The following is a 288358-nucleotide window of genomic DNA, read 5'->3' on the forward strand; positions in this document are numbered from 1 at the left end:
TGTGTGCACCTCGACAAAAGTTTTTGTGATACGGTTGGTTTTTCCAGCGGCGAGACCCCCCTCAACGCGTTGCCTGGCCCCATATCTAGAAACTATTGTACAATACACATTTGCACAGCTGTTGTCGAGTTTCTTGGGTGTTGTGTGTGTGCGTGTGTGTGTGTTGTATAGTTGGTATAATTGTATTCGAATGCAAAAGCCATCAAAATTAGCAACAATTTCTATTGCTATTTGTTTAATTTGTTGACGCCATGCAATTTGCGCTAGAAAAAACAAGCTGAACACTAAAAACGATCTGCGCTTACGTAATACTATTTGCCTTTGGCTGTTGTTATGCGAATTTATTCAATTTTTTTTTGCAAATTTATTTTTTGCGAATTTGTTTTGCGAATTTTTGCAAATGACTGCGTCGATTTTCTAGCAATTTTATTTGTGATTTGGGGCAGAGCATTTATATTTTCTGGCGATAAGTAAATTGCAAATTGCCGGCGTCATCAGCCACGTTTGAGTTGCTTTCTAGCTCAACAGCAGGTGCAAAGTGCATACAAAAGACTTAAGCAACAAACTTTCCTTTCCCCTCCTTCATGCTACAAAAGTCGCTCAGCGTTTTGCCATAGTGTAATGCTAATAAAGAAGTAAAAAAATCGTAAATAATCATAAAAAATAAAACAACAACTTACATCACAAGCAGCTCGCAAGTCGCTGGCACACTTTTCGCAGCTGCAACAACAACGAATGCGCAGGAAAAAAAATGCGCACAGTCGCTGCATTTAATTAATCAAAAAGAGCTTTTGCTTTTATGAATGAGCGAAGTAAATCAGTGAATATGAGTGAATGAGTGAGTGACTTATTGTGGGGCCCTACCCTTGCTTTAACTTTTGTCATCCTGCCTCAGAACTGCGACTGCTGCGCCGCTGCTCTCGCTGCTGTTGCTGCCTCACATGCTACAGCAAACAACATAAATTATGAGCGACTCAAGGCGGCTGCTCCTACAGCTACGAAGTATTCATAGTATATAAAAATATGACTTATTAATAAAAACAGACAACAGCAGCAACTTAGGGCCCGAACGGCAACAACAACAACTTAATAAAGCCAACAAGCTGCTGGCGCCAGCGGCTGCCATCAACTTGCAGAGAATCGAGACCAGAGTAGTTCGGAGATCGGAGGCACTGCCCCGTCGTAAATGTTGATGTTTTGTTGATTTTTCATTAAATGTGTTAAATATGCCAAGTGTAGGACGACGCGTGTGGGTTTTTCTCATTTTTTTTTAGCTGCACTTGTTTGCAACGGTCTACACAGGTTGCTGCTACTGCAGCTGACTGCTAAATAGCTAACTTATTCCATTTTCTGAGTTTATTACTTAAATAGTGGCACTCATTTTAGCTGATTTGACTACATTATATGTTATAGTTTCGAATCGATTTGCCACGTTTCTAAACTGGTGCTGCTAGATTATTAAACGCCCTAAATTTGCAATTAATGGACAGCTAAACGTCAGCTTCACCGAGCATTCCTCGCTTACCCATCTGCTTTTTTAATTATGCAGTTGGAGCGATACACTCACTTTACAGGTACTCTGTATGTGGCACACGTTTTGCGCTTATGTTGTTTCATACTTCATTTGCAGCATGCAATAATTGCGGGGCGTACAAATTAATGTGCAGACAAGACGCTCCCAAAAACGAGAGAGTGAAAGAAAAAAATGGAGAAGCTAAAAAAGTTACCGTAAGATTGGCCATCAGACAGTGAGCACTCTTGGTATCTGCCCTTTTTTTAGGGTGTATGCGGAAACAACTTTATTACAAACAAAAATTACAAAAATAAATTGCCAGAACACAAGCCTTTTGTTTAACTGGACGGACATGCGGAGCATAAAGAAGCGATAGCTGTCTGATAAGGGGCCGCAACAGTTTGCTAGAGTTTGACACATGGACGTTTCTAGTGACTGCTGCTGAATGGCCCAAATAATTGGACACCCACGAGCAAGGTCAGGCCAAGCTGCATAAGCAAGTTCGTTGCCTAAGTTATTCGGGTTTTTTTCAAGAACTACCAAAAAAGCAGCCACCTAAAGGGCAAAGTTTAACGTGTTTAATTAGCATAGCAACCAAGCAAATCGAATGAGTCAAAGCTGACGCCTATAAAATTAGCCCACTCGCACCGCTCGGTGCCAGCCAGCGAAAGTTCAGCAAAAGCTTGAGAAACTCCATGAAACATGTGTAGAAATAAAATGCTTAAGACGCCTACAAATGCTATCAACCTGTGAATGTGAGTGTGTGTGTGTGTGTGTGGGTGTTGTAGGCGTGTAATGTGCGCCTGACACCAAAATAGTTAAATGTGGAAATACAAGAAATTCAAGTGAATATCAAGCGCAAAAATTACGTCAATCAAAAAGTCAAAGCAACTGGCAACCAGCAGCCAGCAACTGGCAGCGCGCCAGCCGCAGCCAGCAAATATCAAAGCTAAAGCTAAGAAAAAATGTTTTCTGCAAAGGCGTCCATACAACAAAATGTGAAAGAAGAAAAAAAATGTTGCCTGGTTTTTTCTGCTTTTTTTTTTGCCGCTGAGCGGTCCAAGCCAAAAATGGACCATGCAGAGCCACAGCAGCAGCAACAGCAGCGCAGTTAGCAGCGACGTAGCAGCGCAGCGTGTGGGCAGCAAAGTTGCCTAACAACCAACAACAGCAACACGAACAACACCAACACGAACAACACCAGCACGAACACTAGTCTCAAGTCTCCACTGGTCGTCAAAGACGACAACTTCGACGCTTCGGGATCGGGCTGCAGCTCCAGCCTCAGCTCGAACCAAAGGCGAATTCGAATTGTGTTTCAGTTCGTTTTTAGCGCGCGTGCGGTGCGGTTCTCTCTCTGTCATTCATTCAACTGGCTTTCAACTTCTCGATCAACAGCTGAACAGTGTGCGGAGCTCTGAGGTCTGCAGTCAAACCATCATCAGCAGCATCTGACAGCCAATCGCAAGGCAAATTTTATTTGGTTTTTCAAAAATCTGCACCGTTTAATTACAGTGAAAGTTTTGTGAGGCGTTCGCAGAAATAAATTTTTCAAATTTTACCAGTGAAAATTTCAAGAAAAACCCCCAAAACGCAACGCGGCGCGCGCAAATCAACGGCACCAGCCAAGTGTTAAAAGAAAAGCGTCAATATTTCTGAAATATAACAACAACGAAAATACCAAGTGTCTGTGCACAACTCAGTGTGTGTGCGAGTGTGTGTGCGTGTGTGTGCACTGCCTGAGTGTGCTTGTGTGTGCGTGTGTTTCAAAGCGCATTTGGCAGCTGTGCCGCAGCCAAAAATCAAAGTCTCAAAACAAATTTTGCTGGCGTTGTTTTTTGTTGGCAGCTGTTGGCAGTATGAACTGATTTTGACCGAATTTTGATGAAGAAAATGGTGAGCAAATGTTTATTACTCTTGTCATGGTGTAAAATTTAAGTAAAGCAAATAAAATTTACAAATCAAATTAACTTTCAGCTGAAATTAAAGAGTTGAGACTAAGGTGAAATATTTCAATTTAAATAAATATTTTCGTGAAGGTTTCAACAAAGATTTTAGGAAGATGTTGTGAAATAAAAATACCACACGTTCTCATATAAAAGTTTTTTTTTTTATCATAAAAGTATACAAATTCTTTATGAATTTGCTTCGTAATAAAAACTGGCTTTTGATAATATTTTAAGCAAATAATTTAAATATTTTTAGAAGTTAAAATGTGAATCATTTAAAAATATTTATTGAAAAGCCCATGACTTATTTTCTAGTTAGAAATTTGTGAGCTCACTTAGTGGCTGATACAAAAACCCATTAAATTTAAATAACAAACGACCGTTGTCAAGTTCGAAAATCCCCAACCAAACCCACAACAAGCAAAAACATTTCACTTTCATTTGTGCAAATCTCCCTTCCCTTGGTCAATTGTTGTTGTGACACGCAGATGAAGATGAGGATGAAGATAATTGTGTGGATGCCTTGTCACTAATGTTGTTTGTTTTCTCTGCAGCGCGCAAATAGGGGAAAATATGACAAATAATTGCTCGAAATGCCCGCTTGACACACTTTTAAAGCCGTCACCAAATAGAAATTCAAAATATTTGTCCAGCAAATGATGGAAGAAAACAAAAAAATAACAATAATAAAATTTACAAGTAACCAAAAATAAAATTTGGCGTTAAGGTCGTCGCACCAAAATCTTTAAACGAGGCGGCTTTGTCTAATATGGACTTGTGGGTTGCTGATTGAAAGCTCGAGTGCTGTGGCTCAAAGACGCACATTGGCAACATTTTTACTACCCACGACTTCGGCATAGTTTATTGACGAAGTTTTGAGCTTATCTTGGCATTTGTTTTACTTTTATTTTTGCTTGGCTTTTTTTCGGTCAAATGCAAAAACTACCACTGCTTGCTACAGGCTGCAACTTGAGCTCATTTGTCAGTCGGCGCCAGTTCGGACTTGCTGCTAGTCATTTGTAAAATTCATTGTTTAGCAATCTTCACAGTCGTGTGTTGGGATTTTTTTTTATTTTTTCACAAGTTCGTGGCTCATCTGTGGGCCGCGGCGGGAAGATTCATCCAACCAACTGACTGACAAACTAACTGACTCGCTTTGGCTGCTTTGTTTTGTTTTCTTCAGCTGTTTAAATTTTTGCGTTGTGAAGCTGAAGCGAAGGTGCAAAACTTTCACTTTATGTATTATTGTTTTGCGTGCGAGCTGCGGCTCAACGCAGCCTCGGAACTCAGAAAGAAATTGCAATATTAATGACCATAAATTATGAGCCTGACTCAGTTCCCCCCATTTGCTGCGTGGGCTGAAATTGCCGCTATTAAAAGGGCGAAAAGGTCGAAACACAAAGGTCGCATGTAATTCTACGCAAATACAAGAAAGCCTGACTTAAGCTGCACAACAATGTAGGGAATCTTAAATCGAAAGAATTAAGAGACAAACTTAAGTTGCAATAAAATGATTTTTCTGTGTGTGCTTATCCGAAAGAAAACGAAAATTTTACTACCCCAATCTGTTTCACGATTTTACCATGAGCGTAACTTCTTTTTGACTAGTAGCTTCCCCAAAAGTCACGACTTATACGTTCGATTGCCTCACCCAATTTGTTTTTTTTTTTTGCATGAGTTTAAACATTCGGTGGGTATACATATATATTTCTTTTTCGAAGCATTGACATTGTAAAATTCATTTTAATCAAAAAATATATCATAAGATCATTTGTTATTATAATGCTTTAGGCCTTAATCGCTTTAGCTGTCATTTAGATGGTAGTTTTTTGTAATTAATCAAAAATTTGTTACACATTATGTTAAAATATGCTAGACCCATATTTTTAAGCTGTACATAAGTTTGAGCTTGTTGTTTTTTGCACATATTTTTCATTATCTTATGTTTTTATATATACGTGTATCACATCTCCTTTAGATGGTGCATAAAAGAAGAACTTGAGTAAAGTATACCTTAGTATACCTTACCTTGCAAGTTAACAACAATTTTTTGTAGTAAATAGATCCTGAAAAAAACGTTCTGTAGCTTCTAGAAAACAAAAGACTTAGGCAACAAACTTTTTGAGTCCAACTCGAAAGTGGATCACACTAAAAACTAATCGATTTAAGCTCAAAAAGCCTTCAAGAACTGACTCATGCACCACCTTTGGCCACATCAACTTGTATTGTGCACCCCACACAGTCTGTTGAACTTTAGTGGCTGCGGCTCAAGGCCATTCCCACCGCCAGCGCAAAAACTCGCACGAAAAGCCGCAGCAGCCGCAAATTCTAATAAATTTTGCAGAAAAACCAAATCAATTTTTTTTTGCACGGTCTTCTTTTACGGCAAGAATTCTCATAAATTGTGTACGACCAAAAAAGTCAAAGTGTGTGCGCGCCCACAAGCAGATCAACGAGCGTCAGATCATTGTTGGAGCAGACGATGGTGCCACAGTTTCATCTAACAGCAGCAGCACCAGCAGCAGTCGCATCATCATTAGTCAGACTCAGAGTCAGAGCCAGAGCCAGCCAAGGCTGTAGTCGGCTTTTACGAGTAGTTTGGCTAAATTGGCGTGTGGTGGGCGTTGTGCTGATTGGAAAAGATTTTGTTGCGTGGGCTGCCTCATGACACAATCGTTCAAAGCTGAAGCCACTTGAAGTGTGTTTTTCGTGGCTGACTTGCACTTGTTATGCGTTTTCGATTTCTGGACAAGAGGGCAACCTACTTTCACCAGAACTTGGTTTCGTTTTCAATGCCTTATACGAGTGGTAGTCCCAAAACTCTTGGGCTTTCAGCAAGCTGTCAGCCACTGCCAGCCGCAGACAAAACCAGAAAAAAAAAACAAAACTAAAATAAACGAGCATCAGGCGATCTGCAAAAAAAAAAGAAAGAAATATGCGCTCAAAAGCAACAAAAGCGAAAGTAAAACAGCGACCAGTTTTTTTCCTGGTTTTTTATTTTTTTTAGGGCTGCCGGATCGAAATGATGTCATGACTAAAAAGGAATTGCCAAAAATTAAGCTTTTTCTGTTGCCTGTCTTGTCTGCATCTGGGAATTGCAGACACCAAAATTGTAGCAATGAAAAGGTACAGAACGGACTGAAGGACGGACACTGTTTTGTTTTATGCAAAATCATGCAAACTGAAACTGAACTGTGAAACAAATGCAAAAGTAGCCAGACGACTTTGGCCCAGCCCAGTTCCAGTTACAGTTTCAGATCCGTACAAACGCCAACGTCAGACTTTTTGTTTTTTTTTTCATAAGCTTATGCCGGTGCCAGACCCTGAGCCGAAACGACGCCTGCATATAACTTGCTGTAATGCCGTTTTTATATTTCATTTTAAGAAATCCACAACAAGCCTTTAAATTTATGACTCATATTAGTTGCCACAAGCAACAGCAACTGCAACAAAAAAAAAAAAACACGGAACCTTTTAGATTGCAATTTGCAACAATTATCGCTGCAACGGCAAAGCACCAAAGCACCAAAAACCCGTTCAGACACTTAAGATTGGCGCCCAATTAACGGCGTCATTTAACTTTCAAACACAGTAACAATCGTAAAAAAAAACCCCGCTGCAATTGCTACTTGCAACGGGAGCTCTGGCAAGTTCGTTACCTAAGTCTTTTGTTAGCGCCTGTCAAGTGCAATCGGGCTGCCTAATAACTTCATTTAAATTAATCTAGTTAATCACCTCGGTGCGTATGTTAGCAATTTAAAATTCAATTACATTTGCCGCTGCGTTTGAAGTTGCGACCACATAAACAATTTGCATGTGGCCCCCATGTGTGAGTCTGTGGCAGCAACATCCTGTCGCCAGCCCGTCATATCCTGTGAGCCGGCCGTAAATTGCAAAAACCGCATATGCTAATCAACTGGCATAGAGGCTGGGGCAAACCGCAATTATTAAACTACACTTACATGCCTATGCACTCGGCCTAATCGAATTGCCTACTGAAGTCTGAGGGTCGCTTCTTGCCCAATGCTCAGTGGCTAGCTGCAGGCCTGTCACTGATACTAGACAACAGCAGCAGCAGCAGTAGCAGCACTTGACGCTTCTCGCTAATTGAGCCGACTGGGCTTTAATGAGGGTTGACAGGCGTTTGCGGTAGTTTGTAATACATATGCATGAAGTTCTTGTATGTATTTATTATAATTAACCGCTAGAAGGGCGAAAGACAAAAGAACTTTGCCTAAGTGTTGAGTAAGAATCCGGGCCTACACAAGGAGTCTGTTGTGAATTACACGGAGTTTGACTTTAACTGTGAAAACTACTTGACACAATTGATTATAACTATCTTAATATAGCTCCTTAATGATAGATCCTTAATTTATTCTTTCTAGTCGCAAAGGTTCAGCTGTATTATATTTCTGAATATTTTTGATTGACAAAGTTGAAACTGTAGGTTAAAAGTGCCAAGTCGAGCTTACTTTGAAATCGTCTCCTTAATGTCTTCTGTATGGACGAAAGGTTTTTCTTAATTTAAACATATTCGCTTGTCATACGGATATTTCCATCAGGCTTGCTTGAAACCATTTAAAGAAGTTCATCTTAAAGTTTTTTGGGCTCTAATCCACTAATCAAATGATATCTGTAGATACGGGCGAACCTCCGTTTGATACTGCTTTGTACAAGCTTCATAGCCGCGTCAGCACTTACATAAAGCGATGCCCGTATACCATAGCAGGTCCCAAGACAATCAACTAGATACGGAACTTGTTAGCTATATTCAAGCTTCACTATACTACTCTTAAGTCTTGCAGCAGCTGCTTGAAACATGGTTACCCAACTTTGAGCAGTGCATTTGCTCAAGATTAAAGTGTACTTCAGAACGTCAGCTCTTCTATAGATCACCTCGCTTTAAATAGATTCCATGCCCGCAGAAAAAATAACAATGTCTGTTTAGAATCTTTAAATTGTATCCGCCTAGTACACTGAACCATAGATACAAAATATATGTTGGAAAGAAAAAAAAATTAAGTTGATAGATTATAATTTGAAATAATTACTTGAACCATTGTTTAATAATTTTTATTTATTTTCTATTTTCAAAGGAATAACCTCTGATTGAATATTTATCCGTTCAATCTGTCAATTTGAAAATTATGCTTTAACCCAACTTCGGCTTCAACTGTGATCGGGCACTACAGTTACGCACAAAAATGTCATGACTCAACGTTGCGAAGGTCAACAACTGTCGCACTCAAAACACTGGCGACAATTTGTGTGCTTTAAGCACAGACGCACACACACACATACACGCTGAGACCGTACCACACAATGTTTGGCCTTAGGCCGTGCGTAGGTTTTACGACTCAGTTGGCTTGATTAAAAAGCATTGTGGCGAACGCCAATTGGCTTATTACCAATAAGCTGAGCTAAGAGAAGAAAAACCCGATTTGCATATGAATCAAAGCGCGATTCTAACAAGCAAACATTCAACATTATACCTAACTCATTTGCAGAGGCGTACCTGGGGGGCGTGGGCTGTTGAACAGCCTTCAATATCCACACTCAGCCACACTTAGCGAACGGCCCACACATAAAAGAGAAAAAAATACTTTGTAATTAAAAGCTGTTACATGCAAATGTAGCGTTGATGGATTTTGAAAACTAATTGAAGAGGCTTTGGGCTCGGCCCCAAAGTAGCCAAAGAAAGGGACAAGTCACTTCCTTACGCACGAATGTCAAGTTTGAAGAACGCGCCTAAAGTGTGTGAAAACAATGAGCCATGGGATTTCGTTTGATTGATGTGCCATGGTCGCGACGAGGCTCATCAACTAGCTGTTCTTAGACTTAATGTGGTCTTTTGTTTAGCTAAGAAATTTTCTTTTTTTCTATACCCTGTACTCAACAGATTTGATAACAAGAGTATTATTATATTCAGGCGAGCTCTTAAAGTATTTACAATCCCAATCCATATGATTTAAAGTAGCTGACAAGTTTTTTAGAAACTTTTGCTTTAGAGATTATTTCAAAATGAACAGGGTATTTCCGAGTTAAGAGCACTCACCTAGTGCCTTTTTACATTATTTTTATTTTTCAAAATTATAGTTAGAAATTCAACAGCGCAACTTCGTGCAGCTAAGTTCGTTGCCTGAGTCTTTCGTTTCGGAGAAGGTGGTCAGCCTGGCCGGCTAATTGGTGAGCAAAAGAGCGAACAAGAGCAATAATGTACCGCCAGACAACAAATAACAACATGTAATGAACGCAGCTTACAGTTCACAGCAGTTCGGGTTTTTTTTCGTTGTTGTTTAACTCAATGAAAAGTAAATTGGCCGGGCCGCCTGCTTTGTACATGGACATGGACATGCACAGCATCCGAGGAGGTCCAGAGCGCAAAAAATAAATAAAAAATATATATATTTATATCTATATATGTGTATGTTTGCAGTTTTGTACAGCGAATAAATTGTTGGCATGTTGCAAGGCAGGGCACATGAAATTTATGCCATTTTAAAGCGAGAAATGAAACACGCCCCAAGTGCATTACAATAAATTATATAGAAATATGAGTGCCAGCTTAAGCGACCTCTCTCAACCCCTGATGTCCTATGTCTCTCTCGCTTATTCTGTCTGTCCCTTTTTTATTTCTCAAGTGCTCCATTATAAAGCAATTAATGCTGGCGACTCGCTCCACTTTGCTTATTTTAATAATTCATAAAAATAAGCGCATAATTAGGACGCTTGGGTGGGCCCGCGGCACGACTTCGACTGCTCCTTTGGGCTATGCTCATTAAAAATGGCATACGCTAAAAATAGCTAGAAACAAACATTTGTGCTGTGTGTCCCGGGCTCGAGTCGCCACATATTTTCATATTAATTATCCTAGCCAGCCACTTGTACAGCTGTCCAGCCTCAACTCCTGCCAATTCCCAGTCACCATCTATTCTCCAGGGAACCAGATGCAAAGTGCTGGCCCAGCAGATGCCGATACGGCGACAGTAGCCGAACCGGGCCAATTCGATGTTGCCCGTGCGCAGATTTTGCCGATTGTCTGCCATTGACTTTTAGCGATAATTAACACCTCGCTACGAGCCCTAAACCAAATTGAAAGCCAAGCCAGGACAGCTGCTGCTGCGCGCGACAAAAAAAAATAAAAAACAACAAGAAAAAAAGTAAAGAACTTGTCGCGTTTTTTTAAATGGTCGATTTTACATTTATTTTATTGCTATAGCAAACTGGAACTTAGCTTATTGATTTGCATTTTTACAAGAGACTCCTTGTTCCTGGCCACAGTTTGCTATTTTTGTATATTTAAATTGCTTCTTGTTGTTTATTTTTTTAGTTAGCAGCCAATTCCAAGGTCTTATGCTTTGACAAGTTTACAATTCCCCCCAAGTTGCAAATCTGAAAAAATGCAGGAATCCTAAACTTAGCCCGAAGCTGATGTTCAAGTCTTGTAAAGATTATTTTTGTAGCCGACGAAAGAGTGCAAGAGTGCAAGCTTAGAGAACAAATATGGTTTAATCATTTTAAACATCTTCAACTTTAACTTAATAATTAGCCAACAGTTTTACATGCATTTTTAAAAATTTGCCATTGCCAAACGTAAACAAATGATACACAAAACTCAAAAAATAAAAGTAAAAAATGCATTTCATCACGTCAATTTACTAATATGGGAAAAATTAAAAAATACTTCAACTTTTTTGAATGCATTTGTTACAATTTAACAAATTACTTCAGGTTTGTTGTATGCATTTGGTACATTTAACATACTTGAACTTATGTGTGCTTTGTAGGCTCTTGGAGCACAATTTCATGTTTTTCAGTGTATAGAAACTTTTGAATTTATTTTCGAGTAGGAAGCATGGTTGTCTTTCTCGTAGCCAAGTGTGTTGACCATGCTGGTCACATACTTAACTATATGCGCTTTTGCCAGCCACTGTGCGAGGCAACTGACTCATGTCTGGCCCTTGGCCAAGAGCAGCCAAATGGTATTGCGTTCGATTCAATCAATGCATAAAAAACGCGCACACACACACGCATAAGAGTCGCCCACGCGCTCAGAGACACAGGCGAAGGGACAGTGTGGGACACACAAAGGTGATTGGGCTTGGACATGGAATTGGGAATTGAAAATGGTCAAACGGCAGCATTGGACAGCACTTTTCATAACATGGCCGTTAAGGTAAAGGCGACTTGGCAGGCGTATCAAAAAATTATGCAGAGCACATACCACGCACACAAACGCACACTTGGCACTATTATACAATAGGCAAGCAAACAACAACAATAACAACAACAACAACAACGGCAATTGCATAAAACTCTTTTTACAATGCGTCGCCGTCATCGGCGTCGTTTTCAGTTGTGGCATAAGCCCAAAAGAGCCAAGGAGGATCGCGATGGCGACGCCGGGTCCGGGCACGTACGCACTGCCAGCAGCAACTAATGCCCAAGTATATAAGCTGTTGTTTTTTGTTGTTGTTGTTATTTATTGAAGTATATGCCAGTGCGCGTTATGTTTTTGCTCGCTGCCGCCGCCGCACTCTCTAGCTGCTCGCGCGCATTTGCAATTTACAACACAAATAAACTTGGCCAAGAACTGGCAGCGGCGGCAGCAAGAAGAAGAAGAAGCACATGAAGAGTACAACAACAGCAACAACAATGGTTTACTTCCGCCGGATAAATACGTAAAAATCATATAAATTAGAATTGTAAGCAAGCGACCATTAACGCGACTGTGCAGTATGCGTGCGTGTGTGTGTGTGTGCAAGTGGGCGTCTGTGCGTATGTGTGTGTGTGTGTGTTCTGTCTTGGCGTTTATTTAAATAAGTTTCCGTTAGGTTTGATTGATTCAGACACTGCTTAGTCACCCTTAGCTGTACAGTTAAGCTAAGGCGACACTTGCAATTGTGCCTTCCGCGCAAAAACAAAAGACTTAGGCAACAAACTTATTCAGCTGCCTTTCTATTGCCCCCCATGCCATTTATGGTGCAGTCGGCTGCAGTCAAGACGGCGTCCATATATGGAAGTCCGGCATGCCGCCAACAGCAATCACTGCAGCCTCGCCGGGCGTAGGCGAAAATTGGAAAGTCAAAAGGCGCCAACTTGTCGATTGACTAAACTTAATGGGCAGGGGGGCAAAGTTCAGAGACTCAACAAACATATGTACATGTGTGAGATGTTGCAGCTGGTGCTGCATCTTGTGCAGACAATTTACGACTTATTGGACATTTACGAGGCGCAGCTTAGACACATTGTGTCATAAATTAAGGCTCAGAGTTGCCAACGCTGTTCAATTTAAAATCCCTCAATGTACATAAATAAATATTGACTTTTATGCTTAACGCTGCTGAGCTTCTTTTGCTGGGCTTGTTTTCCCGAAATGCTATAAAAAAAATATATACTAATTAACACCTTTGGCATTAAGAGGCGGCCGCCAGAGTTGCCAGCTAATTTCTGGGTTAAATATTGAAAGCCATGCCAACAGGCAACAGAAGTAAAAAAAAAAACAGAAACAACAAAGTCATGCAGACAGCGCAAGCAATGAAAGCGAAATCTCAGTGCCCCTCAGACTCCCGTTTTCCGACGAGTCGATTGCCGACACTCGACTCTCGATTTGCGATTCTTAACTGCCGACTACTGACCATTCCTAAAAACTAAAAGAAAAAGAAAACGAAATAAAAAAAACATGCGTCGCTTGCAGTCGACATTCTTTTTAACAAGTTGCCCGTTGACCAAGACCTGAAAAGGGTCTGCTGCTCGGCTGAGAGTTGGTAACGCAGCACAGTCAAGTTAAATACGCCCGCCGTGTCCACTTTGGGCCTGGCCCGGACGGAGGCAGCAAGAAAATATCAGAAGATCAAAGGCATTTTAACAGCATGCGCTGAACGTCCCAATGCAAACAATCAACACGACTGGCCACACGGGGTAGAGAGCGGGGCAAAGAGTGAAAGAGAGAGCGAGAGCGAGAGGGATCGCTGCCTTGGGCATCATGGCCAATGTGGCATGGCTTAAGGCCTAAACCTGTGCACTTAGTTGGAGGACACGTACAGGATAAATTAGCAAATATTTGTTTTGCAGTTGTGCTGTTGTTGTTGATGCTGATGTTGTTGTTGTTGTTGCTGCTGAGTTGTTGTTGTTTCAGCAACGCGTCGCAGATTTTATTTCTTATTTAAGCAAAAATTGCATTTAAATTGTTTTTTCTGCAGCCGCCGTCGCAGACAGCAGACGTCGTGCAGCTACTTTGTAAAGGTTAAACACTTAACCTTGACATTTCCACTGGCCATTGGCCAGTTCTTTAAGCAGCACAGCGACTGCACCCACAGCTCACTGCTGCAGTTGCAATTAAACGCATTTCGCAATGTCTCAATTATGTCAAGCGATTGTCACAATCTTGGCACCCTCTTTTTAGCCATCTTCCGTTGTAATGCAGCGCAATTGATTTACAAAAAAAAAAATCCACTCAACGCGCCCAACAGCTACATAAACAAAACAGTCAGCACACCATAAACAAAGCCTTCGCTCCCCACACTCAGCTACCCCTCTCGGCCATTCGGCAAGCAGACAATATATCAAGACATTGCTACTACAAATAAGTTGACTACACGGGCTGCTGCTCCATTGTAATGGGATAAAGAGATTTAGTAGCTTTGCCTAGGCACAGATCGAGGTTTAAGATTTCAGCGCCCAGCCCAACTGCCAGCCACTCTTTGTGTGTCCTGCTGCGCCCTCGACTGCACCCCAACCTGTCCAGTTCTGTCCTGTCTTGTCCTGTCCTTCTGTGCGTGCAATGCTCCCTCAACAACTGTTTTGCATGCCTAAGCTTTAAGCCAGTGCCGCATATTAATCTTATCAAAAACTTGTCAACAATCCAATCCCAAACCATCCAATCGCCTGCTGACAACAAATTCGCATTGTTTCTGCATCTGTAATGTCTTCATTGCATGCATTAAGACTCAAAGCAGCTGGGGGAAGCTATGAAGATCTGATATTATAATATGTAACTAGCTGTGGTGTACTTAAATACTGTATTTAAAGGTTAAGTTCAACAGATGATGAAACGACGGAAATTTGTTTATCAAAATTTCAATAAATACATTTAAAGATCATTTCTGGAAAAATCATCATCTTATAAGGTTTTTTTTAACTGAGTTAAAGTTTACTTATTGCCTTTATTGCACTTTCCGGTTGCTGATTTAAGTATATAAGGTATGGTTTACCGATCTACATAGTTATGCAATAAACATTTAGAAAGACTTGAGAATTAGTTAAGTTTTGTGAGAAAATTGCTTTTTATCTGTGTATTTTTCTTAAACCTCACCGAGAAGCCGAATCAAGAAGCTTCTTGGCTTGCATGACCCCTAATGTGGTATTCCAATCGGAGAGGATCTTCTGGATCTTTCCTCTTATGATACACATTATCTATATAAGGCGTGTTAAATGATTTTATCGAGGTTTTATCGACTTTTTGACTTAATCAAAAGCAACATTTTTGAATATTTTTAATTTTAAAAGGAATGGGTGTCAATGATATTTAGTATTATTGACATCTAAGATTAAAAAATGTTATTTAAATAAAATATTGTATTAATAAGAGTATATGTACACTCATAATACGTTCATGATCATAATTCTGTGATCCAAATGAACATGCAATAAAATATTTAATTTGGAACCATAAACGATAAAAATTCTATAAAATATATCTGATTCATATATTATATAATGGAAAAATATATTTATACCAAGAAAAAACCCCACATATATTGTGTATAGCTATCTAATGGCATTGACATATTCAAGAACTGGTTAGGTTTTGTTGTTTCCTTCAGTTTGTTTCATATGATACGATTTATGGCCAGGTCGCACACAAATTCCTTGCCCCACTAATGACTTCCTGCTTGAGCGCAGGCTCACCTAAAAACCCAAAAAAAGAGAGAGAGAAGCCAGCTGGATTGATTAATTATGGGCCAATGTAGGGTATTAGATCCTGGCCTGGCGATGCCGAGTGAGCGGTTAGCCTGCAGCCAGTTTGTTGCCTAAGTCTTTCGTTGCGATTCACCAGAATTTTATGTATTTGGGTTAATGTTACACAAAACCACAGCAAAAATGCTTCTGTTGTTGTTACTGCTGCTGCTGCTGCTGTTGTTGTTGTTGTTGCTGTTGGCATTTGCATTGCTTTACTTTGATTTTAACATACAAAAATTTCCAAGTATTTATTTAATGTGCACCACAAACGGCGTCGCTCGACTGCAATTTCCTTCCGTCGACCGTCGAACTGCGCATCTTGATCTGACCAAACGGACCAAGCGGCCAGCAGAGATCTGTTTGGTGCAGCAGGCGCAATAAAAACTTTAGAAGCAATGAAGCTTAGTGCGTTCTCAGGCCTGGGCCTCGGCAACAGCAAACTGGTATGCTGGCTGCCGCTGGCTATTTCAAAATCTAACTGTTAACTTGAAAAGTTGAACGTACTTGCAGCATGCAACATGCAACGGCGGCTGCACCCACGGCGCAACTGCTAACCGCAGAGCGCCGACTAACGAAACGAGTTGAAAGCCGTTTTCCCTGTTAGCCAAGCTAGCCAAGCCAAGCCAAGCCAAGTCAAGCAGCGGCAGCAACTCTTGAAAGTGGTTTCTTGTCTAACTGCGTTAGTTTTGACTTAAATTGTGCGCCCGAGCAGGGACCAATTGACTGCACTACCCGAACCCGTACGCGGCCAACTACCGGGCTAATGGCTCTACTCCGGCCAATTGCTGAGAGAGTTCTCAGCTAAATGTCATAGCGGCGGATGCTCAGAGCATTTATCATTAATCAAAAGCCCAAGCAGATGTCAATATTGCCAATGCGGAAACTGCATTGCGCATAGCGGGCATCAGGCCCGCTACCGACACCGGTACCACTGACGATGCCGATGCCGATGCCGACACCGGGAATTGGACAACGGCAACAGTTGCCGGCCAGGTGGCCATTTCCGCTGGCTTTAGCTGGGTTCCTTATTTTGACACTGCCCTCGCAACGGCAATTATTGCTGCTGTTGTTATTGCTGTTGCACTGATTTATGAGTTTTTAATGAGCGGCAACTTTACACGAATTGTTAACAACACTCTCGACTGTCGACTGCAATGTATTGCCATAAAGTAGCTACTCTTAACCAGTCGCCGGTCAGTGGTCTACACGTACCCGCACCCTGACATTTAAGCCGTGCGAAATGTCGTCTCCGCGATGAAGATGCGCAAATGATACGCCAATGGGCGTTGGAATGTGCATGGGCAATTCTTTACCTCGACCCTTTTGTATACATTTTCGGGCATAATAGCTAAGTCATCAAGTCGGCGAAAAAGTAAATATGGAGAGAGTCAAAAAGATTTCTGAGCTGAAATTTGTAGATAGTGCTGTGTAATTTATGGTGTGGTCAAATTGAAAAAGTCGCTACCCAACTATCGCTGTCCGATCTGGCTGGAATTCATTATATCGCCACTTTCTGATCATAACAATAAATAGAGGTAGATTATCACTAGAATAAGACAACGTATTTTCTGTAAACCTAAAAAATTCGATGATAAACATAAAAAATATGAAATAAACTAGAGCAGTCGATAAGGAGGATCAGTGAGAAGTAAGCTCTCTGTTGTATTTAAAGATAAAATTCTTTTACATTGAGGGACCTGTTTTAAAGAATCGCAACTCCCAAGAAAGAAATTGGCATATAAACTAAAAGAAAATTGGGTTTTCCACATTCAATTAGGTAAATAAAGACTTTAACATAAAGAAAGGAGAAGGGTTCTTTAATTATTAGGCTTCCAGAAATTGTAATACTAGCACTATCTATAGATAAGTGCATGCAGTATTCGTTGTACATTGGAAAAATTATCTTTCTCTGTCTCTCTCTCACACACACTCTCTATCTCCTTCAATCTCTCTCTCCATCTCTTTCTTGGTTTTGTTGTCGTTTTGTGTGATTGATTATGCATTTTCATGTGAACTGGTTGCCACTTGCAACTTGTTGCAGTTGTTCATGGTCCATGCGGGCAGGAGAGACGATAATTCCGCTGAAGCAATGTGCCCGCAGCTGGTGGAGACAAGCCGGCGGCAACGGCAGCCGCATCGTCAGGCAGGCGCAAAGTGCCGTCTACGGCGCTGTCAGTGACCTTCAGTTGGCGGCAGTCAACCTGCAATTAGACAAACTGCACCAGCCCAGCCGCAGGATAAGTTTGCAGCCTGAAGGCGCAGGCCTGCCACACAAGATTTATGTGGCGAATGCTGCAGATCCTCTGCCCGACAGTTTCGACATTGAAAAAGCATAATTAATTGATCAGCCCACCAGCAGGTGGGCGTGGCCGACGTCTGCTGAGCCTAAGCACACTGGTCGATGGCATCTGGCCAAGATTTATGACTACAACTCAAAAAATTAGGGCTATTGCAATTTGGAAATCAGTCAATGCTAATAAATAAATTACGAGTCGTGACATGCAAATACGAAATGTTTAACAGCAACAACAACAACAACAATGTTAAATGAGTTCAAACTAAAAGAGAGCAACTCGCGTCAGCATCCGGTTGAGCAATTGATTTTTGGGTGTGTATATGGCTTAGACTCAGCAAAAACCTTAGCGACACACACACAATCATACAAACACACACACGCACACCTACTCAAATGCACATGAAATGCTTGCCTTCAGAAACACATTTTTCAAGCTATCAGCATTTATTTTTAATAAAGATGCGATCAGCTCAGCTGTGTGTCTGCGTTTGTGTGTGTGGGTATATATCGGGGCGTTTGTGTGTTGTTTTTTCGGACGAACGAGTAAAAATGTGTCACTCGCTTCTTTGACTTTGATTTAGTGGCTAGACAGGTTAATACAAGATGAGATCATCGCTGGCGACGCTCTCGATGACGCCGACAGCGGCGAAGAAGAGACGGGGGCTACTTGAGGAGTGCGCGGGTTCCAAGCAACGGCTATTGATTTTTTAACTCGGCTTTTGCTCAAGTAGCCGCCGGCCTTCGTTCAACATTTTGACATTGTACATATATTTTAATTTGCCTGCTATAAAAATATATTTTAAATAAACAATGAAATTGCCGTTAGTTCAATCGAAACTGGAAATTAATGATAATTGAAATTAAGAGCAATAATATATATTTTTTTTTAGAAAGAAAACGTGTTTTTAAAAGAGGTAGCTTGTGACTACGAAATAATATCCATCCAATCACCTGTTGATAGAGGACATAAGATAATTAAAATGTTGTATCAACATTCGAGGCGATCATCTGCTTTTAAATTAAAGATGTTTTTAAACTTATTTTATTTGCGAATGCGAATTGGGCATAGTTTTAGTACATAGAAGCTTCTGAGAATTATAGGCGAAATGCAAACTTCTGGTTCGGGTTTAAGCTATGCAAAGCGTCATTTAAAGACATTTTGAGTGTTTTGTATGACCTTTAGATAAATTAGAAAACTAGTTTTATAAATTGATTAAAGTAAATATGTACATCAAGCTTACAACTAGAAGGCACTTGAAATGTTATCCAATTGAGTTATTCCGTGCTATTTGTAGGGCCTGGGTTTACAGCACTTGGCATTTGCCCAGCATTGTTAGATCTTCAAACTGCCTTAACGAACAGCAACAGCAGCAATAACAACAACAACAACAACCAGAAGAACATTCACATTTATCACGCACATTTATCAGCTTGTCAGCCGGAAGGGAGCTACTAATCCCCAGCTGAGCCAACAGCCCGACCCTCATACCAATTGGTGCTCAACCCAAGCAACCAACCAAATTACGCTCATTTCGCGGGCAACATAAATTTATCAAGCATCACTAAAACTATATTCGCAACTACAATGTGAGTGCACATAAAATGCAAGCAAGAGATAGAGAAATTCTAAAGTACTCCGCACGGTTCCTGCTTTAATTAAGTGATCATGGACATGGACATGGACATGGACAACACACAAAAGCGCCCAAAGGCCACGGCATAAACGACCAAACAAGATTAACCAAAAAGGCGATGGCCTTCAACGTGAGCAGGGACCAGAGCCAAAGCCCGGCCAGAATCTAGGCCTGGATCGTTTCAAATGTCGTTAGAAGAGAGCGAATCTATTGGCTTGAGATGAGTTTGCACTGCACTGCAGTAGTTATACCCTGTAAACGGTCTAAAAGTATACAAGGTATACAGAGTTGATTAATGTTGTGCATATACACGACATTAATGCTCTTTTAAGAAATGTTATTGATTTGCTGAGTCAATCAATCCAAGTTTATTGTCCGCTAACAAATTTTTAACTTTTCCCCATTCTTCCAGAAATCTTTGAAGTTATGTAGTAGCAAATGTAAATAATATGATACAGGCCAGACTTAATATTCTAAATAATTCCTAATAAATACAATACTGCGTACAGAGTATCATCCCGTAGTTCAACTGACTCGTCAGCAAAATCAAACTTGTTCAAGGTTTATTTCCTTTGGCTGGCAATCGTGCAAAGCGCATGTAATTTAGCTTAGAGTGTGTATTTTATTTAAGCGTTTATTAGCTGATAAACCGAAATAGATAAATCGTACGACCAGGCTGGGCCACGGCTAGGGCCAGGACCAAACCTTAACCAAGGCAAAGGAGAAGCCGCTGGTTGCAGCACGTTGCTTGGACTCCGTTGAAGTTTTTATTGTGTGCCTGGGGCGCAATTTATATATGTTTTTGCAGAATACACGCAGATAATGGCAAATATTTTAACATATGCACACGTTAACGTTCACGCCAAGTTAAGAAAGTTGTTTGTTAACGCCCAGATGAAAGGGCAACTGGCTGCATGCCCCCAAACCTCAGACCTCAAACCGTGCCCAGGTCCAGCTTTATGTGCATAATAATGGATAGTTTCTGTTTTTATGATTGCCGCGTGTAAATTCTATCTAACGTAATGTCTGCGTGCCAGTCTCGGTTTAACTTCCGGTACCAGCTGTTGATTATGTCATAATTATGTGACCACCTACCTGACTATCCGACGACTGAGTGCCATATAAAGATGCTATCAATTTTCACACAAAATTATTACATTTTCCCCCAACCGTCGTGACAATTTTGTATTGCGTTACGACCATTCTACCAATTAACAGGCCTTGCCTTGCCCATTTTGTGGCTGCCCGTCCGATGCCGGCCAAAACCTTATGAAAATCAAGCGAAGCAACTGAAAACTGAAAGTGGAAAATGAATGCGTGAGAAAACAAACAGCAACAACAACAATGGCCTTTGGCCAGTTCACATATATGTATATACATACATATATATCTATTTTTTTTTGCCAGAGGTGTTTTTCTCCCTGGTTTCTGTAATTTTTATGCTGGTCTGTGTTTGCAGTGCCGTTGTATAAATTTTTCAGAGAAAAGGCTAAAAGATAAACGCAGACGTTGCTCATGTTTGCGCATAAATTTCAAGTGTCATTTACCCGTCTTCGCACTTGCCGCACATTTTTGTAAGTGTATTTTTATTTGTCTTTTGACGATTGTTTCGCTTTTTTGGTTTTTGGCACCTGTCCCTGATGACCAGGCCAATTTTCGCAGGGCTCTTCAGCTGCGTGTTTGAAATTTTAAGTTAATTATTTGTGTTTGTGTTTCTTGTTTTGTTTTGAGCTCTTAAGCAGGAAATCGCATTACAATATTTAAGTATACCTTTCCAGCACATTATGTTTACTTAACTTGCTTGTAATTGTGTTTTTAATGATTTTTAATGTCTTTTATTCTTATTTATATCATTTCAGCAAAAATGAAAATATTTTTGCCACTAGTCACGTGGATAGTGCTACTACTCTTGAGTACAGTAAGTATTACCCCAACAAAAACAATACAGTGTTCGTGTTGTCTAGAAATTAGCAGATTTATTTTCCTCTTTGTTAACATCTGTCTAAAATTTATATTACTAAAAATAACTTTTAATTTGTACATACAAATATCGCATTATTCGCGAATTAGCTTCATCTCTGAAACCAAAGCATATTTATTCTTCAGGCTTACAAAGGTGTGGCTGCTGCGGGTTCAAAGGGGAGACCAGTTCTGGTCAAGCCGTAAATATTAATGGGCTTGGATCAGAGCTGAAGCATTGTCAGATAGCACATGAACAATAGTTAATTTATGAGTTTGTCGAGAACTTTAAACACCTTTCGCACACAGATCATACAATGGCCACGGATCTTGACAAATTTACGAGCAGACAGCTCATTATGAGAAAAGTTTTATACAGGCACTAAATAATATATAGATATGAATACACACTAACGAAAAATGATCTCAGCTCTCGCCGAGTGGAAGAGAACCAAATGCTCATAATGATGCAACCCTGCGCGTCGAAGGTTTCATGGCCTAACGGTACTTGCCCGGCCATGCAAATGAGCCATAAACAAAAATTACTACCAAACAGTTTTTTCCGATTCTAAGGCTTAGGCAAAAACAGATTTATTAAATTTTACAACAAGCTGTGAAATTAAAAAAAAGAAAGAACTTTTGAAGATTTGAGACTTGATGCTAAGCAAATAAAGTGGCAGCCCGGACAATAAACCTGCAAATAGCATTTGGTAGTTGATTTAATAGCTGTTTAAACAGAGAGAAAACGAGAAAACATGCTCGTGCGAGTAGATGGTGTAATGATAGGGCAGACGAAATGAAGAACAAGTGGAGAATAAAAAAAATTGAAGAAAAAGTTTAACTACGAGATGCTCTATTGGGAGTTTAACTGTTTACAAAATTAAAATACCTTTAAAAAAATATAGAAAATATAAAACAATTTATCTAGCTTATGCCTTTACTAGCTTTTTAAGCTGTTTAGAACGATATTCGAGTATATCATAAGCTACTCACAATTTTAATCACAAGCGTAGTATACCCTTTCCAAAAAACACGAAAAAAAAATCACCGGATCAACGATCGGGGACTGAATGGAACAGAGAAATGGGCAAAGAAGAAGACCCGGGCCACAAAACGTTCGAAGAAAGCTAAAAACGTAATGAATAAAAATAGCCGCATTAGCTGTAAAAGCGCTTTGATAGTCATCGATTTATGCAGTGGTCTAAAAAGAGAGAAAAAAGAAGAGAAGGAGAAAGAGAGTGAGAGAGACGGCGGTCTGTAGCAACCTGAACCGGTGCTTTGTAAATTGGCCAAAAGAATGCTCTAAGCCTTAAGCTAAGCCACAAGTTCATTGACATTCACCAGCGCACGCATTTGTTGGCTTTTCGCGACAATCGCTCAATGGACGGAACTTGTGTGATTTTTTTTTTTGACGTGCCTTGCTTTCATTTTGTGCGTTGTGATTTGATGATTTATGTGTGCGAACGCGCAGAGCTTTGATTTATTTGATTAGCCTGACGGCCAAAGACAAAACAAAAGACTTAGGCAACAAACTTGCTGGTTGACTTAGTGATACACAAAATGCAAGTGCACACAGCAATGCCCATCGACAGTTAGCTATTATAACGGATGCACTTGAGCGTTGACGGTTGCTGTCATTGTCTCAGTTAACTTGGCTAACAACTTGCCAACAAAAATTGCATTGTGTGCGTCGGCGCGCCGCTCAATGTCATGGGAGCTTCGCTGCGGCTGCATCATCTTCAGTGCAACACACTCACACCTTTAATTGTTGCATGTGATGATGCGACTACTGCTGCTGCGGCTGCTGTTGCTGCACTTGAGGGCATGCGCTGCTCATTGTGCGGCCTGTCAATTGATAAAAGTCGCAGGCGGTAGGCAGCGGCTAGCGGGCGGCGGTCGTCTGCTGGCGAGTAGCTGCCGGCTGCTGATAGCTAGCATCTATTGTTTAGCAAGGCCGCTAGCGTTGCATGGCGTGAAGCGAGCACAAAGCCAAACCAATTGAAAAACTTCAACACACAGCGCACATTCGACGACTAGAACTTCCACACTTAACTGTGCGGTACAATGTTTTTTGATAAAAATCTACCTAAAACAATTCTCAGACTTAACTTGAACTTGACAGCAGCAGCGAGTGCTTCATGCTCACACCTTAAGTTTTTATTGCACTCTTTACTTGCCGGGATTGCTGCTCATTAGCCAACTAGAAAGGTGCTAAAGCGGCTCACGTGTCTTGGTTTCAAAATGGAAGGAACACAGACCAGCCTCGCAGTAATTGGTTTGATCTGCAATTTCCTGAGCATCTGTTAGACTGAGATTGCTTTCCAGTTGTGCCCTAAAACTTTTTACTGGCCAGATGCGTACATCATATTAACACCCCGACAAATAAATAGAAAAGGTGTGTTGGTAACTCGAAGAGTTTCATTCAAGTAGTAACTAAATAGAAGCTTTTATGGCAATAGTAAATACATAGCACATTTTCGAGAGATATCCAATTCAGAAGTTTATCTAAACCAACTTTAATAACAGTTTGCTCAAGTTCGGCGTATACCTATTTTGACGAAATGCATATAAAATGTGATTAATTAAGAAATCTATACAAATGATAATTGCTAGAAAGTATTTTTTGTGAATAAAGGCAACCAGATCATTTTATCAAAATTCATTTATATGTTAAACGATTATTGAGCGGCGATTTAAGTTATGTTAATCATAAGCCAAGTTCAAGTTTGTGGCTTTAGTCATTTGTTTCTGCAGATGGGTATTGACCTTTCACCTGCTTTCAAGCACAAATGAGAAATTAATGAGAATTTGTATAGTTAGTCAAATTATATGAAATGATTGATATCAAAGGTGGAACCTATAATCAGATGCCATCAAAAACGTAGCAGGAACTCAAACCCGACTCTGTCATAAAATGATTGCATTGGAATGGAACGCCGAAACGTAGGAAGTAAAAATTGATCGCGCTGCGAGTACAAATCGGACAAAAAATATGCGAAATATAAGAGCCACAATGTGTTACCCAAATGAAACTTGTTTTAATTCGTTTTGCAGTAGCGCAAAAAGGTCTTAAGTGACAAACTCGTTTTCATAGCTATCTAATGTTGAGCGCTGGTAACAGTAACACACCGTACCGTCAGTCAGTCAGTCACTCAGGCACCACACACACATCTTTATACAAAAGTATACAAGCATACTGAGAAAATATGGCAAACAACTTTTGTTTTTGTGTGTTTATAAAAGTAAAATCAGCCAAGTGTAACAATTAAGCGTTGGCAAAACAACACACAACACAAGAAGATATATCTACGTAGCTTTGAATGCAAACCTGTATGAACATGCTGCCCATATGGACCGCATCAAGCTGCCGCTGTCGGTTAGGAAATCTCGTTGAAGAAGCTCTGACGTTGATACGCCTGCTAACTTTACTGTATCTAATTTGAATTTAAATTAGTTTCGAGTCCCACTAAAAGCACAAAATACGAACGAAACTTAGTAAACACTCCGAAGGTTGCTGCTGCCTTTTTTAAAATGAGGTTAAGCTTTGGGGCGAGAACTGTTCGCAATTTGACAACTTTATTTTAGAAATCCAGAATATACTACTTATATCAGTTTACATATGAGGTTAAGCTTCGAAATGAACAGAAACTCAGAATATGCACTATCAGTTTACTGATCCGTGGCTGCGCAGTATATATATTAGTATCCAGATTTAATGCAGCAAATACTTTCAAGCACAGACCAGAAGCTTTAAAGGATCACAGGTTCCTATTTAAAAATATATGTATAAATTGTGAACTAGGATAAAGACAACCTCTTTAAACCGGAATATTATTAAGTACCAACATCAAAATACAAAATTGAGCAGTACCATCAAAATGATTCCACAAATTTGAGTCTAATCTCTTTCGTTTTAATGTAATAAACACTTTATTAATCCAAAAACTCTTTTGCTTAACAGGTACATTCACAAAACCAACAAAAACAACCCTTTAAGACAAATCCAAACAAGCATAGTCGATTTCGAGGCGAAGTATTCTTTCTGAATCTCGAAGATGGCTATTTTGGCTGCCAAGTTAATGAGTCTACAGACTATTTACAACTATACGATCTATCGAGAATATGCGACGGTAATCAAGACTGTTTTCTTGGTTCCGATGAGCTGAGCAAAGAGCTCAAATGCACAAGTAAGTATCAACAGACCCCGCCACACCACGGCCCTATGGAATGGGTTTACTTAAAGATAAACTGCTTTTCTTCCCCAGATGACTGTGATAAGGATGGCACACAGTGCACAAACGGTGTTTGCCTGAATGGTGTTTGCCATTGCAATGATGGCTTTGGCGGCTGCAATTGCGTCGATCCGGGTAAGTTCAACTGCGCTCCTCGAACAATGTGGGCTTGTCTCATCTTACATAACCGTAAACCCACTCTCCTTCACAGATGAGAACGAATGCAAGCAGCGTCCATGCGATGTGTTTGCCCATTGCACAAACACATTGGGCAGCTTCACGTGTACCTGCTTTCCGGGCTATCGCGGCGATGGTTTCCATTGTGAAGGTAAGTGCCAGCCATGTTGTTAGCATAAGCTTAATGACCGACCAGATCCAGCAACCACCAAGACCCGACAACAGTACAAATGATTGTTGTTGCCGTTTTGTACTTCCGTCAACGTCTGTTATATTATTGGTGCCTGGTTAGCTGCCGCTGCCGCTGCCACTCTGCCTGCCAGACCATGATTTAGTCTAGGTTACCCATAGATCTTAATGCTAACGGTTTATTTCGCTGGAAATCTCTTCAAGTCAAGCCGTTTCAATCGTCTCAAGTGCCCAGCCTCTATTTGAAAATGTAACAAAAGACGCGCCGGCCATCAAAACAGCAACAACAATAACAATATGAAAGCTTTTCCCTCAGCTCACAATGGCCCAGCAATGGAATCTCCTCTGTATACTTATCCAGCGAGGCAATAATAATGACCGTGTAGCGATTACACTCGCGTACCTTATAGCGTCTTTGTTATGAGTCTGTTATTGCCGGAGTTGCGAACATTGAAACTGATGCGGCTCAGGCAAACGAAGCCGTTAGAACCAGAATTATATCATCCGAGTTTCAGTTAAAGGCTTTCTAATGGTCCAATAGAATTGCAACTCTATATAAATAATGCGATGGAGATTTTTCTTTTTAGATTTGAGTGAAAATAGTATTGCTTAATCATAAAGAGACTTTAGATTAGCCTTACAGCTTTCACGTAGCTTTAAATTTTTGTGTTATATCTCAATATATTTTATTATTCCTATAGGATAAATAAATCCCCTTTTTTGGTTTTAAAATGAATTTCCAGTTTGCGTTTTGAATTGCTCTTCATGGATTTCAAGCATTTTCAATGTTTATTATATAGAATATATATGTGTCATATTCTTCTTATTCACATTCATAAATTTTCCCCTTTCTGACTTCCTTTTTCTGCTCCCAATGTAGTCCCCACCTAGTCTTCTCCAGACTGATATAGTTTCAAATACATGTCTCGGGTTAATGAGCTTGACTCATCTACTTGTTCTCTTTAAATTGCTCACAGCGTGGGCCCAAAAACCCTTCGGCGCACCTGTTTGGTTGCGTTGCCTATTCGACAGTGAAAAACTGGCAGCCATAATTGGACTGGGCCTAATGTTGCGTAATGAAAACACATTATGGTACCACAAAGGAAAAAGAGCACGAAAAAATCTAAAAACTACAATAATAACTTGAAAAGCAGAAGATTCTAAGCGAGGTACCACTTACCAGCGAAACTCTTCCTATAGCGGCTGCTGCTGCTCCCGCTCGAGTTGATGATGATGATTGTAATGATGGTGGTGGATGTGGCTGTGGTGGTGGCGGCAGCAGGAAAGAAAACCACGAACATTTGTAGCAATGCTTTCGCGCCATGGAACAGACATAGACATAATCGTACCTACGAGCACACACGTCTGTTAGACGTGGAATCAGTGTCATGTAATCTGACCCCAAACATGGACACGCCAGAACTTTCAACACTCAAGAGCATGTGTCTAGCTGCGGCTGCGGCTGCTGCTGATGCTTCTTCCCGCTTCCCGTTTCGGACGATACAATGCGATAACGAGCGCAAATTTCACAAACGCTCTGGCATTACCCCACTAAGTATGAAGACGTTGCCGAGATTCTAGATTACATGTGACGACTTCTCGCAGCGACTGTCAGGCGACTGGTAGGGGGAGGGGCAGTAGGGTGGAGTCACAGTTTGCAACGACCGGCAGGCATGCATAAATTCTGGCCAGTGGCATGTAACGCCAGCATCGCATTTCAGTCATACGAGCATTATCTAATTCCATTCCCTTCCCAACGTTTCTTCTCTCGCCTATTACACGTATTCATGATGCATTTCATTACGCCAGCGCGAAGCCTCAGTCTGAGTTCCACAGAACATCTCAAATTGTCTGTAATCATTTGAATCAACCTGTTTTAAATATGCTGAGAAAGTTTCGTCTGCCCATGTGCGTGGAATAAGTACTTGAACCCAACTTGAATGCCTCTAGCACGCACTCTCGGCTTTCCCACCAACTGCACCAAATCAAAGCCACTACGAGTATATCTAATTAAATCTTGATGAATTGACTTCAAAACGACGCTACATTAGTACGTAATTACTTTTAATTATTCGCAAGTTGACTGATAATTCCCACTGTTAAAAATTTCAAGTGCCCACAGCATTGGAACTATTTTTGAGCTAAGCCCGATAATAGCATTTTAAAAAAGTTAATCATCATATTGTGCGAAATTCCGTTTGTCACCCTTGTAGGGGGAATAATTTTTTGTCCACACATCAAAGAAGGCCTCTTTTTCAAAGCTATAATATGCAAAGCTTAGTCAACAAATTATATCGTCCTGCTTTCTATTTCTAGTCTGTCAGTTTTTGAACAATTTTAGCCAAGCTTAATTCAATCGGATTGGCTTCATATAGAATATGTATTCCATAAGCAAATTTGAGTTTTTGTATGATAAGCATTTTAATTTTTAATGGATTTTTGATCTACTTTAAGAGCGCTTCCACTTTATTTACTAACATATAACTCCAATAGGGACAATCAGTCATTGGATTTATTGCACAAAAATTACGTTGTTTGGTTTAAATCTGAAATAACTATACGAAAATTTCGGCCTTGTCGTAGTAATTACTTTTTCATTCTGATTAAACTAGGTTTATAGCCAAAATAGATTACAGTGCATAAATTATTTTGTTTCTATTTATTCTTTTTGTATATTGTATATCTTGGGCAGTCCACAACTATCTATATTCTATGGCACTGGGAAACATATAAAAATGCCATCCGTCTGCATTTGACTATATACTCGTATATATCCAGTTTTCATTGCTTTCTCAAGTTCACCCAATAAACTTTGCAAGAAATCATGGCCAGCGTGAAGTTAGCCTAGCCAGTTCTCCCCCCACTTTTGAGTGTAACATAGATGGAGACACATTTTGCGTGGCAGGAGATTATGCGCCTACCTGTTTGGCTGCCGGGTCTAACGGTATGAAGTGGAGCTGCCACCTGCTGCAGACCTGGTGGCACATTCGCATTATTTCATGTTCATAACTCAGATGCATGCATTTGGCGATGGCTTCGTTAACGCAACGCCAAAGTCCAGTTATGCAATGAAGCCTTAAGTCTGAAGACGGGAAAGACAAAATTGCAACACACACAAACGCACACACACATTGGCACCTAGTTTGTTAGTTTGTAGCAAGTCAATAGCTGTTTCTAATGCATTTGTCTTGCAACGCGCCAACCAGAAAAATGGAGTGAGTGCCTCGAGTTGAGTGCTAAATTTATAACCATCTTTGCGGCAGTCAAGAGACGGCAACAGCAAGAGCAACAGCAACAACACGAAATAATCTTGCAAGTTGTTGCAGCTGTTGTTGTTCTCTTGCTCTGTTTGTTGTATGTTGTTCTTGTTGTTATTTTAGTTTGTTTGCCACGTTCACCAGGCGTCTGCTCCCTTTCGTTTCGCTAACTGGGGCAGATCATTAAAACGGATAAAATAGATTGTGGCCCACGTAGCGCAGCTTTGGCGGCATTGGCAACGCATGAGGCGGTAGCATTGTCGGCGCTTAATGCTGTCCTCAAAAGCCGCAAACGGCACTGCCTTCAACGCCAGCTCCAGCTCCAGCTCTCAGCTCCCAGCTCCCAGTTACAAGAGCTACAGCCAGTTCGACGCACAGTTTCTGATCAACGTCAGCTGATAAGAGTCGCTAGCTTTTATAGAGCGAACGTGTTTAATCTGCAGTATAGACCTATATATCGTATATAGTAAATATATGTATGTATATTTTCTTTTGGTACTTTGCACTTTTTGCATATCAAAAAAATGGCAGCAATTAATTGCCGTGTCGTAGCTGCCGCTGATAAGCCATGAAAATGGCTAAAGGCGTTGGCATTGACACGCCTCATTATAGCTGCCACCCCTCGCTCCTCATCGCCCTTCCATCACAGCATGTTGCCACATTTACGCAGCCAGTAGGCGGCGCTGCCAATTGAGCCACCCATGACTTCAACTTCGACGCCGGCTGACATCACTTGACTGGGCCGACTGTCGGCCCCGACCTTGATCTTTTTGCCTTACATACTTAACGCATAATTGCGCCACAAATTTATTAGCTAATTTTATTTTTTCCTCATGTTATGCACTATTTATACATGTTTAATACCCTGAACGCGTTATATAGAGGGCATTTTCGACCTAGAAATGTTTTTTTTAGATCCATCAAGATATCTGCGCCTTTTTCTTTCGCAAATATTATAACTTCTTGGAGTAACAACTTTGGGCTGTATATGAGGCATAGTATCTTATAGGCTTATCCAATTTATTACTCAACTTAAAATGTTTGAGCCTTGATACTAATTATTCTAAAAGTGTGAGCAGATTTTTTCATTTGAATGTGTTTATTCGCAGGACAAGGCAACTTCAAAGCATTGCTGAGGGTATCTGCTAGTCGAGCACTCGCAACACGCAAGCTTTTTAAATTGTTTCTTATTCGCTTCAGTTTTTGCTCAAGTTCAAATGTTAGTTAGTTATGCTTTACCATAAATTAGCCACATAGACTTTTGAGTTTTGTGTGTTTCTGTCTGTTTTTTTAGAGCAGCCCATCATCGTACAGCAGTCGAGCATGAAAGTCATGTCCGCTCGTAAATTGCTGCTCTTCTATAAGCGAATACACATATTCGAATATGCGAGAGATACGTTAAAATAGTGCAAAAATTTGTGGCACGAATGTCATAACTCAAATAAAAAAGCAACAACAAATTGCAAATGCTAATTAGTTGAACAATTACATAGATTTATTAGATGGACGCCAGCTAGACCAGACGACATATAACAGACCAGACCACGCTGTATCATCTATGTAGATTTTTGTTTAGCATTTTACAATACTCGAACAGCGACAACTGCTAATTAGTGTTGATTAGTGCAATTAAACAAAGTGCAGAATGTTTGCCAAACCGACTAAACTTGATTTTTATATAATTCAACCATAATGGGAACATAGGAGATGCCGATTATTTAATACCCTCGCCGAACCTGTCAGCTTTGTGGTTAAGTGATCGAATTTTAAACTCGTCTCATTTACAGAGAGGCTTGACATATAGGCTTGACTCCCCTAGTTCGCATACCCTAAAATATTTACATTCTTAGTAAGAGTTTCAAATAAGCTTCGGTGGCCACAATGCTATAATGGCACCAAGTGCTATAATAGTACTATATTTTATAAGGTCCAAAACAACGTTACTTATTTCATGTCAACGTTAAAATACCCTAAGCAAGGGTATGATAACTGTCAGTTCTCAGTGAAACAATTTGTGACTTCTTCAAATGCCACTCGAAAAAAAGTGGTTCTAATCAAGCCTTAAACTCCGAAGCCAGCCGGAAATCTGAACCACGTATGGTTGAGAATACGAGAGAATTATGTCAGCATCGTTTTCAACATGCATTCAACTTAATTACATTTAGTCACGCATATTTGATTGGTTTTCAACCGGAGAGCTACAACATTTAGCCCAAGGCTGGCCCACGCCCACATCGAATGGAGTAGAACTTTGCCCCAAAAATCTCTATTATAATTAGTTGCTGAGGCGCAAATAAATTGAATTTTGCACCTGACGTCAAGCGTACTGAAAAATATGATAGCTGGCAGCAGGAGCCACAACCAGATGGCCAATGGCCTTTGGTCAATGGCCTAAGCCTGGGCCTAGGACTGGGACTGGGACTGGGCTGCCTGGACAACCTTCTGTCTCAGCCTTCAGTAACCGCACTGCATAAAGTAATTAAACTGACATTGAAACTTAGAAGAACATAGAATGCTTCCTGCTTCTGGCTAAACTTCTGGCCAACGCTACCAACTGCCAACTGGCAGACAGGCGAACGAAGACGATGACATTGAGTAATCAGAGTTAGCAATTGCTGGCGTTGCAGCAGCAAATCATGGAATGCAGCCATATCAGTTGGATATGTAGAGAGAGAGAGAGGTGAAAGATAGTTGGTGGGGGAATACCAGTTTTAGAGTGATGATCCTCTTAATTTATAAGCTAAAAACTAGTAATTATAACTGCGCAACTCGCTCGACTGCTCATAATTACAAGGCACTCCACTCACACATCGCACACATCTCACTCTCTGTACGCGTCCTTGTCTTTGGCTTTTGCCAACTTTTGTACTTATGTCATATTAGCTATAAATGTACAACATCTCTTATCCATATGCCCAATGATTAATGGCCCACAGTTACCCAAAGAGAACGTCCATTGGGTAAATACATCTGTATCTGTATGGGGCCCTTTTGCCAGTTGCCGCTTCATTGGCTTCGGGGGTATTCGATTGAATTCTCAACGTTCTGTGGGCTTTTGGAGCGGAAAGCTCAATGTAGTGCTTCCGCATGAGCTGACTACGGATACATACGTCCAATTAAAAACCACCATCCTCAAGCAAAATAAAGCAATTAAATTCGAAACAAATCAAAATAAACAATTACAAAATAAAAAACAAAAGCAAAGATTTTAATAATTGATAAAGATCACATACCCAATTAAGCTCCCAACTAGAAGATAATTAAGCTTCACTATCCATCTGAAAGGGAAAAAGGAAAAAGTTGATCAATGATCTATTTGATTATGAGACAAATTTAGTGTATCAATACTTTGATAGATGTAATAAATAGTATTGCTCGACTCACAACTAAATTAAAAAAAAAAAATTAAATGAATTAAACAGTAAATAGTATGTAATTCAATTTAAAAACTTATAATGAAAGCCATAAAAGTAGATAAAAATTAGATTAGAGCTTTCAAGTGTCATTCTAGCATTAAAAGATATCGATAAATTTCGTATACCAAAAAAAAAGGGTCAGAAATAGAAATGCACTTGGTGCCATTTGCATTATAAGCTTCAAACAAAATAATTAAAATCAGAATGTGTTTAATAGTAAATGTTTGTTATTTAATTAAACTAAATAAAAAATTAAACATAAACAATTACCTTGCACCGTGCACACTGCCAGCCTAAGATCTAATTGGTTTGGTAAATGTATGCAACTGGTGCATCCTGTGCGCATTGACATTGCTGCTTGGTTTGGCTTAGCTCCACATAAATATATACACTTACGTAGATGACACTGAAATGTCATGCGTAACATGCAAATTTCAAATGCCAAAGCCACTTAGTGGTGGGTCGGTCAGATGGGCCAACATCGCAGCTACATGCGATGTGCAGTCGAGCGGCAAATGCGTAGAGCGTCCCCACGGTAGCAAGTTTGTAGCTTAAGTCTTTCGTTTGGTGGGGCTTTTAGATTTTAATTGCGTCTCATTTGTGTCCAAGCACACTCGATTAATCATGCCTTTTCTATTATGATTGTTGTTGCAGACATTGACGAATGCCAAGATCCGGCGATAGCGTCGCGTTGCGTGGAGAATGCCGAATGCTGTAATCTGCCGGCGCACTTCCTCTGCAAGTGCAAGGACGGCTATACGGGAGACGGAGAGGTGCTGTGCACGGACGTTGACGAGTGCAGCAATCCGCTGGCCTGTGGCGCCCATGCCCAGTGCATAAACACGCCCGGCAACCACACGTGCGCCTGCCCCGAAGGCTTTGTGGGCAATCCTTATGACGGTTGTCAGGATGTTGATGAATGCGCATATCCGAACGTGTGCGGACCAGGTGCCATATGTACGAATCTCGAGGGCAGTTATCGCTGCAACTGCCCGACGGGATACGATGGCGATGGACGCGCCGAACAGGGCTGCGTCGATCTGGACGAATGCGCACGCACGCCTTGCGGACGCAATGCGGATTGCCTGAATACGGATGGCAGCTTTCGCTGCCTTTGCCCCGATGGCTTCAGCGGTGACCCGATGCACGGCTGCGAGGGTGAGTACAAGAAGATTGCAAAATATGCTGAAGAATGTATTATCATATTTGACATATTGCCATCATGTTTTAAAAATTTTTGCACAATTGTTTCGGCCGAATACGCACACATGCACAACACACACACACATACTTGCCACTTGCAACACATAAATGCACCGCAATTTGATTCATTAATATTATTAATGCCTAACACGAATAAACGCCAGCAGATGTCGATGAATGCGCCATTAACAATCCATGCGGTTTGGGTGCTCAATGCGTGAACTTGGGCGGTAGCTTTCAATGTCGTTGTCCACTGGGCTTTGTGCTTGAGCATGATCCGCACGCCGAGGCGCCAATGGTGGCCACACCCACACTACAACTGGGCTATGCCGATGGCGATACACTTATAACACCAGCCCCGACATCGGGCGCTGGTTTGGCCTGCCTGGACATCGATGAGTGCAACCAGCCGGATGGTGTGGCCAAATGTGGTACCAACGCCAAGTGCATCAACTTCCCGGGCTCATATCGCTGTCTTTGTCCAAGCGGATTTCAAGGACAGGGCTATTTGCACTGCGAGAGTTAGTATTTGCCTGTTTGCATGTTTTGCCAGAAAGTCAGAAAGTTCAATTCTCATTAACTGAGAATTTGGCTATCGGCTCAGAGATGAATACGCGTCAAAATACGATAAAGTAACTCACGGTCATAATTGGAATACAATTAAAGAAGCTTTCTATAATTCTTTCAAAACAAAAAGAAATATAAATGCAACTTGATATTGCAATTTCTTTCTGATTCAAATTTTTAAGTTAAGAATCCAAATATTGTTTGTTTCGTATTTTGGCCCGCGCTCATCTCTACTTTAGACTATAAAGAGCGTTGAAGCTTAGCTTAGGCTTGCAAAACGCAACAACAATTACGCATGGCTTTTGTAAGCTTTAGCAGCTGCTCTCTTACTCTTTTTTACTCTGTGCTTCCTCTCGTCATACGCTTTCAGCTGCTTTTTTACAAGTATTGAGAGCTTCCAAACCTCGCTTTTATATCCGCTTCCTTTGCTACTCAGACAGCTTCCTTCAGTATTTTCTATTTCCCAATCCAAAAACTTTTTCCAACACCCGCTCCCCCGACTTTCACGCTATGATTTCACATATTTCATAATATTGTATTGTTTGATTTGATTACTAATTTAATTAATTACAATATATTTAACCACCTTCCTTCTTGACCCGAAACAAAAACGCTACAAAACACGCCAATAAACACGCGCTGCCTGCTCCCCTCAAATACACCTACCCCTCACCCCCTGCACAACATGACCGTGAACGTGCGCAGACATCAACGAATGCCAGGATAATCCTTGCGGAGAAAACGCGATGTGTACGGACACCATCGGCAGCTTCGTTTGCTCGTGCAAACCGGACTACACCGGTGATCCGTTCCGCGGCTGCGTGGATATCGATGAATGCGCCGCACTGGATAAGCCATGTGGACAGCATGCGATCTGTGAAAATGCCGTGCCGGGCTACAATTGCAAATGCCCGCAGGGTTATGACGGAAAGCCCGATCCAAAAGTGGCCTGCGAACAAGTCGATGTGAACATTTTATGTCGCAGCAACTTTGATTGCACCAACAATGCCGAGTGCATTGAGAACCAGTGCTTCTGCTTGGACGGATTCGAACCCATTGGATCCAGCTGTGTAGACATTGATGAGTGTCGCACTCACGCAGAGGCCTGCGGCCCGCATGCCCAGTGCCTGAACACGCCCGGTTCTTATCGCTGCGACTGCGAAGCCGGCTACGTGGGCAGCCCTCCGCGAATGGCCTGCAAGCAGCCCTGCGAGGATGTGCACTGTGGTGCTCATGCCTACTGCAAGCCGGATCAGAACGAAGCGTACTGCGTCTGCGAGGATGGCTGGACCTATAATCCGAGTGATGTGGCCGCCGGATGCGTGGATATTGATGAGTGCGATGTGTTGCATGGACCCTTTGGCAGCTGTGGCCAAAATGCCAGCTGCACCAATACACCCGGTGGCTATAGTTGCGCTTGTCCACCCGGCTACTCGGGTGATCCACACAGCAAGTGCCTAGACGTGGATGAGTGTCGTGCGGGTGGTAAATGCGGCTCTGGTGCTGATTGTGTCAATATGCCAGGAGGCGGTTACACGTGCCGCTGCCCCGAGGGCACACTTCCAGACCCGGATCCTTCAGTGCGCTGCGTTCCCATCGTTAGCTGCGCCACCAACGAGCAGTGCCCCGGAAATGCCATCTGCGATGAGACCAAACGCTGTCTGTGCCCGGAACCCAATATTGGCAACGATTGTCGACATCCCTGCGAAACACGCGACTGCGGCGCCCATGCCCAATGCATGCTAGCTAATGGACAAGCACAGTGCCTCTGCGCGCCAGGCTATACGGGTAATGCAGCATTACCAGGAGGATGCAGTGATATCGACGAGTGCCGCGCCAATCCCTGTGCTGCCAATGCAATTTGCAGCAACACAGCCGGCGGGTATTTGTGCCAATGCCCAGGTGGATCTACTGGAGATGCCTATGGCGAAGGCTGCGCCACAGCCAAGACTGTAGGCTGCTCCGATACCAGTCCGTGCGCCTTGGGCGAAAGCTGTGTTCAGGATACATTTACAGGCGGCAGTGTTTGTATTTGTCGCCAAGGATATGAGCGTAATCCCGAGAGTGGCCAGTGCCAGGATCTTGATGAGTGTGGGGCCGAGCGCGTAAAGCCTGCGTGTGGCCTGAATGCCCTCTGTAAAAATCTTCCCGGCAGCTACGAGTGTCGCTGTCCACAAGGACACACCGGTAATCCCTTCGTTATGTGCGAGATCTGCAGCAGTCCCGAGTGCCAATGCCAAGCACCGTATAAGCTGCTCGGTAACAGCTGCGTGTTAGCTGGTTGCTCCAGTGGACAGCCATGCCCCAGCGGTGCGGAGTGCATTTCTATAGCGGGCGGTGTTAGCTACTGCGCCTGCCCCAAGGGCTACCAAACCCAGCCGGATGGAAGCTGCATAGATGTCAATGAGTGCGAGGAACGTGGTGCTCAGCTATGCGCTTATGGGGCTCAATGTGTCAACCAACAGGGCGGCTACAGCTGTCACTGCCCCGAGGGCTACCAAGGAGATGCGTACAATGGACTCTGCGCGCCGGCACAGCGGAAGTGTGCTGCTGACAAGGAGTGCGCCAGCAATGAGAAATGTATACAGCCAGGCGAATGTGTTTGCCCGCCGCCCTATTTTCTGGATCCACAGGATAACAACAAGTGTAAGAGTCCCTGTGAGCGTTTCGCCTGTGGCATCAATGCCAAGTGCACGCCCTCCGATCCACCGCAGTGCATGTGCGAAGCGGGATTCAAAGGTGATCCGCTGCTCGGCTGCACCGATGAAGATGAGTGCGCTCACTTGCCCTGCGCCTATGGTGCGTACTGTGTGAACAAAAAGGGCGGCTACCAGTGCGTCTGCCCCAAGGGATTTACCGGTGATCCCTACAAGAGTGGTTGCATACTGGAGAACGGCGTACCAAAGAGCACCTGCTCCAACAACGAAGACTGCGCCAGCAATCTAGCCTGTCTGGATGGCAGCTGCCTCAGCCCCTGCGCCAGTTTGCTATGTGGCTCCAACGCCTATTGCGAGACAGAACAGCATGCGGGCTGGTGCCGCTGTCGTGTAGGTTTCGTCAAGAACGCCGATGGCGATTGTGTATCGCAGTGCCAGGACATCATCTGCGGTGATGGCGCACTCTGCATACCCACCAGCGAGGGACCCACCTGCAAGTGCCCACAGGGCTACTTAGGCAATCCCTTTCCGGGAGGAAGCTGCAGCACTGATCAGTGCACTGCCTCTAGACCCTGCGATGAGCGTCAGATCTGCATTAATGGACGCTGCAAGGAACGCTGCGAGGGCGTTGTCTGTGGCATTGGCGCCACCTGCGACAAGAACAACGGTAAATGTGTCTGTGAGCCTAACTTTGTGGGCAATCCTGATCTGCTATGCATGCCACCCATCGAACAAGCCAAATGCTCACCCAACTGCGGCGAAAATGCGCATTGCGAGTACGGACTAGGCCAGAGCCGTTGCGCCTGCAACCCAGGCACCTTTGGCAATCCCTACGAGGGATGCGGCGCCCAGAAAAAGAACGTCTGCCAACCAAACAGCTGCGGACCGAATGCCGAGTGCCGTGGTGCGGATAATCAGATTACCTGCATATGTCCACAAGGATTTAACGGCAACCCCTATGTGGGCTGCCAGGATGTGGACGAGTGCGCCAACAAGCCGTGCGGCCTAAACGCTGCCTGCCTTAACACAGCGGGTAGCTTTGAGTGTCTCTGTCTATCCGGCCATGCTGGCAATCCATACAGCAGCTGCCAGCCCATTGAGAGCAAATTCTGTCAAGATGCCAGCCAGTGTCAGTGCAGCGAGGGCGTAGAATGCCCCGATGGCTACAGCTGTCAAGGTGGCCAGTGCAAGAATTTATGCTCCAACACAGCGTGTGGGCCGCGTGCTATTTGCGATGCGGGCAAATGTCTGTGCCCGCTGGGCTATGTGGGAGATCCGCATGATCTGAGCCAAGGCTGCAACATACGCGGCCAGTGCGGCAACGATGCGGACTGCCGCCACACGGAGATCTGCTTCCAGCTGGGTAAGGGCTTGCGCAAGTGCGTGGATGCCTGCTCCAAGATACAATGCGGTCCCAATGCGCTATGTGTGGCTGATGATCATCGTTCGTCATGTATCTGCGCCGACGGATACTTTGGAAATCCGAGCAATCTACAAGTAGGTTGCCAGCCTGAACGCAAAGTTCCCGATCTTGAAAATAAATGCAAGACTGACAAGGATTGCAATCGTGGTTTTGGCTGTCAAACAGACGCACTAGGCAGTCGCGAGTGCATTAATTTGTGCTCCAACGTTGTCTGTGGTCCCAACGAGCTTTGCAAGATCAATCCAGCCGGACACGCCATTTGCAACTGTGCGGATAGCTTCGTATGGAATCCAGTTGTCTCCTCATGCGAGAAGCCTTCGCTACCCGACTGCACCAGTGATGAGAACTGCCCGGATGGCTCCGCTTGCCGCCCTGACGTACTAGGTGTGCTTAAGTGTGTTGCCATCTGTGATGCCTTCACCTGTCCGGCCAACTCGATTTGCGTTGCCCGCCATCATCAAGGACGCTGTGATTGCCTCAGTGGATTTGTAGGCAATCCCAACGATCGCAATGGCTGCCAGTTGGAGCGCAAGCATCAGTGCCGTAGTAATGCTGAATGTCCTGAATCGGAGGCGTGCATTAAGGACGAGTCCACGCAGTCGCTGAGCTGCCGATCCGCTTGTGACAGCGTCAAGTGTGGACCACGTGCCGTTTGCATCACGAACAATCACCAGGCACAGTGCCAGTGCCCACCAGGCCCCTACGCAGGTGATCCGTACGATCCGTTTAACGGCTGCCAGAGCGTGCCCTGCGTCTACAACCATGATTGTCCAACTAATCAAATGTGTAACCGCATGACGCACACCTGTTACGATGTGTGCGATGAGGAATCCTGTGGAGAAAATGCTATTTGCCTGGCCGAAGATCACCGCGCCGTCTGCCAGTGCCCGCCCGGCTACCGTGGAAACCCACTGCCCGAGGTGGCTTGCGTTAAGCAAAATGGCTGTGCACCTGGCAGCTGCCATCCCACGGCAATATGTGAGGTCACGCCCGACGGCGCCAGCTGCAAGTGCCCGCCCCTATTTGTGGGCGAGCCTCAACCCAATACTAGTGGCTGCCGTCCAGATGGACAGTGCCCCAATGGCGATGCTGACTGCCCGGTAAATACCATCTGCGCTGGAGGACGCTGCCTAAATCCCTGCGATAATGCCTGTGGAGCCAATGCGGACTGCAAGGTGGTCAATCGGAAGGCGGTTTGCAGCTGTCCGCTGCGATTCCAGCCAATCTCCGACTCTGCCAAGAACGGCTGCGCACGTAGTGCCTCCAAGTGTCTGACAGACGTCGATTGTGGAGGTGAGCTGTGCTACAATGGCCAGTGCCGCGTGGCATGCCGCAACACACAGGACTGCTCCGATGGTGAGAGCTGCTTGGGAAATGTATGCGTTGTCGCCTGCCTGGATCACAGCCAGTGCGCCAAGGGCTTGGCCTGCATGGAGGGTCACTGCGCCATCGGCTGTCGCAGCAACAAGGAGTGCAAGCAGGAGCAGTCGTGCATTGGCAACAAGTGCATGGATCCTTGTGAATCAAGCACTAGCTGCGGACCCAATGCGCTCTGTAGCATTGCCGAGCATCGCAGTCAATGCACCTGCCCGGATGGCTTCGAGGGTAACCCAACACCCGAACAGGGTTGCGTGCGGGTGCCCTCTCCCTGTCTGGCCAGTAACCAGTGTCCGAGCGGTCATATGTGCATTGGCAATCAGTGTAATCTGCCCTGCACTAAGACCTCCGCCTGCGCCGTCGGAGAACGATGCTACCAACAGGTCTGCAGAAAGGTCTGCTACACCAGCAACAATTGTCTGGCGGGCGAGATCTGCAACAGCGATCGCACCTGCCAGCCTGGCTGTGAATCGGATGCGGATTGTCCACCTACCGAACTATGTTTGACTGGAAAGTGTAAGTGCGCTAATGGATTTATTGGCACACCTTTCGGGTGCTCGGACATTGATGAGTGCACGGAGCAGCCATGCCATGCCACCGCGAAATGTGAAAATGTGCCTGGTTCTTATCGTTGCGTCTGCCCGGAGGGCACCGTTGGAGATGGATACACACAACAGGGTTGCACAAAGCCGAGAGAGTGCAACAAGCCTGAGGATTGCGCCAATAGCTTGTCCTGTATTCATGGCAAGTGCACGGATCCTTGTTTGCACACGGTATGTGGAGCCAATGCGCAATGCCAGGCGGAAGCCCATGAGTCAGTGTGCACCTGTCCTGCTGGCTATCTGGGCGATCCCAATGACACTGGCGTCGGTTGTTTCAAAGTAGAGTGCATTGATCACGTGGATTGCGCGAGTGATCGCGCCTGTGATGCGGAGACTAATCGCTGCATTAAACCATGTGACCTAATCAGCTGCGGTAAGGGCAGCTGCCAGGTATCAGATCACAAAGCCTTATGTGAATGCAACGAAGGCTATCAGCTTATCAATGGAGCTTGCGAGGATATTAACGAGTGCCTACAACAGCCTTGTCATAGCACAGCTTTCTGCGACAATCTGCCCGGCAGCTACAACTGCAAGTGTCCCGAGGGACTAATTGGTGATCCTCTGCAGGCGGGCTGTCGCGATCCCAGCGAATGCCTCAGCGATGCTGACTGCCCGACCACGGCCAGCTGCCAGAACTCCCGATGCCGTAGTCCTTGTGAGCGCCAAAACGCTTGTGGGCTAAATGCAAACTGCTTAGCCCAGTCCCACAATGCCATTTGTAGTTGTCCCGCCAATTCGCGTGGAGATCCGCAAGTAGAATGCGTGCACATCGAGTGCGCCGACAATGGCGACTGTGGCGCTGATAAGGCCTGCCTAGATGCCAAGTGTATTGATCCCTGCTCGCTCCCGAATGCCTGTGGTGCGCTGGCGCGATGCTCGGTGCAGAATCATATTGGAGTATGTGCCTGCGAATCGGGCAGCACTGGAGATGCTAAGCAAGGCTGTGTGCAGCTTCAATACTGCCAACAGGATACTCAGTGTCCACAGGGCAGCATCTGTGCGCACGGAATCTGCAGTCCTTTATGCAGCAGTAATCGCGATTGTATTTCGGAGCAGCTATGTCTGCAGGGCGTCTGCAAGAGCACATGCAAGACGAACACCACCTGTCCACAGTTCCAGTTCTGCCAAAACAACATTTGCGTCAAGGAGATGGAGTGCAGTGTTAATAGCGACTGCGGCGAGGATGAAACTTGCCTTGTCGATGCCTATGGACGTGCTCGATGTGAATCTGTCTGCCTAGGACGGTCTGCCTGTGGACGCAACGCGGAGTGCATTGCTCGCTCCCATGAGCCCGACTGCACCTGCAAGGAGGGATTCTTTGGGGATGCCCGCTCTGGCTGCCGCAAGATCGAGTGCAGCACCGATGCTGACTGCTCCAACGATAAAAGCTGCGACAATCACATGTGCAAGATCGCCTGCTTGATTGGCCAGCCGTGCGGCGAGAATGCACTTTGCACTACCGAGAATCATCATCAGGTGTGCCACTGTCAGCCCGGCTTCAGTGGCGATCCGCGCATCCGTTGTGATGTCATTGACTTTTGTAAGGACGCGCCGTGCGGTCCCGGCGCCCGTTGTCGCAATTCGCGTGGCTCCTACAAATGCACCTGTCCACCTGGTCTCGTCGGCGATCCCTACAACGAGGGTTGCCGCAGCTCCGTCGAGTGCGTGACCCACGACGATTGTCCCCCGCATGCCGCATGCACCAAGACTAACGGAGTACCCAAATGCCAGGATGTGTGCGCTCAGCTGCAGTGTGGCCCCAATGCGGAATGTGTTCCGAAAGGTCATGTGGCGCACTGTGCATGCCGCAATGGCTACGACGGCCAACCCGCTGACCGGCTGGCCGGTTGCAAGCCATTGCCAATGCCCTGCCAAATCACTAGCGATTGCCCCACCAACACATACTGCTCAGATAGCGTCTGTAAACGTAAGTACTAACACCAAACACCAACCCGAGCACAAACCCGAGTGGCTAAAACCGACTACTAGACATTTACCAGCTACCAACTAGCCACATACTTAATTAACTACTTACACACTTACAAACTAGCACAAATACTTATTGTGGGTTGTGTTTTCAGTCAAGAGGTATGCATACAAAGCCAGCTAAGCGAAGAATCTCTTCTTCCTGAGCCGGCGTTGAATATATTAAGCCTTCGCCTTAAGACTCAATACTGCAGCAACTGCAAGAGCTGTTCTCGTAGCTCTGGTCTAACTTTGGACTGGCTTTGATCACAGTGCTACCCGTAGCATAGACTAACTGTAAACTAAACAACAACATAAACACGCGACAACAACACCACACGTACAAGGCAAGACCGTAACGCCAACCAAAAGCTAGGCAGCCAAATCCAATTGTATCTTTGCTAATTCTATCGAATCTACCAACAGCTGCCTGCTTGCTTGACACTGAGTGTGCTCCATCGGAAGTGTGCCAGGGCGGTCAATGTTTCGACCCCTGTCAGCAACCGCAGGCATGTGGCCAGAATGCCGAATGCCTGATGCTCAGCCATGTCAAACAGTGCCATTGCCCGGAGGGCTTTACCGGCGACGCAGCCAAGGAGTGCGTGCGTGTGCCGGTGGCCTGCGATGGTGACTGTGCGCCTGGTTACACCTGCCGTGACTCCATGTGCCTGCCCAGCTGTCACAATGATCTGGAGTGCGCCTCCAATGAAAAGTGCCTGCGTGGCAACTGCATGCGTAAGTAGTTTCCAACCGCCGAAGTAGACTCCTCCAATTATCATCTTTCCTTAGTAACCTGCCGTGTCGACAACGACTGCTTCCTGGGCCATGTGTGCCTGCATAATAAGTGCGTCTATGGATGTCACGTGGATGACGATTGCAGCGCTTCCGAGTCCTGTCGCAACGATAAGTGCGTCAATCCCTGCGTTGAGAATCCTTGCGGACCCAACGCCGTATGCTCGGTGTCAAATCATCGCGCCAGCTGCAGTTGTCTGGACAATATGGTGCCCAACCCCACACCCCAGGTGGGTTGTGTGCGCACGCCCCCTCTGGAGTGCCATGAGAACCGCGACTGCAACAATGGCCTGGCCTGTTTTGAGTCCGTCTGTCGTCCACTGTGTGCCGACGATGCCGGCTGCTTGACCAACGAGCGGTGCCAGCAGGGTGTCTGCAAGCCGCTCTGCCGCCATGATAACGAGTGTGCCAATGGAGAGCTGTGTCTGGGACTTAACTGCGTCACGGGCTGCCGCTCCGATCAAGGCTGCCCCAATCATTTGGCCTGCATTGGCCAGCAATGCGTAGATCCCTGCTCGGAGCCCACTGCCTGCGGCACCAATGCACTTTGCCAGGCCATCGATCATCGAAAGCAATGTAGCTGCCCCGAGGGACTCAGTGGCAAAGCCGACGTGGCATGCAAGGCACCACGCACTGCCTGTGGTCGCAACGAGGACTGCGATTCAAATCAGTTATGCTATGCGGGCAGTTGCCAGGGAAAATGCCGCAACGATCAGAACTGCCTCTCAGATGAGCGCTGTATGCGCGGCACATGTCGCACCGTGTGTAACACGGATAGCGCCTGTGCTCAAGGTCAGATCTGCGAGAATCGCGTATGCCAAACGGGATGCCGCAACGATCTCAGCTGCGCCAGCGAAGAGGCTTGCGTTAATAAGAAGTGCCAAAATCCGTGCCAAGCACCCGGCCAGTGTGGGCAATGCGCTGAATGCCTTGTCATTAATCACGGCGTCCAGTGCCAGTGTCCAGCTGCATTCATTGGCGATGGCCTAACCGGCTGCCAGCTGCCGCCCGAGCGTTGTCATCCAGGCTGCGAATGTGACGAAAGCGGCGCCTATTGCGCCGCAAAATGCAGCCGCACTGAGGACTGCGACTGCGGACAGCAGTGCGCACGTGGCAAGTGCCGCAACAAGTGCGGCGCCAAGCGTCAGTGTCCGCTGGGACAGCTGTGCGAGCGCGGTGCCTGCATTGCCGGCTGCAAATCGAATGGAGACTGCGCTGCTGACCAGAGCTGCCTAAATGGCAAGTGCGTTGATCCCTGTGCCGATGACAGGGCCTGTGGTCGCAATGCGCTGTGCACAGTGTCGGAGCATCGTATGCTGTGCTACTGCCCAGACGGCTATGAGGGCGAGCCAAGCAAGGAGTGTGTACAGTTTGAGTGTCGACAGGATAACGACTGCGAGTCGAGTAAACGCTGCGATCAAGGCAAGTGTCGCAATCCATGCCTCGAGTTTGGAGCCTGTGGCACCAATGCGCAATGTCGTGTGGTCAATCGCAAGGCCCAATGCTCATGCCCACCGGACTTCTTTGGCAATCCCGCCAGCGAATGTCAGCCACTAGATGGCGGCTGCTCCAACAATCCCTGCGGCGTGAATTCCAAGTGCATTGAGCTACCCGGAGGCTACGAATGTGCCTGCATGGATGGCTGCATGGGCGATGCCCACAAGGGTTGCCTATGCGAAGGTACTTTGGTTAATGCATGCCATGAACAACCCTGCGGTCTAAATGCCGCCTGCCGCGTGCTGAGCAACGATCAGGCAGAATGTTACTGTCCCGAGGACTTCCCCAACGGCGATGCCTATGTGCACTGTAAGTGACTTAATAGAGATCAATACGGATAAGTTATATAAATATACATCCCCTTCCGCTTCCAGGCCATTTGACCCCACCGCAAGAGGACTGTCGCACGCGAGGCTGTGATATTGGCGACTGTGTACGCCAAGGCTATGATTATGTCTGTCAGCAGGGTAAGTGGCCCAAGTCTATGTCATTTGAAGTACCTTTAGTAGCTAGCATACAGCTAATTCTAATAATGTTAGCCAGCGTTTCCGACAAAGTTATCGTTGGTTAATATACTATATTTTATTGGAGTAATCAGTTAGCGTTATTATCGTTTATTGTTGCCGTTATTATTGACATACATATAACTGGAGTTCAGTCAGTAACAAAAACCGATATTGTTGTTATAATATGTATTTGGTTTGATTATCTAGCTATGAGTTGTTTATAAAAAATTTTAAAACCAGCTAATTTCACTAATTTAACAGCTTTTACAGCTGCCACAACAAAATTAATTCAAAGTTTCAGTGTAGTGTGTGTTTTAATAATGATAAATTAAATTAATGAATTTATTAATTAAATATTTAACAACCTATACACATGTTCCAAGTTTTCAAGTGTAAAAGATTTTTTTAATTAAATCCCCGCGCACAATAGACACACACACACATACACGCTAGTACAACAGACACAAACAAAACACAGCTACACAACTCAAATGCAATTATTTAAAACAGTTTTTTAAAAATACAAAATAAATAGTTATAATTTCAAAGCACTAGTTTAAAAGTGAGTCATAGTTTTTAAGGAAGGTTCCCATATGATAATCATATATATTTTATGACATTCTACCCACCACTGCTAAGATCAACGCATATGGGAGATCGTGGAATGTTGCTGTCGCTATCGCGGTTACCCAATCTGTGCTTAGAATTCATTTATGAAAACCCATTTTTCGCAAAAATAACTGCAGCAAAACTTTATTTTAATAATATAAGCAAATTTTGATTAACTATACGGAAAACATTAAAAACGACATTTAGTGCATTTTTCAACTTTCGTTATCGTTGAAGAATTGACAGCCCAATTTCATAAAGCTTTAAGGCTTGCGATTATCATTTAGCATTCATTCAGCATTTACTCAACTCCTTAGACACATAATTTCGTATAATTGGCTTCAAATAACCCTTTTTTTTGAGTGTTGCATGTGGCAACACACTCAGCTCTGCGGCATACATCACCTTAAGTTTATGAAACCGTTTAACGCACAGATCAGTAGACAAGTTGGTTCATCTTTAATAAATATCGTATAGTGTTAATATCGAATGCCGCGATAGCGATATGTAGCCATTAATCACAGCTGAAACCGGGCACTAAAAGTGCAGAAAGTAAACAACAAACAACAACACTAAATGCAACGCTTATTATAAAAAAATAATTTAAAGAACAACAAATCCTAAACACATCCTAGCTACCCACGGTAAACAAAATATTATCATCGATATCCTTGCTCCCGTTAATCCCATCCTGTGACTCCTATGCTTTATCCGACCGACCCCAAAATGTACCCTATGAAATAAACCAACGTTGTTATCCACTATTCTGCCCCCCTGCGCCACTCTGTCGTTTCCTTCGCTAAAACAACAATCAAATATAAGAAATTTTACAAATCTTTTATTACATTTCTCGAATGAACAAAGTCTCAGATTGGGAACTGTGGACGGGACAATTCTCACACATGGTTCACATATGCTTAAAATCAATTTTTTTTTTATTGTCAGTTCAAGTGTACCATAGTACTGAATATAAGTCTCATAAAATCGTATGTATAGATAAATTACAACTACTACTTTTCAATTCATTTCTCAAAGCAAGTCTTACAATAATTGCGTTAACCGAAGATAAGGCCGTTCATTTTTGTACAAAACTCCTAAATTACTCGTAAATTTTAAGATCCTATGCTCTGATAGCTTCTACCGCCTACATAGCACACTTTAGCTCGTCTATTGGTTGAAAATCGCTTCCGAACAGATGCAAATCTTTAAAAAACAACAACAAAAAACTGTAACTAAATTTAACTAACACTGCAAATATATTTTGGTAAATTTGACTAGTCTTTAAGTTGTATATACAGAAATTTGTATATGTGATTAATCACAAATGTACATATATGCGTATACAAATGTGCCGTGTCTTTGCGGCCGCCCAACTAACCCAAAAGAAAATATATAAAACCAACCTGTAAATATTTAAATACCAAATTTATCAATTGTGAATTATGAATAACATATCATAAAAAAAATAAATCCAGTAAATCTACCTAACTACCTTAACGTACTTTTCCAAATTGTACTTATCGATTTTCTACTACTTTCCGCTAATATCGCTTTAGTCAAAAGTTGTACCTTCTAGACCTTGCAGTTTGATATATCATTCGTATGCCTGCGTTCAGTTTTTCTACCTATCTCGCTAATTTCTTCTTATTCTATATCTCTCTATCTTACCTTAATCATGCCTTATTCACTCACCCAATCAATCACCAATAACGTGTCTCTCGTGAGGGCAGAGCGCATGTGTTGGATGTCGTGTAATTTTTACCATAACTCAAGAAATATATGAAAATCTTCGCTTTAGACCAAAGAGATCATTGCTAAAAAAAAAAAAACAAGAAACATGTCCATATATAAAAATGCAATTAATTGGGCAAATCAAGCGCAAGTCTCTCTATCTCTACACCAGTATACACACACTCGTTATATAATAATTGGTTATTCATCAAGGATTGTAACTATTGCTCACTCGATCTTATTATTATCTATAAGGCTGCTCGCTCGCTCGTTTGCCCGCTGCGCGAAGACTTACCAAATTCATACCAACCAACAAAAGCAATTAATCACCATACCAATCAAATACAGCTACCTATTATACAATTATATATACATATATGATAAATTAAGCTTCAAGCTTATATAGAAGCAACCTGAAATAATGTGAGATGTTCCCTTCACAGTTCTGCAATTTGATGTTGACGTTGACAACAAATCTTAAACAGTGTCTACTAAAAACTTTTGCTCCCTACCTTTAAGATCAATAACTGCACTCAACTGAATATAATTTATCTAAAAAAATTTTTCTTATTTCTTTTACAATTTCTTAAGTATTTTTCTGATAACTATTCGTTAAAGTTCCCCAAAATATGTTCTATTACTTTTACAAATCCTGTGCACAATACCCAAATCCAAACTCAAAACACCAGCAATCCCACTGACATATTTCTGAACACACACCCCCAAACCCCCACCACAAACACTAGTACTCAAAACAAAACCAAATCAAACCGAACCAAACCGAAAAAAATCAATCGAAACAACCAACACTGAATTATACTTTTAATATATTGTCTTGTTTAAGTTTTTCTATTTTCGTTTTTAGAAAATTTTAGCATTAAGTTTCTTATCTGACCCTACGTTTGCATACCATTTTGTCTGTTTACACCACGTGCCCCTCCCCCACGCTTCAACCGAAACACACTCGCTTGTCTGTCTAATTCGAACAACTAAATCTAAATGATTTCGATTTTGCACTCTCACTTAAATGAGTTTCAATGTTTCGTAATTTAAACAAAGCAAAAAAAAAACAACAAACAACCAGTACATTTTGTAGGGTACCTCTACCGTATATGCCACCGAATAGTTGAGTGATCCCAACGATTAACATAGTATAAACAACCAACAACCTGTCTATCTCTCTCTCTCTCTCTCGTTCTTCGCTGCTGCTGTAACGTTACGTTTTAGACACCGATCAATGCTACTCAGATACGGATTGTCCCAGTGAGAAATCATGCCTGCAAGGACACTGCACCGATCCTTGTACAATGCGTGGCGCGTGTGGCATAAATGCGCTATGTCAGACAGTGCTGCATCGTCCGCGGTGCTCCTGTCCCAGCTGTCACATAGGTCGACCCGAGGTCGAGTGCAAGCCGGATCCGAAATGTGTGCCAGAAGACACAGACCCCAAGACAAAGGAGCAAATACCATGCGCCAGTGATGCCGAGTGTCCAGAGACCTTACAGTGCGGTCAATTCGGCCAATGCACAGATCCTTGCAACAATCCCCTATTTATTTGTGAAAGTAATAAAAAATGTGAGACACGTCGCCACCAGCCCGTTTGCATATGCAAATCAGGCTTTATTGTCAATGAGTATGGTGAATTGACCTGTGCACCGGATAAGCGCGAATGCTATCGCGATGATGACTGTGCCTCGAATATGGCCTGCACGGATGGCAAGTGTCGAAACCCGTGTATAGTGCCACTGGGCCGTGCCCCTATTTGTGCCGAAAATAAATCCTGTGAGGTACAAGATCATAAGCCTGTATGTATTTGCATGCGCGATTGCCAGCCATCGATATCAATATGTTTGCGTGATGCTGGTTGTCCGGCGGGCTTGGCCTGTCGTAATTATCAGTGCGTCGATCCGTGCAAGTTTGCCACGTGCGCATCCAACTCGCCATGCATTGTCGAGGATCATAAGCCGATATGTAAATTCTGCCCAACTGGATTTATAGCCGATGCCAAATACGGATGTCAAAAAGGTAAAGCACAAACGTACTCTCTCTCACAACTCTGTCAAGTGAAAGTACCTTATGTCTCTGTCTCGTTTATCGTTTATCTCTGTTTCCTGCCTCTCACACGCTCTCACCTTTTGCTAGATCTGTCTTATTGTCTGTCCCCTCAACAACAAACACACACACAAACTATTACCTGGCGAAATATATTGACCGAAGCCAATACTCAAAAATACTCGTGCCTTGTCAATTTATTTCCCCATATATTGTGTAAATGTATATAAAAGTGAGGAATTAACAATCTGTTATCGTATTAAGCTTTCGCCTGACTATATTAGGTTTAAATCAATATCTGAATATGAATTTCGAAAGCTAAACCACGAACCCAATTATCGAATCAGGAATACTCTTAATGCCCGTATAGCTTCAAACCAAAGCGCAATAACAAATAAGAAAAACTGTTATCAAAATTATTATGATCATTTGTGATCATACCCCCTCCCAACAAGGGGACCAATCAACAATAACAGATAGAAATACAAATAAACTCTTCTGAACATTCACACACGCTCATGCTCACAATGATATTAATCAAATCAATTAATCAAAATGCCTCTTGAAAACTATAAATATCTTAACCCATGACTCTAAATAAACGGTAAATAGATGTAATACTAATGGTATAAAACAAAAATATATATTCAATATGTAGCTAACTAATAGTAAAAAAAGAAACGTTTCTAATTTGAATACACCTAACCGTAAAATAATTTGTACTAAAATTATGTACTGAAATCTTTTTCCACAGCTTCGACTGTACACAAAATATTTAGTTCAAATCTTCAAACATTTAGTAGTCCCCAGGTACCCCTGTATATATAGTGCACATTCCTCCTTTGTTGTAGCTATACACTTACCTATTTATATCGAATTAATATGTAAATATTTTAACGCATTGTATTTTTTAAATTTTATACTTTTATTTGAAATATGTACAAAAATACTCCAATCCCAAAATTTAAAAAAATGTCAAAAACAAGCAGCTAAGCCAGGTGGCAACTGTTCCACAAACGAAGATTGCAGTGATGCACATCAATGCGGAGCGTCTGGTCAATGTATCGATCCCTGTCAAACTACTTGCGTGGGTGCAGTTAAGTGCATAACAAAAGCTCACAAAATTACGACATGCATTTGCTCTACAAATTCAACAGAAACTACGACTTTAAACTGTTTACATCACCGTACCGAATCGGAATCAAACGAGACGACAACAGACCCAACAAGCATTAAGTATACAGTGATGATTTTGGCAAACCAAACAGAAATGCGTACTCGTTATACTGACATAGAAGCTGACAGTGAGACTACTAGCTCATACGATAGCACAACAGAGTCATTCAAAACCACGAAACAGTTAGGCATTATGGATTCGTTGAGTCCAAAAGAAATGGTGCAACAGGGTAAAACAGAGCAACACACTACCTCAGAAGCAAATACTGAATCAACCACTTTAGAGGGCTCCACAATGGTATCAATCTCTAAAAACAGAACTACAGAAAGACTGACTACCATTTTAACTGAAAGAACTCTATCCTCTGTTACTCAAACAACGTCTGGTCCTCAGATAATGGAAACCACTTCTCCATCGAGAGAACAGCTTACTTCTTTTCCCACAACAAACCAAAGAACTTCCGCTGGATCTACTGATCCTAGTGTCACAGAAGAATCACCGCTTCCCACAGAAAAAATACCCCAAAAAACTCCACAGCATGAAACTACTCAAACTGAAAGAATACCTTCAGAGGTTTCCACCTTAGTGACTGCATCTAGGGAAACTACGACTCCATCAACAATTACTCAGCATGGTATTATGCCTGGACTGACTACCATTCCAACAGAGAGTTACCCGTCAGTTGTTTCTCAAACATCGTCTTCAGAAGACATCACGACAACTACCCAAACAACTGTACCAACTGTCTCTGAAGAATCCACAGTTTTAATAACTAAAACAGAACCGACTACTCTTGAAACTTCAAAAACTACTCAAACAGAAAGAATACCATCAGAAGTTTCCACCTTAGTGACTGAATTCAGGGAAACTACTACTCCATCAACAATTACTCAGCATGGTACTATGCCTGGACTGACAACCTTTCCAACAGAGAGATATCCGTCATTTGTTTCTCAAACCTCCTCTTCACCTGACATCACGACAACTACCCAAACAACTGTACCAACTGTCTCTGAAGAATCCACAGTTCTAATAACTAAAACAGAACCGACTACTCTTGAAACATCAAACACTACTCAAACAGAAAGAATACCATCAGAAGTTTCCACCTTAGTGACTGAATTCAGGGAAACTACTACTCCATCAACAATTACTCAGCATGGTACTATGCCTGGACTGACAACCTTTCCAACAGAGAGATATCCGTCAGTTGTTTCTCAAACGTCCTCTTCAAATCACATCAGGACAACTACCCAAATAACTGTCACTAGTACTACTGTCCCAACTGTTTCCGAAGAATCCACAGTTCTAATAACTCAAACAGAACCAACTACTCTTGAAACTTCAAAAACTACTCAAACAGAAAGAATACCATCAGAAGTTTCCACCTTAGTGTCTGAATTCAGGGAAACTACGACTCCATCAACAATTACTCAGCATGGTACTATGCCTGGACTGACTGCCATTCCAACAGAGAGATACCCGTCAGTTGTTTCTCAAACTTCCTCTTCAGAAGACATCACAACAACTACCCAAACAACTGTACCAACTGTCTCTGAAGAATCCACAGTTCTAATAACTCAAACAGAAACAACTACTCTTGAAACTTCAAAAACTACTCAAACAGAAAGAATACCATCAGAAGTTTCCACCTTAGTGACTGAATTCAGGGAAACTACTACTCCATCAACAATTACTCAGCATGGTACTATGCCTGGACTGACAACCTTTCCAACAGAGAGATATCCGTCATTTGTTTCTCAAACCTCCTCTTCACCTGACATCACGACAACTACCCAAACAACTGTACCAACTGTCTCTGAAGAATCCACAGTTCTAATAACTAAAACAGAACCGACTACTCTTGAAACTTCAAAAGCGAATCAAACTGAAAGAATACCTTCAGAGGCTTCGACCTTAGTGACTGCATCCGGGGAAACTACTACTCCATCAACAATTACTCAGCATGGTACTATGCCTGGACTGACTACCATTCCAACAGAGAGGTATCCGTCAGTTGTTTCTCAAACCTCCTCTTCAGATGACATCACGGAAACTACCCAAACAGCTGTCACTGTTACTACTGTACCAACTGTCTCTGAAGAATCCACAGTTCTAATAGCTCAAACAGAAACGACTACTCTTGAAACTTCAAAAACTACTCAAACTGAACGGATACCTTCAGAGTTTTCCACCTTAGTGACTGCATCCAGGGAAACTACGACTTCATCAACTTTAGCTCAGCATGGTACTATGCCTGGACTGACTACCATTCCAGCAGAGAGATATCCATCAGTCGTTTCTCAAACCTCCTCTTCAGATGACATCACGACAACTACCCAAACAGCTGTCACTAGTACTACTGTACCAACTGTCTCTGAAGAATCCACAGTTCTAATAACTCAAACAGAACCGACTTCTTTTGAAACTTCAGAAACGACTCAAACGGAAAGAATACCTTCAGAGGCTTCCACCTTAGTGACTGCATCCAGGGAAACAACGACTTCATCAAAAATAGCTCAGCATGGTACTATGCCTGGACTGACTACCATTCCAACAGAGAGATATCCGTCAGTTGTTTCTCAAACCTCCTCTTCAGAAGACATCACAACAACTACCCAAACAACTGTACCAACTGTCTCTGAAGAATCCACAGTTCTAGTAACTAAAACAGAACCGACTTCTCTTGAAACTTCAAAAACAACTCAATCTGAAAGAATCCCTACAGAGGTTTCCACCTCAGTGACTGCATCCAGGGAAACTACTACTCCATCAACAATTACTCAGCATGGTACTATGCCTGGACTGACTACCATTCCAACAGAGAGATATCCGTCAGTTGTTTCTCAAACCTCCTCTTCAGATGACATCACGACAACTACCCAAACAGCTGTCACTGGTACTACTGTACCAACTGTTTTTGAAGATTCCACAGTTCAAATAACTAAATCAGAACCGACTACTCTTGAAACTTCAAAAACTACTCAAACAGAAAGAATACCATCAGAAGTTTCCACCTTAGTGACTGAATTCAGGGAAACTACTACTCCATCAACAATTACTCAGCATGGTACTATGCCTGGACTGACAACCTTTCCAACAGAGAGATATCCGTCATTTGTTTCTCAAACCTCTTCTTCAGACGACATCACGATAAACACCCAAACAGCTGTCTCTAGTATTACTGTCCCAACTGTCTCTGAAGAATCCACAGTTCTAATAACTCAAACAGAACCAACTACTCTTGAAACTTCAAAAACTACTCAAACAGAAAGAATACCATCAGAAGTTTCCACCTTAGTGACTGAATTCAGGGAAACTACTACTCCATCAACAATTACTCATCATGGTACTATGCCTGGACTGACAACCTTTCCAACAGAGAGATATCCGTCATTTGTTTCTCAAACCTCTTCTTCAGAAGACATCACGACAACTACCCAAGCAACTGTACCAACTGTCTCTGAGAAATCCACAGTTCTAATAACTAAAACAGAACCGACTACTCTTGAAACTTCAAAAACGAATCAAACTGAAAGAATACCTTCAGAGGCTTCGACCTTAGTGACTGCATCCGGGGAAACTACTACTCCATCAACTATTACTCAGCATGGTACTATGCCTGGACTGACTACCATTCCAACAGAGAGATATCCGTCAGTTGTTTCTCAAACCTCCTCTTCAGATGACATCACGGAAACTACCCAAACAGCTGTCACTGTTACTAATGTACCAACTGTCTCCGAAGAATCCACAGTTCTAATAACTCAAACAGAAACGACTACTCTTGAAACTTCAAAAACTACTCAAACTGAACGAATACCTTCAGAGGCTTCCACCTTAGAGACTGCATCCAGGGAAACTACGACTTCATCAACAATAGCTCAGCATGGTACTATGCCTGGACTGACTACCATTCCAACAGAGAGATATCCATCAGTCGTTTCTCAAACCTCCTCTTCAGATAACATCACGACAACTACCCAAATAGCTGTCACTAGTACTACTGTACCAACTGTCTCTGAAAAATCCACAGTTCTAATAACTCAAACAGAACCGACTTCTTTTGAAACTTCAACAACGACTCAATCGGAAAGAATACCTCCAGAGGCTTCCACCTTAGTGACTGCACCCAGGGAAACAACGACTTCATCAACAATAGCTCAGCATGGTACTATGTCTGGACTGACTACCATTCCAACAGAGAGATATCCGTCAGTTGTTTCTCAGACCTCCTCTTCAGAAGACATCACGACAACTACCCAAACAGCTGTCACTGGTACTACTGTACCAACTGTTTCTGAAGAATCCACAGTTCTAATAACTAAAACAGAACCGACTACTCTTGAAACTTCAAAAACTACTCAAACGGGTAGAATACCTTCAGAGGGTTCCACCTTAGTGACTGCATCCGGGGAATCTACGACTTCATCAACAATAGCTCAGGATGGTACTATGCCTAAACTGACTACCATTCCAACAGAGAGATATCCATCAGTCGTTTCTCAAACCTCCTCTTCAGATGACATCACGACAACTACCCAAACAGCTGTCACTAGTACTACTGTACCAACTGTCTCTGAAGAATCCACAGTTCTAATAACTCAAACAGAACCGACTTCTTTTGAAACTTCAACAACGACTCAATCGGAAAGAATACCTTCAGAGGCTTCCACCTTAGTGACTGCACCCAGGGAAACACTCAACGACTCAAACAGGACTTCAGGGCTCACTCCATCAACTAGCTCAGCATGGTACTATGCCTGGACTGACTACCATTCCAACAGAGAGATATCCGTCAGTTGTTTCTCAAACCTCCTCTTCAGATGACATCACGACAACTACCCAAACAGCTGTCACTGGTACTACTGTACCAACTGTTTTTGAAGATTCCACAGTTCAAATAACTAAAACAGAACCGACTACTCTTGAAACTTCAAAAACTACTCAAACGGAAAGAATACCTTCAGAGGTTTCCACCTTAGTGACTGCATCCAGGGAAACTACGACTCCATCAACAATAACTCAGCATGGTACTATGCCTGGACTGACTACCATTCCAACAGAGAGATATCCGTCAGTTGTTTCTCAAACATCCTCTTCAGAAGACATCACGACAACTACCCAAACAGCTGTCTCTGGTACTACTGTACCAACTGTCTCTGAAGAATCCACAGTTCTAATAACTCAAACAGAACCACTACTCTTGAAACTTCAAAAACTACTCAAACGAAAGAATACCATCAGAAGTTTCCACCTTAGTGACTGATCAGGGAAACTACTACTCCATCAACAATTACTCATCATGGCACTATGCCTGGACTGACAACCTTTCCTTGAAACTTCAAAAACGACTCAAACGGAAAGAATACCTTCAGAGGCTTCCACCTTAGTGACTGCATCCAGGGAAACTACTACTCCATCAACAATTACTCAGCATGGTATCTATGCCTGGACTGACTACCATTCCAACAGAGAGATATCCGTCAGTTGTTTCTCAAACCTCGTCTTCAGAAGACATCACGACAACTACCCAAACAACTGTACCAACTGTCTCTGAAGAATCCACAGTTCTAATAACTAAAACAGAACCGACTACTCTTGAAACTTCAAAAACGACTCAAACGGAAAGAATACCTTCAGAGGCTTCCACCTTAGTGACTGCATCCAGGGAAACTACTACTCCATCAACAATTACTCAGCATGGTACTATACCCGGACTGACTACCATGCCAACAGAGAGATATCCGTCAGTTGTTTCTCAAACCTCCTCTTCAGATGACATCACAACAACTACCCAAACAGCTGTCACTGGTACTACTGTACCAACTGTCTCTGAAGAATCCACAGTTCTAATAAACTCGAAACGACAACCGACTTCTTTTGAAACTTCAGAAACGACTCAAACGGAAAGAATACCTTCAGAGGCTTCCACCTTAGTGACTGCATCCAGGGAAACTACGACTCCATCAACAATTACTCAGCATGGTACTATGCCTGGACTGACTACCATTCCAACAGAGAGATATCCGTCAGTTGTTTCTCAAACATCTTCTTCAGAAGACATCACGACAACTACCCAAACAACTGTACCAACTGTCTCTGAAGAATCCACAGTTCTAATAACTCAAACAGAACCGACTACTCTTGAAACTTCAAAAACGACTCAAACGGAAAGAATACCTTCAGAGGCTTCCACCTTAGTGACTGCATCCAGGGAAACTACGACTCCATCAACAATTACTCAGCATGGTACTATGCCTGGACTGACTACCATTCCAACAGAGAGATATCCGTCAGTTGTTTCTCAAACATCTTCTTCAGAAGACATCACGACAACTACCCAAACAACTGTACCAACTGTCTCTGAAGAATCCACAGTTCTAATAACTAAAACAGAACCGACTACTCTTGAAACTTCAAAAACGACTCAAACGGAAAGAATACCTTCAGAGGCTTCCACCTTAGTGACTGCATCCAGGGAAACTACTACTCCATCAACAATTACTCAGCATGGTACTATGCCTGGACTGACTACCATTCCAACAGAGAGATATCCGTCAGTTGTTTCTCAAACCTCCTCTTCAGATGACATCACGACAACTACCCAAACAGCTGTCACTGGTACTACTGTACCAACTGTCTCTGAAGAATCCACAGTTCTAATAACTAAAACAGAACCGACTACTCTTGAAACTTCAAAAACGACTCAAACGGAAAGAATACCTTCAGAGGCTTCCACCTTAGTGACTGCATCCAGGGAAACTACTACTCCATCAACAATTACTCAGCATGGTACTATGCCTGGACTGACTACCATTCCAACAGAGAGATATCCGTCAGTTGTTTCTCAAACCTCATCTTCAGAAGACATCATGACAACTACCCAAACAACTGCACCAACTATCTCTGAAGAATCCACAGTTCTAATAACTAAAACAGAACCGACTACTCTTGAAACTTCAAAAACGACTCAAACGGAAAGAATACCTTCAGAAGCTTCCACCTTAGTGACTGCATCCAGGGAAACTACTACTCCATCAACAATTACTCAGCATGGTACTATGCCCGGACTGACTACCATTCCAACAGAGAGATATCCGTCAGTTGTTTCTCAAACCTCATCTTCAGATGACATCACGACAACTACCCAAACAGCTGTCACTGGTACTACTGTACCAACTGTCTCTGAAGAATCCACAGTTCTAATCACTCAAACGCAACCGACTTCTTTTGAAACTTCAAAAACGACTCAAACGGAAAGAATACCTTCAGAGGCTTCCACCTTAGTGACTGCATCCAGAGAAACTATGACTCCATCAACTATTACTCAGCATGGTACTATGCCTGGACTGACTACCATACCAACAGAGAGATATCCGTCAGTTGTTTCTCAAACATCTTCTTCAGAAGACATCACGACAACTACCCAAACAACTGTACCAACTGTCTCTGAAGAATCCACAGTTCTAATAACTCAAACAGAACCGACTACTCTTGACACTTCAAAAACGACTCAAACGGAAAGAATACCTTCAGAGGCTTCCACCTTAGTGACTGCGTCCAGGGAAACTACGACTCCATCAACAATTACTCAGCATGGTACTATGCCTAGACTGACTACTATTTCAACAGAGAGACATCCGTCAGTTGTTTCTCAAACATCTTCTTTAGAAGACATCACGACAACTACCCAAACAACTGTACCAACTGCCTCTGAAGAATCCACAGTTCTAATAACTAAAACAGAACCGACTACTCTTGAAACTTCAAACACTACTCAATCTGAAAGAATCCCTTCAGAGGTTTCCACCTCAGTGACTGCATCCAGGGAAACTACTTCTCCATCAACAATTACTCAGCATGGTACTATGCCTGGACTGACTATCATTCCAACAGAGAGATATCCGTCAGTTGTTTCTCAAACCTCCTCTTCAGATGACATCACGACAACTACCCAAACAGCTGTCACTGGTACTACTGTACCAACTGTCTCTGAAGAATCCACAGTTCTAATAACTAAAACAGAACCGACTACTCTTGAAACTTCAAAAACGACTCAAACGGAAAGAATACCTTCAGAGGCTTCCACCTTAGTGACTGCATCCAGGGAAACTACGACTCCATCAACAATTACTCAGCAAGGTACTCTGCCTGGACTGAGTACCATTCCAATAGAGAGATATCCGTCAGTTGTTTCTCAAACCTTCTCTTCTGATGACATTACGACAACTACCCAAACAGCTGTCACTGGTACTAGTGTACCAACTATCTCTGAAGAATCCACAGTTCTAATAACTCAAACAGAACCGACTACTCTTGAAACTTCAAAAACGACTCAAACGGAAAGAATACTTTCAGAGGCTTCCACCTTAGTGACTGCATCAAGGGAAACTACTTCTTCATCAACAATTACTCAGCATGGTACTATACCTGGACTGACTACCATTCCAACAGAAAGATATCCATCAGTTGTTTCTCAAACCTCCTCTTCAGATGACATCACGACAACTACCCAAACAGCTGTCACTGGTACTACTGTACCAACTGTCTCTGAAGAATCCACAGTTCTAATAACTCAAACAGAACCAACGTCTCTTGACACTTCAAAAACGACTCAAGCGGAGAGAATACCTTCAGAGGCTTCCACCTTAGTGACAGCATCCAGGGAAAATGCTACTCCATCAACAATTACTCAGCACTATGCACTTACTATACCAACTGAAAGTATTACTTCAGCTGTTACTCAAACGTCATCTTCGGTGGCAGAATCTCGAGAAAGTACCACGCCATCAACAATTACTGAGCACACAACTGTGCCAGGACTGACTACTTATCCTACTGAAAGAATTCCATTGACAACATTTCAAACTGAAAGAACTCTATCCGCTGTTACTCAAACGCCAGTTCCACCTGAGACCACGACAACAACCCAAATAACTTTCCCAAGTTCTCCTGTACCGACTGTCTCTAAAGAATCCCCAGCTTCAACAGAACAAACTACCCAAGATACTCAAGAAAACATTTCAAATAAAAAAATACCTATGGAGAGTTCCACTTTAGTTCCAGCCTTAAAAGAAACACCTATAACATTTACACCGACCGATCTGGGAACTACACCGGGGCCTACTTACGGAATTACTTCATTGGTTGACGAATTTAATATTAGTCATTATCCGACTACAACTGAAGGACCTTCAAATAGTACGATGCCTTTCTTTTATACATCAATGGGTTATCCACGCAGCACAAGTACTCAGAGCGTTACAGTAACAACTATGATAGGCTTAGGTTTTCAAGAAACGACACCGGTAACGGAAGGTACGCGTAGTTATTTTGGTGAGCCAAATGCCACAGACATGACTCGAACAGAAGAACACACAACACAACTATTTCCAACTTGCATCATAACAAACGATTGTTCTGACAATGAGATATGTTTGAATGCATTCTGCATTAGACCCTGCGAGTATTACGAAAACCTTTGTAATGTTCAGAATTATTCTGTTTGTCGTACATTGAACCACACCGCTATGTGCTATTGTGATACCGACGCAGATGTAAATAAACCCGGTTGCTCTATTAATGCAGGTAACTAAAGCTGTGTTTGTAAATGTTAAGACTTTATATCGATCCACATGTTCCTTAAAAGTGAATGAGTTGCAAAGAACCCTAGGGTTGCGGTAAAGAATCTTATTGGCATCCGAGGCTCCAACTACTTTAATCGCCAATGCATCTGGCAATACGTAGCAGCCAACTTCAATTTGATGTCATATTGTCTTCTTCTTCTTTTTTTATGGACTTCTTATCATATCTCCTCCCACTTATGCCATAAATGACCAGCCGAACTTGTTTGCTGGCACGTGCATGTTTTATTCTTTTCGTTCTGTCCCTAGCAATTCAATCCCAGTGTTTTCTGTGTGCCAATATGAAGGGCATCAAAACGCTTCAAACTCTACTGCATTTGTACTTCTTCCCCCGGCTCTTATCACTGGCTCCTCTGCTGTTATTCGTATATGTATGTATATGCCTGCACTCACCACAATCACCCATCACGAAAACACCAATCGGACTAGCTCTTGAACCCTGTGTATGTGTTCGCCAATGGAGTAATAAATGTATTCACCAAAGTTTGAATGCCAATCAAGTAGAGATCACTCTTTCTAGTTCTTGTTCTCGATCATGTTAGTTGCCTGCTTCATGTTTGCCTGCCTGCCTGCTGCAATTACGTGTATCATCAAGCCCTATATCATATTACTTAATGTGGAATGTCCTTTGATTCCTTACGGAAAGTGATCGATGTGCATGTTATATGTCAGCGTTGCGATCACATCATCTTTGTGTTATATAAGAAAATTTGTGTTGATTTTTGTTGTATTTAGTACATATGTTTGTTTGTATATATTAATATACTTTATAGAAAAGTTCACATAATCGCGTGCAGTAAGTTACTTATCTTTATATAATATGATTAATTAATTGCATGGCATGCCTGGTGGCTGTACTAATCGGTGTTGTATATGCTAAGGCTTTTATAAAAGTGCACTAACCCAAAATATTCAAATCTTTCTTGCTTGCTTGCCTGCATGTGTATATGTTGTTTTGCTACAACAACAACAACAACAGCAGCTAAACAAAAACGTAACAACATTATATATTATGTACTTATAAGCTTAATAGTATTAGATGTGCTAGAAGGTGCCTCAAGTGGCAGCATAAGAACACATATTTGATTTATAATAATTTACTAACAGTATTGAAACAAGTCAAGAAAAACTACCTATCAAACAGGTTTCTTAAAAAATATAAGCACTGATAATATGAATTAAACATGTTTAAACGAATGTTTTAACCGAAAGCCATACCTTATACCTCAATTAATGCAAACAATTTACTTTACCATGGAACCTCAAATCGCAACAACAGAAATCGGTTGTGCCTCCAGCGATGAATGCCCAACTCAACAAGCATGCGTAAATGCGCTTTGCGTGGATCCCTGTGCCTATGAGAATCCATGCGGTCGCAGTGATGATTGTCGCGTTGTTGCTCATCAACCAGTTTGTGCCAACGGTGGGTTTTTGTCACAAATTTTGGTCCCATTCAATAAAAACAATGTTTTTATTTATATTTTTCGATTTTTAGCCTGCGAGTGTCAGCGCAAATCTGACTGTCGGAATGGTTTTGAATGTGATGGTTGTCACTGTCGTGACAGTAAGTACAATGGTATTTAGTGCAAATAATTGGATTGTGTTATTAAATTTAGATATTACAGCAACAGGTCGCACTCCTGGCTGTGAGCACTGCCCGCCAGGCGCAAAGTGTGATCCCACCACTGGTGCTTGTATTAAAGGTATGTACGGGTTTTCGATTTTTCCAAAATTAAGTGGTGTATACAGCATTAATCATACTAGGCAACTCCTAAACACTAACAAGTGTAAATATAATATTGTGTACATATTTGTATTATAAAATAACAACCCTTTACCCATGTAAATATGTCTCTCTCCCTAGCTAATGTAACAATAACAACTAGTACTACCAAGAAAACCACAGTGAAACCGACAACAACAGCACAAACAACAACAACAGCTACAACAGCTAACCCAAACACTGGTGATGACATGTTGCCAACCTTAAGCAAGGGTAACACCACTAGCACCACCATCATCACTACTAGCACTGAAACGAGCACAGTCATAGGTGCTACTAACAAAACCAGCACAAGTAAATCCACCATTGAGACTACAACCATCAAGTCGGGGCACACGAAAGGCTATCGGGATGGTGAAAACAATATAACCGATACGCCAACACCAAGGCCCGTGATTACAACAACCACACTGGCTAGCAAAGATGGTGGCAGGCGCACTACAACCCCAAAAATGAAGACGACTCGGCTTGATACCTCAAATGAGATACCAGAGACGACAACTATGACCAGCACAACGCCTTGGCCCACGGAACTACCAACTAGAGCAGGCACAACAACGGAAATCAACGATCTAATCACGGTGTACACAACAACATCCACGCCAACACCGAACACCACAGATATTACAGTTATTAACCCATGTACAGTAGATACTAACTGTGCTCCTAACGAGCACTGTAAGCTGGGGCGTTGCAAACCCAAAGGTATATACATTCGTCTATACAATTGGCTATGCTGTCACTTTCGGTACCCAAAATGTTGTAATATTCTAATTTTATTTGTATACCTTTTGTATCCTCTTGTAAATATATATATACAAATTTCAATATTTTCTATACACATGTATAAGTACCAAAGTGACTAGTGTGCATTTCACATTCCGTACATTTACAATATGTTAGTTTCCAACACCGAAGTTTAAATACCTTTGCAGACAAATTGCATTGGTATATGTAGGCTTTATTATGTTTTCAAAATTGTTTTTACCTTTTTAACTCACTTCACCAATCTTATAATTGCTATATAACATAGAATACATATTTTGGTGTATCTCAACTATGTAATAGTTACTTAAACCATACATCATTTTAATGACTCTTTCTTGTATAGTTAGGTCAAAATGCCATAACAAATGTCCAGAACTTTCGTCATTTGGACATATTACAAATTATATCAGTATTATAACAGCTATAGAACCGACTCTGGCAAATAAATTAGAACAGCCTTTCAGGACTCAGCTCTTTATAATAGTCAATTATTATAAGAGCTTACGTCTTACAGTGAAAACTTTATGACAACCCATCTGCAAAAGAATCAAATTGAATAATTGCTTTACATTCTGCACATAATATAACGAATACATGATATACATACCTTGTACATATGAGAACCCTCCAAATTATAAGCCTAACATATTTACATTTCAAACATAAGTTAATGAATCAACATCAGTAATAAAAATGTTAACCAAATCAATAATTTCTAACAAGTAGAGCCACCTGGCACGCCTAAAACACCTGAACCATGCCAATCAAACAATGATTGCATTGAAAGCGAGGCCTGTTACATGGGTTTGTGTCACGATCCCTGCGAATTTGCCAAAATTTGTGCTTCGAGTGCCAAGTGTACAGCGAAGAGTCACCGACCAATTTGCAGCTGTCCGCAGGGTCATGAAGGCAACCCGATGGTCAAGTGTGTGCCAACTCAAACTTCAAGTAAGCAACTAATTAATTAACCAACAATTTCATCAAATACATCAAATTTAATACAACTAAGAACAGTTAGTGCGGCCTTTTGAGACTGACAAGGTCAATTACTCATCTTGTCTCTTATCTTTCACAGTGGAATGTACGGACAACTCAGATTGCGGAATTACGGAAGCCTGCATCAATGAGCATTGCCAGCACCCTTGCGACGTGCATGATCCATGTGCCCAGAACGCGGTTTGTATCAATGCCAATCATGCAGCTGATTGCAGTTGCCTGGACGGCTATCAGGGCAACGGTTTCGTCGGTTGCCAGCCAGGTTAGTAGCTATAACCAGCACTTGGTGCACTTTTGCTTTCCTCAAGATATTCAATGCTAATATGACACAAAATATTTAATTTCCTAAAATGTCTCTCTCTTTCATACACTGTACAAAATCCCTGTACACCTGTCAACACATGTATAAAATTGTACCGCCCTGACTCACGTACAAAAACAACACGAATCGAATTATAAATACACGAAACAAACCGCACCGTAACCTTAACCCAAACCATAGCACGCACCCACGTCTGTCAATACAACGAGGATTGTCCACCCAATAAGCTATGCGATCGCCTTAATCGACGCTGTATTAATCCTTGCCAAGAGGATTCGTGCGGTGAGAACGCCGAGTGTGTTCCGGTCAACCATGGCATCGATTGTCGCTGCTTGCCCGGATACCTAGGCAATGCGTACGTTCTGTGCCAGCAATCCCAGGGTTGTCGCTCCAATTCCGAGTGTGATGTCAGCCAGGCATGCATAAATGGCAAGTGTATATCGCCTTGTCAGTGTGGTGCCTATGCCCTGTGTGATGTCATCAATCATCGTGGCGTTTGCAAGTGCCCACCTGGATACAATGGTAATCCAGAAGTGGGTTGCAGTCCACCGCAGAATCCATGCGACCCCAACCCATGCGGTGTGAATGCGCAGTGTGAGTTGGACAACGGAAATCCCATATGCTTCTGCCCCAAAGGACTTACGGGTAATCCGTTCAAGAATTGCAGTAAGTATCTCTTGAGTTTTTTAATTAAATACAAATGTAAGCCATCGCTTAATCGCAGTTCCTGAGGGCGATGAATGCATACCCAATCCTTGTGGTCCCAACTCCGGCTGTCGGCGCGTCAACGGTGCTCCGGTTTGCTTCTGTTTGCCTGAATATGAAGGTCAACCTCCACTCATAGCTTGTGAGTTGCCCTCGAATCCATGCGAACCCTCGCCGTGCGGGCCCAATACGCAGTGTGCAGTGCTGAGCAATGGATTCTCCAAATGCACCTGCCTCCCAGGCTATGTGGAGAGTCCCAACACCATACGCGGCTGCGTGGAGCCAATCAATCCCTGTGAACCTAATCCTTGTGGCACAGGTGCCATCTGCGACTCATCCCGCCAGCCTGTCTGCTACTGTCCGGACAACAAGATTGGAAATCCTTTCAGAATTTGCGAGAAGCCAGCGGTCTCTGTTGAACTGTGTCAGCCCGGTCCATGTGGTCGCAATGCTGACTGCTATGTGGCCGGAAATCGAGAGGAATGCTTCTGCCGTTCGGGCTACGTTGGAGATGCATACCAGGGCTGTACGGAACCAAGTCGCACTGTGTGTGATCCCAATCCCTGCGGACCCAATGCCAACTGCGTTGTTGCTGGTGATGGTCAAACAGCTTGTGTGTGCCCTGAAGGTCTGTCTGGCGATCCGACATCCGTCGCCGGCTGCCATGGCTACGAATGTCAAGTGGATGCCGACTGTCCTCAGAACAAGGCTTGTATGGGCTTCCGTTGCTACGATCCCTGCCCTGGTGCCTGCGGCCAAGGGGCCAATTGCCGCGTGGAACAACATCATCCCGTTTGTTCTTGCAATGCTGGCTTAACCGGCAATCCTGGCGTGCGCTGCTTTGCGTTGGATTTACCAAAGGCCAACCCCTGTGTGCCTAGTCCATGCGGTTTGAACAGCGAGTGCAAATTGCTAAATAACCGCGCTGTCTGCTCATGCCTACCTGGATATCTGGGCGATCCTCAGGCCGGCTGTAAGCCGGAATGCGATATTAACTCGGACTGCGGAGAGTTACAATCCTGCATAAATCACAAGTGCGTGGATCCTTGTGCTGGCACCATCTGCGGTATTAATGCTATTTGCAATGTGCGTCAGCATACACCTGTTTGCCATTGTCTCGATGGCTTCGCTGGAGATGCCTTCCTCCAGTGTGTGCCTGTTGGCATTTTGAAGAACATCTCACGTGATCCTTGTGCACCTTCCCCTTGTGGACCAAATGATGTATGCTCCGTATTTGGCGATGGTGTAGCACTATGTGATCCTTGCTTTGGACCCAATGCCCAGCAGAATCCGCGCTGTAGACCAGAATGTATTGCAAACTCCGACTGTCCCTTTGATCGTGCATGCTTGGGTCAACGTTGTTTGGATCCCTGCCCCGGCTCCTGTGGACGCAACGCTATTTGCAACGTGTACGAGCATAACCCAGTATGTGCTTGCCCTAACGGACTCTATGGCAATCCCTACGAACAATGTGCACCACCCTCGCCAATTGTACCAACACCTTCGGCTAGCTGTGCTAAGCTGCAGTGCGGACCCAATGCCGATTGCAAACGCCAGAGTGGAGGTTTGGCATGCGTCTGCCGCAAGGGTTACTTTGGGAATCCCTACTTTGGCTGTCGACCGGAATGCGTGCTCAACAGTGACTGTTCTGCGGACAAATCTTGTGTGAATTCCAAGTGTGTGGACGCTTGTGTCGGTGTCTGTGGCGTCAATGCCGTGTGTCGTGTCGTTAACCATGCACCAGTTTGTGTGTGCGCCGAGGGTTACAGTGGTGATGCTTTCGTGGCATGCAATCCTTATTACTTGCCGCCAGTGTCACCGCCTACCGATCGTCGTAATCCGTGCGAGCCCTCGCCTTGTGGCCCGAACTCGCGTTGCTTGGCTTCAGCTGACGGTTATGCCGCTTGCTCCTGTCTACCCAATTTCAAGGGTGCTCCACCAGTTTGCCAGCCAGAGTGCGTTGTTAGCACAGAGTGTGCGCCCAACCAGGCGTGCATCAATCAACGCTGCGCCGATCCTTGCCCAGGTACTTGCGGCATTGGTGCGCGGTGTGAGGTTCTGAATCACAATCCGATTTGCTCATGTGAGGCACTGTTTGAGGGTGATCCATTCGTGTCTTGCTCGCGCGTGCCTGAACCGCCACCAGATGGCAAATCACCAGCAAATCCTTGCGTACCATCGCCGTGCGGTCCCAACTCCATATGCCAGATCAAACAGAATCGACCAGTGTGCTCGTGTGTTGCCAATTATATAGGCAGTCCCCCTTACTGCCGACCCGAGTGCACGCTAAGCAGTGAATGCCCCACCGATAAGGCATGCATACAGGAAAAATGTCAGAATCCATGCGCGAACACTTGTGGACACAATGCCCGCTGCACGGTAGTTGCGCACTCAGCTCATTGCAGCTGCGACGCAGGATACGAGGGCGACGCCTTCGTGGGCTGCTCAAAGGTCATAGAACAGAGTAAGTTGAAAATTGTATTTTGAATGGATATACGTTACTATCTTTATTAATCTACCACAGAACCACACGATCACATCAATCCCTGTTATCCAAATCCGTGCGCAGAGAATGCAGTGTGCACACCGCATAATGACGCCGCTCGGTGCAGCTGCATTGAGCCCTATTTCGGGGATCCATACAACACCGGCTGTCGACCAGAATGTATATACAATTCGGAATGTCCATCGTCATTGGCCTGCATTAAGCAGCACTGCCGAAATCCTTGCACTGGCGCATGCGGTCCCAATGCCGAGTGCGGAGTGATCAACCATTTACCCACTTGCAGTTGCACGCGTGGCTTCGAGGGCGATCCCTTCGTAGGCTGCAAACGCACTTCCATTGGACCCATCAGCGTGTGTGAGCCCAATCCTTGTGGACCGAATAGTATATGCCGCACAGTTGAGGGTCATCCAACATGCAGCTGTCAGGTTGGTTACTTTGGCGCACCACCCACATGCCGCCCAGAGTGTGTAGTTAGCTCAGAGTGTGCTCAGCATTTGGCATGTATTAATCAAAAGTGCGCCGATCCATGCAGTGGCACATGCGGCTTCAATGCCAAGTGTCAAGTGAACAATCACAATCCCATCTGTACTTGCCCAAGTGAATATGTAGGAGATCCATTCGAACAATGTGTTCCTAAACGTAAGTAACGGCAACAAAACAAATAAGTCAACTTTTTCTCAACTTTTGATTCTTACTTCAGCGCCTGAATCACGACCCGCTGTCAATCCCTGCCTACCCAATCCCTGTGGGCCAAATGCCATGTGCCGCGATGTGAACAATCGTGCAGAGTGCTCTTGCTTGGAGGGCATGTTCGGTGCACCACCCAGCTGCCGACCCGAATGCGTTATTAACCAGGACTGCCCTTCGAATCGCGCCTGCATACGCCAGCGCTGCGAAGATCCCTGCATTGGCACTTGTGGCTTCAATGCATTGTGTAATACACAGCATCATCAGCCCAAGTGCAGTTGTCTTGAAGGTTACGAAGGTGATCCGTACACGGGTTGCAACATGCATCAAAGTGAGTACATCTTATTTGACCATTTGCAATCTCGTCAACGCGGTCAGTTGCATAACTGTGATGCACCTCAACCGCCTATTTGCCTGGTTAATGTTAAATGTTTTTTTCAGTGGTATTATAGACTAAGGGCTTATGGTTCTCATTTCATGCATGTTCTTTGTATTGTGTACATATCCTTTCATCACTCTATCATCTACCTTTACCTTGTACCCACGAAGAGTTGCGCAAATGAAACTTAGAAGCACTACTAGTCATTTTCAATGCTATAAAGAATTTGAGAGATTTGAATGCGCTTATGACAAAGAATCAAAAATGTATCATGCATGCTGATAGAAGTTTTTTTAAATGAAAATTCAAAGCATACATCATATGATAAAGATTCTTTGAAATGGTTATTAAAAAAAAAATGCAATATATTATTAATATGTTGCATTTTTTTAAGTATAGATTAAATTCGTAGACCTCGGTACAGGGTATTATTTTCAGTTCAACACTCTCGACAAGATAATTTTTAGCTATTTGTTATGTATGTCAATGTCTAGCTTGTAAGCCTATTCTGTATATTTATCTATATCTTTAATTTATTATATTCATCATCGACCTGCTTGCTATTCCTATGCCTATGTCCATGTTTATACCAGTTGTGGTGCTCGATGTACCCACTGATCCATGCTATCCATCGCCATGTGGTGCAAATGCCATTTGTCGCGAACGCAACGGTGCTGGCTCATGCAGCTGCATTCAAAATTATTTTGGTGATCCATACATAAATTGCCAACCCGAGTGTGTGCAAAACAGCGACTGTCCCGGTAGCAAGGCTTGCATCAATATGAAGTGTCGCGATCCCTGCGCGAATGCGTGCGGTTTTAATGCGGTTTGTCGCGTTGCTCATCATCAACCCGTGTGCAGTTGTGAGCCAGGTTTCACAGGAAATCCATTACGCGCCTGCGTGGAGCGACCCACAAGTATGCACTCCCAATTGAGCGATATAGAGTCTCTGATTAAACTATGATCCCACATGCCTGATTGTAGATATGTACCTGCCACTGCCCAAAGATCCATGCAGACCGTCCCCCTGCGGCCTCTTTAGCACCTGTCATGTTGTTGGGAGTCGTCCAGTCTGCGCTTGCTTGCCAGATTATATGGGCAATCCACCCAACTGCAAGCCGGAGTGTTTGACAAGTGCAGAGTGTACCTCAGATAGGGCCTGCATTAATCAGAGATGCCGCGATCCCTGCCCCGGCACCTGTGGCTACAATGCGCGCTGTCGGACGACGAATCATTCGCCCATCTGCAGCTGCTTTGATGGTTATACTGGTGATCCATTCCATCAGTGCGTGCCCGAGCAAAGTATGTCTTCCATAGTCCCCCCTTGTTAGACAGCATCAATTTAAATAATTCAACCTTGCCATGATTGTAGAACCAGCACCCATACCCGATCCCATACAACCAGTTAATCCCTGCGTGCCTTCGCCCTGCGGCCCTAACTCACAGTGCCAAGTCGCAAGTAGCGGTGCCGTCTGCGCCTGCCTCAACAACTACATAGGACGTCCTCCTGCTTGCCGGCCCGAATGCAGCATTAATTCTGAGTGCCCGGCTCGTATGGCCTGCATGAATGCACGCTGCGCCGATCCATGCATTGGCTCCTGTGGCAATAACGCGGTCTGCCATGTCAGCTTCCACGCGCCCGTGTGCATGTGCCAGCAAGGCTACACAGGAGATCCATTTTCCGGCTGCTACAAGATCTTAGAAAGTAGGTCCCGTTCTTTAAACTCACTCTTCCCGAACCTTTTATGTCAATGCACTCAATCATGTTGTCTGTTAACTACACAGCACCCGTAGAAACCACACAACCCTGTCGACCCAGCCCTTGTGGTCTGAACGCTCTATGTGAAGAGCGTAATCAAGCCGCAGCCTGCAAATGTTTGCCAGAATACTTTGGCGATCCGTACGTCGAATGCCGACCCGAGTGTGTAATCAACTCGGATTGCCCCAAAACACGTGCCTGTGTCAACCAGAAGTGCGTCGATCCATGTCCTGGTATGTGCGGCCATAGAGCGCTATGTGCCGTATTTAATCACGCGCCCAACTGCGAATGCCTGCCAGGCTATACAGGAAATCCCATAGTGGGCTGCCATTTAATACCCGAATCGCCACGCTGTAAGACTGACCTACTAGATAGAAGCACGTTTAAACCAATCCCAATTAATAGCACACTCTTTAATGTGTCTAGATCCCGATCCTATTGTGCCCGAAAATCCATGTCAACCCTCACCATGCGGCTTATATAGCAACTGCCGCGCACTCAACGGTCATGCAGTCTGCTCATGCATTCCAAATTATGTGGGCGCACCACCTAACTGCCGGCCCGAATGCATGAGCAGTTCGGAATGCAGCCAGGACAAGTCCTGCATTAACGAGCGCTGCAAAGATCCTTGCCCCGGCACATGCGGCAACAATGCGCTCTGTCGCGTCGTAAATCACAATCCCATTTGCTCCTGCAGCCCTGGCTACAGTGGTGATCCTTTCGTACGCTGTCTACTCGAAGAAAGTAAGAAAACATCGTTACATCCATTCATAAAATACAAGCTTGCTTCGGCTCGCTTGCCTCATTTCATCCCATGCCAAAAATCATATCTATCAACCATACAATATATATATATATCTTTCTTTCCTTTATGTACAATTTTATATGGCTTTTTTGGTGCATGCTGTTATCATATATGGTGTATTGGTAAATGTAGAACGCCCCATCGTAAGCAATCGCATCGACCCGTGTGTGCCTTCACCATGCGGACCCAACTCGCAGTGTAGGGTGTCGGCGGCTAATGAGCAGCCCGTCTGCTCATGCTTGCAACATTATGTGGGTAGGGCGCCAAATTGTCGGCCCGAGTGTACCTCGAACTCCGAGTGTGCTGGCAACTTAGCCTGCATCAATCTACGCTGCCAGGACCCCTGCGTGGGCACCTGTGGCATTCAAACAACCTGCCTTGTAAATAATCATAGACCAATTTGCCGTTGCCTCGATGGCTACATCGGCGATCCATTCTCTGAGTGTAGTCCACAAAGTAAGAGTTTAAAGCTCTGTGAAGACCCAATTCCCTATGTTAAATCTTTGCATTTTTCCCAGTTATTGTACCACCCGAAATTGCCGAGCCCTGTAATCCCAGTCCTTGTGGTGTCAATGCTCTTTGTAAAGAACGGAACGGCGTCGGCTCCTGCACCTGCCTACCTGAATATAGTGGCGATCCATACACAGAGTGCCGCCCGGAGTGTGTGCTCAACAGCGACTGTTCTAAAAATCGTGCCTGCCTTAACAACAAGTGCCGAGATCCCTGTCCAGGCGTATGCGGCATTGCCGCCGAGTGTCACGTCATCAATCACTCGCCCAGCTGTAGTTGTCCATCCGGTTATACGGGCAATCCGTCACAGTACTGCCGTGAAATACCCAAATGTAGAGTACTTCTTAAAAAAAACGGCTAAAATCGGTCTAGTAATATTTCATCCCAATTTTGTAGTGGCGCCACCTGTGCAACCATGTCAACCATCACCATGCGGTCCCTATAGCCAGTGCCGCGAGGTGAATGGACATGCAGTCTGCTCGTGCATTACTAACTATATTGGTGCGCCGCCTGCCTGTCGTCCCGAGTGCTCGGTTAGCTCTGAGTGCTCGCAAGATAAGGCGTGCATCAATCTGCGCTGTGTAGACCCATGTCCAGGCACTTGCGGTAATGAAGCCGTTTGTAAGGTGACCAATCACAATCCCATTTGCTCCTGCCCAGCTGGCTATAGTGGCGATCCGTTTGTGCGTTGCGCACCCTGGCAGCAAGAGCCCGAAGCTCCCAAATCCAATGAGAATCCTTGCGTACCAAGTCCCTGCGGTCCAAACTCGCAATGTCGCGTGGTTGGCGAAACTGGCGTATGTTCATGCCTGCCCAACTATATTGGACGTGCACCAAATTGTCGCCCGGAATGCACACAAAACTCGGAATGCCCCAGTAATCTGGCTTGTATCAACGAGCGTTGCAAGGATCCATGTCCCGGCTCGTGCGGCTTTAATGCTTTTTGCAACGTGGTCAATCACTCACCCGTTTGCACCTGCGAAAGCGGCTACTCTGGCGATCCATTTGCTGGCTGCAATCCGCAACGTAAGCCTATAGCTCCGTCCAGTGCTCCCTAAGAGAAGATCTAATTTCTACCTGCTATGTTTGACCCTTAGCTATTGCCACGCCTGAAGAACGTCTAACACCCTGCTCACCTTCGCCTTGCGGTCCGAATGCCGAGTGTCGGGAACGTAATGGGGCTGGCTCCTGTACGTGCCTACCAGAATATTTTGGTGATCCGTATAGCGGCTGCCGTCCAGAGTGCGTGGTAAACAGCGACTGCTCACGTGAAAGATCTTGCATCAATCAGAAATGCGTGGACCCTTGTCCGGGTGTTTGTGGCTTAAACGCAGAGTGTCGCGTGTCTAATCACTTGCCCAGCTGTCTCTGCTTAGCTGGTTATACTGGAAACCCATCGAGTGCATGTCGCGAAATACCACAACTACCTGAACCACGTAGGTTTACAAACCAACCAAGGATCTTGCACACAACTGACATCTTTCCCTTTACCATTCCTAGCTATAATCAATGAAAATCCCTGCGTGCCTTCACCCTGCGGTCCGTACAGTCAATGTCGCGAAATAAACAACCATGCCGTCTGCTCCTGTCAGCCCGGTATGATTGGCTCTGCGCCCAACTGTAGGCCCGAATGCATTGTTAGCTCGGATTGCGCACAAGATCTTAACTGTCAGAATCAGAAGTGCGTTGATCCATGCCCAGGCACTTGCGGCATTGAAGCGCGTTGCCAGGTTATTAACCACTATCCTGCATGTTCCTGTGCCCCAGGTTATACTGGAGACCCCTTCAATCGATGCACTCGCGTTCTACGTAAGCATGAGTAGCACAAACTGATGCCAGTTGGACAGAGAGGAAGAGGGTTGGAGTTGAATTTATGTATAATCCTGTCCAGCTGGCGGAGGCTATCTATTTCCTTCCTGCATGTATATAAATCCTTCACTTTAATGTTCTTTATTTTTTCTAATTTATGTTTTGATTTTATGTACACTCTACCAATTACTCTACACTATCTGAATTTCCCAACTATACTATGTATATGTGTAAATGTGTTTGTGTATCCACCTACTTCAACTATCTGGCATGTCTGGCTTGGCTTGGCTATGTAGTGGAACCAGCACCCAAAGAATCTGGTAATCCCTGTGTGCCCTCACCCTGCGGACCAAACTCCAAATGCGTCGATGTGCGCGGTTCACCTGCATGCTCCTGCCTACCCGACTATCTCGGACGGCCTCCCAACTGCCGACCCGAGTGCATGTCTAGTCCCGATTGTCCAGCCAACTTGGCCTGTGTTAATCAGCGCTGTGCTAGCCCATGTATCGGTGCATGCGGGATACACTCACAATGTACCGTTATCAAGCATAATCCGAACTGCCAATGCGAGCCTGGTTACACCGGAGATCCCTTCTCAGGCTGTGCTGTTATACAACAAAGTATAAATCATTCTAGTCTTTATGCATCTCATATCTCTAATATATATTTGCATTATTTTCTCCTGCACATTTACTTACTACAGTCACGCCAACGGAAGCTCCTCGTAATCCATGTAATCCAAGCCCATGCGGTGCCAATGCTATCTGTCGTGAACGCAACGGCGCCGGCTCTTGCGCATGCTTGCCTGAGTACTTTGGTGATCCGTACAGTGGTTGTCGACCGGAATGTGTACAAAATGCCGATTGCGATCGTTCACGTGCCTGCATCAACAACAAATGCCAGGATCCCTGTCCCGGTGCCTGTGGCATCAATGCTGAATGTCGCGTATTAAACCATGCACCCAATTGCATGTGCTTCGATGGTTACACAGGCGATCCACACCGTTCGTGCGCACTTACTGAAGTCGTAACCCGGCGTCCGGAGAATCCTTGCCAGCCCTCACCATGTGGACCCAATAGTCAGTGTCATGAAACTAACAGCCATGCGGTATGCAACTGTCTGGAAGGTTACATTGGAGCACCACCCAGCTGTAAGCCCGAATGTGTGGCCAGCTCGGAGTGCGCACAAAATCGTGCCTGTATCAATCAGAAATGCGCCGATCCCTGTCGTGGTGCTTGCGGAGATAATGCCAAGTGCCAAGTGGTTAACCACAATCCCATCTGCAGCTGCGTGCCAGGCATGACCGGTGACCCAATCTCGGGCTGTGTAACAGATGTGGGCAAAAGTACCGAGAATCCGTGTGTACCCTCACCTTGTGGTCCGAACTCAATTTGCCGTGAGATTGGACAGCAGGCAGCCTGCTCCTGCCAGGCTAACTATATTGGACGTCCGCCCAGCTGTCGACCAGAGTGCACCAACAACGATGAATGTCAAAATCATCTGTCTTGCCAACAGGAACGCTGCATTGATCCTTGTCCCGGCTCATGCGGCAACAACGCCGTCTGTCAGGTTGTCCAACACAATGCGGTTTGCTCCTGCGCCGATGGCTACGAGGGTGATCCTCTTTTCGGTTGTCAGCTCATGGCGCCAGTACTGCCTACTCAACCGCCCACATCACCCTGCGAGCCCTCGCCCTGTGGTCCACACGCAGAGTGCCGAGAACACAATGGTGCCGGCGCCTGCTACTGTCACGATGGCTTCGAGGGCAATCCCTACGATGCTCAGCGAGGGTGCCGTCGCGAATGCGAAACCAACGATGACTGTAGTCTAGCACTGGCGTGCGTGCGCTTTAAGTGCATTGATCCGTGCGCTAACATGTGCGGAGAGTATGCCATATGTACCGTAGATAACCATGTGCCCACCTGCAATTGCCCGGCGGGCTATAGCGGTGATCCGTTCTTTAGCTGTCGACCGATACCGGTTACACCTCCGCCACCAGTAAATCCCTGCGTGCCATCGCCTTGCGGACCGAACAGCAATTGCCGCAGTATCAACAACCAAGCGGTCTGCTCTTGCCAGTCAGGCTTTATCAGCCAACCACCAAACTGCCGACCCGAGTGCGTTGTCAGCGCAGAATGCGCCTCAGAGCGTGCCTGTGTGAACAATAAGTGCGTAGATCCCTGCCTCCACACATGCGGAATACGTGCCATCTGCAGCACCAAAAACCACAGCCCTATTTGCACATGTCCACGCGGTATGACTGGTGATCCCTTCGTGCAATGTTCCAAGATACGTAAGTATTTAACGGAATCCGATGAAAATTCTTAAAACTAACAATTGATCCTTTGCAGCGATTACGCACGATGTGACCACACCTGAACCGCCTAAACCTTCCTGTGTGCCGTCACCTTGCGGCCCTAACTCTAAGTGCCAAATTGCTGGCGGTAGTCCGGCCTGCTCTTGCCTGCCAGACTTTATTGGCGCTCCACCGCGTTGTCGACCTGAGTGTGTGCTGAACTCGGAATGTGGATCCACTGAGGCGTGCATCAATCAGAAGTGTCGCGACCCTTGCCCCGGCTCCTGTGGATTTGAGGCCAAATGTCATGTACTTAACCATCTGCCAATTTGCAACTGCATAGACGGCTTCACTGGTGATCCGTTTGTACGCTGCAGTAAGCTGCCAGAGGTAAAGGTTGTACCGCGACCCGATGATCCATGCAGTCCCAACCCCTGCGGACCGAATGCCGACTGCTTCGGCGGTGAGTGTCGCTGTCAGAACAACTATCAAGGTAATCCCTACGAGGGTTGTCGCCCCGAATGCACATTGTCTGCGGATTGTTCCCGGGATAAGGCTTGCATGCGCAACAAATGCACGGATCCCTGCCCAGGAACCTGCGGCAATAATGCTGTCTGCGAGGTTATGAATCACATACCCGTCTGCTCCTGCCAACAAGGCTATGAGGGTGATCCGTTCACCAACTGCCGTCCAAAAACGATTGAAACTACGCCTGAGATCAAGGCCTGCTCGCCCTCACCCTGTGGTGCTAATAGTCAGTGTCGCGATGTTAATGGACATGCGGTCTGCTCATGCCTGGAAGGCTTCATTGGAGCACCACCTCAATGCCGACCTGAATGCGTCGTGTCTAGCGAGTGCTCAGCAGTGCAAGCGTGTGTCAACCGGAAGTGCGTGGATCCCTGCGCTGGAGCATGTGGCATTGAAGCACGCTGTGAGGTTATCAATCACAGTCCCATATGTGGCTGTCCACCGGGCACAACTGGTGATCCGTTCAAGGGCTGCACTGAAATACCCACGCCAAAGGACGTAGATCAAGAGCAACCTCCAAGCGATCCATGCGTGCCATCCCCCTGCGGACCCAACTCAATATGTAAAGCCGATGATAAGGGACCTGTTTGCCAATGTCTGCCCGAGTATTTTGGATCGCCCCCCAACTGCCGTGTAGAATGCATCATCAATCCAGATTGCCCCTCCACACAGGCCTGCATAAACAACAAGTGTCGCGATCCCTGTCCAGGCTCCTGTGGCACTAATTCCGAGTGCCGCGTTATCAGCCACTCCGTTTCCTGCTCATGCCCGCCTGGCTATGCCGGCAATGCTTTTGTACAGTGCGTGTTGCAGCGTGAGGAGCAGCCCAAGCCATGTGAGCCTTCACCATGTGGTGCCAATGCCGAATGCATCGAGCGCAATGGCGCCGCAGCCTGCAAGTGTATTGACGAGTATCAGGGCAATCCCTATGATGGCTGTCGTCCAGAGTGCGTGCTTAGCTCAGACTGTCCCACGGATAAGGCTTGCATAAGGAATAAATGTCAAGATCCCTGCCCCGGCATTTGCGGTTCAAATGCTCAATGCTATGCGCTCAACCATGTGCCAAATTGCGTTTGCAACGATGGATACACTGGCGATCCGTTCTCCAATTGTCGACGCGTCGAACCAACGATACCAGCACCAGTCGGTGACCCGTGCAGCCCTTCGCCATGCGGCCCTAACAGCAAGTGCCGTTTGTCCAATGGCTTAGCCGTATGTTCCTGTTTGGAGACATTCATTGGCGCACCGCCCAATTGTAAACCGGAGTGTACAGTAAATGCCGAGTGTCCACAGAATAAGGCGTGCCATAAGTTCCGCTGCGCCAATCCGTGCGCCGGCACTTGCGGCACCAATGCCAAGTGTGAGGTGATCAACCACAATCCCATCTGCAGTTGTCCGCAAGACATGACTGGTGATCCGTTCGCTCGATGTTATCCAGCACCCGAAGTTGCCGAGCCCAAGGACACCCCCAAGGAAAAGAATCCATGCCAGCCTTCACCCTGTGGCCTCTATTCGGAGTGCCGTGTGCGCGGCGACCAGGCATCCTGCTCCTGTCTACCAAACTACATTGGAGCACCTCCAAACTGCCGCCCAGAGTGCATTGTGAACACAGATTGCGCCTCAGACCGTGCCTGCATTGCAGAAAAGTGCCGCAATCCCTGTGAAGGCTCCTGCGGCATTAACTCCGAGTGCCGGATACAAAATCATCTGGCTATATGCACGTGCCGCGGTGGCTTTACTGGCGATCCGTTTGTGCAATGTGTTGAGATTGTTGAAAAAACAACGGAACCACAAATTACATCACAGGATCCATGTGACCTGCAGCTATGCGGTGCCAACGCCGAATGCCGCAACGGAATTTGCAACTGCCTGCCTGAATACCAGGGTGATCCCTATAGCGGCTGTCGTCCAGAATGCACACTCAGCACCGATTGCTCACCAAACAAAGCTTGCCTGAACAAGAAATGCGTCGATCCATGCCCCGGCACCTGTGGCCAGAACTCACAATGTGATGTCTCAAATCACATACCTATATGTAGCTGTTTGCAAGGGTACACGGGCGATCCATTTGTCCACTGTCGCCAAGAGACCCCTGTGGCCAAGGATCCATGCCAACCAAATCCGTGTGGACCTAATAGCTTATGCCATGTCTCCGCCCAGGGTGCTGTCTGTGCCTGCCAGCCAGGCATGTTGGGCTCACCACCAGCGTGCAAGCCCGAGTGCATTGTTAGCTCAGAGTGTTCGCTGCAAACAGCTTGCATACAGAAGAAGTGCGTTGATCCCTGTCCAGGAGCTTGCGGTCAGTTTGCGCGCTGTCAAGTGATTAATCATAATCCATCTTGCTCTTGCAATACGGGCTATACCGGTGATCCATTCACTCGCTGCTACCAGGAAGAACGCAAGCCCACGCCAGTGGGTCCAAGCAATCCTTGCGTACCATCACCATGTGGACCGAATTCGGAGTGCAAAGAGCTGAATGGAAATCCAGCTTGCTCGTGCGCAGCTACATTTATTGGCACTCCGCCCAACTGCCGACCCGAGTGCACCATCAACCCAGAATGTTCACCCACTAAAGCATGTATACGGCAGAAGTGTGCCGACCCTTGTGTGGGCGCCTGCGGATTTAATGCCCGCTGCAACGTGGCCAATCATCAACCCATTTGCACATGCGATGTGGGCTACACTGGAGATCCTTTCACGGGCTGCCAACCGGAACAAGGTAGGAAACCGTTTTCATTTATTACACACACAATATAGTTGTTAGGTCAAGGCGTAAACTTGCTTGGTTTTGGTTGCTTTAATGGACGTCCATCGCCCACCTACTTGTATATCCGCTTAATAGTCACAGCTTTACTGAAGAATCACTGCAATTACATGTATTCGCAACTGTTTACGCCTTAATAGAGAAATCTGAATGTGAAACTGACACCCAGTGCTTCTTAAAACAAATCGTATCTTATTATATAAATATTGTTATTATAAATCTCCCCTGATCTCAAGTGATACATATTATACCCATACGACCCATCAGTTTCACATTCGTTAAATGCGCATTCGAATTATTTACAATGGTGTTTTTGTTATGTTTAGTGATGCACTTGGAGTTGTTTGAATTACACTGACAGTTTTTGTTTAAATAAAATAAAAGAATTTTACAGAGCCCATAATATAAATATAATTTGTCCGTCAGTCCTTATTTCTGTCCGCCTATATGATCAAAAGAATTTAGGAAGTAAGAGGTATCTAAAGAATATCAAATATCAATACCAAACTAAAATAGGCATTAAATGGATAACATATGTAGCTTCGTCTGATTTTTGTTTCTCTTAAAATTTTCAATTGATCTGCGAAAATATATTTCTAATATTAAGCTTCTATAAATTGACGTACGATATGTAAGGAATAGTTCTAGCTCATGCATCGAGCAGTCTCGATTTTTATATGTTTTAGCACTACTTATGTGTATTTCACCCAACGTGCACCGAATCACTTCACACACCCCCAACTTGTTCTTATGCGCTTAGTTATTGAGATATGTACACAAAAAATTTACACGAATTTACATTACAATTTTTGGCTATCGCACACACACGCACAATGCATTGCAAAATAAGTGTTTTCAAAATATTCAAAGTATTCCACCTGTTTATCAACACTTGAGCAAAATGCAAATTTAAATCTACACAGTTCTGTACGAGTTGTCTGAACTGTTGCTGGCTTTAGAAGTGTTTGTGTGCGGCAGTAGCCAACGTATTTAATTAATTTAAGATTATATTTTGAAATTTATTATATTTGCTTTTAAACGCCCTTAACGCCTGAATACAATATGCAAACTTGCCTCGCCTTTTTGTTGCCTTATATATATCTGCCTCAGTCGACCGCCTTGAGCAGACCTAACCCTTGACTTTGTTGTTTTAATGCTTTGGAAAGTAATATTTTGATCCAGTTGTGCGATTCAATTTTGAACCCATGAAATGCTTTTACTTATTTATTTTGCTTGGCCCAAAATCGTTAAAATCCGCAACCTAACCTCCGAATTTTGTACCCTAACCCCAATTGGAAACTCTAAAAATACCAAAAAAAATCTCCCAAATTGAGTACTGCGTTGCTATCGACCAAAGTGTTTTGCCTTTTTTACCTTAATTGTAACAACGGTTCGCCAAAGGACTATAAACAATTCCAAAAACAACATGAAACTAATAAGCGCATAATGATTATTAGCAATTAGTTATATTACGAATTAGTACTTAGATCTATAACTCTGTAGTGCCAAATATTTAATTTAATTAACAAATGCAATAAATCGATTGATATAAGATGACACGAAACACTTGTTTTAATTACGTCATGCCACGTATGAAAACAAAAAATGCATTTTACGTTATGCAACACTGCACAAGAACACTGCGCACTGCACCACAATACGCAACGCACAGCGTTTAACAACACTAAAAACTAAACTTAACGCGCCGAAAGCACTTTAAGTGAAAACTTAAAAATATTAATTGAAGAAAACCAACACCTAATCCGTGCTCTAATCCCACCGCCAAAAACCAAAACCCCGATTGGACTAATAAATTGCAAAATGCTTAAGCTAAAGACACTGCCAGGTGTGTTCGTTGGTACTAAAATTGAAATACTAAGGAACAACTATTAAAGTTTTTGCCAAAACTCTCTTCTCTTCCAACCTCTCTCTCTCTCTGCAACAATCTTTCCCGAGAACAGAACGGATAGTAAATGAACAGGTCACACCCTGCGAGCCAAATCCTTGTGGATCGAACGCCGTCTGTCGTGAGCGCAATGGTATTGGCTCTTGTCAGTGCCTTCCCGATTACTTTGGCGATCCCTATCAGTCGTGTCGACCTGAATGCGTACGTAATTCCGACTGTCCATCGAATAAGGCGTGTCAACAGCAGCAGTGTCGCGATCCCTGCCCTGGCACCTGTGGCACAAATGCCGACTGCCGGGTAACGAACCACCTTCCAACGTGCACATGTCGCAGCGGTTACACTGGTGATCCGTATCGTTACTGCCATGTGGAACCAGTTCAACGTAAGCCCCACCAAACTCAGCACCTGAACAACAACTACAAGATACCCTTTACAGCTATACGTCTCGCCGAACCCACTCAACCCTGTCGTCCCTCACCATGTGGTCCCAATTCCCAATGCCGCGAGCTAAATGGCCAAGCGGTTTGCTCCTGTCTCGAGCTTTACATCGGTTTACCACCGAGCTGTCGACCCGAGTGTGTGCTGAGCACTGAGTGCCCCACCGAAAAAGCATGCGTGAATCAACGCTGTCAGGATCCTTGTCCGGGCACATGCGGCATCAATGCCGAGTGCCGCGTTCATAATCACAGTCCGCTTTGTCTGTGTCGTCGCGGTTTTACGGGCGATCCTTTTACTCGTTGTTATACGCTGCCACGTAAGCAAACTAATCCTATTCCAAGTAGAGTATATCATAGCGATATTGATTTTCCCAACTCAGCACCCACCCCGGCCATTGACCGTGTTGAACGTGATCCTTGTGTGCCGACGCCCTGTGGCCTTAATAGCCAGTGCCGCAATGTACAAGGCGTTCCATCCTGCACATGTCTACTAGGATACATAGGCACACCGCCAAACTGCCGACCAGAGTGTACTATTAGTGCAGAGTGCGCCTCGAACATGGCGTGTATACGCGAAAAGTGTATAGATCCCTGCCCTGGGTCTTGCGGCTTTGGAGCGGAATGCAGTGTCATCAGTCACACACCGATATGTACTTGTCCTTTAGGCTATACAGGTGATCCGTTTAGCAGTTGTCGTCTGGCACCACCAGAGCCCGTGCTAAGTGAGTTTCCCATTCAAATACCAAAGGTCAAGTATCTCTAACTGGTTATAATCTCTAGACGAATATGTTGACCGTTGTCAACCTTCGCCGTGTGGTCCAAATGCCCATTGCAATGACGGTATCTGTAATTGTTTGCCCGAGTTCCATGGTGATCCCTATACCGGTTGCCGTCCGGAATGTGTGCTTAACTCTGAATGTCCGCGTGACAAGGCCTGTCTGCGCAACAAATGCTCTAATCCATGCCCGGGCACTTGTGGCGAGAATGCCATTTGCGATGTCATTAATCACATACCCATGTGCAGGTGCCCTGATGGTACCGCTGGCAGCGCCTTTATACGATGCACGCCCGTTCCGAGTACGTCGATGTGGAGATCTATTTCTGTCTTCCTTACTAATATTCGACATTTGTCTACAGAAAATGTTATCACCACCAATCCTTGCCAGCCGTCGCCCTGTGGTCCAAACTCTCAGTGCCGCGAAGTCAACCAGCAAGCTGTGTGCTCCTGTTTGCCAAGCTACATTGGTGCACCGCCCACCTGTAGGCCCGAATGTACCTCTAATGCCGAATGTGCGCCTACCCAAGCGTGTCTCAATCAGCATTGTGGAGACCCATGTCCTGGTACTTGCGGGGTGGGCGCCAACTGTGATGTTGTCAATCACAGTCCCTTCTGCACCTGTCCGACCCGCTTCACCGGCAATCCCTTCATACGTTGTCAACCCCAAAGTAAGGGCATTTTCTAAGAAATCTTTGAAAAACACTTCTATAATAAGCCATCCTTAGTTGAACCTGTACGTGACATTCAGCCAACTGATCCATGCCAGCCATCGCCCTGTGGCCCCTACGCTCAATGTCGTACCATTGGCGATGCGCCCGCTTGTTCCTGTCTCGAAACCTATATAGGACGTCCACCGAACTGCCGACCAGAATGTGTCACCAGCTCAGACTGCAGCAGTCAACTGGCCTGTATCAACCAGAAGTGTGCTGATCCTTGTCCAGGGCGCTGTGGCTTGAATGCTGACTGTCGCGTAGTCAGCCATGTGGTGCAATGCATCTGCCAGCAAGGTTTCATTGGCGATCCCTTCGTGCAGTGCAGCTCAGAAATTGAACGCGAAATCGAAGTGCGTACACCCTGCAGCCCCAGTCCCTGTGGAGCAAATGCCATTTGTCGCGAGCGTGACGGAGCTGGATCTTGCCAATGTCTGCCGGAATACTTTGGAAATCCCTACGATGGTTGTCGACCCGAGTGTATGCTAGACTCTGATTGCGCATCGAATCGTGCCTGCTTGCAGCAAAAGTGTCAGGATCCTTGCCCCGGTACCTGTGGGCAAAACGCCGCTTGTCAGGTTATTAACCATCTGCCATCCTGCAATTGTCTACCCGGCTACATAGGCGATCCGTATCAACTTTGTACACGTCCTGTCGAACGTAAGCAATCTCCTACTTGTCCAATTGGCATTCTTAACCGTTGCACATATATATTTGCTTTAGCTGTACGTAACGAATACTCGAATCCGTGTGAGCCCACGCCGTGTGGTCCTAACTCACAATGTCGCGTTACAAATGAGCAGGCCGTCTGCTCGTGTCTGCCCCAGTTCATTGGCGCCCCACCTGCCTGCCGACCCGAGTGCACAATCTCATCGGAATGCACTGTGGACAAGGCCTGTCTGAATCAGAAATGTGTCAATCCCTGCGTGGCCAACACCTGCGGCAGCAATGCGATGTGCCGAGTACGCAACCACAGTCCTATCTGCACTTGTGTCAGTGGCTTCACTGGCGATGCCTTTACAAAATGCTTCCCAATTCCACGTAAGCCAAGTTATCTACTACTCGTTAGCCGAACTCTACCCAAGTCTATTCGTGTCCTACAGCGCCGCCAATTGAAGTGCAACGTGAACCGTTGCGTGATCCCTGCGTGCCCACACCCTGCGGCCCGCACTCTGAGTGCCGCAATATTAATGGAGTTCCAGCGTGTTCCTGCCTAGCAACGTTTATTGGTCAGGCACCCAATTGTCGTCCTGAATGTATCATTAATTCGGAATGTCCCAGCCAGCAGGCATGCATTAATCAGAAATGTCGCGATCCCTGTCCAGGTGCATGTGGCTTAAATGCCATTTGTAGCGTAATAAACCATACGCCGCTCTGTGCCTGCAGCGAGGGTTACATTGGTAATCCATTCACTGCCTGCAATCTTAGGCCACCAGAACGTAGGTGTTTAGTTATATACCCAAAAACATTCCAACATGACACTTTGCACCGTTTTGCAGCAACTTTGCCACCTATAAGGGACGATCCATGCAACCCATCACCGTGTGGTGCTAATACCCAATGCAACGGTGGTATATGCACATGCATAGCCGAATACCAAGGTGATCCGAATGTCGGCTGTCGCCCGGAATGTGTTCTCAATACAGACTGTCCACATAATCGTGCTTGCATACGAAATAAGTGCATCGATCCCTGCCCTGGTACCTGTGGGATAAATGCGATTTGCGAGGTCAACAACCATGTGCCTATTTGTCGCTGTCCAGATCAAATGTCAGGCAATGCATTCTTTGAATGCCGCCCTGTACCATCACCAGCGCCACAGAATCCCTGCCAACCTTCACCATGTGGACCCAACAGCCAGTGCCGTGTGGTGCAACAGACCGCAGTCTGCTCTTGCTTGGTGGACTATGTCGGCAGTCCGCCACAATGTCGACCAGAATGTGTTACCAACTCGGATTGCGCGGCCAATCAAGCTTGCCAAAACATGAAGTGTCGTGATCCCTGTCCCGGCACCTGCGGCTTTAATGCTCTATGCAATATAGTAAATCACAGCCCCTTCTGCAGTTGCCCCACGGGTATGTCGGGCAATCCTTTTGTGCGATGTGAACAGATTAGTAAGCCACTTCTAAATTTAAGCAACTTGCCAGAGATACAAAAACAACTCTTTACAGTAGTTCCGCAACGTGATGTTACGCCACAAAATCCGTGTCAACCGTCACCCTGTGGCCCCAACTCTGAGTGCCGTGTCTCAGGTGATTCCCCATCTTGTTCTTGCCTGCCCGAATTTTCGGGTGCTCCACCAAATTGCCGACCAGAATGCATATCTAACTCGGAGTGCGCCACCAACCAGGCCTGCGTCAATCAAAAATGCGTAGACCCTTGTCCAGGACTTTGTGGTCTTAACGCGAATTGTCGCGTTTTCAGCCATACGGCCATGTGCCTGTGTGTTAGCGGGTTCACTGGTGATCCATTTTCCCAGTGCAATCCCATTATGGAAGCACCAGTCGAGCAGATACAGCCCTGCAATCCGAGTCCTTGCGGCGTCAATGCAAAGTGTGAGGAACGTGGCGGTGCTGGCTCTTGTCAGTGTCTACCTGAACACTTTGGCAATCCCTACGAGGGCTGCCGACCGGAGTGCGTGCTCAACTCAGACTGTCCATCAAATAGAGTTTGTCAGCAGCAAAAGTGCCGTGATCCCTGCCCAGGCACATGTGGCCAGAATGCCGAGTGCCAAGTTATTAACCACTTGGCCACCTGCAATTGTCTAAACGGGTATACTGGCGATCCCTATAGTTCCTGCCGTATTGTAGAAAACGAACCACGTAAGACTGTCCTGATGACCAAAAATTTGGAGCCAAATGCTTACACAACATTTCTTATAGCCGAACCTGTCTATGTGAATCCCTGTCAACCATCACCCTGCGGTCCCAATTCGCGTTGCCGCGAAGTTAACACGCAAGCGGTCTGCTCCTGTCTAACGGAATTTATTGGCAGTCCACCCGCCTGTCGGCCTGAATGCACTACTAGCTCCGAATGCGCAGCTGATAAGGCTTGTATTAATCGCAAATGCGATGACCCGTGCCCCAATGTCTGTGGCCAACAGGCTGAGTGCCGTGTTCGAAACCACAGTCCCATCTGCACCTGCCTAAATGGATTTACTGGCGATGCCTTTACTCGTTGCTATAAAATCCCGCGTAAGCCAATGAATTTAAATTAAGTCGTAATGGAAGTCTGACTGACTATTAAATGATATTTTTAGCTCCATCAGTTGTGGCAATTGAACGTGAGCCTCTTGATCCTTGTGTCCCCTCACCTTGTGGTGCCAATTCGCAATGTCGTGACATTTATGGGACACCATCGTGTTCCTGCCTGCCCAATTATCTGGGCACCCCACCTAGCTGCCGACCCGAGTGTTCCATCAATGCTGAATGTCCGAGTCATCAGGCGTGCATCAATCAAAAGTGTCGCGATCCCTGCCCCGGCTCCTGCGGGCTTAACACACAGTGCAATGTAATCAACCACACTCCAATTTGTAGTTGTTTAGTGGGTTATACTGGTGATCCATTTATTGTTTGCAATCCAGAGCCGCCTCAAAAAAGTAAGAACTATTCTTAGATCGAACTCAATAGCAAAAACTTATCCTTAGTTTACCTAATAGTTGAAACCCCGCCTGCACCTCAAGACCCATGCAATCCCTCGCCATGTGGTGCTAATGCTCAGTGCCATAACGGTCAATGCACCTGCATATATGAATACCACGGAGATCCTTTCGTCGGCTGTCGTCCGGAATGTGTTCTTCACACGGATTGTGCCCACAATCTCGCTTGTGTGCGTCATAAGTGTGTTGATCCTTGTCCTGGCACTTGTGCGTCTACTGCCATTTGCGAAGTGCTCAACCACATACCCAACTGCCGCTGTAATGATGGCATGGAAGGCAATGCTTTTGTAGCGTGCAACCCTGTGAAACGTAAGCCATCAGCAATATACGGTTGTACCTGTTTCCAGTTCGACTATACCGTGTTTGACCTTTTGCAGAACTCGACGTCGTGCAGAATCCATGTCAGCCATCGCCTTGTGGTCCAAATTCTCAGTGTAGAGTGATAAATCAACAAGCCATCTGCTCTTGCATTACGCCTTTCATCGGCAGTCCACCATTCTGTCGACCCGAATGCACATCGAACTCGGAATGCCCCTTGAATTTGGCGTGTCTCAATCAAAAGTGCAGTGATCCATGTCCTGGTGTCTGCGGCCGCAATGCTCAATGCCATGTGACGAACCACAGTCCATTCTGTCGTTGCCTGGATCACTATAATGGCAATCCGTTTGTTAGCTGTCAACCGATCATCGAGGCCCCAGCGCCGCCACCGCGGCAAGCCTGCCAACCTTCACCCTGTGGACCTTATGCCGAATGCCGCGAGATAAACGAGACACCCTCATGTACTTGCTTGCCCGACTATAGCGGTACACCGCCCAACTGCCGTCCAGAGTGTGTGACTAGTTCAGAGTGTCCAGCGCATCAGGCTTGCATAAAACAGAAGTGTCGGGATCCATGTCCTGGCCTGTGTGGACAAGCAGCTGTGTGCCGCGTGCTATCACATACTCCGAGCTGTTTCTGTCCCGACCACCTGGAGGGTGATCCCTTCGTGCAGTGTGTGGAGAAGAGAATTCAGCAGTTGGATCAGTTGGACCCATGCAACCCTAGTCCTTGTGGAATAAATGCTCGTTGCACATCACGACAGGATGCTGGCTCATGTCAGTGTCTTGAGGGATTTTTCGGAAATCCCTACGAAGGATGCCGACCGGAATGTGTGCTCGACTCCGATTGTCCCTCCAACCTTGCCTGCCAACAACAGAAGTGTCAAGATCCCTGCCCCGGTACCTGTGGCCCCAATGCAGTATGCAATGTGCTCAACCATGTGCCCAGCTGCAGCTGTTTAACTGGCTACAGCGGTGACCCATATCGTCTGTGTCAACAGGATCGTCAACGTAAGGCCACTCAAACATCAGCAATTGAAACAATATAGACATCGATGTCTATTGCTTTCCTTTATAGCCATCAAGCAATATGTGAATCCCTGCCAGCCCTCACCCTGCGGCCCCAACTCCCAGTGCCGGGAAAGCAATGAGCAGGCTGTTTGCTCTTGCCTGCCCGAGTATGTGGGTGCACCACCAGTCTGCCGACCCGAATGCACCATATCATCGGAGTGTGTGGTGGACAAGGCGTGTGTAGCCAAAAAGTGTGTAGATCCCTGCCCAGGTACTTGCGGCGAGCATGCCCTATGTCGAGTGGTCAACCATAGTCCTATTTGTTCGTGTCGGAACGGTTATACTGGCGATGCCTTCTATCGCTGCTTACCTATACCTCGTAAGTGCTTCACTTGTCTCCTAATACATCATTTTAACCATTCCGATCTGGGTAAAGCCGCGCCGCCTACAGCAATTGTGCAGCAGCAACCGATTGATCCTTGTGTACCTTCACCTTGCGGTCCGTACTCCGAGTGCCGTCCACATGGCGAGGCCCCATCTTGCTCTTGCTTAAATGGTTATCTGGGCGTGCCACCCAACTGCCGTCCCGAGTGTCGTATTAACTCAGACTGTCCCAGCAGTCAGGCCTGCATAAATGAAAAATGTCGGGATCCCTGCCCTGGTTCCTGCGGCTTTGGTGCCATTTGCAATGTCATCAATCACACACCCAGCTGCACATGCCCAGCAGGTTATACCGGCGATCCATTTAGCCATTGTCAGCCGGAACCACCACCAAAACGTAAGCTCAGTACTAAAAACAATGCCAACAGTAGCATAATCTCTTGCACTATAGCTGTGGAAGCCGACGATCCTTGCAATCCATCGCCGTGTGGTCCGAATGCCATATGCAATGCTGGCATCTGTACCTGTCTACCTGAGTACCAAGGTGATCCCTACAGCGGTTGTCGTCCCGAATGTCTTACTAGCTTGGACTGCCCGCGAGATCGCGCTTGCGCTCTGCACAAGTGTTTCGATCCCTGCCCAGGCACATGTGCACCCAACGCCTTGTGTACCGTGCTTAATCACATACCGATGTGTACATGCCCCGAAGGCTATGCAGGCAACGCATTCGTGCAGTGTCAGCCTATACAACGTAAATATGAAACAATGCTAAAGTGACCAATTGGAATGACCATTCTGAATCTTTCACTTGACAGCAGCTGACGTTATACAGCCCTGCCAGCCTTCGCCATGCGGACCGAATTCGCAATGTCGAGAGGCCAATAAACAGGCCGTCTGTTCCTGTGTGCCCGGCTATGTAGGCACACCACCATTATGTCGTCCAGAATGCACCAGCAACTCGGAGTGTTCCGCTCAGCTTGCCTGTGTGAATCAAAAGTGTGTCGATCCCTGCCCCGGCGCCTGTGGTCGCAGTGCGAAGTGTAGTGTAGTCAATCACAATCCGTTCTGCACCTGCTTTCCACACTATACAGGCAACCCATTTGTGGGCTGCCAGGTAATTATCGACCCACCACAGCGTGACATTGTGTCCGAAGATCCTTGTCGTCCATCACCTTGTGGAGCCAACGCTGAGTGCCGCGCCATTGGGGAGACGCCATCCTGTTCGTGTCTTGCAGACTTTGTGGGGTCGCCACCTTACTGCAAACCGGAATGTGTCGTGAATTCCGAGTGTCCTAGCAATCATGCGTGTATTAATCAAAAGTGTCGCGATCCTTGTCCCGGCCTTTGTGGCGCCAACGCTCTTTGCCGCGTTGTCTCACATACAGCTATGTGTGTTTGTGACGCTGGACTGACGGGGGATCCATTTACACAGTGTCAGCCAATTGAAAAGGATGCGGAGATTATTAATCCTTGCCAACCATCGCCATGCGGGGCCAACGCCGAGTGCATACAGCGCAATGGTGCCGGAGCATGTCAATGCCTGACCGATTTCTTCGGTAACCCCTATGAGGGTTGCCGACCAGAGTGTATTCTTAATTCGGACTGCCCATCGAATCTTGCCTGTCAGCAGCAAAAGTGTCGCGATCCTTGTCCAGGTAGCTGTGGACAGAATGCCGAATGCAATGTCGTCAATCATACGCCGATGTGCTCCTGCGTCGCGGGATATGTTGGAGATCCATATCGCTACTGTAACCAGCCTGCAGCACGTAAGCTAGTTCCAATCTATTAAGTAGAGTCGTTTAACTAACTTGACGTAGCTGTTGTAGTTACTAATTCCAAGCGTATTATCTATTTGCCTAACCATAACTCTAGCACTTGTTCAAGAGTATGTTAATCCATGTCTGCCCTCGCCCTGTGGCTCGAATGCCCAATGTCGGGAGGTGCAGGGTCAAGCGGTCTGCTCCTGTCTTCCCGAATTTAAGGGAGCGCCACCCAATTGTCGACCTGAGTGTACCTCGAACGCTGAGTGCCAAGCCAACAGGGCATGCATTAATCGCAAGTGCGTTGATCCATGTCCGGGTGTTTGCGGCCATCAAGCGATTTGTCAGGTGCACAATCACAGTCCCGTTTGCATGTGTCCTGCAGGCCTGATGGGCGATCCTTTCGTGCGCTGCCTACCCCGACCAACACGTAAGAAAACTGTCGGCAAATATCTATAAACAGTCTACGTAACACGATTTTGTCGAAATATTAGCTCCACCACCGCCGCTTCGAGATGTGGCGCCCTATAGGGATCCCTGCGAACCCTCACCTTGTGGCCTGTACGCTATATGTCGTAGTCATCATGAACAAGCTATTTGTTCCTGCCAGACCAATTATTACGGCTCACCGCCGCATTGTCGACCTGAGTGTACCATCAATGCTGATTGCGCCAGTCATCTGGCTTGCATTGGCGAACGCTGTCTTGATCCCTGCCCTGGAGCCTGCGGGCAGTTCACTGAGTGTCGTGTGATCAATCATACGCCTAGCTGTGTTTGTCAACACGGCTACGTGGGGGATGCCTTTGTGGCTTGCCAGCCTGCACCACGTAAGCAATTGGGTGAAAGCTATCGACCTTCCGTATATCAACACTTCTAAAATTTATACAGCGCCACGAGTCTATGAAGAACCCAGAGATCCTTGCAATCCCAGTCCCTGTGGCAGCAATGCAGTCTGTTCGGGAGACGGCCAATGCACGTGCATTGCCGAATATCAGGGCGACCCCTACATCGCTTGTCGTCCAGAATGCGTCCTCAGCTCTGAATGCCCTCGAAATCGAGCTTGTGTACAGCAAAAATGTGTTGATCCCTGCCCGGGCACATGTGGCGCCGGAGCCACTTGCGAGGTTTTCAATCACATTGCCATGTGCCACTGTCCGGTGGGCATGACTGGCAATGCATTTATTCAATGCAGTCCCGTACAAAGTAGGTTTAAAATTCCACCCTTGAGACAAATAACTAATCTACTGAAACCGCTCTTCAGTGGCCGTCTATCAGAATCCCTGCCAACCATCGCCCTGTGGTGCAAACGCTGAATGCCGCGAACGGCAAGGTCAGGCCATCTGCAGCTGTCTACAAAATTATTATGGCGTACCACCGTTTTGTCGACCCGAGTGCACCACCAATTATGACTGTGCCCCCAGTCGTGCTTGCCAGAATCAACATTGCGTTGATCCCTGTCCAGGCGCCTGTGGGGCATACGCCGAATGCAGGGTGGTCAGTCACAGTCCCTTCTGTATCTGTCAGCCTGGCTATACGGGTAATCCGTTTGTGCAGTGCCATATAATTAGTAAGTTCTCAAACTTCCACATAATTCAACTTAATTGATGCAACTGTCAAAACTACAGTCGAACCACTGCGGGATATTGTGACCCGGAATCCATGCCAACCGTCCCCTTGCGGTCCTAACAGTGAGTGCCACCGTAATGGGGATATACCATCCTGTTCGTGTCTTGAGACCTTCTTTGGAACTCCACCAAACTGCCGACCCGAGTGCTTGTCCAACTCTGATTGCGCTTCATCCCGGATTTGCAGAAACAATCGTTGCAAGGATCCTTGTCCAGGCCTTTGCGGTATCGGTGCTGTATGCCATGTGCTTAGTCACAGCGCCATGTGCTACTGTCAGCAAGGCTATAGCGGTGATCCTTTCGTCCTCTGCTTACCAATTCAACATGAGCCACCTGAGATAATACAGCCTTGCAATCCCAATCCCTGCGGCACTTTTGCCGAGTGCCATCAACGAAATGGCATTGGATCCTGCCAATGCCTACCCGAGTACTATGGCAATCCCTATGAAGGCTGTCGCCCCGAATGTGTGCTTGATTCAGACTGTCCATCTAATAGAGCCTGTGTTAATCAGAAGTGCCGCGATCCTTGCCCTGGCAGCTGTGGCCACAACGCCGAGTGTTATGTGAGAAATCATTTGCCAACTTGCAATTGCCTTAACGGCTATGTGGGTGACCCCTATCGCTACTGCAGCCTTGAAGAGAAACGTAAGCATCTCTTGGCTTTGCTTTCCGCCCTTATTGGACACATTTAATTTTTTCCAGCCGTTCGCGAGTATGTTAATCCCTGCCATCCATCACCCTGCGGTCCTAATAGTCAGTGCAAAGAGCTTAATGAACAGGCTGTTTGCTCATGCTTGCCCGAGTACGTGGGCACTCCTCCTGGTTGTCGTCCTGAGTGTACGCTGTCATCAGAATGTAACTTTGACAGGGCCTGTGTGCAGCACAAGTGCATTGATCCTTGTCCTGGCGCTTGCGGCAGCAATGCGCTATGTCATGCCACAAATCATGCTCCGCTGTGCGCTTGCCAGTCAGGATATACCGGAGATCCATTCACGCGATGCTATCCTGCACCTCGTAAGTCACCTGGTCTATGATCTGTGCCACATCTACTGACCCAATTATACCGTAAATTTAGCACCACCCACCCAGCTGCTATATGAACCTGTACGTGATCCCTGTCAGCCGTCTCCATGTGGAGCTAATGCTCAATGTCGCCAGTTAAATGGTCAGGCCATATGTAGCTGCCTGTCTGGTTATTTTGGGGTACCGCCGAGTTGCCGACCCGAATGCACACAGAGTGCCGAGTGTCTACCCAGCCTGGCATGCATAAACCAGCGCTGCGTTGATCCTTGCTCTGGTTCCTGTGCCTACAATGCGATCTGCACTGTGCGCAACCACGTGCCCAGCTGTCAATGTCCCGTCAGTTATGTAGGGGATCCATTTACATCCTGCCATCCTGAACCACGTAAGAAAAACAACACAAATGTTTGGGTTTACTTTCATCCATTTTGATATCTTATCCATAGCCAAGCCCATTGTAGCCGACGATCCCTGCAATCCCTCACCCTGTGGATCCAATGCCCAGTGTCAAAATGGTGTTTGCACGTGTATAGCCGAATACCAAGGTGACCCATATGTGGGCTGCCGTCCAGAATGCGTGCTTAACACCGACTGCCCTCGTGATCGTGCGTGTATCCGCAATAAGTGCACCAATCCCTGTCCAGGAACCTGTGCTCCTAACGCCATATGTGATGTACTTAATCACATTGCCATGTGCCGCTGTCCAACAGGCATGATAGGCAATGCATTCATTCAGTGTGAAACACCGCCGAAGCAGTCCCTGCCACCTACAAATCCTTGTGCACCTTCACCATGTGGTCCCAACAGTCGCTGTCGTGAGCTGAATGGTAACGCCGTTTGCTCCTGCATTGAAGATTATGTGGGTAGCCCACCCAGCTGTCGTCCGGAATGTACTCGCAACTCGGATTGCCTCCCTAGTCTGGCGTGCCAGCAGCAAAAATGCATCGATCCCTGTCCAGGCACCTGTGGATACAATGCACTTTGCCATGTGGTCAACCATGCACCTATATGCAGTTGTCCATCACGACACATTGGCAATCCCTTCCTTGGCTGTTTGCCTACCCCACCGCAGAGAGATGTCATTCCTGTAAAGCACGCTTGTCAACCCTCGCCATGTGGACCCTACGCCGAATGTCGAGCTGTGGGTGACCAAGCTCAATGCAGCTGTCTAACCAATTACATTGGAACACCGCCCAATTGTCGACCGGAATGCGTCACCAACTCGGAGTGCAGCTTTGATAAAGCGTGTGTTAATCAAAAATGTGTGGATCCCTGCGCGGGTGCTTGTGCTGTCAATGCCGTTTGTCATGTACTTAGCCATGTGGCCATGTGCTATTGTGCTCCTGGGTATACAGGCGATCCTTTCACCAACTGCCACCAAGCGCCTATTAATCAAAAAGAGGAAAATATGCAGCCCTGTTATCCAAATCCATGTGGTGCGAATGCGCAATGCCGTCAGGAGGGCAATGCAGGCACCTGTCAATGCCTACCCGACTACTATGGCAATCCTTATGAAGCTTGTCGACCTGAGTGCGTCTCCAATAGCGACTGTCCGTCAGACAAATCCTGTCAGCAGTTGAAATGTCACGATCCTTGCCCGGGTGTGTGCGGTCTAAATGCTGCTTGTCGCGTTCTTAACCACCTACCCACATGCCATTGTCTAAACTCATTCGTTGGTGATCCCTATCGATACTGTCAGCTGCCCGAGAAACGTAAGTGTAAAGCTAACAGAAATCCCATATAAAAATCCTAAACAAGCCCTATTGTCCTTTAGCAATTGTGAAAGAGTATGTAAATCCCTGTCAGCCCTCACCCTGTGGCCCCAACTCCCAGTGCCGCGAGAAGAACGACCAGGCTGTCTGCTCCTGTTTGCCGGAGTATGTGGGCACACCGCCCAACTGTCGACCTGAATGTGTGACCAGTGGCGAGTGTGTTTCAGATAAGGCCTGCATTAATCAAAAGTGTCGAGATCCATGTCCTGGCGTCTGTGGCACCAATGCCGACTGTCGTGTTTACCACCATGCGCCCATTTGCAGCTGCCGTCCAAACTTCCAGGGGGATGCTTTCACGCGCTGCTACCCTGCACCACGTAAGAGCTACCCTGTGGTCGATATAAGCTCCAAATCATATTTTCTTACCTTGTTTACAGCCCCATCTATTGTCCAGTTGAATACATATACGAATCCTTGTGTTCCATCGCCGTGTGGTCAATATGCTGAGTGTCACGATACTCATGGCACTGCTATTTGCAGTTGCTTACCCAACTATTTTGGCAGCCCACCTAACTGTCGACCCGAGTGTAGTATCAATGCCGACTGCCCAGCTCACCTGGCCTGTCAAAACCAGCGCTGCCGTGATCCTTGTCCAGGCGCCTGCGGCTTTAATGCTCAGTGCCTGGTCATAAATCATATCCCCGTTTGTCAGTGTGTACCCGGATTAACTGGCAATCCGTTTGCGTCGTGTCAAGCACCAACAGCACCACGACCACCTGTACTGAATGACGATCCATGCCTCCATGTAAGGTGTGGTCCCAATACTGTTTGTAGCCAGGGACAGTGCAGCTGTCTAGCCGAATTCCATGGGAACCCATCGGTTGGCTGTCGTCCGGAATGCATATTGAGCACGGAGTGTGCCCAGAATCTCGCCTGCGTGCGCCAAAAATGCATTGATCCCTGCCCAGGCACATGCGGCTCGAACGCAATATGTGAGGTACACAACCATGTGGCCTTGTGCCACTGCCCAGCTGAAATGACGGGCAATGCTTTTGTACAATGCTTGCCATTGCCTCCGCCACCTCCACGTGTTGTTTCCGATCCCTGTCAACCATCACCTTGCGGACCCAATGCACAGTGTCGCAGCATCAATGGACAAGCTGTCTGCTCCTGCCTGCCACAATTTGTGGGTGTGCCACCATCATGTCGTCCGGAATGTATTAGCAATGCAGAGTGTCCACTACACTTGGCTTGTCTGCAGCAGCGTTGCAACGATCCTTGTCCGGGTGCCTGCGGTCAGAACGCTGAGTGCCGAGTACTTAATCACAGCCCGAACTGTCGTTGCATTAGCTCCTTCACGGGGAATCCCTTCATTGTATGCCATCCACAGCCGCCACCACCTATAACACACGATGTGCTTGATCCCTGCAAGCCATCGCCTTGTGGACCGAATTCTGAATGCCGCAACGTTGGAAACAATGCCCAATGCAACTGCCTTGTTGGGTTCATGGGAATACCGCCCAACTGTCGACCTGAATGCGTTAGCAACGCTGACTGCCCTACAAATCTGGCATGCTTTAACCAAAAATGCCATAATCCTTGTCCGGGCGTGTGTGGCAACAACGCCGAATGCTACGTCATCAACCATACCCCCATGTGCGTTTGCTTCAGCGGGTACAGTGGCAATCCCTTCATCAATTGCGCTGTGCAGCGTGATGTTATTGAATCACTTACGCCCTGTGTACCAAGTCCTTGTGGCTCAAATGCGATCTGTAGCGAATTGAATGGCGCTGGCGCCTGTGAGTGCCTGCCTGAATTCTTTGGCAATCCCTACGACGGCTGCCGACCAGAATGTATTTTGAATTCAGATTGCCCAAGCAATTTGGCCTGTGTCAATCAACACTGCCGCGATCCATGCGCGGGTATCTGCGGTCCCAATGCCATATGCCATGTGCGCCATCATCTGCCGCATTGCAATTGCCTCAATGGCTATGAGGGTAATCCCTATAGCTACTGCAATGTCATACCCGAACGTAAGCAACTCAAAAATGGCATACCTTCCACTCTTTCGTATTTACCCGGCGTTTTTACTAATAGCCCTGCATGAACCTGCTCCGATGCATCCCTGCCAGCCCTCACCCTGCGGATCTAACTCCCAATGCCACGAAGCGAATCAACAGGCGGTTTGCAGCTGCCTGCCAGACTTTATAGGCACTCCACCAGCTTGTCGACCCGAATGTACCATCTCCAGCGAGTGCTCTCTTGACAAAGCCTGCAAAAATCACCATTGTGTTGATCCCTGTCCAGGAGTCTGTGGCCGCAATGCCGCGTGTCATCCGATTAATCACAGTCCCCACTGCAGCTGTTTGCCAGGTTTTACGGGTGATGCCTTCAGTGGTTGTCGAACAATAAGTAAGATCCTGCCGCCAGTGTGAATTTGTCTTACAACTATCTTAACCCAACTTTACACAACAATATTTTTAGCACACGTCATCAGCTACGACTATCCAAAGGATACAATCCATGATCCCTGTGTTCCGTCACCCTGCGGCACTTTTGGACAGTGTCATGCTCAAAGTGGTCAAGCCGTGTGTCGCTGTCTGTCTGGTTACTATGGTGCTCCGCCCAACTGTCAACCGGAGTGTGTAATAAACTCCGATTGCGCTTCTCACTTGGCCTGTATAGGTGAAAAGTGTCGCGATCCCTGTCCTGGTTCCTGTGGTATTTTAGCACGATGTAACGCCATCAATCATACGCCCATTTGCAGTTGTCCCGTGGGCTATGGAGGGAATCCCTTCGTTAATTGCGCTCCAATACCACCACCAAATGACCCACCACCACGCGATGCTTGCAATCCCTCGCCATGTGGCTCAAATGCTATTTGCAACAATGGGCAATGCACTTGTATTGCTGAGTTCCATGGCAATCCCTACATTGGCTGCCGACCCGAATGTGTGCTTAACACGGATTGCGCACGCGACAAGGCTTGCCAGCGCAGTAAATGTGTTGATCCCTGTCCGGGCGCATGTGGCGTGGGCGCTATTTGCGAGGTTCGCAACCATGTGCCCATGTGCCACTGTCCCCCGGGCACATCCGGCAATGCATTTGTACAGTGTGCTTTATTACAACGTAGGTTTTGCTATAATACCTCAAAATTTACAATACTTAATTGTATACCCAAAAATTTAGCTGATCCCATCGTGCCCATTAACCCATGCCATCCAACACCCTGTGGAAGCAATGCTCAGTGCCTTGTGACAAATGATCAGGCAGTATGTTCCTGCCTGGCCGGCTTCTTTGGCACACCACCGCTTTGTCGACCGGAATGCAGCATCAACTCAGACTGTGCGCCCCATTTAGCCTGCCAGAATCAGCACTGCCGCGATCCCTGCCCTGGCGCCTGCGGCCAACAATCGCTCTGTCAGGTTATACGTCACACACCACATTGCAGCTGCCCGCCTGGCTACACCGGAAATGCATATGCGTTGTGCCAACTTCTACCACCGCCTCAAATATTGCAACGTGATCCAGTCAATCCCTGCCAGCCCTCACCGTGCGGTGCCAATGCACAGTGCACTTCCACACCAGATGGCAGCCAAGCGCAGTGCAAGTGCCTGGAAAACTACATTGGAACTCCGCCAAACTGCCGGCCTGAATGTATTACTTCATCAGAATGCTCCAACCAATTGGCCTGTATTGGACAAAAGTGTCGCGATCCTTGTCCTGGTGTGTGCGGCCAGGCCGCCATCTGCCAGGTGATCAGTCATGTGCCATCCTGCGTTTGCATAGCTGATTATATTGGAGATCCATTCACTAAGTGTTATCCGCGCCCGATACTCGAGCGGGATCAAATTAATCCATGTGCACCTAGTCCCTGCGGCGGCAATGCCGTCTGCAGGCAACAAGGTAGAGTTGGCTCCTGCCAGTGCTTGCCCAACTACTATGGCAATCCTTATGAAGGCTGCCGACCCGAATGTGTCCTTAACTCCGATTGCTCGAGCCATTTGGCGTGCCTTAATCAATATTGCCGTGATCCCTGTCCTGGCAGCTGTGCACCCAACGCCCAATGCCAAGTCGTCAACCATGTTCCCATATGCAGCTGTTATCCCGGCCACATTGGCGATCCCTATCGCCATTGCAGGCTGCACCAGTCAGAACGTAAGCATTCTTCCCAGCCGTTATCAGACACTTGCACTAACCCAACCAACAATATATTATTTGCACCCATTTGCACATCTCCCACAGCCATTAAAGTGGTTTACGTCAACCCCTGTGAGCCCTCGCCCTGCGGTCCTAATGCTCAGTGTAAGGAATCTCATAATCAAGCAATTTGCAGTTGCTTGCCCGATTACTTTGGTACGCCACCCGCCTGTCGACCCGAATGTACTACCAATTCTGAGTGTCCTATCAATAAGGCCTGTGTCAATCAGAAATGTCGAGATCCCTGTCCTGGTAGTTGTGGATACAATGCCATCTGCCAAACAATACATCACCGAGTCCATTGCTCTTGCATCACCGGCCACACTGGTGATGCCTTGGTGCGATGTCAACCCATACCTCAGCCCGTTGTGGCACGCGAACCATATCGTAATTCCTGCGTTCCCACACCTTGCGGACAATACGCGCAATGCCGTGTGGTCAATGACCAAGCGATCTGCAGTTGTCTGTCTGAGTATTATGGCACGCCACCACACTGTCAACCCGAATGTATACTCAACTCCGATTGCCCCGCTCATCGTTCCTGCATTAATGAGAAGTGTCGAGATCCGTGTCCAGGCGCTTGTGGCCTTTACGCTCAATGCAATGTTTTAAATCACGTGCCCAGCTGTATATGTCCCAGCGGCTATATTGGCGATCCATTCCATCGCTGTTATCCAGCACCGCCTGTTCCCGCTCCAATTGCTGATGATCCCTGCCAGCCAGCGCCTTGTGGTGCTAATGCCCAATGTGCGGGCGGCATTTGCAGTTGCCTGCCACTATACAATGGTGATCCGTACGTGGGTTGTCGGCCTGAATGTATTTTAAGCACAGAGTGCGCCTTAGACAAATCATGTGTGCGCAATCGCTGCATTGATCCCTGTCCTGGCACTTGTGGCTATAGCGCCATATGTGAAGTGCACAACCATGTGGCCATGTGCCATTGCCCCGGCAGTCTGCAGGGCAATCCATTTGTTTTGTGCCAAACATCACCGTTGCAGACATTGCCAGCACCACCAGTGCAACCCTGCCAGCCATCGCCTTGTGGCGCAAACGCGCTTTGTCGCCCAGTTGGAGATCAAGCGATCTGCAGTTGTTTGCCAGGTTATTATGGCAGTCCACCAACCTGTCGTCCCGAGTGCACCACCAACCAAGAATGTCCTCTGAGCCTGGCATGCATGAATCAAAACTGTCGTGATCCGTGTCCGGGCGTCTGCGGCCATCAGGCTGAGTGTCATGTGATAAACCACCGACCTCAATGTGTTTGCCCCACTGGCTACACGGGTAGTCCATACACACAATGCCAGCCCATTAGACCAGCTCCGGTTCTAGTCCAACGTGAACCACTAGATCCTTGCATCCCCTCGCCCTGCGGCCCTCACTCCGAGTGCAGCAGTGATCGAAGTGTAGCAACTTGTCGTTGCCAACCAGAGCATGTAGGCGTGCCCCCTTATTGTCGTCCTGAGTGCATTTCCAACAGCGACTGTGCCACCGATCGTGCATGCATTAATCGGAAGTGCCAGGATCCTTGCCCTGGTCTGTGCGGCTTCAACGCCATATGCCGCACCAGCAACCACCAGCCAATTTGTGTGTGTGCACCAGGTCTAATTGGTAATCCGTTTACTGCCTGTCAACTTCCGCCCCCACCCACACCGCCTCCTACAATGACTGTTATACAAACACCGCAATATGAGCAGACTGCGATTAATCCTTGCGAGCCGAATCCCTGCGGCGCCAATGCGCTCTGTAGTCAGCATAACGGCATTGGCTCTTGTATATGTTTGCCTGATTATTATGGCAATCCTTATGAAGCCTGCCGTCCAGAATGTGTACTCAACAGCGATTGTCTCTCGCACAGAGCTTGTGTGCAGCAGAAGTGCCGCGATCCTTGCCCTGGCACATGTGGTTTAAATGCAGTGTGTAATGTAGTCGACCACCTGCCACAATGCAGCTGCTTCAGCGGCTACAACGGCAACCCATTGAAACACTGCGCTCCTCTGCCGGCGGTACAGCAATGTAAGCGAAAAATCCCAAGAAATGCCTATATCATGTGTCAACATTACATATTTTTTTCTAACCTTGTAGCACCTATAGATCAAATCAATCCTTGCGAGCCATCCCCTTGTGGTCCTAATGCACAGTGTTTTGAAAGCAATAAGCAAGCGATTTGCTCTTGTCTCCCTGACTTTTTTGGTAGCCCACCTTATTGCCGACCCGAGTGTACATTAAACTCTGAGTGCGCCTTCGATAGGGCCTGTGTGCAGTACAGGTGTACCGATCCATGTTTAGGAGCCTGTGGTTTTAACGCGGAATGCCGAGTTCATTACCATAGCCCCATTTGCTTCTGCAAGCCAACGCACACTGGAAATCCATTTACTCGTTGTTACGAGAGTCAAAGACGTAAGATCCAATGTGATACAGCTATCAATTGCAACAGTCCATTTAATAATCCTTTTTCAGCAAATGTAGCTCCCCCAATTGTGAGACCTTTAATTTATGATACACCAGCACCACCCTATCCAATTGTCATACCCGGTGTGGTTTATATTTTCTCTGGGCAACAGCCGGTATCCCCATCGTACCCAGCTACAACATATACCACAACTTCCCAAGTGCCAACAATATATGAACCGAAACCGGGTGTTATCAATATACCATCGTCAACACCACAAGCCACTCATAAGCCAGGAATAGTGAATACTCCTTCGTTCCTACAACCGGTGCCACCAGCTTCTCAGCCGCCCATATTCGTACCATCACCTTCAGTACCTTCAACACCTGCAACACAACCAGGATTAATTAACATTCCTTCAGTACCCCAACCTACATATCCGCCACCTCAACAAGCGATACATGATATAAGCCACCCACCACAGCCGCCACAAATTCCCGAACCAGGAGTCATTAATATTCCGTCAGTGCCTCAACCGATTAATCCGACAACACAGGCACCCATTATTGTACAGTCATCAAGTCCAACATCTACTGCACCACAGCCGGGAACTATCAACATACCATCCATACCACGGCCAACTTACCCATCATCTCAGCCTCCAGTCTACGATGTAAACTACCCAACGTCACAACCCACTCATATGCCAGGAGTAGTGAATATTCCATCGTTCCCACAACCGGTGCCACCAGCGTCTCAGCCGCCCATATTCTTACCATCACCTTCAGTACCTTCGACACCTGCAACACAACCAGGAGTAATTAACATTCCATCAGTACCCCAACCTACATATGCGCCACCTCAACAAGTGATACATGATATAAGCCACCCACCACAGCCGCCACAAATTCCCGAACCAGGAGTCATTAATATTCCATCAGTGCCTCAACCGATTTATCCGACAACACAGACGCCCATTTTTGTACAGTCGTTAAGTCCAACATCCCCTGCACCACAGCCGGGAACTATCAACATACCATCCATACCTCGGCCAACTTATCCATCATCTCAGCCTCCAGTCTACGATGTGAACTACCCAACGTCACAACCCACTCATATGCCAGGAGTAGTGAATATTCCATCGTTCCCACAACCGGTGCCACCAGCGTCTCAGCCGCCCATATTCGTACCATCACCTTCAGTACCTTCGACACCTGCAACACAACCAGGAGTAATTAACATTCCATCAGTACCCCAACCTACATATCCGCCACCTCAACAAATGATACATGATATAAGCCACCCACCACAGCCGCCACAAATTCCCGAACCAGGAGTCATTAATATTCCGTCAGTGCCTCAACCGATTTATCCGACAACACAGACGCCCATTTTTGTACAGTCGTCAAGTGCAACATCCCCTGCACCACAGCCGGGAACTATCAACATACCATCCATACCTCGGCCAACTTATCCATCATCTCAGCCTCCAGTCTACGATGTAAACTACCCAACGTCACAGCCCACACATATGCCAGGAGTAGTGAATATTCCATCGTTCCCACAACCGGTGCCACCAGCGTCTCAGCCGCCCATATTTGTACCATCACCTTCAGTGCCTTCAACACCTGCAACACAACCTGGAGTAATTAACATTCCATCAGTACCCCAACCTACATATCCGTCACCTCAACAACCGATATATGATGTAAACTTGCCAAGACCACAGCCAGCTCCTGGAATTGTGAATATTCCCTCTGTCCCACAACCAGTACCACCAGCTCCGCAGCCTCCTATATTCTTGCCTTCAAATCCCGCCTCTTCAACACCTGCACCACAGGCAGAAACTACCAACATACCATCCATACCACAACCAACTTATCCATCACCTCAGCCACCAACCTACGATGTGAACTACCCAGCACCGCAACCGACTCATAAGCCAGAAGTGATCAATATTCCTTCTGTTCAACAACCGAGTCCAGATTTTGATATTACCTACCCAACGCAACCTACGCAACCAGCAGTTCCTGGAGTTATCAACATTCATTCTGCACCTCAACCAGTCCCAGCCCCTGAGCTAACGAATCCAGCTATCTACGATGTATACTATCCACCGCCACCACAAATACCAGGAGTTATAAATATTCCATCTTTACCACGGCCAATTATACCAACACCAACACCTCCTGCTCATATTCCGTCACCTGCAATCTCAACTTCAACGCCTGCACCACAACCAATAGTTATCTATGTACCATCTATACCAAAACCAACTTATCCGACACCAGTACCGCAGCCTCCTATATTCGTTCCATCTCCTCCAGTAACTGTAGCACATGCTCCTCAACCAGCAGTAATAAACATTCCTTCAGTAGCTCAGCCTACGTATCCAACAGTACTGCCTGCGAATTACGATGTGAACCATCCAACACCAGAACCGTCTCAGATACCAGGAGCTGTGAACATTCCGTCCGTCCTACAACCAGTACCACCAGTTTCTCAACCACCTATATTCATTCCATCTGCAGTGTCATTGACACCTACACCAAAACCGGGAGTTATCCATATACCATCTGTACTCCAACAAGCATACCCAACACCTCCGATACCTGAAGTTTTGAATATTCCTTCAGATCCGCAGCCAGTGATTCCAGCTCAACAGCCTCCTATATTCGTTCCAACTCCAGTGGAAGTTACACCTATACCTCCGACGTATGATGCTAACTACCCAGTAAAACAACCAGATTACGCGCCAGGAATCATCAACAATCCATCAGTTGCACAGCCAACATCTAACACCCCACGTCCGGTCAATAATATTTTGACACCAAGTGCAGAGGTCAATCCGTGTTATCCATCTCCATGTGGCCCATACTCGCAATGCCACAATCGTTTTGGAGTAGCCGCATGTATTTGTCTACCCAATTACATTGGAACCCCTCCAAATTGCCGTCCAGAATGCGTCGTGCACTCCGATTGTCCTGCTCACTTGGCATGTGTAAATGAAAAGTGTCGCGATCCTTGTCCAGGCTCTTGTGCCTACAACGCTCTATGCCGGGTGCACAATCATGTGCCCAACTGTTTTTGCCCGGCTGGCTACACCGGCGATCCCTTCGTTTCATGCCAACGGACGCCGGAGCCGGCGATCGTGGAACGCGAACCACCTGCAACGAAGGATCCTTGTTATCCGTCACCTTGTGGAGCAAATGCTTTATGCAACAATGGTATCTGCAGTTGTCTGGACGAATATCATGGAAATCCTTATGTGAGCTGTCGTCCTGAATGCGTGCTGAACACGGACTGTTCAAAGGATAAGGCGTGTAGGAGGCAAAAGTGCGAAGATCCATGCCCGGGCACTTGTGGATCAAATGCTGTGTGCAATACTTACAATCATATTCCCTCATGCACATGTCCAGCTCAAATGCACGGTGACGCCTTTGTGCGCTGTGACCCAATGCCAGTGCCGAAACCGGCAACGACAACACCTTCCTCAACACCCGGCACACTTCCTGCCATTATACCACCACGCATACCAATAAATCCCTGCCAGCCCTCGCCGTGCGGCTTTAATGCACAATGCCGCACATATCAGCAGCAAGCCATTTGCTACTGTCTGCCTGGATATCAGGGCACACCCCCCTCTTGCCGTCCGGAGTGTAGCAGTAACTCAGATTGTGATCTTGACAAGTACTGCTTGAATCTCAGATGTCGAAATCCCTGTCCAGGCGCTTGTGGCTTACGCGCTGTATGCCATGCGCAGAACCACAGTCCCATATGCGTGTGTCCACCCCCGCTGACGGGTAATCCCCTAGTAGCCTGTCAACCCATAGGTATGCCGCTAAACCTCAAAGCCTTTGCAATCTCTAATGCAGTTCTTTCAGTTTTACCACCAGCACCCGCAAAAGACCCCATCGAAGTGAATCCCTGTCACCCATCACCTTGCGGTCCCCACACAAAGTGTGTGGCCACACCACAAGGCGCCCAGTGCAACTGTCTCAGAGAATTCATAGGCACACCACCGCACTGCCGTCCCGAGTGTGTTAGCAGCGCCGATTGTGCGAATGACAAGACCTGCAATAATCACAAATGCATCGACCCTTGTCCCGGTAGCTGCGGTCAGCTGGCCTTGTGTCGCGTCATAGCTCACAGTCCGAACTGCTACTGCCCGGATGGTTATATGGGCGATGCGTATACCACGTGCGTGCGATCCACGCCACCTCCGGCACCAGTTTTACCCAAGCCCATACCATGTAATCCGAATCCCTGTGGTGCGAATGCCGTTTGTCACCCGCAATATACCCAAAGCGTATGTCAGTGTCTGCCCAACTATTATGGCAATCCCTACGAGATTTGTCGGCCCGAGTGCACTCGCAATTCGGACTGCACAAGCGATCGAGCTTGTGTGAACGAGAAATGTCGCGATCCTTGTCCAGGCGTCTGTGGCATTAATTCTTACTGTCAAGTTATCAATCATGCGCCCATCTGCGAATGCCTAACACATTATGTGGGCAATCCCTATCACAGCTGTCATCTAATGATGCAAGAACGTAAGAAAAACTATAAGAACATGCAAACTAAATTCATGCCACTAAAACCAAATACCCTTCTGCGAGTTCTTTGCTTAGTCATCAGCAACAATGCAGTACTCAATTCCACGACTTACTCTTTCCTCTGAGTTATATTTTTAAGGTGTCTCCTTAAAAGTGTCTCATTATTAAAAACTTAAGATGTCCATCAAAACTCACATTACATATGCTCCTGATATTTTCGCTCTTTGATCGACAAATTTACGACAGGTTTTCTTTTCTCCTACCTTGTTACAAATCGACTCTACAACTATCTCATTATTCAATATTGCAATCTAAACTCTGGTGTTCTTCTGTGTTCTTCTCTCGAGTTGTCTTTTTACAACTATTGCGTCACCAAACTTATACAGGAGTTGCAACCACATGACAGTAATAAACTATAGCTAACCACCACATTATCCAACACGTAAACGCATACGATTGCTTGAACTAGTTAAAAACGCTTTTAAATTGCTTTGTACTTTTAGAAAACGCTTTGCTTCGCTATTACCCTCAAACATGTATAGAAACTAATCTTAATTTTCACCCCGTTTAGCCACGCCCCCTGTTTATGTAAATCCCTGTGAGCCAACACCGTGCGGCGCCAATTCACAGTGCCGAGAATCGCAGGGTCAGGCAATTTGCAGTTGCTTGCCACAGTTTATAGGCACCCCGCCTGCCTGTCGTCCCGAGTGTGTTATAAGTGCAGAGTGTAGCGCGGATAAGGCCTGCATCAATCAAAAGTGTCAAGATCCATGCCCAGGCACGTGTGGAGTCAATGCCCAATGTCATGTGCGCAACCATAGTCCGTTGTGCTCTTGCCAATCTGGTTACACAGGCGACGCCTTTATCCGCTGCTTGCCGCTACCACCCAAACAGGCAGAGCCACCTACGCAGCCAGCCATGCCGTGTGTGCCGTCACCATGTGGACCCAATTCCCAGTGCCGTGAAGTGAATGGCGGTGCCAGTTGCAGTTGCCTGCCAAACTTTATTGGTGCAGCGCCCAACTGCCGGCCCGAGTGCACCATTAATGCAGAGTGCGGCAGCAATTTGGCGTGTATCAATGAGAAATGTCGTGATCCCTGTCCAGGTGCCTGCGGCTTTGCAGCACAATGTAATGTAATCAACCATACGCCTAGTTGCTCTTGCCCCGCTGGCTATACAGGCGATCCCTTCAGTAGCTGTCGTCTGTTGCCACCCACACCGCCACCAACACCATCGAGTATGCTCCCTCTATTACAAAAGGTGTTGCTTTCTCCTAACCATGGCCCCAATTATTTCACAGCACCAGCCGATCCCTGCAATCCCTCACCATGTGGAAGCAATGCGCAGTGCCGCAGTGGCCAATGCTCATGCCTGCCGGAATATCAGGGTGACCCCTACATTGGTTGTCGTCCGGAATGCGTGCTAAACTCCGAGTGTCCAAGAAATCGCGCTTGTGTACGCAACAAATGCATTGATCCTTGTCCCGGAACCTGTGCCCAGAATGCTCTTTGCGATGCGATCAATCACATTGCCATGTGTCGCTGTCCAGAGCGCATGACGGGCAACGCATTTGTTGCCTGCACACCTGTGCGCGATGAGCCCCCAATTAATCCTTGTCAACCATCGCCATGTGGAGCCAATGCACAGTGTATTGAGCGCAATGGAAATGCGATTTGCTCCTGCATCACTGGATATTTGGGTCAGCCGCCCAACTGCCGTTTAGAGTGCTACACCAGCTCGGACTGTTCCCAACAACACGCATGCATCAACAACAAGTGTGTGGATCCCTGTCCTGGACAATGCGGCCTCAACGCTGTTTGTCAGGCTGTGCAGCATCGTGCCCACTGCGAGTGCATCGCTGGCTACACTGGCAACGCCTACAACTTGTGCAATCCCATCGTTGTGGAGCGCAAACCAGAAACAGCCCGCGATCCATGCCACCCATCGCCATGTGGATCAAATGCGCAGTGCAACAACGATAATGGTCAGGCGCGCTGTACTTGCCTGGATGAATTCCAGGGGACGCCGCCCAATTGCCGACCTGAGTGTTCCTACAATGATGAGTGTGCAAATAATTTAGCCTGTATCGGTCAGAAGTGTCGCGATCCATGCCCCGGTAGCTGTGGCCAAAATGCCCAGTGCCAAGTTACCCTGCACACACCCAACTGTCTTTGTCAAGCGGGCATGACGGGTGATCCGTTCCGTCTTTGCCAGCAAGTGACCCAAAGTAAGAACAAATCGTCCAACCCAACAAGTTTGCATATTGTATATAGGCAGGGCAACCTCTCTCCCCCACCCATCGCAACAACTATATATAATCTTAATCTTACATATTCATTTACAGCATTGCCAACACCATTGCCTACACCAAAGAATCCCTGCAATCCATCACCTTGTGGCAGTAACACCGAGTGCCGTCTGCGTGGCGAAAGCTTTGTATGCGAGTGCATTCAGGAGTATATTGGCAATCCTTATGAAGGCTGCCGTCCGGAATGCGTTGGTAATTCTGAGTGCCCAGCCAATCGCGCCTGCATACGCAACAAGTGCGCCAATCCCTGCCCGGGTACCTGCGGCCAAGATGCGCTGTGCAACGTCAACAACCATATACCAATCTGTTCCTGCCCAGAAGGTTACACGGGTAATGCCTTTATTCAATGCACGCGACAGGTGACACCCCTGCCGCCCTCGGATCCATGCTATCCATCGCCCTGTGGCCTCAACTCAGTGTGTCGTGTGCAGCGGGATCAGGCTGTCTGCGAATGTCTGCCCGGCTTCTTTGGCAATCCATTGGGTCAGGGCTGTCGACCTGAGTGCACACTCAGCTCAGACTGTGCCAAGGATCGTGCGTGTGTGAACAACAAGTGCGTTGACGCCTGTGCAGGAGTTTGCGGCTACGGCGCCGTCTGCCAGACCATCAATCACAGTCCTATTTGCTCTTGTCCTGACAACATGGTTGGTAATCCGTTCGTGCAATGCGAAGCGCCTCGTACCGTCGATGTTGATCCCTGCCAACCATCGCCCTGTCGCAGCAATGGTATCTGCCGCGTACAAAATGGCGCTGCCACCTGCAGCTATCCGGAGTGTGTTACTAATGAAGACTGCTCCCGGGATCGCGCTTGCGTCAGTCAGAAATGCCATGATCCATGTCTGCACGCCTGTGGTCTCAACGCTATTTGTCGTGTTATCAATCACAAGTCCGTGTGCAGTTGTCCTCCAGACTTTTATGGCTCACCGTACGCGCAGTGCGTGCGCCAAGTGCCTCAACTCGATCCACCAAAACCCGAATGCACCAGTGATGGCGAATGCAGCAACGACAAAGCATGTATCAATCAGGTCTGCCGCAACCCCTGCGAGCAATCCAATCTCTGCGCACAGCAGGCACGCTGCCATGTGCAGCTCCATCGTCCGCTCTGCGTATGCAATGAGGGCTACACTGGCAACGCTCTGCAACACTGTTACCTCCTGGGCTGTCGCTCCGATAGTGAGTGCCCGCCAACCGAGGCATGCATCAATGAGCAGTGTGTGGACCCGTGCACTTTTACCCAGTGCGGCACCGGAGCCATCTGTCGCACCGACTTCAATCATCGTGCCCGCTGCCACTGCCCCGATGGCTACCGCGGCAATCCTCTGCTGCGCTGCGAGCGACCCGAGTGTCGAAGCGATGACGAGTGCGCCTTCCGTTTGGCCTGCCGCAACGAGCGCTGTGAAGATCCCTGTAATTGTGGTATTGGCGCTCAGTGCCGCGTAGATAACCACCGCGCCCAGTGCCGATGCCCGGCCGGCTATAGCGGCAATCCAGCAGTTAGTTGTGAATTGCTGCCCGTCAAGCCTGAAGGCTGCACTATGGATGCCGAATGCCCCAGCAAATTGGCATGCTTCAATGGCGAATGCAAGAACCCTTGCGATGTGACCCATCCATGTGGCGCCAATGCCATCTGTGAGGTCGTAGATACACTGCCCTTGCGCACTATGATCTGTCGCTGTGAGCCCGGTTACGTTGGTGATGCTGACATTGGATGTCGGAAAGGTGGGTAACAACAAAGAATCCCATTTAGGATTGTTCCTATTTATATTTTATGTCGAGTTTGCTTATTTCATTGCAGCCAAGTTCTTAATAGTTTAATTTAAAAATTTTGTTCAATATGCTCCCTCCTTTCATCCGTTTACAGAGTTGCACATATTATACCTTTACACCGTATATTGTATATGCACTCTATAACCTTTATAAAACTATAGCACTCTCACGCTAAATCGTCCTATTCATTTCAATTAAACTCAAATGTAATTCATCGTTTTCATTTAATTTAGAACCGGTACGTGACCAAGGCTGCGTGTCACATGATCAGTGCCAAAATACAGAGGCCTGCCGCGCTGGCAACTGTGTCAATCCTTGCCTGGACGCATCACCCTGTGCGCGCAACGCTCAATGCTTAGCGCAACAGCACCGCGCCATCTGCAGCTGTCCACAGGGCACCCAAGGAGATCCATTCACCAACTGCTATCAACCACGTATGTCCCTTTCACACTATCCCACATAGCTCTGTTATAAGCCACTTGCTTACGCATTTCTTACAGCACAAATTACAGCTGGTTGCGCCCACGACTCGGAATGTACGCCCACAACGGCATGCATCAATAAACGCTGCCAGGATCCTTGTGCCGAGGCCAATCCTTGCGCTGGAAATGCCGAGTGTCGCGTGCAAAATTCCCGACCTATCTGCTACTGTCCCCCTGGATGGGGTGGTGATCCCCAAGTTCAATGTTTCAAACGTAAATACTGTCGAGCTATACTTACTGAGCCTGTCTAATCGTCTCTATAAATTTTCAGCCGAGTGCAAGATCAATGCTGATTGTCCCTATGATAAGGCTTGCCTTAATGAGAACTGTGTCAATCCGTGTACTCATGGTCAGGTGCGTTGCGGCAGCGGTGCCGAATGCCTACCACAGAATCACCAGGCTGTCTGCCGCTGTCCCGCCGGCACGCAGGGCAGTCCCTTCATCGCTTGCATCACTGGACACTGTCAGTACAACGAGGATTGTGCCGATAACGAGGCCTGCGATCGCCTAAATCGCGTTTGCCGTCCAGTTTGTGAGCAGGACACCTGCGCCGTGAATGCCCTTTGTGTGGGACGTCGTCATCAGCCACAATGCGAATGCCGCACAGGCTACCAGGGTAATCCCTTCGTGCTGTGCCAGGAGCCCAAGCGTGATCCACAGCCGCAGTGCACACAGGACGCCGACTGCCCATCGAAATTGGCTTGCATTAATCAGCGCTGCGAAAATCCATGCGCCACGCCACATGTCTGCAGTCCACAACAAAGCTGTGCGGTCCTGGACACACTGCCACTGCGCACCATGATCTGCAAGTGTCCCAGCGACACTGTCTCCGATAACTCTGGCAACTGTGTGCCCATCCAACCTGTCATCGTCCCCGGCGGCTGTCAGCATAATGCAGAGTGCGCCAGCTCCGAGATATGTTTGCATGGCAGCTGCCTGGATGCCTGTCGCCTGGAACGGTGCGGCGTTAACGCTCAATGCAACGCGCGTGATCATTACGCGCAATGCAGTTGTCCGGCTGGTTACCAGGGTAATCCACGCATCGAATGCTACACAACGGACATTGCCATCCCGAAAATTCCGGGCGCCGAGTGTACACGCAACGATGACTGTCCTCGTGATAAGAACTGCCAAAACGAACGCTGTGTTAACCCATGCGCGGCGGATGCCTGCGGTCAGGGCGCCTACTGTCATGTACAAAATCGGGCCGCCGTCTGCCGTTGCCCGCCTGGCTATACTGGTGATGCACGCGTACGGTGTCAGCCACGTAAGTCGATGCAGCAGCCTATTACCTTTAACAAATGTTTAATTCTCAATTAATTGCAGCTTCGGATGTCATAACAGTAGGTTGCAAGTCGAATTCCGACTGCCCTGCTTCGGAGTCGTGCATCAATGCGCAGTGCATCAATCCTTGCAATTGTGGACCCAATGCCGAGTGCACTGTTAAGAACCATCATCCAATCTGCTACTGCAAGCCCGGCTATTCAGGCAATGCGCAGTTCGGCTGCGTACCTATTGGCTGTCAGTCGGATGATGAGTGTACGGGCGACAAGCAGTGCGTTAATCGTGAGTGTATCAATCCATGCCTCATTTCCGATCCTTGTGCTCTGAACGCGGAATGTTATGGCCGCAATCATCGAGCTAGCTGCCGCTGTCCCGCCGGCCTCGAGGGTGATCCATTTGTGCGTTGTGTGCGCCTAGAATGTCACTCCGATCACGATTGCGCCTCCAACTTGGCCTGCGTTGCTAACCAGTGTGTGAATCCTTGCGCTCAGAGTCCATGCGCTCAAAATGCTATCTGTCAGGCGCTTCAGCATCGCGCTGTCTGTCGCTGCCCAGAGCAAATGCCACTAGGCAATCCATATGCCTTCTGCGAACGCCGACCCATTGAACCAGTGTGCCGCGACGATGGTGACTGCCCCAGCGGATTGGCCTGCATCGATGCTAAATGCAAGAACCCATGCACCGAACTTTCACCCTGTGCACGCAGTGCCCACTGCAGCGTGCTGGACAGTGTGCCTGTGCGCACCATGGTTTGTGAGTGTCCTGAGTCGCAAGTGCCGGATGCCAGCGGTGAGTGCCGCCAGCTGGTGCTACAGAGTCCTCCCGGCTGCGAAAGCGATCTGGATTGTAACGAACAGGAGGCCTGTGTTAATCGTCAATGTCGCAATCCTTGCAACTGCGGTACCAACGCTATTTGTCATGTTCAACAGCATCGCGCCGTGTGCAGCTGCCAGGATGGCTTCGAGGGCAATCCTTATGCCGCCTGCCGCTCCATTGGCTGTCGTGTCGATGGCGAATGCGACTCTGGAAAGGCCTGCATTAATGGCAATTGTATCAATCCTTGTCTACTCAACGATCCGTGCGGCCCCAACGCCGAGTGCTATGTGCAGTCCAGTCGCGCCCAGTGCCGCTGCCTAAGCGGCTATCGAGGCAATCCATACGAGCGCTGCCGCGTCATTGGTTGCAGTAGTAACAATGACTGCCCCACGGATAAGACTTGCCAGAATGAACAATGCGTCAACCCATGCGTCTATCACAATGTCTGTGCGCCGCGCGCTGAGTGTCGCCCACAGAATCATATGGCCGTGTGCCGCTGTCCGTCGAACTTCCTGGGTAATCCCTATGTGGACTGTCGCCCACAGCCACAGCCCGTTTGCAAACTGGATACGGACTGCCCTGCGCGCCTGGCCTGCATTAACGAGCAATGCGTCGATCCCTGCTTAGTATTGGAGCCCTGTCAAAGACCTGCCCAGTGCCAGGTGACACCAACGGCTCCTGTGCGCACCATGATCTGCATTTGTCCCGATGGTTACATTAGTAGTGGCAGCGGCAGCTGCAAGCCTACCACTAGCGTTGTCAAGGTGGGCGGTTGCATCTCAGATACCGACTGTGCCGCTGATAAGTCCTGCGTGAACGGCATTTGCCGAGATCCCTGCAACTGTGGTCTGAATGCCGAGTGTCGCATTAAGGACCATAAGCCAGTTTGTACCTGTCGTCAGGGCTACGAGGGCAATCCCGAATTCGAGTGCGGTAAGATCGAATGCACCATCAATTCGGAATGTCCAGCCACACATGCCTGCCGTAACCAGCTCTGCGTGCCCGCCTGCCAGGGCGAGCTCTGTGGACCCAATGCCGAATGCCTAGCTATTAACCATCGAGCCGTTTGTGAGTGCGCCCCTGGACATGGTGGAAACGCACGCCTGGGCTGCACACCGCTTGGCTGTCGCAACGACGATGAATGTCCTTCGGATAAGGCTTGTGTTAATGGCAAATGCGCAAATCCTTGCGAGACTACAGCCATTTGCGCCAACGATGAGCTTTGCAAGGTCTATCAACATAAGCCTCAATGCGCTTGCGCGCCTGGAACTGTGCCTGGTCGCAACGGCTGCGAACAGGAACGAGTGGTGCCCATCTGCATCAGCGATGCCGATTGCCCAACTCAACGCGCCTGTCTGCGCGGCGAGTGTGTGAATCCCTGCAATTCTACGCAACCCTGCGGAGTAAATGCCGAATGCCGAGTCCTAGACACGCTGCCCGTGCGTACCATGATCTGCGAATGCCTGGAGGGCTATACCGGCAATGCGGCTGTGCAGTGCGACAAGCGCTCGCTCTGCGTCATCGAGAAAGGATTTGTGCGCGATGTCGATGGTCAGTGCGTATGCCCGCCGGGCAGCGCCCTTGACATCTATGAGTACTGCACACCATGCCTGGTGGAGCAGGGCTATCGCATCGATGAAAGCGGCCACTGCGTGTGCGCATTGGAGCGCGGTATGGTAATTGATGAGCGTGGTAGCTGCACTTGTCCAATCGAGCTGGGCTATCGCCTGACACCTCTGGGTGAGTGCCAGCCCGTGGAGCAGCCTGAGTGTGTGAGTAATGAGCAGTGTGCGGATAATCGCTACTGCAATCCAGAAACAAAGACCTGCGAGGATCCATGCCTAACCAAAACGTGTGGTGTCAATGCCTTCTGTAATGCGGTGAATCACCGGGCCCAGTGCCAGTGCATCACCGGCTATACAGGTAATCCGGAGCTGCATTGCAATCACACCAATTTCCGTACCGACTTCCCCCGACCCGACATGGTTGTCAGTTGCTTAGCTGATGGCGTTCAAGTTGAGATTCATATCACCGAGCCGGGCTTCAATGGCGTGTTATATGTAAAGGGACACAGCAAGGATGAGAATTGCCGTCGCGTTGTCAATTTGGCTGGCGAGACGGTGCCACGCACCGAAATCTTCCGCGTCCACTTTGGCAGCTGCGGCATGCAAGCCGTAAAGGATGTGGCCAGTTTTGTGCTGGTCATACAGAAGCATCCCAAGCTAGTTACCTATAAGGCACAGGCTTACAACATCAAGTGCGTCTACCAGACTGGCGAGAAGAATGTAACCCTAGGCTTTAACGTATCCATGCTAACAACTGCCGGAACAATTGCCAATACTGGACCACCGCCTATCTGTCAAATGCGAATCATCACCAATGAGGGTGAGGAGATCAACTCCGCCGAGATTGGTGACAATCTACGTCTGCAAGTGGACGTTGAGCCAGCCAGTAAGTAACGTAAAGTTATGACTGTAATCTAGACCCTAATTCTTAATTCTTCTACATTCTCTTCATCAGCTATTTATGGCGGCTTCGCGCGTTCTTGCATAGCCAAAACCATGGAGGATAATGTGCAAAACGAATATCTTGTAACCGATGAGAACGGCTGCGCCACAGACACAAGCATCTTTGGCAACTGGGAGTACAATCCGGATACCAACAGTCTGCTGGCCAGCTTCAATGCCTTTAAGTTCCCTTCCAGTGACAACATACGTTTCCAGTGTAACATACGCGTATGCTTTGGAAAATGTCAGCCAGTCAATTGTGGCGGATACAATGCCTTTGGACGCAGACGTCGCTCTATTGCGGACAACTCCAGCGATACGACTGCCATTGCCACCAGTACTGGTGTCGAAGGTCAGCTGCGTGAGGAGATAACTATCTCTTCCAATGCCATATTGACATTTGAGAAACGCAGCGGTTCAGGCCTGAATGATGCCAACAGTGAGTACCCCTACCCAGTCATCCAGTCAGAAGGCCCATTTTCTAATATGACATTTTTTTATTCAAATGCAGTCAAACCGGCGGCCCAGCGTGTTGAGGATATTTGTGTCTCAATGGTGGGCTTGATTATAGCTCTGGTTATCACGGCGCTGCTTGCACTTGTCGCCGTCGCCGTGGCAGTCTCCTGTTGGCTCATGGCCTACAGAAGAAGGCCCAAAACATTGGCGCCATTGCCACATCCGCCAGAGTTCCCCAATCCACTGTTCGCCAATGCAGACGCTGCACCCGAACCAACGCCGGACTATATCTCCTGAACCGTTAAGTAACTAAAAACAAAACACCCACAGACAAATCAAAACAAAAACACCTAGCTATAATATTAGTATTTAAAAACAAAAAAGATGAATATTTGAAAAGCACGTGCAAAAAGCTAGAAACGAAATTAAATTTCGCGCAAAAAATGCAATGAAATAAAAGAAAAAAAAAAAGTAAAGTTGTGAGCAGAAAATATATTCGTTGGCGTTTATGAAACGTTGACGAAAAACGAAGCCTTAAATGAATTGTAAAAAGCAAAACGACAATAAGATCAATGCCACAAAACGCATTGCAGACATTTATTTAATAACTTGAGAAAATAATTTTATTATTTTGTATTAACATTTTAGTATTTTTCCTTACTAATATGAGAATTTTGCGTAGTTGCACGACAACAGTAATTTTTTTTATTGAATACAACAGATTTTTAGAACCGAAACTGCCAAAAGTAAATATGAGAAACAGATCAATACAGAGAGAAGATTTAGATTAAAAGAGCAGCTACAAACGAATTCTCGTCCTCTAACGACAACTTCTTCATTAGTCGATTATAATTACATATTGATATTTTGTTATATACATACATATACACACATATATATATATATAGCTAAAGACTTCCTATAAATGTTTAGGGTGTGGGTAGTAGCAACAACACTTTGTATTATAGCACAAATACACACGTAATCACAAACACACACACACACTACTACTTCCTGTGTATTTTAGGAATTGAGCTCGCCTTTAAAATTGAAAACTGCCTTAATTTTCCACTACACTAAACGAACAATGCACCCAAAAACAAAACAAAAAATACTCCTTAGCAGTACGTAAGCTTAAAATGGAGCAGTGAATTTCCACAGCCGAGCAAAATATAATCACAGGACAATATATCAGCGATTGTCTTTCACGGATTATATTGAAACAACAGAGTTCAGCACATTCACACACACACAGACAGACCACGGAAAAAAAAATAAATGAACTTGGGCATAGTTAATGCTGCTCCAAAAAAAAAAAATTAATATATAAAACCTAAAGAAGCGAAAAACAAAAAAAAACTGCCACTGAGGCGTCAAAAGCGCACAAAAGATTAATGCATAGGAGAAATATTTAAGGTTTGTTTTAATTTTAAATGCAACGACGACTAATGGAGGATTTGAACTATGACTATAACTATAACTCTACTACATACTACTATGATTAACCAATTATTTTTGTAGTTTTTTAGTCAATTAATATTAAATTGTTGTGATTGTTTTAAAATGCAAATGAAATACTTCCACTAAATAACTAATAACGCGAAAAGTATAGCAAGTACTTTAAAAAGGCAACGAATCGACGTGTTATCTAACCAGCGCATCCATCCAAGCACAGAACGCAGCTGTTAACGCGCCTGAAATTATGCAGCGAAGTTTTTGTTTCTGGCGCCTGTTCACAGTGCGCAACTGTCGCTTGGGGGGATGCGAGATACACTTCGCTATATTTAAATTATCTAAAATGAAGTTTTAAATTAATATTATTAAACATAAACAAAATGTATAGTCACTACTTTAAGCCGAATGTGAAATCACTTTTTTACAGTGGAAATACCATGAGAACTCGCACAACTTACACACACACCCACAGTAAGAGACCACTTGTAAATAATACAATACAGGCAAAAAATCGACGATATTTTTAATAGCGCATTTTTGTGTATAGGTTTCTAAGCTTCCAGACACTTCTGTCCAGCAATAGTAACATGCCAGAAATAAAATTATTTTCTGATTTCAATTAAAAAACAAAAAAAAAAATATTATAACTTGGACACTATTTTGCTCACAAATAAAATTAAAAACTTTTATTTTTTCTTTATGAAACCGCTTAGTTTAACAAGTATCCCGCAAACAACTAGAATTAAGTTGACAAAACTTTTTGCACTGGCAGCAAATATTGATAAAGAAAACAAAAAGAATTGTAAAAAGAAAACAATAGTTAAATTGTAATTATAATAAATTGTATTTAAATCGAAACACGAAAAAAACATATAATTTTAATCGCTTATTGTAAACTAATAAAAATTAAATGAATATAAATAAAGAAAATGTAAAAAAATATTGTTATTTGTTAACACGAAGCGGACCAGATTGCAGCATCTATCTATGAACTATTTTGATAACCAACTGAACTCCGAAATTAACTTAAAGATAATCAAATCATCAAATCAAATGAATCACCAAAAGTTAAGAACTCCTGCATTTGTATTTATTCTTGCTTATGTTCAAATCAAGCGAACCCTAACGACAGTATGTGTACATTAAAATCCAATTTTAAATTGAAACAGGTGGCAAGATTAACATTCACACATTTATATTTTGTTTGATGATCAAATAAAAAATGTCTCATATATTGCCCGTTTACCTTGACATATGCCGCTGCAAATCTATTCCCCGTCGTCATTATCAATCAGCTTATCGCAGCGTCTGCCCCGCTAAGTAATAAAAAATGTAATCATCTTAAAGCGATCACAAAAAAAAGGAAAACTTAACATAAACAGCTCAAAAATTGTAGTATCTTCTTTTTTGTCATATTATAAAAAACAATATGACAGCAGTTAGAGGACAGCTCCGTATATCAAGCCGCATTTGATTTCGGGTTCTCTTCTCATGCCCTGTGAACCATGGCTGAAGGGTATGTTCAATATGAAAACGTAAGTGACAATCAAATATATAAGGAGACAGACTGGAAGTTAGGAAATAGTAGCTTAAACCAAACTTTAAAAAGTTCAGAATGGTTAACCCATTCTAATCGTATTCCCCTTTGAACTTTAAAATATTTAAAAAAACTAAAAAGTAGAAGTTAGAATTGCTTGAACAGTCTTTCAGTCTTAAGGCTACCTTCACAAGCCCGTATTTTTGTAGAAGGCATTTATAAGAATTTATCGAATCTAATTTATTAAATAACAAGAGCGGTCTAAAATTATTTTCTGACACGAAAACTGTTTTTGTTTGTGAAGATATCTTGGTCAAAATGGTCTTGAATGAAAAACGGTCTGGTCAAAAGATCTTAATATACGAGTTAAAACAGAATCCCACACATGAGCCATATCTTATCAACTTCTATTTGCTATATCATATATGTGTTCAAGACATATTCACAAAACTCGGCAAATATTTCCCAAAAAATTTCGGAAAACGCGTAATCTTATTTTAAAGCGGCCATAGGGTATTAAGCAGTCTATCATCATGTAGCATACGAGTCTGCGGTTATGGTGATTGCCGCGAACTGCTATCAGATGCCGCGCCGGAAAGCCCAAGCGAGCGTACAAAAAAAAACTAAAACCCGCAAATGCTCACACGAAACGAACGACTAAACGCCGGGTTGAGCGAACGAGAGAGAGAGAGAAAGAGAAAGAGAGCGAGTGGGGCAGCGGTCGAGCAAGCCGTGAGCCGCAGGCGTCCAAGCTCTAAAGCCCCAAAGCGACGTCAAGTGTAAACGATATTCGCAAACGTGGATCAGTTGACATTTGACAGCGCGCGTGCTTGCACGTTTCTCAGGGGGCTAAACGGCCTACAGCTCTGGCGGCATTAAAGTTCGACGGCTTGACGATTGGAGAAACGTGGAGAAACGCTGGCAAACATAAATCGTGGATTTGGTGCGCTCATTAAAAACATGTTTTACACAGAAATGCTTGTTTTTGTAAAACTGCATAAAATTTAAATTATTCAATTTGGCGAAAGGCGCCTTTCGCCCACGCATTGCGTATACGTAGCGTTATCTGTGCCTCCGTGTAATTGATATAGCAATTGCGTGCCAAGTGTTGATTATGTTATTACGATTATGAATTATGATTAAAATTGAAATAGAGCTTGGGCCATTGTTAGGGATAACCACTGCAATGAGCGAAAGTGAATTAGGCCAACTGCAAACAAAGTTCAATTTAAAGAACAAATAAAGTGTCACCAAATCAATGCAAATTGCTGATTATATTAATAAAATATTACAAAACGAACAAAATGATTTAAAAAACCGCTGTCATTATAACACTGACAATTATTGTTGTCGTTTTTGTGTACGTGAAATTTTTTTGGCTGTTCGCGCGGATAATCAATGTCAGAAAGTGCAACTAAAAGTTCAACAAATTAAATTTTATATTTCATTGTTATTGTTTGTGTTTGCCGCTGATAAACAACAACTGAGAAAACACACAAAACGCGTACATGAAAAACACGTTACGTTGTATAATGGCAAATTTTATATTTATTTTCGTTTCCCTTGAGTATTTGCTAAGTATGGACGCTGGTTTCATTAACGCGAAAGTCGTTTGCTTAAAATGAAGCATTAAATATTTCATTAAATTAGAATCCTTATATGTAGAATATAATAACCGCAAAATGTTTTTACTAGATGCATTTTTAATATTTTTATATAAATAATTTGAAAGTTTTCAATGCAATACGTTATATGAAAGGTATTGCCAGCTTATAAAATGCCTTAGAACTGAACTAATCTTATCAGAAGTTTATGGTAATATGGAGCTCAAGACCTGGGAATGCATTTCTTACCCATGCATCATACCTTACAATTCGATAAAAACAAAAAGAAAACCGATCGCTTTAAGGTGGCGAAGTTAAAATACCCTTAGAAATAATTTTTACTAAATTGTGCGAGTGTTAACAACCGTTTATTTGGCATAGTTACAATTTTATTTTGTTTTTCTAGCATTTCTGTCTTTTTACGATATTCGTTAAAAATAAAAATTTGTTGTATTAACGAAATTTAAAATAGGTACACAATTTTCATAACTTAGCTCACGCAATTCTCTAAAAGTCGCGCTCATTAAAAGCGTATAGAAATTTACATATCACATGGTCGGGAAATGGGGCTGTTCTATTACAATGAAGCCGCATAAAATGACATGTGCAATGCATACAAGTTACTTGTTGTCTGTAGTCGGTAGTAGTATGTCGTTATAAGATGCGTAATTAATAATTTTGAACCCATTTCAATGACCTTTGCGCCCGCTCAAAGAGTCACTAGAGCATAGCGCCATCGGCATTGATCATCGCAAACATTATGACGTACTGCCGGAATCTATGAAAACTTTGAGCGGTGCGAGGGGGGTTTCAGCCGAAAATAAGCAAGACACTCACAGCCATAAAAAATGAAAGCTAACAATGAAATGTGGAGGGGGCTAACCTTTAAAGTGTAGCACAACCCGATAAGATACAGTTTTGTAAGTGAATTGCGAGTGACTTTGATGGTGTCTGAAGTGTGAGTCGGTCAGATATGAGTGTTTATCTCTCTGTCACAATGATAAAATAAAAAGAAAACGAAGCACGGTAAATGGAACATGTGCTTGTTTATTTATATAAAAATTCAAAAGTAAATAGCATGAGAAAAGTTTATTAATTGTTGAGATGAGATACAAAGCAAAGCGCAAAATTAATTATGAGTGATAATTTGTGCAGTCGTTTATCAAAAATTAAAGACCCAACAAAATACGATATTTTATATCCAAATACATTTTAATAACATGGTTAAGAATGGTATGGCATAGCAGGTAATATATGTAGGTAGCAGCTTTTCAAGGAATCTAAAAACAGTTTTGATTAATAATTGAAAAAGCTTGACTTTTTTAATATTCATTAAAATAATTACATTTTTTACAAGCACATACAATTTGGCATTTCAATGCATGATTAATGAAAAATCGGATTCTAGGGAATTCCGTCATAATTGTTGTTACCAAAAAAAAATACAAAACAAAGCTGTCCCCGACCGTAGAAATAAGCGCAGTCTTTAGTTTTCAATCAATCAGAAAAATTTAATAGGTTCATAAAGAATTTACCTTATAGTTAATTATGTATTTTAAGGAATGCACAAAGAGGATAATCTCTTTAAAAGCAAACACACATATTTATCGATTTTAGGTCAAGAATTATCGAGATAGAAACTGAAGTCTCTAAATTGTATAGTCTTCAGGATCATTGCGCTTATGCAGGCAAAGTTCTATCGAAAGTTAGTCCAACATTTTTGATTGTTATCGTCCCGATCAAGAAATTTTCGGGAACGGGGACATCTCCCTTGTAGCGTTGTCGCCAAAAATGGTTGAACACTTAAAATTAGATAGAGCATATAAAATACAATGATAATAAACAAAACGAAATATCATCTCTTGGGATTCTCTTAATTTCATTTTATTATGATTTAAAAGCTTCAACGCGCACACAGCCACAACAACAATCATAATAACAATAATAATGGCATTGTGATGTTCAAGGCTTTAATGTGATTTAAAAATATGACAACCGCAGCATCAGCAGTAGCCGTAGCAACAACAACAACAACAACAACGTTCTTAATCAACAACAAGTTTCGCGGCACCGGCTACAAATTATGAGCATTAAAATGATAAATACGCATATGAAAGCAGCATCAACCACAACAACAACAACAGCAGTCATAACAAACAAGTGCACACAACAACCACATAAGGCAAACATGATTTTATGATTGAGCCAACAATAGCAACAACAACCAAAAATAAAACGAATTTCAGCAGCAGAGCAAGCAACACAGCAAAAGCCGCACAATCTAAACTAAAATGGCAGATAAAATTGCCCAAGATGCAAGCGCCAAGGCCCCAAAAGGCGAAGACCAGCCACTGGCCAAGACAGCCTCCTCGCCCACTGCCCTTAATCTCGTGCCGAAGCGCACCACGGCAACAACTTTGTCGCCGCTGCGGCTTAGTCAGTTGTCGGACAGCGGTGCAGAGAGCTGCGGCGATGGTGACGAGCAGACGCGACTTATTCGCGGCCCTTCCGTGCGGCCACACAAATACATTATTATACCAGCCACGCCCGGTGCGCCGGTGACCTCGACGGCTGGAGCCCCACAGCTGCCTTTTCGCCAGACAAGCTCCAGCACATCGCTGGTGGCAATGGCAGCGGCAATGCACAAGCAGCCGCCACGCCAACCCTCGGTCAAGTCGCGTCCCAACTCGGATGTCATACAGCCGGCGCAGCTGCAGCAGCAACTGCAACTGCAGCCGCTCCAACAACAGCCAGCGGCGTCCACATCAACGGTCACCTTTACCATTGACGATTACGATACAGCGGGTGCGAGTGCGGCTGCACCTGCTCCAGTAGTCCACCACACGCCCGCATCGCTGACCAGCACCACCACCACCACAATGTCTGGTCTCGATGCATTGGTCGTCTCCCCATACAGCTATGATCTGCGCTCGCGCTTGGGCAGCCATCACAGCAGCATGCGCTCGGTGGTGTCAGGTGAGTTGAATTGTTGCTGCTATAGTTATGTGGCATTATTCTGTATGCCACGCCCACAGCATACCTGCCCGGCCTAAGCGATAGCAGTTACAATCTCGCCGGCAGCACGGCCGCAACAACCGGACTGCAGCTACCCAATCCGCTCTACATGCAGCCGCAGGCCTCGCTCAGCGGCAGTTCCTCCCACTTTCACGACCTGGCCAGCAATCAGATCTACTCGGATGTGACATCGGTGCGTTCGCTGGCCTCAATTGGCATTGGCTCCACCGACGGACGCAAGCTGGTCATACGACGCGTGCCGACTACAGCTAACGAGCTGTTCGACATGGTCAATCCACAAACGCCACCGTAAGTTCAACAATATAGATAACAGGTTGGTCAGATTGGAAAACCCATACTAACTCCCTGCCCTTAGGTTGGCTTCCACACTATATACATTTTCGAAACTTGCATTAAACGATAAAATATTTAATTAATCCAACGGTTGGGGTTCTAGTTGTACCGTGGCTCTGATTTTCCTACATTCCGAAATTAATGAGTTTGAGTTTCTGTTCGGCTGTTTGTTGGACAACTGGCTTAGTTAAATGTTCGGTTCATTACAAAATAAAATAGGGTTTCCCCATAAGGCAGATAATAAAGCTAGCTTAGTCATCAGCTTTGTGCTCAATAAAAGATATATTCCTTAATACTAGACCTTCCAGTTTCTAGTCTATTTAAATCATTAAAGCACACATCGCTTCATACAATTTCTATTCCTCTCTCCATTAGCATTTCAAAAGCGCGCCCCTTGACAAGCCATTTGACACCCTCATAAAACGCTTAAATATTCATCGCAAATTTTGGCACCATTTGACGCCGGAGCATAAAAGGCAAATGTTATCAGACCCAACCACACACACACACGCACACGCACACATATTTACGTGTTGGTAAACATAAAATTTTAACACCATCTGGGCGTGGGGCACATGATGCCTTTGACATGAAACGTGAATAAGTTGGGACCGATCGCAGCTATTTTTAAGCAATGCTCCTTAACGAGATCAATAGATCTACATAAGTAGCCAAGTATAACTATTGACTGTTACAATTTACGCCTATCGCAGTGCTCAAACAGTTCGATTCGCAAGATTAGTCCCAAGCTCGAAGCGCCAGACAGTAGTCAGTAAAGCAGCGACCTACGATCGGTGCAGTTGTTTCACAGATCCGAATTGAAACGAATCCTTACCAAAGTGCAAATCATCAATGGACGCATGGATAACGTGTAACAAGCTTAAATTATTAGCTCGCATATAGTCGCCTATATCCTGAGAGTACATTATAATAATTCAGCGAGATGCCCTATCGCAACGATCCGGATGCGCAGTCCTCAAGGCACTCGGAGCAGTCCTTTTTTCGCTTCAATCGCGTGGCCAAAGTGTAAGCCCAGCGCCATCGTTCTTATGTAACCAATAAATCGTGCCATTTCATTTTGACCAAGTGCCAAACTAATAGCTTTCAATTCGAATTTTGATGGCCCATTATGATTGTCGTGTTTGTTGTGGTCATTAGCGAAATGCCGCTGATTGAATATTAACGTTTATTTAATGGATAAGTGGCCTGTTCAAACTTGTGCTGACTATATAATTTATACAATTTATTTATGTTCACTGTATATCATGCAAATGCGGCACGTGTTAAAGACATTTTTTGTACCCAAAACCCATTGAAAATGGGCAAAAGCGAATTATGGTTTTGTGCAAATGTATGTAACAGCCGGTAGGCGGCATTTCCGAGAAAAAAAAATGTATATAAATTCTTTATGAGCACGGGACCACAAGCTGATCGGATCTAGCTATATCCGTCTGTCTATCCGATCGTATTTTCCGTATGAGCGTTGATCTCGGAACCTATAAAAGCGCCTGAACGAATCTGTTTTTCACGAAATCGCTCAATATCGATATGGAAATCCTGTTTTATGGACATACAAGAACTAGAGAACTCTTATTTGATGTGTTGACTTTCGTATTATCTACATAGGGTCCAAATATTTCACTTTTTAAATACCTCCCACCATTCCCCAAAATGCATTTTTGGATAGATCGGTGATTTTTGTCGGCTATTTATAAAATTTGCATGCCATATGTATGCATTGAAATGTGCGTTGGCACAAAAGACTGAATATGGGAAAAAGGGCAGAAGCACAGACGCATCGTCAGCGAGTTTTTGTGTACATAAAAAAGCAGGAAGGTTTGTAATGGGTTAAGAGAATCTCCTAGTCGAACACTCCGGTCTAGAGTAGTCTCACTTGTTTTACTGGTTAAACTTAAAGTTTAATATATCAAATAATTTTAACATTGTTATATTTTTTACAAAACATAAGATTTTGCTGTATGGATGGAACATTGTGAAATGAATTATTGCCTTTGACAAAAAATGTGTGTGACAGAAAATGGTCCGATCTGAAAAACTATAACAAAAAATGTACTGCGAACAGCAAAAAAGCAATTCTATTTATATTTTCTTAAAGATAGCTTTAAAAAAAATGAAGAGATAAGTTTGCATAGAAGCAAAAAAGCGGACGAGGAGATATGGCTACATGGGCACGGTTGTTTTGATGAATATATTTCTAGGATTACTTATACAATTTTATCTCTTTATATGTCTTCATTTTTATACCCAGGTAAAGGAATATATATATATTCTTACTCACTATCAACAGCCAAGTCGATAAAGCTATGCCCGGTTGTCAGTTCCAATGTCATGTCTCTCAATTTTAAAACCTATTTTAAAGAATCTCTTTGTAGGCCCTTCCTCTAGTTACAGGCAGTATATATGTCGAAATATAATCGGATCAAGTATGGACTAAAATTTTTTTTTCAAGATAAATAAAATTGGTATTTACTTGTTTAGCATACTCCTTAAATATGTGAAACATTTTACGAGATACGGAGTTTCTAGCTCTATGGGAATAATAGGAGAAAGATAGGTTTTATTATGTACATTTTGCTGTTTCTAAAGCTGTCTTGACCAAACTCAGCAATAACGAGCATCCCAATTTTCCTTAAATATCTGCAAAGGATTATCAAGTCGGAAATTAACCCTTTTCATTCATGTGTCCACAGAATTATTTATTCTTGTTTTATTTTTCTTTGAATTTTGCAAATATCTGTCGAGTCGATTCTTGTGAATATAAACAAAATGTTTGAATTGATTGGTTATTTAACCATAAATACGTATACTTCGTAGGAAAATTTATTTTATAAACATGCGATAGTTTGAAACACCCCAAAGCATTACGGCTTAAAACACACAGAATAAGCATTCACAGTCGAATTAGCAACGAATTAGTTTGACTTCATAAACCTGTTATTTAGCACTATCATCTTGCTTACTTGCTTACTTATTTTTACGGTTTGCATAATGCATTAAATTCAAGAAACTATTATTATTTTCGTCTATGCAAAGCAATGTTACAATGAAATGTTTAACTGCGGTCAACTAAGTATCTTTAGCACTTTTATTATTCTTTGCAGTTTACATAATTCATAAAACTTAATTTGCACAACCTTACACCTCATCAAACCAGCCGTCCCCCAATATAAACAAACACCCCCATAATCTCTAATCATACCACTAACAATGAACTGGCATTTGGCACCTCGGTCAGAGCTATTGTTGCATTTGGCATGTGATTACTACAATTAAACTATTTGACGCACCAGAAATGTTGGATGGGGTCGTGTCGTGGCGATGGTCATGTAATCAGTGCGACTATACTGTCTGGGGTTCCGCTTGGTGCCGGGCCAGACAATGCCATCTCGTGCATTGGGCGAGTGTTGACAGCAATTAGATGCGGCTCGCTGACTAAAATGCAAATGACTATGAAAAGCGAAAAGCACCTCTTGATATGCCTATGTATAAACTATGTGTATGCTTTGTATTTGCAGGCCGCTGGGCATCGATGACGATGACAGCTTCATGGATATGTCCGACGAGGCGGCCCATTTGAAGCCGCGCCAACAGCATTGGGCCAACAAAATGCAGTTTGTCTTGGCTTGCATCGGCTATTCGGTGGGCCTGGGCAATGTCTGGCGTTTTCCCTACATGTGCTACAAAAGCGGCGGCGGTAAGTGAAATTCCCCTAAAAGGTCCAATCAAATCTTAACGGAAGTCACAAGGGCGTGTGGAGCATTACGGCAAATACTTTGATTCCATGCGACAACTTTCAACGCGACGTTCGACGTGTGGCTTTGTTCTAGAAAGGAATTTTTATTTTTTTAAATTTTGTGCTTTATGCGACATTTCCGCTGTAAGCGCTACAAAGTCATAATTTAAAATTTGTTCAAGCTCAGCGCAAAAGTATGAAAACCCGACGAAAATAAAGCGGTCACTGTCATCTGTACAGTATCTCGACTGTCCGACAGTCCCCCACAGCCCCCCTCCAGTACGAAACACGCAAGCCACTTGGCGGCCTACGTCCATCTTCATTTACACGCTCTCACTCTCAGAAGCCAGAGGCCCCATTTACATTACACATAAGTATAATGAGCAAGCCAACTGGCAACTGGAGAATATGTGACTGTTTGTCTTATACAATTTGCAATTGTTGATCTCAAATATTTATAATTAATTTAATTTGTTTATTTAGCTGTTCCCATTTAGAGTATCTTAAGTCTAATTTCTTTTCCTTGATTACTCTATCGTCAACTGCAGGTGTGTTTTTGGTACCTTATTGCATAATACTCTTCATATGCAGCATACCCTTGCTGTTTATGGAGTTATCTGTGGGCCAATACACGGGCCGAGGTCCCATCGGAGCACTGGGCCAGCTATGTCCTTTATTTAAGGGTAAGTTCCAAACTTAGTATAAGATAAAGCCATAAGAGCTTTGCAGTTTTTTAGTGATGTCAGTCTGATGTCAAAATTTCCCCTCCGTTTTAAACCATCTTGAAAGTTTGAAAGTAAAAACTACCAAATTGGCCAATAACATTTAAGCAATAATGTTTAAACATAAAACTACCACCAAACAATCAGTCGTTTGCGGCTAAGGCTTGAATATGGTTTCGTGCTTTGTTATATGTCTGCAAGAGTATTTAGTGATCGAAACCCGGAAGATATAAATTCATTCTTGTTTGAATTGAAATGATGGATGTGAGTTAAATACGTTTAGAAAGTAGCACCATAAACTATCCTGTCGCACTTTTCGACACGATTTTTCTCGTAAACATTATTATATAGTCGACTGATGTTGATCAAATATTGCGGATAAATATGTACATGTAAGGGTCATAGTGAAACTAGTCACGATATCGTGAAAAACAAAAAATTAATCGACCGATCGTTACTAAAGTAGCTATATGTATTTCCTGAAACAGAAACACGACAGCTTTAAAACTGATAAACATAGAAAGAGATGGGCATATATGGCTATATCGACTTTTCTGCTGATATTGTTCAATAATGTGTATACTTTATGGGGTTGGAGATGTCTTTCTCTGGCTACTACATAATTTATGGTAAAATTATAATCTTCTCTTTAAGGGTATAAAAAGAGTTTATATAATAAAACATACTTATTAAAATAGTATTTAAAAGAAATGTAGTCAGCCGAAATAACGTTGTTTATATGTTTACGCCTTAATTACCCTATTCAACAGAATTAAATTTAACGATACTGATTTTGGTGATAGTTTTGAAGCCCTAAATGCAGCATTCACGAGCTCACATATCTGCAAACGTCTTCAACAGAATTTAATCTTCTAAAATAGTGCCGAAAACTGTATTAAAAATTTATTTTGGCATATTTGGGGTAAATAAATAGGTTATTAGGAGAAATGTCAAAAAAATGCTCGTATATGAAAAAATTTTATAAAAATTTTATTATTTTAGGGGCCCAAAATCTATCAAAAAAAAGTTCATCAAAATCAGTACCAAAAACTTTAATTCTGCTGCAAAGAGCTATATTTGTTTTGATTGCAAAATCTTACGTATGGCTAATCTTTGTCACAGACGTCGACTGACTGTCCCTTTGTGGTGATCTCTCAAAGTTTTGAGAAGACAAACACACACACACACAAACGACGAGTTGTGCCCATTTAATAATTTACAAATTCATAATTTAGATCGTAGTCTTATTGCGTCATTTTTTTGAGATATTTACACGCTTTATAGTTAAGTGCGAATGCGTCACAGTGACACGCTTAGAGAAACTAATTTTAGAAATGTTCTTTCCGCCCAGTGAATTAGAAATTAAAAAAAAAAATATATGAATACGATATATGAATATAGTGAGAACAATGCATAACTCCAAATGAGGGTTGGCTACGGATCCATGACAGGCAAACATAGGCGCTGCTTGCCAAAGTTCATTGCCAATGTCGGAATACACATAATTAGTATACCGGGTAAATAGTTTGTTAGCAGCGCGTTGTAGTTTCAGTTTACAAAAAGACACAAAGCCGCCGAAAACTAACCCAAAGTCAGTAGATACTTGACTTCACGGTGGTCGATTCAAAGATACCCTGTATCCACGAGAAAGTGTTACACACTGGTTACTACTTTTTTATATAAAACATTCACTAATAATATTATTTTAACAAACAGTATATGCGTATATCTTTTCTAAAGGTTTCAAACGAACTTATAAATAGTATCGGATTTTCTGGCCTACTTTTAGGCTGTATAATCAAAATCCAGAAATAGCCCCGCTATTTTATGAAACCCTTTTGACTCATTTTAACAAATGCTGGGTATACGAAAACCTTGCACTTGTCTTGAAAAAATTGGATCAAGTTACAGCGAAAAAGCTCAAATACATATTCATACGAGCAGCGGCACTTGCTAATTAGTTAGTATCATTTTTCTGGGGATAGCGTGAAAACGCGAAATGCAACTGAGAACCGAAACGGAAATGTTTTGAGCGATTTACGTACGCGTCTCACGAGTGATCGTGAGACCCAGAAAGCGTTCTCTCTTCCCCACCCTCACCGCCGCCTACATACTAAAGCAGTCAAAGGCCGCAGTCATAAATCTTAAAAAAACAACATTACTTTGACATATTTGCAAAGCGTTTAAATGTTTACAATATTTTGCCAATAGAACAGCCTTGGCACGCCCACGCCCAAACGTTAATGCTGCAACCAGAAGCGAACTAATAAATATTAATAGACAATTTTAAGCCAAGATCCAAGCAAATGGCTTTAATTGGCCTCAACGGCACGCGGCCAATTAAAATTATGCAGATGAGTACAAGTCTAGACATGTGATTCAAACGAACCGGTCTAAATTACAACCGACCTGATAAACTCTACCCGCATTTTTGCGACAGATCCTTAAACGGAATATAATTGTATAACCTATTATAGTTGTACGCCCTATAAAAAAGGCAGTGATACCGCCATTAATCATTGTATTATTTTAATGCGTAGCTAACTTATAAACTATACAATAACCCAACCTACAAATAGCTCTCAAAGAACAATATAATCTAGCTTAGGATTGGAAACGGAATATCGAGGTAGAGTAGCCTGGCACTAAGACAACTCTTTAACCGACAAGCCGTTAGTTGCTCAAAATTTAAAAACGTTATTCAGTTAACTAAATTTGTAAAGCAAAAAAAAAGCGGAATATTTTTTACTTCTCTCGGTACAGTTTTGACAAACGTGTAGTATTTCTTAGTTTAACAAATTTATTTGATCAAAGTATGGAAACTTTAAAAAGGTCGAAGAATTCTTATAAATTGTACCATGAATGTTAACGTCCTATCTTTAAACCTGATTTAAAAGTGTTCCAAACCAATTTCGGAGGAGCTACAACTAAAAAGAAATAAGAACTGAATTTTCTAAATCTCTAAATGGTTCCAAAACGAGAAAGGGACCGAATTCAAAACAAAACCAAACTTATTTTTAACAAGATTGAAGTTTGATTTTAGCTGTCAAAGATTCGCGATCTTACGTATTTTCATACAACTTTAATTATATCAGAAAAAAAACTAGAAAATAGTTTTATTAAAGAACTCTTTTAGTCTTTTAGTCAGATACATAAATAAGAAGTGAAATGTTCATTTAACTGACTAGAATCATAAAAGCAAAGTTATTTGTGAGTATAAGGCAAAGGTGAGTTTGAGTTTAAGACTCAAATAGTCATACATTTAAGTATCAGGCAGATTGAGTAGATTTGTTCTGAAAACCCATCATTAGAACATATTTAAGAATGCATAATAAATACATAATTAAATGTTGTGGCTATTTTTCTTTGAAGGAGCTGGACTGGCCAGTGTAGTTGTCTCGTTTCTCATGTCCACCTACTATAGCGTCATAATAGGTTATTCAATTTACTACTTTTTCACATCGTTCAAAACGGAAATGCCGTGGATTGACTGCAGCAACAGGTGAATATGCAAAACAGCATTCGAGGAAATAACATCAATATATTATTTTGTGATAGATGGAACACTCCCGACTGTTGGGTGCCACAGCGCAAGGAGGTAAATTACACTGCGCCCAACACATCTCGGACACCCTCCGAGGAGTTCTTTGAGTATGCTCTAAATGAATTCGACCAAGTGCTTAAATGTCATATCATATTTCCTCTTTTCAGAAATAAAGTGCTACAGATTAGCGCTGGCTTGGAGTATCCAGGTATGATGCGCTGGGAGCTATTTGCCTGCCTCGTATGTGCCTGGCTAATGGTGTACTTTGCCACCTGGAAATCCATAAAGTCATCGGCCAAGGTGCGCTACTTTACGGCCACATTTCCCTTTGTACTCATCATCATCCTCATGTTTCGGGCGGTCACGCTAGAGGGCGCTGACGAGGGTTTGCGCTTCTTTTTCCGGCCCAATTGGTCCGAGCTGAAGAATGCGAACGTGTGGATCAATGCTGCCTCACAGAACTTTAATTCACTGGGCATTACGTTTGGTTCTATGATCTCCTTCGCCAGCTACAACAAGTACAACAATAACATACTGCGAGATACAATTTCAGTGAGTCTAGTGAATATGGTAACCAGTTTACTGGTGGGCATATTTGCCTTCTCCACGCTGGGCAACCTTGCACTGGAGCAGAATACCAATGTGCGCGATGTCATCGGCGATGGGCCGGGCATGATATTTGTGGTGTATCCGCAGGCCATGGCCAAGATGCCGTATGCCCAGCTGTGGGCAGTCATGTTCTTCTTCATGTTGCTGTGTCTGGGCCTCAATTCACAGTTTGCCATAGTCGAGGTGGTGGTCACATCCATTCAGGATGGCTTTCCGCGCTGGATCAGACGGCATCTGGGCTACCATGAGATTGTGGTGCTCTTTGTCTGCGTTATTTCATGCCTCTTTGGATTGCCAAACATCATACAGGGCGGCATCTACTATTTCCAGCTAATGGATCATTATGCTGCTTCCGTGACGATTATGTTTCTGGCCTTCTGCCAGATGATTGCCATAGCCTGGTTCTACGGCACCGGGCGACTCTCAAAGAATGTTAAGCAAATGACCGGCAAGGCGCCGTCGTTATATTTGAGGTCCTGCTGGCTGGTACTGGGACCCTGTTTACTCTTTGTAAGTGTAAAATGGGATATGTCGAAATATGAAGTAATATGTAATTGTGTGTGTATTCCAGGCTATTTGGGTACTGAGTTTAATTAACTACAAGGAGCCCACGTATCACAATGGACGCTACACCTATCCGGACTGGGCCTACGGCATTGGCTGGATGTTTGCCTCATTTTCACTTATCTGCATACCAGGCTATGCACTCATCAACTTTATGCGTGCCAGCGGAGACAACTTCTGGGAGGTGAGCCTCCATAAATTTAGCCTTAATCGATTTAAACAATATGTGCCACGTTTACAGCGCATTAAAGTTACACTGCGTCCCAATATTTACGAGTGTAAGATTTGTGGCGAGCATCACTGCGAACACGACTATCCTGAGCAGGAGCAATATATGTTGGCTCAGGAATTGGGCAACATCTACAAACCAGCAACAAAGCCAAGCATGATGCATCAAGGCCAGCCGGGTTACAATGCAATGCATGCATCCAATACAGCGCCCCATGGCGTTCACACTGAATACACGTATCAATCCAAGGAGGAGCAAGCAACGCTTCCAACGACAGACCAGCACAGTGTCAAGTAGTCCTGTCAAACGTGGAGGTATCTTTTCCTGTTCAATTGTTAGCAATTTCTCTGAGTATTTTTAATACATAATTTGTTTTAATTTTCAATAAATGCAATAATATTAATTAAATTTATATGGAATTATTAACTTAACGTTATTTATGACCGTGGATAACTTAAAACCGAACGAAAGTTGTTTGTTCATAATTTTCCGCATAGCTTGAATGTATTGTTTAAATACAATAAAGCTACTTAAAGCTTTAAATGATAGCTTAGACGAAACTTTGAATACCTGTTTGAGTACTTTACACAATAATTTATTGACACTTTGTTATTTTACTGGATCATAGTTCAATATTTAATGGTTTTTGCCTTAGACCAGTTGTAATACCATGCCATACATCAAGATACCAAGTCAAAACAAAAATATCGGTACTAAATTTCCCGACTACACAATACTCTGTTCAATGCAAGATCTAAAACGCAGACATACAAACTATTTTTATATTGTTGTCGATAGTTGGGGGAGTTCAATTGTAGTCCTCTGTCTAAATTTAGTTGATCTAGAAGAAAGATACTGACTTTTTCGATTTGCCACGCCCCATATAATCTTAATACTTTTCTGACGATGGAATACATGAACATATATAATTCAAATTTAAGTCTAACTTCAAAAAGGTGATATCGCACAAAACCAATATACTAATTTTATGCACTCTGTGAACGAGTATAACAGAAAGACAACCTAAACTCTTGCCTCTATGGCACCAAATTATAATATAAACAGCCAAAATAATATATTTAAAAATAAAATCTTTTTCAAATTTCAGGCATTGCCCAAAATCAATATACTTCTCTTTGCACTTGGTGCACGAGTATAAAAACAGAAAGGCAAACTGATAATAAAAATTAAAAACAATTTTCCCATTCACTCTGTGAACGAGTATAAATACAGAAAGACAAAATAATATACTCTTGTTGTATATGGTAAACAGCCAATAATTGTTTTGTACTCACCCCAACTCCTATGATGAATTTGAACAGCCTTAACGGCCCATAAACGATTTTTATACGACTTTAATTGCCCTGTCAACGATTTTAGCCTTCATCAATATTGAAGCATCACCCGTTAAGTTTCCCTGGGTATTTTCAAGCTTTTGAAAATAACTATATAATAAATCACTTTCTTCAAATTTAGGCACCGCATTAAAGTTTCGTGGCGTTTTGCAGTATTCCGCATAAACGAGGAGACTTTTAGCAGGTACTGTTGGCGGCCACACCCTCAGATAAGAATCTGTGCCGTAATCACCTAATGGACGTAGTGTGATGCCACGCATCATCTGGGCCTGCTCTTGTTCGCGTTGAGCTACAGCCGTTTGGCCCGGCTGTGCGCCACCGCTAGATAGTTTGCCCATTTGAACGTACTTCTTGTAAATAGCCATGCTCTGTTTGGATGGCGGACTGATGGTGCAGCCATATACCTCTTCCATGGGAGGTAGCATGGAAGCCAGCCTAAAAGGGACCGGTTCGGCTGTTTCCGTTTGGTTCGACTCTTTTTCTGCAAAGCTGGCACTAAGTTCCTCATCGCTGGAGCTGCCCTCGCCCTCGCTGGAACTAGAGGAGTTGCTGTTGGTCGAACCGGTAGAACTTTGGCCAGTCATCGATGGATTTTGTCGTCCCTTACGCGATGGCTGTATCTGACGCTGGAAGGGACTGTAGTTAGTGCGGAATGTGGGCATATATCGGGTGGCGAGTTGGCTGATCTCAAATTCAATGTGCTCGCTCAAGTCCGTCCACTTAAAGGATTGGTGGTAATTCGAAAAGGCATCAATCATCTCTAATCCATTGCTATGCACACGAAACAGCTCCTTGACTAGCTTGTTGGTGTCGGCGCAGGGAAAGGGTAAGCACTCACGCACCTTGTGCCGCACCCAATCCGTAATAGGAGCGATCGAAGTGCTCGGCACAAAGGCATTATGCATATCGTAATCCGTTTGAAGCTCCCAAATTGGTTGGTTTACTGCAAAAATAAAGCTTTTAAGTAAAATATTAGAATAAGGCGGTTTTGTTTCTTACACTTGGTGAAACTCGGCTTGTAGAGGCCCAGAAACAAATTAATGCTCTGTTGCTTCTCCGTGTCGCTGAATGTATTGCTGTAGTAGCGGCTCAGCGTCTGCATAACGTCGTTACCCTGAGAGGCCCAGGCGGCCGTCTTACGATAGGTCTTAATGCGGTGCACTAGCTGTGATCCGCCATACTGCAGAGCCAAAGTATCACCGTGCTCCTCGTACAGATGCTCCAGCATGGTCACACAATCCGAGTCAAACTCCAGTTTGGCTGATTTTACAAAACCCAGCCGCTCTAACTGATGCCCCAGTGCGCATTTTCCAATAGCAAACTGCGCTGAGTTGGTGCGATCCAAGCAGTCCACGCAATTTGTACGCACAATGCCCGTCTGGAAGCTGAGCTCACTGCCCCGATGAGCCTTATAAAACATGCCCGTCATCTGTATAATACTCGCCGCGTGCACCGCCAGTTGTTCCATGACATTGCCCCCGCTGAGACGGCTCTGACGTGCCATGTCAAAGTGAATGTGCTTCATGCGATGCTGCGGCGGCAAGAACTGATTAAGATATTTAATGCTGTTTTGCAGTTCCTTGGAAATTATGGACTCGTGTTTCCGTCGCTCCCGCTTCTTTACCAAATTCAGCATAATTAGCGGGGCACCATAGTGAAATAGAAGGCGTTCGAAATGCCGTGACGGTGTTTGAGCATAGGGATCACATATGTCTAGCTGTATGGGCGGCTTTGGCACCATCTTGCTAATATCCTGGGACCAATGCGATGGTATCGAACCACGCATTTGCGTGAAAGCGCATAGGCGCTGCCCGTCGCTTACAATCTGTTCCGTTTCGACTTCATTAGCTACGTCGCCCTACAAGATAGGAATATTTGTTTTTACTGTATATCTATAATTAATCAGGAAACAAACCCGAAAATTGGCGCCTCGTTTGAGAAAACGCGTGCCAGCAAAGCGCGTGCTCCGACGCGCTATTAGACAAACATTCACATGTCTGCCAAATATGCTGATGCACGATTGGCTCACATAGCCATGTGTGACCTCCAACAGCCAGTCCTTAAGCATTATGACCTCCATAGGCTTTAGTAGATAAGCGTTCCACACAAAACGCTTGCGTGAATCGCTGCGAAAGGCATAGTCGACACGCTCGTGCGCCTGCGCAACATTGTTGGTAAGCTTATTCCAATCGGGCAGCGGCTCATCGCGCTCTAGATTCACCTTGGCACCCACATATCGTGGCGCCGACTCATTGTACTGCAGCGTGCGAGTCAAGTCATACGAGTAGGAAAAGTAAAAGTTGCTGCGTAGATCAATATTTTGGAACATCCTCTTGTAGCGCTCCTCATGCGGATGCGGAGGTCGCTGTGAGGTCACCTCGTTGACACGCACCATCACGGTATCTTTGATGGTATACACCAGATGCATGCCAATATGGGCGCAGCATTTTCTCTTGGTTACCAGTATAAGGTAATACCCCTCCAGGAAACGCACGAAGCCCAATACTCCGTAGGCGGAGGTTATTTTTGGCGATCCCGTTAAGGAGGACACAAACCTGCGAATCTCCAAACTATTCAGCTCGTTCGCATTCTCCTCGATGATCAAGCGATTAAGCGCCAGCCGATCGATGGTGAGCAAGCGAAATCTGGTCTCGCGGTTGTTGCTGCCCACCAAGTACAAGCGCTGAAAGGACGAAAACAATAGAATTGGTGTGTTTTGTTGAGTGCGAACAACTTACCGATCGTGTTTCATAAAGTACCACTTTTTGTATGGAACTAATTAGTGGATTAAATATTATATTTGGATTATCATTATTCATTTCAGCGCAAAGTCGTCGCAGCCTCTACTAAAATGAAAAGTTATCGAAACATCAAACTATCGATACCGAAAATAAATTATAGCACTAATAACAAGTCACGGGAATTAATTTATGCACTAATGATATAACATAATAATGAAAAAACGAATTTCTAGCTTTAATTTCCCAAATTTTTTACAATGGCGCCAAAACATGGCAGTCAATCAAAGTACCGATACCTTTTTGGTTGTGCGTGTCGGTATTTAAATACCGTCCATTGCACTCTGAAGCCAGAGCTGCCAAAGATTTCAAATGCATCATACAGCTGACAAAAGTTTTTCCTTTTTCCAATAGAGTAACACTTGCCCTTTTTGTATACTGTTGTTTTGTTTAGTCTAGTCGATATTTTCAATATTTATAAATATAAAAGACTATGACGACGTGGGGAAATATTTGCCGCATATGTAGCAGTCCCGCAGACTACAATATCTTTGCCAAAATACCCACATATTTGCACGGCTCGACTAATGAGTTTCTGAATTATCAGAAACCAATTAACGTATTGCTTGAAGAGACATCCGGACTGAAAGTAAATATTTTTTATTACATTTTGTGTCAGCTTTAAAGTTTTTTTGATTTTTAATTTGGCTCTATAGAACTCTCCAGATGATGGACTGCCATCATTTATATGTGCACTCTGCATATCGTATTTAAAACACGCTGTAACATTCCGCGAACAGTGCATTAAAAACGCTCTTAGCCTTAAGCTAATCGAGCTATATCAACAGAAGTCAGTCAAAAATAAAGGTGACAAGGAAACTGCACTCTTTACGCCAGAGCAGCTGAGCTATGTGGAGCAAAGACCGGTGCACAATCTCCTGCTAAACAATAACAGCGCCAAGCTGGAAAGAACGGATAAAGTGCACAAAAAACTGCTTAATCAGACTGTGCCCCAACAATGCGGCAACAACGAGCGACGCATACGCTACTTGAACGATTTATTCGAAAAGCATCGAAATGCTACACAGGTAGGCAGCTCAACCTTATATTAAGCAACAAAATAACATGTGATTAACAGGCAACAGTGGAGCTGCCATCGACCAGCGCTGGCAGCGGCAGCGGAAATGGCGAGGAAGAAGACTATGCAGCCGTCACCTCTAGCGATGACAATGAGGAGAATGCGCTGTCACGCAAGCACAAGAATTGCTATAACTACACCGAAACGAATTTCGAGGAGGATGATCCCATGGAGCAGGCTCAGCTCAGGGACATCAAAGTCAATATACCCGAACCTATGTGGAAGGAGCGCAAGTGCCCGGCCTGCTCCAAGCGCTATATGCACGAAGACTCGCACCAAATGCATCTTGACAATTGCGTGGAATATCAGTTCATCAGTTTTGTTTCGGAAGTCAACAAACTGCTGGAGATAAAGCGTCAAAAGATGGTGTCACCACACGAGTTCATCAGACGTATGATATTTGCTCTACACAAAACCTGCACCTGGTTGCAGGAGCACTCGATCGATACCGATCTGGCCGATAAACTAAATCAGAGTAAAATAACTAATGGCAGCTGTGACAAAACGGAGAAAAGTGAGCCAGCACCAGAGGCCGCACCGAAGTGTTCCACCGGATGGGATAGTTTCCCATCCCCATCAAATGATGATGCCCTCTTTAGCAACTCCTTGCTTAAATTTAAGAGCGGTACTAACACCCCAATAACTGTTGAGAACAATGTACTGTATGCTATTGAGCGCTCTGAGAGTCGCAACTCGCAAAACACGCCCAAACTAGTGGTAAAGAAGCCTATACCTATAAGATGCAAAGGCCCTACGTCTGTTGCTGCAGCGGTTGCACCGTTGCATGAGGAGCGGGCACGTGCCACATTTCTAGAGAAGTTGCAGCGAGCCAACGTCACGCCACAGCAGCAGTCGCCAGTGCCAGCCACGCCCACAAGTGCAACGTTTACGCCTTTCTCAGCGGCGCGTTGCAGCCAATGCAATTTGGTATTCGAATCCGTTAGCGAACTGGAGATTCATAATGTTATGCATCATAATGGACAGTGCAATGTTAGCAACGCTAAGGACGAGGACGCACAACGCCGTCGAATAATTGCCCTATTCGAAGATGATATTTAATTTATTTTAGCTTAGTTTCATTTTATTCCGTAACATATTTAAGTCTGAATCACTTCCTTACAATTTATTGTATTCATCTTGTGCATTGTTTTATTTTATTCATTTTTAGTTCCTTTTTTTATATGTGGCAACTGTCTGTCCTTTGTATGTATATCAACATTGAATGTTTTCATCTACATCCCTAAGGAAACTTAAAAGTATTTTTAAACCATTTCTATATTTATATAAACCATAAAATGTCGAATAAACCAGCTATTTCAGGGCTATATATGCTCTTTAAGACTATCTAATCAAATTCGCCCTCTGTTTATTTCTCAAATATTTTGAAATTTCAAGGAACTTTCGCACTTTGTGCAGCAGGATGCCAATATGAAAAGTTTCAAGACGATAGCTTAATGGGGTCGGAGATGTCTCTATGCTTAACACATTCGCGATAATTTCTATGCTGTGATCACTTCTTCTTCAACGGTTTTTATGGTTAATATGTAACAGGAAACTTCAAAGCCGTGTTTTAATGCTTAACTTAAATGTCAACATATCTTAACTGTACCTGGCTAAGCATAGACTCGAACGTGTTTCATTACGAGATCGTTGTCCAGCAGTTGCGTATCCATTAGATTTTTCAGCAGCTGCATCAAGTTCATAGTTAGACTGGTATCGCGTAGGGCAAATAGTTGATTTAAAGCGTTCACAAGATGCTCCACCTGCATTTCCAATTGGCCAACAGATGGGCGTGCAGCAAAAATGTTGGCTAGCACGCGCACTCCGTAGACGGTGCGTAGCTTATCGGCGGAAGTGTTAAAACCAATACTCCGATTGGCCATAAAAAAGTTGTACAAATGCTGAAAATGCTGCGCGCACAAATCCCGCTCTCTGCTTACAATTTCCAACTGAAATACAATAAACATGTAATATTCGGCAGCCGGTTCCGCTGGCTTCTTCTTGTGCAGATTCTTGGCAATGTGTCGGCGATCGTCGACGGTTATGGAGGAAGCTGCATGACTGGCTATCAAATACAAGCAAATGCCAGCATCTTCCTGGTAGCCCTGGAGATCGTCTGACGGTAGCGTATAAATTTTCCACAATTTGGTCGCCAATTGCATCTGCAGCAACATGCTAGCGGACTTGCGGCATGTGGCCAAAATGTTGGCTAATGTCCAAAGGCAACTGCGCTTCAATCGCGGCTTTCGACTATTCAAAAGCGTAACTAGGTAGCTGCCAGCCAGCGCTGTTATTTTCTCACAAACATGCGCTTCTCCCAGTGAAAAGTTGCACAAGCATTCGGCAGCCTCAATCTGACGCTGCATATGGGTACCTGTTCAGGACACGACAGTCAGAAATGAAGAAGTTTATTGGGTTACTTTTAGCTACCTGTCAGCTCCTTAATTATCACTTGAGTTGCGCCCTGAACTTCAGCAAAGGCGTTGATATTTGCGTTGCCCTGCAAAAAGGCGTGGCTCAGGCGGTACATGTCCTCCACGGTTGCGTGTTTGCGTCGCTTAATACGACTAGCCATACCCTGCACATCTTTGATTCCCAGATTTTCCAATTCGCTTATTTTATCCTTAATTTGCCCCAAACCGAAGCGCAGTGCATCCGTTGTATCCATACGTAAATCTTTGCGTTGTTGTCGAGCGTACTCCCGTGTCCTAAGCCGAAGGGCAGTGTCATTCACCTGTGCAGGTGGCTCAGACGTTTTCACAGTTAGCTCCATTTTTTTAAATAAACTAAGCCGGCAAATTCACACTTATTTATACCGCCAGCTGTTGCTGGACAATTATTCTAAGCGCCTTAGTAGAGAAACGCTGGCAACTGTTCCCATCGTTCTGTGGTATTAACATATGTTATTTACGATAACATTGTTAAAATGGTATTTTTCAATTAAAGAATATTTTTTCGATTGTCGCATGCGGTCACACTGCTACTCAGTTGCATAAACAGTCGAGCAAAACGCCAAACAAATAAAATGTCGTTCAATATAATGCAAAAGCTCTCCTTACAATGCCTTAAGGCTGATCAGCCACTCTTGAGTAAGTAGTTGTCAATCCCATGCAAAATAAATACCTTAACATCTGTTCTTACCCTTGTAGCAACAATACGAAACGCCAGCAAAAAAACCGGTGGCAGCACACGCAACAAGAAGGGCCATCCGCGCCCAAAACATCGTGGATGGCGAGTGCTAGATGGGCACTATGTTTCCCAAGGAACAATATTGGCAACACAGTTAACGACCCGCTTTCATCCCGGCTTGAATGTAAGTAACTGCTGAATATGCTGAAATTGTTTTATACCCGAAGTTCTCCTATAGGTTGGCTTCGGACGCAACGGCACATTGTTTGCCTTGGAACACGGCAGAGTTATAGTAAGCTGCGAGACCATTGAACCAAACTGGGACCACACCTGGGTTCAGCGCAACTATGCCGGTCGACAAGATCAAACTATTTATAAGAAATTTTTCAATGTTATTCCGGAAGAGCAGCACCAGAGGTTTCGCCTCGTTGAGGAAATCTGAATTGTTTTAGATAAAAATAAAAACAAAAACAAAATTTGTTATCGTAAACATATTTTAGTAGCAATAGTACCCTTAATAATATTCAACAGGCTATCGAACTTTTTTGAATTACAATCCATCCACATTGCGGCATTCGCTTCACGCAGTGCTGCAAAAGGCGCAACGTTTTCTCGATAGCAAATATTCATATTTATCGGTATTACAAATGTCCTCTGTTTGCCGAACGCCTTTTTACGTTCAATTCTGATGATTATGCTAAATGCATTATTTATTGATAAAGTGATTAAATAGTCTGCCCTGGAAACTGGAAACGCTTTTTCAATTTATAACAAAATCTATTAACATATTCGACGGGTTTTGGAAAGCACGGAGAAGCCCAAAACAACGCTGTCCAAGAATCGACGCCGGCCTAAAAGACACACCAGAGATCCCATGCATCATCGTATCATAGAAAGGAATTGAGTGGCAAGTATAAAATCAGTCAAGGAGCAATTGTGGGCGCTGCCTGAAAATGACGAGACGACTTTCAAATGAAGATGCAAAAAAAAATAAAAGATGGAGCCCTGAAGAGGTCGATAAGATCTTTAAATTCATTCGAAAGAATCCGTTCGAATTACCCACCGGTACTGTGTATTATAAGAAGATGGCTCAAGACCTAAAACTAGATTCCCGTCATACTGTGGTGCGCTGCAAAGTTAAAAACCTGATAACATCGTACAAGAGAGCGAAGGCTTTGATAGCTACCAATAAACAGTTTCCCATGTCGGAAGTTTTGAAAGCCTGCCCCTACTACAGGCAGCTGCATGAAATGTTCAAGAAATCCCTTCCGGGCCGGAGAAACACAATATGTGCAGGGGGCCAAATATCTGCACTACATCCCAAGCTAGCTGTCGAAGAAGCGGCAACTGACATTGACGAAAACCTCTCCGAATGTTCGACAATTTCCCCAAGATTTATGGTGCAATTGCCCTCCCCAACAAATGCTGAAGCTCCTCTCGGAAATGTGGTTAAACCAGCTTGTGTCAAAAAAGAACAGGTCACTAGCTCGCCGGCGGTTTTAAAACCAACAGAAATTGCATTGAGTAGCATTCAGGCACCAAGCAAGCAAATCGCCCCTCCACAGAGAGAAGAACCAATGCTAACTGATTCCACGACCTCGCAAGCAGCAACAACAAGCGAGTCACCCGCTGAACAAGAGACCCCACAAGCTCGGCTCGATATAAGTAACACGTGTGCCGACTGCATCATAAGAGAGATTACAGAGATTGATGTTTCTTCAACTGCTGCTCTATCAACTGAGAGAGAATCCCCGGATGAAGCCATGGTACTCGCAAATCCTACCATAACTGTTCAGCAAGGAACCGTACCCACCGAGACTGACTTCAGACTAATGGAGCTTCGTTTGCGGGAAAAGGAATTGGACATAAAAATGTTTGACATCAGGGCAAACGAGCGTTTGGAGCGTCTTAAACTGGAATCGAAGGAGCGCATTGTCATGCGAAAACTTGATCTGAAATATGCCAAAAAATAGAAAACTTGTGCCTGGAATTTTTTTTGTTTTCTATTACTTATACTTAATATTAATGAAACCCGCTTTATAATTTACTTATTATTATTAACAATACTTTTTGTTTACCCAAATGAAATCATGTCAACATGCTTTCCAATAGAATTCCTTTTGACTGATTTGTAGAAGAATTATGATTAATTAAAATATGAGTTTTTTTTTTAAATTATCATTACACACAATACCGAAACTTTAATATTAAATGAGTCTTTGGGTCCAAAATGTTTGGTTTTTTTTTTTTGGCTACACTTTCGCACAGCGACTAACTAAAGTCCAAACATTTCACATATCGGAAAAAAAATGGTTTGACCAAACATTTAATTAAACAGTTCTAACAATACATATGCATAACAGTGTCGTTGCAGCGTTGTTTAACATTGCCTTAGTTATTTCAATTACAATATATCGATAATTTTGTACTTTTTGGTCTACCCCAATGTATCGATAATGCCATCGGCTTGACAGTTCTATTGCCGCCTGCCTCACACGTGTTTTGCATCGCAGCACATCGCTCGTATTATTTTCTTTGAGAAAATATCTAAATAGATAAAAAAAAAAAAGGAAGAAAATACAATGGCCGCAGTTGCAGAAACACCAAACGCTGAGGTGAGCGCTGAAGTGAAGGAGGCTGAAAAGGTAGAAGATGTAGTCGAGTCAGTGGCCGACAAAAACGGAGATGTAAAGAAAGAGGATCCGGAGGCTCCCGCTGCTGAAGAATACAGTAAGCAAGAGCGCGCAATCATTCGCCAAGTTGAATACTACTTTGGTGATGCTAATCTGCATCGAGACAAATTCCTCAGCGAGCAGATATCAAAGAACGAGGGCGGCTGGGTGCCGCTCTCAGTGCTGGTCACATTCAAACGTTTGGCATCGCTTACCACAGACTTCGATGAGATTGTTAATGCACTCAACAAATCTGACGAAGGCCTGGTGGAGATCAGCGAGGACAAACAGAGCTTGCGCCGTCACACCGAGCGACCCGTGCCGGAACACAATGAGGAGCGGCGCAAGGAGATTCAGGAACGCACCGTTTACGCTAAGGGGTTCCCATTGGACGCCCAAATGACTGAAATACTTGATTTTGTCAGCGCCTACGAAAAGGTGGTAAATGTGACAATGCGCAAACATTACGACAAGCCCACAAAGTCGTACAAGTTCAAGGGCAGTATTTTTGTCACTTTCGAAAAGAAGGAACAAGCCAAAGAGTTTTTCGAGAAGGAGAAGATCGTTTACAAAGAGCGTGAGTTGCTGCGCAAGTGGCAAATTGAATATTTAAAGGAGAAGCAGGAGGAATATCAAAAAAAGAACGAGAAACGCAAGAACAAGAAGGAGCCCAAGCCTGAACCAGAAATTGAATTGCCCAAAAACGCGATTGTTGTCTTTGAGGGTGCCCCAGACACTGTCACACGCGAGGAGATACGCGAAGCCTTTGAGAAAGTCAAGGACTTTGATATTGCGTACATTGAGTTCAACAAGGGCGATACCAAGGGCTCCGTACGTCTCACAGAGGCGGATGCGGCCGAGAAATACATTGCCAAAGTGGACGATGCCAAGGTGACATCTCCTTATGACACTTCCTCGTTTCTATTACTAATATTGATTTTTCATGTCTCCACTTTACAGCTCAAGTTTAACGATGAAGTCTCCCTCACACTGCGCAAGGCCACCGAGGATGAGGAAAAAGAGTTCTTGGACAAGGCTATCGAATTCATGAAGAAGCGTCGCGACTTCACACGCGGCAAGAACAACAAGCGCTTCGGCCGCAAACGTCACGGCGGCAACGACAACAGGAACAACAACAAGAAGCAGCGCTCAGAGTAGCGAGACACTCAGTTGTGCTAGACTCCAGATGCAGATGAAAATGTTAGTTCTAGTTGTTAGCTTTAAGCAACCATTTTGTGACATCCAATTGCTACTATTACTAGTTTTCCAGTAACATTAGGCATACGTAAGTCTGAGATCCGTATATCTGAGAAATATGTACAATTTACATAATTTGAGAGGAACTCTAATTTATTTTTACTACTGAACATGTTTTGTTTTTTCTTTGCTTAAAAAACATTAAAATAAATATCAGTTTGTAATCTATCTTGTATATATTCGATGTTGTCTGTTGCTTGGTTTAAAACAAATTAGCAGAGAATCATTGAAGGGACTGCAGGGATATATGCTGATCGTATCAGTTGATTCTTTTACTTTGCCTTAAACTTTTTAAATCGTCTCATTTTAACCGCAGAAATCGAACCTAATTGAATGAAACAGAATTCAGTTATTTTTTTTAGTAGTTTTTATTTTTATTGCTGGTTTGTGTATTTTCGTTCTTTTCTTGTGTGTTGTGTGTGTGTGTGTTTGTTAAATGATAGCAATATCAATATACATACATATGATTCAACTTAAAAACAATAAAAAATTAATATAAACTTCATAAATTACAATTATTAAATGCATTTACAAATTACAATACGCAAAAAAAAGAAACATAAAATTTTCAAAATTTGTTTTCTTCATCTTGTAGTTAAACTATTATCTAATTGGAATTAGGTGTAAAATTATATTTAGCTTTAAACTAGTCACAATTTAAATTTATTTATAGGTTTATATAGAATATGAGAGTAGCGAAAGTCAGCTTGAAAGGAGGTTGTGGGTACTTAAATGAAAAACAAAACGAATTTTCTCTTCATTTCCAACAGGGAAATCAAACAAAATGGATCTGTGCAAGCAGATAATTTACAACAGTAGTTCCTTAACTTTGTCTATATTCAACTTAAGGATTCAATCGTTAAGGCTCATGCGCAATCGAAGGCATAAGCTATAGAGTGCTTTGGATTTGATAATAATGATAACCTATATATACTTGAATAACTGCTAATGTGGTTTCGTTATATATATATTGTATTGTTCGGCTGTTTTGTTAGGGTCTGTGCATTTGTCATATGTAGATACGAGTTATACGAGACTTAATCAACATTTATACATAAATTAAACAATTACAAACAACGTCATCGTATCGTATTTCGCACGTTTTTCTTTGTCTTTATCTATATGTATATATATATATATATGTATGTATATGTTTATGTAGTATCTGTAGACTATCTACGAGTGTGTGTATATGGTGGGGTGCGCGCTCAAGCTATTTCCTAGTCGGAAGAAGAAATATACAGCGTTGCCTTCTTTTTGCTAGGGGTTATTTTTTACTTATCATTAGGCTAACACGATCTAACGATTTACAACGATATCCAGGCGCTGGCTTCAACTCAAACTCTCTCTCTCTCTCTTTGTCTTCCTCTCCATCTTATGTATACAACAGTCCATCCAAAATATGCATATGTAAATTTATATAGCTATATATAATGTGTGCTATGTAGTTAATAGTGCGCTGTTGGCTGCCTTCATCTGGGTAACGAGTTTTATTTCCAGACAGGCGTCAGATCCAGCGTGAGATTCTGTATCGTCCGATTACGCGCCGAGCTGCGCTTTTGTTTAACGGAGCTGGTGATCTCATTGACCAGGCCCTGGCAATCGTTGCAAACGGTCACCTGCTCGCCGCGCAGATTCTCCTTCTGATCCTGTTGCGTCTGCGCCAAATGGCTGCCCGAGGAGAAGAGGGCAAAACCGCGCGAGAAACGGGATCTGTTGGGAGAGCAAAAGAGAGAAAAATATAAGCTACTATCCTGCTTGTCGTGCTACTCAGCCCAATACTTACTTGCGCTCCAGAGTGCTGCTGTTGGACAGTGGCCGATGGGCCGGACTGTGCACGGGCAGACTGCGCGGTCCCTCCATGCTGCGGGACATGGCGTTGTTGTAGTGCTGCTGCTTTTGCTGGTACTGATGCACGCCCGACGGCCGCATGGCCCCGGAGTAGGAGGCGGACATGGATGCCTGATCGTGCAACGCCTCCACGGCTTGGCCAGTGGCAGCGGCTGCTGCAGCCGCAGAGCCTGGGCCAACACTGATGCCCGGCGTACTCATGTTTGATCTTTGGTGCTTGGGCGATGAGGGTGCACTTCCCACTGTGCTGCGAGTCTGCGAATGGTCAATGAAATAGCTAATTATGAATGTTCAGTTCCCTTTGAAGAGCTCTTGGACTCACCTTGCGATCTGACTCGGAACGCAGGAGGCGCTCGATCAGCGATTTGGGAAACTGATCGTCCATGATGTTGCCCGTCGATGAGGAGTGCGCGTGGTGGGCGGCATGGTGCGATGGCGATGGCGTGCTCGAGCTGGCCGGGCTGGACAGCAGCGAGGGTGAGATCAGCACCAGCGGCACATTGCGAAAATGCTCCGAGGGTATGCGCATCTTGGTATAGCACTTGGCGCAGACGGTGCGCTGGCACAGCTTGCACTGGATGCCCCATGGCCCAAAGAAGGAGAAGCGTGTGCGCAGGCAGAGAAAGCAGACACGACGCTTTTCAACATCCTCCTTGACGCGCACATCCATGGGCAGGCCCTCTAGCTCAGCCTTGGTCATGACGGAACGTATGTGAACGATCTCTGCTAGCGTGACAGACAGCCGATCATCACCACGTTCCATCCAGGTCTGTTTGTCCATAAAGGACTTGTTCCATGGGCCAAGCGAGGATGTTGAATGCGACGCCGTCTCGTCAGCTCCAGTTCCAGACATTCCACGTGTCTGCTGCTGCTGCTGCTGCTGCTCCAGTGACTGTGGCGCTTCAGGTGTCTTCTTCAACGGCTGTGCAAGCAGAGAAGGTGAAATAAGTTTAACGGATGCGTCATAAGATTAATTACAACCAGGTTCTGCTCAACTCACCTCTTTCGAGGAGCTGCTGACGTCATCCGACTGACGGGACTCGGGACGCGTGGGCGGCATCGAGTGCGTCTCGTCCAGGTTGCTCTGGCAGCCAACGATGGTGTGACGGCGGGCGGAGGCGCGTCGCGACTCGCTCTGTGTAGCCAGGTCATAGGCTGTGGAAAGCAGAGAGGAAGAGGAGGCGGCGGGTGGCCATTAGTTGTGATGCGGCATTCAATGGAAGGTCGGTCAACATTGCGTATGCGTTATATAGTATGTGTGTGTCGATGTGTATAAAAATAGTGGAGCAAACGATAGCGAAAACGAGAACGAGGCATTCAGCAAGCAGTGGGCAGAGTGGACAGGTGACAGGGGCGAAGGGGAGCGTCACATGTGTGTGAAGTATATGTATGTATATGTGTATGTATTTAATGTATGTGTGGGGAGACAAAAGACTTTCAAACGTATGGAAACTAATTGAAATTCTATTCAAAATCAATCAATCATCAGCTACCTGAGAAATGGTAGATTGATTCAATTAGAACCAATTAAAATCATAAACAACAAATAACCTTAGTTACACGATTTTGCTCGCTTAATTGAATTATAAATAGTTCCTCAGAGATTTCAAGAGACGTTGTTGAAGTTGGAATAAAGGAATAATGTTGACTCAAGGGATACTATATACTTTATAAATCTAAAAAAGGATGAACTACTCTCAATAGCATTATTTGTATCGCTTGAAGATCTTCAGAGCTGTCAATGAAATTTAATTAATAGTAATAAGTTATCGATATCGATAACAATTAAAATGCTCCTAACACATAATTATAGTCGCTTTATTGCTACCCGGGCAGATACTTAAATGTTTTAACGAAGACGACATGTCCACAACAATTTCCATGGCGTTAATTTTATTAGTTATGCAGTTTGATGGTGTGGAATTTGATGTGTTATCGATTATGAACACGATATTTGATGTTATCGATAAGAAACTTAGCTGTTACGGTTAATAATGCGATTCAAAGCCAATTTTCGATTCTAAGGTAATATGTCACGCATAGCTGCATTCATTTAGAAGGATGTATTTATTTGTGTGATAAAATTAATGTTTTAACAATGAGCGATTAATGCAGTTTTGTAATCGTTTTAATTTTGAATGCATCGAATATGTGAGCGATGGCAAGCAGATAAAAAAAGCTAAGAACGAGGTAAATCTTCGAATATTCTCGCATATTTACATTCCAAGGCATTATCGTAGAATCTGCGATATTCGTCCTGCGCTTGCTGCTGATGCGGCGGCGGCGGCTGATCCTCTGCCCAGCGCGAAAAAAAAGTGTTGCATAGTTTAAGGCAGCGTGTGCAAATTTTTCATTTTGATCGTGATTTTTGTATAATTTTTTTTTAATTTAAAGCGTATTTGTTTTTGTATTTTTCAAATTGAAAGTTAAAGATATATTAATTAATAAATTAAATATTTCAGCACATCAACCAAAATGTTAGTTTGCATATATAAAAAATAAGTTTGTCATGCAACATAGTTTTTATATAATATTTCTGTTTTTATTATGTTTTATACTTGTTTAAAGTATTTTTTTGTTTGTAATTTGTTGTGTATTTTTTGTTGTTACAAATATTTCGAGATTATTTCTTCTTGTTGTGTTGTGGGTGTGTGTTTGTTGTGTGTCTGTGTGTGTGTGCATATCCTTAACCGGCATCAATTGTCTTCAGCCTGCGCCCACACCAACTGCTCTCCAACCAACTATATATTTCATCTTAATATATATTTATCAGATCGGTTCTCATTTGTTCTTAGTGCGTTTGGCAAAATATAATACATTTGATTTTGTCAACAAAATCATAAAACATAATTAATTAGCGGTAGTTGTGTGCATATCAATAAATAGGCCATGTTTAAACAAACGATCAAATACCTTCGCAAAAGTAAAGTTTTTTTTGTGTTTGGTTTTGTGGAAAGTGTGGAAAAAGTAAGAAATAAAACAAAAATAAAATTTTAAATAAAAACAAAACCGCGTCAATATATTAAATTATATATAGTGTACTCAAGTTAAGTGTGACACAAAGTACGAAGGAACAGGTTAATATATTTAACTGGAATTAATTTATTGTTATTATTTTTTTATTTATAACAAAGTTGATCCAATAAATCTTGCCAAAAAAATTATTTACATTTATTTATGATTAATATAAAAATAATGTTCATGCTAGTCCCAAATGTATTCAAATAAGAGATTCGTTTATATGGAATCTCTTGAACTATTTCCAATTCAAATCTTGGAATCGAAATCGTAATAAGGGCTCATTGTTGAATAAACTAAATCATATTTTTAATATATTTCATAACTTTTAAAGGGTGTAAGCTAAGCAGCAAGAATGTATCATAATCTTTTTCTATATATACATATATATATATATATATATACTAGCGGGTATAACCCGGCCTTGCCCGTCGCACGTATGTTATAAAATTAATGTTTTCTAAAAGCTTTGAAAATGATTTTGAAACTGATCGGACGGGAATCAAACAAACTTAAAATTCACCAAAAAAAACTTTGAAATGCATTTTCCACCGAAGGAGGTTAGGTTTTTTCGAAAAATGTGAAACGCGTCTCAAATGATGTTTCTTATAGATCTTTGGAAATAAATTTGAACACAAAACGTCATCCACCAAATCTTCGACCCCCATTTGCACCAAGGAGGGATGGATTTTTCAAAAAGAGTGAAGCACCCCTCAAATGAATTTGAACATAGATCTTTGAAAATGAGTTTGGGGCCGATCGGATGGTAAACAAAAAACTTTCATACAACCGTTTTCCGCCAATTTACTACTGTTGCGGGTGGAATTTCCCAATTCGCTGAAATACGTATTCATTAAGTTCTTATGGAGAGCTTTGAAAATAAGCTCGAAGCAAATCGGACACAACTTAAAACTTCGCACAAAAAATCTTTGAGTCGCATTCCACCCGAGAAAGTTTGGATTCTGCGAAAAGTGTGAAACACGTCTCAAATGATTTTTCTTATAGATCTTTGGAAATGAATTTGAGCGCGAAACGTCACCCACCAAATCTTTGACCTCCATTTCCACCAAGGAGGAACGGATTTTTCGAAAAGTGTGAAACACCCCTCAAATAAATTTGAACAAAGATCTTTGAAAATAAGTTTGAGGCCGATCCGATGGTAAACAAAAAACTTTCATACAACCGTTTTCCGCCAATTTACCACTGTTGCGGGTGGAATTTCCCAAATCGCTGAAATACGTGTTCATTAAGTTCTTATGGAGAGCTTTGAAAATAAGTTTGAAGCAAATCGGACACAACTTAAAACTTCGCCCAAAAAATCTTTGAATCGCATTCCCCCCGAAGAAGTTTGAATTCTGCGAAAAGTGAAAAACACGTCTCAAATGAATTTTCATATAGATACTTGGAAATGAATTTGAGGGCGAAACGTCACCCACCAAATTTTTGACCCCCATTTCCACCAAGGAGGCATGCATTTTCCAAAAAGTGGGAAACACCCCTCAAATGAATTTGAACAAAGACCTTTGAAAATAAATTTGAGGCCGATCGGATGGTAAACAAAAAAGTTACATACAAACGTTTTTCGCGATTTTTCCACACTTGCGGGTGGAATTTCCCGAAACCCCGTCTTAACGTGCACCTACATCACATAAGGTAGCTACAGTGAAAATTTCAGCTTCCTAACTCTTACGGTTTGGGCTGTGCGTTGATCACCAATCAGTCAGTCAGTCAGTCAGTCAGTCAGTCAGGACAAACAGTTTTATATATAGAGATATCAAAACTTGCATTCAATATAAATTTATTTATATTCAATATATATTGTTTTTAAATATATTGGACATTATAAGTTATTTGGCGACTACTTTGACCCAACTATCTTAAGCATCTGCTTATAAGTGCAGCAACAAACTACCATTATATATCTATGTTTGTATATATAATTGGTTTCATTAAATTAACCGACACCTTCAATCATCCATGGACAAATTGAAAGAGGTTGGAGCTAAGGGATTTCAATCTTTAAAATGTTTAAAACTCTTGTCAAGGTAAATTATTATGAACCATGAAAAAGCGAATTACGCGCAATATTTACTTGCAATATTTAACTTGCCTCCATCATAATAATAATAAAATATGGTATTTAAAAATAGCTCATTGTGTAAAGTTTGTAGCCCGTTTTTTTTAAGTTATTTTTTATCAAAATAGGGAGTTCTTTATGTGAAGTACTTATTCCTATTTTTATTAACTTGCTTTCCTCTTTTTCCTCTGTTTTATTTATGAGTAAACATTTAGTGAAAATTAGATTATCAGATTCCATAAACTATGTATTTCCGAACCAGCTAAAACTTGGTATATTGTTACTCATATAAGAAACGTAGATTAAAATTTGTTTATAGCATCGCAATCGGAGCTAGTTCCTCGTCATGTAGGGTGTTTTCTAGACTTAATCAAACTAGTTGATTTTAACTTGTTTCATCTGAAGCTGGTTGTAACCCAAGTAAGCCGAGTATTTCTAGTTGAAATCAGCTTGGATTACAGAAAACTTGTTCCTTTATACTTTGTGCACATTTCGTAACATCTGTTGTATATTCTATATAGATATCGTTTGACATCGATACTTACTTGTGCGTCTCGGTCGCATCAGCAAGGCCGGCGACTCGTGCCTCATCTGACCGCCCAATATGTAGCCGCCGATTGGATATGGCGGCATTTTGGGCTGGGAATAACGATGCAGCTCGGCGAGATGGGCGGCGGCAGCTGCTGTGGAGGCGTTGCCGCTGCTGATGCTGGAGTCATCGAAGATTTGCTCGTCGTCCTGGCCAGATGAATATTTGTCGCATATTGAATAATCGTGTGGTGTGGCATGTGGCACCGCCTGACAACTCACCTGCAACTTTGAGAAATCCACTTTGATGAGCCGCTGCCGGGAGCGCGACAGCGTCGCGTTTGTCGAATTTGGAAGCACTGCAAAAACAAATGACGAAACGTAACTCTTAGACCCAGAGCGAAAGTGAAGTAGACTAAATTAATGCTATGGGAAAATGGATGTGTATGCTGCCTTGTCAGTGTGTGAGTATGTGTGTGTGTGTGTGTGTGACTGAGTGCACTCACAGCTGCTTTGATTAGATTACATGCTTGGTAAGTTGCACAAGCAGAGACTAACCCTCCCCATCCCTGCCCACGAAGGGGTCTAGAGCGTAACCAGCTCCATGGACTCGCCCCTCGCCCGGCAATTAGACAACGTCTTGAGCTTTGCTCTTTTACTTTGTCATCTTATTGTCGGTTTGTTTCTTTAGTTGTTGTTTTTTTTTTAGTACCTCGTCTGGGCATTCAACTAACCGTTAAGTCAACGCCTTTAATGGTTCTACCCGTCAAGTTTTTTCTTCCGCTTGTGCAATGCTCGTAAAAGTGCTTGGGAAATTAACCCGAAGAGCATGTTTCAGCTTCAAGCGGGGTCGGCATGTTATTTATTTAAAATAATAAAAAGTTTTATTTACAACAAATTTGAAAGGAGAATATATATTGGTAGCTTTTAGTTAAGTCAGTTTTTTAAGCCATGAACAAATTTAGTTTCTAGATGGATTCCGCACAGTTTTCATTCGTTTTTTGCTATTGTCCACTTAAGAAAGGAAGAAAATGTTCTGCATGATTGCATGAACAAATTTTAGTCAAATAAACCAGTTAAAATGTTTGAACTTCTGAACTGGGCGAGGGGAATTTAGTTTTACTTTTTGTTATTCAAAAGTAACAAAAAGTTCTGTTTATAAAATAATTAAGAAATTAAGTTTGAACGCAATTTTTGTAACATATCTTCTTTAGGTATGTATGTATTTACAGAAAAAAGGGTAACTAGGGGGACTGTATTAATTTGAATATTGTTAAACAAATCTACTTTATTTGAAAATTAGCTACTTTTTTTATTTAAACTGGTCTCTTCCCCTCTAGGTTATTTCACCATCCTCTGCTGTCCAATTTTCAGGTGGAATTACGCCTGCGACTTTCATTTCGATATACTTGAGGAGTGCCGCATGCAAAGTTCTTGCTCGAAGGACGGAACTGTTACTGCCCCCTACCCCCAACCCCACACCCAGCCAACTGGCTGGAAATTGAAACCAGGTCAACGCAAAAAGTGGCATCGATAATGACTTGGCTGCTACCTTTTGATATCCTGACAGCCTGACGGGGCTTTGGTGTTGGCGGATTGACAGCGGTTGCAGTGGCGGCAGCACGCGGCGCAGCACGTGGCGTTGGCTGTGGTTGCGACTGCGACTGCGGCTGTGACTGCAACGGCGACTGCGACTGAAACTGTGTGGCAGCAACTGTCTCGGTTTCCGTTTCGGGGCCGCAATAGAGCGACGCATCGCTGGCAACATCAACGACATCCGCGTTGCGTACGACGTGATGCGATCTGAACACTGCAGCGGCTGTTGAGCGCTTGGCACTGGGCGTCGTTTGTTGTTTGGCAGCCATTTGTGCGCAGCGAGCGATTTCGAGTGTTGGTTTCGTTTTTTTTTGTTTTTGGCTAAGAAAGTTGGCTTAAACTTTGCATTGCATGTGGAGGAAATTGCCGCCCCGCCTGTCAGAGCTGTTGCTCTACTTTCAGGGCACTTCACTTTGCACAACACGTTTGTTGTTTTCTCCTGATTTGTGTTTTCTTTCTTTTTTCACTCTTGCACGGTTGCATTCGGGCTATCGATCCGACAGGCAACCAACCCCACTACCGTAGGGCTAACAGTTGTTGTCCCATTTTTGGGGGTGTGTGCGTGTGCGTGTGTTTGTGCTTGTGCTTGTCTGGTTAATTGACTGAATGACTGACTGACTGGTTGATAGTCGTTTGGCAGCGCGACGCGCGTTTTTAATACTTTTTGTTACAAGTAGTTTTCAATTAAACTGCTTAATCAGGTCGTTTTCATTTTTACCCGCGCCACGCGTCGCCTGCGGCCAGCCACAACACACGTAGCGACACCGCCGAAGCTTAACACGAAACTGTCGACTGTCTCTCAGCAACGCATTTACTTGAGCTCGAAAAGCTTTATACACCAAGCGCATGCGTCGCGCAAAGAGAGTGGGTGACAGATTAAGAGACAGAGAGAGCGCACGCTTTGTTTTGTTTTGACATTTAACATTTATCGCTGTTTGTCTTTGTTACGTCATTAGTTTTGATGAGCGGCTACTTTTGGTGACGTCGCTTAAGGGAGCGCGCAGAAAGAGAACACATTAAAGAATAATGCGTAAAGCTGTGCGTTAGATTATGTTTAAAGCTAATGAAAGTGAATGGGCTGCGCTAAGGTACGTTAAAGCTATTTTTAAGCCGTATTTTTTTATGCGCTATTTTAAGCTTAAACAGTGTAATTGGCTCAAATTTATTGGGGTTCAATGTTAATTGATTTGTACAGATACACGGGTAAAATGGTAAAAGATATCGTTCACATGGTTAAAAACAAGCTATCTTTACAAAACAAGGTCGGCAGCAACAGTTTGTGCTGCTCAGTAGGTGAATAAAAGGAACAGGTCATAATAATCAGGTAGAGATCTGTATTGCTCGTTGGTATATGATCAAACAGCTAATATGCCAAGATACCAGGAGCATCTACGTACTACCATGTTAGCCAGGCGGCGAAATGCTCAGGACTTAGCTTAACTGATTAATTTACCACAATGTACTTCCAGTGGAACTCGACACTAAAATAATACCTCAACTGCCAACATTGTGTAAAAAAACTAGGCAACAGAAAATAAACAAAAATCGCTGCATGCTTTTAGGCTGATTCATTAACATCGCCATTTACTAGCCAGCTCAAAGGGGTATGCAACACTGGTTTTCGAAAATCTAACCAAACGCGCAACCGTCTTTCACTCGGCCTCTGTTGCACGAATGCAGCGATTGCAGCAGAGCCAAACAAACAAAAGTTCACTGCAGACAAACAAACATAGCGCCGGTGCCGCAGCCACAGACACAGCCGCAGCGGCAGCCACAGGCAGAGTTGTTGTCATCATCATCTTCATCGTCATCGTTGCCGTTGTCGTCGTCTTTGAGGTTGTCGTGTTGTTGTTGTTGTTGCTGCCATCGCTGCAACGTTGTCGCTATCTTTGTGTGTCACAATTTTGCACGCTTCCTTCAGCAGAGGCGATTGGAAAATGTTGCCGTTTTTGATCTATGCTGGCATGCGCATGCCAGCAACGGCAATTGGCCAAGCAAACACAAACATAGACAGAAAGGCAGACAGACAGACATAGTTACGAGTTAGACAGGGGCGGACAATGGGGCACCGACAAGTGCAGTGAAAACTTTTCGTGGCTAACAAGTTTTTCTCTTTTTTTTTCTTTTCTTTTGCCCAGAAGACAGGGACAGCAGCAGAGGAGCTGACAGGCAGCAGCATGTGTATGACAACAATTTATGAACGGTTGGCGTGGAAAATTTTTGGAAAAGGTTGATGACAACACAAGAAGAAGGGGATTGACTCTGCCACACACCAAATATGCATAAGAGGCGGGTTTTTATCAAAAGACTTCTTTTTTTCAGCTGTGCAGAGTTCGCTGGCAAAAAAAGAAGGGTTTTGTGGCTTAAAATTAAGTTTAAGCAAATACTTGCTGACAGTCAGCGCAGCAAATATTTAATCTTAGATATCTTATCTTTATCTTTGTAATTCAACAGCCGTGTTTTCTGCCGGATATTGATTTATTAATATATACTTTCATTCTGCATACCAATTTACAAATAAACGCAAGCTATAACTGACTTAATTTTTGTCAAGAAAATTTAAGTAGAGCAAACAATTGACTGCATTTTGAAGTGTGAACAGTATAAACAACCATGTAACCATGTATATTGCACCGCCAGCATTTCTTGATTTTTTTGTTAAAATTCCAAGTTGAATTACATTTTATGATTTTTTAAAAGAGACTCTTAAATCTTGGGTTGCCATAGTGAACTCTGTTACAGGCTTTATATATTAATTAAACTGTTTTATTTAAATGGAAATTTGCACTTACATTTTTCCTTAAGTGGTGGCGTCTCGGGCGGCGTTATTTGCTTAAGCTCCTTGCCCTGGCGAATTGACTCCATCAGCTGCTCCCGGGGCGAGGGCGTGCATTTCAATGGTGGGCCCAGTTGGCGTTCCGAGGCCTTTAATTAAAATCCATAAGCCATAAATTAAAGAGTAAACGAATGGGTTTATTTTAGCAAAATATATATATGTATATATATATATATATATATATATGTGTTATAACATAAAAATTCACAAATTGAAAGCGAAAGAGCGCGATAGAAGGAGACAGTTAATATAGTTGAACATAGGAGTATTGGACGATCATATTAAGCATTTGTTTGACTATTGGAAATGGGCATTGGGAACGCAACACACACCTTCTTTAATGGCGGCCGTGACCTAATGAACTCCAAGATCATCGCGTGGGCATCCTTCTTCACGCGCGGCGGTATATCACCGTTGACCATCACCTTGCGCAATTGGTACTTTCTGTGGTAAGAAGAAAAAAAGAGAAATTTCAAATATTTATATTTGATTAGAGTTGTCTGCTTTGTGGTTTGATACTCTCTTTGAAGAGTATATAAATGATCGTGCTATTTGTGTTCTTTGAGTAAGTTACAGGTTATAGTTATCTACTGAACACTGATGTATGTGACTACTTAAATAGAATCAATAAGGATCCGGAAAGAATTTGTACATATATTCCACATATCTTGACTTCCAAAAAAGGCCAATATATAAATTTCCCCATCTGGCGAATTAGTAAATTCAATAGATTGTTTTGTTAAAGATGGCAGATAATATCCTTAAAAAACGTGGAAAAAAACAATTGCACTGAGGATGGCATACCACATAAATATCGATTTTCCTTAATATCAATAAATATCGATTTTCTAAAATATCGATTTTCAATAATGTCGATAAATATTACATTTCCATAGTATCCATAAATATTGATTTTCCATATATATCGATTTATCATAGACATAGTTCGGGAATTATGAGAGCAAGATACACCCAATTTGGTTTGTAGGTTCCGTTCTATACACAAGCATATGTACAATTTAAGCTACAGAGTATCTACTAGTCGTGCACACCCGACAAGAGCACTTATACTCATTTTCATAGGTGTCTACTTACTTGGCGCGTATATCGCCCATAAGTATCTCATAGGGCGTCAGCTCGTATTCGATGGGCGTGCGCTCGTAGTTGCGCTTCTTCAGGCGAACACCGCGTCGCAGTTCATCGATAACCTGCACCCAGAAGCGTGCCTATGGAAAAGAGAAAGAGATTAATAAGTCGGTTATAGTTGTTTATGTATGCAGTTATTTCTAAGCATATTGACAGACATGCACTAAGCTTAGGACTCATGCATATTGAAAGCATTTGCAGCTTGTTTAGTGGACGTACTTGCAACGTTCTCCAGAGTTCCAGCTCGTGCTGGATAGGCAGCAGGTAAGACAGAGACAAGAAGTGTGGAGGGGTTTAGGCTTAGAAATTGCAATCGCCACTCACTTTAATCAGCGGCGCACAGCGGGTTGCAGCTACTTAGCTTCGTTGGCTTTTCACTTTTTCCGCCGTTGTGAATATATTTAAATTAATTTAGCCACAATTTAGACCTGCTGTGATCAAGTCAAGCGCTTCAAAACCAATCGCCGCTCATTACACGAACACACACACATACACACACACACACTTGACACTTCAGATGGAAGTTGTGGCAGTTGCACCTGGCAGTTGGCAGGTTAACAGTGCGTATGAGTAATGTGTTCGATGTGTGTGCGATGGCAGGAAGCGTATTCAGCACACAATGGCAAAGGTGGGGGAGGGGGGGGGGGAAGAGCGGGGTTTGGGTGCAACTGATTAAACTAGATGTAACAGTAATTCGCATTTTCACTTTTCATGGTGGCGGCGTCGCTTTTCCTGTTCCTGTCAACGAGTGCGTCAATTTGCGGCAATAAATTTTGTAGCAGCTCATTAAACATGCAAAATAATCGTGCCGAAAGGGGGGGAGGGGTTGGGCTGCTAATTTACACCCACAAAGCTGAGAGGCTGCGCGGCACATGTTTTCTCGTTTTTTGGACACAATCGCATAATCGACACAAGGCAGCAAAAAAGTCGACAAATGTTGCATTCAGCGCTAGGCTGTAGTTGTTGCGCTTCAATAAATGCAACAACAATAGCCATGGCATAAACAACAACAGCGCATCATGGGCAACGTGTGGCAGCTTCCGGAAGCGCTTGCAACAGTTTGTTGTTTGTTGTTAAGCTGCCATGTTGCATGAAATATCGCACATGTGCGTAGCGCTTGCAAAATTCAAATTTTGTTTCAATTTTTTTGTTTTGGTTTTTGGGTAGCTGGAGTTTCCAGCAGCATCATCAACGAATATTAGCATAAAAACAGCAGCTCATCATTATCATTATCATCATCATTAGCATGTTAAGCAGCAAAGCGAAACACATGTAGGGCTGTGCCTAGGAAAATGCAGTTTATGTTGATATGCTCGATAGCATCGGCTAAAAGGTGAAAGAGATTCCCGCAATCTAACAAACTATACGCACCAGAAAGAGGGGCAAAAGTTGAATGTTGAATCAGCAAGCTGTCCAATTGTTGCCAGTGATAGCTTAAAGGAGGTCTAGAAACCTTTTTGACTAAGAAGTTAATATAATTCTTATACGAAGAGTACCCCAGGCCAGCGTTAAGTTCCAATTCTATTCAACACTTAATCCAACAAACCCATTGAAGAGCTGTCCTATTGGGATTTCCATGAGCTTAAGAGTCAACTAAATTCATTAAGTACAATGCATTTTATTTGATTTTTAAGCCACGTTAATTAAAATTAGGTTAGCGCATTGCACCTATGACTCTTTAATGTGACGTTTGAGCCAAGCTAAGTTATTTCTAAAAAGAATTTAAGGTACAAATCTTCCACTAGAGTTTACCGTATGCTGTAATCCCATCTAATTTCTTCCAAGTAATTACCTCACTCCTATTCCAGAAATCCCAAGCTAGACAACAGGGAGTTACCCGCTCCAAAGCAACTGTTTCGGCTAAAAGTCCAGCAAAGCATGAAGCACAAAGAAATATGTATATAATAATGCAACAAACAAAAGAATTTCAGTAATTCCAGCGTTAAGCTCTATCCAAAAACGGGGCAACAATCAAAAAAGAGCCAAACAGATCGGAAAACCGTTTCTTATGGTCTGCATATCGCGTGGGTTTGTCGTTCCGGTCTTAACTAACAGACGGGCTGTAGGGAGAGGGGGACAAGAGGCATCAACTACTTATTGTGTGACATTCTGAAGGCTGTTTGGCTTCCGAGAAACTGATAAAGCGCTGACTATATAAAGTTTGTTGCGTTTGAATTCTACCAAAAAATTCAAAATAAAACAAGAGTCCGGAGTGTACGACTTGTAAATACCCTATAGCCAGCATTCAGGGGTCATCACAAACCTTCGCACTTCCTTAATACATATTTACATTTAATAATTTGAAATAAACATAATCTGTGTGTGAACTAGGAAGAGCTACATTCAAAAGATCACATCTCTCGTTGTTATAGTTCCCGAGGTCGAGACGTTTATACAGTCAGACAGACAGGCGGGTCGACATCGCTTGAAGAGGCCTCCTTTTGCCTGTTACATACAAGCCGCAAAACTAAAACACCCCTTTAAGCCATTTTCATAGGGTACAGGGAATAAAAATTGAAGAAAAAGAGTTGACATATAAACAATAGACAGGTGAAGAGACACAGAGAGAGTCTAGAGAGGAGGTGAAACCTTATCAATTTCAATGGGTACAAACCGTCAGTCAGTCATTCGCTTTGCCTGATAAGAACAGGCACAGTTTTTAATCAAACTCTACAATTGTTAAGAATTACACAAATATCATCAAAAGGCAGTCGCTGTAAAATAAATACTTATTTCGCCTGCAATTGGGAGCTTTACCTTCTTTATGGGTGCCATGAATGGACTGTATACAGTCTTTGCGCAACAAGTCATGGGTATTAATTGGCCAATTGGACTGCGCCTCATTTTATTATAATAATAATATTTCTTTTTCTGATTTTTAATCAGCGCCATTCAACGAAATGCAAATTTTTGTTGATTTAATTACGAATACGGCGTTGATACGGGCCTGAGAGTTAGGATGGGTTGGCTGTATTTATGATATATGATATCGACTCGTATGTAGTCTAGCGCACGCGAACCTATTTTTTGCGGTTTTTCTTTCCTGTTTTATCAACATGCAAAATGATGTGTGGGGCGTGTGCCCAAGGTAACTTTGTCGGGTCGGGCATAACAGGATATTGGATACGCTTTAAGGCAGAATGAAAAAACATACAAATCATGATCGTTTACTGATGCTACTAGCTAGATAGGTTTGGGAACTGTCATTGTTGTAAGCAATAATTATACAAAATAAGATACTTTTCCATTTACTTTGTGTCAGCGATTTCTCTAGCGAGTTTCCAGTCTATGGGCAATTTCAAAAGTCGACGCTGTAACTATTTGGGAATTATAACTGCAAATTTTCATAGATGCTTAAGATTGTCGAATGTTTAGAGAAATGTGGTATAATCGTCTTTGAACATTGCTCTTCTTTTCTCTTTTAATATGAAAAAAGCAAGCAAGCTGCCTCAAAAAACCCACAGACCTTGAATTGTAAACTGACAAAACACATTGAAGATTGTCCATGTTTTTCATCTTCTTTTTTTGCCACAAACCTATTTGGCTTGCGTGCTTGGCCAATTTGCGTGTTGGTCTCAATGGATTTGGAGGCCCAATAGCAACCACAAGCGAATTCCTGAGCCGGCCTCGACATTTTTATTTTTTATTTAAAGGTCACACAAAAAACACGATTACAAATATATATATATATATGCATTTGAATCCAAATATTTGGCGCTAATGTGTCGCACATTAAATGTATCTCGCATAGTCGAACTCATTAGGATAATGGGAGCTGTCAAACCGCTGCGAGTCGATTATTAAAATTAAAAGTGAATTTTGTGAAATGGTTCACTTTTTTTTTTGTATTGTCTTTTTCGCCTGGCCCCGTGTTGAGGTTAAAACGGAAGACGCCCCTCCCCCCCTACCGTCATGCATCTGTAAAAGCCGAAACATTGCGCGTGATCTCTATGATAATGGTAATGATAATGATGATGGGTGCCTGCCGGTGGATTCGAAGAGGTGCGCCAAAATAGCAGCCAAAGAGTCGGTCGTGATTCGCTGTGTAGCCCACTTTAAAGACCATTAGTGGTTTTTCCTCAAATATTGCATAACATATCGAATCGAATGTAAGATATAGCCCGTGTGCTTAAGATTGGAAGGGGACTTACCCAGTCGTTGAAGCCCAGCTTCGCTAGCTCATACTGCGTGCTTTGAGATGTTTCTGATGCCTTTATTAGTTTTTCGGTATCTAAAAAGAAATATTTAGACAAATAATTAGGGACATACAAAGTTGGGATAGTCGAGTTTTTGTTGTCTTGTAACCTACCATTGTTTAGGATTTGTTGCAGAAATATTCGAAGCTCTATTGTTTCCGTTACTAAGGCGCGACAAACGGCTTTGTAATGGTTCTCTGGTAATGCGGGCTTTATATGGTTTCTACAGGTCTGTAATCAAAATTAATCAAAGTTGAGTAACCAGGGAAATAGCTTTTAATAACAATTTAAATATAGTATGTATATGAAAGAGAGAGAGAGAGAGAGAGAGGGGGGTTAAGAACTTAGGAACACTTTCTGAGCTGTGCCATCCAATCACCTGGATAAGATTTAATCTGTTTTTGAGATTTTTTAGTTAGGTTGTGTATATTATCAAATATTTTTGAATACGAGGAAACGCACTTTGCAATAGATCGGTAGATTGATAGATGCAGTACTTTGTATTTATCTGAAGATGACAAAACTCCGTTTAGGAAATAATTAATTTGTTTTTTTACCTGTACCTATATATACTTACTCATATTTAAAAAATTCTTAAATGGAATTATATTCGTTTTGTGTTCCATGTATTAATGTGACTTTATATAGGCATGTTTACCTTTAAAAAATGTTCAACTACTTATATTAAAATGTTACTTTGAAATACATAATCTTTTCCCAATTAATTTTCATTTTTTTAAAACCCAAAATATATATGCCTGTCATATGATTTGCCGGAATATTGTAATTTTTTTCTGAAAATATTTAGATCGCGTCGATCACAGAACCAATAAGAGCTAGATACTTGAAATTTTAAACGTAGGGTCTCCTAGGGCTCGATAACTTGCCATATTTTCAATTAATCGATAAAAATCGATATCGAAATCGTGTTCTTAGGTTTGCAGAGCTAGAGTCACTAAATTTGATATGTAGCTTCTTGAAGAGAATATATAGATAATTATCTTCAATTTTATAGCTATCGAAGAGTGTTCAGGGTATCGGAAACTGCCGACTAAATCTGTTTACTGGTTTATCTCATGGTTGATCGTTTAAAATATGCTCTTCTGTCAAAAAAGGAAACTATCGTGAAAAAATTGAAGCCCCTTGGCGCCTATTGTCTTCTTTAACTATCTATCGATACACCTTTCGAATTTTTTGCTTACTAATCTACTTAACAATAATCCATTGCAAATTTTCAACAGCTGCAGGTTCTTTTCTAATTAGCTTGCCAGCTGGGCTAACAACGTGTCTAACTGGGCCATAACCCATGCTAAGCCCTGCTAGCAGTCGAAAGAATCGCATAGCCAGTGCATACAGTGCTTTTTTTTCTTTTGCCAGGCTTATAGCAGATGCTCCAAACTTAACATTTGGCGCAAATGTGTTAGAAAAGTCAGGCAAGTGGAAAATATTGCATGCCACCGACTGGCTGACTTGGTGGAACGACTCGAAACCCACTGCTCAATGTTGCCTGACAGTAATGTGTCAATTCTATAAAGTGGCTCATTAGAGAGGGTAGAACGCGCCGACAGGTGGCGCTGCTGTTGCTGTTGCCACTGCAATCGATCCATGTGATGAGCAAATGCGCATTGAGCTGGAACATAGTGAAGCGGCGGTCCGGGGGTCTCTTGGCTATTATGCTAGCCGGGGGGGCTCAATCAGCAATGCAATGCTGTTTATCACACGCCTGAATGCCAAATTACCAAATGATCGTGATCTTTTGGTTATGGATTGGCATGGCATGGATGCGGATGCAGTGCAACGTGAATTCCTACAACGCATTAAGCTGTGAAATCAAGTGCAGAGCGATTTCCTATTACGAAATGGCCGCAACGTGATGGCTATTTGGTTATTTAATATCTGCCATACTGCCGCAATATGAAATTGCCTGGCAGAGATCTGGTCTGGTCTGGTCTGGACTGGGTAATCTAGAACCCGGGCAATTGAGCTAGCCAACTGAGCGCTTGTTGTTTTGCGGTTAGCCGCGATATAGATACAGCTACAGATACAGATACAAACGCATAGATACAGGTAACAAGTATCTGAGAGTGTGCGCCTCACTTGGTTAACTGTAAGTGCAATTGCTGTTGCGTCCATGCAACGTGCGCCAAACTAGTTTTCCCACACTGCCAGCAACTGGATATCCATATCTCTCAGATATGTATGTCTATGTATATAAGCCAAATGGAGCAGTCAAAGCCTGGTCAAAAGGTTACCCAAATGACGGCGCACCTCCAATGGCTGCAGGAAAGCTCAAGTGTGAACGACTGAAAAACACCCTGTACGATATTGCTAACTTCTTCGATATTTTATCCTAAACAGTAAACTTAACAATTGAAAATGTATTTCTAATAATAGTAATATTTTAATTAAAATGATTAGAAAATTGCGTTTCTAATTTCTAAACGATTTAAATTGCTAGACAAATCAATTTGTAAGGATTGTATCTGGGATAAGGGGATAAAGGGGGCTATCATTAAAATTAAATTAAAGATTCTCTCATCCTTCCTACTTCCCACCTATAACTAAACACACCACAATTGAATAACATGTTTTAACAGGGTATACACGTAATGGGAACTGACTCACGGCGCTAAAAGTTCAATTCAACTGGCAAAACTTTGATTTGATTCAATTTGCATTCGTGTTTTTTTTCGATTTGGTTTTTTTTTTTTTTGGCAATTTATCAACTGCCGCCTACCAAAATGTCGAAATGTCAAGAGTTTTTTTTTAACTTACCTCGATTATATGCTCCAGTTCTTTGGTATTGTTGCGCTCCTCCTCGGACTCGTCCTCCCAGCGCTTATCCCCCTCCTCAATGCCCTCATCAATGCAGTCATCGTCGTTTTCTGCAATAAGAAATTAAATTGGGATGAATGGAATATCGTTTCGCGAGTTATTCATAGTGTGACGAATTTGGTTATCTAAGCCTTAGCCTTGATATTTGCAATATTATTTTAATTTTCTCAAGTAAATAACGTTGCATTGTACAATATCCAAGTACGACCCATGATATGGGGGTTCCTAAGTGATTCATTTGGCGATTGTCGCATTTGAAAGGCCTTGGGTGAGAGTAGTTTTATTTATGGAAGCTGAGCGATTGACGACTTTATTTGTACTTTTTTTGTACTTCTTTGTTGCGCCCAGTGAGTAAATGTTATTATTGTAGTACAGCTGATGGATGATTCAAGCATTAAGCTTGGCTGAACTCCAAGTACTTTTGCATTCTCTATGACCCATAGACATGTGTTTCTTGATTACAAGCTGTTTATTTTTTAATTGATGAAACTAATATATTTATGTTACGAGACATTGATTCATTTGAATTAAAATTTTACAGAGTTTACTATAGTTATCGAACATCTTATTGTTACAATCTCTTTATACAAAGCTGAGGATTATTTATTTTATTTTAACTACAAACTTTTAATTTTTGAAATTTTGTAGATTTTCTAGATTTTAATTAAAGCTGACGTGTATTTTCTATCTAATACGAAGAACTTCTGTTTACCCATATATTCTATCGCAAATGCAAAGATTGTTGCAAAATAGTTTACAAAGATTTTCCTCTATATATCTATCTATCTATTTGTGTACCTCTCTATCAATATATTATTCTAATCCTAAAATCAATTGTCTTTAAGCTTGTTTCTTTCATTTTGTTTTTAATGTTTCTTCAATATTATTTCCTATAATATTTTTGTCTTTAGCTTTATTGTTAAATTGATTTTGTGCGCTTTAATAAGAAATATATAATAATACTTACCATCTGCTGTCATAAAGTGGAACAGATTTTCAAGTTCCTGCGACATTTGGCATTCTTCGTCCTCTGGAAAATTGTAATCTAAAGCGGCATAAACAACTTCTGCCAGTTCACTTATAATCTGTAATGATAAAGAAAACGAATGTTAATATTACTATAATTCTTTTTATATATTATAGTTAAAAGTTTACAACCTAGACTTTAATTAACACTGGCGTGTGAGCCCGATATAGTTATTAAGAAATTCAAAGGTTAAGGACGCAGTACGATGCTCATGAGATCATAAAACTGGATACGCTTTACGCAGTGCCAATGTTATCTACTCTCTGGACCTTTCTATTGCTAGGGTTACTATGATCAGCAATTTGTCTCAGCCCGTTGGTCTGCCCCAAGGGGGGGTTTCGCTGTCAGTTCATTAAACTGGCACTCTAATTGGAGCTGAAGTTGACGCTTCGTAGAAACTGAAACAACAACGCGCAAATAAACACTAATTGTTTGTTGTTATTGTTGTTGCTTGGGCGCTACAGTTTTTGCCTGCTGAAGTTCGAGTTCAGGTGCAACAGCAGCAGCAGCAGCAGGCGGCAGCTTCAACTTCAACTTTAACTTGATGGCAACAAGACACAACAACGATGACAACATCAAACGCCAAAGTGCAGTGGCAACACGTTGTTATTGTTATTGTTGTTGTTTGTTGTTTGTTTTAGTTGCTATTGTTCACTTTCACTTTGGTGTTGGGCACTTGCCAAAAGTGTTAAAACACTAAAACTGAAGAAGCCGTTAAATAATAATTTGCAGCTGCCGCCAGATTGCGTTCGTGAACCTCAAAGCTTCAAATTCCCCGCTCCACAAAAAACAAAAAAAAAAGCAGAGAAAAATAAAAACTCGATCACCAAAGCTGATCGCCCACGCGAAAAGTCTCTTCTCGTTAGCCAAACCTTTGGATGGGGGGGATTATAAAACAAAATCTTGGCTCTCTGGCCTAGGTCTACGCCAGTTGGCATTGTTCCACTTGATTTCGTTATTATTATGAAAATTAAATGATAAAACATTGTGACAGCTGCGCATTCGATGGTACCACCGTCTGTTGCCCACTGCGGGACTGACTGGCATTTTCAAAGCTTGACACATGTGGCATGTGGTAACTAATGGCAGCTAAACAGCGGGCAGGGGCACCAGGAGCGCTTACATCATTCTCAAGAAGGGCAGCAGCGACAGCGCATAATTAATGTGAAAAAAATAAACTGATATATTCACAAAGAGCTGCTAAAAGTGTGCATACCCTATTAAACAACTACTTGACATAGTTAGAATGTTTTGCGCGCAATAATCAAAATCATTTTCATATTTATTTAGATAACACGAGCTTTCCTTATGCTCTTGACAAGCGGTTATTTTGCCTAACGAGATATTCTTTTTTTGTTTAGAAAATTTGTAATTATATTGATAAATAAAAACTTAGAAAATAGTTTAATATAACAAAGATACTTTGAAAATATGTTGTCGATAGTAAAATTAATCGATTACGACAGTCTAAAAGTACAATAGCAGGGTCAACAGGGTCAAAAATCTAAAAAAAAAGTCAAAGGCTCAATATTTGGATCATTGGAATGGATCTGATCTTTACCCAGCGAATGACTGAGATAAAGTTATAATGCGTTTGGGTTTTTAATTATCAACAAGTGTAAATCTGACATGGTAAATAGAACGTTATTTTTGCATATTTCTAGCAGAGAATTAGGATTTTTTTGGCCAAGTAAGTTTTATATATGTATGTAAATAAAGGATTTGCATAGTTCTGGGTATGTATAAGAAAGGAGATTTGTATATAAATAAAGGGTTTCCAGGTATCCATATATACCAAATTTTTAAAAAATTTCTTTTGACTACATCGATTAATTAGGACGTTTTCAAATAACCTAGTAAAAGCTTATGGAATGCTTAAGTTAGTCAGATTTCCAAGTGCAAGCTACCTGCTAGCGCCCATTTAAGGCTATTCAAACACAAGCTACAAGTAGCTGCAAGCGGGTTATTTAAACATTGTGACAAACCCGTAATGCCTTTTAGCAAGGCTCTAATTATGTGAGGACAAAGTAAGGGAAATAAAAAAAATATATAACGACCCCGAGACACTTCTAAGGAGGGGCCGTCCATCAGGTGGGCCTGTGAAGTTTCTCATGCAATTAGCAAAGCGGAGAACAACAAACTGGATGACTGGGAACAAGTGCATAGTGGCAGAGATCTTTTTCTAGCTGAAATACCAAAGGGGGTTTTTTTTTAACTTTTTTGCAGCTAGTTTGCATATCTATTAAATAAGTATACGGAGCGGGTGTATGCTATAGACGAAAACACACCCTCAAGAGTCGCGGCCCAAAACAACTAATTCGTGTTCTCACCACACTTTAAGTAGTGCTCCGTTCCAATAATATCAAAGTTGAAATCCAAAGCGCAAACATGCAACGCGGCAATTATTAGACCGAGTTTCCAGTTGCCCCAGCACCAACATTTGTTTGGCCAACAAAGCGGCCAAAAAGGTTCCCAACACGCCCCAAAATCCAAAATCCAGAGGAGCTATGTAAGAGGGGACGCCGGGGACGGGCCGTTACCTTAAAGTGCACAGCGCTGAGAGGTCTGCTCTTTTTGTAGGCCCTCCCGTTCATGTTGTCGTCACCGCCATTTGGCGTGCCGCTTGTCAATCTTGTCAGTTTAACCTTTTGAGTGACCTCCATGTTTACTTTTTAGTTCGGTTTGTTGCTATTGTTATTGTTTTTTCTTGCTGCTCTTTCGACGATTCTTTGGCTTTGACTGTGTTTTAGCTTGTCTTATTTTAGTTTCTTTAATAAGCCAACAAAAAATAAACCAAGTAGCAAACACATTTCTGCTGATTCAGTGCCCACAGCTAAGGCGGCAGAGGTGACAGGAAGCGAGTGGGCGTGTCTGCTATATAGATTACTTTTATGTTCTTAAATGTGTGCAATTAGGGGCTGTTATATGTGCAAAATCATGGGAGCTCAAGGAAGCTAGCTAAGAAAGGGTTTGTAATATTTATTATGGTAGGTTAGTTCGGCTAAAATATAATAACCTAACAATAAAGCGAGAAACGATGTTACCAGCAATGAATAACGCTCGAAGCTATAAATATACGATATGAGATTAAAATTCCCAACCGGTTAGAGCACACGCACACTGATATGCTCTTCGGGTTCTTAATAAGACTTAAATAATTTAACAAAACTACTATTAAAATATGACTATGTACTATAAAACAAACGTTTTTTAAATAATTATCAAGGTGAAACTCAATCTAATAAAAGTAAAGTTCAATATTTCAAATTCCCAAAGGGTTTTTGCGCGCTTGTAAAATTCCCAGAATATTGCGATGTCGAAAGTTCGACTTCTAGAGAGCTGTCCACACTGTCAACTACTTTTAGATTTATAAACATTATAAGTCTGACTTATTTAGATTTAGGTGTAAGCACTCAGTGTGTTATCTCGCAGATTCTTATCGCTATTTGCACTGTTGCCAGGTTGACAGATGTTTTGAGCAGAAGACGCTCTGAAGAAGAGCAAGTAAAATCTCTGCTTGTCTCAAATGGCTCTGCTCTCGGACTTATCTCAACAGTAGCTGCTCATAAGCTGTCTCAGTGTTTTCCCATTATCAGAGATTGGTGTCTATCTGACAGCAAGCCGTGGCTCATTCAAAACTCAGTTCATTCATAAGGAAAAAAATGTGAAATTATAATTGTTATACACATTTCGTTGTCGTTGTCTCTTTGGCAAGCGCGTCGCAAATCGTGCGAATCTTTTGTTTTATGTATGTACAAACAATAATTTTAGACTTGTAATACCTAAGTAGTTGTACATACCTGAGTACATATAGATATGTGTATATATAGAAAATTAACCCAGTTCGCACGTCGATGCCAAAACAAACACACAAAAGCAAACGCAGAAGAAAACAAACTATGAAAAGGCAAAACCCGCACAGTAAGGTGCATAGCATAGCCATAGATAAGTACCTATAGACAGACAGAAAGGTCTAAAGTGCCCAGAGGCAGAGGCAGGGGTTGGAGTGGAAGTGGGCGTGGGTGCGGCATTGTAAGAGGGCTAATTGCGGGCGTATGCGGCAGAATGTGCAAATACTATTATTTGAAATGCCGCAGTTACAGCTACAGATAGTCAGACAAAAAGGCCACGCACTCATTCACACTCATATTCATATTCATATTCACAAACACTCGCTCACATTCACTTTCACCTGCGGCTGATAAGCTGAGAACCTGTGCATGTTATGGATACGACATGCGGCCCAAAACTCGTACTTCTAGCGTGCATCTAAAATTCATAATTTTTGCAACTCCATCTATTCCCATACTCGTCTCTCTTATCTGCCGCCCTCTCGCCCTCTGCTCTTGCGTCGCGTATTTGGGTCAAACATGCAAACTCATTGAGTCTGAGACTCGCAGACTCGTCGCTGCCAAACTGGAAAAGCGCAAATCTAAAATTGTATAACCTGCTTCGGCAACAGGCGGCATCAACCGCTGCAGCCTCTAGAGATGGGCGCGTGATCGTTTTGTGGTAAGCTAACACGTTCAAATATCGATTTTAATTGTGCAAATAATCCCATTTACCCAAAAACCTATCTACCAATGCGAATTAAAATCCAATTATTTACAAGATGTTTCCCAACTAATTACTATAACACAAAATAAATAAAAATGATGAGCACATGATCGATACTTCGATAATAATCGGAAAGTTATTATCGTAAATATTCAATTAAGATCGTTATACAATTAGTTTCCAGAAATAGATTTTCCATTTTTGGCAAAGAACTAATAACTTGGGTACCTGAACCAATATAGGTAAAAAGGCGATCAGGGTTTCATTTTAAAGAATTATTTTCTTTATCATACTTTATTGTATACAAAAGTAATATTGATCGATTATAATCGATAATTATCGATTGGAACACTGAGCATATAACTAATAATTTATCATAATCACCATAAATTGCGCCCACTTTGATCTTGCCACATTGAATGTAAAGTGCTTAATGGCCAAATGGTAGGAACCTTTGTGTGGCATAAAATTGCATTGTAATTTAATAATTTAATAATTAAATAATGAAAAAAATAAATATATATATATATTTCCAGTTGCAGTGCAAATGCGAATAGAGCATGTTTCTGTTTTTCCTACATCTATCTGTGAGACTCCGGAGTATCTCTCGCCGGTTTTTCGCTCTGCTCGTTCTTCACGTTCTTTTGGGCTCCCCAGAGATTTTAATCGTTGTCGCCGAGCGCCTTGTCAACATTTCAACGTTTTGCTGCTGCTTTACATTGGCGTCGCATTTCTATACCCTGTAAACTGGGCAAACGGACGGGCATAATGTTTGCAAATGCATGCAAGGCATAGAGGGAGGCAGTTTAAATGCCCCTAATAAATTCTTCTTGATAAAGATCAAAATGACAATCGCCAATAGTTTGTCAGCCCTCTAGAGATTTCGGGAGCTAGAGTGCACAAGTTGGGTGTGCAAAACGTCATTAAAACAGACAAAACTAAGACTAGGTAGATTTTTGTTCTACTGATACATTTTTAAACAATCGAGTATATAACACAGTTGGGGTTTCTTAACCTGTGAATGATTGTGTTATGTTAAATGAATTGGTTTCGTACTTTAAACAACAACAATAAGAAAATCTATTAATGCATTCAATCATTGCGAACTCTAAAGTACGCAAGATTTTTTCGAATAAAAAATTGAATATTCCATGCATCAATATTAGACTATATGATAAGTTTTTTGGGATCATAAGTCAAAAAAGTCAATATAATATTACTAATTAATGACACTTCCCTCTAAGTCAAACATTTCCTAACAATTCTGTAATTAAATTACACCGCCGTCAGTTCAACCGCAAGTTACGCCTATTTGGCAGTTAGTATTTAATTAACAGGGACCTTGAATTTTTTTTATACCCTGCACTAACAAGAAATAATTGAAAAGGGTATAATAATGTGCACAATGGGCATGTACATGGCAAAAGTATTACTAATGAGCCCATAATGCCAATTGTTGAGGCTATAAAGCAAAATCCAATTTGGTCATTTGAAAATATTTAAAATTGAGTAAATACTTGTTAACCTGTCCAACGTATATAACCGAATGTAGGAAATGGTTGTTCCCGGTCAAAACCTCCATTCCTATCTCGAAAAAAGAAAATCCACGAGCTCGTGGCAATGGCTTGGCTTTTTTAATTTATAAACTAAACAAATGCCAGCAAAAAATGCCCTTATGCAATTTCTTCTTCATTTTTTTATAAGCATGTTGAGAATTGAAGCATCTGGAAGATGATTATAGCTTAGACCAACTCAAAGCGCACTCAATAAGCAGAATGCACTGGTTGGAATTATATAAAAGGTTGAGCATTTAACGCGAATTTGCAGTTTTAGTTCAAGTTTCAAGAGGTCAACAAGCTACTTATCTCCTGCAGTGCTTACAAGTGTCACAATATGATATTTAAATATTTGAGAGAGCCATCTATGGGAGATTTGTTTCCCGGTCGAGATGCCTTCAAGTATTTGGAAAGGGCCATGAAATGCGTAGGTTGGATGCCACCTGAAAGGAGCAATCGCTTTTACTGGATCTATATTATCTGGGCGCTATATGTAAATGCTACTGCAGAAATCTACTTGCCACTTGTGTTTATAGCGGGCTATTTGATCGATTTAAATAGATATACGCCAGAGGAATTTCTATCCTCAGTGGAAAACTTTTTTAATCTACTCAGCCTCACCTTAAAGGTCGCAATTATTTTTACCAATATGTGGCGTTTCCAAAGAGCTAAGGAACTGCTTGATAATCTGGATGAAGGATGTGTTACATATGAGCACCGCGTCGAAATACATCGCTGTGTTGTCCGATGCAATTTTGTCTTTATGTTGTATCTAACGGCCTACACAGTATACTCTACAATGATCTTTTTGATTTCCGCACTCTCGGGAAAAACATCGTGGGTATCCTACAATCCGTTTGTGGATTATCGAGAAAGTAAGAAAAGTCTCTGGATAGCGGCCACATACGAGTTTATCATAGGCTCGAGTGCCGTCTATACAGATCTAAATGCAGACGTCTTTCCGGTTATATTCGGCTTGATTTTGCGAACCCATATAGAATTGTTGACACGTCGCGTTCAAAAACTACGCACAGATCCCGCGCAAACGGAGAGGCAGAGCTATGAGGAACTGGTTAACTGCATTAAGGATCACAAACTTGTGCTTCAGTAAGTTCAATTAAAGTCATTAAAGGTTATTGAAAGTGCTAAGAACTTGAGATTTCAGATATTGTGAACTTTTTCGACCTGTCATATCACGCACCCTATTCGCCCAGTTACTGGTGATTGGCCTGAGCCTGGGCCTGTCGCTTGTGCATCTATTATTCTTTTCATCCCTATTGACTGCCCTGACCACAGTTTTATATATTTTTGTCTTACTGATTCAGACATTTCCTTTTTGTTATGTCTGCGAGTTAATCAATGACGATTGCTACAAGTTGAACTTGGCCATATTTTATTCAGAATGGATCGGTGCGAGTCGGCGCTATAAATCGACGGTTTTCTTCTTCTTGCAAACAGCTCAGAAGCCGATTACCTTTATTGCCGGCGGCATGTTTCCTATCAACATGAAAACCAATATTACGGTAAGCCAATGATAATGCTGTGTGATCTAAACATTATAATATTTTTATTTCATTCTACAGTTTGCCAAGTTTGCATTTTCGGTGGTCGCTGTCGTCAAGCAAATGAATCTTGTGGAAAAATTTAAGCTTAACTAAAAGTTTTTGATTAACTCCTTAAAACTACAATTTTCCTATTGGGAACAATCGCTTAAAATAGTAGAACACTTCATGCACTTAGAAATGGATATCTAGTCACTGTTTACAAATTGTTTCAACAATTTTCATAATATTAAATAAATCGCATTACGCTGATAAAGATTAAAAGATATGTCGCCAATGTCAGACCCTGATACAGGGTATTTCCTTCAATTAAGATCGTTATAGAATTAGCTTCTAGAAATAGATTTTCATTTTTTTGGCAAAGAACTAATAACTTGGGTACCTGAACCAATATAGGTAAAAAGGCTATCAGGGTTTATTTTTAAAGAATTATTTTCTTTATCATACTTTATTATATACAAAAGTAATATTGATCGATTATAATCGATAATTATCGATTAAAGCACTGAACGTACAACTAATAATTTATCCCAAACGTCAGTATGCAAATAACTTTGACAGGCAGAATATTTAATACAACTTTCATAACAACAAACCAGTCTTAAGCATATGTAAATATCTAGAGAGGCTTCACATTATGCAATTGCTGTGAAACTTTCAGTAATTTTAACAGTTCTTTCAATTTTAAAATCCAGGCTTAAAATAAAACTGGAAACTATTTATAAATTACGAAATTTGCATTATTTATGTATGTGTATTTAGCTTAGACAAACGCATCTCTACAAAAAAGAAAAACTTTGCTTAGCCCCGCCTCGTCCCCCATCGAAGCCTGGCTCTGTTGCGTATCTTTGTATCTGCGGCCATAAATTGCGCCCACTTTGATCTTGCCACATTGAATGTAAAGTGCTTAATGGCCAAGTGGTAGGAACCTTTGTGTGGCATAAAATTGCATTGTAATTTACAAAAACAACAAAACGCAGACGACGGCAAATAATGAAAAAAATAAATATATATATATATTTCCAGTTGCAGCGCAAATGCGAATGTTTCTGTTTTTCCTACATCTATCTGTGAGACTCCGGAGTATCTCTCGCCGGTTTTTCGCTCTGCTCGTTCTTCGCGTTCTTTTGGGCTCCCCAGAGATTTTAATCGTTGTCGCCGAGCGCCTTGTCAACATTTCAACGTTTTGCTGCTGCTTTACATTGGCGTCGCATTTCTATACCCTGTAAACTGGGCAAACGGGCGGGCATAATGTTTGCAAATGCATGCAAGGCATAGAGGGAGGCAGTTTAAATGCCTCTAATAAATTCTTCTTGATAAAGATCAAAATGACAGTCGCCAATAGTTTGTCAGCCCTCTAGAGATTTCGGGAGTTAGAGTGCACAAGTTGGGTGTGCAAAACGTCATTAAAACAGACAAAACTAAGACTAGGTAGATTTTTGTTCTACAGATACATTTTTAAACAATCGAGTATATAACACAGTTGGGGTTTCTTAACCTGTGAATGGTTGTGTTATGTTAAAGGAATTGGTTTCGTACTTTAAACAACAACAATAAGAAAATCTATTATTTTTTTGAAAGCTTAATTTCATATAATGCATTCATTCATTGCGAACTCTAAAGTACGCAAGATTTTTTCTTATGAATTTTGAATTTAAGCTCGAGGAATAAAAGCTAGCACTCGAAGAAAACCGACATGAAATGGCTTTGAAAACTCTTTAAATTACGTGATCTGTGAAATGTCGATTGGAAATAAGATGGGATGTTAAAAAAAAAATCGAATATTCCATGCATCAATATTAGACAATGAGAAATCTGCATGTGCTGAATATGTTTTATGCAAAAACCTTCGAGTTTTTTGGGATCATAAGTCAAAAAAGTCAATATAATATTACTAATTAATGACACTTCCCTCTAAGTCAAATATTTCCTAACAATTCTGTAAGTAAATTACACCGCCGTCAGTTCAACCGCAAGTTACGCCTACTTGGCAGTTAGTATTTAATTAACAGGTATCTTGCATTTTTTTATACCCTGCACTAACAAGAAATAATTGAAAAGGGTATAATAATGTGCACAATGGGCATGTACATGGCAAAAGTATTACTAATGAGCCCATAATGCCAATTGTTGAGGCTATAAAGCAAAATCCAATTTGGTCATTTGAAAATATTTAAAATTGAGTAAATACTTGTTAACCTGCCCAACGTATATAACCGAATGTAGGAAATGGTTGTTCCCGGTCAAAACCTCCATTCCTATCTCGAAAAAAGAAAATCCACGAGCTCGTGGCAATGGCTTGGCTTTTTTAATATATAAACAAAACAAATGCCAGCAAAAAATGCCCTTATGCAATTTGTTCTTCATTTTTTTATAAGCATGTTGAGAATTGAAGCATCTGGAAGATGATTATAGCTTAGACCAACTCAAAGCGCACTCAATAAGCAGAATGCACTCGTTGGAATTATATAAAAGGTTGAGCATTTAACGGGAATTTGCAGTTTTAGTTCAAGTTTCAAGAGGTCAACAAGCTACTTATCTCCTGCAGTGCTTACAAGTGTCACAAGATGATATTTAAATATTTGAGAGAGCCATCTATGGGAGATTTGTTTCCCGGTCGAGATGCCTTCAAGTATTTGGAAAGGGCCATGAAATGCGTAGGTTGGATGCCACCTGAAAGGAGCAATCGCTTTTACTGGATCTATATTATCTGGGCGCTATATGTAAATGCTACTGCAGAAATCTACTTGCCACTTGTGTTTATAGCGGGCTATTTGATCGATTTAAATAGATATACGCCAGAGGAATTTCTATCCTCAGTGCAAATTTTTTTTAATCTACTCAGCCTCACCTTAAAGGTCGCAATTATTTTTACCAATATGTGGCGTTTCCAAAGAGCTAAGGAACTGCTTGATAATCTGGATGAAGGATGTGTTACATATGAGCACCGCGTCGAAATACATCGCTGTGTTGTCCGATGCAATTTTGTCTTTATGTTGTATCTAACGGCCTACACAGTATATCCTATAATGAACTTTTTGATTTCCGCACTCTCGGGAAAAACATCGTGGGTATCCTACAATCCGTTTGTGGATTATCGAGAAAGTAAGAAAAGTCTCTGGATAGCGGCCACATATGATTATATCGTAGGCTCGAGTGCCGTCTATACAGAACTAATTGCAGACGTCTATCCGGTTATATTCGGCTTGATTTTGCGAACCCATATAGAATTGTTGACACGTCGCGTTCAAAAACTACGCACAGATCCCGCGCAAACGGAGAGGCAGAGCTATGAGGAACTGGTTAACTGCATTAAGGATCACAAACTCGTGCTTCAGTAAGTTTAATTCAAGTCCTTAAAGGTTATTGAAAGTGCTAAGAACTTGAGATTTCAGATGTTGTGAACTTTTTCGACCTGTCATATCACGCACCCTATTCGCCCAGTTACTGGTGATTGGCCTGAGCCTGGGCCTGTCGCTAGTGCATCTATTATTCTTTTCATCCCTATTGACTGGCCTGACCATAGTTTTATATATTTTTGTCTTACTGATTCAGACATTTCCTTTTTGTTATGTCTGCGAGTTAATCAATGACGATTGCTACAAGTTGAACTTGGCCATATTTTATTCAGAATGGATCGGTGCGAGTCGGCGCTATAAATCGACGGTTTTTTTCTTCTTGCAAACAGCTCAGAAGCCGATTACCTTTATTGCCGGCGGCATGTTTCCTATCAACATGAAAACCAATATTACGGTAAGCCAATGATAATGCTGTGTGATCTAAACATTATAATATTTTTATTTCATTCTACAGTTTGCCAAGTTTGCATTTTCGGTGGTCGCTGTCGTCAAGCAAATGAATCTTGTGGAAAAATTTAAGCTTAACTAAAAGTTTTTGATTAACTCCTTAAAACTACAATTTTCCTATTGGGAACAATCGCTTAAAATAGTAGAACACTTCGTCACGACAAAAAGTATGCATTACTTTTTCACTGCTTGGGAATGGTAAAAATCGTTTTGTAATGAAAACGTGGCTGCTATAATCAATATTCTTCATGCACTTAGTAATGGAAACTAGTCACTGTTTACAAATTGTTTCAACAATTTTCATAATATTATATAAATCGCATTACGCTGATAAAGATTAAAAGATGTGTCGCGTATGTCAGACCCTGATACAGGGTATTTCCTAGCTTATCAATTTCAATAAAAGCATTGCTAGTTTGTTTTGCTCTAGTGTGCTCTGCATGGGCCAACATTGATCACGACTGGCCAGATAGACAGCACAGACCTGTGCATCGACCGTCTACAAGTTCGAGTCCAAGTCAAGTTGAGAGCTACTTGGCGCTGCTGGTCGGTGGCTGCTGCCGTTGCGGCTGCTGCTGTGTGTTGTATGTATTTAGACATGGCATTCTTTCTATGGAAACAATTGCATAAAATGTGAATCCTGATAGCGACAAAAAACCACAAGACAAAACACTGGCTCAGCTTGGCCTGGCCTGGTCTTGTCGGGTCCAGTGGTCTAGACTGGTCCCATGTGGCGTTGATGCTGGCCACTGTTGCTGCAAAACTTATGAGACAAGAAACTTAAGGAGCAGCAACTGCCTAGGAACAAATCACCATAAAGTCAAGTTCTATAGCTGTACAAAAAGATTGCTTTATGGCAGCAGAAATGCATTATGTGTGTTCTTTTATTTATTTCAGCGCAAAAAAGAACACATTCAGGACTGAAATGTTGTCTATGCAGCACAAAATAGACAATGAGAACTGCATAGAAAGGCGCAAATGATAGAAATATAAAAATTTGATTTTTTAAATAATCATGAAATTTACTACAGCTTGCTTTGTGGCTTGTCAAGCGATTTGTGAACATTATCAGCAAGTTTCTAAGCAGTTTGCAATTCATTTGCCCAACCCAAATCGAATTGGTAGGTTGTTGTGCGGGTTAAAGCCAAACAAAGTTCAAGTATAGGCCACCTGGAATAGCCCGCCTCGCACAACACTTAGCACACACATTAAAGAAAGACGGAACGAGGTAAAAGATCGCGAAAAAACAGACCAATCGATAATAATCGTCAAACAAGTTTCATAGTTTGACCGACGCGTCGCAACTCTCAAGACATAATCCCTGGGCGCATTGTGCATGGCCAGGCTATAACGGAACCGAACAAAACGCTAATTGTGCACGCCTCTAGAACATGACTCAAATCAAAAGAAATAGCCATGGGCCATGGCCCAAATAACAAACTGTACAGATATCAATATTTAGGCATCTACAACTACGAGGCGATTACGGCAATGAGATTGCACAAAACGCTGGCGTTTAATTGGGTAATTGGCTCAAGTACCGTACGTATTACCACCACCACCGAGCATCCAAATTGAAATACTCGCACATGGCTCAAAACAAAAACGGGGAGTGGGCCTCGGACTTGAACTGGCCCGCAAACGTAATACCGACCAAATTGCAAGTGTACATCAGTCGAGGGGAGTGCGGACAGATTTAATATAGCGGGGTGTTAGCTGTGCTTATGAATTGACGGCTGTTTGGGTCAGGCTGGCATCAAGAAATAGAATAGAATGGGTAAGTCGGGAAGACTTTAGACTGCGCGCTGCTCGTGACTGGACAACCTGTTACGACAAAGACTCTTCCCAGTTCCCATGTTGGCAAAACTGGGCGGCAGCTCTAGGCTCGAACTGCACTCTGCCGTCTCTATAATGCAGCAGGCCCCCAAAACTATACATGTATAGATAGATATATATATATATATATATATATATATATGTGTATAGAGAAAAGTAACTGTTACTCGCCAGTCAAGCAACTCGTTTGCCTCTTCTTTCTATTTTGCTGAATATATGCAACCCAAGAAAAGCCTTCAAGCCAAAATAAACTAGGAGAGAGGTAAGAAAAGTCACCTGGAAGTGCACATACTCTACAAGTTACTTAGACAATTAAATGGAAGATATAGAAATAAATCATATAAAAACCAATATAGAATTACACATTTGTACAATTATAATATAGTTTTATCAATAATATAACATATCTCTATCTATAAATGGGCTTAAGTGTACACAAAGTGTGTACATTCCACCCGCAATTGTGGAAAATTGGTGGATAGTTAAAAAGTTACACTTAATTGATAGCAGAATTTTATTTACTTGAGTATAGGGATATTCGTATATTAATTGTAAACATTTTTTCTGATAAGTAGCACAATTTTGTTGTGTTTGTTAATCTACTTTTTAGTAAATATTAAAAAATTAATTTTTTATTCAGAATTGCTTAACAATTTTGCTACTATTTTGTAAGTTTAGAGAATTATATTATTCCGAGAAAATTTACAATATTTCATTTTCAGACGCTTTTAAACTTTTTTTTTAGTATGTACATTTAAATATAGAAATCATATATAATTTATATATACAGACTTTTATAGATATATGCTTTTTACCCTATTAGCTGTTGCCAAGTTTATTAGCAAGTGAAGAGATACCACTATAAGAAAGAGTATTAAAAGACTGGTTCGCTCTTGAGTGTTGTGAGGCCTTAAAGTGGCAAAGCAATTGAACAAGTGAACTTGTGTGCGTGTGTGTATTATATGTGTGTGTGTGTGAGTGTGCACATAGACAGCTTGGCTGTGCCTGAGTTTGACTTGGAATAGGAATTGGAGGCTGCTAGACCAGCCCATTCAGGTGATGCTTTAATGAGTCCTTTATCACGTCGACTCGCGTGTACCATGTACGAGAGAGACTGTGGCATGGCAATGGCATAGCTATAAGAATTATGGCTTCATTGTGAGCGCACTCGGTTCCCACCGTTCGAACTGGGGGGCGGGGGGCAAATGTGCGCGAGGAGAAGATTCAAATGCATTTTTATTCTAATTTCAAGTGCAGCCACACTTGAACCTTACAATGAATTCAAACTTAGATTGTGTGTGGCTAACGGTCAGCAGGCGAGTGGTCAGTGGCTAACAGCAGCTGTCAAATATTGACATCTATTCATATAATACGAATAATGTTTGCTTAGGCACCCAAAATCTAATAGAAGCAACGGTCATTGGTCTTGCGCCGCACACAGCGTTTCTAATGGGGTGTGGGTTGTGTGGAGTGGTGGCCGGGGGCAAGGGGCTTGGAGTCGGGGTGTAAGTCACGACGCATGCAATTACATGCAGCCATAAATACAATTGCTTCAAGAATCGGCACCATGTGCCAGAGAGCCAGAAAGACAATCGCAGTCGCCGCTTCAGCGAGCCATGAACTTGCCTCTTGGCTGGCCACGCCAAAGCCAGGCTTATAATAGCTCTTTCAATGCCTTTCCCTGGCTGCTCTACACACACACACAGGGGGCAGGCAGGCTGGTAGGCTGGCAGCGCCGACAGCGTTTAGTTGATCGACACTTTTATGTTGACGTCGTGCGCGTTGTCATCGTCATCGTTGGACGCCGTCGCCGTCGTCGTCGTCGACGTCGTTGTCGTCATTCGTGGCAGTTCTGGTGCTGCGCCTGCCAAACCAATTGATTGATTCCATAGAACAATGCGCAATGGTCGCCGATGCGCCGCCAGCAACAGCTGCACACTACACACACATACCCACTCATCAGACGCGCACAGTGGGGCAAGTTTCATGAACACAAGCTTGTGTTTATATTTCTAGAGACTTCCTTAACATATTAAACTCTTAAAACATTAAATTATTTATAGGGAAGTTTTGTCTTTGTTGTTTTTTTTAACACTATTAATTTAGTAGCATGAAAGGAGCTTTTCATTTTTACATTAAGAAGCATACCGCTTTTAAACTATGTATCTAACATTTATTTATTCTCATATGAAACTTATTCAACCATTGATATAATTTATTCTGATATAATTTATTCAGTGAAATCTAGCTAAAAATAAGTCAATAAATGTAGAAACCTCCATATGAGCATTTAAATTTCTAATTATTTCACATAATTTATTTCGCATTTGTTTCTCATAATTCATATTCTTCCAGATGCTTTCTATTTCTTCCTCTATATCGTAGGATTCTGCTAAAAGCCGTTTGATAACAAAAGGAAGTTCTGCTGGGTAAACGGCTTGGGAGTAGGTTGGGTTCGTTTTGCTTTCCTGTTGCGTATGACAGGAAGTCGCCCACTGTGCCATGTTCCGCTTATTATAAATGCGTAGCAATAACACAGAGCGTGGTCACAGCCAAAGAGACAGAGCCAGAGCTGGAGCTGGAGCTGCAGCCAGACCTAGAGCTAGATCCAAAGCCAGGCGGAGCATAAAACAAACGGCGAAGGCACTCAACCAAGTCGCAGTCAGAGTCTGAGCCAAAGTCGCTTTGCTATTGTTGTTGTTGGCCAAGTGGAGCCATTGTTTTGAGGCAACAGGCAGCAGCCGTTACCACTTGCAACATGTTGGCGCTGCCAAGGTACCGACGAACCCATAAAAGTACGGGCGGGCCAGTAAATGGAACAGGTACGACTTAGCCAGATGTTCACGCTCCAAAAAAAGAGCTATGACTTTTTTTTGCGCCCAGAACAATACCAGTGAGACAGATGGAGTGAGGGACAGAGAAAGACAGAGAAAGAGGCAAAACAGGAGCTGCCAAGTTAGATTGCAACATTCACTGAGTCACCGCCAGACACAACCCACACAAAACACCAACAGCACAGTAGTATTTCAATTCATGGCACAATAATATTTAAAGCAAATAATTGTACACACATTATTTGAACTGGGCCCATATATTTGTGCTGTGACTTTGTTGTTCCACAGTTGGTGGACCTTGAAATTCTCTGTGATCTGGGTGTCTGGTAAATAATTGCAAAGCTTAATTGGCCAGCAAAGAAACGCTTCATTATTGAAACAATTTGGTGCCAACTGGACGCCATTTATATGGCCTGACAAAGTACACAAATGTGTTAATACCCTGTAGTTGAAACGCAAAGTTGTCAACACATGCTGTCAAAAGAAGCTGGATGACTATGGAATACTATAGAGGGCTTTGAATATGATGTATTCGAGGTATTATGATCAGAGTTTCCTCATCCATTATTAAGTTTGCCATTAGCTTTCAAGAGAAAGACACCTTCGTGTAATTTAGTTCAAGCTAGAATAATTTTCATTATTTTGAGATTTAATTCCAAAGACTAAAAGCTGGAGACAAAATAACTGATATGTAATTTGATGTAACATATAAAATATATATTAAGTTTATTTAAAGGTTTGATTATCTCCTTGCACTATATCGCAACCACCAATCCATAATACAATTTATATAAACACATATGTTTATAGTTTTTAAGGGCTTAATCTGAGTACATGGTATTATCTAGTAGATCTCTCTATTTATTAACAACATAAAATTTGGAATTTCAAAAACCGGAACGTAATTCGATTGGATTTCAAACTGAAGTTGTTATAATTCTTCGCCTAAAGCTTTTCATAAGCTACACTGTCCTACAGTTTTTCTGATAACTGAATAGCTTAAAGACAATTTGGGCCATGGCTTCTAGTGCTTAAGTCCTTATCTATGTTATAGATATGAAAGCCAAACACGAGACCTGCACACATGACAGTTAAAATTGTTAGTATTCAAGTTATGTTGAAATATTTGGATAACGTGTACTTGAGATTATGTCGGGAATCTTTCAGAAAATAAAGTACAACTTGTAAAGTTCTTTATAATTAGTATGTAATTAGTTAAATTTTTAATAGAGTAGTGTCTATTATAATTTATTGTATAAGTAGACAAGTAACATGGGTAATCAAAAGCAATTAAATAATTTAAAAAATTCCTACTAATTGAGAGTAAGCTATAAAAAATGTTGAGATCAGTTAAGTAATAATATATTTGAGGTATGATAATGCATGCCTGGTTTCGTTTTTAATAGGTAAAATGTCGCCAAAATGCTTTAGAATAAATTTCCGAACCACTCTAAAACGATCTTAGCTATCTTTGGCAACTTCCTGGTTAACCAATTGCTTCAAACCCATTTATCTATCAGCTTATATTCATTTAAGAGTAAATCTCACAGATATGGTCATAACCCTATCACCATTTTAATTACTTAATTTCGAGTTTTGTTTGATTTCGTGTGCCCAGCCCCATTTTTGGAATCTTTAGCGATTCGCCAACACATGCCTAACCCAATTTAGAAGAGCTGTCAAAATGTGTAGAAAAGTAATCCTATTTTGTTGCTGTTGTTGAATCCCTCTCAAATGTCGAATTGTCACCGCTGCGGGTCATAAGTTTACCAAAAGGGGCCGCACCCAAAAATCAACTAAAAACCCATAAACCAATTACAAAACTCCCCGCACAATGTCAGTCAGTCAATGCAATGCTTTATTGGTTTATTGTAAATTGAACTACAAATAGCACAAACTACGAGCGCTACAAATGCCATTTAAGGCATGGACCCAGAGACAAGCCCTTTTTCAAGCGGGTGCTTCGTGTCTGAAGGTTTACGCATGCACTCGAGTGCGGCGAGGCGCATCTGAAGGGGGGGCACTTTTAATTTATGCCCTTGCAGGGGCACTGAACATTTTGCCATTAAGTGTGGCATTAAAAAAAAAGGGACTTAGCCAATAACAAAATGATAATATAGTTTAGCTCAGAACGATAAACTGTTCGTCAGCTTGATGATTGTCTTTATCGTTAAAAGCAAAAATCGATCAAATCTCCATATTTTGCTATATTTTAATTAAGAGCTGGTTTTTCACAATTCTACTTTTTATTGTGAAAAATAAATGGAAGACTTTATTTGGGGAAATTCAATTCATTCTATTTTTATTCTTCATGTGAAATATTAACCACAAGGTATAATTTATACTTAATGCTGCCCATTACTTAAAATAGTCTATATAATCTAATTAAAAAATGATCATTAAAAGGACTGCTGGTACCTATGTATAACTACATATAGAATTAATGACTATCTACTGGATATAGATCTATGCGCTCTTAAACCATGAAAGTCGCCCATAAGCCCGTATGCTATTCATATTCTCTATACTTGCAATTAAAGTCTAAGGTCCAGTTTATGTCATATTCATCTTCTTTGTTTCTAGGCCCATGTTTGAAGTTTGCTTTATCTAATTTTTGACGTATCTTTACAAAACACAGTTAGTAGTTAGTGTATGCGATATTCGCCACCCGTAAGCAATTTGTTCTTTGCATTTCTCTATCATTTTAGCTGTCTTTTAGCGACACCCACCCAATGAAAACGGCATAGAGCTACGTCATTTGGGCGACCTTAGCTGCTGACTGCTGGTGGTAGCTGGTTGGCAACCGCAAAGGCAACTTCCTGGTAACAGCTTCCACATATCAAGCTGCCAGGCAGACAGTTAGTCAGTCAGTCAGTTAGTTAGTTAGTCAGGCAGGCAGTCTAGCAGTTAGGCAGGCAGTTAGCCTGATCACGAGCCAATCCGGAAAAGCAGGAGACGCGACTCGAAGGCAGCCTCTAAAGCGGTTTGCTGATGAAGACTTTTGCGGTTAGTAGACTGCCAGTAATTTGTTAGGCTAGTAGGTATTATAAACATGCATAAGTGCATATCTTTTTTCTATCTGTCTGTCTGTGGTGCCGTCAACCACATTACCACCGGCTGATCATCAATATTTTGCATCATAATGTGCAGATCCAGTCACATGATATGTATGTAGATGCCATAAGTTCCGCATTAGGCGCGCTCTCGGCTCGGTTTTGTCATTTTCGTCGGTTTGCGATTGCATAAGCTGCCCCAAGTATCGAGTACTTAAGTCATGTATCTGACAGCGCTTTGGCCCAAAACCTAAAGGCAAAGGTCAAACTTGTTTAAGTGCACTTTAGCGGAAAATGTCACTGCACACGCTGGCACTCAAAAAACTTGCGAGTTCCATGAGTTAGCTCAGTCCCCCCAGCAAATGATTTTTCCACTCAATTTCAATTGTTGTTGCTAAAATAAACGCTAAGTGAATCGCACCCAACAAAGTCGGGCCGTTCCGAAAATGAAATGAAAATTGGCGCATTGCAGTCGCTTTTTTTTTTTTAGCATTTCACTTCTGGGTGGGGGAAAGCAACCCCACAAAATAGTCGAAAACAAAAATAAAAACTAAATTTATGATAATTGCAGAAATATTTATCAATTTAAGGTTGTGGTAGACACAGTTCTGAACCCTCGCATTGCTATTGTTGCTGTCGGGGTTGAAATGTGTGGATTAAGAAACGTATACAAATCCCTACAAGTCTTAAAGTTTTACAAACGAGTGAAGAGTTTGGCAAATACGAATATGTTTCTAAGCAATCTGCGAATGTTGCACTTTAAGTCGAGGTACTTAAGAAACAATTTTCCATCAATATAATTGCAAATGAGTTTCTTGAACGTAAAAAAAATTATAAGTATTAAGCTCATATTACCTTAAAAATCATAAAAATCTTTAAGCTCACATATAAAACAACAGTAAATCCGGCGCTATTTATCGGGTATCTATATTACTTTAGTGCTGAATTCTGCAATAATTAATGAGTATTGTATTGTATTGTATTGTATTACTAATTAATAACTAAATAACTAATAATTAATAACAAATTAAATGCATTTATCCTTAGCTCATTATATCTGCACTTATAGCATTGGTTAAAGGGCAGCCCAGTTAAAATTCCCAAAGGGTTCTAGTGCGCCTCTCCAAATCGGACTGCAGACTACTTAAGGGTATTCCACAAAGTGGCCAACAAAATTGATCTCTTACTGAATTTTGTGGCTCTCATGAAATAGTAACAATTTACAACTGTAAACAACCTTTGTTATAAAATGCATTTAGATATGTTTATGCACTTATCCCAAAGGTTAAAGGCGGCGCATTTATAATTCCCAAATAGTTCTAGTGCCGCTTTCCATATGAGACTACAGACTACTTAAAGCTTTTCCACATACCGTGACAAAATGCTAGAAAATTAAAAAAAAAAAACTCAAAATTTTAGCAGGCCATAAAACAAAATGGGCAACAACAGCTGCCAAGGCATAATGTGTGAAAGTGTTGTTGTTGTGGGCATTGTTGATAGTTGTTGGCGATGCAAGCCAACAATTTTACGGTAATTTACACAGATGCTACGGCCGGACCCGTTCCGTTCCGTTCCATTCCGTTCCCCAACAGACACCCTTCGGCCAGGCCGAAGTGCGAAAGTGTTTTAAAGAGCCCACGAAGAATGCATTTGGACTGATGTTTCCCACCGTGGCCCAAAAGGTAGGTAGAGGAAATGCGCAGGCGCAGAGAATTCACATGATGATCGTTAGTAGATGTTGTTGTAGCTGTTGCTGTTGTTGTTGGTAGTTTTTGGGGGCAGGCATGAATTGGTAGGTAATTAAAACTACTCGCAACTGCAACAGCTAAGGCAACACGGCGGCTGCATTTACCACAGACAAAGCAGCCGCTGTTGCTGCCTCCGGACGCCGAAGTTCGTAACATGGAAGCGCGAGTTTCTCTACGCCTTCATTTTAATGTATCTTTTAGTTAGCTTCAGTTGTTGTTGCTGGTTTTCAATTAAGTATTGCTGTTGTTGTAATGGGTGTGAGTTGTTGTTGTTGTGTTTTTTTCTGTATGCATGTGAGAAATATGCAGCCTACTCAATGGAGGTCGTTCGTTATTCTCCCTGCTTAGCATAAGGCAATTCCATTGTCTTGTATCATGTGAGAAAACCTCTGCATTCTTGGAGTACCCTCGAATTCTTGTAATTATAAGAATTAAATAAGCAGGGGCCTATTAGAAGTGGGTAAGAAAATTGTAATAAACATAGGCCATTTTCTGCATAAGGTTTCCTATAATATGCGGGTAGCATAGAAAAAGTCCAATCATAATATTATTTCTTGCGAACAATAGTATGATGTGTAATTAGAACTCGCGCATTGTATAGAAATATGTATGTGTACTTGGGTAAATATAAACTAACCAAATCTTAAACTAGAATTTAGATTATTTTTAGACTATTTATTATACAAGCTGCATGCAATATTAACAAAGTATTAATAAAAAGAAGCCTGTCAAAACATTAAAATGTAAAAAATAAAAAACCTTAGGTAAAGGGCCTATTTACATGCATATATAATATCTATATATCTATAATTATTTAAAAATAAATAAACTTGTAAATATATTTCGAAATAACAATATTATTGTAACTACAACTTTTTAGCTAATCAGTCAATTTGATTGATTTGTATATTACTTAAAAAAAACTATAACTATCTGATATTACCATAAATCATTAAAACTTAATTAAAACTCGATGCGGAACCTTAAAAGAAATAACAACGTACTGCCCACCAAGACCGAAGTGAGCTCATTTACGGAGATTTAACGAGCCATAATTCTAATCTGTAATCGGTAAGCACTCGGAAAGTCCAACTGTCTGTGGTTTTAGTGTGGTTTGGTGGTGACACACGTGAAAGATTTCAAACTCTTAACGAGCCATAAAAACGAGCAAAATAAAAATAAAAGTAAAAATGCTTTGAGACTCACCTTTCTGTGCGAGGAGACGAGCGGCGTGTGCGGATTGTTATTGTCAAAGGCTGTAAACAAAAACGAAAATGGCATTATTAAAAATCGGTTAAGGTGGATAAAATTGACAGCCATAAAAAGGCGCCCATATGAATATCATAATATCAACCTAGGTACAGTTATAGCGCATTTAACAATTAATTCATAAATATATAAATCGATAAATGTCGTTACGATCAAATTGCAATTAAGCTCTAAATTGTTTACCTTTCCAATTGCAGTTTTTTCTTCTCTTTTGTTTAAATATGCAAACTGTTTGAATTCCGTCTGCCTGTCTGTCGATCTGTCCCGCCGTCTTTCTCTCTGTTTCACTGTCTGTTTCTCTGCGCTTTACACTTCCGCACTTGATTGGCCAAACCCAAGCGGGCAAAAATTGTAACAAAAATAACTACATATAACTCGAAACGGGTTCAGCAATCATAAACATGTTGTGCAAACAGACGGACATGCCCGCTGCTGAGTTGTGGTGTGCGATTTAACGGTGTGGAGTGGGGTGTGGTGGGGCTGGTGGGCTGGCGTGGGGTGGGGCACCTGACATGACCAACAGCAGTTCAACGGAAACATACAAGAATTCTCCAAGCACAGATGCACTACTTCTAGATACCCTTTAGCACAATCTCAAGTGGTTTGATCAAAATAATATTATGGATCGCGGTTCCAACAGTCTAACTCAATTTTTAGCACCATTTGTGTTATTGATAGTTCGATAAGTCGATGTTTAAAGACCGTTATTAAAGCCGATCACTGTTAGTTTCGATAATCTTATCAACATTCTTTTCATAGATATATCGATAAATTTAATTTTGAAGCAAGGTTCGAGTACCTGACTAGTATAAGCATAAACAACGAGAATCCGGGCTCGATTCCCAGGCTAGTCTATAAGTAACCATAGAAGCCAGTGCTCTAAAGTTGATTCTAAAAGATCCAAAGAATTGCTTTCATCTGTCTATTATACCCATTGAATATTCGATAGACACAGGGTATGCATATTGTCAATGAGCCGGCGTCAATTGTATCATATGTAAGTTATACAAAATAATGCAGACACATGTATAAGTATCTCTGCTATAACTCAATCCACAACGTGGTTTGGCATTTTGCTTAACAATTAAATGCAATTTTTTATTAAGACCTGCACAAATTTAGTTGACTCAGCGATTGAATGTCCAAGTTGCTTCGGTTGGTTGGGTTCGATTCGGTACGGCTCGGTTCGGTTGGGGCTAGAGGGTGCTGATGGTGGTGCTGACCGGCCGGCTTTTGATTACAGAGCGAGATAAACCTCAGACTGACCACAGACCGGACGAACTCCATGGCTCGGCAATTTCGTTTAAAGTTTATTAAGCGTGACTGACATTTGTGAATTGTTTCTGTAATTGCTACGCCCAAAACATGCAATAAGTCACAAAATCAAACAATTCCCAAAAAAAGTTTCGATATTCGAAGCTTGAATACGCTTGTACATCTAATAGATTAAGATTTGAACTTTGTATACATGAAGATGATTATAACTGAGATTTTTACTCAAGTAGTGTACATATATAAATATATAAAGCCTCTAAGCATCGAACCAAGAAGTGGAAGGTTGCTGGTTCAAACTTCAACAGCAGTATATTAATATATTTACACAAGAAGATGTCATCTGTTGCATGCCGACTTGATAATATACCCTTTTTGTACCCCAGTAGATGCAGTGAATACAAAGTAAGTACTATCGTATTATCTCGCTATAAGAAATGACACATCCCCTACACAAGCCCAATGTAAAACTAATATGACACACAGAAAAAAAAACGTTTTTCATTCATTTGTACGTTTCCGACTAAGAAACTGATCTCTAAATTAAAAAACTAGTTTGCTCCCCGGAAAAGTGTGTAAAATAAAGTAATGCTTGTTTGGATCTGGTGATTTAACGCTATTAAATTTAGCAGTGTGTGTGATCTAAGCCCTTTTTTGTGTGTCGTTGCGGATACAACTTTGAACTTACAGGTCTGGTTGGGGTTGGGGTTAGGATCAGGCGGCAGCGAGAACACTTTGCAGTTTTTTTGGGTACAAAAGATGAGCTCAGCATGATATCATAATGCTGTCCGTTGTCCATCACTTTCGCAGGAAATGAGTTAACACAATAGTATATAAAGGTAGGCAGGGTCAAAAAAAAAATAAAGAAAAAAGAAGAGCAGCAGCCGCAGCTGACTCCCGAGTTGGGGCACATAAAAATTCCGTTGATGCATGGAACATGCCGCGACTTTATAATTAAATGAAAAAAAATGGTGTTTTTTTTTTGGATGTCTGTTGGTTCCACTTAATAATTAATTGACATTTAGCAAAGAATTTCAAATGAATGAAAGATGTTTGGCCATTTGCCGATTCTTAGCTGTCGAAATTTGCGTACATTGAAATTTATTAGTGGGTGATTTATGAGGCAGCCGTTACGCTTGGGCCTGAGGCCTGGGAACATGTGCTCAACGCATTGTTCGAGGAATTTCGGACGTTAGGATTTGAAAGTTCACAACGCTGAACTGATTAGTCAGGCACATGTGTGAAAAATTATAGCAAGCTGCCGAAATTATTTGAGATATGCGAGCAATTATCGTAGATTTCGGTTGGTTGAATTTGCTGATGGATCAGCGCGCCGAAAGAGTTAAGTCTGTTTGTCTGGGGATTAGCATAGCTTCTGGCATGGATTAAATGGATTAGCCTTGAAGTGAGCCACAAATGGAGACTTTAAAGGGTTTGTCTGGCAGCCGAAATGCCATTATATATTAAGAGCTGTTGTTCACAAGTTTTAAGATGAAAGATATTACAATTTTAGAAAGCATTTCTAGCTCGCAAATAGATAATCTTCTAATTGCAATTCGCTTCCTTTTTCATAGCGGAAAGAGAGTAAATTGTTGTTATAGATTAGATCAACGAATTTGTGACTTCCTGAGATGCTCTTCTGATATTTTCTTAACAATTTCAGGTTTTTTGCGCATTCTTGCTTACTGTATACGTTAGGCATAAAATTCTTATCGATTATGACTCATAAATGCGTCAATTGTTTAATTTCTAATTGGTGATCAAGTTTGGCGCATTCACCTACATATACAAACAGTACCTAGGAATTGTCCACACATTATCTTTACCTTTTTTTTTACACTAAATATATTGTCATTGTAAAGGTTCCCTTAATTCGTTTGTGGTTAATGTACTTACAGTTTTTTTGTTTATAATAAAGAAATGAATTGCTTGTGTGTGTTGATATTCCATTTCTTTCATAGCAACACAAGCATTTCACAGCGTTAACTTGTTGAGAATTGCAAGCGACAAGCAACGTAAACAAAGCTGATATTGGCTGTGTTTTACCTTGAACTCGAGCTACTAACTAGATCAGCATTATTAGATTTATAAACAATAAGCTTAGAATGTATCTATCAATCTTTTAAGGAAACGCTCTACTTTGCTATAAATCACACACATCCTATTAAGTATATATATAGAGTGAAAGTATCTCAAATTACGTTTACAGGGTGTCTAAAAGTCATGGGTATTAACTTTTTTTATTTCTAATTGGTTTTTTTTTGCCAGAGTTTTGGCCTTTGAACGCTTGGTGAAATATCGGCACACATTAGCGAGCTGAGTGATAAGATTAGGTTGCCAAAGTGGCTGCTTGGACAAGGCGAAAGATACTTTGGTGAGTGGGTTGCATAAATGGGCAATGGGAAAATGCAGCACAGAGTGAATTGTGAGACTCCGCGAGACGGGCAATACTTTCGTCGAGCCACCTGCCAAATCCAATTAATAATTATTATAATAATAAGTTGTTAATAAAATAGCATTTGCGTCTGCTGTTGACTTTCAATTGCGGCCCCTTTGGCGCCCGACCTCGCCCCCGCTTCAAAGCTCAATAGAAAAGTATAAAACATTTTCATGCTTATCTGACGCTTTTTCTTGTTGTTTTTGTTTATATTTTTTACCTTTTGCTCATTTTCGTAATAAAGTTTTGTGCACGTTGTTGGCTTTTTGTCTGATGTTTTTGTTTTAGTTGCTGCTGTTTGACCAAGTGGCCTTATGGCAATTTACTTTCTAATGTCATGAAAGTCATGTGCAAGTCAACTTCATTTCTTCGCTATTTATATATATAAAGTTTATATATTTTTTGTGTATATATTATTTTCTTAAGCACAGCAAAAAGTTATTTTTATTTAATGACTAAACTTTTTACCCACGCTGCCGTCCAGAAATTGATAAATAATCCTCGCGCACAAAACGCGTAATCTATGCAGATTTTTTCCATATATTTTTTGAATTTTTTTCTTTTTTTGTGGCTAAGTTGAAAAAGGTGTCAAAACGTAAAATGTCGACGGCTTTTAAAAGATAATAATCTTTTGTTTTTTGTTTCTAAGCAGCCGCAAGGGTAATCAACAAAAGCAAGAAATAAAAATACTGGAGGCCCCGATAATAACACCTATCCTAACTCAGTTGCGCGTTGAGTGTTGCAATTGCTGGGCTAGTTTTAATGGTAACTAATTAACTGCAATTTGCATTACAACAGCGCCCAAATAAAGGCTTATTAATCAAATGCGTTGAGAGGGTTGCCCCTCAAAAACCATATGGGAGTGACCTTTAGGCGCTGATTTATTTACAATTAGCCGCCTGCCGGCGCTTACTTTCAATTATAAATTAATTAATAATCTTTAATGATTCGCTGCAGTTGTTTAGCTTCATTGTTAATCATGAGGAAATGATCTGTCGATTAACTTAATTGCTCGCGGGGTATTTGGAATGATCATTAAACTAATTTCAGATAATTAGTCGAACAGTTGTGTAAATTTAATAGAATTACAAAAGTTGAGGAAAATTGTTGAAAAACTGAAATTGAATTAATTGCAATATAATGTTTTTTTCTTGTATATGTAATGGTTTTTATAATCCAAAAAACATTAGTGCAAATATGTTTTAACTTAACTAACACTATCTTAACGGTAAACATTTTAATAACAGACAACTGTATTTGCCACTCTTTTTGTTAACATTCTGCTATATTCCTCAACTACTGTAAAAATAACAGCACTCTGTGGTGCTGTTAAGTGGCACTCATACGAAACTATGTTAAAATAGTCATTCTCTTGAACTTGTCAGTATAATGATGAAGGACGTGCACGATTTACTTTCTTTCGTTCTATTCGAATAAGTTTCAATAATCCGTTAAATTAATTAACAGACTAAGAGTAAACAATGTTGTTTATGTTATGTTACGAGTCAGTCTCTTGAATTTGATCAAGGGCTTGCACGATTTACTGTCTTTCGTTCACTTTGAAGCGTTTTCAATAATCCGTTAAATTAATTAACAAACAAAGAGTAAACAATGCTGATCTATGTTACATCAAAAACTGTCATAAACACGAAACTGTTTGATTAAGCCTTAACAGAGACATTCAGATGCACTGTTAAGTGGCATTAAAACATAACATAACAGCATTAGATAGCGGAACAATCTAAATACAAGTCACTAAATATTATTCTATTTGCTCAGCGCATTTCAACTTCGTGGCGAACAATTTAGCATGACTTTATGATTTTGACACAATTACAAGGCTAGTGGGGCGTGGCAGGTGCAGCTGCAAATCGTTTAGCTGCGCAGGCGCCATGCAAAATTTGTTGTAACTGAAACTCTCGCTTTCTTTCCACGGCAACGACAACGCCTCGTTGCCTTGATGACTGTGAAATTAGACAGCGGCCGCGTCGGGGGCGGCGACGGGTGCTGTTCATATTGTATCTGTTATCAGAGGTGGCTGACTTACAGACTAAACGACCAACTGAACGACTGGCTGACTGAGTGACTGCGGCTGCTGCTGCCTCTTTCACTTTGCGCTGAAATTACAATATAAATTTATATGCACAATATACGAGTTATGTCTCTGTGTATGTGTGTCTATATGCATATTTATATACAGAAACAATCTTTAATCAGCATTTACGCTTTCATCTTTCACATTTTTCAAAGACAGCGACGCGCGCGTCTTGAGTGAAAAACAACACCAGCAACAGCAGCAACAACAACAACAACACTGATGAACCTGTTGTTGTTGTTGTTGTTGTCGTGGTTGTGCGCATGCGCAGCTGCTGTTTGTGGAAGAAATATTTTAATTTCTTTAGCAAATTTACATAGTTGGCATATTTAACAAATTCACGAATTTACGAATTTGTATTGTCCATTTGTCTAATTTAATTTGGGAATTGGCCGCCCATCAAAATTTATGTCTCTTGATTTTTGACAAAAGACGAAAGCAAAAGTGACACTTCAAGCATTTAACTCGGGCAGGAGACGCCCTTTGTTGGTTTCTCGAAAAAGCAAGAAAAAAAAGATTATGCAACCCACAATAGAGCCTAAGGCTGAAGAATGGCAGCGGTTTTGTGGTTTGGAATGTAATTCACATTGATTACAAGTTGATTGGCTTAGGCTTTGGGGTTAGCAGGGAATTGTCTGCGCCGCAGTGTGGTCACACTGAAAATGGGCCACACAATTTAGTGAATGGCATGTGTGTGTGTGCGTGTGTGTAAGTGTGGGGATTGTGTGGGATTTGTTGGGAAACTTCGAAATCATGTGCAGGCACATGCTAAATATGGTTATTATTATAATAACAAACCAAGATATATGTACAAATAGAGCAACAAAATACGCAATCTCCAGAAATACCAGAAATGAGAATTCGACAACAAATAATCTGGCTCCTGCTCTAGAAATTACACCAACGAATTTTATATACTACTTTGAAGATTGAAGATTTCGGGATCGAATCACAGTACGAAAATTGGATGTGGCCAAAGTTCATAAAAAATTAAAAATGAATAAATATTTTTGGGTATAAGATTAAAATATCTTTTATCCTTTACTTATACTTATTGAGTAATAATAAAATGTATTATTATTATTGAGTAGTAATGTTTATTAATAATTATTACTCAATGACTTACACTACCCACTAATAATAAAAGAATTTTTGATGATTTTTCAAACATTAACGATATTATTAAAATATTGGTGATAAAGGTTAACTTTTCTAATTTTAAAAATTGATGTTAAGAGTATTTTCAATGGTATAGCAAATAGGTCAATAAAATAACTAATAATAAGAATGCTAGTCAGTAATACTAACAAAAATATTAATGAGTAAGTCCCACGTAGTTTAAACTGTATTATAAACCTATAAAACGGACCATGTACTATATACAATATAAAACTCTCAAGTGCATAAACGTTCCTATTGTTGATGTAGTCGACACACTTACTGAGTACTTCTATATAAAAAGTATATATTCCCATAGCCTATAGACTTTCGAGACGATAAGATAGGGTACGGCTGGCAAGAAAGGCGCATTTCTTGTATGGCCTTTGCCATTTTTCGATTGTGTTTAATTGCATCAAAATTTATTTATAAAGTAAAGCGTATAATGTAGTAAAAATGCGCAAGCCTTGATTGTGAATACAGCATCTTAAGAAATAGGTGCTTTCAGGGTCGCGTAGCTGCCTCTCGAGAGCAGTTCGTGGAGACTCAACACACGCACACACTCACACACTCACATGCAACAAGTGTCATCGAATAATAGAGCTCAGAAATACCGTTGTGAACAATATTTGGATTATCTTATGATTTATGTGCTAGACGCACTTTCAAAATCACATAACAAACTGCACACACACACACACATTTACCAGCTAAATATTTTGTTTGTTACCAAAGCAAAAAAAATTCAAATAAAATAAAAAAAAAGTTAAAAAGTTTCAAAATGCAGTTTGGGGGCTTTTACAGACTCTGCACAGGTGGACAAGTTTGGCGACGCCAGAAATAAATTAATGAAAAACAAAATTATATATATAAATAAACAGAGTGCTCTAGTCGGCAGGAGATACCCTACGATTTCTGGTCGCCTACCTGATACCTAACAATATTATTATTATCATTATTAATTATTATTATTAGTAATTATTATTATCAATATTATTGTCATTATTATTATCATTATTTTTATCATTATTATGAAGATTTTAGAAAAGGAGCAAGTTATAGATGATGATACCCTTTTTGCCATTTTAAATTGTTCCAGGGTATGAAAAGACCTGCACTGTTCGTGGCTTGCGGTCTTTTCCACATAAGTGGAGCATATGGAACGTCAAATTTGGTTCAGGTTCAGTGGTCGTCATGCGTTGCGCTTATGTCATTATGACGACAAAGCCGAAAAAAATAACACCAAATTATTATATTAATTTTTTGGCTGTTTTCAAACTAGAGCAGCAACCACAACGAAGACAACAATTTGTTTTGTGGTGCATTTTTTATTTGTGCGTCTATGGAAAATCACGTGGCAAATGCTTCAGGTGAGGTCCACGGCGACATGTCACGACGACAACATAAATTATTACAGCAAGTTCATAATAAATGCATATAATGTGGGTTTTATTGTGCTGCCAAATGACCTGCCTTTGATCACATGGCCAACAAATCTGATCTGTGGCTCATATATTTTCGGTTTACATGTGTCCAAGTTCCCGGAAAACGTAAGCAGCGCGCAGATTACAACAGTTGCGAAATATGACACAGATGGTTGGGAAATGGTTTCCAATTGGGAATGTGTTTAGAAATTCGTAATCTATTTCGCTAACATATTTGAAACCAGAGCTGATCGAAGAATACATACCACAATACCATTATACATAATCTATAAATTGAAACCCGTTTCTGATTCGAGAGCAGAAACCTAATTTATTTTACACTAGCATAAAGTGAAACAAGAAACAATCGAAATGAAACTGGAAACGAACGAGAAGAACAGAAGAAAACTTCGAAAATAGTTTGGCTTGAGATACAAAATTGTAAATTATTGTTTGAATTATTTCATCATGAAAGATTTTCAATATAAATGACAGGTTTAAGTTTGAAGCAAAGACGATGGGAATCTCAAGGCAGGGCGCAGGTTCGAATCGTGAGCAGAGTCAAAGATAATAGTTTTAGCTTACAGCTCTGATTACATTTTTTATTTTCAATATTTTTTACTGTTCTCCATATTTTTGATATTATGTACAGTCAGATTCTTAATTCACATGGACGCGTTCTCCATGTTCACTTTAGTAGAATTCAACTTAGTTTTCTCTTTTGGCTCTCGACCAAAACAAGATATATTCTCATTTCCTCAATTAGCACATCCACAACGATTTAGGGTCTTCCCGTAGAAAAACCAAGTTAAGAATAATGTAAGCCTATTAAACTCCAAATGAATGGGATTTTCAATGCATGTTTGAGATCATTTTTTTTAAACTCTAGTTTGTGCTTTTTGAACTTAGCAACTAGCTAAATTAGTCGCAATGCTGTAAGCAAGGCTATGAAAAAACTACAACAATTTGTGGCATAGTTTCGTTATAATTATTGTTGATGTCTTCTAGTTGATGTTTGTTGTAATTTTTAGTGTAATTATTTAAACATTAAACCAGTTGAGCGAACAGCTGGCAATGCAACATATTTCTATTTTTTGTTTTTGTTTTTTTTTTAGAGAAAACAAGAAAGTCATAGACATGAAAATAAAATATCATCACCCATTAGACCCATCATCTGGACCCCATCCAACACAGTGTGTCCGAGCAGTCGATGTACGTAATTTTCCATCTTATTTCTTTTTCTTCAAACAATTTACAGAACTGTGTTGACGGCTGTAATTTTTCTGGCTTAAAGGCTACAAGCCCAAAATAATGAGTAAGGGGTTTTTTTATTGGACCAAAGCAGAAGGCCAAAAGTAACCTGCTTTCTTCTGCTATTGTCAATACTTTTTTCTTTGTTGGGTGAAACTCTGTCTAATGGCTACAAATTGTTAGAATGCTGCATTTTACGTTTTTTTTTTTTAATAAAATGTATACCCGTTGCTATAATAAATAGGTAAGAAGGGGTAAAGTAAAAATCATAATCAGAATATAATTTGGGTCTTAAATAACATAATCACATCTAATTTACATGAAATTTTCAGAAGATTTCTTGGCTACGGAAAAATAGGATAGTATGTAATCAGGATATTAAGAAAATCGAATTATTTGATTGGATTGTAGGGATACGAAGCATGAAATATAAATAGGTTTGCATTAATAATAATTCCCCAGTTCCACCAAAACAACAAAACAAATTTTGTGATGTGATTCACGCCCGAGTTTAGGGTATCTGCCAGTCGAGCACTCTCTACTAAAGCACTTTTGCTTTAAAATACGTTTTCTCGTGTTATAAACGGAAGAGCTGCTTTAAAAATGATGCCTTGGCGGAAACTGAACGAAAGCAATCAACAGCTGATGAGAAGAGAGCGAGAGCGAGGGAGAGAGAGAGACAGATGTAGAGAGAGAGGGAGGGCTAGCTTGATAGAAGAGAACCTACGACAACAATTTAACAGGGGGTTGCACACAAGAGCGCATGTGCCGTGACCTTCAGACAAGTTGTAGGCGGCTGTTGGGGCTGGAATTGGGTGGGTTTGGGGTGTCGCGCTTAATAAACTTTCACTAGGCAGCTGGGGCGCATTTCTAAATTAGCTGAGCGCCTGGCGAAAAACGTAATGGCGAGTTTGTGTGTTGACAGAATCGAGCGCCAAAATGATTGCCGCCTGTTGCCATTTGCCAGTCAGTTGGCTAGCAAATGCTGCGCGCCTAATCGAGGCGCCAGCGAGCGCGGCGACTTGGCGGCGCCGTCGACGTCGTTTGCATTGACTTGGCTTGACTGCACTTGGACACAGGTGAGTGCTTGATTGTTATTATACGCAGACGACGACGACAGGTTCTGGCTGGGGTGGGAGTTCAACAAACACAATCAATGATTCGCGGTGCCCGGCGACGCGGTTGTCAGCATTTGATAGAAGCAACGTTCGATTTGCCAACCACAACTAAAAACATTTTTCACACATTTTTACACCCATTTTTGACTGTCAGGGCGGCAAGTTCAAAGGGGGCGCGCAACCTGCTCAGCCCGGTTTTAAATGTTGATTTTCACATTCCATACGAAAACATAACGAAACATTAGAGGGTGCTGAGCATAGTTGCCAGCTAATTGACGGATCCGACATGGATCAAGATCAAGTCAAACCTGAGGCAATGCTTTTCGTATCTATCTACCTTCTCTCTGCCGTCTTCTGTTCGTGGTTCGTGGTGCCGTCTGCTAAATTAGCGGCAATTAAAGTGTTACAAGGTGTTTGCTGTTTGCCCCGAAGAAAGTTAAGACAAGGCTAAGACAACAAAAAACTCAAGCGCTGATAAGTAGATGAATGAACTGAAGAACAACTAAATTAGCGATAAACGACTTGTTCTTTGGATTATACAACAGTTGAGTATGCTCTCAAATGGAAGTTAACTGAATTTCAAATGGAAACGCAATGAATAACAAGTGGAAGTGCTTAACATGAGCAAACAATTTAATTTAAAAGAAGTCATACAGCTTAACAAAAGTTCTGGATTTGTTGCATTTTTGGTGAATTCTAAAATTCATCAAATATATTTAATTTTATATAGTGCTGTTTCTGGCGACCTTTCCATAGTTAAAATGAAAATATTTTATTTTATTTATACAAGCACAAACTCGTTTTCAAATATTGAACACTAACTTGAGTGTTCGAAAAGAAATTATAAACTCTTTAAGATGTTCTTTATATTTTTTTTAATAAAATATCTAAATTATTATTTAATTAGAATATTTAAGAAATTCATATGAAAAGAATTTGTGCTTTTTAACCTTTTTTATGAAATTTTATATTTGCAATAGTCCGAAAATTGTATTTCCTAAAATTGGGTTAGTTTGTTACTTTGAGGTTTCGATCCTGGGCAGAGAAGGACTAACATACCCTACCCCTAACAAATTATTGACTATTTTGTAAAAGACAAACAAGGACTCACTTGTATAGACTATTATGTAGAGGACAAACCAGTTTGCTTTTTGCACAATTTAAATATTTGATTTTTTTTTCGGAAGTTTCAACTACTAGATGTTGGAGGTCAATGAAGAAGAACCGCTGTAGATCCGAAAGCATGGTGTATCCAAGTTTTGGACTATGAAAATGAGTTGTTTAGCTTGTTGGCCGGCTGGCTAGTTGCCAGTTGCTAGCTGTTTTCAAGGGGCCGGAAAACCGGTTGAGTTTGGTCGAGAGGGTCTCTCGTCGAGTGGTTTTTCGGCAAACGCTTTCATTTTCACTTAATAAGCGACAGTTAACTTCTTTCTTTCTCGGACAGTTCCCGATGATGTGCGTTTCCGTGTGCCCCAGCCAAGCCAAGACAAGACAACCCAAAGCCAACCCGAACCCAAGCCAAGTCAAGCAATTCATCTTGGCATTGGCATCGCCATCGTCCACTTTCCAAACAAACAACCCACACAACAACTCTGATGACCTGCGCTTTAAGTTATGCACCAAAGCAGCTTTGATTGAGGTTTTTCTCTGATTGCGTGCGTCTTGTCTCGTGTCTTGGGAAAGTGTAAACTGCGACTCCCATAAGAGAGGGAGAGCCCATCGCATACCATATACCATCTGCCATAGCAACACAGAAAGAAATATGTAAAAAAACTGCAATTTTGTCGAAATTAAAAAAAAAATCTTGATTTGGGTTAAATAATACTATTATCAGTATCAACAAGTATAAAGTTTATATTTATATATATATAAGTATGTTTCAAAATGTTTCTTTGATTTATTTTAATATAATTTTTTTGGTTGAAGTCCATTTGTTCTTTTAATTTATTTATTTAATTTTTATTTTCGTTGTAATATTTTTTAAGAAATTCAATTTGGAATTTGAAAAAGAATCTTGTACTTAAATCAAACATTTTCTACTATGTTTATGAATTTTAATTTAATTTTTTCCAGTGTACTAGCATATAGCGCATCTAGTTGCCTATCAACTCTATTTTTCACTTTCTTTCATCTGTGTTTCTTCTGCGGTATTTTTGTTGCTTTTGTAATTGATGAGGGTCGCTCAATAGTCAAGATGTTGAGATATTTTTTTGGTTTTGTGGCTTTATTTTGTTGTTTGGCTCAGAACATGTCTGGCTCTGGGATTGTCTCGTTGTGGCATCCACAACTGCTAATTGTTTAATCATTGGCTGTGCTGTCAAAATACAGGTTGCCGTAATCTATAGGCTTTTAGATAAGCAGCGTTAATTGGAAAGTGTGTGTGTCTAGAGGTTAAGATCTTCCCGTTCGATCTGACATTCTTTTCGGTATGTTCTCCTCTTGGGTGGCATCTGCAGCGAGATATCGTTTGCTGCAACCAGAAGAGGCATCTTCATATTTGGTATCAACTGCATTCAACTAGCCTGAGTTTCCTCACAGACCAAAAACAGCTGCAGATAACTTTATACGGCCAATACCAAAAGCCAGTTTATAGGGCTAATTGGAAACCCGACTGCAAAAGCAATTAACTTGACTTTGGGGCACAGCAAGAGGAAGTTATGAAAGTAATATGGGCCGATTTTTATGGAAATTATGTTGTAATTGTGCTCTTAAATGTTTCCGCATTACAAACAAATAAATGCCCAGGCAACTTTTGCTTAGCTAAGAATTCTGAATACTACCTACGACGTTTGTCTGGGAAACTAATCTTTGAATAAATTGAACAATTTATTGAAAATTATTTTACATAAATTTTGGATATCTTTTCTTCATTTCTAATTGTTTGTAAGAACTATTAAAAATTTAATTCCTTCTATAGTCAAAGGAGACAAACAAGGAATTTTTTAAAACGGAATTAATAGAAACTTTTATATCGGTTCCCCAACGATCAAAATGCCTTTGCAAAGAGATTTATTTATTTTTTCATTATTTTATTTATTTATTATTTTATTTATTAAATTACTCGTAGAGCTGAATCTATTTTCAAACCAATCTTAAGCGAAGTGTTAATGTGTCCGGTTCTGCAATTATGTATATGTCCAAAATGTATTTGCTAACAAAATTATTAATTTTGTTTCACGATTCTCTTAAAGCGTTAATAAATAAGTTTCGAACATATACAAATGCATATGTTCACAGGTATATAAAATACTAGAAGACATTACCCGGTTTTGCCGGGCTATGTTATCTGCAAATTTCAGACACTACTTTTGACCCGATTTTCAGCCAAGAGGGATGAAAATTGCAAAAAGGTTGAAGAATGTCTCAAATGAATTTGCACAAGGATAATAAAAACAAAAGGTTTTCCGTTAACTTTCCACGGGTGAAAACCTCGTGCACTTAACAGAAAGGTAACTTTAGTTGGAGATTTCACGCTTTTACCAATCAGTCAAGAAAAATAATTTTATGTATAGTATTAATCTACAATTTTGGGGATTTAAAATCAGGTATAAAAATTTATAAACTATTAAAAGAGACTAAGTATAATCAACTATAATGTGCCGAAGATTAAATACCCTTTGCAAACAAATCAAAACAAATGCTGATATTGAGCAAGACCCAACTGGATCCCGATTAGTTATATATACACATAAATACATATGTATATATATATGTACATACACATATATAATAATTATTTTTGAACTCACCTCGGCCAATGACGACGCTGCTGTCGCCGCTGCTGCTGGCGCTGTCGTCATGCGGCAGCGAGGCCGGCGACGACGGCTGCTTCTGATCCGTATTAAGTTGTTGCTGCGGCTGCCGCTCCTTGCCGGAGAAATGGACGCTGCCGTCGCGGTGCAGATGCAGCTCGAAACGCGTGGGCAGCTGCGCCTCGTAGTCGTCGCTGCTGCAGTGCAGCGCCTGGGCGGCCACTTTAAGGTAGAGCGATGAGAACTGATAGATAAGCGCCCAGGCCTGATCCTCGGACACGGGCGCCTTGAAGCAGTCCAGTATGTTGTTCAGGGAGACGCACTGGTCCGCGCAGTTGCACTGATGGAACGCCTGCAGCAGCAGCTGGCGGGTAGCAAGGGGCTCGGAGTTGACGTTGCTGTCGCCGCCGCTCTGCTGCAGCTCGCGTGGCTGCGTGTGTGTGTGTGAGTGGTGCGTGCGCGTGTGTGCGTGTGCATCCCCATTTGCGCTGTCCGGCGATGTGGAGAGAAAACCCTCCTCGGTCTCCCCTTCGGCAAACTGTCGACGTTTGACCGTGGCCTTCGGCGTTGTTGTTGCTGCTGTGGTTGTTGTTGTTTTTGTTGTAGCTGTTGCTGTTGTTATGGCCTTGACGACAGTGGCGTCAGCGTCTTCGACGTCGCCTGTCAGGCTGTTGTCCAATTGGAGTTCCGTCATTGTTGCTGCTGGTGGTTGTTGTTGTTAATGTTTTTGTTGGTATTGTTTAGGCAACAAACCAAAAAACTGCAGCCGTGCGTCTCAACATATAAAATAATTGATAATTTATTGTAATTCAACTTGAAATTTAAACAATTTGTTGTTGCTGTTGTTACTGGTACTTTTGTTGTTATTGTTGTAGTCGGTTATTTATTGAAGCATACACACACATTTACACATTTATTTGCTCTTAATTCTAACATGAAACACAAAACATGTAGCACAAAATAATTGTAGAACAAACACAACACACAAAAGAGCGAATATTTATTTGCGTTGCTTCTTTTTTTGTATATTTTTTTTTTATATTTTTCGGTCGTCACGTTTTGTGCACTTGTCGCTTTTGCCGTTATTTGCTACTGGCTTGAGCGCTCTTCCTCTTCCTCTTTTTCTTTTTTTATTCTTCTTCTATCCTCTGCTGAGCGCCTTTGCCGCTGCATTTAACACTTGCTGTGCGGTCGGTTCTAGGCGAAGCGGCCAGAACGTGAGGGGAGAGTTTCGTTTTACTCTTTGCACTGTGCTAAACAAAATCACGCGCGCTTTGATTAGAACACAAATCAAATTATTATTATTCCTTTTGTTTTTATTTCGATTTATTTGTTGTTGCTCTGTTCTGCTTGCCTTGATGTCAAAATGTTAACTGCATTTACGCTTAGATAATTAAACACACTTTATCAAACGCTTTTATTCAATTCTGCTGTTACGAATTTTTCAGTTTCGTGTTTAGTAAAAAGCGCGCACACACGTCCGATCGTCACGAAAGCTAAACACAAAATAACAGCTGTTAGCTGTGCAACAAATTGACTTCTGTAAACGTAACATGAGTCAGCTTAACGCTAGTGCTGACAGTTATGTTATTTTCCCGCCGAGTCTAGCTGTTTTCTGTTAGTTATCAATGTATGTAAGTGAATATTGGCGGTTTAGTAAATTTAAAGTTCACATTGCTGATAATCGAAATTATTCAAACTAACTTTGGCTAAGATCCTTGTCAAATGCATTTAAAACATACATAGCTGGTTTAGCTATTTAGCGTGCAGCAAGCCCTGTTAAGTTAACAGCTGAACTCTTGCGGTCTTTTAACTAACAGTGAGAGAGCAACTCATCGTTCTGCTAAGCAGCCGCTCTACGCCGCTCTCTCATTCACATTTTGCACTCTTTGCGTTTTTATTTTGATTCCGGTTTTTCGTTGTGTTTGCTGCGGCTGATAAGCGTATGTATGAGTCTTCTTATTGGAATATGTGTCTTATTTTTCTTTTTTTGCAAAAGCAAGCAACATATAAACACAAATTTCACATGCCTACCAGGTGAACTTCAGGTGCAATTTAAGGCAATTTGAAGCAATTATGTTAAGGTCAAGTCGTGTTGAATTGCGCCAACACTTCTATACACGGGGGTCATAAACTTGGTCAACATTAGATTTTGGACGCTGTCCGGAAATTGTCTGTTGAACCGTGAAATTCACGGTAATTACAACTGTACTAATTGGGCTCTGTGGTTCTTAAGGTTTAAAAGCTAATCCCAATAAAAACGCACTTAAAGTATTATTTGTAATTTGTTTTAATGCTCACATACAACGTGTTTCTAATTAGAATTCCACGTTCAACGATTCTCGTATTAGACCCATTGCATAAGGCTTTTGTTGTTGTAGACTTCAATTAAATTTCACCTGGCTTTGGCCCAAGGTCCTCGCTAAGACCGCAGCCCCTCCCCGCCAGCTGCATGCAGAGGATCTGAAGATCTGACACTTTGCAGTTTTACGATTTAATAAGCCATAAGTACACCCGCCCGCTGACCAAGTTATGATATATGAGCCGTAAATTGAAATTTTATATGTTGCCGTTGCGGTAGCTGAAAGATTTGCATACAATATTATTACAGCATCTCTCGGCGTGGCTTGGCCTGGCCTGCGCAACTTTTAACGACTGTTTTCTTCTCTTTTAATTTTCGGCATTAATAAAATTGTAGCCATACGCATTTTTTATTAATTGGCCCCAACTGCAGCTTGCAGTTGGCAGTTGCCAGCCGTCCGTCCAGTCCAACGACCATGTCCCGCGGCTGCCTGCCCACGTAATCAGCCGGCCGATTGGCCATAAAAAGTGTGTGTCCTCAACTAGGTGCGCAGTAGACATGACATCAGCGGCGGCACTGCGACATCTGGTAATTGTTACATCTCGATAAGTCGCCCGCTTTAATGCGCCAACTGCTAATGAATTAATTAACGAATATTGCTAAATCAAACCAAAAATAGGTAGCTATCAATTGAAGGCGAGTTCAACAGCCGCCGACGGCGATGGCGACGGCAACGGCGACGGCGACGGCGAACTTCAACCCACAATCGTGGCAAATAGACGGCTTTGTTCTTGGCTAACTGTGAGTCGAACTGGGAACTTGACTTGGATGAATCATAGTGCACATACTCGTAAAATTCAATCAGCCAAAGTCAAAAATATGCATGTTACAAAAAAACAAAATAAATGAGCCGAACTATGAATGGGTGTGTAGGGCAACTGCTGGCATACAGGGTATATGCGAACGATGATCAAGTTGGTCAACAGTTAAATACAAGACAATACAAACCCTGATAATAATATATCAGATATTTAAACTATGTTGAGAATATATGTTAACTATAATAACCATATAGCTAAACTATGGTACGACATATCTGATAGTCGCAGATATTTAGACTATGATAACAGTTCATCTAATACTTAACCTCGGTTTATACATTTTTTTCCTATATTAATACTATTTTTAAAACTCGGTTCAGAGGTGGTTTTTATTTGCTTAGGACACCCTTTTTGGGAAGCCCTATGATGAATATTTACATATCGAGTCTTAGTTCTAAAAAATAGTAAAATCAAGTATTATTATAAACATACTCAGTTTTAGTTTAGCAGAGAATAAGAGAAATCTTTTAAGAACTTAGTTAGTGCTTCTGCCAGTGTGACCCCATGTAATTTCTGCTGTTCCCCCCGCAGTTGTTAGGTTATTCAAAAGTCGGCTACTTCATGGAGCTCAATTCTTAACAACTCTTCTGGAATTGCGGTTTGTTGTATTCTACAGCTCAGCCAAGCGTTGCATTTTTGGTCAATTACATTTGTCGCGCGGGTGGCAGCAGTTGGCCCGGTCGCCGTTTCGCTGTTGGGCTTTTCGACTTTGGGCGGTCAATTGGAGGCGTGGCCTGTGTGTGTATGTATCCATATACATAGGTATGTATTGTTGTCATGCAACGTCGGCGCACCGGAAGTGTGCATCCGTTTTTGGGCTGCAACTAAATGCAATCATTTTGTTTTGTTCTACTACAAAATGAGCTCCAATTGGAGTTGGCAAATCTTTTGGCCGTTTCTGTGTCAAATGTAAGCCGAGCCATCCAATGGCCAAATTTGGTCGGAGACAGCAAATTGCGTACAGCATGGCTGGCGAAGATGCAACGCTTCGTTGCGCCTGACACTTGCAACGAAAATTGCACAAAAGCCGCAAACAGCAAATGCCAACAGCAAAAGTTGCACATAAACTAATAGATGTGGCATATTATTGTCGTCCTCTGCTGAGCTCAACAGTTCCTTTGCTTTCCAAATAATATTCGTTAAGTTCAGCTGCAATTAACAGTTTGGCAACCATATTGAAATGTGGCTCTATCTATAAAAATCAAAGTTTCGTTAAGTTTAATTCTGTTTTTTTTTTCGGCAGGAAGAGCATGTCAACTTCTCTACACTGCTTTAAGCTCCACTTTGTTGTTATTGTTGTTCCTATTGAAGTGCTGGCAGCGCTCCAAGCAGACATTCCGTCAGTTTGTCAATTCGTCGTTCAGTGAGTCGGCGCTCTGCTCACGTGTGGAAATCATTGCAGCCAATGTGCATTATTTCTTTTTCAGCTCTTCTTTTGTTTCTTATTGTACCCTGTGTCCACTGAGAATGGGTAAGAGAGGGTATATGCATATGTACAGAGGAAAGATCAAATATGTGCAGCGGCATCTCGAAACTGGGTACAGGGTAACTCGTAGTCGAGAGCGTTTCCGACTTCTTATTTTTGTTGTTGTTGCGCCTCTTTGTGTGTGTCTTTCAGATCTTCGCGCATACATAGTTGCATACAAATACAATTGTGTAATAATTCTGCGGGCAAGTTGTATGCCCAACTTGGTCTAAAAACGTGATGCAATTAAGCGTTTAAGATCTCGGCGATTGAGTCGAAGGCACTTTAAATGGATGCGTGTGTGTCAGTGTGTGTGTGTGTGTGTGTGTGAGTGTGTGCAGAGGAAGCAGCAAAGAAGTGTGAAAAAAAGGGTAAGCAAAGTTATGATTATTGTACGTGTTCTTGTACTTAATCTGGTAATCAATTTTTTCCTGCCTTCATTTCGTATTATTATTATTTTGATTGTGAGAATTTTGTTCTTGCATGACTTAATGAACGTTTGCGGAGCATGAGAAAGTTTAAAATAATTCGTAATTATGGAACAAATGTAACTAATTTGCCTAGCCGAGATGCCTGACAGACATTCCAGAACTCTCGGAAGCAACCAGATGCCAATGACAAAAAAAATGTTCCGTTCATGAATGTAATCAGAGCTTACTCCACTTTTGTGGAATAGTAGGTGTCCCAGGCAATCGAGACCACCCATGATTAAAGACCTTAGTCATAGTCAGCCCACTTGGCGCACATTGAACCCAAGTACCAAATACCAGACTATCAGCTAACCCAGAAATACGACAAAAAGCATCCACAAAAAAAAAAAATAGACGAACAGAAAAACTTTGCCAAAAGAATGTCATATCTGAATTTCATTGTAATTTTCTATTTTCATTACGGAAGCCCCTACAACACTTACAATACGCACAATATTTTTGCTTGGTATCATTCTTTAGCGGCTTAAATATATCGTGTCATTCGCATCAAGGAGGAGGCTTGCTCAAGTGAACGTGACAGCAACAGAGAGAGAGAGAGAGAGAGAGAGAGAGAGAGTGAGAGAGAGAGAGAGACACTTGACATAGACATAGATACGGCTATAGAGGAGGAACTCCAAGTGGTCTTTTGTGCAGACGATCTCTTTCGATGATTTGCCATGACCAGTGAAAGCAGAACGTAATCAGAAAGACTCGGAGCTTCGGATAGCAGAATGGCAACAAATAGGTAGTTCAAGTGCTCTTAAGCTGTGCAGAATCCAAGAAATAGCCCAAGCACACCGAAGACTAAATACTCTTCATATACACTCTTGTTGATAAGCCAAATATGGGAAGCCCCGCCAACAACCTAAGAGTTTAATAAAATAATAATAAAAAGCAGAATTAGAAATGAGTACCAATAATAAGAGTATTAAAAATAAAACAATATATGAAATCCTTATATGACATTGAAGCACACATTGCACGGTTTTTATAAGGATCGTGTGGATCTCAAAGTATTTTTCTGGTCGAAATTTCAAATTTAACTCGATCATCTTCCAACTTATTTTCAAAATCTTACATAAGAACTTAATTGGAACTTAGAATAATCCATACAAAAGTTTGGAAAGTTAGCAGAAGATGGTTGTAAGAAACTTCTTTATCCTATCGATCTATTTTAAATTATTATCTATTCTAAATTATGGGCAATGTCTAACCTTTCAATCAAAAATAATTGGTCCAGGCAAAGCCGGGTAGCAGCCGCTGACCCTTTAGTCTAAAGATCGGGGACCCATTCGCTGATCCATTTGACGAGGCTATCTTTCAATGCCTTCCACGCTGCATGACATAGCTATAGTACCCACTTTTAGAGTATCAAAATGCAGAATGATTCCTGCTCCATGACACAGCGCTCTAATTTGTGTGCATGTAATTATTTCAGGTAACTCGGCAGCGATTTGTTTTGTACACTCGCCCCCCCTTCGCGCCGCTCAGCTATCTTGAGAGTTGGCCGTAGACGTCGAGTTGAGACCCATTTTGGGCGGAGGGCAATGGCAACATATTAAAAGTAAGTGCCACTTAGGTTTTTGCCTAAAACTTTGAGAACTTGCGCAAAAAAAAAAACTAAGTACCGAGCGAGTCAGTCACAGTCTGGCAGTGAAGTGACTCTACTTGACTCCATGCCACACCATTCCACTCGAGTTGGGCACATTTGTGGTTATGGGTCGACGACGTGGATCATTCGATGCTGGCCTGAGCAAAGGGTGGTGGAGGGGTAGGGGCATACTATGTGCAATGCAATTTCTAAAACGTGATTCGTGCAAAGACAAAATGCCAGCCTCAGTGGAGCACAACAAAAGACCATTAATATAATTTGTGTCTGGATATTGTGCCACTCTCCAAATTGCCAGTTTGCCCCAAAGACGCGCGCTCGAGAGTCCCTCAGTTCGTCCTAAGCGATTTTGAGGCGACGCAACTCGGAGGCGATTCCGCTGGCCGTTCCAAAACTCAACTGGTTGCAAATCAAGAGCCCCCCAGACTTGATGTTAAGCCAACATGCCACAGTTTTCATATTGCATTGTTTCCAATGGGCTTCCTTCCCTGTGCCCAGTGCCCAGTGCCCAGTTCCCAGTTCCCTGTTCCCAGCTTCCAATTTCAGATCAAATGGGCCGCTGACACGATCGTGTCGTCGCCCTCGGAATTATATCGTGGGCGTGTGTGGGCTTTTACTTTTATTTATTTTACGGAATCAATGAAAAGGCCACACAATTTACCCGATGTCGTTTCATTTTTATTGCCAAACATCCGAATTGAAATTACGCTTAATATGAACTTATGGCACAGCAGGCCTCAGGGACAAATAAATCAATATAGACAAATTTACTGGGAATAATAAACAAGCATTCAAGTGCCAGCGTTAAGCTGTTTAACTGGCAACTTAATAAAAGGGTCAGGCATAGGATCGATTCGGTATTAAGGAGTGCCTATTCTCAGTACCCATTCCAATAATCAACCCTCTTCCGAAACTCTGTCAGTAGCCAAGCGATTTCTAAGGCAACTATCTTTGCGATCTTGATTTGGCTTCCACATTGAACCTGTTTAAAATGCAAATATAGAAAATTTCTGAAAATTGTAATTCCCGCAAACTTCGAAAATGTACAAAGAAATTATCAACCTCGCGTTCGCATAAAATAAAATAATTTGTATTCGCGGGGATTCGATTCCTAAACTTCGAGTCGCCACTTAGGTCAACGCGGCACTTTTCGCTAGCTTTTTCATACAAACTTTGACCTCCGTTTTCCCCACTTGGAGGTCAAATTTTTGAATACCCCGTCATAATATTCAGTTCTTTAAAAATGGAAGCTACCTATCGCGACCTACTGTGCAGATTGTGCCTCTCACTAGCAAATTTACTTTATATATCCGATCTAGTCATACGCAAGAATGCAAAGATTTTTCCTGGCTTCAAGTCTATAAAGTATTCTCAGTATTTATAATGTACTTTGTCTGAACACTTTAGCTGGTCAACCCTTTTAGAATTTTCTCGGATGTTTTATTCGCTTTCAAGGCAAAGTCTGCAAGTGTCAGCCTCCACAATTTTAGGCTTGTGTAAGATGTTGTTAATACCCTCTACAATGGAATTAATAACCATGCAATATTAGACAACATTAGACCTTGAATTAACTCCATTGCAATATGTGGACTAAAATAATGTCTTTGTATTTCTATAATTTTGGGCGAAGCATTTTCTTTAATATTAAAAAATTATTAGACCATAAAATAGGTCCATTGCAATATATGGACTAAAATATAGTCGTATAATTTTTAAAAAATACGATCTTAAAATAAGACCAAATTTGCCAAAAATTGGATTTATTTGTATTATTATTTATTTATTTATTTTCATAAGTCTTAACTATTTTATAACTTAATATAAAATATTAAAAAAATCGGAACTCTGAATGTAACAAAACTTTAAAGGTTTATTAAAAATATTAAAATTAAATGTAAAGTAAAAAAACCAATATTTATTAAAAATTAATATTGCAATCTACTTTTATTGTATACATTTGGTATGTTCTCTTTGCTCTTGGAGCGCGCTTATCTGTTTAGCAGTTTCTTCCTTAACTTCAGTTCGAGGAACCTTTCAAATGAGGCAACAAATCAGCGAGAAGAACAAAGCCAACTGCGGTTACCAGCGAATTCAGTCATAAACTTAGTGGCCACCAGTGTGGTTAGGGGAACAGCTCGGTTCTGGCCTGGTCAGATGAGGTCTGGTCTGGTTGGTAATATCGTAAAGAAAAGTCTTTATGAGACGCCTAGAGATGACTGCGCTGCCGCTTGGTGGACGGCGATCGCGTTTGATGATAATGAAGACTTTGCGACAATGAGTTCTCACTTGGCGGCGGTCCGGGTAGGATCGGGGAGCAGCTAATGATGGGAACGACAGAATCGGGCGAAGGAAAGTGTCCGCTGGGGCCACACGCGCGCGTGCGCGGCGAGAACTTGGAATTGGTTGCGGTGGCAGATTTGTGTGGCATGTTGCATGGCGTTTTTGGAAATTTCAATGCAGCGCACTTTCATTTTCAGTGCGCAGCGTCGCATAATTAATTGCGACCGAAAGTGGACAACAATTTGAGCAGCCGTCGCAGAAAGTAAAATGTGCGCCAAAGGAACAACGAACCTGTCCACCAGAAAATAAACCGGATCATCAATTGCAGGCCAAGAGCTGCGAGCTGCAAGCTGCGAGCTGGGTGCTGGGCAACTTTCTTCTTGCTGCCGCTTCTGACACACTAAACTGACGCAACGTGCGGCAACAAGTGCAGAGCATTCGCCACATTTCTGACTGCCACATGGGACGCCCACGAGCCTGCGAGACGGTGGCGAGCTGCGGCTCGCGGCTTCCTGCCGAGAAAAAGTGGCAAAGACTGTGGCATAAATGAAAATTAAGCATGTTTATGGCCAAGTCTGCGCCAAGGTGCAACAAGCATTGATCGGCGGGGCAGGGGCTGCTGCCTTCATGCCTCATTCACACGCTGCAACCGAGACGCACTCAAGGAGTGCTGCGGCGGCAAGCATCGAAAGGGGGAAGGGGGCCAGGGGGTAGGCAGACAGAACCAGTTTAATGGCGCATGAAATTTCACCGAAAAATCGGCGTATCTGCGTCTAGCTGAGGTGGCAACCGTTGCAACATTTGTTGCGGGCGTGCGGGAGACGCTAGACAGGGGGCAGCAGGCGGCAGGCGGGAGGCGTGGCACAGCAAGTTGATTTGCTTAAAAGAAATTCACTTTCCTTTGGTTTTTACATTTTCAAACAAACGTGTGTTGCGGACACAGGCAAAGGCAAAGAAGGTCACGTTGTTGTAGATCATGAGGATTCGACAAGACGCCAGGCGGCTTTCGGCTTTCGGCTTTCGGATGGGAGCTGGAAGCTGGTCAAAGTCGGCTGGCTCTAAGGCTAACAAACCCCAAAAAGCAAACACAATTGAATGCAACTCGCATTGGCAATGAGCGAAAAATACTTTTAATGAAAGTTGGCACTTTGCTTTTGGATGCCTCTTTTTTTATTTATATATTTTTTGCTCGTTTTGGGTGGATTTTATTTTTCTTTTCGTTTTTGATTTGTGGCAGGCGACATGGAAAATGACAAGGAAAATGCTCGCTGCACAGTCGCTTCATTGCTCCGTTTGGCTGTGTTCGTGCTTTTAGCTGCTTCCAAGGAGTTGGCCAAAAGGTGTTTAACCGTTAACCAATTGGCTGTAAGGCTGCGTCTTGATGTCCCTCTCTTTAATTGGCCTCATGCTGATCTACTTTATGGCTAAGGTAGTGTGTCCCAAGCACGACTACCCAAGAGAACTAGCTTCATATTAGGGCTTCAGTAATTCCAATTGTATTTAACAACTGTCCTGCATATCGAATATATGCATCCCAGATATATATTAATACTAAATGTATATAGGAAGATATGGATTTAGATCCTATATGAAGCTTAGCCCTTCTTTGCACAGTATATTCCATTTTCATGCTTGCCCACGAATGAATTTATTGGTTAAAGCGAGTAAAATGTGGAATATATAGTTTTAAAAGTATTAAAAATGTTCAAAATGCATATATATATATATATATGTAAAAACAAAAATTTTGAACAGAAATTAGAATTTCTGTTTTAATGGAATTTCGCTTGAAACAAACTATTATATTAGTTTATAAATTACAAAAATATTGTATTATAAAATATTAAATCATTAATCATAAATATAGCATATTTAAATTATATCGTTATTATATTGAACCGTATTAATAAACAATCCTACAAATGATATCATACTTTATGCCAGAAATCGAGTCCATGGGAGTGTTTCATTAACAATTTTAGAACAATTACGCCATTATATATTCAATATAAGTATTATATTTTAAACCAAAAATCGAGTCTGGCTATGGCAGGATTTTTTATATTATAAAACAAATTTTAAATCAAAAATCGAATGTCGTTCTGTTGCACTGTATTTTTTATTTAACACTTAAACAAGAAATACGCTGGCCTTGCAAGTTGCTAACAAGAATAAGAAGTCACCGTTTGCAGTGTATTAGCATGTTATAAGTGTGTTCCGTGTGTGCGATAAATTCTGTTATTCTTCGTGTGGTTCCTCCTCATCGCGATAGGGTCGATTGTTGTGCATTGCTGACCAACGAGGAACTTGGGACAGCGCCCAATACGGAAGGATCATCATGATCAGAATCGGCCCCACACCAAAGATCAGCCTCTGCGCCGTGGACATAGGAAAGCGCGGCGGGCCACAAATAGGCGCATGACGGCGCACCTGCTGCAACTGGCCGCCATATCCAACCCCAATCCCAACCCCAGTTCCAAGTCCACCTCCGCAACCCTTCGTAAATGTTTCACCGTGGGAAGCACAGGCCCGTTTAATGGGCACAGTTAAAAGATTGCTCAACAGTGTGAAACTCATCTTGAATGCTGCAAAAAAAAAATATTTTTGGAAAATGGCAAATTTTAAGGAGAAACACTTACTGGAAAATTGAACAGCTATGTTGAGTCAAACAAGACTACTGACTACTACTGACGAGTAAGTTAAGTGAAAACTGAGCGAGGCAAAGTCAGAGCCAACTGAGATTTGGATATGAAAAAATCAGGAAATGTCCACAGGGTTCAAATGGGCAATGCGCAAAGGTTAAATAAGCATTAAAAATGCTAATGAAAGAGTTTCGGCTGCCGTCTGGGTATGTGGCCCGCGGGGGCTTTCTTTATTCCGTTTTGATTTGCGCCCAACAATGTTGCAAATAATAAAACAAAGACAAAATAAATATGAAAAGACGCTGTGAAATTATTACATTTGGCATTGCGTGCGCAAACAATTGACTTTTTTCGCCTCTCGCGACAGCTAACAGCGGCACGAGAAGTGATCGGATGATTACATAAAATGCGAATTGGAATTCATAAGTGGCAGGGGGGTCGCCCAAATCAGCTGAAAGCCAGATTATACGCATGGAGGCTTAGCTGTCACTCAGCCGTAGTTTATAATATTCAATTCAATATTTAAATAGAGTATGCAATATACAACGTTTGGTTGCTGTGTAGAGTAAATCACATCGACTACACTTATCGATAACTTCGCACACATTTTGAATGAAGTGCGCGCACCAACCCAAGCTATCGCCGCACCACCACATTAAAGTAACAGCTGTTGCGTTTGTCTCCAAAATGCCTCTGTTGAAACAGAAGAGTAAGCTGCTGTTAAATTAAATATCCCGTGTGAGTAGTTCCATTTCTTTCAAATTTAATTTACATGGTCCCAATTATTTTGCTACACAACTCCTTCAGCCAATATCACTTAGTAACGAGAAACGACTATCTTAAAAACAGTAACAAATTAGTGCGCGCTGTTAACATATGATTTTTGGGTGCCCACAGCTGTGCTGTTAAGCTACATCGTTTCAAGAGCAAAACAAAACTAAACGATGCAGGAAGCAGACGCTCATAAAGCGCGTATAACGCAAATCGAGGAGTTTATCAACGATGTGCTTAAAGAGGATCTCAAGCAGCTGGAGCACTACATCAATCTTTTTAACGAGGAGATCATGGAGTATGTACAGTTAAAGAATACACTGCAGACCTTTGGCGACCATATGCCGGCTGGCTACAAAACGCAGGTGAACATTGGCAGCAACATTTTCATGCAGGCGCGCGTCAAGCAAATGGACAAAATCCTGGTTAACGTGGGCAAAGAGGTGTATCTGGAAATGAGCATGGACGAGGCGATACGCTTCAGTGATGTGCGCATTAAAATTCTAACCAAACAGGCGGATGTGGTGCGCGAGGAGAGCGTCAAGAAGCGCTCCCAAATCAAGATGGCTCTCATAGCGATCAGCGAGCGGGAAAAGCTGCTGCAGCAACAGGATGACAGATAGCGGGCGATGGCTTAGGTTAGTGTTAGAAAATGCTCTACAAAATTTATCGAGCTTTAGTAGCCCGATTAAGGATACCCGCCTAAAAGCAGTATATTAATGAATTTTCAAGTCAAGTCAAAAAGCTTTACACAAGCATATACTCTAGTTATTTTGTCTTATAAATTACAACTTTGAATTTACAGCTGTTGTCCTAATGTGATAAAAAAAAACAATCACGCGAAATGAACCGATTTGAAAGAATAAATATTCGCATTAAACCGCAAGCAGAAGGGATGAATAAACATATTCTACAGCAAGCTGGATGTAGACTTGGACCCACTCAACTGCCAGGGCTTGGTCTGTTTGGCGGATGATTGTTGCTCGCCGCCTGCAGCAAATCGTTGATTTATGGAAAGATCAGGCAGGGTGCCGGCATTAAGGGTTTTGCACTGTTCGGATAGGCGCTCTGTGGTGTTGCACATGAACCTCATACGGTTGGCCATCTGCGGGTTAACGTGGTTAATGAATTGAATAAGACGTGGTTTAGTGAGCACTCACATTATCGTGCACCTCTTGCCCGCTGAGGACAACACTATCCGGCTGCTCGTAACCACCGCCTACAAACCGACTACTGTTGACCGCGACCTTGAAACGTCGCAACTCTACCTCGAGCAGACAGTAGTCGTTATATAGACGCCTGTATTCCTCGCACAGACGCTGGTTCTCCTCCAGCAATAGGCTGATATGCTCCTCGGCACGCTTGATGCACTGGCGCATTGCTTCATCCGATCTGATCTGCGCATCCTTCCACTTGCGGAATGATTCTATAATCTGTTGCTGCTGCTCGTTCACGTTCGTCTGCTGTCTGCAGTTAAGGATGGGGAATCAAATCAAATCAGACTGGTGATGGACACGCTATCGGATCAACCGTACCGAATACATACTTCAGCTTGAGCTGCATCTGTTTGCATTCACAGGCAACGGCGCGCATTTGCACTCGGATATCCTCGTTGGCTTGGCAAAGACGTTCCAGCGTTTCCTTGTGTTGGCGCTCCTCCTGCTTCAGATGGTTTTGCATGTCGCGGACGAGGCAACGCGATTTATCAAGCTCCGCCTGACGGCTTTTCAGCTGATCGGCCTGCGCCCGTTCCCGGCCAGTGCTCTTGGCGTCCTTCTCCTTAAGTGCGGTTACCTCTTCACGCAACAGATTTCGCTGTGCCAAGATATTATTTTATAGAGTTAGTTATAGAGTTAGTTTTTGTCCTCACCTCTGTTTTTAGCTCATCCTGCCGCTTCTTCAGTTGCTCCACGCAGTCATGTAGGTTTTGCACTTCGCGATCCGCTCGCCGCAACTTCTTGGCCTGCTCCTCATAGTTATTCATGAGCTCTTCATTGATTTGGCATAGCTTCTGCCGCTCTTCCTCCTGCGCTTTCAGTAAACTGGCAATTTCCAAAACTTTTTGAGACTGTTCAGCTAAGGGAATTTATTAGACCTGCCAGTTGCTTGGAATATATCACTAAAACTCACTATTCTTTTGTTTCAGTGCTGAGATTTCATCCTTGAGTCTGTTGGTCTCATTGAGGTCGATGTAACCATTAACCGTTGAGCGCAGCTGCTCGATTTGCTGATCACGATCCAACAATGCATTCTGTAGACTTTGTATTTGACAAACTAGTCTTTTATTCTGCAAAAGGAAACATGCAAGAATTCAAACAAGGCGGAATTGTTAAAAAAGGATTAAAGGAATTTAATATAGGAAATAATAATAAGGAGCAAAGCTAAAGGATTTGCAGCTAGCTTAACCATAATTAATGTTAGATTCAGCTTTCTTCGACGTATCCGTGCCGACATTTGGGTTAAGCGTGCTTTTATACAAAAGCTATCCTACCGATTCATCCCACTATATTATGCATTACTGACGATTCAGATCATAAGTAAGGAATATGGTAAGTGGGCACGGAAGATTTAATACTTTGGAAGATTTAATACTTGGAAGTCGATACTACCGATTGTTCCTATAGGAACCATAATATAAAAGTCACCTATTTGGTTAAGCTTTACAGATATGTATGGATATATTTGTGAAGCTCGTAGTTGCCGAGATTGTTGGAGATATCTTGAAAGACAGAATTCTATATGTTATTTTTAGACCGAGACTGGTGGAGATATCTTTAAAAACAGAGAACTTTATAATCTAATTTTTAGACCGATTCTATCTATAGTACCATATCGTATAATAGACCAATGTTGATTACATTCGATCACAGTGAAACGTTTTTATACGAGATCTTAATTCTCATTTGCTCATTTGCTCATTTGTAAAGAGCATGATAAAACTTGTATATGTTGATTGTTTGGTCAAGATTTCTTCAGAAACTAAAGATTTTATTACTAGAAATTCGTTTTTATTCGAACGTTAGGAAGGTCTTCGCAAAGAGAAACCACTTTGCATAGAAACAGACAGACAGTAGAGCGTGCTTATATTGTCTGGGTTATGGGATAAAATGATAATAGCCTATACAATAAATACTAGAAAAAAGTAAAAAAAAACTACTTCTACTCTTATAATTATAATTCCCAACTTGTAGCTCGAGCTCATTTGCGCCGATTCGTGTCAGTTCCTCGTAGTAGCTCTGCTCCGATTCCTTGGACGTAAAATCATTTTGTTGTTGCTGCTGCTGCTGTTGTATTTGTTGTTGTTGTACTTGTTCCGTGAGCTCTTCCAGATCGCGCTGAAACTCCTCAATTATGCTCAGGTAGTTGTCGCGGGTGGCCTGAAGTATCTCCGATTGCGTCTGGCAGTGGAGCAGAGTGTGCTCCAGCTGCTGTCGATGCGGACAATCCGCGCCAATGTCAGTCTGCAGTCGAAAAGCGATACTTATGACAATCATATTCAAAGTTCGAGTACCTGAGCCTTACCATCTCAATTGTCTGATATCAGACGGGCCCCAGACACAGACGCTTTATGTGTTTGTTTATGTTATTCTTTGGATTGTTTCTGGTGTCGAATGATGTCGGGCTTTCGTGTCGATATCAAATTGCAGCTCGCTCAAAATATTTATAAACGCCACGTATTTTGCCGTCATTACCATTTCATTTAGTTCCAATAATATTGCTATTAAAACTTTCGTCACGGAAATGAAGGCAAATCCAATTCCGACCTTGTGGGTGGCACCCCAAAAATGTGGCAAAGTTTCAGTTTTCAAAGTTCCTATTCTTTAGCACTTTCACCCGCGTCGCCCAGCCCCCAATTATTTTATAGATATGTTTTATTATATTTTGCCAATACCTTTGACTGTTTGACATGGATTTCCAAATAAACTTCTTGCACTCGGTATTAAATTATATCGTGAGCCCCAACTTGGTCGAGCTCTTAAGGCGGCTGGGAACGAATGCATGGCTGCGCGCACTTAAAACACTTTTAAATGTCTATTATGTGGGCCGATTTTTACGATTCTTAATTCCATGTGAAAATCGATTTCAGAAGTTTTCATAGCGGCTAAGCCCCTATTAAATTAGTTAGTCTTTAAAGTTGAGGGAAATTATATGTCAAATAAATGACGAAATGCCGCCATACCTTTCACCACTTGGCTCTAATATTTTAGAATATTGTCTATATGTATATAATCACGCACAAGATAAATATGTTTTTATTTATGAACTTTTTCATATACTCTCGCTGATTTTTTATTAAGCCAGCAAGACAAGTTTGAACTAAACTGGTTCGGACTAATAAAGATGCAATTTTTTTAAAGTATAATTTATTTACATGAGCTCGAATCTATAATCGGATTAAATTGTGAAACATACTTTTTTTAGAAACTGATTTGGTTCAAAGCCCGTTAATTTTTTTTTTAAAATATTGCAACTATTTTTAATAAATATCTAGGCTGGTTCGAGCCGAACTGGCTTGAGCCTGGAATTTGATTATTTTCTTTTAGCGAATCGGTTTAAATTCAGAAATTAAATATTTCATTTCCGATGAACCGAACCTTAAATGAAAGTAGATGGATAAAGAAGTCTCGAACCTAATCCAGAAGCGATGTTTTGGTAATATTATTTGCCTGTTGCTTTTTCAAGTAAAATACCTGAATTCTATATCAAATTTTATTGTTCTATTAATATCTGGAAAAATATAAGCCAAGGTACGAGTAAAAAACTTAGTTCGTAGCTGTAGAAACGCAGGTTGACGAACCGAGATGAGGTCGTGAGCCGAACTACAAGATATTACTCTACATATATAAAAACATATTTGGGACAAGGGATATTTTAATAAACTTTCGTGTTGCTGTCCAAGCAATCCGCACTAAATTTGCACCCTTCACACGTTCCGAGCACTTTTCACTTGCAGCTTAACTTTTGGCTGCTTGGGGAAAACAATTTGCACATTTGGCCAACTTTTCAGTTTGTTGGCTGGAAGGATAAACTTTGTTAATTGCACACGTATCCGTTAGCCATCAGCGACGCGTCCTGCTCGTAGTCTTGCCACCTGGTAAATATTATCGCCTCGCCCAGACACTTCACGGCGGGCGTCAACTTCGTGGCCGCAGGAGTAGACGACGATGACGAGAAGTCGTCGTCCTGGCATACAAAGGGCGCCTCGATGTGGGTGCAGCTAATTAAGGCACATGAACTGTTTGTTTTATGTCTTGATTTTGTGCAGCGCGACGGGGAGAAACATTGCCAGCACCGCGGCTGATTATTATATTTGCCGATTTCATATTTCCAACTGTGTTTCCGTTTCGATATTCTGTTCCCCGACAGGTTTGATTTGTTTCACGCAAATAAACAGCAACGTTGACGTTGGACGCGGACTACTCCGGCGACCATTCGGCTGTCTATCTGCCCCCTCAAACCCCCTTCTCCTCCTGGCATGCTCATCGATATGCATATCAGGGCTCGCAGCTCGCGTGTCGATTGTGGGCAAATAAATAACACGAAACCTATTTCAGCTCCTAGCTGCTGAAGCGGGCGGGGAGGAGCTTGCCGCCCTACCCGCCTTTCAGGGTTCACCAGAATTGCAGTTGAACTCGCGCGGAGTTTCAAGCGATTTGTATTTGTCCAATGTAAACAAATAGTAAGTCTTCGTTTCGAGTCTTTTTTCACAACAGATTTGAGTGCATAAATCAAACGACTCGAATGGTAATATACTTCAACTACGGTCGGGAACTGCAGTATATTATGTATATGGTAATATATATATAACAATGGGGAATGCAATTTTATTGCATATATCATTTATAGGACACCCGAGGGGGTCCTTAAAAAAAACAAACGATTCATTGTTAACGAGGGGGCATGCGAGAAATGGGGAACTACGTACTTGTTAGAATATTGAAAAGAATAAGAATACAGGATGGGGATCATTATAGGTCAAATGGGGAACTTGGTATTTAATAGGATATTTAACAAAAAAATGTGGAAATGCATATTTGATAGGGTATCGAAACAACTGAGATCACCCTATCATAATCCGTCCATAAAATAAAATAATCCCTTTTGATAAAGTTTTGCAGATATGTGGGGATTTAATTGGTAATGGATAGCAGTTGCCGGGAGTTTGATTTAAATATCTAGAAAAGCTGAAAACTTTTCCGAATCTTCCTATAGATCTATAAAATGCAACTGTCCGATGGTGATAAGAAAAATAACAACCTGCATAAGTATAAAAAATTTAACACATAAAAAGCTACTTTTTGAAAGATATTTAAACTTATACATGCCGAGTTGGGTCAAGATATATTGATACAACAAAATTCTATGGCAGCCACATGATATAGTACTGAAAATAGCACTCGTAAATGCCAAAATCAAATATGGTATATTTACTGAAACTCGCTTGCATTCGATCATTAAGGTCGCATCTGTATGAATAGGGAGGAACCGGCAATATCCTCCCCCCCCCCCTCCCCCCCTAGGAGTTAGAAACATGTTCTTGGGCAATTATTTATTGAAAACCTGTTTCGTACAACGGGATGAGTTCCCTTTTGGCCAACTCCAAAGTACTTCATAGTTTTTAATCGTGTGACTGCATTTAGGTCCAAATGACATTATTTCCTTATGAGCTTGGAAACAATATCTTTGGGGGTACAGCTAAGTTTATTTTTTCCGTTGCTTTAATACTATAAAATAGTAGTTCTAGTTTGTAAATAGAAAATTTATTTTTATAATCAGCAGATTTCATTGCTAGAGTGTTACTCAAATGATCTCCAACACGAACAGACTGTACAATCCTAATATCTCAAAAATCAATCGAACTCTAAGAACAGCCCTCGTTTGCGCCACAATTTGCATGTGTGGGGGCAACAATTTATATTTATATATAACTATATACTATACAATATATTTGTTGTGTGTATGTAAATGTAGTTAGTTGTAACTTTTGCCTTTGAAATTTTTTGGCGGGAACTTGCTGCATTATTAAAGCTAATAAGTAGTCGTACATTATAGAACAAAGCTTATGGCTAAAGTTTACTTTTAGGTAACGTTTGTCGTTTATCTTACAAGTGTAGAAACTTACGATAAATTAAACTAATTTAAACTATGCTTAAGCGGCGGCTGCTTGGAGGGGGTTAATAAGTCGCAAGCTGTTGTTGTTGCAGTTGTTTTCGTAGTTGTAGTTGTTGTCGTTATCAGCTATGTGGTGTGGGGCTCACTTTTGTTGGTCTGAATTTGATAAGAACTCTCTGGGTACATAACCGTCGAATACGATAAATTGAAAATATATGCAATTACTTACGGTTAAAAGTTGTTTCTCCTGCTCCCCACTATTCTCTAGCTCGTTTAGTTTCTCGTACATTTCCATGATGGCAACGCAAAATGGATTATTTGTCGATTTCTCTGTGTAGATCTCCTCATAAGAGAGATCGGAGCAGCGCTAGAGAAAAGGTGCAATCAATTAGTAATTGAAGTGTAATTGTAATTACTTGTGTATTAATTATAATAAAGCTGGACTAACCAATTTGGAGAGTAGATCAGCTATCTGCTTCAATGCCTCACAGTTTTTGACATTTATGGAACGTTCAGCTTCGTATAGGCAACGGATTTCCATCAGTTCAACTAAAGAATCAATCGTATATATAATATGGTAGCTTTAGCTGTGAATACGTACCTCGGTGCTGGACTTCCAAACGCTGGCATCTGGAATTGAGCTCCTTGTTGCATTCGTTGATGTTCCATAGGCGGCGACGCAATGCATCGATGAGCTGTACATCAAAGTCGTCCTCAGTCATCTGGGTGCTGCAGGCAATCGGTGCATCCAGCTGATCAAAATTGCAATCCAACGCCCGCAGCTGTGCACGCAAGTTCTCCAATTTGCGTAATGTATCGGCGCGATCGCAGTTCTGAGAAAGCGGTTGAGAAATGTAGTGAAAGCTCTTATAATTAGCGGAGGTTGAGCGTGACCTACAATTCTCTCGAAGAAGCAGGAGAGCAGCTTTCGACGGCACTCCATGGCCTGAAAGTCTTTCTTGCTGATCAGATCTATGAATTCGGTCAGTTCCTTGTTGAGCATGCGCAGCAACTCGCTGGCCTGTTGGTCCTTCTCGTTGAGGCCCTCGAACAAACAGCTGCTGAAGTCCACATGGTTGAAGTCGACATCGAAATCCTCAGTTAAACTTGCCTTGGTGTTTGTTCCGTGCGTCATGCTTGACAAACAATCTTGCAGTTCCATTAACTAAACAGGATTAATATAAATGTTGTTTTTAACATGAAATTTTACTTATAAACGTGAGCAATGTGTTGTGCTTATAAATTATAAATTAAAATCCAAAGCAATATCTACCCCCTGAGGTTAAATACATATGTGCCAAAAAGCAGGCCATGATGTGATACAATTGATTATTTTCAAGTATGTGAGGAATGCCTTGAATAGCTTAGAAAATTGGCTCAGGGGAAAGTTTTTAAAATAATCAAATCAAAGGTGTTTATAAATAAACAGTTTTTATACAAATAGTTTATAAATTATTAACTTTTAATACTAATACGTCTTTGTGAATATGTTGATCTAGTTAAAGAAATATTCGATAAAAATCGATTAGAATTTAACTCTCGAAAACGGTAAAGACTTGCGAAAAACTAGACTCAATACACAAAATGAGCTTGTCATGTTTGGTCGATATTTCCAAATAATCGATACAAATCGATTTTTAGATCTAACTCGAAAACCATAAGGCTAGACACCAAATTTGGTATGTAGGCTTATATATAGTATACACAGATTAGGAATATTTCATTTTATGAATAACTTCCTCCATTAAATGTAGAGCGTTACGCTTTGTTAGAGACACACATTTGTCTGCCATAAGGATCGAACTATATGCATCTGGGTGTATTAAAAAGACATTGCATAAATATTGTTAGGCAATGAAAAGATACGGCAGCAGCAGAAGGTTTTGTGTGTAGCTTGGCGTAAGAGTATCTGCTAGTCGGCTAGAGACTAGCTACTATGGCCTGCGACTATATATTTTAGATTGCAATTCGTCTGCCGATCATTGCATTTGTTAAGAATTAATCAATCGATCAATCTTTCGACTGGCATCTCACCTGCTGATTGAGCTGCGCTATGCACTTATCTTTGAGGATGATCTTCTGTCGCGCGGTTTGGACCACTTCGTCGAGCGCACACATCTGGTCCTGCAGATGGCAGACCTCATCATGCTTGGCGGCCACCTCGTTGGCCAGAGATCTCATGCATTTGGTAACCTGAAATCATATAATGTGCTCAGATAAGAAACCCTCTCGTTGCATATAAATCTAATTTATTTCAAATAATTCAACACGACAGAAATATAAAACGTAAAATTGAAAACATGAGTGCACTTATGAGGGGTCGTAGGTGGAATCGAATTGAGCAAATAAATTTCTGGTCGGCTCGTTTCTATTTGAATCTTCGTGCTTCTAGAAGAAGACAAGTTTCGATGAATGAACGATGCCCCTAGACCCTTATGCTAATTAGCCAACCTACCTTCTCGGCCTCGCTCTCCGGGCGGGGCTGATCGGCCTGTAGGCCGAGCAGCTGATTGACCGTCAGAGTTTCCAGACACATTTCATCCGTGTTCCAGATATTATGATGAAAAGCCTCCTGCACCAGCTTTATAATGGCACAAATGTCCTTGCGCAGCTTGCGATTCTCGTCCAGAGCCTGCTGCTGTTCGCCGCGCACCGATTGGAAACAGTTCATGATCTTCTCGTAGGCCTCCACCTCCATGGCGGACATATTGCCAAATATAATGTAGTTGACATGCAGCAACAAGTCGACCCAATCCTGAAATGTTACCAGGCGCAACTGTGGCGTCACGTTCTGTGCGCGAGGTTGAAATTCAACAATAAAAGTAAAGAGACTTTTAGCAACAAATTTCTTATCAACTATTTGAATCTTTTCGAATATTACTCACCGAATCACCGCCGCTTTGTTGGTCCATGCAATCGATCTCCTCGAGCCGCTTAAGAAATATGCTATTCAGCTCAAAGTTCATCATGGCCGCATCTCCGCATATGCCGCGCAGCTTCTTGAGCTGATTGCGGTAGTGCTCCGTGGACGTGGGCTCCGAACTGGCATTACATTGCACGTGGTCCACACTCGCAGTGCTGCCAGCAGCAGACGCATCTGCTCCACCTCGCAGGCTTGCAAAGAGCGTTGTTATGCTCGGCGGCTCCGTGTCCGGCTGATCCTGTGGCGGTTGCTCCTGTTCCTTCCTAACTGTTTCCAGTTCTTCACGCTTCAGCTCTCGCTCCGTCGCGTCCTCCCCTGGGTTCTTGCGCGCCTTTCTGTCCTGCTCCAGTTGCTGTTCACCTTCTCCTGGCTTCTGGTTGGCGGCGGCACGCGGCGAGGATGACTGCGAACCAGTCGTAGTCAGGCCCAGTGTCGCGGCATTTATGCAAAACGCATTTCGTTGGCTCATTACAAGAAATTATCGTGTATTATCAAAATAAAAAAAAAAATAACAAAATATAAAATGGAACTTTGTTTTTGTTTTGTAATTTCTTTTCTATTCAAGAAAACAGAAATTCAAAATTTTGCCAATTTTTTATCAAGCTTTAGCCTAGAATCGCTTGTGTAATCAGGCCAAGTGTTGTTCTAGTCTGGTTTGGATCAAAAAGTGAATGGTTGACAATTCCCAAGGCATTGCTAATGCCGTCTGGCTTTCTGAGAGCCAGGCACTGGGCCTGCTTTGATTCGAACGATCCGATTTCGTTCCGATACTCAAATGCAGTTTTCCTCACTGTAAATCACGATTCACTAAGGTCACTAACTTTACACACGCAACCGTTAAACAACAAAACGAAACAAAAAACAGAACAAAAACAAAAAGTTAAAAAGGAAAAATAAAATACAAAAATCAACAACAACAGAAGCAACAAATGTTAATAAAATCGGAAAAAATGATATTTCGATTCGCCTAACGTTCAAGCGAACCTTGGCAGCGACGCTGACGTCGTTAGCGACTGAGACGGCGACAGAGACGGCGGCGGCGTGTTCATATCTTTTGTTTGTAGTCTTCTGACGTAGTTTTGTTTATTTTCATAAGTATTCCACATACATATATGTACATATATCAAATATTTCTACACATGTATATATATTCTTGTTTTTTTTTTCACCGTTGTGTTTGCCTCACACACGCGCACGCAAAGTGTAGAGTAAACGGTTTCGGTTTCGGTTTTCAGCTTTAGTTTTGGATACGGCTCCAACTTATTTCTTGCTCTTCGCCCCACCAAGTGGTATTTCGCAATTCCAATTTCGCGACCGCGTGCTGCCCCGTTGCGCTTGGAGACCAGACGGCAACTGAGCGAGCGACACACACCAGAAATATTGTGCGTCTGAAGTGCACACAAGTTACGAGTATGGGCAATATCACTTATTTTATACCCTGTAAGCCGTACAAGCGATAAGCGTGGGTATGCAGGCAGAAAAATTTATCTCTGATTAGCATTTTGTTGTTATTACATCTAACATCTTCTGTCAAAATGTTGCCCAATTGTCAATTCACACTGAGCAACATTTAACATCTAACATCTTCTGTCATTTAACATCTTGCCGTGCCAAAATTCTTCTCTTTTATTTTAACATCTCTAGGAGATGTTCCTATCCCTTCCAGTTCCATACAATACTTAGCAGACTTCCTTTCTCATAGTAATCAATAATACTGAAAAGAAGAAACTCTTGAAAGAAAGATCGTTCTTTAATTGAAAAATTTTTAACCTTACAGGCAATATTTGTACTTATATTAAGTACAGAATTTTTTATATATATTTTTATGATTTCTATAATACAATAACAACAATAAAAATACAAGTTACTTCAATATTTTTAAATATATTATTAGACTAAATAGGAGAAAAAATAGTTTAAGTTTCGTACGAGTAAAAAAATGAACATAGAAATTCTTCAAATTCTCAAAGCATCTAACTTTTTCCTCAAATATGGTGCATTTGAATTATGTACGATTTGGTATGCCGTAAAGTTTGTAGGGTATTTGCCAAGCGAATACTTTTCACTACAGCCTTGTTTCTTTTTTTCGAGGGGCTGCTCCATTTGAGCGCCGCAAGCTGCTGCTGCGCTCTCCGACTCTTTGGCTTGGCCTTATCAGTGCGTCAGATCGAATCGAATCGATTCCGATCGAATCGGATCGGATCGGCATCAAAGTCTTAACTGGAATCGGCGCCCCTGTCTCTGTCCCCGTCGCGGCCTCAGTGTCTGTGTTTACCCAAGAACTTAGCATATTTATTTTGAAAATCTAAAAGCAAGTCATTTCTATTTGCGCAGCTTCGTTCGGCCTGGCCAGGCGATAGTTGGCTGAAAAGTTGGTCAATTTAATTGATAAATAATTATAATTTGCCTGCCTATTTGCAGGTTAGATAAGTTTGTTTACAGCAAGCAAAAGGGCTTAAGTCCAGGGTGCCCGACTAGGAGATACCATGTAAGCGGCACCGAACTATCGTAAGATGGGGTTTGTTATGGGACTAAAATATTGAATGTAAAATACGTAAGTTCCCAAAATCCAGATGTTAACATTGATATCGACATTTATTAAGTCCTGAAATTTGAGAGAAACTATCGATATTTTACAAGCATCCATGTTCCAAATTTGAAGTTTCTATCTGAGAGCAACGTATTCTTAACTGAAAGACAGATCCTATCGTCTGCTATAATTGATAGACTCACAAATGTCAACTTTTCTGCCTGTTAACGAATATAACTATAAAATACCCATTATACATGGGTACAGGGTATACAAAATTGTATAAATCCGCCTAAAATATAATATCTCTCTGGCAGGCATAAATTCTTTTTAAAAGTTTCTGAATGTGCCGCTGGAAGAGTTTTAGTGTAAGCTTAAAAATAACATATTTTGGATTAGAGAAGTTAATTTTTGAAGGGACATTGACCTTACTTACCGTGCTGTATAACGAATAACATTTAATTTCGGATCTAATTAAGATTAGACTTTCTCTACGTTAAAACTAAGTTCACGTAAATTTGATTTGTTTTTAATAAATCTGACAATAGAAATCCCCTTAGGCATACCGAAAAATTCTATAGAGTAAATTTGACAAACGCCACGTACACTGTACATTTTAACGCTCATATACGTTTTATTTATATTTCTTTTTTCCATACATAAGAACAAAAATTTATGTACAATTCTTTCTTCATACGCGTTCGTTTTGCTCTTTTGACTCCATGCATACGCTTATATTAGTTAATGGACTCTCTCACATAAGTTAGCAGTAAATTTTCAATACAAGAAAAAGGACAAAAAAATGTGCATAAATAAAGAAACTGTCGAATATATTGGGCTGGTATTGGCATGGTGGTTGGTTATACCAACTAAATTAGTAGATAACTTTTATACACGTATATAGTTTTTAAAAGCTGCTGACGAATATGTTTAGTAAGGTATATAAAAAATCGATTTTAAAATGTCTTTTCAAACTTTAAACTCTTTTCGCATGAATCTCGAAGATTTTAAATTTAAATTTTTATTTTGCGATTTTTTGTTTGTTTTTGGATAGGGGAGAGTTACGTAAAAATGTACATGAAACGCTCACTAAATTTATTATTCATTTAGAAATTTATTAGTTTAGCTATATTTATACTGCTGCTTAGAGTTAAGTTTTGCATTATGCATTAATCCTTACGTTTGCTTCGCTTACGCTTCTCCATCCATGGTGCATGTGTGTGTGTGTGTGTGTGTGTAATAATGTGTGTATGTGGGCTTATTGCTATACATTTTGTTGCTGTTGCTATATTGCTATATTATAAATGTGTGTGGCTTATGTTTTGTGACCCACAAAAGAGTGTGTGTGGTAAGAAATATAAAAAAGTGTGTTAAATAAATTGCGAAGAATTTAGAGAATAGTCGAAATTATATTATGGATAGCAATGGCATGAGAGAGAGAAAGAAGGAGAGCTGCATAACCATCTAAAGATTAGCAATAACTGTTCAATTTTGAATGTCAGGCTTACAAATTTCGCACTTGTCTATTGAGTTATATAATTCTATTTAACATCTTGGTCAAAATATATGATTCCAGTTTGGATGCTCGTAACTGCATTGGCGCTTAATTAAAGTTGTGGATGGTTGTGTTACCGATTAATTGCGAATTGATAAAAGTTGAAAATGAGGTGGGGAGGGATTTGAGGATATGAGATGGGGTAGTTGCTCGTGATTAGTAGCTTTCGATCGCAAAATGATGAGTATGTGTGCCAACGGATTGAATGTGTTGGATGCCTTTTGCGCGCGGACACTCCTTAAGCCAAGTAAATGTACACTTTACGATCCTCTGGCGTTCGCGCCAGATATTCACGCTCGATAAGGCCTTCGATGCGCTTCTTGATGAACACGGGCGAGGGCAAGAAACGTGACTTTAACTGCGACGTTACGTCCGAGACAAGCAGATTGTGCTGTAATTTGTTGCAAAAGATTGTAAATTTGATTACTCGTTATCAGTAATAAACGATTCAAATATTTACCGCCATGCGTTTGCGCGACTTCATAATGCGAACAATGGCCGCCTCGATTTCGTGCTTGCGATCTTCATCCACTTTGCCGCGCGTCTCCTTGCGTTCCGGCTCCGATTCGCCTTTAGCGGCGACCGTTTGAATCTTTACCCTGCACAATGGGTAATAAAAAGAACGTTTACGTTTTACGTTTAACTTGTTAACGCAAACGATAATACGCACCTGTGGAACTTTGAGACAAATGCATCGTTCACATAAAACTCGTCCGAGGGCTCAATGTCCTTTGTTTTCGTTTTTGAGTTGCGCACTAGCAACCGCTGTGCAGGCTTGCCCATTGACAAAGATTGCAGTGCACGCACCAGCTCACGCTCGGGTATATCCGTCTCTTGGTGTATGTCATCATAGGTCAGCACATCCCGATTGTTAAACAACAACAAAACGCACATCTACGGTTGATACAGTACAAAGATTAGATTTTAATTGACTTATATAGAGAGCTCATTATCATTTGCTCACCTGATAGGTGGACACTTGTAATATATGCTTGCGCGTTGTGGTAGGCACAGCACAGCCACTTGAACTTGAGCTTGGCCCATCTTTGTCCTTGTCGCTGTCGCTCGCTTTGCGGCCATAAAAAACGGCGTTTATGTAGGCAGTGCCTGGGCAAAGCAGAAACAAACTGTTAGAACAAATTACAGGGGCTTTATTACAACCAATGCTAACTCACCCATCTGCGGCTGTAACGTCAGCTGCCGACCCGAGTGCTTGTCCAAGTAGAATTTCTTAAACACCTCAAAGGCCTCGCGTGGTGCTGAGGGTATGTTGCAATTGGGCGTTGCCGTCTGTGGGTTAACCGAGGGTTTAAGATTAAGGTTTAGATTCCACAAAAATGTAAGTCACCTGTGTGGGCCAAAATCCGGTGGTCAGTATGCGCACCGTCAGCTCCACGCCGCTCAATGAAAAACTGTTATTATTTACATAACTCTTAAATTCATCCATAATCGTATTGGACACGGACATATCCTTAAACATGCCCTCCAGCTTTGATGTAAATTGACAGCCACATTCAGTCTGCAACAATTAGAACAAATAATTTGTTAATGGCATGTTTAAAATGTGGTACTGCTTTCGAAACTTGCCTTTAGTTTGGATATCATGTTCTTCTCAAAGTCATCGGAGACCGATTTGTTGAGCAGCAAACGTTTGGCCAAATGCGTCTTGTAATAGCGCTCGAAGACATCCTTTTCGAGTAGGAAACGGAAAAGAACCATCGTTTTGTCCAGAATGGTTTCAATTTCTTGCTCACTCATCTGTAAAAATAGTAATTTTTATAGTAAGACATTGGATCTCAGATTAGATAATCAAAAAAAAAAAGAGTTTTAAGAAACTAAGTATATAAGACTTTCAAAATCTAAAGGTTTCACAAATAAAAAACGCAATTTCCCATGTGCTCTATAATTTACATAACTAAATCTTGTTAAATTCGACTGATTGAAAAAGAGTGTAAAGATTATATATCTAATATCTAAAATTAAGATACTTACGCCCTTGCCACCCTTTTTCAGTTTATCATCGATGAAGAGCGACAGATACTCGGGCGATTTGTTGTTCAGATTGAGAAAATGCTCAAAGTCAGCGGAGATGACATTCTTGAAGAGTCGATCATTGCTAAATGAGTGCAGCAGAAATTGATCGAATCGATCCTTGAGATCGAGCAAATTTTGCACAAATGTAATTGGATTTGTGTTGCCATTCTCCTCCTCTTTGACCAGCATGCTGCCCTGTTCGCGCAGATACGCAGACATTGTGTCGGCTATCACTTTGAGGCCCTCCTCCTTTAAACGTGAGAACAATTTATATGTGCATGCTAAGTCCTCGGTTTTTGAGTTCTTAATCATGTGCACCACGCCCGAATTTTCCATTTCGACAATGGTGCGCATGTGTTTCTTAATTAGCTCCTCCTCAACGACACGCACAATGCGCGGTTCCGTATCCTTGTCCAAATAAAGAGCCGCACGTGACGATTCTTCGGTGATGCGCGCCTCAACTTTCTTGATATAAACGCCAGCGTTGTTCTCCGCAAGAAAGTTCTGCGATTCGAATTTGTAAAAGGCCGCCGACTGTGACAGGAAAGGCTTCTCAAAGTCCTCCTCGTAAACGGTTCGCGAATTGATTCCCAACGTTATGAGCATCGTGCAGGCATTCTTGATCGCCAAATGATTGATCGGCTCGCCGTGACGCTCTTCCATTACCATGCCCAGCAGCCTCTCTCGTAGCGCTTTCTGTATTTCCGGAAAGCGAACGACCTGAATACGAAAATAATGTGCACAAATTAGTAAGAACTTTGATAATTATGGGAAAAGCAAAAAGTTAGGAGCCATCTCTAATGATATCTATGCAATTGGTCTGCCTCTAGTTATTGTTTTAGAGAAAGTATCATTAATATACTAAACTGTAAATACATTTATGGCGAATAAATATAAATATAATATAAAAATTCCAAATTTAAATTTGGATGATATTCGTATCCGCTTAAGGCGTAGCGTTTGACTTACCTGATCCCTGAATAAATTAAGACCCAAATTATAGACATTATCCAATCCGCGCTGCTGCACATAGACACGATCCATGTACATGAGTATGTCGCGTATCATGACCATTGAGGTCTGATGATCGGTCCAGGCTTCATTCAGTTTTGGCAGAAAATTGCTGTGCAAACGCTCGAGAACCTCCTGCCGCACCTTTTGCTCCAGATGCTTCGAGACGACATCGCTCAGTCCATGATACAGGCGATTGCCATGCTTGTGCAGCACCATATTGTACGCATTGCGATACAGCTGCTCAAAGGAGAGGCCAGAATTGTTCTTCTTCTGTATCTCCTGTATAGCATTTTTCAGTGTGGCCCATATGTCATCCACGTACTTCTCATCCATGGAGGCCTGCAATTAGGGAAAAGGAAAAAGGGTTAGTGAAAAATATTCGGTAATTAGATAATTATTTATAAGGTTTGTGCAACTTTTGGGGGCTAACATTGAATGCGCGACGTTTATACTCGGGCAGCCACAATGGATACTTGCGTCCAATTTCACGCATTTGTACGACACCGGCACAGGCACCGGCTCCGACTGGCTGCACAGCTGAGGTCGCTCTTACGGAGTGTTCACTGTGTGGCGGCACATTGCCCAATGGTGTAAATGTGGAATTGCTAGCGGCACTGCGTGTGGAGTTACGCAGCGGCTGCTGTTGCTGCGGGTACGGCTGCTGATGCTGTGGCGCCACCACATTGAGGGGTACATTTGGGTGCTGAGTGCGTGGATGTTGCTGCTGCTGCCCCAGGGCATTGCGTGTATTGCGGGAGCGATGATTGAAATTATTTGAGCCGGCTACAATGCGCGAATGCGGTGGTGATGCTGCTGGTGATGGGTAATAGTGAGATTGGGACGGGCTATTCAGATTATTTGGCTGATTGTTGGACGAAGGCGGCGGTGGCTGCGGCGCTGCGGCTCCAAAGAGACCGATCCTCGGATCGTGACTGTACATCGGAGGAGGCAAACGCGCGCCGCCGGCTCCACTTTGGGAACCAAGCGCGCGCTCCCAACTATAGCGATGCTCCCCAATTATGTAGTAGGACTGAGACGTAGCCAGCAGCTGCTCAGGCTGTTGCTCCTGTTGACTTCGGGCAATTTGTTGGCGTTGGCCCGCTGGTGCCGTAAGCGAGCGGCTGCCGTTTGTAGGCCTTATTGACATCCGCCAGGTGGCGCTAGCGTCCCACAATTGTCCAAATGACGTCGTGTGCGCTCGTCATCAATGCGTTTCCGGTACTCTGGCGTCTCTGCTTCTGCGTATGTGTGTGTGTGTTGGAAAACAACAACAATTTGTCGAAACTAAGTTGAGATTGAAAGTAACTTAAAAACTAAAATGTGATGAAGCTTTTTCATCAATTTCAACCCTGACAGAACTTTGTCGAAACAGTGTTAGGCAGCGTTGAGCAGCCTGCTGAGCCAGTGCCCAGTGAGGGGGAAGGACGGAAGTATCAAGAGACACACACAGATAGTAAGCGAGACAGAGAGAGTGAGGAAGAGGGGGGACACAGATCAGTGTTATCTATATCTTATCGCAGACCAAGTTTATGCTGGCTCATGCTCCAACCGGCAGTTTTACCTCTTCACACTTACCGGAAAGGCGCGTATGCGCATTTTGCCCTCCTTCTTTTGTGGATTTCCACGTAGATTCATGTTTCCCAGGCGTTGTCGACACTGCTCCTCCACTTTACCAGCACGCTGGTACGCTCTCCTGCTGCGGAGCGGCGACGGCAGCGGCAGCGGCACCGCTGTTAATCACGATACCTAGCGCAGCAACAGTGGCAGCGGCAGTGGTGGCGGCGTTTCGTGTCGTTCTTCTTCTTGTAAACAAACGGTTACGTTGTCGTCAGCGGTGTAGTTGTGTTTTTCGCTGATGAACTTTGTGGGTGGCGGGTGTCTGCAATGATGTTCGACAGAGGAAAAGCAATAGATCAGTTGAGTTTTAAGTGTTTGTTTATTTTTTTTTTTTTGCACTGGCTGCAATTGCAAGTCAGCAGCGTAGGCAGCGACCGCTACTGCGACTGTGGATTACGTCTCTTTGTCACAGAAATCGGTATCTCTTTCGTTCCCTCTTCTTACTCTCTCAGACTTTCATTGTCGCAGTGACGATCTTTTGGGCTGCTTTCAGAAACTCAACGACTTTGTTACACACACAAACACAAACGTGCACGAAAACAGCATTACACATAGGCAGGTATATAAAGAGAAATGTAAAAAAGAAAAACTCACACGGGGGCGCTACAAAACGTCGTTGTGTAGTCGTGCAACTGCATGAAATAAATTACATTTGCCAAGTATTTATAAAAAAAATAAAAACAAAACACAAGCGAGGCGAGCACAGGATCAAATACAAATCACTGGCGTAGCTTTAAATGCTAGCTTTTAATATTGTTGTTTCGATAAAAATTTGGTAGTTTCTTTTTTTTGCTATTTCACTTTTTCATGCATGGCAAAGAGACCACTGCGTTTGTGTGTATGTTTTTGCTGTCTGTTTTTGTGTGTGTGTGTGCTGCTTCTTGTTGTTTTGTTGTACCTTTTTGCCAGAGCGGCGTTCACTTTGTTTTTAACGATTTAACGCTGGCCTCTTGCTTATCACTTGGTTAGCGTTATATTTATATTGCGGTTTGTTAGTTTATCATGCATTGCAATTTATATTGATTAAAAGTTCATATGAGATATTCGGCTGTTGTGTTGTTATGCTCTAATTTTGCCATTCCGATAAATCGATAACGATAGTTGACTACTACTTTTACATAACAACTGGTCATACTTACATTACCTACAGAACGGCGTTGCATGCCTGATATCGATATTATTTTGGCGGCATATATGGATTTTTTTAAACAGGTTAAAGGAGCTGGCATTTCAAGATTATTAAGAATGTAATTTTTCAAAGTGTGCCAAGAATAGATTGCTATAGGCTGAATAATGCTTTCAAGGAAATGTATGTTAAAAGTGTGAATCCGAAATAAACCAGCTGTTGAAAGACTGCTAACACAAAACTAAGCTGTTAATGACAACCGATTGTTAAATGTGAGGCTTATTTAGTATCGATATTTAAGAAATATCGGTAATTTTTAATTAACACGTGCGCCCAAAAGTATGCTAAAATTTAACTGCGCGCCAAAAATCTGCGTTTAAATATACGTGTCCACTTATTTAAATGGAATTTCAACCATTTGTTTTACAGGACAAGTGAAAGCTCGCCTTCTGAGCTGCTTTATTAATTATTTGCCGAGTGTTTCATACGACGGATAATATTTTAATTATGACGCTTTGCAACTGCCTGGCAAAAACTGTAATTTGATACTTTGGACTTCTGCTACCGCATGCGGTTTGTTTAATTATCGACTGCTCGATCAAAGGAGTATGGTGATAAGCAAATTGCCAAAAATTTACAACAAAATTGTGAGTTTAATTTGTGTATAAATTTTCCACATTCAAGTTGCAATTGCCGTCTGCCTCGGCCTGGTCTGTCGTTCCGTCTCCGTCTTCGTCTCCTTGGCTTGGCCCGTGCGTGTAAATTATGCGCACTTTCACCGCGTTGGTGTTGCGGTTGTTATGCTTGGCTGTTGCTGTTGCCTTTTATGTGGCAAGCCTGGCGTCCCTTTGGTTCGGTTTGTCGCCTTTTGTTGGCTGTGCGTCGAAATTAATTAGCCGCACTTCATAGCGAGGCAAGCGACTGCGTAGGTGTTTATGTCAAATGTCTGGACCGATCGAGCACAGCGGGGCTTGGCGGAGGGTCATCACTTGTTGCAGTTTGTTGTCATCAATTTATGCGTATTTATTACAATATTTATGCATGTAAATTGTGATGTGCCTCGAATTAATTACACGCCATGCATATCAACATGAATGTTGCCAGCACTGCGGGTGCAAAACATGTTGCCAGCCGCTGTTGCTGCCTCTTAGAGACAACGAACGAAATCGAACAGAAAACAAGCACAAAAATACTAAAAACCATAAAAAAAAAATAAAAACAAAAAGAGAGATAAAAATAAATAAGCCAGCAATAATCGTGCACCATCAGAGAAGCATTCATATTCACACCAGTGCATGCAAAACAGTTGCAACAAGGTTAATAAATCATGCTACAGCGCCGAGTGGCAGACAAATTCACTGAAATTTCAATGAAAAAAATCAAAACAAATGCTAAACAAAACGGCGCTGAGACCCAAAAATGGTATTGGCCAAAAGGCTGCCGCATCAATATGGAGCATGCATAATCCAACTGCAACTGCAACAGCAATAGAAGCTGCAGCAACAGCAGCAGCAGAAAATGCAGCCGCAGCAAGCGACGTACAAGTTGTCGGCATTATGAATAACTTTTAAATTTGAATGTGAAATAAACGCTTTGTCTAAGCGGCTGGCTAACCGGCTACCGTTAGCAACATTGCCAAAAGTTGTGCCGAATGTTGCCAATGATTTATGCAGCAACATTTGATGAAATATAATACAAAAGGCGCACAGCAGCCGCAACAGCAACAACAGTAACAGCAACAACAGTAACAGCAACAACAACAACTGGAAAAACAAAGATAAATTGCCGCTGCAGCAAATTGTAAACTATATAAGGTTTAAATGTAAAGTTGTTGGAGTTTTCATTTTTACATAAGAGTCACATTAGCAACGCTTGCGCCTGCCCAATGCGCACGCAGCAACATTTATTGCAACAATTGTTGCAAGTGGCGCTAACAACATGCACGTGACACGATTCACATGTGTCCAACTGATTGTGTTTTCACTCTTTGCTTCTCTTCTCTATCAAGTTTCGTGCCTCCTGCTCAATTTCAAATTTCTTTATGCTCGTGACACGCTGATTTAGCACGCGCCCATCGCTAAGGCGGATAGCAACAAGTTGAACAACAAATTTTGTTTTTATTAGCTTTTAATTGGCATTTTGGCAATTCCTATTTGGTTGGTTCTGCCTTACAGTTTTGAAGGTTTTAATGGCTATTCCACGGTAACGGTGTGCACGGCGCCAGTCAGAGCGATGCACTCAATCTCGACGAGCGCATCCATTGGCAGTTTGGCCACCTGGAAGCAGCTGCGTGCAGGAAAATCCTTATTGAACACTGAAAATGAGTACAGTTAAGGTTAATCGTAAATGTTGTGTGTGGTAAACAAATTTTATTAGTACGGCTGATAAGCCAACAGATGCCGTTGCCTTATCGGCGGCACTTGTATAAAAAGCTATTGGAATGCTCACCCCGCTTGTACACCTCGTTGACCGCACCAAAGTCGTTCAGATCTTTCAAGAAAACTGTGTTCTTGATCACCTTATCGATGCCAGAGTCGGCTGCTTTTAGCACCGCCTCCAGGTTCTTCAGCGCCACCTCAGCTTGCTCAGTGGCGCCACCTGGCACCAATTGCATAGTTGACTTGTCCAGACCCAAACAGCCGGAGACATAAACAGTGCGATCGGCCACCACAGCTTGACTACAAGAGCAACAAACAACAACATATGATTGACAGTTCGCTCTCGCTTTCGCTCTCTCGCTCTATTCGCTCGCGATTTCTTACTTGTATGGCGCCACCGGCTTGGCTGCATTTGCAGTGCTGATTAGTTTACGCACAATTGTTGCCATGGCTTTGTTTTTGAATTGTTGTGACAATTTTTGTAGCCTGTGCACCTGTTGCCGCTGCTTAAAGTTGACTGAGCGCTCGATGTTTGCTATTTTTCACTTGACGCTGCGAACGCATGTCAAACTTTTATCAGCGCGAGCTTTTAGCAAGCTCTCCCACTCGCTCTCTCTCGTCATAAACACTTTTTCAACACCAACATGAGCTTAAATAACTCAAAATCCATTGTTCATAATATTCTACGCTCACGGTTGTCATATAAATATAATTATATAAAATAATTCGATTTAAAATTTGTCTTAGTTTTAAATATTTGCACTTTGGAATCAAACAAATAACATAAATATTAAATTTAACAAAGCAAAACGTTATTTAGATAACTTAAACTCATACATTTGTTGCCAGACTAAAATTCCGTAAGCAAAAGTGCATCTCCATATTCTTATTACTTATCTGAAACATTTTGCAACATTGGTGCGTAGTTTTTTTTATAAAATTAGCTCAGTTATGCTTTGATTAACGTGTCGCATGTGCTTTATCTCTGGCCAATTGGGTCGCAGACACTTTCTCTAGCGACCAATATTTGATTTAATGCATGCCACGTCACTTCCCTCGACGGCACGCCCCGTGCGCCCCGGCTAATTATTTATTATATTTGGCAATTGCTGTCTGTCAGTCGCTGTCAGTGCGGAGGAAAGCACCGTTGCCAGAATTTTTACGCATGCCACAATATCCAGTCAGGTCTCGAGCTCCGTAATTATTATGGGATCTCTCTTACCGAAATGTGGTTAGGGTCTTAATCTTCTTGACTTGACTGCCTGGCAAAAGGTGCCCACAGACTGGCTGGGCGCAGTTCGCCAGGTTCCTTGGGTAGGCGTAGGTGCAACGCAGAGCACACAGAACACGCCCTGAAAACGCCTGCCCCAAAAAGATTGATTGCAGTCGCTTTGTTGTTTTTATTATGTATGCACTCTGCTTGGGCAACCCACGAAGATTCAACACTGGAGTAGAAATTTTGTGTTGCCCTGCAGCGTTTTAATGTCGCATTTTAGCGCATTAATTACTTTATGATCCACTTTATGCGCATAAAATATGCGCACCGTTAAAGTTAACCAAGAAAAAATTAAACAAAGGCTCTGTAAGGGATCTGTAGTCGGAGTTGCCCGACTAGCAGATGCCCTGTACCCAGCGTCGAGGTGCCGAACTTTATGCATCGGCTATTCTTCTTCCAATACCAATGAGTTTTAATAATTTTGTTAAGAAGGGGGAAGCTAAACAAATCAAAATATCAATTTTAAAATTTGGGATCAAATTTCTAGATTGGCTCAATTCGTTGACCCGCTTCTGCCTGATATATATGCACAAATGAAACCTACTTGATTCGTTTTCGATGATTGCAGGGTATAACAAAAAGCAATTTTCCAGCGTTTTCAGAGCATCCTCTCGACTTCGTGGGTGTTGACTGAAACTTCATACTAAATAAACTTTGCACAGCTCAAAATTGAACATTCTACATTGATATTAATTAGTGGCGGAGAGCTTGTGGAATTGATTTATATGCATATATATAATTTCCTTATATCGCATGCCATATAATGATAGCCTGTGGCATTTACAAACAATTTACATTAAATGCTTTAATAAATAAAGCTTTAAATAAGCCACAGCCATTCCAGGCATACCATATAATTAACATTCGGCCAGTCCAGCAAATAACAATAACAAATTGCCTCCGAAGAAGTTGAAGGTGTGCATTAAGCAAAGGGCCGAGTGCGGAGAGAACAGCAAAGAACAAGTTGCAGTTGCAAGTGGCAGAGGAGGCAGCAAGACTGGAAGCAGGTCAATATTTATGGCACTTGTTTGACAGAGACGCAAAGCGTTGCTTTTATTACCAATTTTTCTTTGGTTCTGTGCAAAACTTTCCCTTTTCATTTTCCATTTGACATGCCTCGAGTCGGATGCGCCTCATCATTGCTGGCTGCCATTTTTTATTGGCTCAAATAACTTCATTTGTTTAAGGCTTTATTGGGGGCTTTATAAAAGCGCCGCAAGCAGCGACGCTGCTGGAGTTGCAGTCGATGCTGTTGCTGCTGCTGCTCCTGGTCTGGGCCATGGCGTAAATTGCAACAATTTCTCAGCCATGTCTACCTACAGAGAGACTAGCGTCTCAGCCAGCTATATAATTTGCATGTGATTTTTATGTCTGGGCGATTTGCTGGCTAAATTATTTGATTTTAATTTGCTGCGTAATTGTTGGGTTTATTGTAGCGCACGACCAGAAGCCGAGGCGTAGATATTGCCCGACTAGGATCCCAGTTTGTTGCCAATTAGCACTCGGATTTATGTTTATGGCTTTATATTGAGGCTGTCCAAAGGCTCAGACAAGTCGCCAGAAATAGATTGGCAGTAGCTGCTGCTACACAGTGAATTTCAAGGACACCTTCTATAAAAGCTGTGCTATTTTGTCGCTTGTTAAGAACAAAAAACCTAAAGATTGTAGTTTTTAATTGTATCGATATACTCATTTATATTATATCGGCTTACGCTTATCGACTATCGGCGTTTGATAATTTGGTATATTTTCTTAACAGCTTCGTGTAATCGATTAAACGATCAATCGCATTCCTCCACATTCCCTTCTGCTCTTATGTTGTTGTTGTTTTTTAGTATTCCAATAAGCTTAACTTTGCTCGCATTCTTTTGCACACAGTTTACAGTTGCTTTAACCAGCTGATCGTGGTGCGCGTGCTTATAAGAGTTATAAAAATCGTAATTTTGTGAAAAGTTAACTTAAACGGGTCCGGATCGCATAAAAGTGTTAACAGATAAGTGCCTAATTGGTGTATACATATATCTTGTGTGTTTGTTTTTTTTTTTGATAATCGATTGAATAAAGAACCCGACATATTCATCTTCTAATTGGATATTTAATTTATAATATTTTGTGCCATAGTGAAAACGCGTAAACCTACGAAACGCATCAATATGCATTGTCCCCCTCATTCACAAATTGAAAAGATTATATTGAGTTTGTGCAATGGTAAGGTAAGTCGCAAATTAACTAAAATTGAACTTTGACTCAACTTAAGAATGCAAATTGTAAGGAATTGAACGTAATTTGGTATAAACATTGAATTGCTTCGTTGCAATTTATAAGAAATGGGTTTCATAGATGTGGACGAACAAATTCGTGAACAGAACCTTCAGGCATTGGGTTGCACCATAGATCGAAATACTGATAACATTGTTTTTAATATGCATACTAGCTTGTAGGAAGGTGTTTGACATGTAGCCCATCCGATCCGTTTCGAGCATATGTATATCTGCTTGTGCTTTCTATGCAAAATACATACAAATGTATATGCGCCCAGTTCCTGTTGGGGCCGCAGCCAATGCAGAGCCGGCGCCTGTGAGAAAACAACTTGGCCAGCAGTGCATACACATACATACATATGTACATACATATGCACATACATATGTACATACATATGTACATACATATGCACATACATATGTACATACATATGCACATACATATGTACATACATATGCACATACATATGTACATACATATGCACATACATATGTACATACATATGCACATACATATGTACATACATATGCACATACATATGTACATACATATGCACATACATATGTACATACATATGCACATACATATGTACATACATATGCACATACATATGTACATACATATGTACATACATATGTACATACATATGTACATACATATGTACATACATATGTACATACATATGCACATACATATGTACATACATATGCACATACATATGTACATACATATGTACATACATATGTACATACATATGTACATACATATGTACATACATATGTACATACATACGTACATACAAACATATGTACATGCATACATATATAAATATGGGTCTGCCACAAATTTGCCCCTGCAAATTATTCAATTGACATGGGCGAAGAAACCTGCAACACCCGAGCCAAGACAGTGAACAGGGTGCCGTAGGCTGGAGGCTTCAAGGACACCTTTAATTAAAGCTGTGCTGTTTTGTCGCTTGTTAAGTACAAAACACCTAAAGATTGAAGTTTTTAATTGTATCGATATACTCATTTATATTATATCGGCTTACGTGTATCGACTACGGCTGTTAATAATTTGGTATATTTTCCTAACAGCTTCGCATAATCGATTTACCGATTCCTCCACATTTCCTTCTGCTCTTATGTTGTTGTTGTTTTTCAGTGTTCCAATAAGCTTAGCTTTGCTCTCTTGACGTCTCACACGCTTTTGCACACAGTTTACTGTTGCTTTAACCAGCTGATCGTGCTGCGCGTACTTATAAGAGTTATAAAAATCGTAATTTTGTGAAAAGCTTACTTAAACGGGTCTGGATCTCATAACAGTGTAAACAAATTAGTGCATAAATAATTGGTGTTTATATATAAATTGTGTGTGTTTGATCTTTTTTGATAATCTATTGAATATAGAACGTTCATCTTCTAAGTGGATAATTAATTTATAATCCTTTGTGCCTAAAAGAAAATCGCGTCAATTTACAAAACGCATAAATCTACATTGTCCCCCTCATTCACAAATTGAAAAGATTATTTTGAGTTTGTGCAATGTTCGCCTTGCCGTTTATCCGCCCGTCCATCTGTACGTAATTTATTTATGGTAAGGTAAGTCGCAAATGAACTAAAATTGAACTTTGACTCAACTAAAGAATGCAAATTGTAAAGAATTGAGCTTAAGGTTTATAAATGTAATTAAAAAAAATTGAATTGCTTCGTTGCAATTTATAAGAAATGGGACGACCCAAGGTACGAACCAAAAATGTTGTTTTTAATATTCATGCTAGCTCCTAAGAAGGTGTTTGACATATTGACCATCCGATTCGTTTCGAGCTTAGCTTATCAGATTCATGTGTTCGTTGTATATCAGCTTTTGCTTTCTATGCAACATTCATGTGCCCAGTTCCTGTTGCTGCCGCGGCCAATGCAGAGCCGGCGCCTGTGAGCAAACAACAATCAATAAGCCGCACTTTTGTGCAGCCACGCCCACTTGGCGATCAGTGCACATATGTACATATATGAATGTGTGTCTGCCACAAATTTGCCCCTGCCAATAATTCAATTAACATGGGCGAAGAAACCTGCAACACCCGAGCCAAGACAGTGAACAGGGCGCCGTAGGCTGGAGGCTGCCACAGCTGCCACTGGGCCAACAAATATCAACAACACATTTATTTCACAATTGGCGCACATTAATCAATGGCAATTGCAAACGAGAGGAGCACGATCAGAGAGTGCACCGGACAGAGAGTGCCACAACAAGTACCTAAGCAGCGGCTAACTACCGCAGGAGCTGGCCGATCCAACTGGCGAGTGGAGCCGCAATTAAAAGCAGATTAATATGCCGCCCAGTGGCACAACAGTCGGTGCTGATGGTGGCCCAATCGGTTTGGCTTGGCGCAGCTCAGGTGCAGACAACGCCTTCCCAATTGCTGGCGGTTGTCATCCTCTCGCCTAGCTCGGATTACAACTGCGTCCGTCTGTCGATTGTGGCCCACTTTAATTGCACTTTTCATACTTGTTAATTTTTCAATTTTCCTTGGCCACCGACTGCGACTGCGACGGCAACGGCAACGGCGACCAGTTGCCAAATGTCGAACATGGAACGTGGAACGTTCGTGGACCACACACATAGATACAGATACAGATACAGGTGGACATGCGAGGGGCTGACTGCCAGGCTGCCAGGCTGACCCAACTGGAGTGCACACACAGCGGGCACAGCTGCCGACTGTGGGGGCGCCTCGTCCATTGCATTTGGGCCAAATTAATTGCCAGCGATTAAATTTCAAATTTTCCATGCCAAGTCCATATACCAACTATCCAAACATCCAGAGCCATTCGCTTCCGTGCTGCGAGTTTTGCGTGCAGCAACTGCAATAGTTTCTCCTGCTGCCTTCCACACGCCCCTGGCACGCCTCCGCACCCACCTGCCCCCCGATCGGTTTGCCCAGCTCATAAAGTGAAAATCATTAGTTTTCATTTGTGGCGTTTAGGGCGTGTGCCGCCCGCCGCACTGCTGGCCACAAAATTGTCGTGCAACTGTTTTGCATTGCAAATCCGAATGCAACTCCAAGTGCAATTTTCACTTGCGTCGCCGCGTCAAATTTTTTTTTTCTTTGCTGCCCCAACTCGCCGCTGTGGCAGTTGCATGTCAGCCATAGACACGTGTGGGTGTGTGTGTGTGTGTCCTCCCATGGCGATCGATGTGAATATACCATGTTACTATAGAAAGCTATCAATGGTTTATATAGCTCGCGAACTAGAAATAGAGTATATGAATATCTACTTATTTCGTTCTAGGATGTAGGTTCTCATATCTATATCAAAGTTTACTTAAGCAAAGCACATATTGAAGCCGGCTGTAGATTGTTCCGATATATTCGATATATTTAGGAGATAGTTTCTTACATTCTGCACGCAAATAAAGGGTATACTTGCTATAAAGGGTATACTTGCAATTACGAGGTATCTCTCAGTCAGTCATACTTAATGCTATTGCTTTGATTTTATCGTAATTAAAAGCATTTGCTGCTGCCCTTTAACAGCTTAAATGTATGGCAAATAAATTCAAAATATATATGAAAGCTACCCAGTGGGAGGAATTTATTTTACAGGCTTTTGGTGCAGAGTTTAAAGCTTTCGACATGCACCATCAGTTAACAAGAAGTTTAAAAGAGTGCTTCTCAAATTTTAAATAAAACTAAAACGTATTTTATTTAGACAGCTTGAAATGGCGGTCAACTGAAAGTAAATATCTATATAAATAATGCCTCTATTCTCCTCAATACCAAGACAACAGGCTCGAAATATGGTCGGCGGTTCGATTCTCGGTTCTAACCATCTGCCCGCCTCTTGGTTTGATTCGTAAATCGGGGTTTCATATCCTTTAACTCTGGACTTGGTTCAAAACTTTATTCTGTTCAACACATTTCTTTATTTAATTATCTATCAAATAGTTTCGATAAGTGCAAAGGTTGGGACCCAAGTTTATATGCTCGCTAAAAAAACAATTTGTTTTAAGCCAAATAATTTTAGAAAAAAATGTACTTTGTTTTGGATTTTGGCTCAGCTGCTTTTTGTACAATTTGTACAAATATTTGGTTTATTTCAATAAATTGAATATCCGGGCTTGAACCGGTTCGGTTTTGCCATATGCCATATTTGTACATATGCATATCAATTTGAAAAAAAGGAAAATAATGTTTTTATCGCTTTTACTTAAAAAACAATCGACTATCGATATTTTAAGTCGAAATGTTCTGGTTGAAAAAATCGAAAATTTACATATTTTATATTTATATATATCCATTTAAAATAAATTAATTGTTTTGAGGAGATGCTAGTTTGCACCCCACTTCGGCCCCTTTTATGTTTTATAAATTTTAATAAAAATCAAAGGAGCCTTTAGACTGCTTGTAATGCGTGATTTACTTCTCGAACTTTCAACAATAACTATCGATAGATTAGTGGTGAGCAATTTACAATGGTATTTTATGGTGGTTTAAAAATAATAGTATGTGACTTCAATATCGTGATTTGAGAAGTAAAGATATATTGTAATTCAGATATAATATTATTCAGAGGGCGTTCTGCTGCGAACATTAATAGTAAATGATTTCAAGTGGTTAAGAAATATCGATTAAACACCGATAATTATCGATCTGTGAAACATTGATTCATATGATAGGCTACTTTTTCTTTAACTGGCACCCGAAACAAGTTTCTGGGCGAACTTGAGGAACCTTTGGAAAAACTATTCGTTTGGCCATCAGCTAACCCACAGCTCAAAATGAAGTTCAAGTAGCAGAGTTCAAGTCATAACTCCTCGTTTTGGCCTCATCATCATCATTATTACCATCAAGCAGAGAGGAACATTCATAAGCAACAGAGTCCGAAAGCGTTGCACTAAATCAAGCCCACATGGTATGGAGAGCCGGCCAGCATCAGTTTGGACAGCTTCCACACAGTAGCCCACAGCGCATAGGAGCACACAGGGGCACACACACACACACACACACACACACAGGCACAGTAGCCGCCAAGTTCGAAGAGTCGCTGAGTCAACGTCAGCAGCGGCATCAACAGCATCATCATTAAAGCCTGGCCAAGATAAACACACGATGCCCAGGCGCAGCCCGAACATGTGTTGCCTGTCGAAGCCCAACGAAGCGGGGCCAAAACTTCGCGACCCACAGGTTCCTTCCTATTTCAATACCCTATAGTTAAGAGGCAACAGGGTATATTATATGCGTTTAATATGGGTGGGTGCGTTCAACAAAAGTTTTATCTCATTTGTTGAATACAACAAATCAACAAACTTAATTTCCTAAAGTCCTAGTTTTTTATAGCCGACAATTTTGTCTATCTTTGATGAACTATCAGGTCTGCAAGCCCAAAAATTGTTGGTGGTTCGGTTCATGGCCCGAACCAGCTCCTTACCTAAAGGTCAAGCCAAGGGTCATCGGTGACTAGGACTATCCTTATTATTTATATTAACTAAATAAGTAAAGTCTTAAAGACAGAAAATGGATTGGAAGTCTTTCACATATGTAATTTTTTCAAAGTTTATATTTTTAATTATTGGGGATTTGTTCATATTTGAAAAACTGAAACCATCGTAACGGCAATTTTAAAACCTTAAGGACTTGCAAAGTGAAAAAAAAGTTTTTTTAAATCAAACCTATTTTTGGAAAAATGTGATTTAATTCGTCTTAGATTTGATTGTTCTTTATCCAACTAACCTGGCTTACGGTTCATGGTTAATATAATATTGAAATCCGCGCTCGAACAAGTTCGGGTTAGCTTTGGATTTGCAGCTTTGGTATTATAGGGTGTCTGTCAGTCAATCACCCTTCACTTATTTATTTTTCCCTAATTTTTTTGTAGTTTTGTGTCTGTTATTCCTTAGCAAAACCTGGCACAGGCGCACATAAATTTTAAATATCGCAACTTGGTCAAGGAAGATGCGCGCCCCGGAACAATGGTTTGGCTACTAAACCATATTTGGCAATGCCTGAGAGGGTGGGAAGGGGGGGGGGGGGGCAGCTTGGGGTATGCTGTGCCTGAAAAGAACAGAGCTGGCCAGTTAAATGCAGTTTTTACTCTTTTTTATTGACCTGTGCCTGAGCAAGCGGACAACTCGAATGAGGGCCGCCTCATTAGAGCCAAGGCCCAGCTGCTGGTGCATCGCTGCGTATGAGTAATGCCCACCAATTGTGTGTGTGTGTGTGTTCCTGTGTGTGCCTGGTTCTGCGTGCTCGATTTACACGGCTGAAAGGATTAATTCGTTACCAATTTGTTATAATATGCAGTCATAGCTATAAATCTATTAATTAAGCTGACGTCTGTTGTTCCTCTTGTTGTTGTGATTGTTGTTGTTGTTGCTGTTCCTGTTGTATGTGTGTGTGTGTGTGTTTGTGTGTGTTACTGTGCGCTTGGGGATTTTGCAGTTGAAAAATTACAACGCTTTTTAACAAATTCGCTGCGCTTACTTTGAGCAGCTGCGCAGCCGTGTGTGTGTGTGTGCGCGCGTGTGTAAGGGTGTGTGTTGCTGGTGTGTAAATTTGTTGAAATTTAAGACAGTGGGTGGTCTGAAAGTGGAAATGAGCAACTGGCAGCGGCAAAATAAAACCATTTTATGAATCAACTTTAACTCTCGATACCCCGTAAAACAGAGAGTAAAAGAGGGATATGCGACGTCTTATTTTTGCTTAAAAATTAAAACTCAGCGTGAGCTTTTCCCACAATTTAACTATTTGTTACCAAAGATATATAAAATAGCAATATAATTTTTTTTTATTTGCCTAGACATTAATTTGGACCGTTTCGATAATAGTCATATTTAGTTTATAGAAAATTAAGTAAGCTTTTAAGTCATTAATGTAAATTAAAAAAGAATATCGGTTTTTTTTAGAATTTCAATATCAGTGAGTTTTGACTTGTTTGAACTTTTGCTTTTAATATTTACTAATTTTATCGTTAAATTTTTCTTGTACGTTATATAATTATTGAGGTCCCATAGAGCTTAGCAAAGTTTCTATAATTCTAAAATGTTAACTACCCATCGAAACTTTCAAAGTTTCCAGACATTTAAAGTTTATTTTTTTGACTAGCAGGCTTTACCTTCTCATGATATAGCCGAAATCTTGGCATTACAAATAAAATATAAAAAAGGTTTTGCCCAGCTTTGCTCTGGTCATTTTTTCTTAATATTTTAAGCAATACTTATCTCCTATTTCACGCTCATAAGAAATTTAATATAATTTGCGTAGATATTTAAAATATTTGTTGAACCCAATTGGATGGAAAATTAAAAAAGGGAATATATAAATGAGCTTTGAGAGCTTTGAAATTAATTTCGAATCTGATGAACCTTACAACCTCGCCCAGGGTTGGATTTTCCATATTTGAAATACGTCTCAAGTAATCTTTCAATAAGAGCTTTGCAAATGAGTTTGAATCCTAAGCTTCAACCACCAAAGCTTGACCTTCACTTCCATCTAGAATTAACCTACTTTTGTAATAGTTAGGGTATTGCTCAGTCGGTCAGCCTTGTAATATGATCTTGCTCATAATAAACCAATTGCTGACCATAATATTAACAACAACTGTGAACTACTGTGCAACGTGGTGTGTATAAATTTGCCAAATTAAAAAGCGACAGCGGCCAAGGAGTCGGCAGCCATGGACAACGGGGCAGCGGGACGGCTGAGCGGGACGGTTGAGCCACCCACCGGACGCATAGATGACGCAACAGGGTGCCCCAACTGGAGCGAGAGCAACAGGGGAAGCGTGATACACTGTCTATAAATAAAGCCAGTGCCAGAGTAAATCAAAACAGCAAACACGAAAGGCGAACATGTGGCGCTGTTGGATTGGAACTGGAACTGGAGCTGGAGCTGGGCGATTGGCAAGTTGGCAGCTTGGCGCTAGCCAGGATCAAGTGGAAGCCGACTCTGGGTGTGGTCGCCTGGGCGGTCGCGTATGTGATATGGCGTCAATGTTTTGATCTCTGGGTCTGGACCGGGCTCTGACTGTGGCTCTGGGCATGCGCATGGATTTGGATTTGTCATCTCCCAAGCGTCGATGACATAAATATTGTTACGCATTTTCCAGTTGACTAAATCGGGAATCGGGCGAGGTATTGCAACTGCAGCAGCAACTGTTGCCAGCCCCAAGACAATACGCTCGTAATGTGCTATGTCCAAGGCTTTGATCTGAGCGCCGCTTGTCAACATCTTATTCCGGTCCTGACATGATTGATTTTTCATGTTGTTCACAACAGCTTCATCGTTGAAATTTGTTATTGCTTTTGATTTTGTTTTTGCTGCATATGACTTTCTAAATATATTTCACCTTATGGCAGCCATGCAAAAGGATTCTCTCTAAGAGTTAAAACTTAATCAAATAGTTTTTAAAGGGTTTAATAGTTTTGTGTTTATGTCACAGGCAGCTACGAGCGCATAAAGCTTATATTTCTTATTTAATGTAGCCGAGTTAGTTTTTTTTAATCCTTTTGGAGGTTGTTATAATTTAGTCAAAAAATATCTAGTTCATTGAAGGAGACATATCCTACTCCATGAAATATTTATTTTTTTGACGAGTATCAACAGCCAAGACAATAAAGTCATGTCCGTCCCTCCTTCTTTTTGTTTCTATTTATCGTATTAAAACTTTGCATAGTCCGTCTTTCTGCTGCAGGTAATTCGTATGTTTAGGTACTGGCCGGATCGGATCACTATATCATATAGAAGCCCTAGCTTGGTTTTGTTTAGATTGTTTCAAGTTTGCGAACTGTTTTAAGCTAAGGTACAATAAAGATTTGGGGTTCTAATGTCAAAAGTTAATAACAGATTGTTGCTATATATATGTTTTGAGCTTTAAGCTTGGTAGAAATCACATTGATAGGTCTTGTTTTTTATGCCATACTATATATAATCTGGCATAATATAACCGCACCAACTGTTTGAGTTTCTGACAACTTAAAGCCTATATTTTTCACCCATTTTCCGAACGATTTTATGAAAAAGCGTATCGATAATTCGAAAAAAGCTGTTTAAAGCTGAACCGACAATTTTAAACTAAAATCTTAAATTGATCTTATGGTTAATAATATTTATCATTATTTTTTTATAAAACTGTTTTTCACCCATTTTTCACCTTTGCAAATGAAATTTTCAACAGTTTATTTACCCTATAAAAGAAATAACTAATAGGAAAACAATCGACTTCGTACTCAATTATCAGGGAATGGAAAAGCGGGGTGGATATTCTTACAGAACCATAATTATTAGCTATAAAATTGTATGATAAATAACAAATGAATAAAGCTATTGAATGGTGTTTAATGAAAGAGTTAGCGAGCCGCAACTCGCTGTCAGCATCTTTCTCTCACGCCTGATGTCAAAACTGAACAATGTTTGTGCAACAGCCAACAACAACAACAACAACAGAGGCAACAACAATAGCACCAGCAAATACTTTTAGCGGTAAAAGTGTCTTAAAATGTGGTTAAGTAATTGAAATTTATTGTGGCAAGATGTTTGTGGCCTGAATGAAAATGTTGAGCAAATGATTTTGTTTGATGCTGCCTGGTAAAGATCAGAGAGAATGTTGCCGCTGTTGCAGCGCGTTGCATGTGCTGTTTGGGCCTCTGGCCACGAATGGATTATGTTAGTGGAGCAATCAATCGGCTATATAAGGCAGGCTGAACTGAAGAAAACACTTAGCGTGCCAGACAATTTCATTTGGCTTTATACATGACCAAAATCAGCCCGGTGAGAAGTTTTGCCCCATCCTGGGAAACAATTTAACTGTTAAGAGTAGAGAAGGCCTCCACATCTGAAAGGTGTTGATATGGAGGCGTCTGCTCTGCCGCTCTGGGAAAAACTTATTGATATGGGGGCTACCTTAGCCTTGGCAAAGGCGACACAAGCTGCGCTTTTGCGCTTTACGATTTGCGCCCAATTTTGGTAGCCTGATTTGTCACGATGTTTTTATTTTTTCCTGTGTTTAGTTTTATTTTCTTTTCCTGTTTATTTTTTTTTTTTTTGCTGTGCAGTTGGACTTTATTTTTTGCGCCTGCCGCTCTGCAAAACTGGGAAGACAAACAAATTGGTCTGTAGTTGAAAATTGACAAGAATTTCGTGACTTTGTCACCTTCTTTTTTGCTTTGGCTGTTGCAGTTGCCACAGCCGCAGCCGCAGCCAAAGCCAAAGAGACTCTTGCAACGCCCTCGATGGCAACGTCGCGCTGCTTTCCTTCCATTTGGGCCCAACGCTCGTTAAGTGGCAGCCAGCGCGTGCGCATTGAAGTCGCTGCAGTGACTCCGACTCCGACTTCAGCTCCTTGCCCAGCTCCTCAGGGCTCCCAACTCCAAATCTCGACTGCCGATTGGCGTTGCCGCAGCTATCCCCAGCCCCAGCCCCCAGCTCCCACACCCCCCAAAATCACTTCATCATCGGGCGGCCTTTTGGTGCATTCTAAAGTCAAAGCAGCGACTGCAAGCTGCAACTCTTGTCAGATTTATTTGTTGCTGTTCCTTTTAGCCAGGTTGTACAGTTGCACAATGCCCTAAAAACTGGGCATAACAATTATGTGACAAAGTTTTGCATAGCATAAACAAACACATACTTATGTGTACTTAATTCCAATCTCAAGAGGCAATCCCAAAGGCGAAAATTGGAAATTTTGAAATTGTTACAAAAAATTTTTATTTTTAAAATTTTAAGTGTGACCAAGAAAAACACAATAAAAAATAAAAATAAATAAAAATTGAAATGAGCTTAAGACAAAATAAGACAGATTTGACCGAGTTGTAGGTTTGAATATGTTAGGCAAACTTGGTATGAATCTTATGGCATTTAACTTTTAGTTTAAATTGATAAAATACAAACTTTATACCACAAGTAAATTAAAGAGTTAAAGTGGAGGAAGAGTATTTGCTTATCGACATGCCGAAGACTTTCTCGACGATTCATTTATTTCATTTGTTTGTTGACTTTTTTGTGCGCTGTACCTGTAACCTTTTGCACTTGGTACCCTTTTCTTATTTTTGTTTTATTTTTTTCAATTTAATGATTGTTTTTTGGTGGCCTGACAGTTACAAGGAGCTGCAACATGGACACAGCACAGGACGGCGACAATTTCCAAACTTCAAACTGCGAACAGTAATTTTTTTCCATTTTCGTTCCGTGTTCCGATCTTTAGGGGGGAACATCAGGTGGGAACGCCCCTAAAATATATTTGGAATACGGTCGAGAGCTATGTTTGTCTCGTTGCCATTCAATTGTTATGGCTTATGGGCAGGCAGTCTGATAACTTGGTCAATGCGCGCAAATTGACCAAATTGAGATTGAGACTGGCACCGCGACCGAGAACTGGGCCCACAGGCAAAGTTCGTGTCGAGCCGTTGCAGTGACACCATCAACAATAGCAACAACAATAATATTGTTGCCTATTTGTGGGTCAGCAGACCAAACAGAACAAAGCAGCAGCTACTCTGCTGACCGCCCACACACACCCCACCCGCTCGGCATGCTTTCCTCCTTTCTCGCATTATGAGTTGACATTAGAGAACATGGCCACTGCGCAGCTTGTACATCGGCAATGCCATCGCCCTAGACTGACCTCATTGTGCCTCCTTCTTGCTGTTGTTGGTATTGCTCCTCTTTGGCTCTGGCCAATTTGCTGCAATTGCATTTTCAAGTGTGCCACTTTGGCAAGTTCGTTTGGGGGCGACCAGAGGCAACTGCAACTGTTTCCACAATCCACAAATAACCCAAGCCCAAGTCAATATTTGTGCAAACTGCGCGACGAAATGAGGTCATGTGATGCAATCTGTGAACTTGCAACTTGGCCAACAGTTGCCACTGACGACGACTTATGAGTGTGCGAATGTAATTTGTGCTGTCTTCGGAGCTCCAAAATGGGTTGCACATTCAATTGATATGCAGAACAACGATTGCAGACACAACTGAAAGGTCAGGAAATTATACTAAAGTGCTCTTTGCTACACATATTTATATATATTGGAGACAGATTGTGTAGGTGTCTTAAGGTTTTACGAGACCTGCTTCATTTTATATGTATTAACTGAAAGACTTAAATATGTGAACACAAACTCCAAGCCATAAGAGAGTACAGTTCATACATAAGTTAAATAAATGAAAGGTTTTTGATTTTAATCACTTTTCCTTATTGATATTTTAATCGAGATGCATATTAACTGCATCAACAAAAAGTTTTATCATCATTTTGATTTATGTGGAATTACAAACACACATTAAAGATCTGCCTCCTCTTTATCTTTAAATATCCTCTTAATTGGACTGAATTGTTCGAATATCAGTTCTTAGAATCAATGTATTTTAATCATAAGGTAGATATAAGCAACCGACTTACACTGAGATCCTATAACTAGACGAAGGCCAAAAAAATATAAATAAATAAGTTATATACTCTTTGGTTTAATGGGAATAACTAAAATTAGTCCTATAATTTTTATTAATTGTGGGTATTGCCCGGCCTTACTTGTAATATATAAATATGTGGATAAAGAACCAAATGTTGGAATCAACGGCTTCCGCTCGTGTTAATATCGTGGTGAGAATCTTGAAGGCAAAAAAAAATACACGTTCGTTTATTAACCCTTTGACCCACACTTTCGACCAAAGAGCAGTGAACTTTGCAAATACTTATCAAATAAATTACCTAAAAATTTTTCCAAATGAATTTAAAGCCGATGATAAATAAAAAAGTTATGTAAATAATATAAATGGTACATTTCAGTCTTATTTCAGTCTTATTTCAATAATATAAAAATTTTTATAGAAAATACTATAGGGTCTGAAAGAGCCTCTCAAGAAAATTAAATTAGCTCGAACAATGTATATGAATAATTTGATGGGAATAATACGTGTATACCTAAATAAAGCTTTTTACAAAAAAAAAAATTTGCAAAAGGGCTTCCAAAATCTTACGTACTTTAACAAAAGATCTTAAAGCCAATTAAACTGTGGTACGTACTATCTTTAATATAAAGTTTAGAGAGAGTAAAACTGAGATTTACTGTTCAAAATTGTAAATTGTAGTTATCTTAATTGAACCTTTCTTTGTTGTTGTACAATTTTATTATCGGAGCTTAGTTATCAAATTTTGAAGCAAAATTTTGCCAACTTTCCACTCATTATGAATGCCATTGGCTTTGACAGTTTTTGGCTGCGATGTCAGCCGGGTTCATCGGTGCATCTCAATGGCAACCGAATGGCCAAAGCACTTTCCATCTAATCACAATAATGGCTGGCAGGAGAGCAGCAGGCAGGCAGTCAAGCAGGCGAAATCAAAATCTTAAATCCAAAGCTTGTATGAGACCTGCCTTATATGATATCAATAAGGTATTAAGCTGCCAGCGTGGAGAGCCCATTACCAGATAGACCATGGGGCGATGGGGCAGCAGATGCGGGTGAGGTGCAGCTGAAGTTGGAGCTGAGTTGAAAGCTGAAACTGCGGCACTGCCAGCTACATATGTCAACACCATGAACTTGAAACCTGGTCGCAAGTTGGCTAAAAGCATTTTGTATTCTAATTAGATTGTCAACGGCACGACAACAACCTCATTTTGCTCCAAAATGCCTGAGCACACACAGAGATTTGCATTAGCGCCAACCATGAAGCGACTTGGCCCGGCTCCTGCTCCGACTGCGGCTCTGGCTCCACTCGACTTGGTTTGGCAGACAAAAATCTGCATAAACTTTGCAGTTGCTGCTTTTCTTGCTGTTGGGGGCAGGTTTGAAGTTCATTAACATGCACAGGTTAATTACCGTTGTTGTTGTTGTTGCAGCAGCCACTGCTGCAGCAAGGAAATGAGCCATTAGAAAAAAGAGACTCAGAGCGCCGCGGTAGCCAAAGCGACGATAAAATGGCTAAAAGCACACATAAAAAAAAACATACACAAAGACACATGTAAAGTGTCCGTCTGTCTAAGTGTGTGTGTGTGTGTGTGTGTGTGTGCGAGTGGGGGGGACTGTGACAAATGCCCATGCAGTTGAACGTGGTTTTTTGTTTGCCTGCTACATGCAAAATGTTGCACTGATAAGCGAGCAACGGTGGCAAAGCCAATGCCACTGAAGTCATCCCGTTTGCCGCAGCGGTAAATGAGCTGGCAACAGGCAGGGAGACACCAAGTGGCACGATCATTAAAACAAAAGCGGCGACAATAGCCACAGCCGCAGCCACAGCCACAACAAGCAGCCGCTGGAGCCATCACTGACAAGCCATGACCAAAGAGCCCAGTTCCAAGAGCAGCTAACCAGCTAACCAGCCGAGTCGCCTCCACCTAGCTGCCTCCTGGTGTTGGATTGCCTTAAACGATCCGCGTGAATAACTAATTTCAATGGAAGCTGCTTGCTGCCTGCACACGCGCGACTCTTAACATTTATCACCCACCATCGGCCATTGCCAGGAGCCAACAAGCTGGCTCCAGGCACCATAGGAGCTGGCTGCCCCGTTAAAAAACAGTCACAGAGACAATGCAACAGTTTTTATGCTCCATGAGACAGCAAAACAGCAGCAACAGCACAAACAAAAAATTGTTACTAAGACTAAAAAGGAGTGCGTAGGACAGCCAACGCATGGACATTGGGTCTAATGAGCAGCAGACAAGCAGCATAAAAAAAAACATTTTCCAAACTCCAGTTTCTGAAAGGCACAAAAAGATTATGAAGAAACAGAAGAATTGCAAGTGAATTTCAGAAGACAAAAGGGTTTCTTCCAGAAAATAACCATCAAGATATATGCAAAAAGAATAGTCTTGAAAGACACATTAAATAGAAGTAGACCTCGAAGCTGACGAAACTACAAAGAGCTTTAAATGATATTTATTGCTTTTGACGGGACAGCTTAAAGCTGCAATTACATCTGAAATAGAAATCTTAAAAAGGGGTTTTCCAGATAATAATCATCAATATATATGCAAACAGAATAGTCTTGAAAGCTACATTAAAACAGCTTTCAAGCTACATTAAATATAATTTTAATGAGCTTTAAGTAATATTAAACAAATTTGACCGACACAATAAGGGCAGCTTAAAGCTCCAATTACATCTGATTCACGAATCTTAAAAGGTCTTTTTCTAGAAAATATCCATCAACACATATGCAAAAAGAATAATCTACACAAAATGGTAGGCAAAATAAGGTGAAAGAAGTTCATTGAGCCTTAAGTGATATTTATTGCATACATCTGATACACAAAACTTATCTTTATTATATACGATAGGTTTATATAATTCTAGACAATCAGACAGCAAGAGTTGCATTCTGTGTAAAGCTCTTAAAGATTTTTAAATTAGGTTGTGGGCAAAAAAATTGTCAGTGCCTCACGATTGGTGAACCTTGAGCCAAAGTTTTGCTTTAAACCTTCGTTTTTCACATTTTTTCTAAAAATTAATCAAACTATGTTAATTTCTACTGTAAATATTGCAAGCCGTGCAAAGTTTAATGCATCAAATTGACTTTTATAAAAAACTGCCATCTATCAAATATGGTTATGTAATTGCAATGGGCTGTGCTTAGGCGAGCTTAAAAATCACATTTTATAGTTCTTAACCTGCGTAAGAGAAGCTGAAACTGCTGATGCATGTAAAATATATTTATAAACATTTTTAAATATCAACCTTGTTATCATTGAGTTGCAGTCAACACTCTGAACCGCTCCACACGGTTTTAATGATCGTCAAGACGACGTCACGTAGCAGCCCTTTAAGCATATCGTGTAAAGTAAACTTGTTATAAGACTCAACTCTGAACTTATTGCATCGTTCGGTTTGTCTGTGCCCACTCAGCTCTTGTACCAGGAACTCACAGCACGTGCAGCGGCGAGGGAGACAGGCACACACATCAAGCTAATTAAGCATACTTCAATAAAAAAAAAGTAGGAAAAAAATAGAAAACAACCCACAAAAGCATCATAGAAAACGTGGGCCAAACAGCACACATGGAGCTTGAGCTAAAGCTGGAGTTGAGGTTGTGGCTGGAGCTGGAGCTGGAGCTGGAGCACCCACAGAGCGTGGCACGCGATAATCAATCAAAAGCCATTAAAGCCAAACGATTTTCAAAACTGAATTTTCAAAACAAAGCTGGGCACAAAGACAATGAATCAAAGTAGAAAGCATTTCATCAGAAGTACGCAGCCACATGGCCCAAAGGAGTGGCAAAAATCATCTACGCATACAGCATCGCATCGGCTGCTCTCAAGACAAGTTAAAGATCAAAATCGAGAAATTAACAGAGGAAAAAAAAAAACAAGATCAATAGAGCACGAGCTTGACTGGTTAGGCAGACAGTTGCAGTTGCAGATGATTGACGGAATTAGAATAATCGTATGGAAATCGTGCGGGTACACCGAAAAAATGATGATAACATTTTTTATTAAATGGCCCAGTTAAGAGAAGGCTATTGGGCCTTCAAGTGAAAAGTGAAGGCGTTCCACAACTCGAGAAGAATGTCGCAAGAGTTTACAGACTGAAAAGTCTTTCGTCTGTCGCCTGTGGCCTCGGAAGTCTGCCAATGTCGCTCAGACTTTGGCAAATGCAAATTTTTTCTTTTTTGTTATTTAAACTGCATTTTGGCGCAACTTTCTAAATGAAATTCCAATCGCATGCCGTCTCGCTTGCACAGCTAGCATGCCATCTCGCTCGCTGCATGTGTGCGCAAAATTAAAGAAATAATTTCAAGCGAAAATATACAAATTGATTGTCACCTGGCAGGCGAGCGAGTTAAACCTTTGTAGAGCGCTTGGACTAAATCAAAGCACCTTTCTCCATTTATCGGCCAGACACTTAGCCATGGCTAATACATATAAATTTTAGCATAGTGCCCCGGCATACACACGTGTCAACGACTTCCAGCCAACTGGCGTTGAGTGTGGGGGCCAGTGGGATTGACGGAGGGGCGGGGAGGGGGCGCCGTTGGGCTCAATTAGAGCCGCGTCCGCCAAATTGCTCAGCACCTTTTTTATTGTCGCCAGTTGGCAACGCCGGCAGCGGCGGCGTCTCTCGAGGATATACATTTTGTGGCATTTTGTCGCGACGCCTTCAATGTCTCAAGTTTCAAGCTGCCTCTGTTCGCCTGCATCCCATTCAACCATGCTACTACTCTCCCCTCGCCAATCAGTCACTCAATTGTGATCGTCCGCGTAATTGTCTTTGACAAGCTACGCAGCTTGCAATTCGCCATTGCAACTTCAACTTCAATAGCAACTGCAACTGCAACTTCTTGTTGGCATTTTGTTTGACTTGGATTAAGTTTAAGTGCATGGCTTAAGATTCCCAGCATTGTTGGCTAAACGTACGTTCGATCGTTGCCATCATCTTTGTTCCCCCCAACTCCCGCAACGCAGTTAACCTTGCATAATCATGTTAACCAGTTCCAACTATGGTACAGATGCTGGCACAAAACGTGGCCTTTGTTCTGCTCAAATAAGGCCAAATATAACTATAGTCATATCACAAATATACATTTCATAAATTTCTAAGGTCTGCTTCAATTAAATTCCCTTGAAAAATAATAATACACTAACATTATTCTAAGGACTTTACCCTATATAATAATAAACTATTAGCTTATTAATAGATAGATAACTAACTATTGCAAAAATATAAATGTAGCCAGTCAGAAGGGAAACTCTGATGTCTTGCATTGGATGTGTTTTGATGAGGTTTGTTATTTAACCTTAATTTTAAACAACAATTAAAAACAATTTAGGTGCCTTACTCGGAAGTGTCCAACTAGGAGACTCCCAAAACCCAGCGCCAAAGTTGTGCTTATTCTTCCGTTTGCCCCACACTATGTATAGAAAGTGCACTCATTATTATCTCCATTTTCATTTTTGAGTTATGGCTAAGAACCAAGTCTCAAAATCGAAATGGATCCTTATTATGAAGGGAGATATCAAATTACGAGTCTTTAACTTTTGTTGTTTCTGAGCTCGGGGCGTCTTCAATGTGTAATGTCTTTCAAATATCAACTGTAAGATATATATGTCCAAGGAAGAACTGAATTTATTTAAATTTATTTATTAATGGTCGATAAACACACAAATATAAAGCAACATGCAATCTCTTACTTTCATAGGCATTAAAATGTGTCCATTTTTTTATTAGCTCAAATATTATGTCTTACAGGCGATTTATTTAAATTTATAGTACCCTTAGGTGAGAGCAACAAAAAGTTTAGTTAGGCTCAGGCCGGCTGGGTTCCATGACAACTTTTACCCATTTGACAACCATTTTCACTGGCGTTGCATGTCGATCACGGAGACACTTGCAAGGTAGACAAATGCCGACGTTGGCCATTCCTTTGATTATTCCACACATACAATCGCCCGCCCTAGCTGGCCATCACATCCAGCGCAGCCTAACTGGTATTTGCCAATTTGAGCATGCAAAAATGATTTTATTGTTGTCAGAAAGTCGATGCTGGCACTGGGAAATTTCCTCGTCCGCAGTCACTACGTCATGTCCATGTCCAAAAGGTGGCCCCAAGCGATGTCTTGTGCAGTATTCGGCCAAATATTAGCACACAATTCGATTTTGCATGCCATGTCAGGTAGTAAATTTTTACGAGTGCAAGTGGCGAGTTTTTCTTCATGACTCTCCATTTGGAGCCGGGCCAGCATCTCCTGGGTTTTATCTGGCCATGACCATAGCCAGCTGCGCTTTTCGCTTTCACCTGTTGGACGCAGTTATGTAAAATCTACTGTCAAATTAATGGTGATTTATATGTGGGCCATAATGTGCGCTTTATACCTATATATATATGGTCAAATTTTGTTGCGGCCTCAAGGAGTTTGAGTTTTTAAGGTAATGTATGGAAACAGCATAGTACAAAGACGTTTATTGACTTAGCCTGGTACCCAATTTAGATAGTGGACAGAAATGTCTGAAGGCGTTGGTCTCCAGTAAAGGGAGGTGTCTCGAGCTTAGGATCTTAAAACCAAGGAAAAGTCAATATAAGTTGCCTGCCAAAATACTTCAGAACGAAAGTGATTCTTGCTATCAAAAGTAGCTTAAAGCCTCACCTTTGGATTTGTGAGCGAGTTTGGATCTTAACATAAATTTTGGATGCAATTTCTCAAAATATCTTCAATATTTCAACAGCAGCATATGCTAATACTCTCAAGAGTAAATTTTCTGTTTTTTATTAGAGTTCTGAAACCTATTTCAGCACCTGCTGAGACTAAAAGGGAGGCATAATTAACATAATTCAAAGGACTCTCTCTCTATTCACACTATAAAATGAGAATAAATAAACCGTCATCAAATTGACCTTATCCCATTCTTGTTATTAGCACACGGTGAAGAACAGAAGTTAGAATGTTATTCCTAGAGACGCAACCTGGTTTAGTTTTCGCTCTTAACCTTTTTACAGCGAAGACTTGTCTTTGTAAGCGCTGGGAATTTTCTTAAGAATCGCAGTCTTGATGAAAAGTAAACTTTGAAAGCTATAGATCCCACACAAATTGATGTTTTATCGAGGGGAAAAATGTAGGCTTGAACACAGCTTTTGTTTTAGGGTAACCTTATTGCTTCTCCCCCTCTCTCACTCTCTCCCTCTGATATTCTCTAGGTAAGACTTTCAACTAAAAGCATTTCTCCATACACAACATGACAGGCAATTTGTTGTTATTATTGTCGTTGTTGTTGTTTTGGTTGGTGTGGGCTTACATAGTTTTGAACATGTGTGCATCTAAAATGCCCATTAAAAAGTCACTTCACTTTCACTACCAATACGCATTCCTAGAATTCCGTTTGCAGCGAGGTCTGGCCAAGAGTGAAGCAACCGCCTCACGGTCTCGCCTGAAGTCCTTCGCATTGGGCGTGTAGTAGGCATTGCAGCTGTTTGTCTTAAAGTTTTGTAGTTTGCATTGATTCAGTAGAAAGGATGTCTCCGACTTGGGTACCACCATCATGTTAATCCAATGCTGATTTCCGCGGCAATAATTTTGTGCGCCAAGATCGCTTTGTTCCTCTATATGTTTCGAGGGTTTGGAAATTAAACTGTCAGAGCTTGTACTATATAGGCATCTTCTCGATGGTTTGATGCACAAGAATTCCATGGAGAATGTTTCGGGCTGCTTAGCTAGCGTACAACCACCAGCCGAGCTGGTCTCGGTGTTCTTGCTGTGATTATGTCGTTCCGCGGACCGAAGTATATCTAAAAGATTTCTCAAGTTCGATGACTCATCGTCTGTGCTGCTACTAAACTGCTGACCTTGCCTGCCGGCATAAAGTAATTCCAAATGATATTTCGGTTTCGACGGCCTCGACAGATTATGCTTTCTAGCACGCTGATGCTTTAGCTGGCTATCTTCCTCCAAACTATCGCTCTCCCCGTTTGGTCTGCGAGCCGTTGAGCTCCTCTCGCATCGCCTAACTTGCCTAGATTGGGACCGGTGCTGATCGTGAAACTGCGTTGCGGTATTATGACTTGTGCTTCCTAGGCTGTAGTCCTCAGAGCAAAGCGAACGGCCGCCAGGTGGCGTCTGATACTCAAGGCCCTCGTTATCCAACATATCCTGAATCAGCTCTGGTGTCAATGGTATAAGACGTTGATTTAAGTTGCGTAGATGTTCACTCGGTAGCATAACACTTTAATTTTGATATATATTAAAATTTGGATTTCAATTAAAGCCAAAAAGCTAGACAGATAATCCAGAGCCCTAGCGGATAAACTTTTTGTTTTATAGACTTAGCAAGTCAAGTGCCGATATATGCAGAATCATTCATTATATAGGTATAACATTGTTAAATGAAAAACCCTGCCAGACCGCCTTGCTGAGATTACACTTGCCAATTTAGAATCTATAATAAACGGTATAATGAAACTGTGAAGATATGTATATGCTATAGACTAATGGGGGCATTTCCGGTTTCATTTATATATAAATACATGTTTTAAACCAGTTTAACTGATTTTCCTACATTCTTTAGTTTCTGAAATAATTGTGAAAGGCCGTAAATATATTAGATTTTGAATAGAACACAGTTTTTCTATATTTGCAAATATATTCAATTTACTTCCGTAAGATGTTAGTGGTATGTGACGCTAGAAGAGCATCAACAAAAACACATTTATCGGAAAAAATTGAAAGGGTTTCTGTGCGAGAAATTACAGCAGTGAAATGTTGTCTATACTTTAATAAAATACAAGAATAATGTTGCCAGATTTGAATGCCAATTTTGACCAAGAATGATGTTGCCCATTTAGATGCTTAATTGATCTAGAGGCCAAGCCATGAAGAAAGACCCAAACTTTATGAATCTGATGGGATTTGACCGAGTTATGGATGTGGGCAATTTTGACCTATGTCTATATAGGATATTTAAGGGTACCTTTTTAACATGGATTTCGACCAAGAACAATGTTGCCAGATTTAAATTCCAAATTATTTTAGAGGCCAAACCATGAAGAAATACTCAAACCGCATGAAAGTCGGATGAGATTTGACCGAGTTATGGTTGTGGGAAATTTTGACCTATGTCTATATAGGATATTTGAGAGTACCATTTTCACATGAATTTTGACCAAGAATGATGTTGCCACATTTAGATGCCAAATTGATCTATAGGGCAAACAATGAAGAAATACTCAAACCGCATGAAAGTCGGATGAGATTTGACCGAGTTATGGTTGAGGGAAATTTTGACCTATGTCTATATAGGATATTTGAGGGTACCATTTTCACATGAATTTTGACCAAGAACAATGTTGCCAGATTTAAATGCCAAATTGATTAAAAGGCCAATCCATGAAGAACTGGAACTGAGTATGGATGCGGGAAATTTTGACCCATGTCTAAATATATATGTACAAGAATAATGTTGCCAGATTTTTGCCATAAGAAACTATTGTACAAACCTTACTATTCTATTTAATACTTGCAAGAAAATTACATAATTGTTTTCTTCGCAAATACTTTCAAAATTACAAATTTACATAGAAATTGAAATAGTTACTTCCTGAGAACAAATCGAAATACTCAATTTTGGTAGTGTACTTTATCAAGCATGATTGTTTTGAAGTCATTTCTATGTTGCATGTCTCTACGACTCGGGTGCGTCTTACTTGGTTACTTTATCATCCTGCACGGTTTTGCAAATGTGTATTTAGTGGTATTGGAATACGGACAAATTTGTCATCGTATGATCGTGATATGGTTTCTGCATGCACAGATTAATATAATTGCTGGAATCTTACTACTGACTGTCGCATATAATGTGAGTGCCCTAAAATCTGGTGGTAACACAATATTTCAGCACAGTGTTTCGACAGCCTGAAACTCTTAACTATTTACTGCCCGTACAAATAGTTGTGAAGCTTACGAGTTTAATTATCGAATTGATATTCTACCTGCTGATGTCCAGTGCCAGCATAGAAGACGATCTACTGGTCGCATACTCCTTTCTCTCGATAGGCAGTGAGTTAAAGAGAAGCGCGTAATTTAAAATTGAACTAATTAATTAATTAACACATGCGTTTCACAGCTACTATCTATGTAGTGATTGTTGCTTACTCCTTCTATCAGGAGACGGAGAATTCATATTAAGCATTAGGTGTTGAATTATAGACCAGAGGCTCGGAGGCTGCTGGCTGACTGCTGCTGCTGCTGCTGCTGCTGCTGCTTATCATGGCCAAAAACGGTAGTTGGTACGGTCAACGTCAGCGGACTTAATCACAGCGTGTAGCATTTTGTGCCGTGATTAAACGCAAATTTATTAGACAAATGTTGCGCAATTGGTCGCCGGCATCAGGCTGCAGCGCATAAATCGTGCGGGCCCAATTGTCACCAGGCTCCAATTCGGGCTTTAGACCCAGGCTAGAGCTTCAGCTATATGTATGTATGCATATGCAGAGGCTTTGGCTTAATTATCGCCGCACCGTTGCGCTACATGCGTGCTAATTGAGTGCGGTGACCAGTGACCAACTGACCAACTGAGCTGCTGAGCTGGCGACGCGGACATGGACTTGGACATGAACGTGGACGTCGACGCCACGTCCTGCTATGATAACAACAACGCGACGACAAACGCACGCTGTGCCAAAATGAAAATTATGTTGCAATCCTCAATGCTCAGCGCTCTCGGTGCTCAGGAGGCCGTTGCCTGGCCACTACTGATCACTGATCGGGGGGGCTTAATTAATTTCGTTGATTAATTGAAAGTGCGCCTTGACTTGCTTTTTTCATTTTATGTATAGCTCTTATCTTCTGGTCACTCGGTTCATTCGCTTTGGCAGTGCAAAGTTGAAGGCAAGTATGAAAAATGTGTGCAACGAATACGTTTTGGGCTGTACTCGTATGTTTCGGTAGTATGTTGAGGGCGTTGCCGTGGTTCCAACCCTTTGGTCCATTACTCTTAACCGATTCGATTCGATTATGGCTAAAATTATGACTGACCGCAGGGTAAGGGCCGCAACGGCTTCGGCAACGGCAACATCAACTGCAGTTTCAGTTACAATTACAATTACAATTCGAGTGTATTCAATAAATTCCCTCTTGGCATACGCTTAACATGCAGTTACCTAATTGGTTTTACATAAATACAAAGTGGGCTTATAATGATCATGTACGTGGGTAGACTGCAGAAAAATATTTACGTTCTTTTATATCTGCGTTTTTGAAATATGAGATTTTCACTACAGAAGCATAAACTTTATCTTTCTCTTTTTGCACACTGTCTGCCTTTTCCTCCGGCTGCGTAGCTATCTGTCTGAAGAAGCCACCAGATCTTAGAACTAAAGACTATATATAGAATTAAAAGCTCTCACTCAACTCAAGTCCCTACGGATTTAGTCCCCTTTCCACTGTTTGTATTTAGGTTTTTTTGAGAATGAAATATATCGAATATACTCTTCGATGGAAGTTGATCTTACCTAACCCCTTAACTTGTCCGTATATATTAGCAACATATAGCTATACCAATAACTAGGCGGCATTTAATTTACCTGTGCTGCAGTCGCATTTGCCAGGGGGCTAGTCTGTGATTAATTAGCTTAAGTTAAAGTTGCAACTCACGCGAGTTTATTTATTTGTTATAGCGGTCTAAGAAATGGCCCATGCTGATTGTTGTTTTGCTTTACGTGACATTTGCAATCAGAGCAAAAGCAGGAGCCACGCATTGCCGGCAAGTGAATGGCGCAAGTAGCGACAGGTTGCCCCCAATGACAACGGCAACGCGCAACGCGCAACGGCAACTTTAACTGCAACTTCAAACCAATTCCAACAGCATGCAACGTAGGTGGCACTTAGACACATTTTTGAATTGCGCGCCCGTTGGCCAATTGTGAAACTTGGCCAATTGACTAACTGGCCAAGTGTCAAACTTGCCAAATTGAAAACGAAGTTACGATGCGGCTGCCGATTTGTTTATGCACCCTGCACAAGCCTTACTGATTGCATATATATTTATACTCTTACACTGGGTATATACAATTTATGAAGTCAACAGGCATTTAATGATCCCATTGTATATACTCTCAATAAATTTATTTTGAGTCGATTCGAATTGATTACGATTAGCTTTTACATAAATAAAGACTTGTTTTTAAAAATAACTTGACGCCGTTCGTCTATTCATTAGCTTTTTATATTTTGAGTGATTTTTTTGAGATTACACAACTTATACAGAAACCAATGTAATACAATATTTTTTTCTTAACTTTTTTAAGATTCGTCAAGAACATTTTACATTTTACAAAAAACGAATATTGAGTTTAATTATATAATAGAGAATAATAAGAGAAGCTTTGAGTATCCGCTGATCAAGTTTATTAAACTGAAATATCTCGCACTTCTATCTATCAGTTAAAATTAAGTTTATACAATATTCAATTACAATTCTCTTCAGTTTTTGACAACATTACAATTCTCTTCAGTTTTTGACAACAATTTGTTGTTGCGCATTTTAAAACATTTTTAACTAAAATCTAAACAAAAACTTATTTAAGAAGTATTTTGTTGCGAAGTAGAAAGGAAGCTGTTCTAGCATATAGAAGTGTTGCCCAACACTGGTCGCTTGCCCTATTAAGAATCTTGAATATGTAGGGACCGGGCGTAAGCTTACAAAGTTTGTTTGATAGTAATTCCCAAGATTTTAAAATCGAAAAGATAAGATTATATCGGTTACATATCATTCAATTTAGTTAATTGTGATTAACTTTTAATCCATCTGCATGCAAGGGTAGTTAGGCTTCGGCGATTCAAAAATGGCTCATTTTGCATCGGATTTATTTTTATTATTTGTATATTTTTGTTATTTCTGTATTTTTAATTTAATGAAATATTACGCGCACGTGTCAACAGAGCGATAAAATTTATTTACGCAGCACTGCGGGTCAAGTGAAAGCACATTTTGTTGGTATCTCGGGAATTCAGACGCTGTGCAGACCTTCAAATTGAATTTACGCCGGCTTCAGGAACAGCTTCGGGCTCGGGTCTTGGGTACTGGGTACTGCGTATTGGGGATCAGTGCCAAAAAATTGAAATCGAAATCGAAATGTAAACCTGACTGCTATAAAAATGGGCGTAGGGCATCCGCTCTGACACGCGGCCATATTTTAAATGTCAACAGGCGGCGGCAACTAACCGAAGATCTCGAAACCCGGCAGCAGCCACTGGAGCCACAGCAGCCAAGGATGCAGTTCCACACCGTAGTCGCCTTGTCCGTGTGCATCAAAAATTCAATAAAATACCATTAAATTACAAAATGAAGACAATTCATTTTTTTTCTTTCTTTCTTTTTTGTTTTTAGTATGGATTGCTCTGGGGTCTGGGCAGATCTGTTTTTGGGGGATCGGGTTCTGTGTTGGGTTTATTATGCGCAGCATTTTGTATCTTTAAGCAGCAGCATTTAATGTCGCTTTGCAGTTATAAGCAATAAAATATGAAAATCTGCGCTTATAAATGTTGAAAACGACATTTATCGTAATATTTTATGAAATCAGTGAATATTCGGTGAATGGTTACAGCAACGACAATGCAACATTGTTGTCCAAGCACCCCAAAAATTGACTTGCAATTGCATTTACTTTATGAGTTGGTTTCCTTAGGCAATTGATTGATGATTCAAGTTGGTAATTCATCTGTAATGATGGACTAGTTTGTTCCAAACAGCATCAAGTTGATGGGCCTGACAAGGTCAATAGCTTTGCTTGGCTACAAATTGCTTATTAGGAATTTTCAATTCTTTGAAAAGCTAAGGAGGAGAAAATGTTGTCAATATCTCAATTTATAAAACTGTTTGTCTGTCCGACTGTCTGACTGACTGACTGATCGACTTATTGGTGATCAACGGTGGAAATTAAGGTCGAAAGTTTGGTGTTGTGTAATTTGATGTTTAAATTAATTTTCAACGTTATGGAAATTTATTTGAGACCTGTTTCACACTTCTCCGTTTTCACCGTTTTAAAAAATTATATTATATATATGTTACACTCTTTATTAACTATATTGAGTTAGAACTATTTCAAAACCTTACTGACTAGCTTCAATGTAGATTGTACGGCTATCACTGTTTCTAATACAACAAGAGCAGGAATAAGCTCTCGTGGAGGGAAAATGCTGAATGCAATTATTCAAATATTGTCACATATAAAGTGTTTGATTTGCAGAACTGCAAGTAAATCCTTGGGTGCACACCAAATAACTAATTCTTGGTATCTGCTTGTCGGCTACTCCCGACTAGAACACTCTTTATTGTTTAGTTATTGACTTTATAAAATACTTGTCTTAAAATATGTCCTAAATACTACATATACAATTAAAAATGAATCAAGCAACGAACATACACGAACTTAAAGAAAATGTATTGTTATTAGTTAGACATTAAAAGAATTGACTCTATTTAAAGAAAATTTAACATCTTTCTTAAAAACTGGTAGACAACCTTTAAATACAACTTTTATGGTGTGTTCTTACATCTTTATATACCTTTCTATATTTCACGTTATAAATTTAACTAAATGTTTAAGGTTTTCCTATTTCTTGCAAGGCTATATACTTAGAATATTAACATTTTACAAGATTATGTAAATATATTGTAGCTAGGACATTTCGTATCTTCTGATTCGTTTGTTCATAATAATTTTACACTTCTTCTGTAAAAGTATTTAGGAGAAGGTCCGAATAGACTCCAGGAATATTGTAAGACTTTGTGGCTTGGTTCTTCTGCTAAATGTGGCAAGGCCATCAAAGAAATTAGTCAGAGAGCATAAAACAAACGTGTCCACCGCCCACAACAGCTACAAGAGATCTTCACCTATTACATATGCATAATTTTTAGTGCTGCGAAGAGCCTCATAAACATATGGCCATTAGGACGCTTCGACTAATGGTCCGGCTAAGCGTTTCAGGACAAGGCAGACATGCCTGGCCCACACAATTGCACAAGCTGCTCGTAAAACTGTGCGTCCGACCAACTTCTGCGGATGCAAGTGCTCTCGCTGTTGTTGCTCCTGATGCTGGTCATTAGGCCAGCTCCAGCTCCAACTGACGACGCACACGCAGTTGAGTGATGCGCATTGGGGTCATTTGTGTCGGTGATGGGGCGTCACTTTGGGGCCAGGGCTAATTTCCATAATGTTTGCCTGGCACTGGAATAGTTCATTCACTCTGCAAATATACGAGATATGCACACACGGGTAATTTTGGAGCTGGTAATCTTGGGAGCTTGTGTGAGTAAAAAGCAGCTTAAGTGAATGCCGGGTCTTAACACCTACCGACCGAGCAACAGGTAAAGTTGGTGTCCAGGCTCGGCATATGCGCTTCACTTGTTGGCAATGGCAATTTAATGGCTCAGCAATTGCTGACCCGTCCGATGTCTACAAAGTGGCCGTTGGCTCTCGTTGCATTTGGACTCTGATATCTGGAACTTGAAAAACATTGCACTGCACTTGGGTGCCAGCTCGGAGCGGCGTTGTCGTTGTCTTTGCCAGCGCAACATGAGTATGATTTATAGTAGTTTTTGTGGCCAAGCTCAAGCAGCTTCTGCTCTGCCTGAGCCAAAGTGGTAATTCATAATGTTAGTTAGCTTTGGCTAGGGATGGGTGCGTGTCGTGCTCGTTTTGCGGTGACATATCGTGTGTCTATAAAGTCTTGCCCTTATATCTGAAGAACACGACCGTTTCAATCAATTAACAATTTTTTTCCACTGTTAATATCAGGTGATAAAACCATTATGTTGTTTTAAAAATATGCATTACTTTTGTATGTGAAATTAATCAATACTGAAAAGGATATTCATTTTCAACAATGTTGCAAATGGCTGAAAAATAACGGTGTATCAAAATTTTCACTATTTTTTAACATTAAAATAAATTTAGCTTAATGCTATCTTATAAAATCGGTCTTAATCAAAATAATAAATTTTTTTATTAGTAGTAATTTCACATCTCACATTCTAAACTGAATAAGTTTTAAGACTTCTTAACTTGTTGAATTCCAAGTTCCCAAGGAACCAATGGGATATGCTGGAACTTAAATTAATTTTTCTCAAATAATAATCCATCTTTGGTGTACCATCTCCAATGGGGTCTGTTGTCTGTCCCCCTTTATGTGTATCATTTTTCATGCCAGCGGCATGGATTTAGCATTATTGTATTTTATATTATTTGTGCTTAATTTGCCGAACTGCGTGCACCTGATTTCCTGAATGTTTTGACTTAACAGTGCGAAAGAGATGCAGATATAGGCAGACACAGAGAGAGCGAGAGAGAGGATTGTGGCTAGTCTGTGCTTTGCCGCTGGGCCGCATCTGCATCTTCTCCTGCGCTCCTCGTTCTCGCAGACAAGTTCGTTAATTTGACGCTCGCACCTCGTTCGCATAAATTTCCCAAGTGCCCGTTGGGGAGGGGGACTGGGGTGTGGCAACACTCCGGTACCTCTTCGTCCGTCTGGTTTGTTGGGCAGTGGCTGGTGTTGCATGGTGCTTGGGCTATTAGCGCACAATGCCAACGCCTGCGCCGCCCACTCCACAGCCGTGCCACCACTTTGGTCCAGGCTCCAGCCAAGTCTTAGCTTCAGTTTATGGTCATGCGGCGTTCCTTTTGTCAATTTCCAGACATTTGCCTTTAAGTGCAGCCACAAAGCGGCTGGCCTGAGATTTATGTTGTGCTGTTGTCATTTTAAGTTAATGGCCTGCAATTCTCTCTCTCCCTCTCTCCCTGTCTCTGTCTCTCTTTCTCTCTCTCCCTTTTCTACCGCACCAGCGTTTTTCATAACTCTTTGCATAACCTGACGATCGTTTCTTTGCGTTGCCAATTGGCGGCAACTGCAGGTGAATTTGCGTTTAGGCAGCTTGCTAAATTTATGATTTGACTTTTAAATTGGTTTATGGCAATTTCCGTAGCACCCTCACCCACACACAAGCACACACGCTCATGCACAACTATAAACGTTATAGAAACTCGTTAAATTTGCATTTGAGTAAAGCTTTGCAAGTTATCGAGTTATCGCTTATTGACTATCGATCAGAAAAGCCGGCGATTGTCCAGCACTGGGCGCCTAATTTGACATTAACAGCACTGTCAAACATCTGCTCCGGTTGTCAAATGTTGAAAAAAATTCCTAAGCTGCTATCAAATCATCTGTTTCTATTTGGATTATTTTCGTTTGTGTTTCGTTCAACAAAATGAAGCGTCACAATGCGAAGGCGATTGCGGCAGCTGTTGCAATTGCCGCGGCCGCTGCAGCATCCGCTGAAGGTAAAAAGAAAACAGAGCAAATCAAGCAAAATCTAAACTCTTCGGCGCTGTATGTGGATGTGGTCAAGAATATGTCCAGGCCAGAGTCCTCGCCGCCAGCCACACCGCCGCCGCCAAAGTTTACCATATTGCGCGAGGATTTTCCAGCCTTGCCGGGCACCCACGATGATTTGCGTGGTAGCAATGCAGCCGTGCCGGATGATTGGACAGCCATGATAAGCGACGATGATGACGATGAGGTGCTGCAGCCGCCGTCACCAGACAGTGTCAGTGAGCGGGCGATATCCGTGCTGGACTCGGAGCCTGTCCCCGATTTGCTAGTGGAGCTGCACAGCAGCGGCAGCAGCAATGGCTGCAAAAATAATTCATATTCCAGCGATCATGAGACGCTTGATAATGAGGCGCCAACGGTGGCACTCGTTGCCGCCACCACCGATTTTAATAACAGCCCCACCGAGCTGTTCTCCCCGGACAGCGATGCGTACCAACAAAATTACTTCGAGCGCCGAAGCAGCGGCATCTTCGATAAGCAGTTCCTCACCGCCGGTGTGGGTCAACGCGCCTGGAGCCGACAGACTACAAACAACGACACGACAGCTCCCAACATTGGTCCGCCACCTGGTTTTGAGCACGTCAAATTTTATGGGCGCCTGCGCACCAATCGCATGGGTGTGCCGCTGGGTGGCGTTACCTTTGACATAACACCGCCGCAGAGCAACACACGTCGCTGGGATAGACCGGGCAGCAGCATGGAAGGAGCCTACGGCCTGGCCGGACTGGCTAGCAACTTAGAGGCGGCGCAACAGAATCCGCATCTGTTGTCGCAGATCTTTGGCCACGAGGCGGCTGGTCTTAATGTGGATGCGCATTGCTGTGCCTGCGAGGCGAACAAGTTGCACGCCTGCTTTGCCGGCCCGCTGCAGGGCGGACGCTGTGCGCCACATGAGGTTAACTATGATGTGCCGCTGCACTATCGTCGCGCTGGCGGGCAGGACTTGCCGCAGCCCAAGATAGATCAGATGGAGGTGGAGCTGTTGTTCTTCTTTTTCTATACATACCCGGGCGATATGATGCAAATGCTGGCGGCTGCGGAACTGGCCGAACGCGGCTGGCGTTTTCACATTTATGAGCGTCTTTGGATCCGGCGTCAGGCGGACAATCCACACTATGTTATATGCGGCTATCAGGAATCCGGCGAATACAACTATTTCAACATGGTGCACTGGAAGATACTGGCGCGTCACTTTGATTTGATGCCCGAGCAACTGGAGCGCACTATCACAAAGGCCGAGCTGCGCGAGCAATATGGATATCACCCACAGATGAGGTGAGGAATCAGCGCAATCCTCGACACTCACCTATCACTAACCCAATCGTCTTGTTTCCTCTATTCGCTATTCTCCCTCACGTCAGCTTCTTCTAAGACGAGCTTTGCTTTAGCGCGGAGATTCACTCATTCTAGTCGGGACCAATTGTTAAACAAGTTATCTAATCTATAGGACTGCACACCATGATACTATATATGTATTTTCACTCCTGCACCTGCAGACATAAAGGTGTTTGAATGGAAAATTCAATTTTTCACGTTCCAGCATAAGTCAAATTAACTGAAAGTGTGCGATTACGAGAATATAATAGCTTTTATTAATATTTTAATCTAGTTACTTTAAATTTATAAAATAAATTATGCCCCAGTCGATAGTGTTCGACGAGTTGCCTTCCTATTTCCACATTTGTATAAAATATCTTAAGTAGCTTCTATGTTTTAAATCGGATTTCCTTTGAATTTACAGAGTGAATTCACATGATAAAATATATAGGTATCTTTGCTGATAACTGAAGTACCATTTTTATTTTCAATTTTGGGAAACAGAAAATGTTATTTAAATCGTATAAAATATATTTATTTATTATAATTATTCAATATCTAATTTACAATAGAGAGCTTTTTATACTTTTGTAGAGACTAACAGTTTATTACAATAGAAAGAGATATCTCCGACTCCATAAAGTCTATATATTCTAGATCAGTATCAACAGGCGAGTTGATATAGCCATGCCCGTCTGTCCAACTGTCTGTTTCTATGCGAACTAACCTCTCAATTTTAAAGCTATCGACTTGAATCTTAGGTCCGTCTGCAGGCGTCGGGACCACTATATCATATAGCTACCAAAGAAATACATACCATATTAGAATATACATTCTTGATTATTATAAAGCCAAGACCTACCTGTTTCTATACAAACTAGTCTCATTTTTGAAGCTATCACCAAGGCACTCGTATTTCTCTTGCAGGGAGTATATATGCAGAAGTAGAAACGATCGGCCCCAAATCAAGTTCTTATATGAATAACATCTTTGCTTTGAAAAATATATCTTGACCGAATTCGGCATTTAAGAACTTTGCTATAATCTTTACTCTTGAGCAAAATCGTATAAATCGGTCGAAAAAGACTGCATGGGAAACTTTTCTGGTTTTAAAAATATATTCGTATCAGATTTTATTGATATTAAACGTTTGTATAAAAGGTCGTCTAAGCAATGTTCCTATTTTTCTTGAAATACGAAACGGTATTTTCATTTTAGACGAAAACTTGTTTTTATTTTTAAGGATTGTTATACATTTAATTTTGAACAAATAATTTCCAACCAACCCACCAAGCTGGACTAGTTCTGATTTATATTAAAATATAATATATTTAAAACAAAGTACATATTTATTTTTATTTTATGTTTTCCAAGTCAATTTTGGGTTTCCAATTTTTTATAATTTTGTCAGCTATGAAATCGAAGCGTTCCTATTAGAAAGTGATAGCTGTATTTTCTACAATTTATCTGTAGGGTTTTTTTTGGAAGCCACGTACAAAGTTTAATCTAAAAAAATCAAGTGTTTCTCGATTTTAATTACGATGTTAATGCACAAAAAATATCGTAATTGTTAATGAGAATGATTTCATTGTTCAGTAATTTATTACAAGGCAGAACTGAAAGTTTATAGTGACAGTTCTGATGATAGCTCGAATTTTTGTCTATCAATTGCTAGGTTTTGTGTGTACTCTGTGTACACGGCTCGAGATTTAGCCATCCATCTTGGGTGGAGTGAACCAACCATTTTTTTCATGAATCTGCACCATCGACTTGAAGCTTTGCTGGGCACGTGCCAGACTGTAGTGGGCCTGTGTGAGTTTCTTGGTGGCTCCGAATTGTATACGCGCCTTGCCTTTGACCAGCGTAGCGGCTATTTGCATTATCAGCGCCTCGACAGTGTAGGCGGAGCTCCAGCCCTGAGGGGTTAACAGCTCCATGCAAATGGCGCCACCGATGAGCACATAGCCACCAGAGATGATTGGATGCACGACACGGACAAACGGCGGATCAAATGGATACGTTTCCCTAAATAGGGCACTGAACTGAATACCGCCTGCGCCCTCCTTCTCTTTTAGCTGCAATAGATCCCCGTGAAGTGGACTATCCGGATCCACAGAGTTGAGGCTAATGTTCCACTCGTAAATGGAGTCGTTAACCAGCTCAATAGAGTATGTTTTCTGTTTGAATGCATCCGATCGATAAATATCGCGCAGCTCCTTCATCAGGCGATCGGTGGCCTGCACGGAACTGCCAGCGCAACCTTTCAAATGTTGCTGTCTTTGACTTTGACGCAACCTTTTAAGAGTCGCTAATTGCTCCTGGTCCATGACATCATTTGCGTTAGTTATTTGAAAGTTTTCCATTGCCAAGGGTAAAATTTCATCACACTCGTTACCCGCCTCGCTCTCACAGAAGAAAGTATCATATTCCTTTATTTCATTCTCATCGGAATCAGAGTCGTTATCCTCTTGACAGACGGCCAGCTGCTCCGTTTCCAATGGTATCGTCAAATTATCAATATCACTGGGCGGCGCAATGTTGTGGAAACGGCACAGCTCGCGGAGAAGCAGCTCAACCTGAATGATTACGTGGTTGTCCTGTCCATTAGTGTTGCTCAGGATTTGCAGGGCTTGCACTATGCTCGGCTCGTCGTTCTCGGCGAACCAAACTGGCGGCGTCGATGGATACGTCTCCGTGATGTTCGCATGGATATCATAGTGCTTGCCATTCTTGTCGATGAATCTGCACAAAAGCTCGTCCAGATTGGCGTTGACTATCTGAAACTGCAAGTGATTCCTCGGGAATATTTTCTCCAAAGTTTTGATTTCAAGCTTCAGTGTTTGGAGGCACGCCATGTCCATTGTCAGTTGTCGCATCTATGGCCTAATTCTGGAAAACAGCAGCAGTATCTTCTATTTATTCTATTTTCTTATTTTACTGCTGATGCAATGTGTGTGCAATATGTGTGTGCTTTAATTAAAATGATGAAACTATCGATAATGTGGGCTTTTAATATTTAAGTGTTGGATAAGTTATTAAGTCGATATTTTGTTGGGTAATCGATTATGATGCATAATCGTTTTTATTGGGTGACATATTTAAAATTTTATTTAAAAACTTACAACTGTTTCTTTCGATAAAGGCTGCAATTTGCTTTGAGAGTAACTATTAGGTAAAACCTGTTTAAGTATATTTCGTTTTCGTTTCAACTATTTTAAAAAGTATTGTTTGTTGTTATTTAATACATATATATAAATTTCACGAATGTTATTTAGATTTTCTGGCGCTATTTTTTGTTGTCCCATTCATAGTAGCCCATCTAAGCCCATCCATTATTACACCCCACTGTTGTTTTGTTTTTGCACCATTGCATCTGTGGACTGTGTACTAGGATTTTTAATGTTGGCCGCTGGCCACACCTTGCAGCTAAGCATATCCAACAGCCAAATCCACATGCCATGCGCTCCTCTGGCAACTGCTTAAAATGCCAGCACAGACACTGTGGCCAAGCCTCGAAGCACAGTAAAAAGCGGCTCATTAGCAATATGGAGCAGTTGGCGGCAGTTGGCGGCACTGCTGACCAAACGAGTGAGCGACCACCACACGATCTGTTGGCCAAGTGTCGCTTTGCTCGCTAATTGCCACGTAAATTTGCAACCATTTTTGGCAGCTCATTAAATTTATTATTAAAACAAAACGCTCGCCGTAGTTAATTGCCATTAAATTGACATGCGAGACGACAGCACCCGCCATACAGTTGGGCCTGAGTCGGAGTCGGAGCCGTAGCCGGAGCCGGGCCTGGCCAGGCACAGGCTCATGCGTATTAATTGCCATGGAGACTTCATAATTTCATGTGGAAAAATGTGAACGTTAGGCGTGCACACAACAACAACAACAACAACAGCAACAACATCAAATCCAAGCTGTAATTTAAGCACAAGACTTTTAAGCTGAAAAGTGCATGGGTCTGCGAGCTGGAGGCTCTGTCCAGTTGTTGGTTTATTTATGGCACAGCAAAGTTTGATTGAAATGTGTTGTCTGTGAAATTGACAACTGGGTGAGATTTGTACGGCTGTTGCATGGTTGGGGTGGTGGTGCGGGGGGCGGGGGTTCCAATTAAGCATGAATCATGCCTCATGCCACATGCTCCCAAGAGTTGCGCAATTTTCCAGAGCGCTCTGATTAATAAGCCGCCCGCACATGGACATAACCTCAACCAGGCATTAACCCCTCAACATAACCTCAACCCATACGCATGCGCGCCGACAATTACCGTTACCATGCCCCCAGTCTCTGCACAGTTCTTGTAGTTATTATTATTGTTGTTGTTGTTGTTATTGTTGTAGTTGTTATTGTTGTTGTTGTTGTCAACATGCTCGTAACTTGCAATCAACTTAAGATGACAGTGAAAATGAAGCATTGACGCCTCGCACGTACCACGGAGGATACGGATACAAGTTGCAAGTTGCAGTTGCAGTTGCACATACACCGCACACCTAGCATAAAGGCCAGTGGGAAGCCATGCCGAACGGCTGGCCGGCGATCTCACCTGGAAAAGGTGTTGGGCAATCAGGTTTTCTGCTTTCGGTGCGAGTGGGTACCAAATTAGACACATTTTATTATTAAAATCCACTTGTGTTGAAAAAAACACGACTTTCTGTGTCGCATATAATGAAAATATATGGCAAGTTAATACCTGAATTTATTTATCACCCATGCGCAGGCCAGGCCATGTCGCTCCACGCCAAATCGCCAGCCAGCCAGCCAGATCAGGCAACAAGTTTCATTGGGATTGGGTGGACTGCAGCAGAAAGGCGCCAAAGGGCAGCGCTTAGTATGTAAATAATTAGATATGGACATGGTTCGTATTACTTTATGTATCAATGCGTTTGGGCTGTCAGAACAGTGTTGAGTAAGTGGCTAAAAATTTGTTTGAAGCTCATTTAGAGAAAGAAATACTTAAATTCAAATGTCTTATATTACTCAATATTGTTTTATATGAGTTTACAATTTTGGTTTTCGGGAAATCTGGGAAGCAAGAACTTTTCTAAGCCGGTTTGATTCCGATCCGAATTATCTGTGGGAAACTAGTTCCAAGAACCGAACCTTGAGGTGAAGCATGGGTTTGAGCTGTGAAGCATGCTGGATTAGCAGACCTGCTGGGAATTATTGCATTCGATTTTGGATTAATCGTCTCACTTATGAAAGTTAGCTCCCTCTGCAATGTGCTGCCTGAATTTGAGTTGGCAACAGAGCTAAATGCTGAGATCCACAAACGAGAATCTTAGGCGCATTTCTTTGAGATCAACGAACGTTGACATCAAGGATTTTGTCATAGCACGATCACTGATCGCTTTCATTCAAGTCTCGTCTACGCTCTTTGCATATCAATTCTTCGGCTCCACATGATGCTAATTGGCAGCTTCTTCCTTTTTGCCCAAGCAGCCAAAAATTTGTAATGTTAATTGCTCTCTGGCGAACTCAGTGATCTCTAAAAGCGATTTGCATGCAAAAGATCGTGTCAGGTATATTTCGATTTCGACTGGCTATTTCTTTGCTTATTTGAGTGATATCTTTTACTCTTTTTTTCGGCGGCATCTCTCAGCGAGTTCGTTGTCTCATTCATTGGCGTCGTCTGGGTGTCTGGCATGGCGACTGCGACTGCGGCTGCGACGTCCACAGGGCGGCAGAGCGGCAGCGGCTGCTGCGTTATGCCATAGCTGATGGTCGGCAGAGGCAGAGATCAACGAGAGAGTTCAAAGACACAACGGTACATTCAACCTGGGCAAACGACAAGGCCACATTGACCACGATACGGTCCACACACACACCACACACACCACACACAGCACACTCAGCACACACACCCACGTGGGGCAAGTCAATGGCCTGGCCGCTGGACGAGGGTTGATTGAACCTGGTGGCTAAAGCAGAAGCTCAGGCTTAAGCTGTGATGCTGTGACTTTGCCTGGGGCTGGGGCTGGGGCTGCCTGCCCCAACAAACGGCAAATTGCAGCCGAACCAAACCAAACCGAATCGAACAGCAGTATTCGAACTATGAGCGCGATTTGCAATTCAGCAGTAGAACAATGGGATCTGCCGCTGGATCAGCCGCTGGTCACAGCATCCGCATCGGTAACTCGTCTTCCCGTAACAATTTCCTTACTTATGCAGAATGTTTAACGGTGGTTCCATCGCCCCCTGAAGCATCGCCACAACAACCACAACAATCACAATCCCAACCATTGGCCACTGAACCGTCAAAGCAAAGCAAAGCAAAGCAAATCGAGCAACAAAATGTAGGTGGTATGCATTTTAAAGCAGTGAAAGTGCAAGAACCAAACATATATGCCCCGTTCATTGTGCCCGTTCGGCCAACAGATACGCTTTTATAATTGCAAAACTTGAATGCAGTATTTTTCGTTTTATACACTGCATATGGTACTTATACTTCCACATAGATACATATATACATATCTGCGTGTGGCTTACCTAAGCTATTTCAAATACGCGCCAAATTTGTCAAAGCAACATTTCAATTGAATTTCTCATGGCAGCGGCATGCACCCATCTAACCCCACAAAACACAACCCAACCCAACTACCACCCCACTCCGCACCGATTATGTAAGTTGCATTAGCATAAATGTGATTGATCCCGCAGTTTGTGTATTATTTGATTTTTATTGATTTACGAATGAAATGCAAAAAAATGCAGTTGCATTTGCAGTTTGAATTGCTGCTGCCGCTGTTATGAGTGTTGCTGCACCGAATTGGCTAAGCCCCAGTGGCTTATTGGCTACCCTACAATGGCTATTAAAGCGCATTTATACAGACAAACACACACACACACACACACACACACACACACACACACAGACAGACAGACACACACACAGTTGGAAGCCGGGCTTAAGTCTTGAGTTTGACTTTGTCAGAGAAATGCAGCAGAAAATTTCATTTGGCATCTGCAACCCTCTGCTCTCTGCTTGGTCCATAACTCTTCTGTGTATGACTGTGCTATCCATCGTTTGGGGCATTTGCATGGCATGCACATATTTAATAGCCTTTCTGAATATAACAAAATATGCAATTGGACAGAGCCAAAAACACAGGTGAAATTTGCATGATTATGACAAAAGTTGCGTCTATTTTCTGCATTTGCCTCTCGAGAGTTCAATGCTCTTTAACGGAAATACGATCGAGTACATTGATTTGCTTCCTAGATGGACAGCCTTAAATATCTCCATTCAAAATGCATATGATAATAAGTACTTTGTAAATTATGCAGAGTTTGTATTGGTTTCAGTGTAGTTTTGATTATATGGCACGTAGCATGATAGCATAGCACAGTTTTAGGCGCTTTATTTAAATATATATGTATGTATATTTAAAATGGAGGTTTGTTAATTACCAAAGTTTACCCTATGCCTATTTTTTCCACATTTCTTAATGCTCTTAGTCAATGCAATATAAAGCAGCCATTAACTAAGTATTGACAGCATTTTAACGTAAAATGTTTAAGAAGCAGTGCCCCAACCTTGGATTTATCATTACAAAAGACAAAAATATATTTTTGAATTTCATGTAAAATTAAAATATTCTTCATCCTTCTCAGTCATCGGTATACGAGCTGTAAGAGTTGATCCGGGCTCAAATCCCAAAGACCACAATAGTCAGTGATAATTATTCAACTACAATTACCTGATATCCGCTCCGAGCTTTCTTCACAAACATTCTAACCCCCTTTTACACATACATAGACGCTTCTCCCTTTTCCTTATTATCTGATCCCTATAAAATAAATATGACTTAAATATGGCATTTAAATATGTGTAAATGCCAAAAGCCCAAGACTTTACCTCCAAATACACTATTAAATTTTTGGGAAAAACATGAAAGTAGAATATACTAGATTTGTAGCCTAGAGTCTATATACACGATTAGTTATCACTAGCTTATATAAGTTCTGAAATATGGTTAAAAAACAGGATGTCGATATCAATTTTTATCGATTTTATGAAAACGAGGCAAGTTATCGATGATAAAGATCATCTAGCTCGTATAGTCGCCGACATCAGCGGACGGACTAAATTCGGGTATGGCCAAATCGACTTACATTGAGAACTAGCTAGTTCCCAATCTAGCTAGATGCTAATCTAATCTGTAACCGATCACACTTCATTGAAATTGTTCAGGACAGATTTCGTAGCCTTAAGCTAATTATGCATTAAATTGGGTACATGTCTTATGCGCCTCTTGTTGTTGGTTTCAAGTCAAGTGATCTCATATATTATGTTAAGCATACTATCTAACCTATTATAATCCTATAATTTAATTTTTATACATATTTTTAAACACACACCGCTCTTCAGTCTAAAAGTCAATTAAGGTACACGCGCCGCCGGCTGACACCTCAGCAGGAAATATAATTGCCGCAGCCCAAGCGCCAGTGCAGCACGCATTGCTCTCTCTTTCTTAGTTGCGTTCTTTCTCTCTCTCTCTCTTTCCTTCTCTCTTTATTCTGCGTTTCCTCTCTCTTCCGATCTCGTTCTCGCTCTACTGTCTGCTTTGGCATTCTGCATTCGTGCGCACTGCTCATTGATCGAAATTGAATTGGACATAAATAAAACAAGATCAATCAATTGATTTATTTTGACATGTTGCAACAGCGCTCGCTCCAGCTCCGACTGCAACTCCAGCTACAGCTCCAGCTCCAGCTTTGACTTGGACAGCTTTGCCTGCTGCGCCTGCGCCTTTGCCTGTGCCTGCGCTGGCGTCTTTGCAATTCCTGTCACCGTTGCCTGGCGCTTTGCGGCCGGTTTGGGCTCCTGACTCTCGGCGGCGCAGTGGGTCTCATTTGCTTTGTCGCTGGGGAGTTTTGCTTTTATTTCGTTTTCTGCCACTTTATACCCTTGCAAATTGGTATTATACTTCTGTCTTGAAGCATGTGACAATCAGAAGAAGACACCTGCGACACTATAAAGGTTATGTGTTCTTTAACAGTATCCGAAGTCAAGTCGATATAGCCATATCTATCTATCGGTTTCTGTGCAAACTTTTTGGGGCTTTTGTTTTTAAATTTAGCATAGGTTGGACTTTCTATTGCAGACCGAATCTGGCCACAATATAATATAGCTACCATAGGAATGATCAGACCAAAATTAAGTTTGTATATCAAGATTGCTTGACTAAGCTCGGCATTTATTAGTTTCATGCTCCTTATATATTGTCCATATCTTATCAACATCAGATTAATGTACCATGTTGGAAGAATCAATCGGAAAATGAAAACAATTTTTGATTTGCAATATGTTTTCAATATTTTCCTCACATATCTGCAAGCTCGTAAACAATAATTCTACAAGGGAATTTAATCTTCGGCGTGACGACGATTTCCGTTCTTTCTGGTTGCCAATTGCATTTGCAACTTGTGTCTATTGTTGCAAGTTCGCGACTGAACTGACCGCTAAACTCACTTTGTGTCCGATGCAGCGCGCTGGTGGGCCGGCTGCCGGCTTTTATAGCTTGTTCTGTGGGAGCTTATTTGCTTCTTAGGCTTATTTGTCGCCGCACTTAGCGGGATTTCACGTTAATTAATTTGTTTATTAAAAGTGATTACAGTAAAATGAAGGTCAATGATAAAATAAGTTATTTTAATTTAAATTAATTGAACAAGTGATAGCTCTAAACTTAAGTGTGCCCGACTACAACATACCCTATAACCCTTAGTTAATATAACATTTCGGCACAACGCTTTGAGTTCTTCGAATCATCAATTTACCTTTGAAATTGGACAAATGCATTTCTAAAGGTAGAGCCTTGCACTTTGGTAGTCACACATATTTGAACTACATATACCTACATATACCCTAAGAATTTAATGGAGAATGGACTTTAAACACTGGAGTTAATTGAGAATGCATGCAAAGGGGGAAGCCCTGGCACGGCATACGTGATATAAAAGATATTCTTGTGTATGGCTATTTATTTGTGTGTTTATGATGGAAGCACTCCCGCCTAGAGCTCTCTTCTCAGTTATTCTAATAGAAATCTAGCAAACATATTTCACTTGATGATAAAAAGCAGTTCAACGAAGTAGCTTCAGAATTATTCGTAATCTATCTAAGGACTATATATTTTCGATAACTTGTATTATGAATTAAGCATGAGCTTGTTGCTCTTGGAGTATTACGAACTTAATTGCCTCGCATGTTTTGTGACACCCGCCCACACACTCACACACCAGCCTCCAATTGGAAATAGTTTCTCTAATTTCCAATTCAAAGCCCACCTATGCATAGATGAAAGTGTGCCCATACGCAGGCTGAGTGAGAGAGAGAGAGAGAGAGAGGAAGACCGAAGTGCAACTCCTGAGATTAATTGTCTGCTTTCATTGGCAACTGTTACCCATTTTCCCAATTTTCTCAGCCAGCGTCACGTGTCACAATTAAAGTGCGGCACCGGAGAGTGGAAATGTGAAAATGAAGGGCTGCCTGGCAATCCTGGCATGACAGCGTTTTATTTTTAAACTTCCGTTGAAGATACTCTGCGATCGCTGAGAACGGCATGGAGAAAGTGCATCGCATGGCAAAAGAAAAACAATATATAGATATATATACGTAGATGATAAATTAACTTAGAAAAGTCACGAGTGTCAGGGCGTGAGTGTAATAGCATGAAGTGTACACAAATGTCTAAGCATATAGAGTGGGTTCCATTGCGATATACATACATACATACACGATACTTAGGTGTGTGAATTTGTGTGTGTGTGTGTGTGTGTGTGTGGGGGCCTTGATTAATGCACTTGCAAGCCATTTGAGCTGCATGGCACGCCTTTTCAAGCCCACAGCCTGCCTCTAATAAAGTAATTTACTTTACTAAATAGTTGCCGGCAGCGTTTCACCTATGTATTTTGGCCAGGCTTTAACAAGATGTTGGCAACATGTTCTCCCTCCGACTGCCACCTAATATACCCCCCTCTAGCTCTGTCCGTTACGAAATTAGCATTTTAATTGAAATGTCACGCCGCTTGCCAAGTGCCAAATGCGTTTTGGGCCCAGCTTTGCTTTTGCAGCTTAGCCAGGCACGACACGCACCTTTTTCATAAATTTTTCTGGGTTCCCTCAATTTGTTATTCGGCCTGTCCGCATTGATGTTTTCATTTGAACGCGACTGATGAATGGCATTTCAGCAAATTTGCCAGAGAAAAAAAAAGAAACCATTCCAAAGTTTTCTAACTGCAGCCAATGCTCATGCTTCAGCTTCAATTTAATGCATTTGCTTGGGTTGTCTGTAGCTAGTTTCGGGGGAATGGATCGGAGCTTGATAAATGCCTGGCAGCAGAGACGCCAGGTAAAGTGCCAAATGTGAGTCAAGTTGAGTAAATTGCTTGTATTCATTAGTGTACTCAATCGAGTAGTCCATTAATCAACATATTCAATAAAAGTGTGTTTAACAGGTTTAAGATTTAAAAACAAATTTCAAAACATTTAAGCAGTTGTTGAATATAGTTTATGTCGAACTATACGAACTATAGGTGGAGGGGGCTGTGCAAAAGTGTGCGGCGAGGAAATTCATAAGCGTTTTTTCGGCTAATTAGACTGTTACCTTTGTGTTTGCATAACTTCGGCTCAGAACTTAGGTTGACATCTTAAATTTTAACGAGAAAGTAAGACTATTTCGGCACATCAAAAATTTAATACCCTTGTAGACATTTGGCATACGGTATACCAGTTAAACTTGCTGAGCTTCATCTTGGAAAGTAGAATATTATGCCATACAAAAACTCATTTTCGACCGATTCTTACTATATTTCTGTATAATAAAATGGTGGGTTCAAGATACCAGACAAACGGACCGCCGGACATGACTTTATCAACTCGGTTAATGCTGATATGGAATATATATACTTTATTTGTTCGGAGATATCTTTTTCTACACTTTACGCATTTCTGGACAAAATTATAATACCCTCTGCAAATATCATCTGTATAAAAAGGTAGACTCGGAAATCTGATATCTATCCCATGGCTAAGATTTCCTTAATCTATTTATTAATTGAAAAATATCCTATGTTTTTGTACCTGTGTATTTTGCCTGGAACCTGAAAAAATACTTTGAAATGGAACAAACAAATCTAATTATTGACAACTTATTACTAAATTTGAACCGGCGACTGTCCGCTTGTAAGTCCGACGCTCAGACACCTGTCACAGGCTCATGATGCCACGTTTGTAAATCATGTGATGTTTTTCATTCAAACTTTGAGCACCACTTCTCCCACTTGCGGGTCGAAATATATGTACGTCGATTTTACATATGTTAATAATATATTGATATTTTCCCATCTCTGGAGAGAGGTAAATACACACAAACACATGTGAAACAAGATGAGCATTAATGTTACTGAGCGGAGTAGTAAGCCTCAGAGACCATTGGGACTGAGACAGAAAACAAGCAAACACGCATGTGTGCGTATAGATCCAACTAGATCAGAGAGCAGCTGCACCAGCAGGAGCGTTAGTCCAACTAGAAACGTGCATAGTGTGGACACAAACCTCCCACGCTGATTAGCATTTTCCCAGCCTATTGTAAAACAAATACCAATTGATTGGGTTTATCATAAATAATAATGAATATCACCAATTCAATTGGGAAAAACAAGAAACAGACTCTGACAGTTGTACGGCAATTGGCTGGCTTCATTATCGCGCTGTCGGCGAAAGGTGACAGTCCTGAGAAATACAATTTTCCTGTTTTTCTGCCTCCTGTTTCCGCTCTCCTGTAACATCAGCTCTAATCACTTTGCAGTGAGCGTTGCCACACACACAAATGTTTCCACTTATGAGCTGCACTTTCCCCCAAAAACTGCGCCATTTGGTTGCCCATAATTATTATTTATAAATATAATACAATGCTCACGTGTTGCGGCTAAATCTTTGTGCCCCATGCCAAATGGATTTGTGTCCCCCTTTCCTGTCCGTCATCGCTGTGAGTTATGGTCTATGACTACCTCAACCTCAGCCCCTGTGCTCATCTCTTACCACAGGCAGCTTTCATTTCGTTTGGGCTGTGTTTTAGTCTCAAGCTATCTGGTGTTAATAAATTTTAACGTTTTATGCATAAATTAATTCGATTGCATATTAATTATAAGGGGGTTCCGTTATGTCGAGCAGGCATTATGTGCGGTAGCACAGGGTTTTATAATGTCATTATTTATAGAGCTACACGTGTTATGATCGCACCCCAGGGGCCAAAACTATTGATGTAAGGATTACGCGAGGTGAGCTACATTTCAAATTTATGGGGGCGAAAGAGTTGGGAATGTCGAAAGTAAATGTGTTTGCAATGGACTGCACCATTTTTTTGTTATATTCAATATTTTTATTTTCTAATTGGGGACTGATCGCTGTTCGAATAAAGAAATTTTAAAATATTGGTTGCATAGAAAAGGATAGAGAACTTGGATCGAGAGGAAATACGGACAAACTGACATGAATGGAACCTGTACAGTACGCTCTTGTTTATATTATTACTCTAAATATACAATTATTCTATTTACATGAATTTAATAAGCATAAAAGGCAACTTTTCCTGAAAGGGAATATTTTTCCGTTGTTTTTGCATAATGTGAGGGCATACTGTATATACAAGTATAGTATATATATATAATATATTGATAATTGGTATTATAAATGAAAGTGAAGTATGTACTTAAGCATGAGATATATATTAGAGTAGAGCAAAGTTGAGAAAATCTATCTTCGTTGATCTTGAGTCAAGATTTTAAAAATCTTACTCTAAGTTTCTTTAAATAGGGTTTCTGAAGTATTCGCTGTAAAACAGTTTTAAAATAACATTAAATATTCAATTGGAAATGAAAAATTATACAATTAAAATATGTTTTTAAAGCAAAAAAAAGATATACCTCAGTGGGGTTCGATCTGGAGTTCCTGGCTTATATAACGAGTTTTTGTTCTCATTTCTAGTAAATCGAGAGTTTTTTTTATTTCAAGATTAATTTTATTATTATTATTTGTATTTGGTTAAAGAATTTGTATGCTCATTTTCAGCATTTCGCCTTTATATCAAGTTTGAGTTTTATGAATCGAATTCCGGAACTTAATTTTTCTCTTTGTGTACGTTGATACCGAGTTACAACTAGATGTATCTTGGGGCCCCAATTGATGTCGCATGATCTATGCAGCAGCATCTTTCGCCTCATTGATTCAAATCGTATTCGTTTCGCGTCTATTGATTAACGCCTTGCAGGTTGCCCATAAATCTTGCCTAACTGCCAGCCACGAGTTATTTATATGTAAGTTTGTATATATAAATAGGTATATTGTGTGAATTTTTAATGCCTGAATTTCTTGTGCATTAGTTACACAATCGATTAGCTGCGCTAAATGTTCAATAAAAATGACTTATAACTAGGTTTATTCCCTTCTTTCTTTTGGACGTGTGTGTGCCACATGCTGCAGCTTGTGGCACATTCGAAAGCAGCCACTCAGAATCCACTTATTATATCAACAGTTTCTTTAAATAAAGTTTTCACTGCTTATTACATCAAAGATCGTTGCAGGTGAGCCTGTCTCTTGTGTTTATGTGTCCATTGTTCCCCATATCAAATGACCCAACTTTTATTTTCAAAAACTTTATGCCATTGTCTTCTCATTGTGGGTGAAAGTACTGCCAGAAACCGACTCGCATGAGTACGGTACGAACCTAGTATTACCTATGTCATTAATAACCCATTGAAAATTGTGTTAATTGTTTGGCCGGCCAGCAAAACAATTGCCAAATTACACCATCAATATCAACGAGAGTCTATATGCAAATATAAATGCCAAAAAATTGCTCTACTCGGAAGTGTTTGGATGTGGCATACCCTGTATCTGTTTTTATAGAGTAGGTATGCAAAATTACTGACAAAAATTTTTCCCAAAAATAACCCTTTGTTGTTTTTCTCAGGCTTGTTAAATATTTAAGATATATACACACTTAATTTGTTGTCTCTGGTTTCTGGTGTCGGACACGTCTACCTTTATCTATTTCATTACTACAGGGTATACGCAATACAAACTAAAAATAGCTTAAAAATTAGCTTAAAGCGCAACATCCGCCAAATGACCAAATGGTAAACAAGAAATACAAAAGTAAAGGCGAAATGTAAATTTAAATGTAAAATGTAAATGCAATTGGCAATTGCAGGCGCTCCGAGTGCGTTTAGTGCAACTTTATTTCGATTGCGAAATTCATACAATTGGCAACAACAACAATTACAACAACAACAACAACAGCAGTAACAGTTAGTGCAACAGCAACAAAAACAAATGTCCATATTTGCATTATGTGTAGCGGCCAAAAACAACGCATTTTGGCCAATTGCAATTGCAATACCAATTCGGTATTTATTGCCTGACATTTGCGCCAACGTGGGCCAAACAAACAAATGGAGGCGACCTGTCCCCATCCTGTCCTGTTCTGCGTGCCGCCCGATCAGCCGCAGGTCCTCCTCGCCTCCTCAGTCTACCTAGTTCCCGATCCGGCTAGTTAACATGTGTTTTTCTATGCCTTCTGCACCTGCGCACCGTCCAAATTTACAATTGCTGCCATTTTTGGATGCGCCAAAGATGAAGATGTCGACAGCATTGTTGTTATTGTTGTAGTTGTTGTTGTTTTTGTTGCTCTTGTGGCTGAAAGTGAAACGTGTAGCTTGTGGGGCCCGTCAATTGGCCAAGCAGTCAGCCAACAAACTGCCTCCATATACGTTGCATGTGTGTATGTATAAAGAGAGCGAAACGAGCTATGGAGGTCAGCGCTCATCGTGCGATTCTTGGAAGCCAGCGACATTACAAGCTGACAAACTGTTGGCCATAAAGCACCAACGAACAGTTCAACGGCAAAAAAAACAACAACAAAGAATCAAACAATTGAATGACCCGAAATACAGATACTTTAAATACCCTCTAAATAGAAGTTTGAATAATATTTTGGAATTGATTCTGTTTGAGTTTATCGGATAGATAAACATTTTTAGATTTCCTATTTCTAGTCATACCTATACGTCTGTCACCCACGCGACCTCTCAAACTCTCTCGCCCTCTCATTCTCTTAAGTTTTTGATTGTATTCCTTTTTGTGCCATGTCCGTAAACGATTATCGGACTTCAAAGTTCTTTGTTAGGCTGCGGTAAATTCTTACCAACGGTTCTTATAGAAAAGGAACTTTTCTTTCCAACTATTTACAAGTTTCTAGTTCAAGTGGACAGTACTTTCTGTAGAGTATGGAAAGCAGCACGCAACATTTCAAAGTTCAAAAGGAAACAAGCTGCACGAACTCAAAGTCAGCGCTGGAGACGAATTCAGAAAGAAGAAAAGAAAAA

The 288358-nt window shown here is 42.2% G+C and overlaps 20 protein-coding genes and 1 long non-coding RNA gene across 31 annotated transcripts; 10 read left to right on the forward strand and 11 right to left on the reverse strand.

The window, feature by feature from the left end:
* The first annotated feature begins 2975 nt into the window (after positions 1-2975).
* On the forward strand, positions 2976-117467 carry dpy (dumpy). Its single transcript, XM_064679377.1, has 76 exons — positions 2976-3409; positions 21213-21271; positions 25274-25499; positions 25578-25679; positions 25756-25872; positions 33238-33741; positions 33954-34307; positions 35059-42339; positions 42804-43112; positions 43167-44975; positions 45041-45133; positions 48740-49537; positions 61668-61811; positions 61884-61952; positions 62005-62091; positions 62253-62876; positions 63666-63887; positions 64015-64197; positions 64438-64923; positions 64982-67426; positions 67487-68107; positions 68169-68486; positions 69128-69451; positions 69519-69836; positions 69907-70239; positions 70320-70646; positions 70720-71037; positions 71231-71554; positions 71617-71940; positions 72005-72634; positions 72706-73044; positions 73109-73417; positions 73714-74037; positions 74121-75710; positions 75769-78960; positions 80967-81293; positions 81348-81665; positions 81729-82070; positions 82129-82425; positions 82486-82794; positions 82852-83496; positions 83560-83877; positions 83940-84275; positions 84336-84950; positions 85008-85658; positions 85719-86030; positions 86096-86434; positions 86495-86803; positions 86872-87822; positions 87890-88201; positions 88259-88600; positions 88655-88954; positions 89019-89969; positions 90076-90393; positions 90458-90790; positions 90852-91166; positions 91225-91530; positions 91589-92233; positions 92291-92602; positions 92664-92993; positions 93055-94320; positions 94383-94697; positions 94758-96353; positions 96418-96732; positions 96805-97449; positions 97510-98478; positions 98566-105459; positions 106034-106699; positions 106763-107689; positions 107807-109489; positions 109771-109971; positions 110038-110232; positions 110291-111286; positions 111346-114570; positions 114640-115065; positions 115138-117467. The coding sequence occupies exons 2-76, from the start codon at positions 21218-21220 to the stop codon at positions 115377-115379; spliced, it is 56592 nt and encodes an 18863-aa protein (XP_064535447.1). The 5' UTR covers positions 2976-3409; positions 21213-21217; the 3' UTR covers positions 115380-117467.
* A 1393-nt stretch (positions 117468-118860) lies between these two features.
* Positions 118861-132877, forward strand: ine (inebriated). Of its 2 annotated transcripts, XM_064679383.1 has the most exons (10): positions 118861-119017; positions 121580-122654; positions 122714-123002; positions 126584-126762; positions 127350-127484; positions 130896-131025; positions 131082-131174; positions 131235-132186; positions 132248-132424; positions 132482-132877. In XM_064679383.1, exons 2-10 carry the CDS (start codon positions 121970-121972, stop codon positions 132764-132766), a joined length of 2925 nt encoding a protein of 974 aa, XP_064535453.1. In that variant the 5' UTR covers positions 118861-119017; positions 121580-121969; the 3' UTR covers positions 132767-132877. The 2 variants fall into 2 exon arrangements, with proteins under 2 accessions (XP_064535453.1, XP_064535454.1); XM_064679384.1 differs by lacking the exons at positions 118861-119017; positions 121580-122654; positions 122714-123002 and adding an exon at positions 123848-124073.
* On the reverse strand, positions 132822-136724 carry FIG4 (polyphosphoinositide phosphatase FIG4). Its single transcript, XM_064679385.1, has 4 exons — positions 136563-136724; positions 135740-136507; positions 134824-135682; positions 132822-134767 (listed from the first exon to the last, which is right to left on the reverse strand). Exons 1-4 carry the CDS (start codon positions 136641-136643, stop codon positions 133815-133817), a joined length of 2661 nt encoding a protein of 886 aa, XP_064535455.1. The 5' UTR covers positions 136644-136724; the 3' UTR covers positions 132822-133814.
* A 250-nt stretch (positions 136725-136974) lies between these two features.
* Positions 136975-139054, forward strand: LOC135426328 (uncharacterized). Its single transcript, XM_064679387.1, has 3 exons — positions 136975-137211; positions 137279-137650; positions 137701-139054. The coding sequence occupies exons 1-3, from the start codon at positions 137056-137058 to the stop codon at positions 138757-138759; spliced, it is 1587 nt and encodes a 528-aa protein (XP_064535457.1). The 5' UTR covers positions 136975-137055; the 3' UTR covers positions 138760-139054.
* On the reverse strand, positions 138823-140598 carry LOC135426330 (uncharacterized). Its single transcript, XM_064679389.1, has 2 exons — positions 140131-140598; positions 138823-140074 (listed from the first exon to the last, which is right to left on the reverse strand). The coding sequence occupies exons 1-2, from the start codon at positions 140471-140473 to the stop codon at positions 139314-139316; spliced, it is 1104 nt and encodes a 367-aa protein (XP_064535459.1). The 5' UTR covers positions 140474-140598; the 3' UTR covers positions 138823-139313.
* A 32-nt stretch (positions 140599-140630) lies between these two features.
* On the forward strand, positions 140631-141305 carry mRpL27 (mitochondrial ribosomal protein L27). The gene is made up of 3 exons (XM_064679390.1): positions 140631-140789; positions 140850-141013; positions 141068-141305. Exons 1-3 carry the CDS (start codon positions 140726-140728, stop codon positions 141269-141271), a joined length of 432 nt encoding a protein of 143 aa, XP_064535460.1. The 5' UTR covers positions 140631-140725; the 3' UTR covers positions 141272-141305.
* A 2015-nt stretch (positions 141306-143320) lies between these two features.
* Positions 143321-144933, forward strand: La (La autoantigen-like). Its single transcript, XM_064679388.1, has 2 exons — positions 143321-144392; positions 144462-144933. The coding sequence occupies exons 1-2, from the start codon at positions 143412-143414 to the stop codon at positions 144657-144659; spliced, it is 1179 nt and encodes a 392-aa protein (XP_064535458.1). The 5' UTR covers positions 143321-143411; the 3' UTR covers positions 144660-144933.
* Positions 144934-145111: 178 nt separating this feature from the next.
* spir (spire) lies at positions 145112-204093 on the reverse strand. Of its 5 annotated transcripts, XM_064679382.1 has the most exons (17): positions 202594-204093; positions 188027-188076; positions 165809-165926; positions 164782-164891; positions 162120-162237; positions 161962-162041; positions 157760-157890; positions 156997-157108; positions 156621-156753; positions 152515-152591; positions 152246-152442; positions 151874-151881; positions 148830-148904; positions 147610-147764; positions 146932-147531; positions 146545-146864; positions 145112-146471 (listed from the first exon to the last, which is right to left on the reverse strand). In XM_064679382.1, the coding sequence occupies exons 1-17, from the start codon at positions 203288-203290 to the stop codon at positions 146249-146251; spliced, it is 3204 nt and encodes a 1067-aa protein (XP_064535452.1). In that variant the 5' UTR covers positions 203291-204093; the 3' UTR covers positions 145112-146248. The 5 variants fall into 5 exon arrangements, with proteins under 5 accessions (XP_064535452.1, XP_064535449.1, XP_064535448.1 ...); XM_064679379.1 differs by lacking the exons at positions 148830-148904; positions 151874-151881 and having other exon boundaries at positions 152250-152442; positions 202594-203298; positions 203350-204092; XM_064679378.1 differs by lacking the exons at positions 148830-148904; positions 151874-151881 and having other exon boundaries at positions 152250-152442; positions 202594-203295; positions 203350-204091.
* Positions 172631-173639, forward strand: LOC135426227 (odorant receptor 42b-like). Its single transcript, XM_064679252.1, has 3 exons — positions 172631-173088; positions 173147-173504; positions 173565-173639. The coding sequence occupies exons 1-3, from the start codon at positions 172631-172633 to the stop codon at positions 173637-173639; spliced, it is 891 nt and encodes a 296-aa protein (XP_064535322.1).
* On the forward strand, positions 176423-177431 carry LOC135426304 (odorant receptor 42b-like). Its single transcript, XM_064679350.1, has 3 exons — positions 176423-176880; positions 176939-177296; positions 177357-177431. Exons 1-3 carry the CDS (start codon positions 176423-176425, stop codon positions 177429-177431), a joined length of 891 nt encoding a protein of 296 aa, XP_064535420.1.
* Positions 204094-213703: 9610 nt separating the features above from the next.
* On the reverse strand, positions 213704-214361 carry LOC135426262 (uncharacterized). Its single transcript, XM_064679293.1, has 2 exons — positions 214243-214361; positions 213704-214188 (listed from the first exon to the last, which is right to left on the reverse strand). The coding sequence occupies exon 2, from the start codon at positions 214178-214180 to the stop codon at positions 213842-213844; it is 339 nt and encodes a 112-aa protein (XP_064535363.1). The 5' UTR covers positions 214181-214188; positions 214243-214361; the 3' UTR covers positions 213704-213841.
* Positions 214362-215149: 788 nt separating this feature from the next.
* Uxt (Uxt prefoldin-like subunit) lies at positions 215150-215902 on the forward strand. Its single transcript, XM_064679265.1, has 2 exons — positions 215150-215654; positions 215700-215902. Exon 1 carries the CDS (start codon positions 215190-215192, stop codon positions 215637-215639), a length of 450 nt encoding a protein of 149 aa, XP_064535335.1. The 5' UTR covers positions 215150-215189; the 3' UTR covers positions 215640-215654; positions 215700-215902.
* LOC135426234 (kinesin-related protein 4-like) lies at positions 215749-225563 on the reverse strand. Of its 2 annotated transcripts, XM_064679263.1 has the most exons (12): positions 225015-225563; positions 224585-224920; positions 224164-224322; positions 223028-223294; positions 222731-222962; positions 222578-222678; positions 222359-222496; positions 217147-217303; positions 216887-217092; positions 216563-216831; positions 216177-216483; positions 215749-216121 (listed from the first exon to the last, which is right to left on the reverse strand). In XM_064679263.1, the coding sequence occupies exons 1-12, from the start codon at positions 225519-225521 to the stop codon at positions 215927-215929; spliced, it is 2874 nt and encodes a 957-aa protein (XP_064535333.1). In that variant the 5' UTR covers positions 225522-225563; the 3' UTR covers positions 215749-215926. The 2 variants fall into 2 exon arrangements, with proteins under 2 accessions (XP_064535333.1, XP_064535334.1); XM_064679264.1 differs by lacking the exon at positions 215749-216121 and having other exon boundaries at positions 216326-216483; positions 216552-216831.
* On the reverse strand, positions 217677-219353 carry LOC135426305 (probable serine/threonine-protein kinase cdc7). Its single transcript, XM_064679351.1, has 3 exons — positions 218539-219353; positions 218180-218477; positions 217677-217735 (listed from the first exon to the last, which is right to left on the reverse strand). Exons 1-3 carry the CDS (start codon positions 218539-218541, stop codon positions 217677-217679), a joined length of 360 nt encoding a protein of 119 aa, XP_064535421.1. The 5' UTR covers positions 218542-219353.
* A 1435-nt stretch (positions 225564-226998) lies between the features above and the next one.
* On the reverse strand, positions 226999-228869 carry LOC135426210 (uncharacterized). The gene is made up of 2 exons (XR_010435873.1): positions 228019-228869; positions 226999-227416 (listed from the first exon to the last, which is right to left on the reverse strand). It is a non-coding gene; the product is annotated as an uncharacterized LOC135426210 (long non-coding RNA).
* Positions 228870-228971: 102 nt separating this feature from the next.
* Positions 228972-234753, reverse strand: Cul3 (cullin 3). Of its 3 annotated transcripts, none has more exons than XM_064679222.1 (11): positions 234701-234753; positions 233761-234064; positions 232141-232524; positions 231130-231891; positions 230725-230895; positions 230486-230656; positions 230313-230427; positions 230102-230244; positions 229808-230031; positions 229598-229736; positions 228972-229528 (listed from the first exon to the last, which is right to left on the reverse strand). In XM_064679222.1, the coding sequence occupies exons 2-11, from the start codon at positions 233818-233820 to the stop codon at positions 229376-229378; spliced, it is 2322 nt and encodes a 773-aa protein (XP_064535292.1). In that variant the 5' UTR covers positions 233821-234064; positions 234701-234753; the 3' UTR covers positions 228972-229375. The 3 variants fall into 3 exon arrangements, with proteins under 3 accessions (XP_064535292.1, XP_064535289.1, XP_064535288.1); XM_064679219.1 differs by lacking the exon at positions 234701-234753 and adding an exon at positions 234397-234549; XM_064679218.1 differs by lacking the exons at positions 233761-234064; positions 234701-234753 and adding an exon at positions 232616-233533.
* Positions 234754-237037: 2284 nt separating this feature from the next.
* On the reverse strand, positions 237038-237845 carry UK114. The gene is made up of 3 exons (XM_064679275.1): positions 237691-237845; positions 237377-237606; positions 237038-237242 (listed from the first exon to the last, which is right to left on the reverse strand). Exons 1-3 carry the CDS (start codon positions 237753-237755, stop codon positions 237121-237123), a joined length of 417 nt encoding a protein of 138 aa, XP_064535345.1. The 5' UTR covers positions 237756-237845; the 3' UTR covers positions 237038-237120.
* Positions 237846-258960: 21115 nt separating this feature from the next.
* Positions 258961-261569, reverse strand: LOC135426301 (uncharacterized). The gene is made up of 2 exons (XM_064679347.1): positions 260565-261569; positions 258961-259569 (listed from the first exon to the last, which is right to left on the reverse strand). Exon 1 carries the CDS (start codon positions 261482-261484, stop codon positions 260621-260623), a length of 864 nt encoding a protein of 287 aa, XP_064535417.1. The 5' UTR covers positions 261485-261569; the 3' UTR covers positions 258961-259569; positions 260565-260620.
* Positions 261570-262812: 1243 nt separating this feature from the next.
* ms(2)35Ci (male sterile (2) 35Ci) lies at positions 262813-266613 on the forward strand. 3 transcript variants are annotated; one of them, XM_064679304.1, is made up of 4 exons: positions 262831-262954; positions 263073-263117; positions 263173-263317; positions 263385-263624. In XM_064679304.1, exons 1-4 carry the CDS (start codon positions 262931-262933, stop codon positions 263444-263446), a joined length of 276 nt encoding a protein of 91 aa, XP_064535374.1. In that variant the 5' UTR covers positions 262831-262930; the 3' UTR covers positions 263447-263624. The 3 variants fall into 3 exon arrangements, 2 of the variants coding, with proteins under 2 accessions (XP_064535372.1, XP_064535374.1); XM_064679302.1 differs by having other exon boundaries at positions 262813-263117; XR_010435882.1 differs by lacking the exons at positions 263173-263317; positions 263385-263624 and adding an exon at positions 266224-266613 and having other exon boundaries at positions 262813-263117.
* A 3837-nt stretch (positions 266614-270450) lies between these two features.
* Positions 270451-272321, forward strand: LOC135426303 (uncharacterized). The gene is made up of 2 exons (XM_064679348.1): positions 270451-271924; positions 272011-272321. The coding sequence occupies exons 1-2, from the start codon at positions 270525-270527 to the stop codon at positions 272018-272020; spliced, it is 1410 nt and encodes a 469-aa protein (XP_064535418.1). The 5' UTR covers positions 270451-270524; the 3' UTR covers positions 272021-272321.
* Positions 272322-273549: 1228 nt separating this feature from the next.
* LOC135426314 (ubiquitin-conjugating enzyme E2 Q2-like) lies at positions 273550-274940 on the reverse strand. Its single transcript, XM_064679361.1, has one exon. It carries the CDS (start codon positions 274840-274842, stop codon positions 273676-273678), a length of 1167 nt encoding a protein of 388 aa, XP_064535431.1. The 5' UTR covers positions 274843-274940; the 3' UTR covers positions 273550-273675.
* Positions 274941-288358: the final 13418 nt, after the last annotated feature.

Source organism: Drosophila montana, unplaced genomic scaffold, assembly GCF_035044405.1.
Source record: "Drosophila montana isolate Dmon_TW-CO22-7 unplaced genomic scaffold, ASM3504440v1 contig_1_1, whole genome shotgun sequence".
NCBI classification, from domain to species: Eukaryota; Metazoa; Arthropoda; class Insecta; order Diptera; family Drosophilidae; genus Drosophila; species Drosophila montana.

Bases quoted from the DNA above. Each gene is read 5' to 3' on its own strand.
- LOC135426301 (XM_064679347.1), bottom strand. From the start codon at position 261,484: ATGCTACCGAGTGAACATCTACGCAACTTAAATCAACGTCTTATACCA.
- FIG4 (XM_064679385.1), bottom strand. From the start codon at position 136,643: ATGAATAATGATAATCCAAATATAATATTTAATCCACTAATTAGTTCC. The intron at 136,508-136,562 runs GTAAGTTGTTCG...TCGTCCTTTCAG, and splicing joins TACTTTATGAAACACGATCG to CGCTTGTACTTGGTGGGCAG. The intron at 134,768-134,823 runs GTAAGAAACAAA...TTATTTTTGCAG, and splicing joins CAAGCCGAGTTTCACCAAGT to TAAACCAACCAATTTGGGAG.
- LOC135426304 (XM_064679350.1), top strand. From the start codon at position 176,423: ATGTGGCGTTTCCAAAGAGCTAAGGAACTGCTTGATAATCTGGATGAA. The intron at 176,881-176,938 runs GTAAGTTTAATT...TTGAGATTTCAG, and splicing joins GATCACAAACTCGTGCTTCA to ATGTTGTGAACTTTTTCGAC. The intron at 177,297-177,356 runs GTAAGCCAATGA...TTCATTCTACAG, and splicing joins ACATGAAAACCAATATTACG to TTTGCCAAGTTTGCATTTTC.
- La (XM_064679388.1), top strand. From the start codon at position 143,412: ATGGCCGCAGTTGCAGAAACACCAAACGCTGAGGTGAGCGCTGAAGTG. The intron at 144,393-144,461 runs GTGACATCTCCT...TCCACTTTACAG, and splicing joins CCAAAGTGGACGATGCCAAG to CTCAAGTTTAACGATGAAGT.
- LOC135426328 (XM_064679387.1), top strand. From the start codon at position 137,056: ATGACGACGTGGGGAAATATTTGCCGCATATGTAGCAGTCCCGCAGAC. The intron at 137,212-137,278 runs GTAAATATTTTT...TTGGCTCTATAG, and splicing joins AAGAGACATCCGGACTGAAA to AACTCTCCAGATGATGGACT. The intron at 137,651-137,700 runs GTAGGCAGCTCA...TGTGATTAACAG, and splicing joins AGCATCGAAATGCTACACAG to GCAACAGTGGAGCTGCCATC.
- UK114 (XM_064679275.1), bottom strand. From the start codon at position 237,755: ATGGCAACAATTGTGCGTAAACTAATCAGCACTGCAAATGCAGCCAAG. The intron at 237,607-237,690 runs GTAAGAAATCGC...TTGCTCTTGTAG, and splicing joins AAGCCGGTGGCGCCATACAA to TCAAGCTGTGGTGGCCGATC. The intron at 237,243-237,376 runs GTGAGCATTCCA...ACTCATTTTCAG, and splicing joins CAACGAGGTGTACAAGCGGG to TGTTCAATAAGGATTTTCCT.
- Cul3 (XM_064679218.1), bottom strand. From the start codon at position 233,332: ATGTCAATAAGGCCTACAAACGGCAGCCGCTCGCTTACGGCACCAGCG. The intron at 232,525-232,615 runs GTTAGCCCCCAA...CCCTAATTGCAG, and splicing joins ATAAACGTCGCGCATTCAAT to GCCTCCATGGATGAGAAGTA. The intron at 229,529-229,597 runs GTAAATATTTGA...AACAAATTACAG, and splicing joins AGTCGCGCAAACGCATGGCG to CACAATCTGCTTGTCTCGGA.
- LOC135426303 (XM_064679348.1), top strand. From the start codon at position 270,525: ATGAAGCGTCACAATGCGAAGGCGATTGCGGCAGCTGTTGCAATTGCC.
- spir (XM_064679382.1), bottom strand. From the start codon at position 203,290: ATGACGGAACTCCAATTGGACAACAGCCTGACAGGCGACGTCGAAGAC. The intron at 188,077-202,593 runs GTGAGTTCAAAA...TTTTGTTTACAG, and splicing joins CAGCGTCGTCATTGGCCGAG to CCTTTGACAATAACAATCCG. The intron at 164,892-165,808 runs GTAAGTATTATT...TTCTTATTGCAG, and splicing joins CCACTTTATGACAGCAGATG to AAAACGACGATGACTGCATT.
- LOC135426234 (XM_064679263.1), bottom strand. From the start codon at position 225,521: ATGAGCCAACGAAATGCGTTTTGCATAAATGCCGCGACACTGGGCCTG. The intron at 222,963-223,027 runs GTAGGTCACGCT...CCGCTTTCTCAG, and splicing joins CCTGCTTCTTCGAGAGAATT to AACTGCGATCGCGCCGATAC. The intron at 222,679-222,730 runs GTACGTATTCAC...TTGATTCTTTAG, and splicing joins TTTGGAAGTCCAGCACCGAG to TTGAACTGATGGAAATCCGT.
- LOC135426330 (XM_064679389.1), bottom strand. From the start codon at position 140,473: ATGGAGCTAACTGTGAAAACGTCTGAGCCACCTGCACAGGTGAATGAC. The intron at 140,075-140,130 runs GTAGCTAAAAGT...TGTCCTGAACAG, and splicing joins GATAATTAAGGAGCTGACAG to GTACCCATATGCAGCGTCAG.
- Uxt (XM_064679265.1), top strand. From the start codon at position 215,190: ATGCAGGAAGCAGACGCTCATAAAGCGCGTATAACGCAAATCGAGGAG.
- LOC135426262 (XM_064679293.1), bottom strand. From the start codon at position 214,180: ATGAGTTTCACACTGTTGAGCAATCTTTTAACTGTGCCCATTAAACGG.
- mRpL27 (XM_064679390.1), top strand. From the start codon at position 140,726: ATGTCGTTCAATATAATGCAAAAGCTCTCCTTACAATGCCTTAAGGCT. The intron at 140,790-140,849 runs GTAAGTAGTTGT...TTACCCTTGTAG, and splicing joins GGCTGATCAGCCACTCTTGA to CAACAATACGAAACGCCAGC. The intron at 141,014-141,067 runs GTAAGTAACTGC...GTTCTCCTATAG, and splicing joins GCTTTCATCCCGGCTTGAAT to GTTGGCTTCGGACGCAACGG.
- LOC135426314 (XM_064679361.1), bottom strand. From the start codon at position 274,842: ATGCGACAACTGACAATGGACATGGCGTGCCTCCAAACACTGAAGCTT.
- ine (XM_064679383.1), top strand. From the start codon at position 121,970: ATGGCAGATAAAATTGCCCAAGATGCAAGCGCCAAGGCCCCAAAAGGC. The intron at 122,655-122,713 runs GTGAGTTGAATT...CCACGCCCACAG, and splicing joins CATGCGCTCGGTGGTGTCAG to CATACCTGCCCGGCCTAAGC. The intron at 126,763-127,349 runs GTAAGTGAAATT...CGTCAACTGCAG, and splicing joins GTGCTACAAAAGCGGCGGCG to GTGTGTTTTTGGTACCTTAT.
- LOC135426305 (XM_064679351.1), bottom strand. The intron at 217,736-218,179 runs GTAGAAGTAGTT...CTGTCTTTCAAG, and splicing joins TGGGAATTATAATTATAAGA to ATATCTCCAACAATCTCGGC.
- dpy (XM_064679377.1), top strand. From the start codon at position 21,218: ATGAAAATATTTTTGCCACTAGTCACGTGGATAGTGCTACTACTCTTG. The intron at 75,711-75,768 runs GTAAGTATTTAA...GATCCTTTGCAG, and splicing joins CGTGCAATGTTCCAAGATAC to CGATTACGCACGATGTGACC. The intron at 88,202-88,258 runs GTAAGTGCTTCA...ATCTGGGTAAAG, and splicing joins TCGCTGCTTACCTATACCTC to CCGCGCCGCCTACAGCAATT.
- LOC135426227 (XM_064679252.1), top strand. From the start codon at position 172,631: ATGTGGCGTTTCCAAAGAGCTAAGGAACTGCTTGATAATCTGGATGAA. The intron at 173,089-173,146 runs GTAAGTTCAATT...TTGAGATTTCAG, and splicing joins GATCACAAACTTGTGCTTCA to ATATTGTGAACTTTTTCGAC. The intron at 173,505-173,564 runs GTAAGCCAATGA...TTCATTCTACAG, and splicing joins ACATGAAAACCAATATTACG to TTTGCCAAGTTTGCATTTTC.